Source organism: Elgaria multicarinata, chromosome 6, assembly GCF_023053635.1.
Source record: "Elgaria multicarinata webbii isolate HBS135686 ecotype San Diego chromosome 6, rElgMul1.1.pri, whole genome shotgun sequence".
Classification (NCBI taxonomy): domain Eukaryota; kingdom Metazoa; phylum Chordata; class Lepidosauria; order Squamata; family Anguidae; genus Elgaria; species Elgaria multicarinata.
In genome coordinates, this window is record NC_086176.1 from 82065590 (window position 1) to 82353947 (window position 288358).

Sequence of the window (288358 nt, forward strand, 5' to 3'; positions counted from 1 at the left end):
CTTCAGCTACATGAAGTGTTATCCTAAGTTGGCAGGTGTGTGTGTGTGCATGCGCACACATGTCTAGCGTAAACTTTCATGGACTACAGTCTCTTCATTAATCTGATGAAGTAGAATGTAGTCCTTGGAAGTTTGTGCCATAATAAATGTGTTAATGTTCAAGGTGCTGCAAGACTCTGCTGTTCTCTATATATTTATATATTACCTTGATGTATCAATCTCTAGTTTTATCTTGATATATTGAAAAGGGTTAAGTGTTGGTCCATCTTCCAGTAGTATGAATATGATTTACTTAACAGATATGTTCAATTGAAATAGAACTTTCTTATCTAGCAGGCAGGGTGGACAAAAATCAATGAATTTATTTATTTATTTTAAATCGGATTTTTTTAAATTGGATTTGTTTGATTTAAATCGGATTTTTTTTAAAATAAAATGCTTTTTGAGGAAAAAATTATTTAAGATACATTACAGTCCAAAGGTTATTCATCATGAAATAAGGATTAGTTTTTAATTATGTAGCATGAGGCTGTATATTCATACAACGTTTAATGTTTTTGGTAAATGAATTCTATTAATCTATTCACAATGTCATGCTCTTCCAGAGGTTTCTGTAAGATTATTGGGTAATTTTTCTATCTAGAAGATATTATCACAGATGCTTGTTTTTATAGTTCTCAAAACTGTGAATTTGTGTCTGTAGAGATCACAATCCCATTGTTCCTTTGCAACTCTATGTACCCAGAATCAACCACTTATCTCTTAAGTGCTAAGTTTCAAAAAATTAAATGAATAGAGTGCACTTTTGGTGGTGGTGGGAAGTCATATGATTAAATTGAGTCTTTCTGAGTAGTGATTTAAATTGTGATTTAAATCAAATTAAGTCAAATCACCCTGCTAGCAGGTATCCAGCATTTCTTTCCACCCTATCATTTAAGGAGTAGCTTCCCTTTACTATGAGCTGTGTTCTAAGGGTATGGTTGTAAGCAGGCTCTACGCCTCATTACTATCCTCTAAGGACTCTAAAATCTTTGAGGAGTCTGGAAGATAATTGGAGTCCTTAAGTGCCAAACCGTTTCATTCCTTAGTGATATAATCACACCTCTCCAGCCACATGTTTTTGTGCCATTTTGTTCTGGAATGGCTACTTTTATCAAGCACACCTTCCAAAACTGCTTTCACAAGACTCCAGTCCTTTAATCTGCATTAATTAATAGAATAACCCTCCTGGCTTCTTGTTGACAATTGCTAAAACAGATTTATAAGCCAACAGTGTTTTCTGATCCAATTCAATATCTCAACAATGAGGGCATTATTTTCAAGAGTTGCTTGGAGGCTGTGAAGGTTTGCCTTAAGTGGTTTTGAGTTACTTTCCTACTCTCTTGAAGCAAAAACCTCTGTTCCTAAGGTTGCAATCCTAAACTCCATTGAACATAGCTGGACTTCCAAGTAAACATGCATAGGCTTATGCTATAAGGCTCGTGTTGAAGGATGTAATTAAAATGATTTTGCTAAGCTCCATTGAACATAGCAGGACTTATTTCCAAGTAAACATACATAAGCTTAGACTGTAAGGCTCTTGTGTTAAAGGATGTAATTAAAATGGTTTTCAGCATAAAATTGCTTTATGTTAAAGGTCATTGATTTTATTTATTGAATAGAGAGCTGGGATCCTCTGGTTGAAGGACTCCTGTAGGTACTTTATGAGGCACTGCGTGTTGTCAATAATGGACTAGAAGGCTAAGGAAGTTTGACTTCTTGGCCAAAGGCAGATCCTTTTCAGAACGCATGGTTTTCTCAGAAAGTTTAGGAATTAGATCTACATACATAGACTTGCCACAGAATTGAATAATAGCCTGTGTAAGTGCAGGTATAAACTGGTAGAATGGAATAATAGCATGTGTAAGTGCAGGTATAAGCTGGTAGAATGGATTGAAACCAGAAGTGGTGTGATCTGACTAAGGATCTTTCTTTTCTTCTAATTGTGTATGTTACCCTCCTTGTAAGGCTCAGTTAACAAAATATTGTAAAAGGAAATTCTCTCACTGTTGTGTGCTGATTTCCGACAAACTGCTTAACTATAAGGAGGTAAGTTGTACAGAATGTAATGCTGCAGTTAGTTTGTATATTTTGATATATGTAGCGAATGTTTTCCAAATTGCAGAAACATAATTGCCAGATCATATAACTGGTAGAAAATCTGCTGCCCTTCCAAGTGTGTCTCTCCCTCACCCCACATCAGTGCTTCCAAAGTCCCTGAATAGGTTTATTTACTCAGAAGTCAATCCCATTGACTTCTGTGGAACTTATTGCAAAAACAACTTCTTCTGACATCTTAAAGCAGGGATGTTGAGAATCAGGCCTGTGAGCCAACTTTAGCTTTCCTGGGGTACCAATCCAGCTCCCCTCCATCACTTGGTGATTTCCTTGCTCTTATAAGTTTTTTCCCCATTGTAAAAGGTTGAAATGCCTCCCCTAATGCTTTGTTACTGGCAGTGTAAGAACTTTTGTATGCTGGTATTTTTGGTCTGTCCTTTTTGCCTTTGGCTCATCCACCCCCAATTTGAATACAGTCTCCAAAATCTTCTCTGAAATTGAATTTAGCTCTCATGTTGGAAGAGCTTCAACTCTCCTGGTTTAAAGACTAGAAAATTCTATGAAGAATGCATTTGTAATTTTGCTGTCTCCATTAGAATGAATGTAAGGGCTGCCTGGCAGGAGGAGGAGAAGTTCTCATGTAGGAGCTTCTTCTGTATCTTTAAAAAGTAGAATTGGGATGCACGAAATCTTTCCTGAGTAGATTGAAAAATAAATTAATTATGTACGCCTTGAGGAGGGGGAAATATACAATATATTTCTTATCTACCTCTCCTTTTGGATTGAGGTGGGGAACAACATTAAGTACGAAACTACAATATAAATCAAATGCATTATATAGATCTTGGAACCTTAAGTAAGCCCCATTGAATATAGTGGAACTTTATACATTAAATCTAATCTATTGATTTAAAGAAAATGATGATCCAAATAAAAATACTTGATCTTATATCCTAAATGTAGAATGTGAATAGTTTAGTGTCTTCTGGCCACATCTACTTCGCTAAAGAGTTTACAATGTTGTGCCCTGGACTTCAGCTAGAAAACAACAACAAAGAGTCGAATGGCATGTTAAAGATAAACAGATTTATTCCGGTCTAAGTTTTCATGGACACTGTACACTTCATGAGATGCATGAAGTCTTAGACTCAAATTGGCAAATCTATCTGTGCATGCTGTGCAGGGTGGGGGTAGGAATGTAAGCTGTTGTCAGAGGGAATTGAAATGGAAGTACAGACAGTGATGGTTACCTTAACAGTTGTTATTCACAAAATGTTTATTTATTTAAAACATTTGTATCCCACCCTATATCACTAGGATCTCAGGGTGGCGTACGGATAAAATCATACATTATAAAACAAATGTTGTTGCATGATAACACAGACATCATTGCAATAGTGAGATAATTAACATTTATAGAGTGTTTTAAACAAACTCTTTTGTCCCTATTCAACACACAGGAAATAGAGTTGACTCTCTTGATTAATTGTACTTCAGGAATTTAATTTTGGTGTCTGTGTCTATTTATTATTTTTCCTAGAGACTGACCTGTTTGTCTTATGCAGAATACAGTAGGGTGTTGCTGGAAAATGATGGCATATATCTAGAATGTTACCATCTCATAGAACTCTTGATATTTAGATTCAATGAATATACTAAACTTAACTAATTAGCATGTCTGATTTTCCACCCTTTATAGATATAAAATCTTACAACTGAACAGTCCAGAGCTTCCGCTATGTCGGCCAGACCTTTTGAAAGTCCTCCGCCTTATCGACCAGACGAATTGTAAATATCTATTTTTTTATTCTCATTGCCAGTTCATATTATTGCAGATAAGTAGAGTACACTTTTAAAGATACGAATTCTGGCAACTCCCAACATTACTTGTATAAACTGTAGGTTCCACTTGTATTAGGCTGGATACATTATCAGCAAAGCAATGCCCATTTTAAAAGTTATATCTAGCGATTGTGAATATAATGTAGATACACTTTAAATCTGAAAATACAACATATTTGCTCTGTATAAGGTCATAGATTGGTTTATGAGATTCAAGGGCATAAGAGAGCAGTCCTTCTTGCCCCTGGTCAAATATTTACACCATGATCATAATAATGGTAAGCTATGCAGCTGGGTGGCTTGTTAAACATATTAAGTACAGAATCCACCCACCCCGTCCATCCTTATCAAATTGCCTTATAACCTCTCTACATTTAAAATATGGCTTACAATTTGGTAGAACACTGCTGGAGTGAAAATGTATGTTTGGTGTGTGCAGTTAGCCACGGTACATAGGACCCTGGAATTGTGACATTGAAGTGGGAATAAATTGTGATTTTTACATCACTTAGACTTATTTCCAGATAACATGCTTAGGATAAAGCTATGATTTCTTAATGCAATGACAGCATTGTTAATCTTCAAAATTTCTCTGTATTATCATAGGACTGGTGAATATTAACAGCCCAGTTATTACATTATAATATCTGCTCTTCTCTTGGTAAAATGTTTGGTTGTTTCTTGCAAGGAGCTATTTTACTGAGAAAAAAAATATTTAATAATGTGCAATTTCGAAGTTCATGAGCTGAGAGTTTGAGATATATTCAGAGTGCATGGAATGTCACAGTGGAAGTAGCTGGTAAAAAGTACCTCTTAATCAAAGGTAGTTAGAATGGAAGGTTGACATTACTGGGAATAAATGCTCTGTGCTGATTATGCTAGTTTTCCTAGTCCCTATGTAGCTACTGAGTTTACTGGTTCAGTTTACTTAAAAAAAGTTCCTACAATTAATGCACCTATTGCCTATAAATGACGTACCTGGTTGCAGTTCATTGCTCCTTGAGAGTTTTGAGACAAAGGGCTGCATTTTTCAAGCCAGTGCAATGCATTAATCTAGCGAAGCAACTATTGTCTGGCTGGCTAGGAAATTACCTTTGTTCCTATGGGCCTGCCTGGCCATACGGATTATCCAACATGTGGGCGGCTCTCTTAATGTTATAAAAATAAACACAAGGCAAACTGTGTATTGAGTAGTGATCTTATAGTGACTTGATTTCTGTCTCTTCTGGAAAACATCCAACCTCTTTTCCATTCATCAGCCATACATACATTGATTTTTACTTGTTACAGAGTTGACTGTGGGAGTGTTGTGATATATGAGAGAGTGTGTATCACATGCACATACACATTTAAATCAGATTCATTTAAATCTGTCTTTCTCAAGTAAGATGTTCTTCCCTCCATCCTGTGACAAAATTTATTTTGCCCTTACCCCTCAATCCTAATTATGATCTTATGACAGCCAAAGTACGACTGCTTCTCATATGCTGTACTCTAATGGAAAATCAGCAGTCAACAGATAACACATACACAAGCAATCATGACAGGTCCTTTTCTCTCTGGTCTGTGTGCTCCTGCCCCCGCCTCTTCCTCTCCAGCACCAATCACTACTGAGCATGCAAGGTTCTCCCTTCCAATCATTAGCGAGTACTTGATGTGCCAACTGCTGCCACCCTCCAGTCCAAGGTGATTGGGAGAGGGATTTGTAGAATTTGAGTGTCATGTACTTCCTAGAGTTGAGAGGTGTCAAAGAGCTAGGAGGGAATTTGTTTCTAAGAGTAGGGAAGGGGAAAAGTGACTGAGACAAGATTATTTAAACCAAGCCATGGTGACTTGCAGTGTGTGGCAGCCATCACATAAATGAATATTATATCCCGATCAGGAGGTTGCCATGTCATCTGAACCCGGTCAGTAGGGGTTGTTGGAGGGGAAAATAACCCTCAAATAATCCTATAGCATACCATGGATTATTTGAGAGTTGTTTCCCCCTCCAACTACCCCTGTCACCCAGGTTCAGATAACGTGACAAACCATTGCAACCCCATTGGTCGCTGAATTTGCAAAATGGCTGCCAACAATATATGGTGATATTAAAATATACTTAAATAAGCCACTGGGGGCTGAGGTGAACATGTGAAAAGGAGCTACCGAAATGGGTGGACGGAAGAGTGCAGCAGCAGCAATGGGGGTCCCACTTTCCATTTCTAGGCTCAGGGGAAAGGTTTGGGGGGAATTATCTGAATCATGCTGTGCCACATGGAAAATCTTTTCCATCTTCTCCTCCTCCAGCACTTCTCAGTTGTAGGAAGTGTAAAGGTTGAGCAAGTCTTTCCGTGACTTGTTACCACTGGATTTAGCATGGACCAAAGCCAAGACAAAAAGGGCTCACAGATTGTGAAGTAGAAGACTTTATTAAGACTAAGGGTAGGGTAAATACTTGGGAAGAATAATGAAAAGTAACTTGAAAAACATGCGTAGCATAAAAACCCAGTAACGCATAAAACAATAACATCTTAACTATGACTACCTACTTGCAGGTAGGGCCTTGCCCCTTTTGCCATGGTTCTCTCCTCATCCTTTGGCAAAGACAAGACCAGGAGTTTTGGGGCGGGTCCTCAACTATATACTTTTCCCCCTGTGTCATTTTGCCCTCCCTCCTCCTTGGTGCCAAAGCCTTGGTTTCTCACCTCCTTTGTCTTCGGAGTTGAATGGCTGACCTTCCTTCCCCCCTCCAGGTGGTAATGATAATGAAACCAAACTGAACTACCCTTTGCAGTCTATCTGTTCTCCTTTACAGGAAGTACTTGGCATGCAAGGAGCTCCTTCCAGTATTCACCACTTATGTGCATGCACACACAACTTCACTGCTCTAGCTGGGCGGCAGCAGATTTGACTGAATACGACTTAGTGCTGAAAGATTTTGGGATGAGAGAGGAAGAGGAGATGAACACACCCACATGTCCTCCATAGAGCCCTACTCAATTTGAAATAGGGGTGCTAGAAAGATTAATACTGACTTTTAGAGGCTCTTGCCTCCCCGTGTGACATCATATAAAGACCATGCCCCTCTGGTGCAGGGTCCTGACAACCATACATTTTAGGTTGGCTGCCAAGGTCAGTGAAGTTCTGTGGAACCACATATAGAATACTTGAATGCCAAATATTAACTGTTTTGAGGATGACAGATTATGTATGTATAGTATATAAAATATGCTGATCACGTTTTGGGAGGAATCTAGGAGAATGAACTTGACAATTCAGATTCTTATTTTCTCTAATAGGGTAATGGTTCCTAACAAGCATTGTGTTTTTTGTCTTTATAGCAAACCTTCACACTATGCACCAAGCAGTAATACATATGGTGGCGAATTTCATTCTCAGCCCATGTTTTCTCAACCTGCATATTCTTACTATCCAGAAGATGAAGTGCAACACTTCTACAGATGGACCTCCCCTCCGGGAATAATCAAGATCATGTCAATTCTCATAATAGTGATGTGTATTGGAGTCTTTGCTTGTGTTGCCTCCACATTGGCTTGGGACCTATATGGAGGTTCCCTGGGAACTGGCTATCTTGGAGGCTATGGAGGCTACGGAGGCTACGGAGGCTATGGAGGAGCAGGCATTGGAAGCAACTATGGCGGTTTTAGTGGCGGCAGTGGTTTGGGAGGTTATGGTGGCTATAATGGTGCATATAATTTTGGAGGGAGTTATATTGATCAACAATCGGGAAAAGGTTTCATACTTGCAATGGCAGCTTTTTGCTTTATTGCTGGATTGGTGATTTTTGTAATTGGCGTTACCAGGACTAGCATGGCCAGGACGAGGAAGTATTACCTTCTTGTGATAATAGGAAGTGCTATCTTCCTCTTCTTGACGTTCATTGCTACCATAGTGTATATTCTGGCAGTCAACCCAACTGCACAAGCTTCCGGCTCGATGTTCTACAATCAGATTTATATGATGTGCAGCCAATTTTATGGAGCTGCAGGCAGTACATTCGTTGGAAATCAATACTTGTATCACTATTGTGTGGTGGACCCTCAGGAGGTATGTAAATGCAATAATAAATATATAATTAAAAATGCAAAATACCAGTTGTATTTGAACTCTGAATCAAAGGCACTTCTAATTAGTTAAAACCTGATTCTGTAACAAGTTATTTCAGTGGCTTATGCTAGTCATTGGATGTGTGGTAGCTTTTGCATCTTTGTAATCTTCTCTTTTTACTTTGAGCATAAGAACATAAGGAGGGCTGCGCTAGATCAGACAAAAGCACATCTAGTCCAGCATTCTGTTTTCACAGTGGCCAACCAGTTGCCCAAGAGAAACCCACAAGCCCGCTCAAGTTTCCCAGCAACTGGTGTACATAGGCATAATGCTTCTGATTTTGGAGGTAGCATATAGTCATCAGGACTAGTAGCTACTAATAGCTTTCTCCTCCAGAAACTTTCCAATCCTCTTTTAAAACTATCCAAACTGATGGGAAATGAGGAATGTGAAGACGCCTTGAATCACATTTTCCTGTGTTATATTCCCAGTGAAATTGTTCCCAAAGAACTAGAGAAGGGATGGGGAACCTGTAGCCCTCTAGATGTTGTTGGACTACAATTTGTTTTAGCCCCAGCCAACATGACCAATTGTCAGGAATGATGAGTTGTAGCCCAACAGCATTTGAAGGGCCATAGGTTCTCTACTCTTGCTCTAGAGATAAATGAATCTAATTGATGAGGCAAAAGCCTGGACTTAAAGTGAACAAATGTTATCTTGTAGGTCCAAGATTCCAACATGGTTGCTTGACTTCATCTATTTACCTGAGTCAGATTGCACCTGTAAATCTTCAGTTCAAATCTATCTCCCCTGGTTAAACCTCAAATTGAACAATTGAAATGCTAACTGGTGTCAACAAACCTACCAATCCTTTTAGCTGTTCTTTTTATGGGCTTGCCTATGTTAGTCCTTAATTGAATAACCTGTGATATCTGTCTTTGACAATTATGTGGATGCAGAATAACTCCAGACATATTGAACGATTTAGAGCAAGTATCAATTCTCCATCGGTAAAAATTTGAACATGAATGGTTAACCACCTAGGATTGTTGCAAAGATCAATGAGAGATGATTTATAAAAACCTCAGAGAAAGCAATAGGGATGTTAAATAGCTACATGATTGCAGGGATGCAACTGTGTTCTTGCCCAAGAGAGCTGTTGGTTCATAATGAAAAAATATGATTACGTTTGACTTTTTTTTCAAATAGCTTGTTCCTAAATATGTTTACTCTCAAGTAAATTCCACTCAATGCAGTGAGATTTGCATCTGGGTAAAATGCTTAGGATTGCAGTCTCAGTTGTTTTTCAGTTACCTTAAAATATGACCCTTGACCTTCACAGGAGCATTGCAGAAGTGAATGTAAAATAAATCTCCCCATTTTGTTGTTGCTCTTCTGTCTTTTGTATAATATGCAAAGGCAATCAGAAAAGAGGTGGGCCCTGAGAGATGGGCCATGCAAGCAAGAAATATGTTCTGAAGACAAATTGTGATCTTCCCTTCAAATATTTTAAGAATGTTTCTTGCATTGATGTTGGTACTTGAGAACATGGCATATTTTTAATAAAGCTTGCATGTACAAATTATGGCAAATTATGACATATGCAAATGGGGATGCCTACTTCTGAGTCCATGAAATACCCCAAGGGCACCTTTTTTAAAAGAGCACTTGTTTGAGTTTCATGGCTAATTAAACTCAGGATTAAACAAACATGGCCCTTCTAATTATAAGGAAGACACTTCTATGTCACCTTTTAACATTATTCCTCTTAACATTACTAATGCTTGCACCTCTGGAAATGGAGCACATCTATTTGAGTAATGATTGTGATGCTGTTTGCACTTGAGAGCACTTGGTATGTGAAGATTAAATCTTACACTAATCCTGTGAGGCAGGTCTTTATTTTTTACTTTATCTGGAAGCAAAGGAACTAGGGCTAAAAGACTACATTGCCCAAGATCACTGTGGCTGAACTAAGGTTTGACTGCTAATCTCCCAAATCCACGAAGAAACACTCAGTGGCTTCACTCTGCTACTTATATGTAATTTGAAAGGGATAGGTCTTTTATTTAAACTGATATTTTTTTCTGGTGAATTTTCAAATGCAATAAAACATCAGTATATTGATTTGTTCCTTCTCTAGGCTATTGCCATTGTATTAGGCTTCCTGATTGTCGCAGCTTTTGCCATAATAATATTCTTTGCAGTAAAGACCCGAAGTAAAATTAATTACTATGGTAAACCGAATATCCTCTGGGAAAAGATAAAAAGTTATGATGATGCTCCCAATGTAGAAGAATGGGTAAGTTAGACCTTTTAATATTTGTTAATGGAACTGTTTGTAATAACAAAACAAATTTTTTATATTTATTACATTTTTATACCACCCAATAGCCGAAGCTCTCTGGGCGGTTCACAAAAATGATGTGCATCAGTGCTATAGCTGCAAGTTATTTGGTTTTAAAATATATTAATTATAATTAATTTTAATGTGTTGCTTTGTTAGGAAGCCTTCAGTTTTATCTCTAGTCACTTCCCTAACCAGCACATAGCTTTACAGTGAATACAGTTTGAAGCCAGGTTTGGGAGGTGGGGGATAGTCCAAGGGACAGAGTTAGATGGCTGCACCCTCCACACTGCTGTGGGGTGAGCCACCTCGAGAATACAGTGGACAGACCCCTTCTACCCAACTCAGATGGGATGGTTACAATGTGTTCAACTCTGACAGCTGCATAATTTTGCTTGAAGGTGTTGCTGAATCAAACTTAAGTTATTCCAGTCCATGTGAAGCTGGGTTTGTTCATTGCACCACAAAATGTAGTGTTTGTAGCTGTTTAAAATGACTGCGCTGGAATATTATTATGATTTGTAATGATGTGTGACTGTTTTCTAAGCTGTGAGTGGGTGCTCTCCAGATGTTTTGGACTACAAATCCCTTAATCCTCAACCAGCAGGACAACTATGGATTATGAAACTGTAGCAGTTGTAGTCCAAGATATCTAAAGGGCACCAGGTTGCTTACCTCTTTTCTAAGCAATGTTTGTTGAGTTATTTGGTTTAAAGTTAATTCATAATATGAGGCCAGGCCAGGGCAGGCACATTTTTTCTTGTCTGGATGCTCGTGGTGAATGGGTTTTCTTAGTTCTGTGTGGCAACATGTGAACTTGCAGTTTGGTCTCACAATGAAAAAGCTAGATGAGTTATTCACTGAACATGGTACACTTTGAGCATTGAAAAATGCCCCAGGCCATGTTCACTATAGTCAAGCAAATTGGCCCTTGGATTATGCTGCTGTTTGCAAAGTCTAAGGCCTTAGCTAGACCTAAGGTTTATCCCAGGATTGTCCTGGGGTCATCCCTGTTCATGTAAATGACACACAGGATATCCTGGGAGCAGGCAGGGACAATCCCGGGATAAACCTTAGGTCTAGCTAAGGCCTAAGTGTCCCTTTGAAAATGAATTCTTAGTTTTTCTATTCCAATCTTTTATTTTGTTGTGAAGTAATAGCACAGCATCTGAAATAAGATGTAAAGATATATGTAAAGCCAAGCACCTACAAACATATACCAAAAGTTTAAGCACTCCATCTTCTTAAACTTTAGGGTGGATTCCTGCATTGAGCAGGGGGTTGGACTCGATGGCCTTGTAGGCCCCCTCCAACTCTGCTATTCTATGATTCTATGGCAGTGCTTAATTAGACGATTTGGAAACTGGACTTAATGCTGCTAATTTGGCTTATTGCTGTCTTTGTGTACAGTATTCACTGCACACTTTGATATTTTTATTATTGCTTGTGACACTGGCTTGTTTTGACCTTTATCCAGAGGGTTAGGCTAAAGAGACTGCCTACTTTGTACAGTGCTTTCAATGATATGAGGTAAATGTTTCAGTGAGACAGTTTCGGGGCGTGTTCTTCACTAGCTAATGAACTTGTTTACTCATGTTTCACTCTGGTTGGGAAGGAGAGAGTAAAACTCAGTCAAATAACAAATCCCAGTGAACAAATCCCACAGAATACCTGTGGCCTTTTGTGTTTATCATGCGTTTGTCAGCAATCCAAAGGAGAAAATTGTAGCTGACTTCTAATACTTGAGCTGGCTTTATGTGAATAAATGCATTTAACCCTTTGGAGAAAATCTCTGCTGTTTAATGTCAGAGGATTTTTTTTACTTCTGTGCAATTGTGCTTTTTAAATATTAGCATACTTTCAGATATATACAGTGAACATACTGCAGTCTATGCAGAATTATCCACATATTGCCTCAAGTACTAATAGAGCCAATTATAGTGCATGTGACAAGTTCACCAGCTTGTTACAGCTGATTACTGGCTGACCAGAATAATTTGAGAATAAAGTAGAAGGCAATGGGATTGCATTTATGTTGCCTTCTAGCTTTCCCTCAAATTGTTCGAGGTCAGCCATAACCATAGAGTAGAGGTTCCCAACCTTTTGGGGGCCATTTGTAGTTTTGATATTGTTGTGGGTACTCTCCTAAAATGCCTGCTATGAGGGGGATTACCCATACAAAAAATGGCTGCCACGCTGGTTGTGATGAGTTATAAAACACCTATTTCCCAGAAGGCCAAGTAATGAGGCTAAAGGAAATGTTAACTTGCCCAAAAATTTAAGTACAAGGCAGAGGTGGAGTTTGAGTTCCAAAACACAAAACCACATTTTCGAGCCCACAGTTTCCTGCTTCAACTGAATCTGAGGTGGAATTTGTACTCCAAATGCCAAATCATATATTTGCCCAAACAAAGCACAATAAAATATGAATTTCACAGAAGGCAAAGTGATACTAAGAGAAACATACGCACAAGCAAAACACCCAGCCACATCTCATACCCCCTCCACCCCATGGTAAAACACCCCTCCCAAAATACCCAGACACAACAAACCAGGCAAAACACATTCCATGCTCTCCCCACACCGTCTGCCCCCCCCTAAGACTCTACCACCCCCAAGTTACATCAGGGACCCCAGCCATAGAGAGTAAACACATTTTCTGTTATTGTCCAATATATTAAAGGGCTTTTCCAATGCTCAGTGTAAAACTATAAAACCAAATTCAGTTGACTTATAGATTTTAGAGTACTCTGAAAAGCATTACTAATCACCACAGTTGAAATAGTGAGCCACCCAGAGAGCTTTGGCTATTGAGCAGTAAAAAATAAAAAATGTGGTGGAGGGAAAAAACAGCAGGAGAATACTATTCAATCTTACTCTCTCCACATACTACAATAGTGCCTTGCTTAATATAATATATTCACTTAAGAGTCAGTCCTAGGGTCAAGCTCTTCATTATATCTCTGTAATACGTGCCATTTATGAGTGAGCCTATAATCATTGTTTTGATTTAGAATATATCTGCACAGACCTGGTTTGGCAGTAGATCTAATCCAGTTGGACAGGAAAGTCCCCACAAAAATGGAGGTACCAAGCTGATGGGGGTCATTCCCAGCATCCTTACTTGTAGATTGTACCTAGTGAAGGGACTCCACCATTACTGGGTTAGTTCTGTAGTGCCAAACCATAGTTTGGTGTTAACATAACCAAGCCTGAGGTCTGCATGCTCCCTTTTCCTGTCCCTCTTCCCTTCACATGTCCAATTAATTCCACTTCCTGGTTTGTGACCAACCATTGTTTTCTGTTGCATATTTTACCGCAACTTATCATTTGCTCTGACCTAGAAAGCATAACTAATTAAGCAGAGCATGTGAAGGGAAGAGAGAGCACATAAGCACAGGGTTCATTCCTGTATTGCTTAACTAGGGTGATAGGAATTGACCCTTGTTCTAACTGGTATCATGATCGACAGGAAGACTTCCAGAGTTGCTTATTCAGTGCATCAGTGTTCCATCACAGTTGCCATACATGCCCTTTGAGTCATTTTACACATTACATAGAGACAAACTTGGGTTTACAACTTGGGTTTTCAAATCTCTGCTATAGGGGCCACCTCTGGTTTGAATAATAATGCTAATTCTTTACGCACTTGGTCAACAAACCAGCTGAGTTAAAGATCAATAGTATACAATTTGTGATATTCTAGTTCACTAGCTTCAATGGTTAGTGGAGTCATTCCATTTTTTTAAGGAATGTTAAGAAATGCTGCAGTTTGTTTGTGGTGTGTGTGGGATAAGGTTGAAGGCAATACAATGGTTGGGAACATAAGCTAAAACCGTGCTTTCCTAATAACTGAGACATCAGCAAATGTTGTAGCCAAGTAGCTCATAATCAAAGCTGAAAACATTGTTTAAAGTTGCACCACCAGGTGAGTATTTGGAGAACTATACAAGTATACCCTGGTTCTTAGTTGCTTTTCTAATATGTGATGTTGTGTTGTTGTTTTTACAAAGTACAGTTTAATTCAAAATTGGTCATCCTGAGCACTGTGTCTAGAGCAGACTGGCAGGATTATAAAACGCCATTATGAATTAAAAATAGCATGAACTGTAGCGCTGTTTACTTTTCACCAAAAAATGAAAAGCGAAATTATTAAAGAATCAATGTGAATCTTTCCCCACACCTGCGTAGCTGTTTCTGTTGTGCTTTGGGGAACTTAACTAACAAGGCATGCTGTGGCTATGAAAAGCTGTAAACTATTGGCAACTCCTTATGAAGTTTTAAGCCCATGCAGAACTTTGTCTTTAACCCTTTTGACATAATAGTGTCACATAGAATAAACTATGAAAGAATGTCAAATATTAAAAAAGAAAGAGAGAACATGTCCCCTTTCCCTGGGGGAGGGGGACTGCTGCAAATACCCACAAAGCTTGAAAAACCAGTTAGGTAGCTCTTTGGGCCATTTCCTCCCTGGCTAAAGGAAATCCTAATGTGAAGACTTATAGGTATAAAGTTGAATCTTAAGAACATAACACTAAAAATTAGCTGTAATCTGAGAACAAAGCATTCATTTGTATAGATAGGTACACCAAATTACTGGATAGTTCTAAAATCCATATTAGTATAATACATTTATTAGGCCAACCAAAGGATCACAAAAATTGTGCACGCTTCTGAGATCCCCAGATGTCTTCATCAGGCAAAGTGTTACAAAAAGTTTGGCGGTGGGGTTGGTTGGGGGATGGGGAGAAAAAAAGAGGAAAATAATGGCTTGATGGTGAAGTTACAGTGTCTGCAATTTTAAAATGCCAAGATGAAATCACAGCAGAAGGATCTGCAGACATTCAGATTCAGCTCTGCAGGTCATGTGATAGTTATAGGCTGCTCCTAGGAGCAAGGAAGGGAAGAATGTTGGTTACCCCATCTTGGAAATATAAAATCTATCTGTAACTCAGATGTGTTTAATTCTTGGATCATGTACTCATTGCCCAAACATTGACACATGGCAGTTTACAAAACCTGCCATGCTGTTATTCTAACCATGGTGCTTTGTAAATGGGTATTCATCTTGGTGTGTTATTGTGTCGTTTTAACACGAAAACTGCTGCTGGCAGGGAAGGTTTTGCCCCATTATGTAATGGCACAGTCAAAACTACAACTATGGAAAGACTCATGTTCATTTGAAGCCATTACAGATGGGTCAGTTGAAATGTCCTTATAAGTTATATATCTATGTGGATGTATGCTTTTATGCAGAGAGAATTATACTTTTTAAATTAAATTATTTTTAACCCGTTCCTCAGCTTAAAAAGGCTCCTGGAGTGTCTTACAATCAGCAAAAAAGACAGTCCCTGCCCACAGGTTTATAATCTTAAAAAGTCATGACACAAAAGGAAAAGTAGATGAAGAGGGAAGATAAATTATTCTAGGTAGAAAAGGAAAGCCTATGTGGCCTGCTGCAGCTCTAAACATTTGTATTTAACATTATTGTTGCCTTGCCCCCAAAGGACATTGAGTTCTTAAGGAGAGGTTGTACCAGAATGGCTGCAATGTTGCATGCTATTCTGTGATGTCATGCCTTAGAGCTAGAATTTCCAACGCTTGTTTTCACAAATTCTGACACCCTGGGCTGAACATTCTTGAACGTATGTATGCATGAGTTGCTTCCACACCTGCCTGAAAATGATCCTGGAAAGGTATGGAATATGATGTCCTGCCTGCCTCAATTAGCAGCTGTCTCACAGGCATTCTTCTAATTCAGAGGTAGCCTGATGTAGCAGGTGGCTAGGTCCAGCACACAGCATGCTGGGACAAAAGCCAGGTTCGATGTCAAGGACAGCAGGAAGCACAGTGATGATGCTTTCTGGAGCTCTGGGCTGTGCACTTGAACTTCCTGGCATAACTGTAGTAGCAGAACCGGCCTGCTCCTCGCTCCATTTAGTGCCACCATCATTGTCATAGGCAAGCCAGAGTAAGTAAAGAGAAGACAAAAACAGTCTGTCTTGCCCCCCACCCCCTATTCCAAACTCTGGAGCTAGGTCTGCAGGCTGTTGTTCAAGTGAGAGCACACAGCTGCTGGATTCTGCTCTGGTCAGGATGTCTGGAGTGAGCAGTGAGTGTGTATTGTATTGAGCTTTCTCTGTGGAATTTTTTCCCCAGGGTGGGCCTCCTGACTCCCTTAGTGATGACTTTCTGCTGACAGGTGAAAATGTAGCTATTCTTGAGAGCTTTTCGATTGGCTAATTTGGTCTGCATTTTAAGCTTCTTTAAGCGCTTAATTAGCCAGTTATGCTGTGGTGGCTGAGTAATTGCTGGACAGCTGGGTTTTGTTTTTTTATTTTAGTGTGATAATAGTTTAGACCAGTTTTAATTGAGTTTAACGTTGTTGTCTGCTACTTCACATGCTGTTTTGTATAAGGGAATGTGACCTGCTTGTCTATAAGACTTCCTTTAAATACCAACAGTGATAATCTTTTTCTGACACCCTATTGTGACATTTAAGAATCTGAAAATGAACCAATTAGAAGTTGAATATATTGTTGGGTGCTGAAATGGTGGTATCTTGTTCAGTGCTATGCATTTATCTTTAATTTGACATGTGTATATTCTTCCAGGTCAAGAATGTAGAACCAGCAGCACCTACACCAGTAGCCGACTATCCAGATCGAGTTGCCAGTTCTGCGGGTTACTCTGTTTCTGATGTTCCTGGACGTCAGATATACAATGACAACAGCTACAGAGCTACTCCGTAAGTACACTGTCCCTATTTTTCTGATTGAGAGGATACAATGCAACAGAAGGCCAACACAGCACCACGGTTAAACAATTGGGAGCATGTTGTGGCATCATCATCTGCTTCCTCCCTGATTCCACCTTTATGAAGCATGACTCTTCCTCACCTCATCAAGCTTTATCATCACTAAGATTGTTACTGATGTAGCTATTAGCAGTAATTAGTTCAAGCAAGTTTCCTGCCTACCCAGGATCTTAATCAAAGCGTAGTCTTGGATCTTGAATTAACCTGGGGCAGATCTACACAGCGGCGTGAAGGCACTTGCGTGCGCCTGCAGGGCGCCCCGAAACTCCTTGTGTAGATCCTGCCTGCAGAAGAGATGGAGGAGGAGGCAGCGGCAGCGGCCCCGCATCGCCCCTCGCGGGGATAGGGCGAAATGTTTCCGGGCTCGGTGCGTCCTTGCCGCCGCCGCCGCCCACCTCCCCGCCGGCCTCCTGCTGCCAGCGAAAGAGCCACCCAGGTCTTCTTCCGCTGAGCTCTCCGCCCCGGGTGGCTCTTTCGCCGGCAGCAGGAGGCCGGCGGGGAGGTGGGCGGCGGCAAGGACGCACCGAGCCCGGAAACGTTTTGCCCCGTCCCCGCGAGGGGCGATGCGGGGCCGCTGCCGCTGCTTCCTCCTCCGTCTCTTCTGCAGGCAGGATCTACACAAGGAGTTTCGGGGCGCCCTGCAGGTGCACGCAAGCGCCTTCACGCTGCCTTCTCGCCGCTGTGTAGATCCTCTCCTGGTTAGGCCTAACTGTAGCTATCTGTTAGATGGCAGCTGTTAATTGAAGGTTGGTGGAGGGTGGGATGATGTGTAGAGTCATACTCCAGAAAGGGAAGCAATCAGCATTATTACACCTGCATCTGATCAGCCCAGAGAATTGGTAGAAAAGTGTATTTTTAAAAGCACTGTTGACCCTAATGACTTCATAGATAGTTACTCATACAATACGTTAGTGCAGGATTCATTAGTTACAGTACTATTTATCTATTGCAATTTGAGGTGTGCATAGGCCTGGTGGGTTGTGTTGTTTTTTACAGTATTTTACCCCCCTCAAAAAAGAATCTTGGCTAGTCATGATGGCTATATACTGCAGTACAGTTTCTGACGTATGCAGACATAATGATAAAAGTAATAAAAATGTATAAAAACACAATTTGCACACGTACATGAGCAAAAAGCACGTCTGTTTGAAAAGTGTGGTTTCCATGTTACACTGTTTCCTTTTCATGTAGTGTGTGTGTTCCAGAATTTAATCATCAGTATTTGTATAAGGATAGCCAGTATTTGGATAAGAATAACCAATCAGCATTTTGATAACCTAGGAAATAACCGCACACTTACCGTGCAAACCTGTGTGGGGCCATTTTTAAATATGTTGGCGTCTTAGGCAAGATGCTGTTTTGGCACCCGAGTGGATATGCCACTCCCCCACGCTTTGTTTTCTCTCCCATACCCTGTCCATACCCCTCTCTTCTCCCCCTCCCCAACATCACCATCCCCTTGCTCTGATCCATGCTCCTCTTCTGCAGCCACCATCCTCTTCCACCTCTTTACTCTCCCTGCTGCCTGCTTCCCCCTCCATGCTGAGCTGCAAGGGTTCCTTCCTTAAAGTGAGGCATTCTGGGTGAGTTGGCTATGAAGATCGCCTGTGCTGCTGAAATTAAAGGAGGAACCCCTCAAAGCACAGCATTTGGGCTTGTGTGGCTTCTGTCGTTCTCTGTAGTACTCCCCCCAGTTATGTAATATACTCAATGTGTTCTGAGTCGTGCCTACTTTGTAATCTTCTCCTCATCAGGCTACTCTTAATTTTCTCAGATCTTCTGATCCTCTCTATATTTCTGCTGTGATGTTGTGCTTTTAAATAGCTTTATCATTAATATTTTTAGTTCTTTTTATGAAATCGGTTCTGGCCTCTGCTGCTTTAATCAGTTGCTGCTTTTAATTGATTTATTGTGTTTCTGTTATGTGGATTTTGGATTTTATTTCTGTTTTTATTGTATGTTGCCCCGAGAGCTATTAACTATAGGGTGACTAAAAAACCTTAGAAATGGTTTTTTTTTAAAGAGCTTTTAAATGAGAGCTAGAATTAATGTATGTTTGGGGAAATGTTAAGCATGGTAATTAATGCCTTAGGTATGCATTTGAGATACCTTTCCTTGCAATATTCTCTGAGTCCATTGTTTAGAAAGCCAGCTTGCCTTTTATTTTCCATTATTGGTTTTCCAGTGTCACACTTGTTCAACAGGCACTCCTTAAATATGGTATTTGATCATTAGCCCCTCGTTCCATATATTCATTGTATGGGTTCAAAGGGGAGTTCAGCAGAGCTGTTAATCTGGAAATATGTGGATCTTCTGTGGCTTGTTTCTGCATCTTCTTGACTTGTTTTTAGTCCAGAAGAGATACTTATAGCAAAACTTGTTATTCATGTTTATAAATAAAAATAACAGATGCACTCGTTACATATATTATGTAAAATAGTGCTCTAATGAATGGTTGTCAGTTGACAGCCACATATTTGAGAGGTGGGGCAGTATGCATCACCTCTTGATTGTAGAATTTCAATTCTCAAGAAGAAGAATCAGGGCATGTTTTACAAGTGAAGCTTTATTAAGGCGATGAATTGCAATACTGAATTAAATTTATTTATTTATTGCATTTCTATACCGCCCAATAGCCAAAGCTCTCTGGGCGGTTTACAATGTTGATTAGAATATACATTCAGCTGAAAAATGGCATACCACATTAGCAGCATTAAGAAGGTGTACATTCTGGTTCAAGACATGCTTGCTTTCACCTTATAAAACTGCCCTCTGTCACCTAGGAGTGGGTCTTATTTTTTTAAAAAAAAAATTGAACAAGGCTCCAAGTCTCTGCTCATTACCTACAGTATAGCAATTGTTTCATCATTCCAGCCTTCCTCTAGCTTGGGGCTGTGGGGGATGGGGATGCAGGAACCATCCCTGTATTTGTCTTCAGAGGGTTTAGTGTAATGATGGAGGAAGATCCATGCCTCACTCACCAGCTCTAGGTAAGAGACGAGGGTTGAGGCTGGCTGTTTGGATGGTGGGTAGCCAAGGTACTTGGGCCACCTCAGCTGGCCAATACAAAATGAGCCCCACCTCCATTCCACCAGTTCAAAAAATTTGGATGGCTTTAAAAGGGGGGTAGTTACATTCCTGGAGGAGAAGGCTGTGGCCCCATTCAGAAGACACCTTAAACCACGTCTTTAACCATGGTGAATAAGGCTTTTTGCTTTGGCTATGGGATGGTATGTAAATGTAATAATAACAACAACAACATGGTTTAAGGTGTCTTCTGAACATGGCCTACCAATGGCTACTAGTCCTGATGGCTATGTGCTGCCTCCAGTATCAGAGGCAGTAAGCCTATGTATACCAGTTGTTGGGGAACATGAGTAGTATGGTGCTGTTGCATTTGTGTCCTGCTTGTGGGTCCCTGGTCGACAGCTGGTTGTCCACTGTGCACACAGAATGCTGGACTAGATGGACTCTTGGTTTGATCCAGCATGGTTCTTATGTTCTTATGTAAGGGAGCAAAGAATTATCCTTGACTGCCTGCAGAAGCACAGAGCAAGGGTGCCTGCAAACCTGAGCACACTTACCTGTGAATAAACCTCATTGAACGCGATGGGACTGACTTTCAAATAAGCATAGGATAGCACTAAAAGGATGCTGGAGACCAAAGTCAGTCAACATTTGTGGATCCCTGGATTTGTTCTTCCTCAGTGCATGAGGACTAAGCTTGCAAGTTAATGCTTTGTTTGTGCATGTTTGCGAAGCAATGGAAGGATGGTGCAAGGGTCAACTAAACCTGTAATCATTATTCCAAATGAGTGAATTGCATGCGTTACAAAACTTTCAAGGAGCTATAGCTTTCTTTGAGATACATTCAGGATGAACCCGGCCATTTTTTTTTGAGACATCCTGAGAGTTCAGCCACCGGGTTTACAATCTTGATAATTCAAGGGATAAAGCAGAGAAAGGACTAGGAAATGGGGATGGGAGGAATATGTAATTATTTTACTTACCTGTACTTAGATTTGATTACGGATGTGGAAGCTCTGGCCAAAGGCTACAATTTCCATTTTAAGATTGGCTTGAACATCAGCCACTTCCCCCCCCTCTCCCCTCTACTTTGTTCAATGTCTTGCCTGATGAAGAGTTCTGGAGAACCTGAAAGCTTGCACAGTATTTTGTGACCTTTGATTTGGCCTAATAAAGCCATTACGATTATACAGATTTTGGGGGAGAAAAAATACAGCTACTCTCACTTTTTGCAGTAGCATTTAGTTAGCTTATTCAAGTTGTTTCTAAAACTTATGTGGCAAATTAGGCAGATCCTCCATATTTATACCACCTTGCCCCTGCTGTAAAATTAGAGAATTGTGAATTAAAATATAAAATTCCAAAGCAAGTCAGCTTGGCCCCTTGGTACAAGACTAATTAAAATTGTCTTATCTCTGAGGCTTCCAAGATAGGATATTGAAATGCTTATCAATTAGTAATTGATGATTGACTCATTGGTAATCTTTAATTGATAAGAAAGGAATCCAGACAAGAGTTAGACACCAAGAAGTCAGTGTCCATCACTCACATAAAAATCATAAAAAGAATTAAGAATGAAATCAGGAATGTGATAGGATAAGATAACAAGAATCTTCTAAGCTCATAATACCAGAGATATGTTTTGAGAACACATATTCACAAGACAGAAAGGAGTCAAAGAAATCTTGTGTCACAGGCACTCCTGTAACATGTCAAAGGATTCTGAAGCTTCAATCTGTTTTTTACACTGCTTAGAAGCCTTGGTTTAAGGTGATGTTGAATGTATCGTGTGTTAGTATCTATTAACGTATAAGCTTTGTATTTAGCACTGATATTTTTATAGTAAAGAAACAAAAGACAAATCTTGTCTGAGAAAGTGATTCCTGGAAATAAAACAAACAAACAAACAAACTCTTTATGACCTATATCTAGGGTGAAGAATTTCTAAGATGGAATCTGGTTATGTGAGGGATCTGAATATATTCAGTAAACTGGTAGTCTGGGATTGCCTATGTACCGATAATATATTTTGAGAGAACTTCTGAACCAGTCCATATGCCACACTTGGTGTGTCAGATTGTTGATGCTTTGGTATAAAATTGGAAACTAATTGTTCTCATTTTGTAACAGGATACCTGAAGCTGCTGTTCCCTTAACAAAGGATCTAAAGCAATCTCAATATGCCAACACCAGCAGTTACAATGGCTCAACTAAGGAGCCGGCACAAAAAAGAAGAGCAGGAAGACCAAAGAGAACCAATAAGGACAACTATGATGGAGATTATACCACTGGAGGAGAGTCTTGTGATGAACTGGAAGAGGACTGGGACAGGTATGGACAATTCCACAAACACCAGTAGGCAGCCTGGTTTACAACATTAGAGCAGAGAACCCTTCTTATAGCTCCAGTTAATGTAGACTGCCAGGAGGTATGTGTGTTATGGAGAGAGGAAAGAGTACTAAAGGGCACTGGAGTCCAACCCTATACCAGCATTTTCTTCAGGTTGTCACTGACATAAATATGTTACGGTTGAAAATCAGCTTCAGGAGTAGAAGCCTCACAGTTGTTAGTGAATAGCTAGCATTTTGACAAGAAAATTGGGTGCAATACCTTTCCTGCTAATGAGAGATGTGGTTATGTGCATGTGAGTGTAATAAATGCCGCCCTGAGATCCTAGTGATATAGGGTGGGATACAAATGTTTTAAATAAATAAAGTAAGCATAACTACTTGTCTTTTAAATTGTCAGCACATGTACATTTCATGTGTAATGGTAGGGGAATGTAGGGAGGTGTAAGAAAATGTCATATATTGGGGTGCAGTCTCTAGAAACTATTTGCAAAAACAACTGGCTCATCTTGAGAAATTGCTTGTATGCATATGCAGAAGGTCTAGGAATGTTTCAAATCCTAGTCATAAGAGTGTAGCAAAGATTGCACAACTGTGTTTCCTGAACTTCAGTGATGTGATCCAGTTGGTTAAAAATCCATGGATCAGTGTTTAAGTAAAATTGGCTGATGACTAAGGTAAAGATGCTGCACATTAATCACACATCTAATATAAAGCTATGGTGTTGTCTTCTGTAATGTAGGTAAGTAATAAATCTCACAATTCCTTATCTGTCATTTATCAAACCTAAGAAAGAGGTTTGGATAAAATGCACTTCAGCCACCCTTTACATAAGCTGAAGTTCAATTAAGCATGTTATGCGTAGCTATGGCAACTTGATTCAGTCAGCTAAGCTTTGAATGAAGTCAAATGAAACTTCCATTGCTTACTAAGTAAACAGTGGCAATTTCTATGCTTTACTCAGTTAAATTGTGAAAAATGCAACCTCTGAAATACATAACTTGTCTTTGGTTTTGGGGGCTTTTTTATTACCAAGTATATAAGGAAAGAAGATTGAGCTAGAAATGGAAATCTTGCTAAAGGAAAACCTGAAGCAGTCGACATTGTAGGGAAGTTTGTGATCATAGCTTTAGATAACTATTTCTCGGTATCAAAACTGCTATGGCATGCATACCCGTAAGTTTGATATGCTGTCTATCCAGTTCATTTCCATTCACAGAACTAAAACAATACCCACACTGGGATTTCAAAACATATAACTGCAAAAAACTAGAATCTGTGTTACTGAATGACTTGTGCAGCCCGTATGATCAAATGAAATTATGTAGACTATCAACAGTCATTTTAAAAATAATGTGTGTTAAGGGTGTGTTCTGAAAGTAAAGTGTTGCTAAATTTTGCAGAAATTGTCAGCACCAAGTACCTGCTTGGAATTAAGAATCTCCTATAAATTTTAGCATTTAGTGAATATATCCAGCAGTGTGTACAGTTTAATAGTTAGTGCATCTAAAGCATTGCTATTTAAAGTCTACATTTTAATGCTTGGATTAGAGATCAAAACTGAAAGATGGATTTAGCTCCCAACTGAGTTAGATATCTTTTCTCTGTAAATAAATGCTAAATGAGTTGTTTTAAAGTTTAAATTTCCTGCAGTTATGAGTGAGCCAGTCCATTTATCCAAAAATTACGTTTTAATCATCCTTTACCCAGAGAATATCCAGCTGTAACATCAGACCAGCAAAGGCAAACATACAAGCGAGACTTTGATGCAGGGCTACAAGAATATAAGCGGCTGCAAGCAGAGCTTGATGAGATCAGCAAAGAACTCTCTCGTCTTGATAAAGACTTGGATGACTATATTGAGGACAGTGAAGAATATAAGGTAATTCAATTGATTTAAATATTCGGAACAGACAATATGCAAGGGTCACTTTAATATAGGGTGGATAACTTGTGGATCTCCAAATGTTGGATTGCAACTGCCATCTTTCACTATTGGCTGATAGTGAAGGGAAATGGGAGTTTCGGTCCAGTTATCATCTGGAGAACCACAAGTTGCCTAAGCCTGCTTTAATACAATCAAGGAAAAGGGCCTCTTACTAACAATTGTCTGGATGTTGTGGTCATGTTAAAGCTTGCTCTTAAAAGCTATGTAGTTATGGGTATTGCAAAGGCTCTTCCAGGAAATAGGTCATTTAAGTTCTGTAGACTAGAAATTGTGGCAAATGTTTTTCAGCTCTGAAAATATGAGACCTGTGAAACACCACCTTCAGATTCATTTGTCATTGGCAGGATTGCTTTGGAGTTTCCTTTCACACCTACTGGTAGAATTCCAACTAACTTTTCAAGCAATCATCACATACAACCAGCTGTAAAGAACATGATTTTCATATGAAAGATCCCAGGTTCCATCCCTAGCATTCCCAGGTGGCAGGGCAAGGGAAGCCCTCTGCTTTGGAGAGCCACTAAAATAGTGGGCAAGACGGGCCAAAAGTGTGGTTTCATAAAGGCAATTGAATATTTTTGTGGGGCTCTGGTCATTTGGTATTTTGGAACATTGAGCATTGAAATATTGAGCTTTGGCTCTGTACAAGCACAAAGGTAATTGCAGCAGGAGGGAAGAATATTATGATCGCTCTGTTTCCCAATCCAAAAAACTTTTAAAATAAGGTTATTGAGGAGGAAGGTTGTAATGCTTTATTTGTTGCATTTAAAAACCAACAACCAGGAAAAAGCATCTTAAGAGATCTTAATTTATGCCAATCTGCCCAATCATGGGTTTCCCTTAAGCAAGGTGATTGTAAGCTATTCTTCTCAGTACCTAGCAATCAGTCCTTCATATACTGCTTTGGACTTGGATATTTGTAGCTTTAGAGGAAGTAACATCCTAAAAGGAACTTTCTAACCTAATTCAGCCAACAAGAATCCAGTTGTTTTCGAAGTTAGCAATGTGGGGAAATATTTGATAACGTTACTGACCTGAAGAAATTCCTTTGAAGAAATTCCATGTGCCTACCCAGAAGTGTGTTCTTGTTTCAGACTAATCTCTGACTGAGTCACGGACGATCCATTTGAATTTTATCTGCTTAAATATAAACACTGTTAGAGTAGTAGAAAACTCTTCTCGCTCTTGTCCTACTCCTTGTTCTTCAGTCCCTCTTCTAGCTTCTTTGGGATCAATGATAGTGATAGATGCTCTGGCCCCTTTCAGCAGTCAAGAAATCTAGCTTCTCACAGACCTTGTTTAGACGCCATGCTAAACCACGGTGGTTAATCATTTTTGAGTTTAGCTGGTCATGTGAACCATGATTTATGTGTTGTGTGAACCATTCCTAACCATGGTGGCTATATAACCATGGTTTAAACATGTTCACCAACCATTTGCTGCAAGAGGGCCCACAGTTGGTCACTCCGGCTCTGTTTCCTTAGTGCTGTTGTTCCTGTTTTCTTCTCAGCTGTATTCTTGCTAATTCCTGTTTGTTGTTTAGCCCTGCATAGCTGTAAATGAGCAGCTTCAACATATGAAGGTTATTTATGCTGAGTGAGGCGATAGATCCATGTAGCTTAGTGTTGTCTGCTCTGAATGGCAGTGGCTCAAGGGGGGTCATTGGAAAACAGGAGCCTGCCTTATCATGAGCCAGAGCATTGGTCCAGCTATTGCCTATATCGACAGCTTTCCAGGTTTTCAAACAGGATTTTTTTTCTAGGAGACTTGGGAGTTGCTGGGCACTGAACCTGAGACCTTCTGCATGTGAAGTCTGTGCTCTGCCCTGACTCTACCCCACCCCCAAATACTGTGGTCTCTACTCAATATTTGTGAGGAATCAGGACAGATAGGGTTTCCTTCAGATTTATAACTGCACTAATCCATTAAAAGATGAATAGAATATTTAGCTTGTTTTTATTCTATTTAGGTTTTGGCTAATGCATGTTGTCTAATTTGAGCCATTTTTTCTTATAGGCGGCTGCTGACGAATACAACAGATTGAAGGAAATAAAATCAGTAAGTAAATTAATTGTTATTTAAACAAAGATTTCTCCTCTTGTTTAGTGGTGTGCAGTTTAGCCCAACCCTGAAAGAAGCATGGCTTGGTTCTTCTCAGTTTAAACAGAACAGAAAACATCTCCCAACCCCATAAAAATGCAAGAATGTGAGCCAGTGTGGTGTAGTGGCTAAAGTGTTGGACTGGGAGTCGGAAGATCTGGGTTCTAGTCCCCACTCGGCCATGGAAACCCACTGGGTGACTTTGGGCCAGTCACAGACTCTCAGCCCAACCCACCTCACAGGATGGTTGTTGTGAGGATAAAACGGAGAGGAGGAGGATTCTGTATGCCCCCTTGGGTTCCTTGGAGGAAAAAAGGCGGGATATAAAAGCAATAATAAATAAATAAATAAATAAATAAATAAACAATGAAGCTGAGCAACTGGGTTGGGTACACTGGTGACAATATATACAATACTGATAATGGTAATGGCAATAGTAATTGATTTTTATTATTATTTTTCAGTCTAGTTAATATATGTATAAAAACAATGGAAACAATTACATGATATATATCGGACCAATAAAAACACAATATTGTAATATTTAAAAACTATATTTACCTACAAACACTTTACTAATACCAAATGCGTTTTTACCTATGGTTTTCTTCAGTGGTAAAATGAGCATTCACAATTATACAAACATATATCAACAATACATACAACACAAATAACAGTAGGGACTACTGCAGTGTTAAAACCTGTAAATACAAACACAGTGTTATATTTAAAAATATTATTCATTAAAAATTCCTACTTAAAAATCAAAATAAAATATATCCAAAGATAGGAGTTTAAAAAAAGTGAAAAAATAACTCAACAATTTAAGACTCTTGCCAATCCATCTTCTAATATATGTAGCCTTACAGAACTATACATTTTATAAAATAGATAACTGTAAAGGGGGGCAAGGGCTCCACCAAGAAGGATTGTTTTTTGGTTTGGCAAGGAACTGTAGTATTCCTAAAGGTGAATATATACAATTATACAAAACCAATAATATACCAATAATAAAAAGTAAAATAAGATAAAATATAGATCTATAAAACCACATACTCACATACAAATACCAAATAGTAATAAAATAGCTCAGGATGTTGCCCAAATAATACCTTTCCAGCTATCAGTGTGGCTTATAACTGCTTAAGGCTCCCATTAAATTCTTAAACAGTTGGAATACAGATGTAAAGAATGGAGCCTTTATTGATATTGTAGTAGTAGTAGTAATAATAATAATAATATTTCTTACCCTCCTCTCCAATTGGATTGAGGCAAGGAACAACAACAAGCATAAAATACACAAAATACTGATTAAAAACATAGCATACACTGTTAAAAACATACTAAAAGCATATTAAAAGTATCCTAAAATTCTACTGGATAGGTCTGCTGGAGGAGATCAGTCTTGATGGCTTGTGCCATAGCAAGCCAACTTTTGCTAACTTTTCAAACTTTTCTTAAGTTTGTCTCTTGAAAATAGAAGCACATCTACCGTATTTCTTCGATTGTAAGACGCTATCGATTGTAAGACGCACACTAATTTCAGTACCCCCAACAGAGAAAAAAAACCTAAGACACACTCGCAATTCTAAGACGCACACCATGTTTAGAGATGTTTATATGGGGAAAAAAGTGTGTCTTAGAATCGAAGAAATAGGGTACTACTCTTAACATTAAAATATTTTCTTTTCCTTGCATATTAATACTATGTTGCATTTTGTTTTTAGTCAGCAGACTATAAGACCCGAAAAGCACACTGCAAGATACTAAAGAGTAAACTCTCTCATATCAAAAGGATGGTCAGTGATTACGACAGTCGGAAATCATAACAAGAAGGAAGAAAATCAGTCTACTTGCTTATATATTTTCATAATCCTGGACAATAGGTAATGAGAGTGAGCTTTTGTTCATTTCTACTTCACCATTACAACACTTGTGCCATGTTTACTCTGAAATATGAATTTTGGCACTGAATATATGAGGCCTCCTGTAGTTTCCCTGAGTCAAGGAATTTCACCGTTCTTTATATCAGGTTTTCCTATTGTAATATAAAATGGTGAACATCTTGAGCTTTGCCTAACTTAACATGGAGACCCATGATTTATTTTCCTCAGTATGTTGCAAACTCATTTTAAAAAGCAGTTGATAAATGATACTTCTGTCACTCACAAATCCACTCAATCCATTCCTAAATGTTGCTTGTAACATGATGTACTTCCAAATCCTATTCATAGTGTGGGCTGGATGCTTTATCTGAAAGGTTCATCTTCCTTCCCTTATTTTCAAAATATAGCAACCAATTTTCTCCAAGTAGGCTACTAATGTCAAACCAATAGGAATTACATTTTTAATTGCATAAAGTGTCAAATGCAGCCAATGTTAATAATCCAGTATGATATATCACCAATGACAATGTGAAACTGACTGTAAATATATATATATATATGCTTTTTTAAAATCTCTATTTGTATTTGAGATCATTTTTATTGTACAAAGGTAGCTTTGAGTAACCATGTTTTAAACATGTTTATTGACTATGAATTTCTTGTGAGTTGTGCTTTAGGATATGAGGCTGAATGCACACTTACCTGGGAGTAAATCCCATTGAAGTCGGTGGGGGTTACTTCTGAGTAGGTATGCACAGGATTGAGTAGAAATCAATCAATCACAGTTAGCTTGATTCGTTGACAAAATATCTAGACCACTCCATAGTAAAACAGATTTGCTATAGCCAAAAAAATGGAAAACAAAGTAGAGACAAATGTTTTTACAAAAATGTTGATGCTCCTTTAAATGTTGTGACTAACAAAGCACAAATTCTATCAGAAAAAAGTAAACCGTGTAATCCAAACCTTGTCTGTGCTTAGTGAGATCCTCTGCTCTGTTAGCACACTTCTTAACACAAGCTCCAGTGCTAATTTAATAGCCATCAGTGCTATTCACCAGGCTGGATGTTGACTTGAGCATAATGCAAATTCTGAAGTGAGTTTTCTAGGAGATGAATAATCTCCAAGGAAACTGGATGCAGAAAATAAGATGCTATGGTAGCTTCTTAAGTTGCTGGCTGCATTTGGATGTCACGCTAAACCATAGTTTAGCATGGTGAGGATAAGGATGAGCTGCAGTAAAGTTTGGGCTTGTGTGTTCAACATCCTTCTCCAATGTCTTCGAGGAGGAGTTTTTTGCTTAACCAAAGCTGCTTGTGTTGTCCAAGCCAACGAACTGTGGTTAGTGAAAACTATGGTTTGTTTGAAACAAGCCAACCTCAAACCTTGTGATGCTCTCAAATCAGCATACGTTTCATGATTTTAATTGAAAATCGCTACCATCTTCATTTTGTTCAGAAAAAGCCACAGTTGTAGACAATCTCTTCTTGACAATAGCTTGTGTTCCTGTGGTGCAGGCCAAAGAAGGAATCGGATCTGTCCCTGCTTTTGGGATGAGGCAGGTGGAAATGTCTGGCAGAAGACACCTGTATACATGCAAGGCTCTGGATTCTGAACAATGGGCAATAGCCAACATTATGTGAGTGGACTTCCACTCTCACAGCGGGGCTCCCCTTTCCCCTACTCTCCACTGTGCCCCTGCAGCCTGCTCCAGCGCATCCACCAACCCACTGGGAAGATTTGTGAGGATGCAGGGGAGAGAGGAATTCATTCCACTAGAGGAAGCCATTCTGTTGGTGGATTGACACTGTTGGATGCAATATAATGGGTTAGACCCAGACTTGGGGCAGCATCCGATGGGGTTCTGTGCCTCTGCCATTTCTGTTTTGCAAGCAAGACCGACTGCTTGTGCAATGGAGATTTAGTGCTTCTGGGAGCATCTGGAAATGAGTGGAAATGCTTATTTCTAGAATGCAGCAGTTCAGCAGAGCTCACATAAGTGCGTTCCGCCAATCTGTCCCAATCAAGAAATGAGCATTTCTGCTCATTTCAGGGCATCTTATAGGAATCATTAAGTTTCCATTGCCCAAGAGGTAGATCTTGCTTGTGCAACGGAATTGGCAGGAAGGGCCTCTTGTGCCATGGCCCTTTTGGATACTAACCTTAAATATATTTAGAGCATTCCCATTGAAATTGATGGGGCTTAAGTTAATCGTGACTAACAAGTCCCATTGATTTCAATGGGTCTGCTCTATGTATGACTGCATCTGGATCCAACCCAATGTTTGTTAGGGTTTCTATAGGCTGTAAAAGTCAACTTTCCTAAGACTGAATTTGGCCAGAACAGAAAATGTGCTTTAACATGTCTAACTGGAATGCAATAATGGTGTAAAGGCTGTTTTTTATTTGTCATTTTTATGATACAGCGTCAATAAAATTATTTAAACTTTTGCTTATGCTGAAACATGAATGATTAGTATTAAATGAACGTGCTTGGATTTATTTCCATTTATAGTATGCTCTTTCGTTAAGGTGATGAAGAAATCACAAAATGTTCTGTGTATAAACTTCCGGAAGGATAGCTTTGTCTGTTGTAGCAAAATCAACAAAGAGCTTTGTAACACCTTAAAGACTGCCAGATTAGAGTAAGCTTTTGTGGACTAGAGTCCATTTCACCAGGTGCTTCTGTTACTATTCATCAACTGAGAAAGATTTTTTTTTTTGAGTCTTTATACCTTTTGAAATTAGGCAAAGAAAAGGCCTTTTCAATGGTGGCATCCCATACCGGAGATACTTGCCAATAGTAAAATCAGCGTAGTTCCTTTTCAGCACCAGGTAAAGTTTTTTTATTTGCCTGCGTTTTCCAGGATGTCAGCTAGCTAGTTTTAGTCTGTTTCACATTTATTGAGTTCTGCTGACTTTGAATTATGTTTAATTACTCTGTGCTTCCATGTGGTTGTTCATACCCTTTTTAATTTAATTCTGTGAGCTGCCCGGAGAACTTGTTAGCTGAAGCACAGCACATACATCCAGTGCAAAAAAGCAAATATTTTACAGAACAAAGGAACTGGGAATTCAGAAGAAATTAAACTAGTATCATTGTATCCATCAATTTAAACTAGTAACAGTAGGAGTGGGTATCGAGGCTTAGTTATCATTTCTAGAATGTCAGAAAGGACTTATAGGTCAGTTAACATACATTTTAAAGCAAGCTTTAAAATGAAACTTTACGAATTAACATGGGATAGTTTTATGAATGGTAATTAACTATGATTGCTAAATTTAAGTTCCATATGAGACAATGCAGTTCTGTCAGTTATTGAGGAGCCAAAAAAATGAGAGGGAGAAGCTTGTGGGCTTCCCTGAAGCATTGAGTGGCAAAGAATCACTCTGGTTCCCTGAAGCATTTGGCACAATTGATCTTGCCCAGAAGGGTGGTTCTTAGATTAGCAACCTCTGGCCTCCATTGTTGCTGGTTCCAATCCACACAGCATGCTGCCAACTGCCCAGAAAACAGGAACAAAAATCAGGGGCATCTGTTTCCTGGAGCAGCTAAGACCAGGCTCTTTCACAAGAGAGTATAAAGGAATGGAGATGATGAGATTGCGCATAGTTAAACTATGGAATTCATTACCACAAAATGTATTGATGGCCACCAATTTGGATGTCTTTAAAAGCGGGTTGGATAAATTCCTGGAGGAGAAGGCTATCAGTGGCTACTAATTCTAATAGCTATATGCTACCTCCAGTAGCAGAGGCAGTAAGCCTATATACACCAATTACTGGGGAACATGGGCAGAAGGGTGCTGTTGCTGTGCCGTGTCCTGCTTTGTTGGGTCCCTGGTCGACAGTGTAAACAGAGCACAGAGTGCTGGACTAGATGGAGCATCAAGCATGGCATGTTCACGCCATGTTTGTCATGATTCCACCCCACCTCCTGCTGAGATGTGAGACAAAGAGTTCTGCCATGTAATTTACAAAGCTTTATTCAGCAAATAAACATCTCTTCACACTTGAAGTAAGTGAGAATGCTAGGAGCTTCTCTCTAAGCTTAATTAGTATAACTAAGCCAGGCAGTTGCCTTTTCAATTAAAAGGGAGAGTTTCCTCCACAGTCTAAGAGCCACTTTAGCTGGCAAGCCTGGTAGATTGCCTCTCACCTGCTTGCAACTCTGCCTGCTTGACTGTGTGGTGACTCTGGGATCTGTCATAAGAACATAAGAAGTGCCATGCTGGATCAGACCACTGTTCACACAGTGGCCAACCAGCTGTCGACCAGGGACCAACAAAGCAGGACATGGTGCAACAGCACCCTCCCACCCATTTTCCCTAGCAACTGGTGCACACAGGCTTACTGTCTCAGATACTGGAGGTATCTGAAGTCCCCTCCCCCTCGGACAGTAACTGAGTTCCCAGGCGCCAAGGGAGGATGGGCTCTGAGTCATTGGCATTCTCTCTGATAAAGACCTGTGAAGATTTCTCTTTGACTCCTGAAGAGTCTTGGAGGCTCTCCTCTCCTGAGTCCTGTCTTGCTTCTTTTTTTGCTTCTTCAGATTCTGAGTCTGATTGACCTCCTGAAATCCCTTCCCCCACACTAGGGAGAACATGCCTGATCTTGACAACGTTGTACTTTGCCAGTTATAGCAGGGATTCCAAGTCAAGTAGCTATAGTGGCCACATCTACTTGAACAAAAGGGTTTATTTGACTTGTTTCCATACTGCCTTTTTATTAAAATTAACAAGACTGTTAACAATATCAATAATATAAAAAACTAAAATTATTCTAAGCAATAAAAAATTATTCTAATTTTAAAAATACCCACATACCATTTGAACCTTTCAAACAAATATTTGAAATGATAGCATAGGATAATAAAAATACTAAACATGGGGAGGCAGTGGAAGAATTGTATTAGGAAGATGATGTTGCAGGAAGGGGGAAAACAAGATGAAGTTGAATTAACAAAGCATAAATTCTCAATCACAATTGGTTATCAGATGATCCAAAACACATTACGTAGTTTGTATAGGCAGAGTTTCTTTTATGTATTTGAAGTGTCAACAATCAAGACTTCTTAATTGTTGCTATATCTCAATTGTCTTCACTATAGTGCTCCATTTAATTCAAATATTAACATCACTTTTTTTCTGTCCAGGCACTGGCAAATCGTAGGCTTTGCTGATAATCTATGGTGGAGATAATTCAGGCATTCCTGTTGTGATTTTACACAAGGTGGGGAAGCATGCTACACCCCTCCCTCTCTGTCATTGCACTTCTCACTATTCTCTGTACATGGGAGGGGGTCTTTCTGAATGGAAGAGCCTTCTCTATCCATGGGGGCTTTCCACACAATCTGAAATGCAGGATAATCAGTGTTCTGGGTCATATGGAAAGTTCTCACATATAGAGGAGACTTATCTTCTTTACCAAATCGCCTTCCATATGTAGAGGGTAATGGAGGGAACAGGGCTAGCATGCTCCCCCTCTTTGTGTGTTTAATAAACTGCATAATGTGTTTAATAAACATGCATTGGAGATGCCAGAATAGGGCTTATGATTATGCATATATTTTAGCTGGCTCAAATTATATGTCTTATAGCTTTCCTATCCTAATGAAATTAACAGTAGGAAATCAATTCTGATGCAAACTGACCTAAAGCCTTTCATGTTAGGCTTTCAAGAAATTATCTACCAGTGGAAGAATATTTTGCCAACAGTGTTAAGCTTGAAAGGTTCTGAAATTCTTGTTCTTTATCTGATTTTTTTGTTTATAAGTTACTTAAGAAAAGTTTTAGTGTTGCCATTATGAACTAAGGATATGTAAACACTGGTCTGCTTTATCCTGTGGGAGAAGTATTTCAATAACAGAAAAGAAGTAATGCAAACAAGTAATACAAACAACCCTCACCAACTTTCAAATGAAATTAAGAGAAGGAAGCTATGGGTGTGGACTCATGAATTGCATTCAAAAGACTTATGTGTTGATTCATCGGATCTTATTGCCTCATAATACATGAATAATGTGAAATGTTTCTATTATTTGTCAGGAGGTATCTGTGGACTCTGGAGAACTGGCCAATATTTAAACTATGCAAATAAACCATAGGGTGTTTTATTTTTAAAGCTATGTTTAATTGCACATACTTGTAGCATAGGAATATATCATGTTTGCAAAAATATAATATGCAGATGTTGGGAAAATGTAAATTATCAGCTGTTAATGATGGTAGTAAAATATTTTTAAGCTTTAGTCATAATTAATTCATCTGGTACAATGTTGTTGAAATGAAATATGTGAGATTGTGAATTTAAATAGTCTCAATTTTATATGGTTAATTTAGGATTGCATAGTCATCAAATAAAAGTAAACCATTGTAGAACAGCAGATTATAGTCTATAGTTCTTAAGGTAAAAGTGGGTTGTTGTTTTTTTCATTTAAAAGACAATTAACATTGGAATGATTAGATTGGCAGCTGCAGTTCTTGGAGGATTGATTTCCCCAAACCTTTGAACATCTACTGATTTCTCTGGAATAAATAGATTGTGTGTGCTTCCAGTCGGAAGGCTCCTAGCGTTACCAAAGAAAAGGCACTGTGTAGCTATTTTGTCTTCACTAACAGATTTATTTTTGGAAAGAAAAAAGATGAAAGGCGCAGCAAGAAAACGCAAGCAGATTACACCTGGAAGATGTCGTAAACTAGACCTCGTCTAAAATTCCATGAATGAAGCAGTGTGATTTTTGTACTGATATTTATGAATTACATTCAAATAAAATGCTAAGTGATATACAAAACAATATTGTATAAAGCCGTAATAAAATACTGTATGTTATTACTGAACACTGAAGACAAGATTATACTGAAGATAATAAGATGATGTGGGAAAGTTTCTTGGAACAAGAACAGTTGCACAATAAAAGTTTCATGTGGAAGCACCCTGAGACTGGCATGTTTCCAAACTTACATTTTGCACTGAAACATGACAAGTCTTTGATATTGTAACGCTTAATTAGGAAAGGTTGATAACTTTTGTGAAATGTTGATGCAACCTGTAATTTAGCATATGTGTATATGGCATGACTTAAATACATGATCTAACATTTTTTTTATTGGTTACGTTCCACCCTTTTGTGTTTTACTTCCTCCTTTTTGTATGGTGCCACTCCTTAATATTCTTTCTCTTCCCTTCTACCTTTCCTTAAGACATTACACTAATCCCAGGAAAGATCTTAGGACACAACTAGCCGCTGCCTAATTTAGGAAATAGCAAAACATCTCCTTCTCTTAACTTTGTGTCACAAGGTTAAATCCTACTTAGACTAGACTCGTTCAGATGAATGGGATTTATGTTAGTCATGATGACATAAATCCTATTAATTTCAATGGGTCTACTCTAAGTAGGACTTATATGGGATTTTACCCACAGTCTCCTAGCAACTTTCTTGTGCTAAATGGCATATTGCAGAGACGTTGCTTTGATGAAGCCATACATTTAGAGTCGCATTGTATGGTCAAGTTCAGCTACTAAATAGCTCTCTACATACTTCCATATGAGTACAGGTATTAGTTTGGCTTCCTTGAGCAGAATAAATGCAGCTTTCAGTACAAGAGAATGAAAGCCTGTGTGCTACTATATTTGGGCTTATTTGAGCCTTGCAACTAAACCCACAAAACATATTGGCTGCTTGTCTCTATCTGTGGTGGTAATTTGTGACAAGTTGAAAGGCTTCTAGCAATCTTTAGGGCAAGTGGGGAAGAAGTTAGGGCTGCCACTGAAGAACTTCAAGACAAGGAACTACTTGTGATACATTAACTTGGTCTTCCCCAACACCCTGCCTTCTAGTTACTTTGGACTATAACTCCCAACACTCATCATCGGCCATGCTAGTGGGGTTCTTGGGAATTGAAGTCCGAAACACCTGGAAGGCATCACGTTGGAGAAGACTACTGTAAGCAAAATGCATATTACATGTGGCAGAATATTAACACTACTTTTTCCAGAATATACCATTCATGTATTAGTTGTTTTTTGCCATGAGAGTGCATCTTACATATAAAATTTATAAATAATGAACAGACAGCAACCTTCGGGTAGGTTGGAAAGTGGGCAGGAATAGAAAGTGGAATTCTATAGCATATTCCTATCTAGGCAGGGCATCCAGTCTCATGGCTTGAGGCTTTATTTCTCTCCTTTGCCAGAGAGTTCGGTGTGGGGACAAAATAATATATCCATCCATTCTAAGCATGATGATACAGCATGTCCTGGAAGCCAATACTTTAGAATGCAGTGAATGTGTGTGGCTTCTGAAAAGGCTTGGTGGAGCTACATGTGGTGATAGTCACAGGTTTAGGACCGAAGTGAATGAGACACTGGTGGTCTTGTCCTTTATCTAAAGGTGTGGGAGGGAGGGAGGGAGGATGGATTGGAATAGAGAAATGATGGTGGGAAAGGGCTGTGTTCAAAGCTTTTTGTCCAAAAGCCAATGTCAAAATACTTCTAAGGTTCAAAAGATTTGGTGATCTAGACATCTTCCCAGAGTCCTGGCTTTTCCAAAACTTCCAGTCTTTTGAGCAACTGCGGGGGCATTTAAAAGTGATAAATCCCCCAGGCTCCTTTCTAGGGTCAATAATGACATCACAAGGCACATGGATGAAAGAAGCACTAATAGTCAGAAAGGCTGTAAATAAAGGTAGCGGGGACTATTAATAATAAAGGCAAAACTGGTACCACTTAAGAACATAAGAAACCTGCTGGATCAGACCAAGGGTCCATCTAGTCCAGCACTCTGTTCACACAGTGGCCAACCAGCCATTGGCCAGGGATCAACAAAGCAGGACATGGTGCAACAGCACCCTCCCACCCATGTTCCCCAGCAACTGGTGCACACAGGCTTACTGCCTTGAATACTGGAGATAGCACACAGCCATCAGGGCTATAATTTAACTATGCATTGTGTGAAGAAGTACTTCCTTTTCTTTGTCCTGAATCTCCCACCAATCAGCTTCATGGGATGACCCCGGGTTCTAGTATTTTGAGAGAGGGAGAAAAAGGTCTCCCTATCCACATTCTCCATACCATGCATAATTTTGTACCCCTCTATCATGTCTCCCCTTAGCCTCCCTTTTTCCAAGCTAAACAATCCTAGTTGTAACCTTCCCTCATAGGGGAGATGCTCCAGCCCCTTAATCATTTTAGTTGCCATTTTCTACACTTTTTCCAGATCTATGATATCCATTTTTAGGTGTGACCAGAACTGTACACAGTATTCTAAGTGTGGTCACACCATAGATTTGTATAAAGGCAGTATGATACTGGCCGTTTTATTCTTAATTCCTTTTCTTATAATGCCTAACATAGAAATTGCCTTCTTTACAGTGGCTGCACCCTGGGTGGACATTTTCATTGAGTTGTCCACCACAATCCCAAGATCTCTTTCTTGTTTGGTCACTGCCAGCTCAGATCCCATTCGGTTATACTTGAAGTTGTGTTTTTTTGCCCCAACGTGCATCACCTTACACTTGCTTACATTGAACCGCATCTGCCATTTGGATGCCCACTCTCCCTTTGGAGCTCTTCACAATCCCTTTGTGTTTTAACAACCATAAATAATTGGGTGTCCTTGGCAAACTTGGCCACTCCACTGCTCACTCCTAATTCCAGATCATTTATGAACAAGTTGAAAAGAATTGGTCCCAATACCGATCCCTGTGGGACCCCACTATTTACTTCCCTCCATCAGGAGAATTGACCATTTATTCCTACTCTCTGCTTACTGTTCTCTAATCAGTTACTGATCCATAAGAGGACCTCTCCTCTTATTCCATGACTGCTAAGTTTATTCAGGAGTCTTTGGTGAGGGACTTTATCAAAAGCCTTTTGGAAGTCCAAGTAAACAATGTCCACCAGATCACCCCTGTCTACATGTTTGTTAGTAATGGTCACCTTCAAATATCAACTCTCTGATTTACATGAGGCCAAACCCCAATTTGGACCACTTAATATGGTCTGTGCCATAATTTTTACTATTATTATTATTATTATTATTATTATTATTATTATTATTATTATTATTTTATTTGTATCCCACCTTTTGCCCAATGCTGGGCCTCAAGACGGCCTTACAAAGTTTAAAACATACCGGCGGGGGGGAACAAAACCATAACGTTTAATAAGACATTATACTTAATTATATAATTCATAGTTGGCATTTAGGTTGCAGTTTCAGAAATGAATTGGTACTTTTGTCTGTTGGGCTCAACGTGGGGAAGAGCCTGTCACCAAAAGAGAAGCCATCTTATACTATCCCTATCTTAGACTATCCCTTCCTAGCTAGGACCAAGGGGGAGCTAGTGCCTTTCACATTTGTAATAAATAGGATATTTTAAGCTGCCCATGCCTCTCTAGGCATTTTGGTGTTCCAGGTCAGTATGGTTTTCACTGGGTAAGGTTTATTCCATATACAGCAGGGGTTCCCTTTCTTGGCTCCCAAGATGCTGTTGGACTCTCGTAACCCTCAGCCAACATGGGTAATGGTCAAAGATGTAACTATTGTCTTTCCCTCACTAATGAATGTCTTGTGACAAGAACAAAGCTGGAAGAAGTGGCTGGAAACAAAGGTTTACAAATGAAGGATGGCGTCATTTGGACCATAAAATTCCATGAAGGAAGCAGGACAATTGCACAATAAAAGCCGCCTCTGGAAGCACCCAAAACACAATAAAGAAGGAAAGATAGAATAGCTGCACAATGCCTTTTGATTAGTAGTGCTAGAAGTTGTCATCTGAGACAGTGGCTTACAACAGCCTTGCAGTGTAATCCAGTTTTATTATTGTGCATATTACAATATTAAGATTGAGGCTGGTTTGGATTTCGGGACGGTGTAAAAGCCGGAACGGAACGGAACAGGCCGGAACAGCCCCATGATATTAAAAAATCATACCAAAAACAGTGGCATGTGTTAGCAACACTTGAGAACAATATTTTAGGACTAAAACCATACCAATATTATATCACTATTAACCCCAAAACTCCCAAAACGACGTCCGGAACAGAATGGGATGGCCGGAACGGCCACTAGGGAACGAGCGATATCAACCAAACTCACCAGTCATGCATAACTAAATGGCAGGGATGCAATAAGCCCCAAAAGTTGCCCCGAAACCACGTTCAGATACCCGTTACGGGCAAAAACACATATTGCGCAAAATGGGCCGTAACAGCAGCTTCCCAACGAGGAAAGTAAACCAAACTCACCAGATGCACATAACTAGGTGGGACAAATATAGAAAGCTCCAAACGTTGCCCCGAAACCACGTTCAGATACCCATTCCGGGCAAAAACGTGTACTGCGCAAAAGCGGCCGTAACGGCAGCTTCCCAATGATATAAGTCAACCAAACTCACCAGAGGCACTTGACAAGGTGGGACAAATATAGAACGCTCCAAAAGTTGCCCCGAAACCACGTTCAGATACCCGTTCCGGGCAAAAACGTGTATTGCGCAAAAACGGCCGTAACGGCAGCTTCCCAATGAGGTAAGTCAACCAAACTCACCAGATGCACTTGACAAGGTGGGGCAAATATAGAAAGCTCCAAAAGTTGCCCCAAAACCACGTTCAGATACCCGTTCCAGGCAAAAACGCGTATTGCGCAAAACGGCCGTAACGGCAGCTTCCCAATGAAATAAGTCAACCAAACTCACCAGATGCACTTGACTAGGTGGGGCAAATATAGAAAGCTCCAAAAGTTGCCCCAAAACCACGTTCAGATACCCGTTCCGGGCAAAAACGCGTATTGCGCAAAAACGGCCGTAACCGCAGCTTCCCAATGAGGAAAGTCAACCAAACTCACCAGATGCACATAACTAGGTGGGACAAATATAGAAAGCTCCAAAAGTTGCCCCGAAACCACGTTCAGATACCCGTTCCGGGCAAAAACGCGTATTGCGCAAAAACGGCCGTAACGGCAGCTTCCCAATGAGGTAAGTCAACCAAACTCACCAGATGCACATGACAAGGTGGGACAAATATAGAACGCTCCAAAAGTTGCCCCGAAACCACGTTCAGATACCCGTTCCGGGCAAAAACGCGTATTGCGCAAAAACGGCCGTAACGGCAGCTTCCCAATGAGATAAGTCAACCAAACTCACCAGATGCACTTGACTAGGTGGGGCAAATATAGAAAGCTCCAAAAGGTGCCCCAAAACCACGTTCAGATACCCGTTCCGGGCAAAAACGCGTATTGCGCAAAAACGGCCGTAACGGCAGCTTCCCAATGAGGAAAGTCAACCAAACTCACCAGATGCACATAACTAGGTGGGACAAATATAGAAAGCTCCAAAAGGTGCCCCAAAACCACGTTCAGATACCCGTTCCGGGCAAAAACGCGTATTGCGCAAAAACGGCCGTAACGGCAGCTTCCCAATGAGGTAAGTCAACCAAACTCACCAGATGCACATGACAAGGTGGGACAAATATAGAAAGCTCCAAAAGTTGCCCCAAAACCACGTTCAGATACCCGTTCCGGGCAAAAACGCGTATTGCGCAAAACGGGCCGTAACGGCGGCTTTCCAATGAGGTAAGTCAACCAAACTCACCAGATTCACATAACTAGGTGGGGCAAATATAGAAAGCTCCAAAAGTTGCCCCCAAACCACGTTCAGATACCCGTTCCAGGCAAAAACCCATATTGCTCAAAACGGGCCGTAACGGCGGCTTTCCAATGAGGTAAGTCAACCAAACTCACCAGATGCGCATTACTAGGTGGGACAGATATAATAACCTCTGAAATTTCCATGAAAGTCAGGTTCTGTTACCCATTCCGGGCCATAGTTCATATTCCCAAAATTAGCTGGAAAAGAAAATTATGGGTGAGGAAAATGAGGCACTATCTATTGTCGGGAAATTGCCTCGAAAGGCAACTTCTATGTGTGTGAATGCAATCAAATAAACTACTTTCATTGTACTAACTGGAACATTTAATAAACTTTCTCAGAATCCGGAGTGAAGTTCTGCAAAGATGGTTTCCTACAGAAGCCCATAGTTGTCATGTGGTTTGATAGTGTGCTTAAAATATCAGTCTATGATGGCATTGTTGGAGTTGGCCTGTCTCATTCCATCATGAAGCTTACAATGACCTGTGGCTATTCACATCTTTCAACCTAACTTATCCCACAGGGTTATTACAAAATTGGGAAAGGCCATTGTAGTTCACCATGCGTTTCTGGGTGGCGGGTGGGATATAAATGTTCTGTCAAAAAAGCCCAGGTCTTTTGAGGATTGCCATGGGAGTACTGGAGGCTGCATTCCAGGAAGTCCAAAAACGTGGCCCCCAACCCCTTCCAGGGCTGATGGAGGCCTTCCCCCTCAGCCCTTTCCCCCAGGAAATTGGGTGCCAGTCCCGGTTGCCCTGGAGATCTCCATTTTTCCAGAGGTCCCCCGGGTTTTCCGAGTCATCTGGTCACCCTTATCACACCAGGAGACAAAGCGTTAATGCCCACATTCCACAATCTTGACAGGTACCCCTCCCCTCCCCAAACATGGAATTTATTTTTAAAAGCCAATCACACAATTTTTAATTGTATGTTAGGTGTTTTGAATAGGTTAGCCCCATGTGAATAAGAGGGAGCTAGGTTGACTATTTGTTTGATTCAGTATAACCCATTGTCATTGGCTGTGATGTTCTGAAGCTTTATTAACATATACGCTTCTTTAGTCATATTCTTTATGACAACATGAATACAAGAAAAATAACCACAAACAGTAAGAACAAAAACAATGTACATAATATCTATCTATATATACTCTTTCTCTCTCTCTCTCTCTCTCTCTCTCTCTCTGTTTGTGTGTGTGTGTATGTGTGTGTAAATGTAAATGCTAACATATAGCACCTGTTAACATAAATTTTTGCCTACAGTGTAGATTATTCATTTCTCACAACACTTTGGACATTTGAATATACCACGAGAAGCTTGATTTATCTCAAGGCAAGAGAGATGGTACCAGTCCTGACATGCTCCCTCGCACAGAACCATGGTGTCCCTCTTGGGTTTCTTGCACTGATCACCCATTAAGCACAAAGACCAAGATGAAGTGTAATACTGTTGTATTGCTGAAGACAAGAACTGGATTGTAGAGAATGCTCCTTTCGGTGATTTTCTAGAAACAGGACTATTGAATTGCTGTCCCACCTATTAATGTGCGTATGGTGAGTTTGGTTGACTTACCTCATTGGGAAGCTGCCGTTACGGCCGTTTTTGCGCAATACGCGTTTTTGCCCGGAACGGGTATCTGAACGTGGTTTTGAGGCAACTTTTGGAGCTTTCTATATTTGTCCCACCTTGTCATGTGCATCTGGTGAGTTTGGTTGACTTACCTCATTGGGAAGCTGCCGTTACGGCCGTTTTTGCGCAATACGCGTTTTTGCCCGGAACGGGTATCTGAACGTGGTTTCGGGGCAACTTTTGGAGCTTTCTATATTTGCCCCACCTAGTTATGTGAATCTGGTGAGTTTGGTTCACTTACTTCAGTGGGAAGCTGCCGTTACGGCCCATTTTGCGCAATACACGTTTTTGCCCGGAACGGGTATCTGAACGTGGTTTCGGGGCAACTTTTGGAGCTTTCTATATTTGCCCCACCTTGTCAAGTGCGTCTGGTGAGTTTGGTTGACTTACCTCATTGGGAAGCTGCCGTTACGGCCGTTTTTGTGCAATACGCGTTTTTGCCCGGAACGGGTATCTGAAAGTGGTTTTGAGGCAACTTTTGGAGTTTTCTTTATTTGTCCCACCTTGTCATGTGCATCTGGTGAGTTTGGCTCACTTATCTCATTGAGAAGCTGCGGTTACGGCCGTTTTTGCGCAATACGCGTTTTTGCCCGGAATGGGTATCTGAACGTGGTTTCGGGGCAACTTTTGGAGCTTTCTATATTTGTCCCACCTTGTCATGTGCATCTGGTGAGTTTGGTTCACTTACCTCATTGGGAAGCTGCCGTTATGGCCCGTTTTGCGCAATACGCGTTTTTGCCCGGAACGGGTATCTGAACGTGGTTTCGGGGCAACTTTTGGAGCTTTCTATATTTGTCCCACCTTGTCATGTGCATCTGGTGAGTTTGGTTGACTTACCTCATTGGGAAGCTGCCGTTACGGCCGTTTTTGCGCAATACGCGTTTTTGCCCGGAACGGGTATCTGAATGTGGTTTCGGGGCAACTTTTGGAGCTTTCTATATTTGTCCCACCTTGTCATGTGCATCTGGTGAGTTTGGTTGACTTACCTCATTGGGAAGCTGCCGTTACGGCCGTTTTTGCGCAATACGCGTTTTTGCCCGGAACGGGTATCTGAATGTGGTTTTGGGGCAACTTTTGGAGCTTTCTATATTTGTCCCACCTTGTCATGTGCATCTGGTGAGTTTGGTTGACTTTCCTCATTGGGAAGCTGCCGTTACGGCCCATTTTGCGCAATACGCGTTTTTGCCCGGAACGGGTATCTGAACGTGGTTTCGGGGCAACTTTTGGAGCTTTCTATATTTGCCCCACCTTGTCAAGTGCATCTGGTGAGTTTGGTTCACTTACTTCAGTGGGAAGCTGCCGTTACGGCCCATTTTGCGCAATACACTTTTTTGCCCGGAACGGGTATCTGAACGTGGTTTGGGGGCAACTTTTGGAGCTTTCTATATTTGGCCCACCTAGTTATGTGCATCTGGTGAGTTTGGTTGACTTTCCTCATTGGGAAGCTGCCGTTACGGCCCGTTTTGCGCAATATGCGTTTTTGCCCGGAACGGGTATCTGAACGTGGTTTCGGGGCAACTTTTGTGTCTTATTGCGTCCCTGCCATGGAGGTATGCATGACTGGTGAGTTTGGTTGATATCGCTTGTTCAGTAGTGGCCGTTCCGGCCATCCCATTCTGTTCCGGACGTCGTTTTGGGAGTTTTGGGGTTAATAGTGATATAATATTGGTATGGTTTTAGTCCTAAAATATTGTTCTCAAGTGTTGCTAACACATGCCACTGTTTTTGGTATGGTTTTTTAATATAATGGGGCTGTTCCGGCCTGTTCCGTTCCGTTCCGGCTTTTACACCGTCCCTTGGATTTCCACCCAAAAATCCCCCCCCCCCACACACATAACCTCTTTCAGCTCCTCCAGCCTTCTCTCAGCTCATTTAATGTGTAGGGGTTGACTTGCAGTATAGCTGCATCACACCTTTTAAAGGCTGCAATGGTATATACATTTTACTCGGGAGTACTTTTGAATAGACATGTATAGGATTGTGCTGTACATCTCTTTAAAAAAAAAAAGGTTCAGGCATTCCAATACATGCTGCTACCTTTTGTTTGGTGGAGGGGTACGATGATGCCAATAGAAATCAAAGTGGGGAGTGGACAAGTATTAGTTATACTGTAATCCGTGTCCACCCCAGACCTTCATTTCTATGGGAAGCTCTTACTCTGACCCCAAGAGAAGAAGAAAAAGAGTCATTTTGAAATTGTAAACACGCCCCGTGTATTAGTCTACCGTGCAAATTTCCCTATCTACAACTTCCCATCTGAGGAAGCAGCAAATAGAACAGAGACAGAAAAAGAAAAGTAGCATAACGCACCATCTGTCCTTAATGTAAAGGATATAGGAGTTTCACCGCATAGATTCCAAAGAACAGAGCGCCGCTGCCGCTCTGCCCTCATAAACTATCTGACCCAATGCATACAATTCCTGTCAGAAGTTTAGGTTAGGTATCACCCGTACACAGAAGACAAATCCTTTTTTTAAAAAACAAACAACAACAAAACGACTATGGACCCGCTCTACTTTCCCACTATGTGACCTTTCTCTATCGTGGACCACTTTCAGAGCGGAACTCTTCTTCTTAATATTTGCGCTGCGACCGGAATGTTTAAAGTGTGGTACTGAATCAGAGAGGCGGTTTTCCTAGCGAGGTTCTGAAGCTTGTGCAGATCTCGGTCTTGCGGAGACGGGCGCCAGACTCCTTTCTCCTCAAAAAGAGAAGGGAAGGGAGGCGACTGGGGGGATACTACTAGGCTATTCCGTGGCAAATAAGCGCTGTGGGCATCAAGAAAGGGAACCTTCCAACGCCTGACGTGGTAATTATACTTGACTTTCTTTGGCTCTCTCGGTTTTAGAGGTCCCAAAGTTGTGATAATCTGATCGTGATCTCAGTTTTTGTTGTTGGGTCTTTTTTTTAAAGGTCTTTGTATTCCCCCCGCCATACACACACACAGCACAATTGTATTTTCTTGTCACTTGTAATCAGAAAGCCACACTACGAAGAACCCCGTTATGCGTTTATTTTCACGTTGTGATTGTAAATGTTTTATTACTCTTCGTAAGTCAATACAGCAACCTGTAGATCTATTCAAACTGAGGCACAGATTTAGTGAAGTGTGCTGATTCAGCTGAATTGAGATGTTATAACCCACTTCAAATCACATCTTTCTCTTTTTCCTAATTTTATTATTTCAGATGGGGCTTTGTTGTTTCTGAGGGTCTTAAAGGCTCAAGGGATTTCATAAGGGCTGTCTGTGGCAGCTGCACTCAGTTGGTTTGTATGGCAGGGGTGGGCAGTTAGATAGGCAAGGATTTCTGACTCGCAACATCAAAATGACTTCCCTTCCCTAAATTACACTCCTGAAATGAAGAAATTTTGGGGTAATCAGAAGTGGATTTTTGTGTGGAAGAGCTGTGAGATCTATTCAGTTCTGGTCTCAAAAACATTCTTTGGCTCATAATTCTATACTTCTAATGTCCTTTCCAGAAGGCTGCAGTTGGTGGATCTCTAGTAAAAACAAAAAAACAAACTAGGTGTTATACTCCTGCTTGTATAGCACATATATACCACAGAGAAAATAACTGCCTTTTTGCATCTAGTGGGATGCAATCTTTCATAGATTCAATCCATGCATCATAATACAGTGTGTGTTTTGGTTAGTTATCTATTGTGCCAAGACTGTAATGTCTTGAAATGTTTTGCTTAATTAGAATGTAATAATTGAGTTTATCAGTATCTTAACTAGGACGACTTGAGCACAGAGAAATGGATGATGAACCTGAAAGAACCAAACGGTGGGAAGGGGGTTATGAAAGAACATGGTAAGTTTCTTTTTACAAATCTTCTTTTTTCATTCTTTAAGAATTGCAGCCTTTTGTTGTATGTATATTATAATATCTCCTCCTATTATTTTTTTGATTCTAGGGAAGTTCTTAAGGAAGATGAGTCTGGATCATTGAAAGCCACTATAGAGAATATTCTCTATAAAGCCAAGAGAAAACGGTAAGCTCTAAGATGTGCAATGTAGACTGAGTAGTCCACTGAACAATTGAATTCAATACAAAAGGCACTTCAGAATAAACTACGTTTTGGTATAATGTTACAAGAAATGGTTGAAAGGTTTTCAAATGCATCCTTTCTATGAAGTTATAGCCAATTAGATGAATACAATATGGCACAGACGTCCATCTTTATCACATCTTTTTAAAACTCTGAATAAAATATGCTCTCAGCTGAAAAACGTTTCCAGAGTGGCTTATAAAGTTCAACAGTACTCTCAGGCTTACAATGTAAAAACATGACACGTATACTCATATTCTCCTGTTGTTGAACGCTGTTCTTAAATTGTTTTATCATTTTAAAATGATTTTAGGCCTTAGGGCGCAATTCTATGGATTGTGCCCATGTGAGGCAGCAGCCTTCAAACTCTGAGGCTTCTGGGTATTCAGTGCCCTTCCGAGCTGCTGCCAGAAAGGTGAGAAGAGTGACGTAGGTGATTTTTACCTCTGTGTTTCTTGTTTTGCTTTTTTTCTAGATGGGCCTTTGAGCCCATTTAGAGAGGCCACGCTGGCAGGGGGTGGAGAGGCCATAGGATTCTTTGTATTCTGGCCTCTTCCCTCTCCTCTGTGCCCACTGGCATGCTCCATTCTGGCCTCTCCAAGTCTGCTTTTGCAACCCTAGAAAGCAGTTGGTGCAGTTCCAGGTCTACAGGATTGCTCTCTTAATGGTAAATTTCCTTAAGGACCCTATTTGGGCCAAAAGGTTACAAACAAACAAATAGGTAAAGAGTTTTGGAGGAAGAAGGAAAAAAGTAAACTTAAGTCTTATTTCTTAGTTACAAAGTTCTTATAACAACCAGGTGGAATGGAAAAATAATGTCAGCAACATATAGGTTATGGATATTCTCCAAAATGTATGTGTCTTAGGTGGCAATCCTATACATGCTTTCTTGGGAGTAATTCCTATTGGGCTTGCTTCCTATTGAACTTCTTTATTTATTTTTTATTTATTACATTTATATACCGCCCCATACCTGAAGCTCTCTGGGTGGTTTACAAAAAAACTTGGGATTTGCTTCTAAGTAAATATACATAAATATGTACCTAACAGTGCAATCTTACGTATTTTGTTACCTTGGAAAAGTGTTGAGGTGCAATTTGTATTTGTATTTCTACCACAAAAATGCAATGTATTTTAACACTTTAACCTTTAAGCTAAAATGGTTTAGGAACACAAACTATTTAAAGTTTTCTTTTCTATAGATCAGACCACTTGATTTTTATCTGAAATCAAATTTTAATTTAAACATTTCTAATGAATCTTTATTGTAAATTACTTCTATTGATTAAAAAAAGTAAATAACCAGTGTAAATTATCCATTCTTTGAATATTTATGTTGTTTTTTGTTTAAAAAATTATTCTGCTTTTCATGTTGTTTAAAATTCCAGGGTGTTATACAGTTCTTCAAATCACAACATAAAATACAACATCAAAGTGGCAGATAAAACACTTAATTCTCAAAAGCATGCACAAGTTAAAATATGTGCAAATAATTCTATACTGACGGTATAGGAAGAAATGTTATAGGAATGTGACACTACTGGTAATGTAAATTATGTTGTACTCAAGTAAGAAACTCTAGTGTAATGCCAGTAGCACTTGCTGTTGCCCTGGGTTTTCTGGGAAACACATTGCACTGGTTACTGCAATTGTCATTGCATTAGAGGTTGTTTACTCTAGCACAACGTAATTGATGTTAGTGATAGTGTTGAATTAAATACTGCCGATAGGGTAATGACTAATGTGTATATTATTTTACAGGAACTTTGAACATCATGGACAAGTTCGACTTGGAATGGTAGGTTTTCTTTTTCTAGTTGGCTCTACAGCATATTTTGCTGTGGCCGAAAGTACTTTAATTGAAGAGGTGTATTAGGGTGCAATCCTATGCATGTTTAGACAGAAAAAAGTCCTACAACTCCCAGCATTCCCCAGCCAGACATTGACTTTTTTCTGTCTAAACATGCACCTTGAAATTAAATGGGGCTAGTTCATTAAGGGCATGAGCCCTGCTCAGACTACACGCTAAACCATATTGCTTAACCACAAAATGGTTAATGGAATGCATTATGCGTTCCGTTAACCATTTTGTGGTTAAGCAGCATAATTAGCGTGTTGTCTGAATGGGGCCATGGTCAGCTACTTCTTACCTGGGTTTCAGTTTGCTCTTGGCAATTTGACTATGTGGGTGGGTCATCTAAAACACTTGGATTGTGGTGACATCCAACCATATCTATTTAGGCCAGTTGAAATGTTTTTTTGTAAGCTTCTGACAAACATGTCAGGCAGGAGCCCTCAGAAACTATTTTTGTCCTAAGCAAAGTACAAATTACATGACAAAAAATTCAGCCAGTTAAGTTCACGGAGGTCATCTGAATTTACCCTAAAACGGAAGATGGTTATTGTCTTTTAATAGTGGATGGAAAGCATTAGGGGATTATTGAATACTGTCTCTGAGTTCCTGCTAGATTTGTTGCACAAGTGGGATCCACTGCTTGTGCAACAGAGAGCTAGTGGTTCTAAAAACAACCCCAGAAACAAGCGGAAATGCTTGTTTCCGGATCGGGACAAATCACCAGTGGATACTTCTGTAAGTTCTGTTGACCTGCCCCATTCTGAAAATGAGTGGCTTTCCTCATTTCGTATTTGAGAACCGTTACACTAGTGGTGGATCCTGCTGACATGTAAGCAGGCTTGTATACGACCCGAAGTTTTGAAAATGGAAAAATCCCTGCTTTTGGTAAATGGAATGGAGTTACAACCTTTCAGAGTTGATGAATCAATATTCATTTTGGGATAGTGTCATAAAATGCTGGATGCCCCAGTCAAGGAACAAGATGAAAGGGGCAATTCTCCTTGGATATAATTTTATGCTGTGTGCGGATTTATATTTGAGACCTGCATGTTGGGTTATTGTGCCAGAACTTTTCTCTCTCTGGAACTCTGTTTGTGCTCAGAAACAAACACACATCACGCAAGTCTTACACAGCCGAGCTGGTTTATTTCCTTCAGGCTTCTGTGCAGTTCAATTCAGATCAGTTCAGATCAGCACACTGAGGCATACACAGAGAGCAGTGATCATAGAGCAGTGATCAGAGAGCAGTGATCAGTAAGCAGTGATCAGTTCCATTTTACACAAGTGAGAAACTATATACAGATCTACACAATTCTTATCTACATTACATACAGCTGTGATGAGGCTAACTTAGAATCTTGGCAAGGTTCCCAGAACAGCCTCTATCTCAAGGTAATTGCCCACAGATAGACTTTCTCTATTTAACCCTGAGATAGCCATACACACACAATTTTAATGACTAAGCAAGTATTTCTTTTCATATACTTAACAGTCCTCCTCTTGCGCATGTTGTTTAAATTGTGTTACAATCTGAGACCCAGCTTTAAAAGCATCTCTTTGTGTTTTACCATTGATACTGGTTTTGTGAATAAATCAGCCAACATCATTTCAGATGGACAATATTCAAGCTTAATCCAGCCCTTCTGAATTATATCTTTCACATGAGAATAACGAACATCCACATGTTTAGTTCTTGGTTTACACTTTTCAGATGTAGCCATACTAATACATGCCTGATTATCCTCAAATATGGTTACTGGTGTCTCAATTTCCAACCTTAGATCAGCAAATAATTGTTTATACCACTCAATCTCATTACAAGCCAGAGATAAGCTGATATATTCTGCTTCTGCACTAGAGGTTGCTACACAATTTTGTTTTCTTGTAACGTTCCACCTGTCCTTTCTCATTTTGTTTTACTTTGAATACCCATTTACAAGTAATGGCTTTACGACCTTCAGGTAAAGGTACTAGCTCCCACGTTTCATTTTTTTCCATTGCTCTGATTTCCTCTGACATTGCTTCATGCCAGCCCTGAGCTTCTGTAGGTTCCATTTCCTGAATTTCCTCAAATGAAGTAGGTTCATAGGCTATTAGTAAAGCTCTATGAGAAACCTGTTTGCTTTGGTATTCATCTGAGTAACGAATTGGAGCTTTGCGTTCCCTTTCTGATCGTCTTGGCATAGTTACAGGCATAGTTTCCTCCTTTACAGTTTCTTCCCCCTCCCTCTCTTGCTGAGATTGTTCAGGAATTTCTTCTGTTTCTACAGCTTTCTGTTCTACAGGCAAACTTACATACTGTTTTGTTTCCTGCATTTGTTCATGAAAAACTACATCTCTGCTCACAATTACACTTTTGTGATATGGAGACCACAAACGATAGCCTTTTGTTTGTGTATCATATCCCAACAGTTTACATTCCAAACCTCTTTGAGCTAGTTTTCCTGGTCTGTTTTCTTTCTGAATATAAGCAAAACATTTACTTCCAAAAACCCTTATATGTGACACTCTAGGTTTTCTTTTGTAAAACATTTCATATGGGGTTTTTTCATGTACAGAGTGGTAAAGCCTGTTTAACAAATAATTTGAGGTGGACAAAGCTTCTGCCCAGAACAGATTAGACAATCCTGACTCTTTCAATAGAGCTCTTAACATGTTCTGCAAGGTTCTGTTTTTCCTTTCTGCAACTCCATTTTGAAATGGTGAATATGGAGCAGTAAGGTCATGTTGTATACCCTCATCACTGAGGAATTTTTTAAATTGGTTGCTAAGAAATTCACCTCCCCGGTCCGTTCTTAGATTAGCTATAGGTTCTTTAAATCTATTTTTACTCCACTTAACAAAGGCTTTAAACTTTCCAAAAGTTTCACTCTTCTGTTTTAACACATACACAAATCCAAATCTACTGTAATCATCAACAATAGACAAGAAAAATCTGTTTCCTCCTTGACTTGTCTCAAAAGGACCTGCAAGATCTGCATGTATTAATTCAAAAATTCTTTTTGTTGTTCTCTCACTATGTTTTGGAATGTTTGACTTATGACACTTGGTTTCACTGCATACATTACATTCTACATAGTTAGAACATGGTTTGATTTTCACCCCTTCACACAATTCTGGAATCTTAGAAATTGTTTTATAGTTAGCATGACCAAACCTTTTATGAGTTAAATGGATACACTCTTGGTGTGGTTTGCAATTGGCTATTGTTTTTGTTGTGACTTTGCTGGCTACAACTTCATTTTCTGTACAAGTATTAATCACATACAAAGATTCTTTCATTATTCCCTGCACACACACCTTGTTTCCCTGTTTTATAGTACAATTTTCTTCAGTAAAACAAACCTCATACCCCATTTCTGTTAACTGAAACACACTTAGAAGGTTTGTTTCTAATTCTGGTACATATAAAACACTTTGTAGTTCAACTCCCAGACAATCAAAATATACATTACCCACACCACAAATCTGGATTTTTGTTCCATTTGCAAGGGTAACACACTTTTGCTCTGAAGTAGAAGTTTCCAAGGTAACAAATGAAAGTTTGTCTTTTGCCATACTTATTGAAGCCCCAGAGTCCAAAAACCAAGGATTCATTGTCTCTTTGATTCTTGCTAGAAGACACTTCTTTGTTGATTCAGCTTCATTCATGTTGTTTTCTTCTCTCCACTTTGCTGTCAACAGCTTTTTCTTCTTGTTGTTGCAATCCCGCCTTAAGTGTCCTGTGGAACCACAGTTAAAGCATTTCCTTGCCTTTAATGCAGCCACCACATCAGAAGATTTATGGCTTTGTTGAAATTCAGCCACAGGATGTTTAAAACTCTGTTGTTTTGAAGCTTGTCTTCTTTCATAGGTTTCCAGTAGTTTTCCAGCTACATACTCGAGGGTTAAATTTTTCTCCTCTTGACTTTCCATCATGGTGACAACCGCGTCGTACGATGAATCAAGACTTGACAAAATCACATAGACTTGGTGTATAGTTGTAAACTCCATCCCTCGTGCCCTGAGTTGATTGAAGATTTCTCTCATGCTTTTCAAATGGTTTGACATAGACTCCCCTGGTTTCAGCTTCATTCCATACAGCTTCCGGGTTAGAATTACTTTACTGCCCGCTGTTTCTCTTTGATATACAGCTTGTAGCACATTCCAGCACTCTTTTGATGTATTCAAAAACTGAATGAAGGAAATTTGAGAGTCTTCCACAGCTAATGCAATAACTGCCATTGCTTTTGCATCGTCCTTAAACCATTTAGCATTCTGTGGATCTGCTCTATCTGGTGGATCCTCTGTGACTACATACCACAGTTCAGCCTGAATCAGATACATTTGCATTTTGTAAGACCATAATGCATAGTTAGAGTCATTCAGCTTTTCTAACAATTGATGCAAACCAGACATATTAGCTCCTGCCATTTCCTCTGCTTTAGGAATTGGTATCTCACCGTCCTCCTGCTCAGAGTCCTCCTCAGAGTCAGCCGACTGAGATTTTTCCTCACTTTGCAGCACTGGCTTTAGCTTGACGTCTTCCTTCATCAACAGTTTTCTGTTTTAGCAGACTCCTGGTTCTGATACTGCACCGTTCCCATCAAGTTCTGGTTCTTCTGCCTGGATTAGGCTGGCGTAGGCTGGTCTAGGCTAGACTGGGCTGCCTGGACTGGGCCCATAACCTTTGTTGGGTTATTGTGCCAGAACTTTTCTCTCTCTGGAACTCTGTTTGTGCTCAGAAACAAACACACATCACGCAAGTCTTACACAGCCGAGCTGGTTTATTTCCTTCAGGCTTCTGTGCAGTTCAATTCAGATCAGTTCAGATCAGCACACTGAGGCATACACAGAGAGCAGTGATCATAGAGCAGTGATCAGAGAGCAGTGATCAGTAAGCAGTGATCAGTTCCATTTTACACAAGTGAGAAACTATATACAGATCTACACAATTCTTATCTACATTACATACAGCTGTGATGAGGCTAACTTAGAATCTTGGCAAGGTTCCCAGAACAGCCTCTATCTCAAGGTAATTGCCCACAGATAGACTTTCTCTATTTAACCCTGAGATAGCCATACACACACAATTTTAATGACTAAGCAAGTATTTCTTTTCATATACTTAACACTGCAGACTGATCTTCTGTATGTTTGCTTAAAAATAAGTTCCATTGATTCCAATTGCGATCACTTCTGAGCAACTGTGTATAGGTTTTCAGTTTGTAGTTTCAGATACATATCTATAACTGTGAAAGGAGGGGTAAAAAAAAGCCAATAACATTTCATTTTTCCTGAAAACCTGTATATATCCACATAAGAACTTATGACTTTTAAGGTTAAGTTTTAGGGTCTATATTTTACATTAGTTTGTTATTTAATGCTGTTTTACAGGTATAATGTAAATATTAAATTTGGTTTTAATATTGTCCTTTTAAAAATTCTGATATAGATGCGCCACCTGTATGTAGTGATTGATGGATCAAGAACAATGGAAGACCAAGACTTAAAACCCAACAGGCTAACTTGTACCTTAAAGGTAATTATTTTTGGAAACTTTATTTGTGCTTCTCCAAGATAGCTCTACATTTCAGTAGTGGATAAAATGTCAAAAGTGGACTAGAGAGATACAGGTTCAGATCCTTGCTCAGCCATGAAGCTCACCTGGTGACCATGGGCCAGTCACCATTTCTTAGCAGAGTTGTTCTGAGGATAACATGGGTAGGGACAGACACAGTGTACATCATGTTGAGCACCTTGGAGGAAAGGAGTAATACAAATCACACACACACCATCATCTCCCTCTGTGAAATAATCTTAATTACTGCTTTTACATGAACTTTTGGCACTGCCCAGAGAAGCCCAGTTATTGGGTGGTCTAAAAATTCAATAAATAAAAATAAATACACAGTTGTATTATTGCAACTTTCTATTATCTGATTCATCAATATGTATTTGTCTATTTTGCTTTAGTGAACCAACATGCAGCTTAATTGCAAGCATGTTTACTCAGAGTTCCCATTGAGTTCATTGGGATATAATTGCCAGGAATTGTGCTTATGCTTGCATTTTTACAGAGCTATCCTAAGCATATGTATTCAGAAGCAAGTCCTAGTCTGGAGAACCAGTGTGGTCTAGTGGTTAGAGTGTTGGACTGGGACTCTGGAGGTTGTGGTTCTAGTCTCCACTTGGCCATGAACTGGGTGACTTTGGGCCAGTCACTGACTCTCAGTCTAACCTACTTCATAGGGTTGTTAGGATTAAATAGAGAGGAGGAGGAGCAGCAGCAGCATGTAAGCCACTTTGGGTTCCTTGCAAGAGGTAAAAAGGTGAGATAGAAGTGCAATAATAATAAATAAAGTTGGTTCGTTCATTTTTTAAAATTACATTTATATACCACACAATAATCAAAGCTCACAACATGATAAAAATGGTTTTATGGTTCACAGTATGATAAAAATAATATAAAACCTTTAATATACAATATTTAAAACTGTTTGAAATGGTTAAAAACAATTAACAATAAAAAGCCCCATCATATGTTTTCAAATGCCTGGAAGCAGAGGAAATTCCTCACTGGAGCATCCCACAGTTGGGAGCCTACCACCTTGAAGGCCCTCTCCCGGTCCACCCAGCCTCTCTCAGAGGAGAGGAGGAGGAGGAGGATCATAGTGTATGGGAAGGTTCATAGTGAGAGAGGCTCTCCATCATGTATTGTGGTCCTGAGCTGTGTAATTTTATTTATTTATTTATTGCATTTTTATTCTGCCCAATAGCCGAAGCTTTCTGGGCAGTTTATAAAAATTAAAACCACAAAAAAAATTCAAAATATAAAACAACCAGTATAAAAGCATAATACAAAATACAATATAAAAAGACAACCAGAATAAAATCAAGCAGCAATGCAGAAATTAATACAGGTTTAAAATACAAGTTTAAAACAGCAAAGTTAAAATGAAGTTACTAGACTGTTAAAAAGCTGAGAAAATAAAAAGTGTAAGGCCTCTGTAAGTCCATTCAATAAGTTTTTTTTTTTTATTTATTTATTTGTTTATTACATTTCTATACCGCCCAATAGCCGGAGCTCTCTGGGCGGTTCACAAAAATTAAAACCATTCAAAGTATAAAACAACAGTATAAAACCATAATATAAAATACAATATAAAAGCTCAACCAGATATTTACTAAGTGTGTATAGTATTTGAGCCATATTTGCTTTTAATGAATTACATGAACTGCAGAACTAGGAAACTGACTTTTACAAATACGCAAGTTGATCACACAGGCTAGAGAGGAATCAATGCCTGACTCCTGTAGCATATTGTTAATTCTCATAAACATATTGAGAATTAGATCTTCCTTAATTTTGCTCCTGAAATAACAGTGCTAACATGACTTTGTTGCTTTTGCTAATACTTCTTAGACAAGAATGGTTAAGCTTTTTAAAATCTCTTTTAATATTTTTTTCTAAATGTGTGTGTGTTGATAAAACGGTGGTATGTAAAGTATCACTCTGGTACTGATTTTTCTAACTAATTTCTCTTTCTGTAGTTACTGGAATATTTCGTTGAAGAATATTTTGACCAAAATCCTATTAGTCAGGTATGTGCACTGTGCTGGAAACAAAAAAGCCCCAGGAACTGTTCCAGCTGAAGATAATGAATTCTTGCCAGTTTAAATGGATAGTTTTCTTAGGAAATAGTGAAGGCAAGGATTGGGAGCTTTAAAAAAAATACAATCTTAAGTATGAATTTTGGTGGGTTGAAAAAGATTCCAAAGACAAAATCCAAGCAAAGCCAATGCATACTTTGTGCCAAAAGAATATTTAACAAATCAATTTATTGGACCAGGTTAATCTCATTTCTGCATCAGTAAAAGACTAAAGCCCTATTTGAGCATTGCCAGCCATGCAGTTACAATCACATGGAGCAGGAGATGAAGGCAGTTCCTGGAGGCCCCTCCCCCAGCATTGCATCCCTGATCCACCCTGCCCCCACTGTCCATACATTAGAGCAGTGGTTCCCAAACTTTTTCAGGTAACCGCCCCCTTGGTTCCACAAACTCCTGCCCAGTGCCCCCTACCCTACACTATAAAAATCATTATTCAGAATAGCTGTTTTCAACGACCCACTAAGGAAGATAATAACAATAAAATTCAAAACAGTAACAATTAATTGAATATTTATTCAAAATCCAAAGCACCTGCCGCAGGCTTGCCAAAGGAGGGAGGGAAAAGAGAGCGAACGCCTGTTTTGCAGCTGGCATGGCAGGGTACACCAAGCAGGGTATGTCTCTTCATTAGCGTTTTGGTGCTTTTGAAACATTTCAAATCACCGTTAAAAGGACTCGTCTTAAATGGTGTTAATACATGTGTGGATTCTTCCCCTATACGGCTTGGGACCAAACCAGCTTCTCCCGTAAAAATGTTCCTGGGTTTTAAGACCTTCTGGTGAGGCGCTTCTCGGAAAAGACCACCTCGAGCGCCCCGCTGCCGCCCCCTTGCCTCTTAACGCCTCCCTATGCAATCCCACTGCCCCCAAGGGGGCGGTACTGCCCACTTTGGGAACCACTGCATTAGAGGGAAGTCTGAAGGGGAAGGTGGCCTCTGTGTAGAACCAGCTAGCTTCTTTAGTCCTTCCCTCTATGCATGAACAGGGGCCAGTAGACATGGCCTCATTTTCTGTTCCATGTGATTGTAATTGTGTGATTAGAAAAAAACGCCTAAATAGGGCCAGTGCTACAGCTCATGTAAGTGTGCATATATGTGCTGACCTTGCAGAATTTATTTTGCTTTTATTAGCTACAGGACAGGGCAGGAAGCTGCACCCTGCACTGTACCCCTGACTACTGGAAATCTGATTTCATCCCTTCTCTTTTCCCCTGAAATTAGATCTTTTGTTTTTGTTGTGAATATTTTGTTATGCTGTGTTTTTGTTGTGACTTATAAACATTTGCTGTAACAATAAACATGGACTGACTGACTCATCCCTTCTTGGCTTCTGACTTCACCAGGAATTATCTGCCTTCAAGCTTGTCTTTGCAGCCATAAAGGCTAGAAACCTCTTATTTTAAAAATGAGGAAGCAGAGACTCTCAGAACTTGGAAATTTGCAATATCAAACTCCATGCTTTCTGAATCATTACTATTTAATAGATAATGCAATAGATAGATAACTCCATTATATTTAGAGATCTAACTACATTAAATTTCATAAATGTTTTCTTATACATTTCATATGCAGTTTTTGCTCAGTCTTGTCCCCAGCTGTAGCTGTTGTGGGTCAAGAAGTAACAGTGGCCTCTCTATTGGTCTGCAAATATTATGAGATGTTATTGTCCTACAAATCATTTTAATAGCAGTCATCTTTCTTGCAGATTGGCATTATTATAACTAAAGGTAAAAGAGCTGAAAAACTGACTGAACTTTCAGGTATGAAAATGACGTTTCTTCATTCTTTTTCTTTTCTATATTACTTTTCTTTTCTATTTTCCTGTCTCATCTGCCCATTCTTTCTGATATAAATGGACAGATGATGTTGCCCCAATGTGCATGTGATAATTTAATTAAAAATATACTTGCACTTTATGGATCGTTGTTGGATGCCAGTAGCAGTTATAGAGGTTGTAGCTTTACACTGCATACAAATGAAATATTACTTGAGATCTCCTCTGGAAACTTACTCACTGGAGTGTTTAAACAAGCTCCAGACCAGAATTGAGCTGGGGGAGGGGGGAATGGAGTATTATCCAATGTTAGTGCTACTTAGAGTAGACCCATTGAAATGTAGTTTGTCATGACTAAAGTCCCATTTATTTCAATGGGTCTACTCTAAACAGGACTGTAAAGATTCCAGCAGATACATGTAACATGGCTGGCACATGTAACATCACAAATCCATTGCTCCCCATAGCAGCTTTTCAACTTTTAAAAAAACATTTGTGCTGTTATGTAAGTAAAGCAGTGAATAAACTTTCAATTATATAAATGTACAAGTAGTGCTTTTAAGAAATAAAGTCTGCCATCCTGCCCGAAACATACGGAAACGGGCAAGAATAATGACTGAACCAGCATTTAGTTCACTGCTAATTGTATCTCTGGGTTGCATTGTAAACGTGGTGGGAAAGCCAGGCTAATTCCGTAGGAGAAAAAGTGGTAGAAACTCTTGGTTTTTATGCAACTTCTGCATGTAATCTTACCTTGCCAAGGAAATGCTGATGGGTGGTTTTTTTGGGGTGTTTTCTTTAGCTTTTTAATCTTAGGTCTATAGAAAAATGAGTTTCAGAAGTGTGGTAAAAACAGAAGAGTTGACTTTCTTTGTTGTTCTTCAGATAATGGGTGAATTTTTACTCGTAGGGAATCCAAGGAAGCACACCTCAGCTCTGAAAAAAGCTGTAGATATGACCTGCCTAGGAGAGCCTTCTCTCTATAATGCCTTAAACTTGGCCACACAGACATTAAAGTAAGTAGATGGGGGCGACTTGAAAGTGCCTTCTTGTTTCATTTCTTTTGTTTCATTTTTTAACGATAGAAATATGAGTTTGTTCTGATTACAGTCACCCTTAGGAAAGACAAAAAAAAAAGATGGTGGAGTAATTTAATAATGAAGTGTTACTTTTAGGCATCAATATTTCATTTCATACGGTCATCCTTATACACTCAAGTTCCTCCCCTAACTTCCAACGTTAGCAGCAAACCATAGTTTGCTGTTACATCTAAACTAGGCAAACCATGACTTGTTTGCAAACCAGAATGGAAAACAAAGTGTATTCCTGACGGATTGTTCCTCTTGATCATTCTGCAATTTACAAGTACTGCAAAAAATATTCTGGTTGCTAACATGTGCTATGTAACATTGAAAAATATTTAAAGTCCATGTGATTTTTTTTTTTTTTTTTTTGCTTTTAGACACTTCGGCCGAACCACCAAACTAAGTTGTGAATGCAAAAATGGTTGCGCACACTCGCACACACTTCATGTGTATATTTGTGCAACTTCACCTCTGTGCATCCAATGCTTGGGTTTGCTTCTTTCACATAAGAAGGAACTTAGCTAATCTCATTGCAGTTAAACTGTAAAACAAACTTCTCACATATTAATTTAAAATCAGTGACCTTCTGCTTTAAATTTGACTAATTAGTATAAATGAATATTTTACTCTGTACAGGCACATGCCAGGACATACAAGCCGAGAGGTTTTAGTAATATTCAGTAGCCTGACAACATGTGACCCTTCCAATATATATGATCTAATTAAGGTATGGAAAGACATTTTAATTACTTAAAAATGCTAAATGAATGCTGAATTTGCTAGACAATTGAAATGACCAAGGGAGACCTGCATGGGGATAAATACTGGTCAAAAAAATCCTGAAAGCCTTGTGCCTTTTATAGTTTTCTCTTCTCATTCGATGTGTTTTTCTCTTTTATTTTCATGCGAAGAGTTTAAAGGCAGTTAAGATCAGAGTTTCTGTTATTGGCCTTTCTGCTGAAGTTCGAGTTTGCACTGTACTTGCCCGGGAAACTGGTGGTATGTGTGCATAAATATATATGTGTGTGTGTGTGTGGTGTGGGCATATAGTATGAATCATAGTATGAATCTAAACACACACTGATTCTTACATATTTAAAATTTGAGACAAGAGATGATCACGTATGGGAATGATTTTCGCTATTATATTTCTCTTGTCATTTAAAAAGAAACTGATTTGTAGCCATATGATAATGTATCTTTACTATTTTAGTGCCTTCTGTGCAATAATAGATTTAAGATATAAAATTGATTGAAAGTTAAGTGAAAACCATGAACTTAACATTAATTTTGTTTACAGTTGCTATACAGCTAAATTTAAATTGTATCTAATGTATTGCGATAACAGAAAATGGTATTTGGTGACAGATGGTAACAGATCTATAAAATGAAAGATGAGAGAAATTGTATAAGTAGTCACTTTTTAAAATATAGGTCTCATATCTCACAGTCAATGCTATTCAGCCTTATCCAAATGACTTTTCACTTTAAAACAATTTTGGGTACAGTTGTTTTGGGAACTCAGAGGTTTACGGCCATCCAATGCAGAATGGGAGAAGAGGCAGAGGCGATATTCGCCTCTGCACTCCTTCTACTCTGAATTTTGCCTAGATGGGCTTTTTTATCCGTCTCTCTGGAGCGCTCTGAAGATACATCATAAGCTGGCCTCTTGCCCGTTCCCACCCACCGGCATTCCCCCTTTAACCCCTGTCCAAGGTCACTTTTGCAAGCTCAGAGAGGCAGCTGGCACAGTCCTCTCTGTGCCAGCTGGGAGAAGGAGGGGGCCGGGAGCTTGGATTCCTCACATCCAGGAATCTGCAATGTCCTATGTCTCCCCCCACTTTGTCTACAGGCCATAGGATTGCTCCCTCCATCCCTTTTGGCTTGTGATGGAGTTAGTGTAAACCTTTCTCTTTACATTTCAGCTGTTAGACATTAGACATATTCTCAGCCAGACTTGCAAGTAGGCCCACAAGGCACTAGCCAACAACAGTGTGTTTTACTAAGCCACAATGTGTCTTACTAAGCCAACAAGTACCTGTGATAATCGTAAGAACAAACAAACAAAAAACCTTTCACTTTTATAGAACTTCCTTGCATGTTTGGTTGTGGACAGTTATTAGCACAGGCAACCAGTTGAGTGACTATTCACAAGCCTGTCTTCAGTTGATTAAACTTTCCTTTTTTATTTTCATGTGTGGCAGGAACCTATCATGTCATTTTAGATGAAAGCCATTATAGGGAACTCTTGATGCACCATATCAGTCCACCACCAGCCAGTTCAAGTTCTGAAAGCTCCCTTATTCGAATGGGTAAGAAGTCTGTTTTCTTTAATGATCCATGTACCGCTCTTCCTTCCCTGGCCTGGTTCAGATGTAATGGAGGGGAAAGATTACAAGCCCAGGGTTCACTGAGGTTCGCCCTTGTAACACTTATGTAAACTCTCCATAGAATGTATTTACTACAAATCAGTACTGTTTTGTAATACTGGGTTTTGTTAGACTTTTGAGTGGATTCTAGTAGTATATGTGGCTGGAAGTAATTGGCATAATTTGTTGTCTTCTTTGGGTGGTAACATTACACCCTGGACTTAAATAAACACTTATGTAAACTCTCCATAGAATGTATTTACTACAAATCAGTACAGTTTTGTAATACTGGGTTTTGTTAGACCTTTGAATTCAGCGTGCAATATCTACATAAGCCACAGAGTAGCGTACTGCAGGTATTGTTGAGTACATATGCTTAGAAGGAGCCACTGTTCTGAAAGAAAATACTATATTAAAATAGACATTTGCTGACATTAAGGCTTATGAATTATATGGGTTCCTAACCAACAGGGTATAACATCACAAATTATATCAGACGGCAAACTTGAGGCACTATTAAAATCAATTTATTTATTTATTTATTTATTTATTACATTTTTATACCGCCCAATAGCCGAAGCTCTCTGGGCGGTTCACAAAAATTAAAATCATCATAAAACAACCAACAAGTTAAAAATACAAATACAAAATACAATATAAAAAGCACAACCAGGATAAAACCATGCAGCAAAATTGATATAAGGTTAAAATACAGAGTTAAAACAGTATAATTTAAATTTAAGTTAAAATTAAGTGTTAAAATACTGAGTGAATAAAAAGGTCTTCAGCTGGCGACGAAAGGAGTACAGTGTAGGCGCCAGGCGGACCTCTCTGGGGAGCTCATTCCACAACCGGGGTGCCACAGCGGAGAAAGCCCTCCTCCTAGTAGCCACCTGCCTCACTTCCTTTGGCAGGGGCTCACGGAGAAGGGCCCCTGTAGATGATCTTAAGGTCCGGGTAGGTACATATGGGAGGAGGCGTTCCTTCAAATAACCTGGCCCCAAACCGTTTAGGGCTTTAAATGTCAATACCAGCACTTTGAATCGGGCCCGGACCTGGACTGGCAGCCAATGAAGTAAAAGGACTGGCGTAATGTGATCTCGCCAGCCAGTCCCTGTTAGTAAACGGGCTGCCCTGTTTTGTACCAGCTGAAGCTTCCGGACCGTTTTCAAAGGCAGCCCCACGTATAACGCATTGCAGTAATCCAAACGAGAGGTTATCAGAGCATGGATAACTGTAGCTAGGCTATCACTGTCCAGATAAGGGCGCAGTTGGTATATCAGCCTAAGCTGATAAAAGGTGCTCTTTGCCACTGAGTTCACCTGTGCCTCAAGTGACAGTTCTGGATCGAAGAGCACCCCCAAACTACGGACCCGATCCTTTAGGGAGAGTGCAACCCCGTCCAGGACAGGGCAAACATCACCTCGCCGGACAAATGAACCACCCGCTAACAGTACCTCCGTCTTGTCTGGATTGAGTCTCAGTTTGTTAGCCCTCATCCAGTCCATTACCGTGCCCAGGCACTGGTTCAGAACAGTCACTGCCTCACCTGGGTTTGATGAAAAGGAAAGGTAGAGCTGGGTGTCATCCGCATATTGATGACACCTCAGTCCACATCTCCGGATAACCTCCCCCAGCGGCTTCATGTATATGTTAAACAGCATAGGGGATAAAATAGAGCCCTGCGGAACCCCATGGCTTAGGAGCCACGGCACAGAGCAATAATCCCCCAGCACCACCTTCTGGAATCGGCCATCCAAGTAGGAGCGGAACCACTGCAACGCAGTACCTCCAACTCCCAGTTCAGACAACCTATCCAGAAGGATACCATGGTCGATGGTATCGAAGGCCGCTGAGAGGTCCAGGAGAACCAACAGGGTCGCACTCCCCCTGTCTCTCTCCCGACAGAGGTCATCCCACAGGGCGACCAAGGCAGTTTCCGTTCCAAAACCAGGCCTGAAACCCGATTGAAATGGATCTAGATAATCCGTTTCATTCAAGAGTGCCTGGAGTTGTCCTGCAACCACCCGCTCAAGCACCTTGCCCAGGAAAGGGATATTAGCCACCGGCCTGTAGTTGTTAACATCTTCCGGGTCCAGATTAGGCTTCTTCAGGAGTGGTCTAATTACCGCCTCTTTTAAAGAGGCCGGCACCACTCCCTCTCTCAAGGAGGCATTTACAACCTCCTGGACCCAGCCGGCGATCCCCTCCTTATTTGATGTAATGAGCCACGAGGGGCAAGGGTCAAGCACACAGGTGGTCGACCGGACTTGGCCAAGCACCTTGTCCACATCCTCGGGCCTCAATAACTGAAACTCATCCAATAAAACTGAGCAGGACGGCGCTCTGAACGCCTCTACTAGTGGTGCTGCATTAAGTGTGGTGTCCAATTCATGACGAATCTGAGCGACTTTATCTTCAAAGTGCCGTGCAAACTCGTCACAGCGTGCTACCGAGGGTTCAACTATCTCACGCCCTGGCCCAGAGTGTAACAGGCCACGAACCACTCGGAAAAGCTCCGCCGGACGACACCGAGAAGACGCAATGCTGGTGGAAAAGAACTGCCTCTTTGCCACCCTCACCGCCACAGAGTAGGCTCGATAGTGAGCTCTAGCCCGTGTTCGATCAGACCCAGCACGAGTTTTCCTCCACCTGCGTTCTAGCCGTCTCCCCTCTTGCTTCATCGCCCTCAGCTCAGATGTATACCAAGGAGCTGACCGGGCTCTGCTCAGAAGGAGAGGACGCTTGGGCGCGATCGTGTCAACCGCCCGAGTCATCTCTGCATTCCACAGAGCGACCTGGGCTTCGACAGGAGCACCGGCCATATCAGCAGGAAAATCCCCCAGAGCCCTCTGGAATCCATCGGAGTCCATTAGCCTCCGGGGGCGGACCATTTTAATAGGCCCCCCACCCTTGCAGAGGGGAAAGGCCGCCGAGAGTCTAAACCTCAGTAGGAAGTGATCCGACCATGACAAGGGGGTAGATGTTAGTTCCCCCACTTCCAGATCACCATCCTCCTGTCCAGTCGAGAAAACCAGATCAAGTGTGTGTCCCTTTGCATGTGTTGGGCCGATGACATGTTGAGACAGCCCCATGGTTGTCATGGCAGCCATGAAGTCCTGAGCCGCTCCGGATACAGCAGCCTCGGCATGGAAGTTGAGATCCCCCAGAACCACCATCCTGGGGGTCCTCAACACCAGGTCCGAGACAACCTCCGTCAGCTCAGGCAGGGAGACTGTTGGGCAGCGGGGTGGACGGTACACCAGCAGAATCCCTAATCTGTCTCGAGTACCCAACACACAGTACAAACACTCCAGACTTTCTAAGCAATCAAGCTTTCTAAGTGATTCAAAACTGTGTTTTGTTTTGTTTTGCTCTCTCTTCCTTAGGCTTTCCTCAGCACACAATTGCATCTTTGGCTGATCAGGATGCAAAACCATCTTTTAGCATGGCGTAAGTAAGGTGTGGCTGGGTTAGACTTTGACCCTGTTGAAATGACACGCTAAGCCACAGTGGTTAAGAATTTTGAGCTATACATTAGTGTGTTGTGTGAACCATTCTTAACCATGGTGGCTACATAACCATGGTTTAAACATGCTCACTAACCATTTGCTGCAAAAGGGTTGTGACCTAACCATGGCTTAGAGCAGTAGTCTTCAGCTGTCAAGAACCAAGACCACCTTGGACTCCCAACCTGCAACATGGGACCTACTTTTACAATTTTCTCCATGCCCATCAAGGTGGCAACAGCTTTGCCACAACCCATCTGGACTGATCTCATGCCCCACTTTTGAGTTGCACATCACAAGTTAAAGACCACTGGCTTAGAGTGTTGTCTGAAAAGGCCTATTATGTTATATGGAGCACTGTCTAAAAAGCTATGTTAGTGCGTTGGATAGACAGTGATTTCTTTGAAATCTTTTCAATAGTGCTAAGAACATGAGCGGCAAACTCCTATGAACAGCAGCTGCTTATCTCTTCATCTGTCAGAAGTAATGCAGTAAAAATGTCATAGACAGGTTTTGCTGTGCTGTTGTCCTTTCCCATATGTCTGCATTGTTTTTGTAGTTTGGGTCTTGAATTCTGTTTAACCAAAACCAGGCTTTGATCACTACAAATTATGAAAGTTAGAATTCCAGTTCAAGTATTTTACTAAGAGCGAATGCTCTTGAGTCGCGATGCCTATAAGGGCCTTTGCAGATTGATTTTATTGCACAATTAATACATAGATCTTAGTTTTGCCATTGAAGTTATTCTAGATATCTTTCCATTGCAGGACAACCACATTTCTGCAGAAAACTGCACTAATGTTGCTCGGAAAATGTAATTCTCTTTTTCAGTGTTTGAGAAAACCTTATGATTTCCTTAATTGTGGTAGCTTTTTAAATAACTTAACTATAAAGTTTCGTATGTATGGCTTGTGCCATATCTCACCACTACAAGTAACCCTATGCAAATATTCAAAATGTTTCTGTGCAACCACATAAAGGAAAACAAAATATTTGGTTCTTTATAGGCATCTGGAAAACAGCAATGAGCCAGGCCTTACGCTGGGAGGATATTTCTGCCCCCAGTGTAGAGCCAAATACTGTGAGCTCCCTGTGGAATGCAAAGTTTGTGGTGAGTAACTGTGTTTATGTATGTCAACTATAAAGGAAAGTCCTTAAAACAACAATTAACTGTAAAAGCAGAAACGGACACCGCAGGCCTTCGTTCTTGCAAAAGTTCAAGTTGCAACATAATGGTTATTGCTGAAGCACTGCTACTCATGTAGAACCCTCTTGCAACATTTGTACTACACTTGGATGAGACTTCTTCAACCTTCATAAATGATTTAGAATTGTATTGTTTTGACTGTACCATGTGCACTAGAAAACGTGCCAGTCCCAGGTTGTTCCAGAGTTCCCAGAATATAGACCTGACTGTTCCTCAGGCAGCCTACTGTTTCTCATCAGCTAACTCCTCCTCAGATCATTAAAAAAAATCCCACTCAAGTGAAGCTAATGTGCTGGAGTCTAAACTATTATTAGGGTGCTGGCCCATTGTAAAACAGAGGGCAACTTGAGGCCTTCTAGATGTTTTGGCCTACAGTCCCATGATTGGCTTTGCTGGCTAGGGCTGATGGGAGTTGTAGTCCAAAATATCTGGAGGGTAAAAGGTGCCCACCCCTAGTTTACAGGGTGAGTGCAGAATAGCTTCAGGACTGCGGTATCTAGAAAAATACTAATAAATGTTAGCATGCAAGATTTCTTCTATATTCAAAGCTTCGTGAAATTTAATGAGTATCACAGATATAAATAAAATTTGAGTTCTAGCCCTGTGCCTTAAATATAGTGCAGCACGAGATTCAGCTGATCGAAACAAAATTATCTTAGGTAGCTGATAAACACTCTTTATGTTAATGCCTTTCTGTCATAATAAATGAAAGTATTTTAATGAGAGTAATTGTGATTTGTTCTTCAGGAATCTTTTTATTAATAACCTTTGAACTATTTTAGGCCTTACTCTAGTTTCTGCACCTCATCTGGCTCGATCTTACCATCATCTGTTTCCTTTGGATGCCTTTCAGGAAGTCCCACTGGAACAGTTTGTAGGAGAGCGGTATGTAAAAAGATGTCTAGTTGGAGCAATTTAAGTACCAGTGCAGTTGTTTCTCTGTCTAATAGTTTGTATGTTAATGTTTCCAGCATGTAACTACTTAATTGCTTGATCTAAATGCTATTAGCTCTTAAGGGTTGCTACCCTTTCCTTTAAGGAAGCCACCACTTTCTGGTGATCCTAATACTGTTCCTAGAAAAGATGCCACACTTTTATTTATTTCTTTTTTTTTTGCATGGAACAAAAACAAATTCTTATTTTTTGTCATGGGTTTTTTGTTTTGTTTGAAATATGTGTTTATAGATTTTTTTAAAAAAATGTATCCACTTTAGGTTTTTTTTTATCTTGTATGCCTTCTTGAGATGGTCCCACCCTTAAAGGGTACTTATAAATAATTTTATATAGACAGATAAATCCTGATATAGTAAAAACTTTTTTTCAACCAGCTTATGAATTTTGTTTTGTCAACTCATTAGCTAATACTTTTTGAAAAGAAGATTTTTAACACCTTTAATGATTGTTATCATCATCATGGACTGTTATGCAGTGGGCACTCTAAGTAGAAGGACAGAATTATCCAAGAGATTTTCAGATCAAAGCCTACCTCTCTTCATCATTATATGATTTCTACGAGCCCAGATATCATGTCGCATTATTTAATATCGTTTAAAAATGCAACCTTCTTGTATCAACACAAATGAGAATCCATAAGGAACCTTCTGCTAGATATGGCTTACCTTTTGAACTATTGGATTATTGAGCATTCCTCTATGCATCATGAATCCTTATTAAAAGTGATGATTGTCGTAGTTGAAACGTGTGCCTGGCCTCTGAATAACTGGTTCTGATGATCTTATATCCTGTGCTTAAAGTAATTGGTGCTTTATGGAAATGATGGTATCAGTGGTTGTTTTTACTTTTACATAATACCACCTCATGTATATAGCACAACTTACAAGAGGACAGAACTTGAAATCTATAATTTAACAAACGGGAGGCAACAGAGGAAGGGGAGGCAGTCATAAACAGGAACGGAATAGGTAGAGTTAAGAGTTAATTACAGTAGGACATGGTTAGTGTTACATAGTTAGAGTTAATTATAGTAGGACATGGGACCTAGAGGGTTTACATGGGTCATACATTTACTAGTTTCACTAATATAACTTTGTAAATATTCTCTTTAAATAGCTATTGTCAAGGATGCCAAGGAGAAATCAGAGATCAACATGTAAGTCTTGATTATTCAAGCTAATCCATGTTTGCTTTCTCTTCGTGCAAGTAATCTTTAGGAATATCTCTTTGAAGACTATAAAAATGTGGCTATGAGCTGGTTCATACATCAGAGGTTTGGGTAATATATTAACATTCAAATTTAATATGTGAAGTGATACATTGGTTAAAACATAAACTATTTAATCAGACAAAATACATTGATTAATCAACCAAAATAAATACTTTATATAACTTTATATTATAAAGATACTATGTCTTTGCTCAGTTGCATGTTTCAAGACTGATGAGTTCCTTCCATAACAAATAGCTGAAATTTGGTATATACACAGGCCAGCTCAACTTGCATGCTAAAAGGGTCTGGTGTGTTAAAATCTAATTGCCACATGCAATGTATTATCTGCTGTGATGCCATTTTTAAATTTCAAATCTTTTTCCCCAGGTCTATATTTGCAAAGTCTGCCAGAGCGTTTTTTGTGTAGAATGTGATCTTTTTGCCCATGATACTCTACACTGCTGTCCGGGTTGCATTCACAAGCATCCTGCACCTCCCTGTGTGTGATGCCACCCATTGATCAACACTTCTTATTACATTCCTGTGGATAGAAAATCCAGGTCAACGGTTCAGTGAAGGTCTTTGGCATAGTAGGTTAAAGATGAGAGAAGGCACCTAGCTGTATGCTTATGTAAATATTATTTTCATACCTATTCTGTAATATAGATGTGTATACATGGTTCCTTGTATTTGTAATTTGTTTTTGAAAATGTTTAATTTGCTTTGGAATTAGTCTGAATGATGTGTCAATTTGTATCTCTGAAAGTGTTAAACTGGTGTTAAATTAAAATTATGGGTCTTGTTCTAATTTTTTAAAAAGATTACTTCTTAAAAAGGTAAAGGCTGCAATCTTAAGCACACTTACATAGAAGTCAGTGAGACTTAACATCAGACAGGAAGCAGCCTCTTCTTTGATACTCCCTATGAACTTTGGCCCTCATGATGGAACTGCTCCTCAGTGCCATTCAATGTAGGCAAAGGTTAAGATTAATGCCGACTAGCAAAAAATATCTCACTTCCAATAGACAGGTTTACTGTGCTGCAGGTTTTACTGTAAGAATGTTTTCAGGTTGAAGATGGAAATTTTAAGTTAAGAAAAGATCAACTGCTTTTCAGCTTCACTAGGCAAGAGATGGAAATTCAACAGGCAAGAAATGGAGCAAAGCATATGCTCTGCTCATTTTATTTATTTATTTATTGCATTTCTATATTGCCCAATAGCCAAAGTTCTCTGGGTGGTTCACAAAACTTAAAGTACAATTAAACTTAAAACATAATAAAAAACACAATATAAAAGTACAACCAGACTAAAACTGAGCAGCAGTGCAGATATTTAAAATAACAAAGTTAAAAGACTAAGAACTCATGCCACAGCTTGGGTGCCACAGCAGAAAAGGCTCTCCTGGTAGCTACCTGCTGGACTTCCTTTGGCAGGAGCTCACAAAGAAAGATTGTATTTGAGTTGAAGAGCTCTATTTCTGCATTTCAATCAGTCATATTTTTAGGAGACAAATCAAACATTTGTATATATAGAGAGAGAGAGCGCGAGAGAGAGAGCTGTATTTTACTTGAAACAATATCAAATTGCTTATAGTTCTACATTCTGCCCCCCCGCTCTCCTAAAATATGTATTGTTCTCTAGCATGTGGAAAGGGAAGAGCATATACTTCCTTACCCCCTTTCAACTGTTCAGCTATATCAACTGTTTTGGGGATCACTTCAAAGCTGTCTAGCCATGTAGCATGGAGGAACTTTTGTCTGAAAAATAGGCGTCCAAAGCCACCTTGGCACATGTAGCTGGTTATGCCATTCATTGAATCCTAGCCAAGATTATAAAGCATTTCTCACACTAAAAACTACTATAAATACAACAAATTCTGCCTCTTTGACAGATTCCCCGGTTCTGTGTTGAATTGCATGTTTTGAAGAAGTTCTTCTGGATGCATTATTTGGATTTCCTAAGACTAAAGACTGGTTGAGGGGAAGGAAGGGAGGTAGAAGTGGACAGGTATAAAGGAGCAAGAAACAGAAGCCATGGTGGCAGGACAGTAAGCTGCCTCGGCCCATAAGTCACATTTCCTGATACCTGAAGCTCCGGGCTCTCTGGTTCTGAGCATGCCCCAAATACTGACTGCACAATTTCTTACAGCCAAAATGACTTTATCAAAATCAAAATTTAGATTCTCAGGAGGAAGCTTAAATAGACATATGGACTGCAAAATTGTACAACCACTAAGTCAGGGGCTAGGAAACAATTTTGGTCTGGAGGCTAAATTGCTCCCCTGGACCAATCTGGTGGCCCAGATGACATTGAGGGGCCAGGACCTCATCCTTGAACCCCACTGTCCTCTCTTGATGTTATCTCCCACTCCTTTAAGCAGCTGCCGAGTCGGGCACCTCCTTCATGCAATGTACCACTTGGGGTGGCGCACAAAGGGACCATCTAGTCTGATGAAGAGCTCTAGAGAAATCAAAAGCTTGCACACTCTTCTGTGGCATTTTGGTTGTTCCTAATGAAGATGTTTCCCAACTCTGGGTTTTGGATTTTTTTCTCATGGACCAGCACGGTGATCTTTGTTTTTATAAAGCTCTGCAGGTTGTTTCACAGTACCAGCATGGTTCCAAACTTCTGTTTCTCAGAGAACGTATTTCACCTGGATGCTTTGAGACCTTTCCTCAAAATGGTGTGAACGGCATTTGTTGACAATATAGATAGAAGACTGGTATGATTGACATAAAAATGCCCTAAAGTGGAAATGGGGAACCTCCATCCTGGCCTGTGGAAGTTCTCCATCTGGCCTACAAGCTGCTTCTACAGACCTTGTTCCTTCTCTGTCTGGCTCTGTGTAAGAACCTCATAAGAACATAGCCATGCTGGATCACACCAACGGTCCATCTAGTCTAGCACTCTGTTCACACAGTGGCTAACCAGCTGTCGACCAGGAACGAGTGCAACATTCTTATCTCTGATCAAGCTTTCAAGCTTTAAATATTTTTTAGAGTCGGGCTGTACTTTGCATGCTTTAAAGTTGTTACACTGGGGTTTTCTCCTGAGTAGACATGCGTAGAGTTGCTTGTACCCTTGTGACCATGCTTAGAATACTGCATAGTTTTGGTCAACACACCTAAAATTGATATTGTAGAGCTGGAAAAAGTGCAGAAAAGGGCAACCAAAATGTTCAAGGGATTGGAGCATCTCCCCTATGAGGAAAGGTTTAGCTTGGAAAAAAGGAGATTGAGGGGAGACATGATAGAGGTGTACAAAATTATGCGTGATGCAAAGAAAGTGGATAGGGAGACATCTTTTTCCCTCTCCCATACTAGAACCTGGGGTCATGCCATGAAGCAGATTGGTGGGAGATTTAGGACACATAAAAGAAAGTACTTCACACAGCACATAGTTAAACTATGGAATTCACTGCCACAAGATGTAGTGATGGCTATAAAAGGGGCTTGGTGGATTCCTGGAGGAGAAGCCTATCAATGGCTACTAGTTATGATGGCTATGTGCTACCTCCATATCAGCAGTAACCCTATGTACACCAGTTGCTGGGGAACTTGGGTGGGAGGGTGCTGTTGCACCGTGTCCTGCCTGGTTGAAAGCTGGTTGACCACTGTGTGAATAGAGTGCTTGACTAGATGGACTCTTGAGGCATGTCTACATCAACCATTTATCCCAGGATCATCCCTGTGCATACAAATGACACATAGGGGATCCTGGGAGCAGGCAGGGACGATCCCTCCATTTTCATGGGATAATCCTTAGGTGTAGAAAGAGCTATAGTCTGATCCAGCATGTCTCTTCTCATGTTCTTATGAGTTTCCTCTGGCCTGCCCACTTTGCTTTGGCCACAGCCACTCTCTCCTTGGCACTGCCAGCTGTGCCCTTAGCTCTGCCCACTGCTAGAATATGCCCCCCCAAACCCTCCCCAAATTGGAATTTGATCCTCCAGCTGAAAGAGGTTCACCAACTATACCATAAAGGTTGCCTATGCCTATTTCTTGGGCAAGCAGGTGCTGGAACAGCCCCACCAAAGAGGCTAAGGATGAACTAGAATACACCATTTGAAGGAGGTAGGTTTGAAAGAATAGGTGGCCAGGAAAAAAAAGGGCAAAGTGAAGGATAGAAAAAGAGCAAACAAATTCAGGTCTGTTTCCTTCCCAACTTTTCTGATTTTTATTTTAGAATAATTTTGGTGGCTACTGATGCTGGAAAACAATTCAATACATTCTTTTGTCTTTTTACAAATTAAATCATTTCAATTAACTTTTAATTTAAATGTTACTGAAGTGTTCCTCATAATGGTAATTTCCGTGAAAAAGCAATAATGTAATTTCCCAACAATGCTTGGTGGATAGCCAATGTTAGCAGTTGGAATATATAGAACAAAAGCCACTGCCCTGCCCCTGAGTTTTCATTGCACTCCTACTTCCTCTTCTTCACAACGGAAGAGGTTTCAGCTGTGTTTCTTTTCTGAGAAGGTTGGACGATCATTGTTTCTTTCTAAGGCAAGTCCTTTTTATGACAAGCTGTAACTGGGTCAAGAAGCTGGAAAGAGGTAAGCCCCGGTTCCCAATGGAACTGTATTTGTTGCATTTCCAACATTATAATACAGGAGTCCCCAACGTGGTGCCTGTTGGCACCTCCATCGGCAACCATGAAGCACTTCACTGCCTGCTCCCTCCAAAAATGAATTTTCATTTTAAAAAAAACACCTTAGACAATACAGTGCCAAGTTCTCGCTCCTGTTCCTGCACCTGTTGCAGATCAGCTGTTGGCAGTCAGACAGAGATGGAAGGATTTGCTTTCTGGTCCTGCCCAATCTTCCACCCCCCTTTGCTTTCTCCTTATTTCTAGCTTCTAACCTCACTATTTCTCTCTTGAGTCATCAGCTGTAGAATTAAATAGTATTTCGAAGCTGTGTCTTCTGGGATTGATTTCTCCCTTAAAGCTAGATGCCTACAATACAAATGTCATGTGCCAACCAATCAGTTCACTTATTGTTAAATTCTTAATTACAATGTTCAATGGAGGGTACAATAAGACTCAGGAAAGGGAATTTACATTCCCATTCTTTGTAATTTATCATAGTCTTTCTGTGGGTCTTTCTCTGGGTGGGTTCGCACGACAGGCTAACCCACGATGGGTGTTAAAATATGCAATGTGGATTGTTGCTGTGCCTGACATGACAGGGTGCAACACCCATAGTGCATAGCTTATTTCCCCCATTTCCCCTTGGTCCTCCAACTGACTCTGACTGGCATCCCAGGGGACTTGGCAGTAAAACCCGTCTTTTCTGCTGCTGAGTTCTCTGTACCCGCTCCAATTGCGATCATGGTCGGACTATCAAACTAGCTGCGGTGAGAGCAATCTTAGGGTTAAGTAGAGCATGTGCACTTTTGAATCTAGCAGAGGGGAGGTCAACATGGAGAGCGGTGGGCTAGGTTGGGGACCCCTGTATTCCACCGATCAAAGCCTGGGTACCCACTTGGTAAGTGGGTAATTCTAAGTGTTCCCTCTGATAAGGGGGGGGGGAGTTTGGAATTATCCACTTACCAATGGCAAACACACAATGGCAATAAACTGAAGGGGAGGGAAATAAATAATAATAATAATAATAATAATAATAATAATAATAATAATAATAATAATTGTGCAAAAAGGAGCTGGATTTTTTTATTTTTTTTTTAAAAAAAGACTCCACCTGCTGTTGGAGCTACAATGGAGGTGGGTGGGGACAAAGTGCCCTGACATTCAGGCACATTTGGCAGAGCTCTTATTAGCAAGGGGAAAGGGGGCACTGGAAGCAGCTTGGCCAAAATTGTGTCCATGCTTGGGAAGAGTGACAGGGATTTCTGCCACTCTTGTCAAGCAGCTCGCTGCCCAATGCCCTTTACCCATGATGGGTTGGCATGTCTGGGTTTGGTAAAACAACCCCCTCCTCCCTCCCCATCCCCTTTCCTTTTGTGTCATGTTTTTTTAGATTCTAAGCCTGTGGGCAGGGACTGTCAAGAAATATTTTTGTAAGACACCTTGCGAGTCTTTTTGGCTGAAGGGCGGGATAAAAATGCTAAACACACACACACACACAAACAGGCCATGGGTTATCAGGCTGGCTTCCTTGGGAAAACAACTTACCTTGATAAAACAGTGTGGGTTCGCACAACATGCTAATTTACCATGGGTTGCTCAAGCAAACATTCGCACATTGTGCGAACACAGGTCGTCAGTTTCTCGTCCATGTGCTATAGCTGCAATATTGACATGCTTCCTGATTTGCCTACAACCCTTTGGAGACTTGAAGCCTCAACATTGTCAGTTGATCCCCTCAGTGTTGGATTATAGATTAATCACACACCGTGAGGAGGGGGGGAACCCTGTCCTGTGTTATGTTTATGTTACAGAAGCTTAATGGAGCTTCCATTGGTGACAATGGGAGCATTTCTTCCAGGTGCAGGACTTGGAGCACTCAATTTGTTATTTATAAACCTCCTGATACATACTAATTCTCTTAATATTTCTATAAGATTTTCTTCATTGCAGTCATGTTTACCCTGTCAGCTTTCCTCATTTCCTATTGTTGCAGCATTTTACACTTTTGTTTCACTTTTTACAAGAAGTGGGTAGGAGGTAGTTAGAGAAGTGAGTTAGATAATTTAAACCTGATTTGTGACAGACTGGGTGGGGGTGGGGGGGTCGGGGAGAGGAAGTCACAACTCATAAGAACATAATGATTGCTGTTCTAAATAAGACCAATGCCCTGCCTTGCCTAGCATTCTGTTCCCACAGTGGCCAACCAGAGGCCTATGGTAAACCCACAGCAGCACATGAGGCCAACAGCTCCCTCCTGCTCATGTTACCTAGCAACTGGTATTCGGAGGCATACTGCTTCAGATACTGGAGATAATATATAGCCATCATGACTAGTAGCCATTATCCTCCATGGAAATCACTTGTGAATCTCCTTTGGAATAAATTATTTGAGATCACAAATTGAAGGCTGTCACACAATGAAATTATCCAAATTGAAGTCTGTCACACAATGAAATGGCCCCAAATATTTTGCAGCCTGAGGCAAAGAAACAAATGGTGCACACCCAAGTTTAAGTTGCATTGTACCCAAAGCCCAACAAATTCTTTTGGCCTCTGAGGCAGAAAACCCCATAAATTCCTCTCCTCTTTCCTGGCAGTAAAAAAAGAATAATAATTAAATAATTAGCTATCTGCTGCCTTTCATGGCACTCAAAATCAGCTGGCTGAGGTGGCTGTCTCATTCTGCCTAATGCTAAGGTCAGCTCTGGAATGGTAAATGTAAGGTCCAAGCGGCAGGTGTTAACTTGCTTTATAACTTTTGGGAAATTGCCATATGTTCCACTGGTTAAGTGGGCATAATCGCAAAGGACAACCACCTGTGTGGCCATAGGAATTAAATGTAATGAATTAGTGTACCTGATCCCTGAAAAGAACCCCACCTGAGCACACCTTATCATGGGCAAAATCAAATAATGTTAATCTAGATTTGCTTGTAGGGAGCATTGTGATAGCATACTAAACAAATCACTAGCTGAGATTTGATTAATCAAAATAAATGTGGTTGACTCACGCGTAAGATTTTTTTGGACTAATCAAGGGCAATCTGTTAGAAAGGCAAGCCTCTCTGTTTGGGTCCTGTATGGTCTTGTGTGATATTAGGCTAATAGCTAGAGCCTGGATCTAGGCTGCAGAGTTAGGCATACTGGTTCAGTGTACACAGTTCTTATAAGATGGTGAGCATTGACAGCATCAATCACATGTTATGGAAGATAGAGGGAAGGTATGGATTCAGACAAGTGATTGGTGTTGTCAAAATTAACCATGCCAAGAAGTTATTAGGAGTTGTGTTCATGGACCTTTTCCCCTCTGTTATAAAGGCTGTTTAGTGATTATAACGTACAGTGCATGCAGATTTATGGACTGGAGCCAGTATCTTTTACTGGACTAATTTTCTGGGAATAAAAATGGAAAGGGAAGTGTTCTGGTAGTGGCATTAACCTTCCTTTGAATAAGATGGATAAATCAGACCACATTTTCAAATGACCTATAAAAAAGACTAAACGGCAAGAGGACTGTGCAGTGTTAGGTCTTAGTATTTGAAATGGTAGATACACAGGATGTAATAGATTACATTCGTGTAATAGATGTTGCTACTTAATGCTAGGATGAATAAGGTAGAAGTATGCATTCATATACTAATGAAACAGAGCTAGAAATTGCAGACAAACAAGGGGGGAAGAGTAGGTATGATGGAGCTCTGTGTATAGGATTGCAGCCGATGTCCCACTTATTTTTTAACCCACTTCTCAACAGAACTCAAGGGGGTGGGTTTGCATGGCACTTTAAGCCATGCTGGTTTATAAGCTACTCACAATAGCTTATCTCCCACACAATCACACAAAAAAGCTATTGTGCATAGCTTATTTTCTCCCTCCTCGCCCCTCCTCCCTCTACAGTCCTCTCATGCAGCTGGATGGTATCCCAGCTTCCTTTGTTTTGGAAACAAAATCCCAGCATCCCCTGCGCCACTGCTACATCACCGGCATCTCTCTGATTGGCCTATGTCGTGCTAGGGGTGTATTCTTCTGTTTCCTATCTCTGCCGGATCCCCGCCATTATTGGCGTATGCCAATTGTTAGCCATTTTTCTCTCCCCCCTCCAACTAGTGGTGTCCCGATTCTCAAGGCATTCCCCCCAGTTGATTAGCGTGTCGTCCGAACTCATCCAACGTCTCCTCATGGGGAGCCTCCAAATGCTGTACTGGATAACTGTGTGACTTTCTTTTTTCACAGAAAAGTGATCAGAAAAGTAAAAAGGCGTGTGTGGGCTGTAACTTCATGGAACTTTTCAGGACAGTTGCCAAAACTCACACATAGATGTCCTTTGTGGGATGCACCCGATGCATGGCCAAAACCCTGTGCAGCAGCTGCCACCCAATCGAGAAGGTGTTTCACTAGGGAATTTGTAGAGCACTTTTGGCTAAATAAGCCACCGTGATTGGGGAAAAACACTCACAGACTGAACGATAAACCATCATGACCTATTCAGAGAAATAAACCATTGTGGCTTATTGTGACTGGCTTCACACAGCACTCTATCTGATGATGGTTTATTTTCCCAGAACAACCCATGATGGGCTAGCATGTTATGTGTGGGATGTCCCCCACAACATGATGGTTTATTTCCTCCACCTAAGCCACTCTGAGAACCCATTGTCTGCAGTAAGGGTTATTTTACCTATAGTGGATTAGTGTGTTGTCTGTTGCACCAGTATGGGTTACAGAGATTACCTACAGAACTGCTCAGCAAGAGTGGCCAAAAATGCTGTGGCCGCTCTATTCCTCTCAAGTGATCTATATTCCTGCTGCAAAGGAAGCTGGTATACCTGTTTGACTGGGTGGGAGGACTACAAGAGGAGGAGGGGCAAGGGGTGTGTGTATGTGTGTGTGTGTTTGTGTGTGAAAAACACTACTCTGTGTAGATTGTTTGCCTGATCGTCTGATAGGAGCACAGTAAGTTGTTTGCAAACAACATAACCCAGTGTTGTTTGCCACCCATCATGGGTTAGTGTAATGTGTGAACCCAGCCAATATACAGAGTCCCCAGGCAGCTTCCCATTCAGGCACTAACCACTCTTAGCTTGATCAAAGTTGCTAAGATCATCATTGTTGTGATCCTTAGAGTAAAGCTGGGAACGTAAATGTAATAAATAGTAATGCTACATATGGGTAGAGTATACATTCAAAGCACAGATCAGTTGTGATTTATTTGCAACCACTTTACTTTGTTTTCTATTTTGAACAGAATGGCTACCCAAGAGACGTCTGGAGAAGACCCTAGCAGCAGCATTTTTGAGCTGGATCCCTCTTACATAAAAGCTTCCAAATTGAATTTTGATTTTCACATGCTGGCAGAAGAAATGGAAGAGGAATACCAGAAAATCCGTGAACAACTGCAAAGGGGGTTTAATTCTACAATGAGAAGTGAAGCCAAAAGGTTAAAAACCTTCTTGTCCCTGCCACCTGATAATTTTAATTCAACCTGGGCTCCCTCAGAGATGGCTGCAGCTGGCTTCTATCACACTGGTGTTAAGACTGCAATTCAGTGCTTTTGCTGTGGGCTAGTTTTGCTCACAAGAAAAATCAGAAAAACCCCTTATGTAGAACATAAGAAATTTTGGGCTCAGTGTGAATTTATTTTAGGGAAAGAGGTTGGTAACATCCCCAAGTTTGAGGTTCGAGTTCAGAATCTGGAGAAGAGCTCTTCAAAAATCATGAAGAGGTATGAGGAGGTGGAGGCAAGACTTGAATCCTTCACTGGTTGGCCATTCTATGCCAAAGAAACACCACCTGCTCTGCTGGCTAATGCTGGATTTTTCTTCACAGGTAAACTCAAAGGAAATTTATCCTGACCAAAAACTATCTTTCTGATTCCTAAAATAATTGCCTCTAATATTTATTTGAGATTCATCAACTTAACTTAACAACTCCATTGTATTTTGTAAAGTGTCCCAATTGCCAGATTGTAGGAAGATGCCATATACATATGATTATAATAATATCAATAACCCTATTATTATGTGCCCTCACCCTCATATATATTATTATTATTTATTTATATAGCAAATATAGTTAGCTTAAGTGTTCCCTGTTCTTATTACACTGCTTTGCCTTCCGGTAGGCTAGTTCAAAAGCACCAAGGCATAAAATTATACACTCAAACGTGTGTAATTTTATTATTATTATTATTATTAATAATAATAATAATTTATTTATATAGCACCATCAGTGTACATGGTGCTGTACAGAGTAAAACAGTAAATAGCAAGACCCTGCCGCATAGGCTTACATTCTAATAAAATCATAGTAAAGCAATAAGGAGGGGAAGAGAATGCAAACAGGCACAGGGTAGGGTAAACAGGGACAGGGTAGGGTAAACAGGCACTGGGTAGGGTAAAACCAACAGTATAAAGTCAGAACAAAATCAAGTTTTAAAAGCTTTAGGAAAAAGAAAAGTTTTTAGCTTTATGTAAAATTATTACATAATTTTATTATGTGCAGGTATAAAAGACACCGTTCAATGCTTTGTCTGCAGTGGAAATTTGGGAAATTGGGAAGAAGGTGATGATCCTTGGAAAGAACATGCAAAATGGTTTCCTAAGTGAGTAATTTAAAGGGCAGTCCTATGGTCTTTTTATGTTATGGGCTGCTACACCAGGGCCATGCAGAGGCACCAGCAGAAGAACAATAGAAGCAAAGCAATGCCAACAAACATGCCTGTAGCATCCCTGGTGACCACAAGGTTGCTTGCCACCGATGCCTCCCCTTTATCCCTGACAGAATGTGCCAACCCCATCACAGTCAGCTAACCCCATGACAACATTCTGCTCTGGGGCGGTATAGAAATGTAATAAATAAATAAAATAAATAAACTCTTTCAGACAGAGGGCTGAATTCAATTTCAGAGAAACTCTCGGGGCTGCATTCCACCAGAAGGTGAGACCAAAGGCAGAGAGGGTGGGACCAAAAGTGGTGTGGCCAAGAAAACCACCACCACCAACAACAGTATGTTGTAACTTAAAGGTCTTGATGCCTTTAACTACGTTTTAGGAAAAGCATTCCAACTTTTTAGAATGGGGGGAAAAAACTGCACAGTAGCTGAGAAACCACCAAACAATCAGTAGTCAGGAGAAAGGGGGTATCCTTACACAACACATAGATAAGTAGAAAGACACTACAGTGGGCCTATTCAGACAACACACTAAGCCATGGTTAGGCTGCTAACCCTTTTGCAGCAAATGGTTGGTGACTGAGATCCAGTTAATCGTTATTAATACTAGAAATCTTACCGAGTATTAAAAATGTATAAAGTAGTTACCCATAATATTTTGTTTATTATTTTATAGATGTGAGTTTCTTCAAAAGGAGAAGTCGAAAGAAGAAATGAAAGAGTATATTCGAAATTATTGTGGATTTGTTGGTGTTATGGTATACTTATTTTGCCCTTATTCTTTTGAAATGATAGAACAATAGCTAGATTTAAGAAAAAAAGATCTGGTGGCTCTGCAAATGCTGCCAAATTAAATTTGAGGTGTAAAATTAAATACATTAATGTTTATTTGACTAGAGGCAACTACTCAGGTATGCTATTGCCATATTTGAAATCTGATGTAGTACAGGAGATTCAAACCAGGCTACAAGAACATTGAAAATTAACTGATAAAAACTTTAAACACTGCCAACTGTGTAAATAAAAGTAGCTTATTGAAATAGAAGTTGTCCATGTGGGGGAAAAATGTTAGTGAAGATGAGGCTCAGATCCAGGACTGAGGTGGGCCCTTGTCATAGTGCTTCTGCTGAACACCCTCTTATGCTGGTGGGATCTCCTACAGTAGTACTCTCCCCAGTGCCATTCCTTATTAGGGGCTGTCTATTCACTTTATTTGCCCCACAGTGGCTGTGCAGTGGTGCTGCATCAATTATATGACACAGCTGCCTACTCACAGCCATCATGGGGCTTTCCCCTGAAGCAGCAAGTTCAAAAAGACAGGGACTCGGCCTGACTTTTTGTTTTGAAACAAGGTCATCACGAACCTTCCACCATGTGATCTCACTTCGGTGTCAAGCTGGGAGCATTCTCGGGTGGATGGTGACTGCTGATAGGTCACTGGAAGAGCAGGAAGGCTGGGCAGAGGGCGGGCCTGATGAGCTGAATGGCTGCTGCAAAGCCCGCATTCCCTCCTGCTGTGGGAATTGCCCGCCTGCAGGAGTGATACCATGGGGTTTCAAGAGGAAGGAGTGGGAAAGCAGTGCTGTGAAGACACCCACTTAGTCTTATTAGTTACTGGGTGACCATTTTAATTTTACTCAGTGCATCCCAGATTTTTAAAATTTTACCCATAATGATGTGATCATCATACTGGGCCACTTTGGGAAATTAAAGTAGCAGCTCTGAGTGAAAGTCTGTGGGAAATTAAAATGGCAAGTCGCTTGGTGCTGAGTTCTGGGAAAAGTGTTTTTAAAATGGCCCCCAAGGCAGCTGCTATTGGTGGATCCTACTCAGATGATGCATCTCAAGCAGCTGTGTCTCTGGGCAAACCTGTGGCAGGTTAAGGAAGAGTTATCTGAATCAAGCCTATTTCAGGCTGTCCTCATGGCATCTGTGGTTTAATTAAACACAGTCAACAGAATTGGTTTATGGGACTGCAGCCCATGCAGTAACTGAAGCATCAAACTAATAGAAGAAATGGAGGGATACATAGAAGTGTATACTAATTTTAGACTTTTGTTCTCTTTAGGGAAAGCATTTTGCACGATCCTTTGGGAAGATATTGCCCTCCAATACAGGTACTTAATGGAAATAGACCTATAATTGAAATAGTGGTGGCGGTGGTGCAGATGATGTTGATAATGATTTCCCCACTCCTAGAAGTTATTGACCCTCCAAAGCAGCATTTGATGTAGGATGACCACTTACACAACATCAAAAAAGAGGAAATGCGCAATCCCCCCAAAAGAGTACAAATTGGGCTTATGTTAATTTATATAGATGCAAATTTGAAAATGATTTAGAAATAAATGTAGAAATTTAACGAATTTAGAAATAATTACTATAGCTTAAATAGAAATATGTCTCATACTGGGATATATTGTGACCTGGTGAGCTGTGTGTTTGCTCAGTTGGCAAACTGTTGCTAACTGTTGATGGTTAACTTCAAGGTCTTTCATATGGTTCTGGACTTGGAACAGATAGCCCTTCAAACAGAAGTCTCTTTCCTGTAAAGTAATCCTAATTCAATGTGGCACAAGGGGCTGCAGCTTGCAGAGAAAATCAGCTACCTTCCCATGCACAGAGGAGCACTATGCATATGTTCACAGGTTTCTATGGATCCTTGCCCATATAATTATTAGTTTTCTGGTTGTTATTGTGGTGGCAGTGATAATGATGTCTGAAATCCTATACATATCCTGTTGAGTTCAATGGTGTTTACTCCCTGGTCAGTGAGGGTTTGACTGCACTCAAAAGCTGTGGTTAAATTTTCCAATGGGGGTAGTTGTTATGGCAGGGACCATCATTCAGAATATTTGGAGTACAGCAGAGGTGCGCCATAGCTTCTTGCTACATGTGAACCCAATGAAGGTGGGTTGTTGGGGTGGTTGGCAAGCTACCCACAATCCTAAAACATCCTCTGGGGTTTGGGTGGCTTGTCAACCATCTCAACAAACAACCCTTGGTAGGTTCACATGTAATGTGATGCTGCCATGGTGGGGGCACTGCAACCCACCAAGGCTAATAATGGTTAATGATAATGCGTAGTTGATTTTTCACAAAGATCTGAAAAGTTTAAGACCTCTCTCATTCCAGGATAACTAGCTTGTCTCAACCTAAATAAAAATATTTTCTCTTATCATAAAAAGACATGTGTGGGAGTGATTAGCTGTGTTCGCATTTAATGCTAAACCAATATTAATGTTAAACATGGTTTGTTGCTTTAACCATGAATTTTCTTGCAGACAAGCAAACAAATAGCTGCTTGTTTTTGCTGTTTCTGGCTTGTTTCTCTCCTGCTCATTTTGCCAGCCTTCAGAGCAGTTTCATTTTTAGGTAGACCATGCTGGGCACCTCTGTTTCAGGATAGACAGCAGCACAAGTAAGCTTTCTCTGCCATGGGATGGTGGCGGCTAATCCTGACACAGAGGGTGGATGTGGGCTTTCCAGAGGCCATTCAGCTCTCCAGGCCCATCCCCTGCCTTCTGCTCAGGTGGATGACAACCAGTCAGGGGTTGCCATCTGCCCGGGAATGCCTCTACTGCAATGCCGGAGTGAGGTTAGACGGCCGATGCGCCATACTTGCCTCACTCCAGCGAAAAGGTCAGGGTGAATCCCTGACTTTTTTAATTCATAGCATCACGGGAAAGCCCCGCGATGGCTGTGTGGTGGGTGCTGCACCGTATAACTGACGCAGCACCACTGCGGGGCTTTCAAAGTGTATAGGCAGCCCCCATAGCTTATGTGCAAACCAGGCCGTTTGACCGGTTCCTTCACTGGGCCATTTAAAACAACAACAGAACATCCTTTTCTTTTATTATGAAGCTGGGGAGGCCATCATGTGCCATCTTTTCATCTAAACATTGTGGCTAATAGACAATGCCCCAGGTCTTTCTAACTTGTATGATGTCTTTGGTAGCAAAAGGGGATTCAGAACCTATCTTAAATATCTATGAAGATGAAGGCGTCCGGATGGATTCATTTAAAACTTGGCCACAAGCAGCACATGCTGATCCCACTATTCTGGCTAAACTTGGATTCTTCTACACAGGTCAGTTCACTTGTTATGGAATTCTGTTGGATCCTAATAGGTCATAGCCATGCTTGCGTCAAACTCTTGTGGGACCAAGGGTCCAAGACACTTTAATGGGGGGAACAGCTCTGTGGGCCAATATCCTATTGTGTAGCTGCATCCATATCCCTATGGACTACAATAAATGAGAAAGTGCTTGTGGATGGGGATGCTCCAAGTATGCATCTGTAATCCCATACCAGGAACACATTGCTGGATTCCAATTAACGTTTGCATTCAAAAGGTTCTTTTTTTTGTTTAGCTATAAATATTTAGATGCATATCCTTTTAGAAGTTATCTAAATATTAATAATTACTGAGCAATCCTATACTCTCAGGCTGTGACAAGAGTTATGCAGTGGTACATTTTGAAGTGTAGGCGCTCGTCATGACAGTCTTCATAGACACACCCCTAAGGAGATTCTAAAAATGCTGGTGTTAGATCAATGTTCTTTTCACCCAAGGACGAGATCCAAACAGCCCTTAAGCACGACTCCACCATTCCAGCGACAGAGGGTTCAAAAGCGCTTTATTGATTAGTAATCAAGGCCTGGTCTCTTCAAAGGGAGCAATCAGACAAAAGACATAGGGAATATGGTACAGTATTTGAGCTTTCAAGGGGCAGGGCCCAGTAGCAGCATTAACCAATCAGAACATAACACTGAGGCATAGCTAATTATGCTAAACAGTCCTGTGAACAATACCTTTGGCCTGACAGTAAGTAACAAAAGTTAACCTTGACACAACAGCATTTGGAATAAAGCTGGAGCCAGGATTCTTGTTTATATTAGATAAGAAGGATACAAGGATGCACACAAGGAGACATTCTCATACAGGGCATCATGACATTTTGCTTGGTGTGCAATGGAGACTTTACAGTTTCCTGTTAAAAATGGAGGTGGTTATGCTAACACTGGTAGCTGTGTTGAGCCATCCCTTTATGAGTGTTATATGTATTAAACTACTATATGTATTAAAGTATGGAATTTGCTACCACAGGATGTAGTGATGGCCATAAATTTGAATGGCTTTAAAAGAGGGTTGGAGAAAGCTATCAATCAATGGCTACTAGTCCTGATGGTTATATGCTACCTCCAGTATCCGAGGCAGTAACCCTATATACACCAATTGCTGGGGAACATGGGTGGCAGGGTGCTATTGCACCTGCATTCTGCTCCTGGGTTCCTGGTCAATAGTTGGTTGACTCTGTGTGAACAGACTACTGGATTAGATAGACCCTTGGTCTGATCCAGCATGGCTCTTCTTATGTTCTTATATATGTAAAGCAAATGGTATCAATTTTCCAATCAAGACCAAACTGCTCCAAAATACTTTGTATTCCATCACAGGGATAGCTCATAACAATATACTATTGCTAGGAAAATCCATTTCCCCCCAGCTGGAAGATCTGTTGCTAAGCTCAGAGGGAACAAGGAAGTCTGAGGAGGGTGGCAGCACCCAGAGAGGTCTGCTCTCCTCACAGTCCAGAGTTAACAGAGAGAGGAGGGGCCACAGCCCATCAAACCCCTCAAGTCCCATCTCAAGGCTGGCTAAAGCCAGCTCCTACTAAGAGCGTCATCACACAGGGGGAAATCACATTTGCTTACCATCACTTCTCCATCCGTGCATTTGTCCCTCATTACTTCCTCTTTTGAAAGAGGACATAAACAATTTGCATGTGGCCCATTCAGTGGGACATTTTGATCCTGCTGCTTTTCCTGCACACAGCAACTTCCATCTTTAAAAATAAGTTGGACTTACTGGGTTTTTTTTTGTTTTGCGAAGAAGGCTAGAAGGGGCAGGAGGTGTGTGGGAGACAGACAACATTGTGAGAGGGCAGCGTAAAAATCTATGAGTGCCCAGTAACGAACATGCAATAAAATGCTAATCTGATGGTGCTCTAAGACTTGGCATGCTAGTTTAAGGATAAATAAATATAAATATGTTATCAGGAATAACTACACCATTGTGTTATTGCCTTCTTGCAGGGAAGAAGGACATTGTACGGTGCTTTTCCTGTGGTGGAAGCATAACAGATTGGGAAGAAGGTGATGATCCTTGGACAGAGCATGCTAAATTTTTTCCTCAGTAAGTGACTGTTTGAGGCAGTGTCTTACTTAACTGCCTTCCCCAACCTCATGCTTGCCAGATGTGTTGGAGTAGAGCTCTCATAATCCAGATGTGCTGGATGAGATATTCCATCATCCCCAGGTAGCAGCATCATTGGCCACATTGGCCAGGGGTGATAGTCTTTGTAGTCCAACACATCTGGAGGATGCCAAGTTATGAAAGGCTGCATTACCTGAATTTCCAAAGTCCTGAAAATGTCTTTGATAGCCATATATTTCCCCTTTAAAACTAGCCATGACTTATTTATATATCTCAGTGGGAAGCAACTTCATACAACTATGGACAATAAGTCATAGCTTCTTCTTATAGCTCTTCTTTCCTCAGTAGAGGAAACCTGTTTCAATAAAGCTTCTTCATAACACTTAACATAGGTGGGGAAGTGTAGGAGGAGAAATGCTCCCTGAGATATGATGATTCCAAGCCATGAAAGACCTTAAAGCAAAATTAACACTCTGAAACAAGAAACTGGTGCAATTGCCAGAGTACCTACAGTTATATGCTTCCCCAAATTCAACCCACTGCTATGAAGAGACTTGTCAATGGCTGTGGCATTCTACACCATCTATTATGTCTGAACTGTCTTCAAGGGCAGCCCTAACAAAGCACATCATAGTAAACAATCCTCAACATTCCAAAAAAATAGATGATGGATGCAAGATTTTAAAAGAATATATGTTCATATTCACTATTTTCGTTATTATAAATCATGTTCTTAGTACAACTTACATTAAGTATTGACTGGTATGTGTGTGTAAATATAACTATTTATAGAGAGAATGATAGATACATAGATGGATGGAATTATATTGGTTTAGGGCACAATGCTATCCAGATAGTTGGCAGCCTCTGAACTTGGAGGCTGACAAGTTTCCAACATAGGGTGCGAGGAGGGTGGAGGCTCTGTGCTCCAGCTGCCCTGCATTTCTACTAGATGGGCAATTTCATTGCCAGGAGGTGGGGAGCATAGGATTTGAAACTGTATATTGTATACCTTTATATGATAGTATTAATTCAATTTACTTTTAAATATCTTGTAAGCAAACTGTATAGCTCCAAGAACGTCAAACAGGCTTCTCAGAGCTCAGAGCCATTCTCTAGGTCTGATGTGAAAGAAAGAGAAGCGACCATAGAGGGCAAATTCACTAATGCCACTTCGATGTTTCAGGCAAAGTGTCAGGGTTTCATGGCTTAGTGTCACTGTCATACCATGCCGATGGAATATGAACACTACTAGAATATGAACACATCTAAGGTGCTGTTGCACTCTTTTCATGATCCCAATAATATATCTACCCTTTTAAAATGAATTATAGTTGTAAGCAATCAGATCCAGACTGGAAGACCTCACTGGAGAAGATCCAAAGGCAGGCAGAGGCTGAGTCATGGCATGAAAAGGTAAAAGATTACACAGCTGGAATGTCATATGATACTTTGTTTATAATGTAAAATAACCTCCATTGATGAGTGAGGGACTACCTTGTACACCCCAGTGGAAAACATTTTCCAAATTCTTCATCCCAGATCTTATGAAATAAGTGATCCAAATTCAGAGGGGAGTATCCTTTTGTGCCCATGTGGCAGTGGGAATGACTATTTTTGCAAAAGGGAATTTGCAATTCTACAAGCAACACAATGAACAGAAATGCTCATTTCTGGCACAGGGCTTGTCAGTCGAGCTCACAGAAGAGACACCACTGACCTGTCTGTCCTGTTTCTCCTTGTTTCTGGCATTTTTAAGAACTGCAAAATCCATGTTGCACAAGTGGTCACTCCCGCTGGCACCAGAGAAACAGTGAAAACCTAGAAGAATTTGGATTGTTTGGGTAGAATCCAATGTCACCTGAACAGACTTGCACATTGTCTATGGGACTGTCTCCTCACTTCTGACCTGTAGCCAACCCATCTTGAAAATATGCTCCAGAGAGTCCCCCAACACAACAGAGCAGATTCTAAGGATGTATGTGGTGGGGCTCCTTAGGGAATCTCCCTCCTTTGGCTTCTGCTGAGGGATGTGATTCCTTCAGAAAACCTTAGCTGAACTTCACCCTAAACAAAGGGAGTAAGCCTCAATGATGCTGGATGACACTTTTCTGAGTGAACATGAATAGGATTGTATTCTTAGAAACTTACATAGAATGAAATGAAAGATGTTGCATCTCCTATTTAGCCATTCTAATTAAAGTATCACTTGTTTTTCTAGCAAACAGATTGCAAACACCATTTGGGAGAGATAGAAGGTCTCAGTTCCACAATGCCTAGTAAGTACTTTGCCACACATACTTGGCTGGAAAAGAAACATAAGCCTATCAAATATACTTTTAGAGCCAATGCATGTGTAAACCCCAGCTTTTAATCCATCAATGAGCCTGTTGCATGAAATGTTTGCCACATAATTTGCATGCTACCACAAATCCACTTAACAGTGCGATCCTATGCATATTTACTTAAGAGTAAGTTCCACTGACTTCAATGAGCAGCTGAAGAAGAGGACTGTAATTCACGGAAGATTATGCCATAATTTTTTTTGCTACGCCACTTTGTTTGTTTGTTTAAGATGTCACAAGACACTTTATTGTTTTTATTTTCAGGTAAATGGGCTTAAATTTGCAGCCTAAATGTGGGTTCTGGAGAGGTATGCAAAACAGCCCAGTTACACATGTAAACTGCTTCACAGATTTGGCTCACATGAGAAGAAGCCATAAAGTGTTGTAAACCATTTCAATTGTTGTAATCCACACAGAGAGCTTTGCATTACAAGCCTGAATCAGATAATGCGCTCAACCAAGCAAACCATTCCTGGTTTGTTTAGATGCTTGTAGTAGTGGGAGGAGCCAAGCAGGCGTGACATGCAGAGTCCTAGCTTGCCATCCTGTGAAAACGTGGCCAGTGTGTTATCACAAAACATTACATAATAGGTAGGGATGTTGCAGAAATCGGCAAAAGAACCAATGAATCTGCCCTGTGGATTTCACAGTGGACTAGTTTTTTCCAAGTTGCCAGGATTCCATGGGCTCGCAGACCAATTATCTTACTTTCGGGAATTTTATGCAAGTTTAGTCATAGAAACTTTATGTAAAAAAAAACCAACTGGCTGAAAATGCACATTTCCCCATAGGCTAAACCATGAAAATGTGTATATGGGAGGGGGGATTTGCACATTTGGGGGGAATGATCTCCCTGACGAGGCTCGCCTGGCACCAACGCTGCTATCTTTCCGGCGCCAGGTTAAGACTTTCCTCTTTGCCCAGGCATATGGCGGCACATCTTAATTACCCACATGTTTAGTTTTTAATGGTTTTTAATGCTTTATGTGTGTATGTTCTGTGTTTTAGAATTTTAAATTTTGTATACTCGTTTTTATCTTAATTTTAGAATTTCTGTAAACCACCCAGAGATCCCTGGCTATGGGAGAGGTATATAAGTGCAATAAATAAATAAATAAATAAATAAATAATAAAATAAAATAATTAGTGCATTTGCAAAGTGCAAATTTGCACAAATTTGGGAAATTGGGAAAAAAATATCTGTCAATGAGCAGATGATGGAATGAAATGCAGACAGAATGGATTTTACAAAATCCTTACACCCCTAATTATCGGTGCTTCTGGGTGAAGCTTTTACTCTTCAATTGCCCTATCTCTTAAACATGGAATTTTACAGGGGACAGGGACCGGGTTGGTGGTGGTGAGTTCCAGACAGCATTGTCTTCAACTTGATTTCCCATGGATTCTTCTGTCTTTTTATAACCAGAAAAGAAAGCCAATAAAGAGGAAAGATGGAATAGCTGCACAATGTGAGCCAGTGTATTGTAGTGGCAAGAGAGTTGGACTGGAAGATCCAAGTTCTAGTCCCCACTTGGCCATGGAAATCCATTGGGTGACTTTGGGCCAGTCACAGACTCTCAGCCCAACCTACCTGACAGGGTTGTTGAGAGGATAAAATAGAGAGGAGGCGGATTATGTACGCTATCTTGGGTTCCTTAAAGGAGGAAAAAAGGTGGGATATAAATGTAATAAATAATATATTTTTTGGATTGGTACCACTAGGAGCCCTCAGTCTGGAAGCACCTTATGTCAGCTGAGCAGTTGTTTCACATAACTCACCCTGTTTATCTATTGTTCTTTCACAGTTGTGGCCTTTGATGAACATGAATGGCTTCAGGAAAAGCTCATAAAGGCATACAATGATATTACCTTCAGGAAAATGTTTTCATTTGGGGACTCCAGCCATTTTGCTATTGACTTGAAATTGCTCTTTGGGGACCTCACCATTGTCTGCAAGAACATCAACGATCAGCCATTGCAGCCAGTCATACTGCCTGAGGTCCTTGAGAGCTTTCATTCCATTACAGTTATTGAAGGGGAAGCAGGCAGCGGAAAGACTGCATTACTTCGGAAGATAGCTATTCTCTGGGCATCTGGATGCTGCCCCATACTCAGCAGATTCAAGTTTGTTTTTTATCTGTCCTTGGAACGAGACCGTAGCCTGGCTGAACGTGACCGTAGCCTGGCTGAACTTATTTGCCATTGGGTGGTGGAGCTGAAAGGGTCATTAACAGAAGACTCCCTGAAAACCATTTGCCAACGTTTAACAAATGAGGTCTTGTTCCTCTTGGATGATTATGATGAAATGAATGCAGTACCCCATGTCATCGAAGAACTGATTCAAAAGAACTATTTGAACAAACACTGTTTGGTTATTGCGGTTCGTACTAACAGAGTTGGAGGAATTCGCCAGTATGCAAACACGATTCTCAGCATCACAGAGTTTCCTCTGACTAGCACCCTCTATCTATTAAAAAAGCTATTTTCACACAACACTGCCCGTTTTGAAGACTTTTTCATTCATTTGTCCTCAGAGGAAACAATGCATGCCATGTTAAAGACTCCTTTATTTGCTGTGGCCCTTGCCGTGTATTGGATTCAGTATCCTAATGGCAATATGTTTGCAGGTACATTTGTTTTAAAAGCCTATATGCTGTACAGTTCATTGAAATATCCACAGGAGAGCGATCATCTCAAAGCCACGGTTTCCGCTTGTGGTGAACTAGCCTTACAAGGTCTCTTCAAATCCTGCTTTGAATTCACCGAGGAAGATCTGTCTGAAGTTGGAGTTAATGGAGATGATGCTCTCAGGTTTGGTCTCCTGAGCAAGTTCACTGCTCAAAGGCTTCGGCCTCTCTACAAATTCTTCCACCTTTCGTTCCAAGAATTCTTTGCAGGTCTAAGGATGAGTGAGCTCCTAGGTTCGGATGTGCATGGAGATGTGGAGAAAGGGCTGCAGTATCTGCAGCAAATCAACACGTTCGTGAAAATCAGCAGCCGCTATCAATATATCTTGAGATATGCCTGTAGTGATCCTTTCAAAGCGGTGCCCAAAATAATTTCCCACTTACTCAGTTTACTAAGTTGCAAGAAGTCATTTGAAAGCTGGTCAGAAAATGATGTTTATCTACAACAAACGCCCAAACTTCAGCTAATGCAACAAAAGCTTGCAATTGCTTCCTTTAGTTTGCAGCCAGAGCTGTATCATGCAAAATTCACTGAAATTGTGCTGAAACTCGCAATTGAGCTGGCCTATCAAAGCAACATGGTTCCTGTATGTGCTCCTCTGCTTTTACAGTTCCTCAGCGGAAAAACATTCCCTTTATATCTGTTTCCTTCAGGAAGTGGGTTCATAAATCACTTCTTTCTGGATTATCCAGAAAGTTTGTACTTACCAAGCAGATTTGAGAAATCTATTATTGGCAAAGAGGAAAATCAGGATATTTCTCTATTAGAAAGTTGTTATTCCAAATTGGGGGTTCCAGTTGTTGACCAAGAATATGCCCCTGGTTTTCAACTCCTCAGTTACTTTAGGCAGCAGCTAAATGAAAATATAGATTTGCACAATAGTGTTAGGACACTTTTCCCCAGACATCTTCCAGACTCCCTAATAGCTCCATTTGTCCATATGAAAGGCCATAAGAAGATCCCATCTTTGAAATTTGAAGTAAGCTATGTGAATTTTTTCCAAGCTCAGGACCTTCAGAATTTAGTGGCGCTCTTCTCCGTTTTTGATCGCATTGAACTCAGGCTGTATCACTGCAATAGTCTGATTGAAAGTATTAAACCAGCTATTGAACAGAACTTGGACTCTTTTAGAATCTGCAGTATACACACCACTGACTTGTGTGTAGTAGAAGAAAACCTACTTCTTTCCATGTCTTCACTTGAGTCTCTTGAAATTCATGGCAAGATGTCGATACCAGGTACAGTACAATACCCTTGAGTGGAATTGACTTCTCTCTGTATTGTCTTTAGTGCATGAGGGGTAGCTGTTTTAGTTAATTATTTATGCATTTCTTTCACTATAAAAACAGTAGTTTCCTTCTGTTTTGTCTTTTGTACAATAAACAAAATAAATGAATTATTTCAGGATAAATTAAATCATTATTGAAGGATAAAAATATGATAGCAATCCCATGATTTAGATATAAAAAATAGCCATTCATTTAAAACTTTGGCTCTAGAAATAATATTATTATTAATAATAATACTCCTTTTAATTGGAGCAATGTATCTGTTTCCATTTGTACGCATGCAGCCCAGTCCTGTGAATGATTACTCTGAAGTCAATGCCATTTGAATCAATGGGATTTATGCCTGAATAGGTCTGCACAGGATCAGTCTTAAATATGAGAGAGTTCTTCCAGAGGTTTCTGAAAACTAGAATTACAAATATACTTTTGCCCTATCTACAGTTGTAGTGAGTTTGTTATTGAGCAGAAATACAGACTTTACAGAGTTCCAATTCACCCCCTTTACTGCAGGGAAAATGATCAATTACCTCACCTGTTTGAGCTGCTGTTAATTTAAATGCAGCTTTATGCAGGTTTAATTTAATTTAATTAATTATTGCATTTATATCCCGCCTTTTTTCCTCCAAGGAACCTAAGGTGGCGTACATAATCTTACTCCTTTCCATTTTTATCCTCACAACAATAACCCTGTGAGGTGGGTTGGGCTGAGAGTCTGTGACTGGCCCAAAGTCACCCAGACGGTTTCCATTGCTGAGTGGGGACTAGAACCTGGATCTCCTGACTCCCAGTCCAACACTTTAGCCACTACACCACACTCATGCAGCAAGATCCTGTTGGATACGCCCTTGATACTCATAGGCTTCCAAACTTGTAGGCTTACGAATATCCACCAGAACGGAAGGTATGTTTTCGCCCACCTAGCTGAGGTGTCAGGGAGAATGAGGGAAAGAGGCTGGGTAGTCCTGGGGATATGGCGTAAGCCGTTCCCTCCCTACCCATCAGTACTCCCCCTTTCCCTTCCATCCGAGGTCACCTTTGCAACCTCAAAGAGGCAGCTAGCATGCTGTTTGTGAGAGGCAGGTAGCTCAGACTCATGGGTCTGAGGTTAGAGCGCAGTCTTCGGCCTCACATCCAAGAATCCAAAGTATTTTATAGGCCCTCAGATGGTCAAGGGGCCATAGGATTGCTCTCTAAAGAACTTAAATGGTTTAATATTATGACCATTCATAGTCGATTTATGTTTACTTTGCCTCTTGCCAAAAAACATTACTTTTGTTTTAATATAGTTGACAGTAAGGTGTTCTGTCTGGTAGAAAGTTTCAAATTTTTCAACAATTGTCTCAATCTAATCTGCGTTACAGATGAAAGGAACGTGTCATCTTCATATTATAATAAAAGAACCATAAACTGTTGTACAGTGGAAGAAAAAAAATCTTTAAAAAACCCTTTATGATGTCATTAATGTAAAAATGGAAGAGGAAGGGTACTAAAAAGCATAGACTCCTCGAACAGATGAAATTATATTTGATATATGCCCCCCAATTCTCACCTTAATCCTCATTTTTGTATCAGTGTACAAATTCTTAAACAAAATGAGAAGTATATGAGTCTGTAATAATGTAAGCAGTTGCGATTTCTATCCACTAAATCGAAAGCTGAAGTTACATCTACAAAAGCTACATAGACACAATACTTTGACCCTGCTGTGTATTTTGTAATTAGATGGCACAGAGTAAAGTAATGTTTAATGGTGTGTGTGTGCGTTTTCCTTTTTGAAAACCTACCGGGTTTTCAGCAATGACCTGGTAACTAAATGCCCATTCTTCCCATTTACTTAATAAATTTTGGGAGTTCCATCTAATAAGACTAATCAGTCTATAATTTCTGGGAGTTTTATTTCCTTTTTTTTATATATATATAGGAACAACTATAGTAGAACCCCCACCCTTTGGGAAACATACCCATTTTATTGATATATGTAAGTAATTTTGCAAAGATGGGGCCCACCAAGATGGATTCAGCTCTGAGGGTCTGAGGGTCTTTGACTTGTAACACATCATGTGTTTTCCCGCCCTTTCTATCTTTGGCAATGGGCAGAGAATTCTATTAGATATCCTATTTTACTCCAATTGCCCTGGGAAGAAGTCTAGGCTAAAATCTTAAACATATTTCTAGGGTGTATAAGCTGCATTGCACATAGTGGGACTTCGTTAGCAGTAAGCATGCATATGATTGAATTATAAATCTAATTAATTTAAATCTGATGTATGGCCATGTTCATCTATGTTCCAAGTCTGTTCTGGATCATTCTGTAGCATTTTATGGATTAAACACTGTTGTTGTTTTTTAAATGCAAGGGTTTATAAAAAGACCCCAATAACTTAATATAGAAATATGATGAGCAATTTAAAATGTAGAATCATTAGCTGGAAAACATAAGGAAACTTAACCTACACATTAGATTGCAGAGACCAATTCTGACTAATTAACTGTTTGCCTTGTGTATTTCAGAAACATTCCTTGCAAATTTGGACAAATATGCATTCTTGAAGGAGCTGATAGTGGATCTACCTGACAGTCAAAATATATTTGACATAATCCCAGAAGGCTTCAAAAATCTTCATAACATGGAGAAGTTGCTAATCTACCATGTTCAGTTTAAAGGCAGTTCTCCCAGGCTAGGTAAAATATAGGAGATAATTCCAATAAATGTAATGTCTACTCAGAAGTAAGCCCCACTGAATTCAATAAAGTTATTTCCAAGTAAGTGTGTACTGTGCAGGATTGCAGCCCATGTATGTAAGGTTGCAGTCCTCTGCCTTCTTTCCTGCAAGTAAGTCCCATTGAATGAAACTGGTTTCAATGGGATTTAAGTATGCTTAAATTATATCACACACTGTGAACACACAATCCAGCTAAAGTTAGCCGTCACAATTAGTTTGCTGTGATTTATGAAGCTCAGCTGCATATCTGGTTAAATGAGTGGGGTAACAAATGGGGTAGTGAGAATAATTTTTGGAGAGGCGACCATCATCCCTCACTGCCCCTTGCACACACCCCTTTCTCTGTGGAGGATTGCTTCCATTTGCTCAAAGTGAAGCTTTGCAGAAGAATACTGTTGAGAGCTTAGCCTCCCTTATCAAATTTCATGTCTTGAACTCACTGCTCCTCCAGTATGCATAACATTTCTTCTTGCCACTGTCCCTCTGACATCTCCAATTTCTAATATCAGGCTTGGAAGACAATCTGCAAAATGTTCAAAATATAGTTTCCCCCCCAAACATAATTGATTGACACAATTTGTTAGGGGTGTAGAATATTGCTTACATAAAATAGATTATTCACATTCTTTGAGTAAATCTACGCATGGTATCAGTAAAATCCTATGTGGTTGTAAATTACTTCGCATTGTAAAATATTTTTCCTTTTGCAGTTCAATTTATACGGAACTTTCGAAACCTCTCAGTTTTTCATCTGAAACATTCAGACTTTTCTGACTGGGGGGTCCTCATGGCTGCACTGTCTTCCTGCAAGATGCTAACAGAAATACAGCTCACTGGATTGCCTTTTGGGGAGGAAGACCTGTTTTCCTTTAGTAAGAAGCATTTAATGAGCAACTTAAAAAATATTGATAATAGATTATATTTTTGTTCAGTAAAAAGGTAATACTTCATTGTTTGCTGAACCAACATTTTAAAACATACAACAGCAAGAAGAAGCTTCTTTCTTGAGTTTATTCTTCCTCTCTGCTTATGGACATTGTACTCCAGATGCAGACTAATGTTGGATGACAGGAAAGCTGGACATGCAGAGCTTATCTTGCTGTAGGAACTTAGACTTGATGATTTCTGGGCACATTTTCTGCTCTACAAGTGCATAATAATAATTGAAAGGGAGAAAAACACATATGCTCAGGCATCATACTTTTGATTGTCTTTATCACAATGAAGACATCAGATTGATTAAATTACAAGTTGTTTTAACACTGACCATTCATACTGATCCTGCATTAGGCATGTATGAGTTTAGAGGGCTTTCAAGAATACAAATGAAAGAAATCAATAACTTTCCATATAAATATAATAACAATACAGAAGTTGGCTAGGATAACGCCGACATGAAGAAATGACCCAGCTGGATTCTCTGATGGCATTTGTACAATTATCTAGTCTTTTTATTTTATTTTAATCTATTTGAGCACTGCTTGATATCCTAAGATCTCTAAGCAGTTTGTATAAAATACATCAAATAAAATATAACAATACCAAATAATAAATACATTAAAAATCTTATACATGCAGTAAAGCAGAGCAGTATGACTTCAGATCAGTGACCAAAAGCATTAAGTATTGTAAAAAGTGGTATGTCTCTCATAGAATGCTATTTATATTTATTTCTGTTGCAGCTGCTGCTTTGCCAAATTTTACTGGGCTAAAGGTACTGGATATCTCAAGATTAAAATTTATGATTAAGGAAGGCTGTACAGCAATGGGTATGGTTTATCTAATGCATCTTTATAAACAACTTCTGAAGTTTGATACGAACTGGCTTGGGTTGGGGCATATGTGACATATTAATGGGGTTTTAAAGACATCTCAATTGGTATTGCTCTGGAACTTTCAGAAAATGAGTGTTGGTATATAACTGTCATTACTTAAAACATACTATATGGAGGGGGAAATAACTGATTGAACAGCCACTAAGGATGCAATTCTATGCATGTTTAGACAGAAAGCCCAACAGCTCCCAGCATTCCCCAGTTAGCATGGCTGGCTGGGGAATGCTGGGAGTTGTAGGACTTCTGTTTAAACATACATAGGATTGCACTCTAGTGCATGCTGGCAGCTGGGGTACTATTTTTGGTTTTGCCTAGTTACTTTGGGCATGTTTCCATGTCACAACAGCCCACTGTGGGTTAACTTATCCACAGGGGACTTGCGTTGTGCCTGTGACTGCCATTTTTGCATGGTGTCTGTGGGAGCCTGGGTTGCCGTGGGTTGTGTCATGCAAACCAAGGTAGCAGGGGTTGTTTGAGGGTTAGACAACCCTAAAATAACTTTAAATGAGCCATGGTCTAACCCTCAAACAATCCTTGCCACCTCAGTTTGCATGACACCACCACCCACGGCAACCCAGGCAGTGGTCACGACTCAAGTCCTCACAGGTAAATTCACCTGCAGTGGACTGTTGAGTCGTGCGAACTAGGTCACTGCTGGTTTTGGTTGTAACAAAGATGCCACGTAATATTACGTTTTATTTAAAGCTTGCATTTGCCTTCTGCCTCAGGTGTGTTCAGTCCAAACTTACTCTGCTACGCTAAGATGGGTCAGGGATATATATTTAAGAAACTTGGGCTTCTTCAGTCTTATGCCCAGTTTTCTTGAGTAAGCCCTATTGAACATAGGGGGTTACGTTTGACTAGAAATAAATAGAATTGTATTATAAAAAGTTGTTTCTAAATCCTTCTACTTGACTATGCAGCAGAAGCTTTGAGTTCTCTTGTGAATTTGGAGGAGCTTGTTCTACATATTGGAGAAGGAATAAGTCATACATCTAAACTGATTGTTCAGCAATGCTTCCATTTTCCAAATCTCCGAAGGTTGGCATTTAGTGAATGTTTAAATGATGAAGGCCTATTGGAAATAGGTGAGTCTTTTCAATCCTCCTCCTCCTCCTCCGCCACCTGAAATAACCTTCCCTCAGCCCATTGGTACTAGTTACTGCTGCTCCAGGTGTCCGCCCTGCACACTCAGGTCCTCTGGGGTGAACTTACTTCAGTTAGCCAAGACTAGGCTGACATCAGTTTCCCAGAGGACCTTTTCTTCTGTTGCCCCAGGATTATGGAATGGCCTGCCGGAGGAGATTCGTAATATTAACTCCCTCTGTGATTTTAAGGCAGCTTTGAAGACTAGCCTTCTCCGGCAGGCCTACCCAGATTAATGTAAAATCAAGAATTTTAAAGACGTGTTGATTCCTGCACTAATGTTGCTCCCCGCCTCGATCCAAAGGGAGAGGCGGGTAAGAAATAAATAAAATTATTATTATTATTATTATTATTATTATTATTATTATTATTATTATTATTATTACTATTATTAGAGATCTATCCATAATTCAACAACCATCTCTAAGATTTGATCTGGCCCTGAAATCTTCCCCTAATCAATAACAATGTGGTGTAAATTTAGAGAAAGTTGGTTGTATAATGATTAAAGGAGGCCATCCCCCCAAATTTTAGGAAATCTTTGAAGAACAACTTAAGGGTTAGGGGTCCTTGAATAATTCTAACTTTCCGATGACTTCATTGCTATAATGAATGTTGTATACTTTCAGAGAAATTCTGCTTTAACATTTTATGTGTTTAAAATTAGTACATATTGTTTGGTTCAGTTATTTACCTATGGTCTTTCCAGTTCTTATTCTTTTCATGTTTCTTTTTTCCATGATCATAAGTCCATCCTCTAATCTCTGGGTGGGTTTGCATGTCACGCTAAATCACCCTGAGAATAACCCACCGTGGGTTTAGTTGTTCACTCACTAATCCAAGAGATGATTGGATTTGCTGTGGGTCGTCCCAGCTCCAGCATGTGTCCCAAATACCTTTGTGGCAGAACTGAGTTTCCTCAGTCCCTATGTAAGCAGCCTTTCTTCAATTGGTCTGCTGGGGTTGCTGGCTCCCAAGGACACCTCCCTCCCCCATTGCATCATATTGCCGAATGGAAGTTTTGGAGCTCTTATGAAGATAGTGAGGTGTTCACAATTTTTTTTCTTAAGTCTTTTTCTGGGGTGTTTTTCTGCCCATCTGATATTTAACCAAGTATACCCATATCCTCCTCTTGTCAATGTCCTTGTTAATTTCATCCATTTCTGAGCTTCCCCTGCTAGGCAATGAAAAAACAAACAAACTTGCTTCACTTACAGTGAAGTAAGAACATCCGCCCCTAAAGCTCCTTCTCTGCTGCAGCTGCTTTCAACTCCCCACAAACCTGCATCAGATTGCAAAAAAGGATTTAATTTTCTGTGCCCTTATGAATACAGGAATGTGTTTTCAAGGTTTTATGTTTTGGGATCTTTTGCAAGACCACCTGTTCCAAATTCAGCCGTGCATACCTGTATTGCCCTCTTGTCAATGTCCTCCACTTCGGGACTTCCCATGCTAGTGAACCCCCCACCCTTTTTAGAGGCTGAAGAACACCCATCCCTGAAACTCCTTGTGTTTTACAGCTTCCAGCAGCTTTCGTCTCCCCTACCCCACCCCACTTCGTCCTTGTTGCTTCCCTCTACTGGTGTTAGTTGTTAGCTGTCACATTTACATATGGGTTACAGTGGATGGGATCATTAAACTTATTCAAATGTCATGGCAAAACAGCAAAACTATGTGGAAAATTGCACAAATCTCATGGTAGAGCACTGGAATGAGAAAATTATGCAAATCAGGAAACCGGAGGGAGAAATTGCGCAAATTTCAAAGAGAGCGGAATACAGAGGGGAAATGTGGGGAAATTTCCTAGCAATGGACATTAACACTTGCAAACTCCTTTCCACACTAATTATGTACAGAGGTATAATATCCCCCAAATAGATTGTTCCATCAAGCAGGTCATGGGAACATCCCTAAAGGGAGGCACAGAGGAATTAGGGATTGCATATAGTCCCACTTATCCCCAAACAGGGGATAGGTGCTGACAATACTATCTATTTGGTGCTGTGTGCACCATTCACCATGCAGCATAGAGAATCACAGGCTCAGAGTGATAGGTACATTGATTCAGTGCTAGAAATTACATTTTCAATACTCGTTTACATGTACAGTTCCTGCTGCAACAGTGGATGCATATGCAAAGTCCACCTACAGACTTCCATTCCACCTTTGCTGAAACAGGATGATAGTGGTCAAAAAGCATGGTGTAAATCCTATTCTACTACTGTTTCACAGGAACAAAATAGGAGTAGATATTCCTCTTTAAAGTGGAGTCTGCACTCCTCTTTGATCCTTACTTTAATTCCCGTCAGGGTCATTCCAGATAAAACAGAGGCACACAATGATTGACAGCAACTCCAAGCTCAACACGAATTGTTAAGATGCAGTGGGAGTCATGCAAAGAATTATAGTCAGTTTATATGCCACTGCAAACTCAGCCTCATTCCCCTACGTGCAAACAGCTCAATGCAAGCTGATTGTCACTATGCAAGTCAGTTGAAAGCACCTATGAGGCAGTACTGGTTCAAATGCGCAGGGGTTAGTATTACGACTGTTGAACCAAAGTGACTGTTCATGTGAATATTCTTTTAGACCGGTTATCAAAAATTTAAAGTTACGTAACATTTTTTGTGAAATACACTGATATTTGAAGAAACATAGGAGCACCTGTTTTTTAAAATCACAATGGTTCATGGTATTTTTGCTACTTGGCTAAATTTCTAACAATATATTTGTTGCTAATGTGGATAAATGTAATCCAGAATAATTTTCTTGAACTATTCACCTATATCTATATTGTATTTTTTTCTATAGCAAAAGTAGCAGCTGATGGAGGTTTCCAAAAGCTTGAATTCTTGCACCTCAGTGTAAACCACAACATTACAGAAGAAGCTTGGAGAAACTTCTTCCAAAAGTTGTCCAATGTGCCAAAGTTACACGACGTGAACTTCAGTCGCATTTTCACACATAAAATCAAATGCCAGGCAGCAACGGTTAAGTCTTTTGTCCAGTGCGTCTCCAGACTGCCCAGCCTCAAGACAATTAACATGCTAGGTTGGTTGTTTGATAAGGAGGACCTCAAAATGTTTGATGCCATGAAAGAACATCATCCCCAGTCAAATGAGTTATCCTTGACTTGGAAATGGATGTTGCCAGTTTCACCAATTATAAATGAATAGAGAAGAAATGGGTTTAATTGTGTAAACATTACAAAGTGTGGTATAGAGATTAGAGTATTGGACTGGGAGTCAGAAGATCCAGGTTCCAATCCTAACACAGCCATGGAAGCTCACTGGGTGACTTTGGACTACTCACAGGCTCTCAGCCCAACCTACCTCACAGGATTGTTGTGAGGATAAAATAGAGAGGATAATATATGTCAGGAGGAAAAAAGTTGGAATATAAATGTAATAAATAAATAATACAACTAAGGATGACATTTAGTGTGGAACTGTCATTTTATTGACGCACTTTTTATAATAATAAAAACTTTTTATAGAGCATCTATACATCATCATCATCATGGAATCATTGCCCTTGTGTGTTTCCCTCTGCATCTTCCATCTTTTTTTCAGAAAATGTGACTTTTTGAGGAAGAACAGGAGAGTAATACAATCATCACAGGTGTGGACAATTTTTACTGCTGCACTTCCACCTTTCTAAGAGGTGTAGTTTCCACAAATGCAGTGACGTATTGGGAAGCTATCACCGCTCAGCACCCCTTAATATAGTCTTCTGTTGGGTGTCATTTGATAACCATGTTTAGATTTTAAAATTTTAACGTTAGAATGCCTTTCTGGACATATTTTTAAAATTAAAATATTTGCATGCCTAAATGAGAGAGAATTTATAGGAGAGCACTAAATAAATATTTTTTTCAAAGGATCTGCCTGTCTTTCTACTTCACTACCATTTTAGAACTATTTCCCATCTACCCACAAATAATATAATAATAATAATAATAATAACAATAATAATAATATATTTATTTATTTGTTACCCGCCTCTCCCTCCGGATCGAGGTGGGGTACAACACAAATGCAAACGCCATAAAATACATATAATTAACACATTCAAAACTAATACATCATTAAAAGCAGCACATTATTAAAAGGCATCTTAAAATTCAACTGGGTAGGCCTGCCAGAAGAGATCAGTCTTTATAGCTTTCTTAAAATCCAGAAGACTGTTAAATGAAGTGCTTATGATCCAAAACAAATATTAAAATCTGTTTTCTTTAGCATTTCATGGGTACTGACTCTTAACGAAACATCTTAGTGCACATTAAAAAAAATTTTTTTTAAGATTGTGATTTTCTTTTTAAATAGCTACTTGAGTCAATTGGAGATTCGTAATAGACAAATTTTATAATAGCATTGAAAAATGAAAATAAGAAAAAATGGCAGTTAATAAAAATGTTGAGTATATAACTATTGGGGCAATTAATCCTATTTCAGTCTCAGCTGTCTATGTGTAAGAAATAATTTAGTAGCAGCAGGGAAATTATTAGGATAAGATGTTAAATGAGTGAAACAATGAAATGTCACCTGATTTACATGAGCACTGCAAGGAGTGCATGTCTGCTGTTTGATGAGGATTTTCCAGTGTTATGGCTCACTTGGAAACCCCCCACAGATACAGGAGGTTCCCCATTTCCACCAGTACAGAGCAACAAATGCAACAGAGGAGAAGGGGGCAGGGCTGGGGCGCTCTTTCTCCTTACATGTTAATGTTAACCCTTTGTGAAAAGCCTGAACAGGGATATTAAAATATGAAAATGGAAGACATATAATAATTCGGGTAATTCATTCTGGGATTAATCGTATAGTCGAGATCATGGCGGAAGCTCTGCTCTCGTCGGAACTTTAGACACACTGCCATAATGACAAGATATGCCAGCAAAACTCCCCTGATATACTAGGGGAATCTTACACTGACGGAACAACCAAAATAAGGCAGAGACGAGGGCAGCATGGGACAGGAGCACAAGATATATATGAATGCTATGATCATTACAAACAAATCTTTATTATTGCAAATGCTCTCACATCTTGCCTTCACCAGGAGTGCATAAACATTACAAACAGTATTTTGAGCTTGTCCAAAAAACTAAGTCACAAAGCGTCAGGTAGCATGGCTTTTGGTGGGCAATGTGCCAACCCGAATACGTAGTTTTGCATCAATTCCTCAAGCATTTTTTATTTCTCCACTATACCCAACCAGCCTGTACAAGCTCTCTTTCCAGTGCAAACCAGCTCAGATGCTAAATCAATACTTGCCCCTTATCTGTTTTCCCTGCATAAGATGTTGTGATTGTTATTTTAATATTGTATTGGTTTTATATGCTCTTTTAACCAGTTTTATGTTTTATATTGTAATGTTGTTCCCTGTCACAGAACAGTTTAGCAAACAGTTTGATAGAAGTACTGAGGACTTCCTGTCTCATTAGTTTCATTTTAAAGGGGGAAACCCCTGCAATTTTTAGCTGTCTTATCTCTTGCAGGCAAGATACTCAGGAGCAGGAGTATTTTTCAAACTCTTATATTCTTGATGACTTGAGGACCAAAAAACCTACAGTAGCATTTTAGTCTAAGTGTACAGGGTGCATATATTGTACTTGCATATACTTGCTATAAGATATACATCTTTGTGCTTCCTATAAAATGCAGTATGTAAACATTAGACCCATTAAACCCTAGAAAGACGCTATGCAGGGGGCTAAAGGGAGGTTGAGGCACCTTCTGTCCACCCTCTTCCATAAGTTTTTCTCTGAATTCAACCCACAGTATTTTATTCTGCATCGTGATATATTCTGTTTTCAAAGTTAGTACTAAGAAAATGGCAGAGAAAATTGGGGACGGACGGACACCAAACCCCAAATTACTCTACCAAAACGTTTTTGAGGTGGCTATGTGTTCAACAACTGAAATACTTCATTACATACAAAACAAAGATCAGTTGTCTTAGAGAGATGTCAGATAAGTTTTATAATTTTTTTGGTATTTTGTATGCTTTCTAAAAAATAATAGAAAATCAAGTTGAAAAAAAATGCTTTTATTGAGCAGTATTTCAAAATACTTGAGTATCATAACTGGTAAGTATCTTCTCTTTCAATTTAACACAGGAATTTGTCTAGCTCAAATATATGAACTGTTGGGTAACTAACCACATGCATTTGTACAGTTTCTGTTCAGGTCACCACTGCCATTCGCTGTTATTTATTCATCAGCATATTGTCACTGCAGAACCAGAAGTGAAGATATTCCACATCTTGGAGATTGCTTCAGAATTCATGAATGAATAGTTCATGTAGACTAGAATAGGCACCTAATTACTAACAAGATATGAACCCCAGATTATCCATTCAATAATCTTCTTAGCAATGAAAATATCATTGCCGGCCAATATTATCAGTGGTGCGTCTCCCCCGGGTAATCCATTCAGTAATCCTGGTACCTCTGAAAGCTTCTTTGCTGACCAATGTAGAAGTGGGATGTCCTTTTCTGTGGGAGTCATTTTTAAAATATAGCTTTAAAGAGAACATATAGGAGAGTGAATTCATTTTAGAAGAATAACTTATGACAATGCTATTCCACCTATCTATGCAGCAGCAATGTGAAAACTTGACATTAGGTTTTGTATGCAAAGTGTGTCTACTAGCAAAAGCCACTTTCTAGATTTGACCCTTTGCAGCAAGACTGGGCTCAATTAGTTATGTGATCCTATTATTTTCCATAGGCTACCAAGAAAACACAACAAGGAAATACTTTCTCCCCATAAGCAAAACTAAGTCAATAGCTTGTGGATTATCTTATACTATCAAGATGAAATAAGTACAGCTTTCTTTCCCCCTATTGCAAGTTAAAGCAAAAATGAAATGCAGTACTTACAGTAGCTACTTTGAGTGGGCATGTTTCCCCAAGGCAGCTTCCATTCGGCTCTGTTTTAAACCCTGTGCATTAGAGGATATAGAATGGTTTGCAACTGAAGACCAATTTGTTCTGCAGCACTATAAATTATTAGGGACTGAAAAAATATATTCAAACCTGCTTATCTAAACTTCCTTAGGTTAATAGCAGTGATGAAATCACCGGCTCTTAATAAATGGAACTTCAATTAGAGCACCCTATAATCAAAGAAGTTGGAAGAGAATAGGGTGCAGAATTGTGTGTGCACACAAATCTGCCAGCTATAGAGTTCCATGCTTCTTTAAAGAGGGCTAGACAGAGGTTCAGTTCAACACCATCTGAGACAGTCAGGTGTTGGCTAGCTAAGATGCTGTTGTTTCTTCCCCTGTACCCACAGATTGGGCCCATTCAGAAGGCACCTTAAACCATGTCTTTAACAACAGTGAATAAGGCTTTTTGCTCTATTCACCATGGTTAAAGCCATGGTTTAAGGTGTCTTCTGAACGGGGCCATTGTGACATAGTGTTTGACCACAAATGATAATCTAAACTTTAAATCAAATCAATTTGCTTAAGATAAAACACAATCAGAAGATGAGGATGAGTAGAAGCATTTCAACAATGTTTCACACTTTCAACAGGAAGCCCTTATTTTTATTCTGAAAACTAATACAAAATTAATTGCTTATTTATTTAAAACAGTTGCTGCCTTTCGAGGCACGAGCTGTTCCAACATGGCTTACAACATATAGAGTTCAACTTTTACAGGGGCTTCTCCTTTCCTTCTAGAAGACAGCCAACATGCCCTGCACACACCAGAGGAATCTCCAAACATGTGCAGAGTAATACGGAAACTAATTATCAGGACTAAGTCCAGATCTTCCCACTGGATTTGGGTGATCTATTTTAACTGATTGCATTTTGGAGTTTGCAGCAAGGCCACACATTTTAAAAAATAGAGCTAAAAACAGATTCTTCATAGGCACAGCACTCCTCCAAGTAAGGACAGGGCCTTCCCAGTGTTTTGCACTATTCACTGGAGGCTGAAGGTGATAAGGCGACCAATTAAGAGCCTCATCCCTGCCAGAAAGGGAGCTTGGCTTAAGGAGGCCTCAGATAATGCCATCCATGCCTCCTTAGGCCCAGTGTTCTCCACTAGCTCATCTGCTTGAGGTAAACAGTAGGAAGTGGGGATCAAGCTGCCAGTGTCCTAGCCTTACTAGGAAGGATACTAGGTCAAAGCAACACTGGACACTGCTACATGCATGGTGTGGAAAGTGTGGATAGGGAGACATTTTTCTCCCTCTCTTACAATACCAGAACCTAGGTCATCCCATGAAGCAGGGGTGAGATTCCAGTCAGAAAAAAGGAAATAATTCTTCATACAATGTATAGTCAAACCATGCAGTTCACCTCCACAAGATACAGTCATAGCCACCAATTTGGATGGCTTTAAAAGGCGGATAGTCAAATTCTTGGAGAAGGCTCTCAATGGTAATTAGTCCTGATGCCTCTATGCTACCTTCAGTATCAGAGGCAGTAAGTCTATGTACACCAGTTGCTGGGGAACATGGGCATGAGGGTGCTGCTGCACTCATGTCCTGCTTGGGGATTTCCAATTGACAGCTGGTCGGACACTGTGTGAACATAATGCTGGACTAGATGGATGCTTGGTCTGATCCAGAATGGCTTTTATGTATATACAGAGTGGTTGGATATAATTGGAACTAGACTTCCTATGATGCCCAACCACCCCTGTGCAGCAGTATCTAAACCCCTGTTAGACCAAGCATCTTCCCTGACCCCCTCTACCTGCAGTAAGTAATGTGAAGGGGACAACTGAAAGCAGCATTGGGAGGGACCTATCATGAAATCATTAGGATGTCTCTTTGATTAAGAATAAGTCCTCTAATCTGGAGATAATTGTCTACCAGATAAGTAAAAATGATTAAATGTAATCATTTTCAAAATGACTCATTCCAAATCTGATATGGCACGTGTGTGGATGGGTGAGGCTCGCCTATCAATAGTGTAGATTCCTACACATGTATGGCTTTGGAGTCCTTCCAGTATCTGAAGTACAGCAATAAAGAAAGTGATAAGGAGGAGACTAAGCAGTAGTAGATGTGAATGATAATCAAGGTAGACCTGGCAAGGGACAGCAGACTTGTGAGAATTCTTTTTCTATTGTTCTCACTGTCAAATATTTTTAAAAATATTCAGTAAGTCCCTTTACTATGTGATTTACCATAGAACATTTGGAATGCAATTCTATACCCACTTATATGGGAGTAAGTCCCATTAAACTTCATTGTTAAAAAGCTTCTGAAAAATGAAGTCCATGTATCTGGCACCACAACTGATGGGTTAGGCAGGCTGTATTTCATTAAAGGCGGGGGGAAGGTACATCTCTTACCAGATAGTAGCCCGTGTGATACCCACTCATATACCAGGCTATCAACATACTTCCCAATGCTTCTTCATCATCAGGAGAATCTGGGCTAAAAAGTGGAGGAGGTGGTATCAACTAGGAAAAGAAAGAAAATACTTTTGAGCTAGACTGCCTGGCTTTTCTAATTAGAAAGTTTAGTAACAAGAAAAAAATCTCTCAAGAAGTCACACATTTTTAAAAGAATAGAAATAAGCTCATATACTAGTTACATTTTAACTAGAACACTTCAAAGAACACTTCGTCAAAGAAACAAGTTTCAGGACTAAGATTGTGTAGTATTGGGGTAGTAATTTGTTGCACAGTTTGGGACTTATTGTTGCTGTTCACTACAAACATTCAGAATAACTCTTAATGTAAAAATTGTTGAATTGGGGGAATTAAAATTGCAGGGAAATTCCATGTTAAGCCCCCAGCTGTAGTCTTAAATGGTACAATCCAGAGACTGCGTTACCAATTTACCTGTTTGGGACGACTAAGGTATGCTTTTTAATGCCACTCTTTTTACCTAGGACTTACCGGTGGTCCTGATGGAAATGATGGAGGCCAGCCTGATAAGAAAGGTGGAGGTCCACTGAATTTCATTCCAGTCTATATTGGTGTTGTTTAAAATGCAATAAGAAGGCCTTCATTATACTGACAGTTGCAAAACGTAACATGTAAGATGCATCAATAGACATAACCCCCCCCCCCACTAGAGGAGTCTGGTGCAGTCTCCTCTGCTTATAATTTCATAATAATTGTAGCCTTCTTCAATCATGTTTGAAAAGGGGTATCATGAAGCCCGAATAAAGAATTCAAGTTCAAAAGCTAACACATCCTTCGTTATTTTTTTCCATATACATTGATTGTCAAGCACAACACACATTAAGGTTATTCTAAACTGAAACACACACTATTGCAACCTCAAGTTTAAGCAGTAGTCTGGTAGCAATAAGAAGCAAGGAGCACTGTGTCCCTCCTCCACACCCAGCATAGAAACCAAGTGGGCCTGGAAATGAAAGCCTTCTTCTCTGCACCCAGCGTAGAAATGCAGATGACTTCAAAAGAGAAGGAGCTCTCTGTCCCTCCCTTGCAAGCCACCAGTAGGCTAATCAACGTTTTTGCAAGCTAGTAACTTGTGTGGACTTTATTTACAAGGTTGCACAACTTCGCAGGTCTTCTTCTGTATTTCTTTAAATTCCACAGAAGCATAGAAAGCTGCCTTATTATGAGGCAGACCATTGATCCATCTAGCTTAATATTTCCTCCACTAATTGGCAGCAGCTCTTTAGGGTTTCTTTCTTTGTCCTTCTTGGAGAGGCAAGAGACTGAAATTGGTATCTTTTGCATGCAAAAAGCTCTTCCACTAGTCTCAAAACTACGGCCCTCGGTCCATTGATAGAATGGCACCTACAATGCAGCTTCTAAAAAAAGGGCTTGCATCTATGCTTACCCGTCCTGAGCCTGGCATTGGTGGTAGCGGTGGAGGAGGAAAGGGGGAATTCCATTGTGCTGATTTTGCACGATTGTGTTTGTTTCCAGGTGACTGTAAGGATAGGTCACTTTCATCTGTTGAATACTGAGTCTCATTATCATTCTACAAAATGAATTACAATTAGGAAATTGCAAGAGATATTTTCAAGTCATATTTACAAATACAGCTAATGAAACCTCATAAATATACATTACACTTTCACTCTGTTCTGATTTGATAGAATGTCCTGCATTGAGCAGGGGGTTGGACTTGATGGCCTTATAGGCCCCTTCCAACTATACTATTCTATGATTGTGAACCTGCAAGACATTCTTTTAAATGTACCCTTCATAACTCCCCTTTCCAGAGCAATTCATCCCATTTCCTATTTTTATCAAAGAACAGCATTTATCCCATCTCGTACACACCTGCCCTTCTAACCATTCCGGCTTATTTTGTTGCTTATCTGTCCTCCTCTTCTAGCCTTCATTTTTTTTTAAAAAAAAATGCAGAATGATACTTTGCGGCATTTATACACTTGGTCTGTCTCTAAGCCAAGCTTCAAGTATGCACACTTTGTTCCAACGCACACTGCCACTAACAGCACAAAAGCCAAACCCCCAGCTACAAGGAGTGAAACATCAATAATTGCGCTCAAAGATGTCATCAGACCAACTGACTAACACATATGTTAGGACTCAAGACCAGTCTTATGGAGTTGAATTAGAACTTTGTTCAACTGGAGCACATGCAAAAGGCACAAGATCAAATTGAGTTCATGCAGAAATAGATACAATTCCATATTTCACATGTTACTTTTTCTTCTCATCCTGTCTACTTTTCTTAGCTCTGCAAGACTTATAGCAATGAGAACTTTTTTTTCTTTTTCAGTTAGGCATACATTTTCTATTTGCCCTTACCTCAGCAGCACTTCTCTCTTCGTTTGTTCCCTCAGCATCAATTGGTGGTAGAAGATCTGATAGATTTTGCTCTTCCCTATTTCCATATCCAGTATAGATAACTACGCAAGTCCCTTTCTTCCAGTTGATTGAGGTAATAGTTGCTTGGTACACATTGCCATCTTCAGACCAAACTGCACTGCATGCATCATTAACTCTCCACTGCATTGAAAAGAAAAAAAAATAAGTGACATTGGTGGTGTTCTAAAACAAGTTTCTTCCTTACTCTACTACACAAACATTATTTCCCTCTTGCCTAAATACACACAATATTTGTGATATATTTGTATTCTGCACACATTTTGAACAGTTAACATATTATGGGATGCAGTAATGGGCTGGATGAGCCATGTTTTTTCGGGGAGTTGATGCTCAATCTGTTCTGGATGTGGTCACACTCCCCCATGAAGCAGCAGATCTGCAGCTTGGGGATGCCCAGCACCTTTTACCAGCTTTGTCTGGTTTGCCAGCTGTGGCTATTCCCAAATGGGATACTCTGGCCATGGTAATCCATGCCCTGATAACCTCTGGGTTGGGTTGCTGAAATGCATGGAGATTCCTTTGCAAGATTGCACATGAGTTTCAATCAGTGCAGAATTTGGTTGGCAGAATTTTTGCTACTGTCACGTATTCTGTGATAGCTACAATTTTAAAAGAACTGCACTAGTTGCCTATTCATCTTCAGGCCTAAAAAAAGGCACTAATACTTTCCTTTAAAGCCCTAAATGTCTTGGGACCGAAATATCTGAAGTGGTGTCTCTGCCCATATCAGTCTGCCCATGTCTTCACATCTTTTGCTGAGGCCCTGCTTCAAGTGCCTTCCTGATTACAAGTTTGTTATGACTAGAAAGGAAAGGGCTTCTTCAGTGGCACACCAAGGCTTTAGATTGCCCTCCGTTGGGAGGTGGGCCTAGTGCTTACTTTACAAGTCCTCAGTTGTCAGGTTAAGACATTGATACAACTAGGCATTTAAAAATGTATATAATGCTTCAGTGGTATTGCTGACTCCTATGATACTGATGTTGTTATTGTCCATCGCCCTGAAATCAGACCCAACGACGAGCATTATAACGATATTTAAAATAAATGCAGTAGGCTCTCCTTCAACATTTGTTAGCTACAATATGCAAGTTTTAAAACCTCAATACCAAATATCATGCTGTTTGAAATAATTCTTCAAATGCACCACCTGAAAACACTGGCTCAAGTATGGGTAAATCTCCAGCAGTTTTTGTAAATACATAATTGAGATAACCGAAGTATTACTCTGTTTCAAGAACTGGAACAACAGAAGTGAAACCATGACAAAACATAAGTCTTTGTCTATTTCCCTGTAAAAAGTAATGCAGAATGAGAATTAAATGACTGAATATTTGGGATCCTGTTCCTTCATTTTGTACCTGGGAGCAACTCTTTTTTTGGAAAGAAAATAGGATCTTAATTACATGATTAAAAAATCTAAATCATATATCCTATTACAGTTTTCCCAGAATGACCTGTTTCTGTTGTGCAGCATTACTTTTCTTTCTACTTTTGTTCTTTTTATTGTTTTTTCTTTTTGTCCCAGCATTTTGCTCGGTTTTATCCAAAGGCTCTGAACAGTCTCCATTCTTTAAAGCATTCTGTTAAAGTAAAGATATTAATGAATTATTTTTCAGGTTTCTATTCCTTGAATCTCATGTTATTTTTATCATTCTTTTTTATTTTTTAATTACTATTATTAATAAATATCTATGTTTACTTTTAGATAATCAAAATAATGATGCATTGCATTCAATTTTACAAAACAAAAACTAACATTCAAGTGGATAATATAATACCTTCCCCTGCCCCCAAACAAAACTGCAAGAAAAACAGTTATTAATCCATTGTTTAAGGATCTAATATAAATCAGATACATTTTGGTTAAATAATGTATTTCAAAAAGATTAGAAAGATAACAATTTTTTATACTCTTATACATTTATGAAACCTTTCTCTTCCTTCATGATTCCTTGTCAGATGTGTTAGCATTACCCTATGCAAGGCATTCCCATCCTATTCAGCCACTCAGTAATATTTGATTCTTCCAATATTTCCCACTTACTAACAACCTCAAGTCTGGTAGTGATTAAAATAATAATTACTATTTCATTATACTTTATTGGAACTAAGGGAGCAATCCTATGACTGCTAGACAGAGTTTGAGGGGGTCATAGGGTATTTGGAATTACCAGCTCCAAGCATCAGAACCTTCCTCCTCCCAGACAGCATAGAAAGAACCACACTGGTTTCCTCTCAGAGGATGAGAACACAACCTCAGAGAGGGAGCAAAAGCAGGTGTTTTGGTGGGCGGGTAGGGGAGGAGACTGGAGAGGACAGGATACAAGCCCAACTAGCAAAAATACAGGATGGGAGGATGCTGAGACAAAGACTGCCTTTGCTGCTGCTGCTGCCCTGCAAATGATGCTCATAAGCCTCCAAGTCTGAGGGCTTACAAGCATCGAGAGCACAACTCATAGGATTGTGCCCTGAATCTTTTATACACCCCCCCCCGAAAAAAACACTGAAATTTATTTATTGCATTTGTATACCACTGCATAGCCAAAGCTCTCTGGGCAGTTCACATAAGATAATTAATGACACTGTTATTGAAATTGTCTCATTATTTTCATCAGTCTTTTCCAAAAACTTCTTTTCTTAATATAATCCTACCAGATATGCATGCGACTGACATCACCAACGATTACCAGATAAATTTCAACTGCAATTCCCTAACAACATAGATGTTAAATGCCAATTGTACAGAGTTTTAAAGTGGTTTTCACAGAGTAGTAGAAACTTAAAATGCATTTTTAATATATATTTCCACATTTGAGAGATTGGGATGGATCCAGAACTAAGCATGGGTAACAGGGCCGGTGGAAACTGACATTCACAGCCCCCTGAAAATGCTCACTTGAAGGGTGAGGAAACAAGGTGAATGGGATGGGGAAGAAGGGGGATCACTGAGAGCCAGGCAGAAGCACTTTCCCAAAGTGATAGCTTGAAAAGTTCTCTTGGAAGTTTTTTAAAAAAGCAGTTGTGGTGTCTTGTTCAGGGCTGCAGAAACTAGAGACAGTTTCTGAAAACACCACATGTACCTTAAAATAAAGTCTCTCTAATATACTAACAGCTGCTTTAATTATGTACACATGGTGACCACATTAAAAATATATTGTGTGAGGAGACAAAAGCACATTTTTGATGAATTATGTACATATATCAGATAGCTGGTAGGTGTTCAAGTGTCCCTACCAAACATACACATCTACAAGAGACATTTGTTCATTGCAGCCCTTAGAAGCCTCTATATGCTTTTAAAAGACATGTGATTCTTTTAACAATTATCATTACCTAAATGACTAACAGACTTGCATCTTAACTATTCTGGGGTGACAAAGCAGCATTACTTTGTGGCACTCCCTACCCTCATGAGTGCATATAGGGGAAAACCACAAGCAGCTCTCATTTCAGTAATCCAGACCAGAATGTGATCTCCACTACAAGAGGACTACTACTTTTGGGGCCCAGTTAGCCTTAGATATTTTGTTAAAAAGCTGGGTTGTCAGGAATTTGTGAACCGCCCAGAGAGCTCCGGCTATTGGGCGGTATAGAAATGTAATAAATAAATAAATAAATAAAATCTAAGGTTGTAGCTACATACACGGGTGTTTAAGTCCATTTAATGTATTGGAACTTAGATATACATAGAATTGTTCTGTGAATTCATTAGTTACCAACAACTCAAGGGCTGATACTATTGTTAGCATTAAAGTTTAACATAAGATCAAGGGCTGATAATATTCTACTATATACATTACTCAAAAGATAACATAATGGAAATGTAGACTCCATACTAGCTCACTTATGATGTCAAGTTAAGAAGGATATGGTTTAGGGAAGATATTTCATTTGAAAGATCTCAAACAGTAAACTACACAAACAATAGGTAACTTCATGGCTTATCCCTGGAACCTGTTTCACCTGACAGAATTCAACTAAAGAGTATATAGAAAGGAGAATGCTATTGAGCATATGCAGAGTGTCCTTGCTAGTATTGACAGCTTTTTTCTGGCAGGTTCCTGTATCTCTAACAGGCTGATGACACATTCAACAGTTGAAGTTTCCTTGTCACTACATTTTTGTACTCAGAGTAAAACTGTACTTGTGGATTTTCTGCTTGGTGTCCAGCTAATGGAGCTTTGCTTGGTATCCACATACAGGGGCACTGACTAAAGGAAAAGACAATCTTCTTCCCTCCCTTTCTTCCAAAACTGCCTACTTCTGGGATTACATTCAGCAATTAGGAAGAGTGACTTCTATACAAGTTTGGGTTGGATTCACGTTTTTGTACAGCAGGTGGAAAACTCTAGAGTGAGCTTTACCTTGAAGGATGCAACTGCTTTATCATATGCTTTTATGAGTGCCGTATCATCCCATATATCAGAATCATCGCTCTGTGGAGAAGGAAGAGAATAGAACTCAAGTTTCCTTTTGCCTTTTCTTCTTAAACAAAATTTAATCTCTTACATCGAACAATTTAATACAGTGTATATAGCCTTGGGGTCTTCAATGCATCAATATTATCCTGTGCTAGAGTATATTATTGGCTAGATCCAGAGGGCTGAGATGTGCCCAACGGTAGTTTAAAAAAAATGTTGAATAGCATATTGTCCTGCACTATTATTAAGCCACTTTCCCAAATTTCTGCCAGTTTCAAGAACAGCTTGCCATGTGCCAAACGGGGGCTATTCATGAAATCTAAATCCAAACATCCTCTTGTGCGTGCACAACTCCTCGTGTCTTTCTTCTCATCTCAGAGAGTTTTAAGGTACCCCTTGCTCCCTTTTCGTAAATAAAATGAAAGTCCCCAATATAAATCTCTTTCTTCCCCTCCCCCACCTTCCAACTGCCTCTTTTCCCTTCACAATTTGCTTTCTGATCTGCTTGGCTAAGCGTCCGAGCTAAGACGCAGCGGCTAAAGCAGCGAAGACCAGTCCCGTGTAACGGTCTCCACAAAAGGGGAGAAAAAGGGAAGCCCTTCGAAGACCCACACGTTTAACCCAATACCTGCCCAGTCCCGCGTCTGAACAGCACCCCTTCGTCCTCGCTGCGAGAAGCCATGAGGGCTCCCGGTCTATGTGTGAAAAATTGAGGGAGGCGCGAAGGCCGTCGCCGTGTCGATGAGCCGCTTCCGCTACCTCAAACACCAAAGACTGGCCGGCTTCTTGGTGCCGCCTCAGAGGGAGATTAACACCGTCCCCTACTGGCAGGGAGGCCTTCGCTTCTGGCTGACGTCGCTTCAGCCTCTTTTGCTTTCCCCCGTTCTGTGAGGGAGAAGCGGCCGCTGCTTCAGAAATCCGTAAGAAGAGACTCGCTAGATTACAGCCCAAAGGCCCAATTCCCGTTTCCGAACAGGCGAGTCGGTCCTGGAACTTGGTCAAGCCACGGATGGAAGCAATAGCTGCCCTCCCTCATTGCATGACTCTATTTTTATTTATTTGAAATATTTTTATCCCGCTCCTCGGTCCGAAAGGCTGCTGGGACGGCTTACTTGCAATCAAGTAAGGGTTACAATTTTAAGAAGACGCGACATACAATGAAAGAGACACAAGGAGAGAAGAGGGAATTTTTAGAAGTTTTTCAGTGGGTTGATGGAATCCCTAGCATCTGATATTCGAGTTGGTACGTTGCCTCGTGTGAACGGCTCTAATTTAAAAACGTCTAAGTGGCCACCTCAGAACTTGTGGCAATGCTTAAAACCGCACAAGGTCACTTACAAAGAAGAAGAATAAAACAATCTATGCCAGAAATCGTTATCAGCCCCTGCCTGGCCGGGAAACTAAGGTATGCCCAGTCAGAAGGGCTAGACGGCTTCCCCCTATTTTGCACTCAAGTTTTTAAGGTGTGTATGGGATTGCATCCTTAACATACTAAAATCCCTAAGCAGTTCACATTAAAAATACAAGATAAGAACAAGATAAAATAATGAAAAACATTACTTTACTGTTTGTATTCTTCTAGCCTGTTGTTACTGTTCTCACCCATAGTCTTTGCTCCTGCAACATACTTGTTTTCCAGTATTCTCCTATCATGAAATCCATACCTGCGTATATAACATTTCTTTGGAAAGTGATACGTCTCAATTAAATAGGGAGAAAAAGTTTTTTATAGCAATTTTGAATTTGGACAGACTGGTATTTTAACTAGTTGCCAACAGTAGCTAAAATCTTTGGAGTGTAGTTGCTCTTTGGTAATCTGAGGCTTTAGCTAGACCTAAGGTTTATCCTGGGATTGTCCTGGGGTCATCCCTGTTCATGTAAATGAAACACAGGATATCCTGGGAGCAGGCAGGGATGACTCCAGGACGATCCCGGGATAAACCTTAGGTCTAGCTAAGGATTAGGAGTTGTGTTACCTACTTTTACAAGTACCTCTACTTGCTGAAAAACAGGTTTTGAAAAGTAATCATACATATAGCTCTTCCATGCACTGAAGTTTAAGATTGTAGTGCTGTCCCTGGATGGAGAGCAGTATTTAGAAATATTACTTCCTAGAATTTATCTGGTATAATTCCATATGAACTTCTAGTTCAATCATATACCTGTTTAATTCAGGTCAGAAGTAACTTCTATTGGGTACAATGGGACTTCCTTCATTGTAAAACAACAAAAGAAATCAGCCTTAGGATATCTGACTCATCTTTTGCTTGTGTGCATCTGTTCAAAACACTTTGGGTTTATGTTTCTTCTGATGTATCAGACCAGCACTCTTGCCATTTTACTTCCATTCTCATACATTTCCTACTCATTTCTCTTCACAGAATTAAACATTTGGTTTTTAATTTCCTTCCCCAAAGTAACTGAGTTTGCACCCAGATATTTCCAATAAATCAAGTACAAGGTGCAAAGAAAAAGTGGGGCAGGGGAGAGAATATTTAGTAGCAGTTAGGTTCATATTTTCTCTTAAGTGAATTCTTGAAAAATCATGTTAGAGAGTATTCTCATACAGTATTAGACATTTAAAAATGTTAACCTAGGGGTTCCCATTTGGAGTAAATGCCACTTATTATAGTGTATTCTATATGTGTAACCCAATTTTATGCACATTTTCTGAATATGAGATGTCTACATAAATATGTGCAACATTATGTTCTAATTTTGATTCTTATTGTGAAGTATGCATGTATTAACAAAACCTACCAAAAGCAAAAAAGTAGTGTAGTATCTTCATGATGAATACGTTTATTGCAGCATAACCTTCCATGTACCAGAACTCATTTCATCAGATGCATAAATCACCTATTATTATTATTATTATTATTATTATTTATTTATATAGCACCATCAATGTACATGGTGCTGTACAGAGTAAAACAGTAAACAGCAAGACTCTGCCGCATGAACAAGCTAAGATTTATTCATATATTCTTAGCAATTAAACAAAAAATTGGTATTTCATTTGTGCTTCTGTTATGCTGAACTAAAATCTGTAGGGAATGATAGTCAGTGCAGTTCTCTCCCCCACGCTTTGTTTTGAGGACATGTAGCTGATGAAAGCGAGGGGCAGGAAACAGTCAATTTATGAAGGTGCTAGAGAGCCATACAGCAGGGTCTCTTACTGCTTAAGAGATAGCCCCACCCTTCACTAGCATTCCCATTGATGTGATTTCATTATAATACAGGATACTGTAGGAAAACATTCGTACTGAATTATCTGTTTTGAAGACAGGTATTGTGGAGTCAAAGAAATATAGAAGAGAGCAACCAAAATAACACATGGATAGACAAACAGGTTTAGGCTCGTGATACAAAAGCAAGCGGGAACAGTGTAGTGGGCAAAGTGCATTAATAATAATAAAAAATTTCTTACTCGCCTCTCCCTTTGGATTGAGGCAGGGAACAACATTAGTGCAGGAATCAACACATTTTTAAAAAAATTCTTGATTTTACATTAATCTGGGTAGGCCTGCTGGAAAAGGCTAGTCTTCAAAGCTGCCTTAAAATCACAGAGGGAGTTAATATTATGAATCTCCTCCGGCAGGCCATTCCATAATCCAGGGGCGACAGAAGAAAAGGTACTCTGGGAAACTGATGTCAGCCTAATCTTGGCTGACTGAAGTAAGTCCTCCCCAAAGGACCCAAGTGTGCGGGGTGGACTGTATGGGAGAAGGCGATCCTGCAGGTAACCTGGACCCAAACCATTTAGGGCTTTAAAGGTAATGACTAACACTTTGTACTTTGCCCAGAAACGAATTGGCAGCCAGTGGAGTGATTTTAATGTTGGGGTAATATGCTCACCCCTAGATGTACTGGTGACCAACCTGGCTGCCATATTTTGAACTAGATGAAGTTTCCGAACTAGGTGCAATGGTAGCCCTATGTAGAGCGTATTGCAGAAGTCGAGCCTTGAGGTTACCAGCACATGCACAACTGTCTTTAGGTCTTCTGACTCTAAGAAGGGGCACTGCTGACTTATCAGCCGAGGCTGATAGTAGGCACTCCTGGCTGTCACATTTATCTGGGCTGTCATTTGGAGCGACTGATCCAGGAGCACCACCAAACTGCGATCACAGTCTTTCAGGGGGAGTGTAGTCCCATCCAGAACCGGTTGACATACCTCCAAACCTAGGTCAGAGCCCTTGACAGCAAGCACCTCTGTTTTGTCTGGATTCAGCTTCAGTTTGTTTTTCCTCATCCAGCCCATTACCGCCTCCAAGCATTAATTCAGAGGAGACACACTATCCATAGCTGATGCTGTTATCGAAGGCATAGAGAAATATATTTGGGTGTTATCAGCATACTGATAGCACCCTGCCCCATGCCTCCGGATGATCTCTCCCAGCGGTTTCATGTAGATGTTAAACAGCATTGGAGATAGGATGGCACCTTGTGGTACGCCATACAACAGCTCCTTTTTTGAGGAGCAACTATCCCCAAGCATCACCATCTGGAACCTACCTGAGAGGTAGGACCGGAACCACTGCAGCACAGTGCCCCCGATTCCCAAACCCCTCAGGCGTTTCAGAAGGATACCATGGTCGATGGTATCGAAAGCTGCTGAAAGGTCCAAAAGTACCAGCAGGGACACACTCCCTGTCAATACTCATGCGGAGATCATCCACTAAGGCGACCATAGCTGTCTCAACTCCATATCCCACCCTAAAGCCGGTTTGAAATGGGTCTAGAAAATCTGTATCTTCCAAAACTGCTTGGAGTTGGAAGGCAACTGCCCTCTCAATCACCTTGCCCAAAAATGGAAGATTTGATACCGCTCTATAATTATTAAGGTTCAGGGAGGGCTTTTTTAGAAGTGGCTGTACCACTGCTTCTTTTAAACATGATGGAAAACTCCCCTCCCTGAGAGATGCATTAATAATATTTTGTAGTTGTAGTCTAACTGCATCTCCGCCCTGGGCGACCAGCCAAGGACAGGGATTGAGAGGACAAGTTGTCCTCCTTACTCGTCCAAGCAGCTTGTCCACATCCTCAGTAAATACACTTTTCAGCAATGAAATTGACTGATCATAGATTCAGAACTGATAGAAGTATTCCTTCATGCAGTGCAATGGAGGCTGATGCACACCTTAGATAGCTCCTTTGGAATTCCGACTGAAATTCGGAACGGATTTATTGCGCCACTGACATCGGAGGCACCAGACTCCATTGATGCAGTACACAGTTAAGTTGTAAAATTGGCTGCCACAAAGTGTTGCAATAGCTGTTTGCATGGACAGCTGTAAATGGAGATTATGGATTTATACTGGTAACCAAATGGCATCCCGCTCTCAGCAGAATGGGGAGGAGCAATTTGCCCTCCTGCCTGCAGCTCCCTACCACTTCCCATGCAGTTCAGTAGGGTTCCCCAACCCTCTAAAGTGGATTTGTGGAGGGAGAGGGAATTGCCAAAAATCACCCCTTTGTTCCACTGATGGATCTACAGAGACACCAATTAGATATTACCGAAAGAGTATTTATGTAACACTTTTCTACAAAAAGTTCTCAAAGCAATTTACATAGTAAAATATGGGCTATAAAGATTTTAAACTAAAGTTGTTTACAATCTCAGCCAGCATGGACTTTCACAGGTAGATTTTCCACTGTCAAATATAAGGAATAGTCTCCCTCATCTTACACGCAATTACTTCTTCAGATTCTGTCTTGGAAGAAACCCTACCTTGAAAGTACCAATCTCTTCCCATCCACAAAATTCAGAAGATATCAGATAATGTTCAGGTCAGGACAAGGCCACTCCTCTCAAACAGCTGATAATGGCACTTAGAATCCTCATGGGGTGGGGACAGGGGCTGATGGAGGTGCCCTCCTCCCTTGCTGATAATGGATTAGACAAATTCATGGAACCATTTGGGTGAAAGCTGATAAGATAAATGCAACTTCCATGTTCAGAGACAGTGGAGTTCTGGGTCCCAATGTTGGGGACAAATGAAGAATTATATCCTTTGAGCCCTATTAGTGGGCTGCATGGATGTATGTGGTCATTATTGGAGACAAGTTATGGAGTACATGAATCTGTTTTTAATCTTTACTATCACTACTCCAACATTAGATTTATGGAAGTACCTTTGCCTGAGGATTTCCACATCCCCATGCACCAAATATATGGTTAACAGTGGGCCAAGCACATGTGCAACTGGATGCAAGTTTAAGAAGTTCAAGAAATTTCTGTAAACCACCCTGAGAGCCCTGGCTATGGGGGCAGTATATAAGTGGAATGCCACCATTTTCTACTCAGTTTTGCAGGCAAAGAAAGACAACTCAATGCACCATGCAAGCCCCAAGAATCACTTTAACAGCTGACTACTGTGCTTTACTAATACTGAGTATCGCTTAACTGAGATTTAGCTGTAGCACACTGGGCATCCAAATCCATCTCTAGTTTATGCTAACAATTTTCCCACCAGAATTAAAACTTCAACAGTTTTAAGAACCTAAATCCACATATCCACTCTATTTTAAAAAGCTAATACATTCCTTTCTCAGAATATCCACCCATGGTCAATAGCTATTCTGGAGAAGTTTTCCACTTTTACCTTAAAAGCTCTTGCATAAAGGATCTCAAGCTTGAGAGGGTTTTTTTCCATTTAAAACAAATGAGTACAACTGATTGTATTTTATCCATTGTGTGTGCTATAACCTACTGTTTTTAAGTTCATGAAACCCAGTTATGGTCACCCTGACTGCCCTCCTCACAATCTGCAAATATGACACGTAATACTCCATTGTTTGGGGGGGGGGGGAAACGTAGCAGGGTAAAGAATAATCACTTGACTTAATCTCAGATCAACTGGCTTTTGTTCTTCCTCACTTAAGTGTAACTATGAAAGCTAAAGAAGTAGTTCTACTAGGACCAGTGTGGAAAATTCAAGCTTAACAAAGATAGCCATAACATTAAGCAAGTAATTCCTTGGTTGCCATTTTTATAATTAACCAAGCTTTAGTGAAAAGAAAATGTAGTTTATATTTTCATGCAAGTTACAGATTTTAATTGTAGTTTTACATAGTAAATATATTAGAGAATCTTGCTTTGCAGTTGTTGAAGAATGGTGTTAAGTACTCAGGCTGCAGTTGAAACACATGAAAGAAGGCTGACTGAAGGACTAAGAATGGTGCCAAACTGTCAGCAACAACTGAAAACCTGGAGTACCCAAACTACACAGTACTTCATGCAACATTTTATTGTAAAAATAATTTACGAATAACTTTACAGCTGACCTTTACAAAGTGGAAAGCAAATACAGAGAACTGGGCTTTTAAGTGTCATCACTTTGGGATGTTGTTCAGATTTGCCATATAGGTTTCCCAGTCTACTTGCATACTTAATAACTGGTACAGTCACACAAGGCATTTACTGAGCCAACATTTTAACAATGAAAACTGCAGTCAAGCTACTGCTACCATTACTAATAGACATGCAAAGGGAATTAAGAACTTAGAATCCAATTTTATTGGAAAAGATTCTAGTAATTCATTTAAGCCAAGTCAGCTGCAACTGCACTATACTAACCAAACGTTCTAAAATAAATGCATACTGGACAAGTGAGCAAGTAGAAGATAAACATTAACCATTTAATGGCTGGCTACTTTTACAAATATCTTTTTCTTTTAGGCCCTATATTTTGAGATGCATTGCAGCAGTATTAGGTCCTTTGTGTAGCCACAGATTATTTTGCTCCACCCTGAACAGATTTCTTCTCATCAGCTGCTTTCTGCTTCTGCTGCATAATTTCAGAGTCTCTGTAAAAGAAAAGACCACGAGTAAGTGAGCTTAATAGTCTATTTCTAAAGTTTTTAGTCCAAGCTCTCAGCTTTTTGAAGCTACGGTTGCTACAAAACTATAGCAAAACAGTATGAATTTAAAGACCGCCAAACACTAACTCAAGCAAAGTCCTATTCAGGCATTCAAAAGGTTACTTACTAATCATGTAGGGGGGGAATAGGGCCACAGCACACAGCCCTGCCCCCCAGACATCTTGTGCATTATGTAGGGTCCCCCATTGGATTTGCAGAAACTTCTGTAGAGGAGAGGCCTATGCGTATACAGCTGTATGTGTATAGGCATCCATTCAATGTAGAACCTCCACAATTGGGGTTCCAAATGTTGTTGAGGCCTATGCACTTCTAGCTGTATGTGTGTAGGCTGTCCTTCTACAAACATTCACACCATATTTGTGAACTCTACATGGGACCTACAAAATGTGCACAATATTGGATGACGGGGCTACAATCCCCACTCATGTGATTAAGTAAAATTGTGAATGTCCAAGCCAAGCTACATGTCCCATATATGATACAGTTTTTCCAACTAAGGCAGAAGCACCACACCTCAAAACGTATCCTTAAATTTTGGATATTCTAAGGCAGAACTACACACTACTTAAAACATGCATCATAAATTGCTGTGCAGATATACCTCTGTTTCCTTTGAGAAGCTGACAAAGCATCCTCTTTTCTTTTTCCTTTATTCAGTTCTTGACTTTTCTTCATGTTTTTCTGGCGGGCAAGTTCACGCTGGTTCCCACCTAGAAGTGAGACAGTTTCAAGAGCTACATTTTGAGCTATTTACTGACAAGTGATTCTTTCCCAGTAGGGTACAGCCCAAAATTTCACCATCCTCTAGTTGCACAATAGCAAATCCAGGTGCCAGCACTCGAAATCTCCTCATACTAAAGTGTGTCAGGAGGCAAGACCATTCCTGGGGGGAAAAAGAGACTCTTGTCTATTCCCTGGCATACAATTTCCTTACCTAGGCATAACTGACAAGGACTAGGGGATACACCAACCTGTGCCCTTTAGGAGTGCACAACCAAATACATCTACTTCGTTCATCAAATGAAGCCCCAAGGCAAAATATCTCATCATCTAGCATAAACAGCTAACTACATTCTTTACAGGACCTTTTATCCTTACTGCCTTCCTTCCAAATTCCCTGCAGGTCCTCCTATAACTTTCACCTTGCCGCAATCCACAACTTTATCTACTGAACAACCAATCTGATTGCCACAGTAACATTTTTAATTTTCATCCTTAATTATATTATTACTTTTCATTGTGTACACCCCACATATTGAAATCTGCTGTAGTTCAAACCTGATAGTATCAATAGACCACTTTTGCTCATTTGTTTGAGTGTATTCAGCATATTTTATCTTTATTTTTTAATTGTGGAGGTAGAACGCACTCAGTGACATTGAAGTCACCTGAACCTCAAGTGACAATGTTAACACCAGGAGAACCCCCAGGCTTCAGGGGAGTGCAATCCCATCCAGAACAGGATGAACTCACTCCATCTAGTCAGAAGAATTACCAGCTAACAGCATCTCAGTCTTGTCTGGATTGAGCCTCAGTTTATTAGCCCTCATCCAGTCCATTATCACAGCCAGGCACCAATCTACCACATTCATAGAAGGAGCTGTGGCTGTATATTTGGGGTGAAGCCCTCCCAACGATACTATCTTGCAGTTCTCATGTGTAGATCATTTGAGAGCATTATTTGGCTGATCTACACATGAGAACTGCAAGATAGTGTTGTTGACTGTGTGAACAGAGTGCTGGACTAGATGGACCCTTGGTCTGATCCAGCATGGCTCTTGCATTCTAACACTGGGGGGGGGGGGGGAGAGAAGAGAAGACAAAATTGGCCGTTGTTTATCTTCCTGTATTTTCACACTACGGTTGCAATCCTTATACCCATTTATCTGGGAGTAAGCCCCACTGAAATTAATGGAACTTATTTCTGAGGAAACAACTGTAGGATTGTGCTATTAACCTCAAATTATCATGAGTGTTGGTCATGGAAAAAAGATCCTATATGGGAAGATGTTATCCTTCTGGGGTGACTAAAGGTTGTATATCAGCAAGAACATATCTTTTTGTATGCCTGATTATGAACATTATATAATAGTATTCTCAAACAGCATATGTAGGATTGATGTAAATATCACCCACAGTAGGAATATATAAAAATTTTCGTTTATCTTTCACTTCAAATGTGAGTTTTTGTGGTTGAGTGCTAAGCACCCCAATTGTGTTCTGTTATTACAACCACAGCCTTCAGTTTATTGTACTTAACTATGAACTACACAGAGTTCACAACCAAACAACAAGGATTCTCTTTTCTTTTTTTAAAAAAATGCCAATTTAAATATTTTTTTTAAAAAATCCCTTATTTTTTTTTAAAAAAGCATAGATTTTATCCACCCAGAAATGGGGTGGGTGGGTTTGATACCCATATGTACATGACATCTTGATTTTTGTGAAGGTAGGACAGGTTACTAAGCACCACAATCATATGATGCATCACCATTAAAAACACAATTCCTTGAAAAAAGCTGGATATCAGCATATATCGTTTAATTCAGCGAGGATTGTGCACACTATTCTCAAGCCAGAATATGTGAACGAATTTATGCATGAAAAACATCTGTTAAGTATCTGAGAATCTGCTCCTAGCCAGAAAAATATTATCCAGATGACTGTACAGCTGCATAGGTATCTAGTTCAAACTGCTGTGTTAGTAGGTCTGCAATCCTACGTATATCTTACTCATGCTACTCATGCTCCTCTTATTTAAAATTCTTTCTAAGTGGGACTGCATGTGTCGAGTTGGCATTGTTATAACCCCACCTGGAAATATACACTTGTTAAGGAACCAAACCAGAATGCTCCTTTTAAAGTAATCAAACTGAGCAGTGGCTTTTGTTTCAGTTCAAGTTACTAGCAAACTGAAGCCATCATCACAAAACAGTTCACTGTTTTAAAACAACAGGCACACTGAAGTTTGGAATACAATGAGCATAACGCAGGCACGAAGCTGTTTTTCACAGCTCATGCAAGGAATGCTTTAGACCTATGTATTCAGCACCCAACCATAGCTTCTCCCACAGCCTTCACAACTCTGTCAGACAGCGTTTGAGTAAAAACAAACAAACCGTTGAGAAGGGTCTCCCAGTCCTCCGATTCAGAACATAGCAAAGGGACCCTCGTAGGACGAGTCCCTCTTACAAAGAGCAAGTTGCTTCCTTAGCCACCGCAACGGATCAACACCACGGAGGGGAAGAGAACCAGGACGGATTTTTCAGGCCAGCTTCCCCCCCCCCCCCCGGCTTCCTCTGAAGGAGGATATTTTGGATTGTATCTAATGAGTCGTATCCAATGTCCCATTCGTTTCAATGGGGCTACTGTAAGTCAGACTAACGCTGGATGTAACCCCTTGCTACAAGTGAAGGCGATTCAGCTTAAAAGCGAGAAGGAAACCAGAGCGCCACTGCCCCGCACGCCGGACTGGCCTCGAGCCTGCCTCTCTTCAGCGTCCACTTTCGTTTCCCCCCCGGACCATAGAGAGGGCGAGCGCAACAGGAAGCGAGAGGCGCCTCCCTCTGGCCTACAAACACTGAAAGGCCCGAGTCGCTCCGGGCCAACTCCATCACCTCTAAAGGGGGCTCAACAGACGACAACAGACCGTTAGCCCGGCCAGCGGCCGGGTAACAGTGGGGCTCGTGTCGAATACTTACGGGCCATGGCAAAACAATAACCCCAGCGACGACAACCGTTACGCACGCGAGCTACAACTTCCCACAACAAGCCGCTCCAGCTGCCAGAACCTTCTGCGCGCCCCACCCGCCGTCGTTCTCATTATGTAAGAGACCGCCTCTGTGACGTCACGCCGCATGTCGTCATCGTTCGGTCCCTAACCAAGCTTTCCGTGACGCCCCGGGTCTTACTACGCGTGTGCAATCCAGAGTTCTGGTCTTTTGTGTGCTTGTCGCTGCTTCTGCAACCACAAGCGTTGAAGGTGAAATCCTCTTCGTAATGAACGCGGGACTGACTCAGTCGGATTTACTTCCGAGTTAGCACGACTAGGATCCAGCTATTATATCGGTACCCGTTTGGTATCCGTGTATTGGTATGATTTGTGCATCGCTTAAAAAGGCGAAGTACAAATAAAATAAATATTTGATGCATGACTATGCAGGAGCCTCACTCAATTCAATCGGACTAGCTTTCCTGTAAGGCTTTGACCCTCTTCCCTTACCTAGATGTAAGCTCAACTGAAATCACTGGGGCTTCCAAGAAAACCTGTAGATACGATTAAGTTCGTCAATCATTTTTACTATCATGGCCTTAAATCAAAATTTGACTCCTTCAGACAAGAAAACACACATAAACTAATAAGAGACTCAATTTTTTAAAGTTGCATTTTGTTAAGGTTCTGAACTGCATAAGTTGAAAATGCAATGTACATGTTTACAAAAGTATCCCCAACATTAGGGTGACCATATGAAAAGGAGGACAGGGCTCCTGTATCTTTAACAGTTGTATTGAAAAGGAAATTTCAGCAGGTGTCATTTGTATATATGAAGAACCTGGTGAAATTTCCTCTTCATCACAACAGTTAAAGCTGCAGGTGCCCTGCCCTCTTTTAAGTCTGGTCACCCTAGTATAGCTCCTGCAGCTTTAACTGTTGTGATAAAGAGGGAATTTCATATACAAATGATATCTGCTGAAATTTCCTTTTCTATGCAACTGTTAGATACAAGAGCCCTGTCCTCCTTTTCATATGGTCACCCTACCCAACATTATTAATTTATGATGCTTTGTTTTAGTGACTGACTACATAGTTAATTATTTGGGATTGGGTTTGTTACAAGTTTTTAATAAAAACATCACCCCAGCCAGGTAAGTACAAGTTCCAAAGCATACTTGTGGAGTAAATTTACATTAGTGGTGTAACTTGTGTTTGTGTATGCATGTGGATCTTGCAGGTACCATATTGGAGAAAAGTATACTCAGTTGTATTGTAAATGGCCAACCATTTATTTACTTGTAGTATTTTTTATCTCACTCCTCATCTGAAATATCAATTTTCAACTATTGTATTGATGAAAATATTAACTGATGAATGGTGTTGGATGAATACATGAGCACCTCTTAGCAGCTTTGGTTGGTTTGCCAGCTATGACTGTTTCTGGATAGGAATGGTTTGGCCATGGTGATCCATCCACTGGTAATCTCAGGATTGGATTGTAGGGCTTCCCTTGATACTGTTTTGGAAACTGAAGCTAGTGCAGAATTAGGTGGCTAGGTTGTTGAGTGGGGCAGCTAATTTGTGAGCAAGTTACATCTTTGCTCAAAGAACTGCACTGGTTGTCAATATCTTACTGGGCTAAGTTCAAGATGTTATTGCCATATAAGGCCCTATGCAACTTGAGAACTTTTCTGTCTGTTGACTTTTCTTTGCCGCCTTGAGGCCCAGTAATATAAACCACTGAGAGAGCTTTGGCTATTGGGTGATACAGAAATGTAATAAATGAAATGACTAGATTACATGAGGGAGAGGCTTCTCCAGTATCAATGTACCTGTTCATTGAGATCTATAGAACAGTGCCTCCTGATTGTTCCACTGCCTGCAAATATATAATTATGTACTATGTATTATAATATATGTACTATATTGTATTTAATGTTGTTCCCCACCTCGATCCAGAGGGAGAGGCGGGTAAGAAATAAATAAATAAATAAATAATTATTATCTGATGGCAGTCAGGGAAAGGGCCTTTTCAGCTATGGTGCCGTGCCTTTGGAATTCTCTTTTCCCTGCAATGTGATTGGTGCCAACCCTGAACGTGTTTCAGCACATGTTGAAAGCATATTTGTTTAAACAAGAATTTGCTGATTAATTTTAACTTTGTTAGGTTTTTATTTTATTGTGGATTTTAACCTCAATTTTAATTGTTGTTTTAACTAATTATGTACACTGCCCTGGAATTTGTAAATGAAGATAATCTCGACATCATCATAAAAATGGCTGGAGAACTGCAGTCAAAGATGCAGTAACATTATTTCCTTGAAAATCTCTATAATTATGGTCTGTTTCACAATTTTATATAAAAAGCTGCATCATAATGAAGATGTTGAAACTTGTTTTAAATTTTCCAATTTCTGTAGTATATAACCTGGAATTACATTCTCAGTTTTGCTGCCCATAACACAGGAAATCCATACCGACGCATCCTAAAATTTCAGCTCCCGTAAAGAAATAAAAAGGACATCAGCAAAACGGTGATTTTAAGATTTCATATGATTACAGTAGATTATGGAATTCACAAAGAAAGTGACACATGTCTGAAATCGTTACAAATGGGCTGGGACATCAAACCACCCGCTTTCCCTCTCAGTAGAATAGGTAGAGCAGCTAGGTGGTTTTAGATCCTGAAGTTGTGAAGCACACAGCCAACATTTCTCTTCTCCCTGCCCCATGCTATTCTATGCTTTACAACTGCTTCTAAATTCCTGAAATAACACAACAAACATAACCAAAACCGTTTGCCAATCCTGATTTAAAAAACACGCACCGAATACTCTGAACATGTGCCGATTCGCATTAAAAAAACAGCAAAGTAAAACTAACAAAACCCTGCTAGCCATATTTCACTGTAATTAAAACAAGAAGGACTGCTGGCTGGCTGGCTGGCAGGATGCAGCATCAGCCTTGCTGGTCCAGATGCTGACACTGGGCCGGTTTGCCCCTGCCTCTATTACTGTCGCTCTCTGGGTGGTCATTTGCTCCCCGCACCCCAGCTGAGGGGCCCTGAGGTCCAGCAGCCATAACTGCACCACGGGATACAATCCTAGGCCAATCCGACAAAACGCAGGCAGTGTCCTGATGATGCAGACCAGGTTCTTAGGCTAGGTTTGTCGCAGTGTGATGACGCGTGTCATGCGCCGCCCCAGAGCGGCTGACAGCGAACTCTATTTCTCCCCCCCCCCCCCCCCGCCGCTCCGCAAGACAGAGGAAGGGCGGGGTGTTGGGCTTGGACTGAGCGGGGCCGGTGACATGAGGCGGCCTCGCCGGCCGGAGGAAAAAGGCGACGGTGGGCTTTAGCCAGAGCTGGCGGTTCCCCCTCAGCGCGCCATGTTCCGCCGCGCCAGGTTTAGCGTGAAGCCGAACGTGAGGCCGAGCGCGACGGGAAGGGGCAACAGCGGCAGCTCCGTCGTCCCGGCGGCGGCCCCTCCCGATCCAGGTGCTCAGCATGGCTTGGCGCCCACCGCCTGCTCTTCTGCGGCGGCTGTGGGCAGCCCAACCATCCAGCCGGGAGCTCCTGCTGGAGACCTTCAGCGGAGCGGCGGTGGTACTAGCAACAATAGCAGGTGAGCTTCGCCATTGGCTGTAGCTGCCCCCTTTTAAATTCTTCTTTTTCTTCTTCCCATAAAATCGTCTGAGCTTCTAAGGTTGCCTAAGAACGAGAGTAGCCGGGGAACACAATCCCGAGGGTCTTACTAGAAATCGCAAGGACTGGTTCACACGTGCAGCGTCCAACACTTGATGACTTGCGTGTGGAAAAGAGGCGTCACAGGCGGAGGTTTCATGTCGCCTGGAACTCAGTACTTTTTGCTGGGGCCTGTTTGCATATCCAGCTGTGAATCCTGAAGTGTTGAGTCACCTAGTGATATATTTGCATGTGTGAACCAGCTCTGTATGTTTTTAGTTTTTGACGCTGACTAATCTTCCATCGTTCTCCCATTTAACCAGCATGGCTGAGGCTTGATTGGAATTAAAGTGGATGGTCTGACGTTCTCCAGCTTGGTTGTGGTGAAGAAATAATTTGTGATATTTGGCATTAGTTGAACTGTAGAAGCGGTGTTCTGTCCTACCAGTTTTGTGTGTTTGGGGCAAGGGTTTGCAGTAACAGATACATCCTTTTGTTGACTGATGGGAAGGAGAAAGAATGATTCCAGATTTGACTTAATTGGTCTGCCAACTTCTATGATGGTGATGGAGAGATGTTCAAATCCGTTTATAATCTAGCATCTGAAGGGTGTGTAATCTCAATTATATAACAAACAGCACATGCATCATTCATTTGTGATGTGCTGTTTAGACCTATGCTGAACTTGTAAGCATTTACCATCAATTACATGTGTAGATACGCATGTTCATTGGAAACTGTTAGATGGAACACATTGTGCAGCATTGACAGAATATTTGTAGAAAGATCAGATATCTCTTGGATATGGATCACTAACTTGCTGTTTGGAATTCTTTGAACACCTGAGAATGCATACGCATTAAATTACTTCTCTTACAGCACTTGAAAATATCCAACCTTGTGAACTTGTAGTCTAGTTTTCTATTGACAGGGTAAAAAAGAGGCTCAAATGTTTTTAAAATAGCTAAGAAATCCATAGAAGTAACAGCACTGAGGTATGACCAAAATTTTGAAAAGCACAGGATATTAATTTTACACTTGGTATGTGTGTTGCAGGTTGGATCAGCTCCCAAGACAATAACATTATATGTATAAATTGCAATTATCTTTAGAATAATTTTATTTGGGCTGTATAAAATGCTTGGTCAAGGTGTTTTGGTCTTAAAATCCTGTATATTGTTACTCTTAAGGCTGAAATCCTGGGAGTAACTCCCATGGAACTTGGTGGACCTTAGATCTCAGTAGATGGGTATTGGATTGCAGTGCAATCTGTGGCATGTTTATACGGAAGTGAGGCCCATCAAACTCAGTTGAGATTTACTTCTAAACTAATTTGCATAATATATGGTTGTAAGAATCTCCAATAAGCCTATTCACAGCAAATGTTATTCAGTAACCTTTTGATTTACTGGGGTCATGAACCTGAATTCTTTCTGAGCGCTGCATCATCTAGTCATAGTAATGTTGTTTTTTCCTGCTAATTACGTTACATGTTTTCATATGAGAGCTAAATGTGAGTTTGTCTACTACTGATATTTATTGGGAGAGCTTGCTCTAAAAGATGGGTTAGAAATATATTAAAGACGCAATCCTATGTATGTTGGGGGGGAAAAAGGCCTACAATTCCCAGTATGCTCCAGCTAAGTTAGGGCATGCTTGAAGTTGTAGGCTTTTTGTTTCTGTCTAAGCATGCATAGGATTGCATCCTGAATCAATAAAAAAAGTTTTCTAACAGTGACTTGTGCTTAGGACTTTGGAGTTGAGTTATTGATCTGTAGTCAATCAGATGTAAAGCACCAAAGAAAGAAAGAAAAGTAAATAAATTGTTGAATTGATTTGATATCTAAATAGAATGAGTGTTTTCAAAAAAGAAAATTCAAACAGGTTATAATTGACTTTGTGGCTTACCTTCATTATTTGTTTTTAAAGTAGCCAAACTGTCTTCTAAAGGAAGTTCATGATAGGTTTTTTCTCTCTGTGTTTTCTAGCGATGAAAAGACCAGTGACGAGAGGGGCGATGGAGATTGTAGTAAACACACAGAGACAGTTCTGCAGAGAAGAAAACGAATATCCACTATGCCCAATCTTGCTAAACCAAGAGTTGTACCTTCATCTACACAACGTGCTGTCAGTTCAATGTCAAAAGGTTCTCAGAAACAAATACCTCACTCCCCTCCGTTTGGTAACTCTCCGCTTCAGAAGGAGTCACCTACATCTGAGAAGATTCATGTGGATATTTCTCCAAAGTCTCCCATACTGCCTGAAAAGAAAACACCTGTTCCCCAGGTTCCACAGTTTTCTCCATTTAAAAAATCTGCCAGTAAAGACCCAAATTCATGTGTAACAGGTCAAAGAAATGATGAAGCCCTTCAAAAGAGCACATCCTCTCCCCTCAAAGAGAGACCTACGCAGGAAAAAATGATTCAAGAGGAAATAACTCAGTCAAAATCTTCTCCTGCAAAAGAGAAAAGGATATGCTCAGATCGTGAGAAAATAATCAAAACTCAGAAGCTAAGGAAGCTGCTTAAGGAAGAATTGAAGAAAGAGAAGGTATAGTAACATATTTGTGATGTTATAAGGAAGAGGGGAAGGGAAAAGATAGTGCATATGGCCTGATTTCAGTTTAGGAAGCTGTGTTATACCCACTCAGGCCAATGGTCTTTCTACCTGGAGAGACCAGAGATTGAACCTGGGACCTTCTGCATGCAAAGCATGTGCCCTACCACTCAGCTATGGCACTTCCATGAGAGGTGTAGAACTTCTTGATATTGTAATATGATTGCGCTATGCAAAATGTACACAATGTACTTTGCTAAAGGTTCTTGGTTTGTAAGGTTAAAAGTTGGTGTGATCCTTGGGAGTACTGTATACTGTATCCATTTATAGCAAGGGTGACAACTTGTAGACCTCCAGATATTGTTGGACTGCAACTCCCATCATCGCTGATGAGCATCTGGAGGTCCACAAGTTAATGTTTCTTAGACATCGGGCTTTGTTATAATGACTTGCATCAGTAGGATGGCTTTTAGCATGATTATCATAGAGTTGGAAGGGCACCTTGGAGAGGCCGTAGATGTAAACTGTGCTCTGAATGCATGGAGATGTATTGGAAGTGGTCCACTGTCCCAGTATTGATGTGCTATGTGTTCACTTCCTGGTTTTCAGCTATGAAATAATTTTATTTTGTGTGATAATTCATACATGTAAGGCTTGCATAATATTAACATAGATTTAATGTCTTGATTGCATTGTAATTGCAAATAAGGTAGCTATGAATGAGGACAAGAAGTAGAAGTGATCTGTTTAATAACTAAGTAACTGTCAGTAATATGAAGGAAAAGTACAGAAATTAGCCATGTGAAAATAATACCTAGCCCAATTATACTACAGCTGTGCATAAGAGGGACTCAACATTTTGCCCTGTGGTGCAGTAAGAGGGACTTGCATATATGTAGATTTTCCTTTAAGTTTTGGGGCTTGTGCATGTTACGATCCACATTTAATGCAAACTGGCTAAAGCCTACAGGTGAATTCCAACTTTACATGAGCAGACTTCTCTTCTTCCCCCCAACACCCTTCCAGGACAGTTTTTGGTTTGTGCAAGCGGCTACTGAGGGGAGGGAGGTTCTATTCCACAGATTTAATTCTATGCTTAAAACTGGAACTGTGGCCAAATATCAGGTGCATTGGCTTAAAGCTGTTTTTCTGTGTCAATGATAAGACGATGATAAAATGATCAGACTTGTCAGTCATTATAAATATGACACAAAATCACAAATTACTCGTAATTATTATTTTATGGGATACCTGCTGGACCCAGTCACTAGGTTCTAGGAGACTCGCGCTGGAACCCACCTGATCTTTTCCTTCTCTACTTTTTGCGCTCTGAGTTCTGAAGTAGATTCAGTTTCCCAGTTATGAATATTTGTGATTATCAAGGAAACAGAATGTAATTTATTTTCTATCTGATGGAAAAGCATTGTTCTGTCCAGTACTGAGCCCTTTTGAAAAAACAACAACATCCCTAAAACATTCTGAACACTTGCAGCCTGATCTTGACTCAGAAGTAAGTACTGCTGAATTCATTGGGACTTATCCCCAAGTAAGTGTATGTTAGATTTGAGCCTTAGTCATAAGTGTTTCTGCCTGTCTACAGAGAGAAGCAAACAGAAATCTATTGTTTTCATAATTATCTGCCCTGATCGAATTTATATCAGGTTAGACTATAGGAAACTGATTTATATCAGGTCAGACTATTGCCCATCTAGCCCAGAATTTTTACTCTGACTAGCTGTGGCTCTCAGGCAGAAGTCTTTCACAGCATCTGCTACCTGATCCTTTTTTCTTTTTAACTGGAGATGCTGTGGATTGAACCCGCGATCTCCTGTGTGCAAAACATATGCATTACCACTGAGCTATGCTCTCTCATCACTGTACAATTCTGTAGTGCAAGAGATGTGAGGGCTTCATGTTAATGAGTTATCAGTTATGCCCCTGGGGTGCAGGTGGAATAAAGACACTATTTAGTTGTAAAAAGCATGCTTTAATTATTGTAACAATATTTATTTATTATACTTCACCCTTCTGCATTAGCACTCAAAGTGGTGTACATTAGAAAAACACATTAACATAATTACATTAATACTATAATGTTAAAATAGAGCAGACATAATCATTTCAGTGGAACAGAGTAATAAAGCTGCAGCCAATTAAGATGAGTTAAAAGCTCCCACAAGGCAACAGAGAAAGAGCAACTCAACTCACTGGCCAAAAGTCTGTCTAAATAAGCAAGTCTTTGCCTCTATATTTGTTCAGAGAATATATGGATTTTAAAATGGAAAACTTGATTTAACTCTCATTTAAAGCTGATTAAAGTTGAAGCCTTAACAAAGTTACAGATAAATAAAATGTTTGTGTTTAGGAACAAAGGAAATACAAATGCCCAGTAATTGAAAAACCAATGCCAGAAGATCGTTCAAAAATGATTATGAGGGACTTTATATACTATTTGCCTGAAAACAATCCTATGAAGTAAGTATGCATATTCTTTTTTATAATAAAATGGAATTGTTTTTATTAATTAGTTATGTCTGCATTCTACCCTTCCTTTAAAGATCTCAGGGTGGTGTACATGATTCTCCTCCATCCTTATTTTTGCAAAATTCCTGTGAGGTTGGGCTGAGATAGGGTGATTGACATAGGTCACCCAGTAAGCTTTGTGTCTTAGTAGGATTCATCCTCTTCTCCCTTGTGTAAGACCAACGTTCTAACCAATACTGAATGATTAAGTATATACGGAAGGTAACACCTGAAAGTGTATAGATAATTGCTCAGACTCTTTCTGTATGTATCCTCATTCCCTTACTTTCCTAGTGCTCATGCACAAATTTATTATCATGATCCCAGCATATGAATGGACTTGGGAAAGTTTGTGATCCCTTTACTTTTTCCCCTTCATCTCCTACAGGGTGAACTCCCTAGTTCCTTTCTGGGAGGCTTTCAACACAGTTCGGCATGTGTTATTCCCATTGCTTTAGCCAGAGCAGAGTCTCTCCTGAAAGTTACATTAATGTTTTTCAGGATCTTTTTGTTGTTGTGGGAGGAACATGTTCCATGCAAATATTAATGCATAATTCTGTTACTGGTTTAATGTTGGTGTTCTAAAGTTGGTGTTCTAACTTCTAAAGGTTTTCCCTGCCATGTGGAGCTGTGGGGGCTGTCCCATGTCTCCAGAAGTTTGGGTTCCCTCTGGGGACTCCAGGGGGGTTAGTGGCAGCTTGGTAGCTAGTGGGAAGAAGAATTCCTGCTGTTATCTCAGATCAGTGATTTCCCATTATAGCCAGTTGCTCTCCCAATTGCTAAGTGCTTCCCCAGCTTTGGTGCCAAATAGAGGATGTAAATGTAAATAAGGACATCATTGTGACTTGTCTCCAAAAATGAACTTGGATAACATTTCATTTTCCAGGCTTGTGGAAAGTTTGGGATTCCTAGTTAAGTTATCCTAAATTGTGTTGCCTGCTGTCCATAGGAAACTATTTTTTTGTTGGCCATCTTGGGCTTATATCGTGGAATCAGAAGTAATTAGATTTGTAATTGATTCACAGTTGTCTTGGCCAATAAATCACATAGATTTAAACTGGTTCAGTTCCTCTGAAGTTTGTGTGAGTAAACCAATTTAAAATCTAATATTTCTGGTTAAAGTTCCTTGTGAATAAGACAGTAAATCAAGCAGGTAAACTGCAGATGGAACATGCACTATCGTGGCAGATGGTTTGCTGTCACAGACAAAATCTTGATAATGTATTTGATTAAATAATTATTCAGAACTGTGCTTTTTAATTAATAGGACTTCACTGGTGGAAGAAAAGAAAGCAGAGAAGACATCTACAATAACCCAAGCAAAAGAGTAATCTTTCTGTCTCTTCTTTGAAACAGAATTAGTGATACATGTAGTTAACACAGAGGGATGTAAGAAGGAGATATGTTTATTTCATATTGCTGAAATGGAATGATTGCTATAAGGGGGTTACAATCACAATAATCCCATTCCTTTTTACTGAACAAATCATACTTTGAGTAATGCACTGTTGAAGTTAATTGGCCATATGTTAAAACTCTGCCACGGCCTGTTTGAACATAATGCTAGTCAGCAGTTAACCATAGTTAGGGGACCAGAAGCAAGCAGCATGACTGGGTGCTCTGTCCTACAAGCGCTTTCCCTCTTGCATTCACATTCCCCACCCATCCACTTAACCATTATTTTTTCACTGTCATTAATCATGATTAACCCTAACCCTAGGGCCGCACTCCTAACTCGACATTTCATTCCTAGTCTCATATGCTGGGTTAGAAATGCACCAGGGTTAGCACAGAAGTAATGCAATACCATGGTTAGTGGCAGAAAGAGGAATTTGAATGCAGGGGGAGAGAAGCTAAGGTGAGAGACAGTGCTAAGTCTCCTGCCTAGTATTTTAATGATAATTGGCAGCTAGCTAGCATGACATCTATGTTGACCCTCTATACCTTATTCCCGTTTGTGACATGATATGATATAGCACTTCTGAATATTCATTAGGCATATATGCTTTCATATGATGGAAGCTAAATGTGTCATATAATGTGGCTGTTTGTGCCATTTGCAATTATTCCGCCGATTTCTGGTGCAGACTCATAACAGCACCATTTAAACTACCCCACGCATGCACACGCTCGGCAGAAGGTTATATTCCTGCCCCCTTAAAGGAAAACAAAAAGTTCAATAAAGTGAGTCACACCTGAACACTCTTTTTAAAGCTGCTGTTAAAAATAACTGACATGATTGGGATATAGGGAAGAAGAATTTGCATTTGAAAAGGAAAGAAGAAGTAAGCCCCCCTGTGGCTTGAACTGTTATCTCCCCAAATTTCAGGCCAGAGGAAAGACTTGTTGCTGAACTTGATGATGAAAATGAAGAAGATGAAGAAGAAGATGGAGGAGAAGTAGAGGATGATGGGCCCCTTCTAGTTCCTCGTGTGAAAGTTGCGGAAGATGGTTCAATTATTCTAGATGAAGAAAGGTGAGGTTTTTTTCAATTGATGTCTGCTTAAGAAAGAGGAGGTACATTTATGGAACTGCTCAGTGCTGGCCTGAGATGTTTTGCTGCTTGAGGTAAAGCCTTCCCCCTCTGGGGTCCAAACATTAAAAGTCTGCTGTACTGTTCAGACACCAATTTCTGCCTTAATGTATTTCCTCATTCCCCTTCCTTCCCAATCTGAAAGCTTATTTGCACTTACTTATGAGTAAGCCCCATTGAACTCTGTGGGACTTATTTCTGAGTAGTCCTGCTTACATAGCATGCTGCATATCCTCTCCCAATCTGTCACTCGTTCGCACTTGCTTTTTCGTACTCCACATGAATGAACTGGGGTCTATGCAAGCCCTTCCCTAAATTGTGTGTACTGCGTGCACATTTGAATTTGTGGTTTAAATAATAGGTGTTTTCATGCAAGAGAAATGTAGAAGTGTGTGCGCACGCACACACACATGTGCATAGAGTCTTCTTTTGTGTCAAAAAGACCTGATACTGTATAGAAAGAATGTTGGCGTGATATAAATAAACAAGAATGGGGAAGGTGTGAGAAGAAGTGCATGTGTGGAGGGAGGGTCTGGAGATGGATGGATTTGAATGGAGAGAGGCAGAAGAATAGATTTTAGATGAGGTTGACCCTCGCTGAGGGAGGGAGGCATTTTTATAGAGGAGGGAGATAAGCAGAAATGTGAAGCGGAAAGATGAGGACATGTGGGGCTGGATGGATTCAAGGAAGGCCTGGACAAATAGGTCAAGGCTCAAAGTAATATGGGGGGCATGGAGAAAAAAATAAGTATTTGTTTTATTTATTTATTATTAAACATTTGTATCCCGCCGTATGTCACTGGGATCCATCCACATGTAGATGAATATGAGCTCAGATACATCAACAGATTGATGAAGCAAGCTCAGAAATCACAAAAGCTACACAACAGAAGCATGACATGCAAGAATTTCACAGCAGCGAAGACATTAATAAAATATTACAAATGCATATGATGGTTCTAGCTGTCTAGATGTACAATTTACAGTTTTAAATTGTAGAGGAGGAGGAAGAAGATGAGGTGGTGCAGGGCAGAGGGAATAAGTGGTGGTAGCAAGTGAACTTGTCATTTTTTAACTTAAAAAAATAAAGAAATCCGATTCTGAGAACTGCCTAAAATCTGCCTTGGGTTGACTAATAGGTGGCTCAGCCCTGAGTGAGTGGCTTCTTATTCTTCAAATGGGTGTTAATGGTTACTGGATTAATGCATTGCATTATCTTTCCATGTTGACATGGAAGGCAATACTGGAGTTCATTAAAGAATGCTGGTAATAGTGCAGACATTTCCATTGCTATAATCTCAATATGAGAACCAATTTGTCTTCGTCTATTAAGGTAATTGGTGTGTTTGATATATCTCTGCTTCTTACAGTATTTCTTTTGTATTCTGGTATCTCCTGATTTCACATTTAGTTTAACTGTAGAAGTTTTAAGGACAAAAGGGCAATGTGTGGTGGAAGAAAATGATCCCATCTTTGAGCGTGGCTCTACAACAACTTACTCAAGTTTCAGGAAAAGCTATTATACCAAGCCATGGTCGGAAAAAGGTAGGCATAGTTCAGTGCTGCGAGTGTAGAAGTTCAGTGATGATCTTCTTTGAGTTTGGCTTTTGAAGAGCCAAACTTTTAGGACAGATTATGCGGGGTATTGGCTTGTTTGCTTTAAAGCATAATCATCTGAACAAAACCTGTGAGACAGAGGGAAGAGGGTTGGTTGCATCTATTTCATAAATCTATACATTGATTTCATTACATAAGAACATAAGAAGAACCATGCTGGATCAAATCAATGGTCCATCTAGTCCAACACTCTGTTCACACAGTGGGCAACCAGCTGTCAACTGGGACAAACAAAGCAGGACAACAGCACTCTGCCACCCATGTTCCCCAGTAACTAGTGCACATAGGCTTACTGCCTCAGATTTTGGAGGTAGCACATAACCATCAGGGCTAGTAGCCATTGAAAGCCTTCTCCTCCAGGAATTTATCCAACCCCCTTTTAAAGCCTTCCTAATTGGTGGCCATCACTTTATCTTGTGGTAGTGAGTTCCATAATTTAACTATGCACTGTGTACTTGCTTTTATTTGTCCTTAATTTCCCACCAATCGGGTTCATGGGATGACCCCAGGTTCTAGTATTTTGATAGAGGGAGAAAAATGTCTCCCTATCCACATTCTCTATACCATGCATATTTTTTTACAATCATGTCTCCCCTTAGCCTCCTTTTTTCCAAGCTAAACAATCCCAGCTGTTGTAGGCTTCCTTTATAAAATGATAGAGAAAGATGTACCCTGATGTACTCTATATGCATCAGTATACATGCAACTTAATTAGATAGAGATTGCGCAGATAGGTTTGAGTGGCATTTGCTGCAACAACAAGAAAGTTTAAAAAAACTCTATCAAAATACTTTTGACTACAGATCTGGCAAGAGCAATCAGACAAATTTAGATTTTCAAGAAGTAGAATGTATAGCTAAGAAATGAAGACGAATGTTATTGTTATGTATGTATATGATTTATTATGTGTTGTTAAATAATAAAAATTTAAAAAAGGAAACAGATAAATTCAGATTTATCCTCATGAAGTCAACTTTCTCTCTCTCTAGATCATCTCTATAGCATTTAAAATGGCTGAATGCTTTTTGACAAAATTCATCAGCACTCTGTGAATAACACTGCATTCTTCATAGAGCAAAATTAGGATTAGTATCTCACTTCTCCGGCCTCTGTTTGTGACTCCAGAGAATTATAGTTCACTTCCACAAACTAAATCTGAGTGAGCGGCTTAAAAAGCCTGTTTACCTAATTCAGATATAAAATACCTTCCAATCAGCCCTCAGTCAGCATGTGTTTTCCAGCCAGGCTTTACTCTGAAACCTTGAAGAAGGGAAGTGTGATTTACTGAATTTTAAAGCTGTTCAGCTGTTAACTAAAATGTGCTATACAATGCAGTAAACAACATAAGTGCTTATCTGCCCTACAAGGATAGGACCGTAGCTAAGTGCCGTGGACCCATATGTCAACAGGGGCCCACTGACAAGAGCACCCTGGAGTTGCTCCTCCTCTTCACCATGCCAACCTGTTTGTTCCCCTGCCTCTAGCTCTGGCCCAGTCAACAGAGGTGGTGAGAAGAAGGAGCAGTGATGTCACTGCCTACTTTTTCTCTGCCGGCCAAACAAGGAAGTGGTCTCAATAATGAGGAAAAGGAGGAGCAGGTGAACATGGTGGTGAGAAGGCCCATTCAGGGTGACTTGCCCAAGGGCCTCCCAGAACCTGGAGCTGAGACTGAGTAAAGCACACACGCAGCTTGCAAAAGACCCCAGCATTGGCAGATAGGGGCTGGGAATTTCTCCTGTCAATCAGTGTAGACAAGACTGAGCTGTAGACCAGTGGTCTGACTCAGTATAAAGCAGCTTCCTAGTTTGAAATGTAGCCCAATTTATGTAGCCTACAAAGCCTGCTGTTTTGATATTTAGCTTAATATATGCATCCATTGATCATGAGGTTAAAATTGATATACTAAGGACTGTGATCACTTTAAAAATAGTTGAACTATTTTTTTCTCCTTACAGAAACAGACATGTTCTTCTTGGCTATAAGTATGGTAGGAACGGATTTTTCGATGATTAGTCAGCTTTTTCCTCACAGAGCAAGAACGGAAATTAAGGTAAACCTTTTTAAAGCGCAAAATCAACAGAGAAGTTGTCACTTGGCTTGTGGATTTAATATTTTATGCTATTCTAATAGCTATTCAGTATCTGTTGAATAACATCATTTGAATTAAGGTTGCTTTTTGTGCTGGCAAATGATTAAAGCATGTACTCTGTAGACTTTGTGCTGCAAAACGTCAGGGCTTGGGCAAAATCTTATCCTTTCTTTATGGCTTCTTACAAAACTCAATTTCCAAGCTAATTTCATTTCAGTTTGCTGTCAGTCTGGCACTAGTCATGCATGCCATATTAACTTGGGCTGTCATTTTTAATTCTGTAATCTCATACATGTATCCTTTAACGTAAGCCCCACTAAGTTCGAGTGGGGCATTCAGTGGGTATAGATTTAATCATAAATGAAAGACTTCCCAAGGCAGGAGTCCAGAGCATTAACTTATTTTTTTTCTCCAGGCAGCCTTGCTTGTTCTATGCTAGATTAATGAAATAATCCTTTCTGTGCTACCCAGGAATATGGCAACCAAGGCATGTGCTTTACCCTTTCTGCTCCTTTCCCCAACACCCCTACTGTAGAAAGGGGCTGAGTTAGAAGTGAGAGGAATGTATGTGCTTGTGTTTGTATAAAGAACCAAATATACATGTTTCTGTATATAGGCATAGAGACCTGCATGACATCTTTATTTTTCGCATTCACTTATTTAAAATTGACAAAGTGTCCCACACCCAGAAGGCAAAAGCTAACTGTTCCTTCCCCTCCCCTGCTGAAAAAGGCTGACTTGGTCTAAACAAGTATTTTCCCCCCTGAATAAAAATCGATGAAACTGTATCAACTTCGAATTAGAAAGGTGCATTGTAACTTAAGATTTTGTACAAAGCTTTAAAAGAAAGGTCTGCCTTATTTTGTAACTTCAGCTGAAGTACAGTGGTTCAGATCCAGACCCAGTCAGCGGGTTTGCTCAAAGTATTACTGAGTCAGGATCCAAACCAATATCAGTGGCTCAGTGGAAACAATTAATTAACATGTCACAACTTTTCTATTCACAGAATAAATTTAAACGAGAAGAAAAGGCCAATGGATGGAGAATAGATAAAGCATTTAGTAAGTGTTGCTATATGTTAAACATTTCTTCATTTGGGAAAATAGTTAATTTTTTTTTTACTAAAACCCATAAACATTAAATAATGGTGCCTCTTCAGAATCTATAAAGGTTATGAGTGAATTTTTTGTTTCACTTTTCTGAAGTGAAGGGTAGCAGTATTTCAGTATTTATTACAGTACCAGTATTTCCCAAATAGACAGGTATGCACATAACCACTATTAGTCTTTGTTTAACTGTGACATTCAGTAAACTTGATGGGATTGATTGTTTGTTGTTGATCTTAAGCAGCTTAAACCTCTTCTAAATCATGCAGTACTTCACACATTTTAAATTACAAATTCATTGTTTCATGGATTTTCATAGGCAAGGTCTTTCTGCATAAAAAGAGCCTACAATAAATTTGCTAGCTTTTAAGGTGTTATTGGAGTATTTGTACTTTTACTTTAAATAATCATGTTTTCTCTTTGTTGGGCAGAAGAAAAAAGGCCTTTTGACTTTGATTTCTTTGCAAAACTCCTTGAGAAGATCCTGGAAAATGAGAGGAAGAAAAAGGAAAAAGATGCTAAATGTCAGCATCAAAAAGAGAAAAATCCCAATGAGAAAAAAGCCCCCAAATCTCAAAAAAAGCGAAAAGGTATTTCTAAAATTATTTAAATCATATTGCAAAGAAATAGGTTTCCTTTGTTATGAAACCTCCTGTCTTATGAGATCTCTGATTTTTGTGTTTTTTCTGGGTAGAATGTTAGATCTGCAAGTATCCTACATTGCCACTGTGCTCCTGCTGTTTCTTTTGTGCATTGAGGAGAGATGGCTTGCGCAACAGGAATTTTGGGGTTCTAAAAGTAACCCCAGAAACAAACAGAACACTAGTTTCTGGATCAGGACACCTAAGCGGAGCTTTCTGTGAAGAAATAGATGCAACCAACTCTTTGTAGAACCACAAAATTCCTGTTGCACAAGCAGTTGCTGCCATTGATGTATGGACACATAGGATACTACCAATACTTTGGAATGCCCTTCCAGAGATTTGCTTGACAACTCTCCTCGAGGGCAGCAAAAATGTTTGGATGGTGCATGGTTAAACTGCTGATTTGTGTTTAGTTCTGGTTTTGCATGTAAGACAGTTTTAGGTCTTGTGTTAACACAGTTTTTATTCCCCCCCCCCCCACTTTCCTTTACTCATATTGAGGCAGTAGCAAGTCCTGTCATTTTTTTCTTTTATAATATTGCCAGCATCCAATCGTTTTTATCTGTCTTTTCCGCCAAGAGTCTTGTTCATGCTTTGGTCATTTCTTGTCTGGACTATTGCAGTCTTCCCCTGACTGGCTTTCCTTCTTCTCATGTTAGTTCGCTGATTTCTATTCATCATTCTGCTGCTAAGATCATCTTCTTGGCTCGTCGCTTTGATCATATTACTCCACTCCTGAAATCCCTTCATTGGCTTCCAATTCACTACAGAATCCAATATAAGCTTCTGTTGACTTTCAAAGCTCGTCACGGTCTAGCTCCTTCCTGTCTTTCTTCTCCTATCTCTCATTATTGCCCCATTCATGCTTTTCACTCGGCTTCGTCTGTTTTCTCTTGCTGCCCCCTATGCCTGGAATTCTCTTCCAGAGCGTTTGTGGACCATGAGTTCAATTATGGTCTTTAAAGTTCAGCTGAAAACATTTCTTTCTTCCAAAGCTTTTAGAATTTTAGTTTGATCTTACTGTTTTATAACCTTGTTAGTTTTATTGTCCCCTGTGCCAGTTTGGCTCATTCCCTCCCCTCCTTTTTTGTTTTGTTTTTATCATAATGTAAGCCTGTTTTATTGTTTTACTATGTACAGCACCATGTGCATTGATGCCGCTGTATAAATAAATAAATGAAAATAATAATGTAACTGTTTTGAGGATGTTTGATTGAAAAGTGATAAATGTAGTTACATTAAAAATATATATATAATGTGGGTGGGGGAAGCAATGCAATTTTACTCAAAGCCAAAACAATAAGCGGTATTATGCAAGGTAGGATGAATGGTAGACCAGAAGATGCTGAGAGTTTATGTCATTCTTGATTTTTTTAAAGAAGCTTGTTGGTATTGTTTTAGCTTACTTATTTAGCTTACTTGAGAATTGTCTGGATGTAGGTATATTTACATTGTATTCTTTGACAGCTAAAGTTGTCAATGGACAAATCAACCACGGTCAGGATGATCTCCAGAATGCCAGAATGTCTGATGCAGAAATGGAAGTGGATGCTGAGACAGCTGAAAAGGAGAACGAAGAGTCTCCCAGTATCTTGGAACAGGCAGAGGGGCAGGCAGTTACTGAATCAATAGTGACAAAAAAGAAAAGGAAAAGGAAAAAAAAAGATTCTGAATATGAGGCGGAAAATCTTCCTGAAGAAAGAATTATTCCTGCAGAAATGGCTGAGAGAGAAACCTCAAGAAAGAAAAGTAAGAATTTAAATGGTTGCTTCTTTGTCATGTTTTTGGAGTAATGTGGGATGATTTTACTTATCTCTTTCCAGGGACCAGGGGTGTTGCTATGCATTTAAAAGGTTCGGGGCCTGTGTATGCAAAGATGGAAATATAAGGGTTTATTTAAATTTCACAGGAGACAAAGCCAACCAATTAGATTCTCATCCAGTTATTTTGAATCCTGTACCAGATCTCAAACTAATGGGGACAAGTTTTTTCTCAGCATAATTGCCATGCAGGGAAATTTGGAGGCGATGGGGAGGTAATAGTTTTGAGAGATTTATAATGCTATATTTATAATTCCCTATTGATAGGGAAAAGTACATCATCTAGTGTAGAGTTTAATGGCACTGGTGAAGTTGGTGATGAACTGGAGGATCCTGATGGAGCAACACCTGATGAAACTATTCTTTTGGTTGAGGAAGATCCACAGTGCTGCATACAGTTTAACGAAGAAGCTGAGGGAGACAGTAGTTCAACTTTATCCAGGTAATAAATTATATACAGACTTTATATGACGGGTTGTCCACACAGTCCTGCAAAGCACATCCCATCTTTGTGTTTTTCTTTGCAAGAGTCTCCTGAAAGTCCCCTCTGTTGCTGTTCCAATTTCATTTGCCATTCAGGCTTACAAGGTGATTATATGTTTCCCATGGTTGTTGTGAGGATAAACAGCCTCCCATGGTGGTTGTGAGGGTAAGCAAGATGAGGTTGTAGACTAACAATGTTATGTGAATGCCATTATAGTACAGTGGAGACAATGCTGGGTTTGAGCACTTCTCTTTTACAAAGCTCTTTGGGCAAGCCTCTGTCTCAGCCTTCCCCAACCTGGTGCCCTCCAGATGTATTGGACTGCAACTCGCATCATCCACAGATGCGAGTTGCCATCCAGTATATCTGGATGCTTCCAGACAGAGGGGCTCCTCATGCTAACAATAAAAAGGCATTGTGCAGCTATTACGTTGTTTCTTTCTTAATGGACCTTTTCTGGTAAGAAAAAAGATGGAAGAAGTGGTGGGAAAGCACCGGGGCCTACAAATAGTAATGATGTTGACTGGATCCCTGTAAAATTCCGTGAGTGAGGCAGTGTGATTGTGCAATGAAAGGCTTGTTCTGGAAGCAGCCCAGGTTGGAAAAGGCTGCTGTGTCTCAACTTGCACAGTTGTATGAAGAAAAAATGAGAGATAATAATTCTTCATGAGCATATGAGGTAGGATAGGAAAATAATGTTTTCTTCATGTTCTAATCCTTTCAGTACTCAAGACAATGTTTTCATAGAAGCTGAGTCTGGCGAACTAAATGTTCCAGAAGCCAGTTCTGTGCACCATGTTGGGCAGCCTTCAAAGTCTCAAATGTCTCTAAACACCGATAAGAACAGTTTTGATGGGACCGATGCAGCCAAGGTAAAAATATTTATAAACATTCCTAGCCTACTGATTTTCTGTCTTTCAAAAATATGCTACATAAAACCCCAAACAAACAGGTATTACATATCACTTGTCAGAGTTGCACCCTCTTCCAGCAAGGTCAACAGAGCACGGACATCTGCATGTGGGTATCTTTCTGTATATGGCTCATGCTGCAAAGGATAGTGCTGCATGCTAAGGAAGGCAGAGCAAGCCCAGCAGCTGCAGGCACACTGCCAAAGTGTTCATGTTATCAGCTCTGATAGCCTCACAAATTGGCTTGTGGTTTGTGACATTCGTGGCAGCCATTCAAAATTCCAAGTGAGCCAAAAAGATTGGGGATCCATGGATTAAGTACTCACTGCTCTGCCACATGGGGAGAAGAATCACATGGAGTACCTACTCTGTTCAGTGGGGCAGATGCACAACAAACTGCAAGGAGCTTTGAAGTGGCACCATGTTTTTTTAAAGTTTTGTCAGCATAACTATCTAGTGCTTAGTATGCACAAGATACTGCACCTTAAAAGTTTGCATGGCACCCCGGCTGTGGAACGAGCTCCCCAGAGAGGTTCGCCTGGCGCCTACACTGTACTCCTTTTTATTTTCCCACTATTTTAACACCTAATTTAACTTAAATGTAAACTTTGCTGTTTTAATTCCGTATTTTAACCTATATCAATTTCTGCTGTGTGGTTTTATCCTGGTTGTGCTTTTTATATTATATTTTTAGACTGTTGGTTGTTTCATTATGCTTTTTATGCTTTTACTTTTTGTGAACCCCCAGAGAACTTCGGCTATTGGGCGGCGTAAAAATGAAATAAATAAAGATTCTCTTTTGTCTGTCTCTAAAGATGACAGACAAAAGAGAGGCCTAATTCTTTGAACCTGAGGGGAGCTTCTCACATATCTGAGAATAGTGCTCTTTTCTGTTTCCTTTTTGTTTGTTTGTTGAGGAAGTCTTGAGTCCCGGTACTGGGAAAAAGGCGGGATATTAATATTAACAATAATAATAATTAATTTAGTGTTAAAAGGTTGTTCCATAGCATATAATCTCATCACGAGAGAAACCAAGACCATAACCTCATACTGATTGTTTTGGTGTCCTTGCAGAGCAAAATAGCTGAATTGGATAAACTGGATGAAAATCAGAATACACCACCAACAACTCATGATGAGGAAATAATGTGAGTAGAATAGTTTTGCCTATCAGTAGCCAAATGAGTTCAACCCACCAAACCCCGTGAAACTAGTCATGTGAGCTGAAGGTGCTGGTGGGGCTTTCAGCATGAGACTGAAATGCCCTGTGCTGCATGGCAAGCTGTGGAGACCTTCCAAAGCAATTGCTTAGGGTTTCTGTTATTCAGAGATAAATACAAAACTCCACTGGGCTAGTGCCAATCCTTTTCGTGATCCTAAGTAGCTCTTTGTGGTCTGCCTATGTTTTCAAAGCCTCCTCTTGTGTGCAAAATTGGTGAGTATATTTGCGCACACTTATCATTTGTATTCTGTTGCACATGCGAAAGGATGCTGAGCTAAATGCTTTTGCATCTTTTGAGTTGTTGTTTTGCTGCATCTTTTGGGTTGTTGTTTTGTTGCATACTGTTCTTTGACATTTGCCACCTTAAAAATAAAGGTCCCATTTCTGTAGCCTAACAAGGAGATTTTTCTTTTCTTTTGAGGGAGTTGGTTTTATTGCAGGTGCAGGTGTGGGTGACAGCTTGAGCTTGTACATTAGTGCTTACATCAGTTCTTGTGCTAGGTAGGGTTACATGCACAGTTTGGTACCAGAGGTGCTTTTGCACGAGTGGCAGGCCTGCCTTTTTCACCGATTCCCTTCTCCTGCTGCAAGTCTCCAGGCCGCATCGCATGCCGTTCTGGAGATGCCAAGAACACTCGGGAGCAGATTTTTGAGAGTACAGGAGGCTACGGTAGGAAGGGGGGAAGCATAGAGGAGAGAAGACCAATTTCCAAAGCAAAACTGCCGAAATAAGAAAAAAAATTCTTTTGGCCTGTAGTTTTTTTTATGTTAACTGGCACAATTGATGGACTAGATTTTTGTGTGTGTGCTGAGATGGAAAATATAAATATTTTCAATTTCATTTCAGGGAAACTGATAGATCAGCTACTGAAAAGCCTACAATAGAAGGACGGTTGCAGAGACTTACATCAGATGTAGTAATTGCATCGGAAAAGATTGAACTTTCAGTTAGTGACACTTCAGAGATCAAGATCTCCCCTTCTGAGCCTATGGATGGTGCAGAAAAGGTATGGGACATTGGAAATTGATCCAATGTGACAATTGTGTTGCCTCAACTGTTTAATTTTATTCCCTTCTACACAAGGCACCTACCTTAATTTCACTGACCAGGTCTTTCCAAGAGTTCAGGAGATGGCTTGTATTATTACACAAATCCTTCTTATAAAAATTCTTCATGTTTCTTTCAATTAGACTAATGTGGAAGATAAAACTGCTGACATAACTGGACCTATCATAGAGGAAACATCCAGAATAAACAATGGCATGGAGATTGAATCCCTGTAAGTATATATAAATTAGATTTTAAAAATATAAAACTTGCATTGTCTGGCATTTCACCACTTAATGGCTGCGTTCGGACAACACAATAATCAACAGTGGGGTAATCAACTTGACAGGTGTTTATCTAAGGGGTACTCTCCACACAACATGATAGTAATCAAGCGTGATGTGATTAGGATCAGCGTTGAGTTGACTGTTAGTCCATGCTGAGTTGTTGCACTCATCCCCCACCTTCTCTGCCCCACTCAGCCCTCCTGCTAGTATCCCATCAACCATTGCTGCCAAAAATCTACCCTGTCGGCTGGACTACAGTGGCAGCTGTCGTTTTGTCCGCTCTTGCCTTGCAACTCTGTTGGTGACGAAATAACCAACAGTGGCTGAGAAAATAGCCGACGGTGCCCTCCACACAACATGATAACCAACGGTGTTTGAAATAACCCACTCTGCACAGTGTTGGTTATTTCAGCCAAATAATCAATTGTTGGTTAAAAAACTATCTCCACACAGCATGATAACTCACGGTGGGTTAAATAACCAACCATCGATTATTTAAAACACCAGTGGTTATCATGTTGTCTGAACCCAGTCAAAAAAACGGTGAAGAAAGCTGCTCTTAATGGTGCCCATATGAGATGATCCCCTATTCTAATATTGCAAGTACAGCTAAGAGTTCTGAAAACACGTTGAAGTTATTTGTATTTGCTTGGCTAAAAAGGAATGGAAGAAGGGGGTGATATTACAATTTTGGAGGAAAGCTTTGCTTCATACTAAACCAAATTTATGCTTTTGGGACAGTGGTAAGATAGTATGAATTTCAACTTTGACTGAAATCCAGACGTAAGGAACCATTCTAAGGAATGAAGATAGAAGCCTTGTAAAATATCAGACTTTATAATTGCTATTTAGAAGTCATGCGTTTGGAAACATACAGACATTTTAGAAAGTTCCCTTCCTCTTTTTCAATCAATTGACTTTCTAATCTATCCCCGTACCCATATTTTCTGATTTTCAGTCAACTCCTGCTACACATCTTTGTATAGGTTACTTGAGAGACCTCTTTTGCTTACTTACTTAGTGTTGGGATTTTAAAAGGTATGAATGTGTTAATTTGTTTTGTGTAGAGGAACTCAAACACCTCTTGCAGAGAAGATGGAAGTGAGAGGCCGTCGGCAGAGACCTAAACCTAATATAGTGAAAGCATCTAGCAGAAAAGAAGCACCTGTCCATGGCAAGCTTGACAAGCCAGAGCCTGATGGGACTGTAGAAAAGGTATTCAGTAAGATGAATTTAGCTATTTCACCTTGGGATTAGGAAACCCTCTATTATTGCTCTTGCATGAAATAATTTCGCAGACCAGGTAAAGGTTTCTATTTGTTGTTCTCTATGGTAGCTTTCAGCCTGTTCTGAATCTATATAGAGCGTGATAATTTGCATGTAATGGCAATCTCTCACCTTCATTTTTATAATCTCTGTTTAGAAGTATGCATGTGCTTTATTAAGTGCCTAAAATGGCCCCCCAAGATTCCTCTCATGGCATTGAATAAATGAATCAAAAAGTCAATGCATTTTATACTTCGTTGCTTGGCACTGTTCTGCCTCCATGATGTAAATGTTCAAAGAGTTCTGAAATTATTGACATGGAGGGGCACAGATTCTATATAATAATAATTATTATTATAGAAGAAGATAAGAAGAAAAATAATACAGCCTTTCCTTTATTAGTGATCACTAGCAACGGGGGTGTGGGGGAGGAGAATCATAGGAACAGAAGGGGAGAAGACAGGTGCACAGAAGGGAATGTGTTGCCCAACTTATTTTCAGTGTGCTAACTCTTTTGATTTCATTATTTTAAAGAGAAAGCAAAAATGTCTTCTGTATTATACTAAAATGTGGTGTGGCAATGTTTTGGCTTTCTTTTGGAAAGAACTAAATTGGAGAGGAAGTTACAATACTGATAATGCCTTGGGCAATCAATTACCTTCTGTGCAGTGTTTGAGGTTTCCTCCCTTCTTGTTCCTGCCTTTGTTGCTTTCCCTTTTGTTGGCAAGGCATTGCAGCCGCAGATGATGGCAGGGAGATGTGCCATGCACTGCAGTGCCCCTGCAGCCAATTTGTTGCTTGGCTTCCGAGTTTTCACCGGTCACTGGCTCAGTTCAGACAACACGTTAGTCAACGCAGTGTGAAAACTCCAGTCAACGTTTGAGTTTTTAGGAGGTACTCCTCACACAACATGTTCTAACTCCACCGTTGTGTGACTGTGGGCTACTGTGGAGTTGAGTAAAATCCATTGCAGTGTTTGATTGACAGTTCCTCCGCCCTCTCTCCTCCCCCGGTCCTCCCAATAGTATCCCATCAGCCGTTGCGGCAAAAAACAATCTTGGCGGCACTCCCTCCTTCTGCTGCTCTTGCCACGGAACTCTTTAGCAAGTGCGAAAAGTCAACTCAGTGCAACGGAAAACTCCACAGAACACAACACGCAACACAACTGTTATGCAGGAACTCTCCTCTGCACAGCATGGATATTCAACGTGGAGTGTTTCCCCAAAATAACCACCCTCCACCGTTGTGTGGAGTTTTCCTGCCAGACAACACATTTCTCAACGGTGGTGTAAAAACTCCACTGCAGAGGTCTAAAACCACCATTGTGAAAGGTGTTGTCTGAACTGAGCCTCTGTCTACCTGTTTTCAAGATGGTACTACGTTGCTGTGAGGGCAATCAAAGCAAACATGCTTAGGATGTCAGTTAAATTATAAATTGCAGGCTTCTGTAGCGAAGCGAAGCAAATGTAGAATACGTACAGCTTTTGAAACCGCCTTATACACACTTATATGAGGGTAAGACATGTATAGGATCGTGCTGTTTGTCTACATCTCTTTGCCCTTAACCTTTCAGTCCTGTGTTCAGTGTCTTCAAATTTCACTTGTTGAGAATGATTTATTTTTGAAAGGCTCAGCAGTTCACTTTGCTTTTATGCTTAATTATCAGGATGATGCAGCCAGTGTCACTACAGAAGAGTCTGCTGAAAAAGATTGCCAGATTTTAACTACTGAACCTTTGTAAGTATGGGGAAGTAGGCTTCTGTCTTATATACTACTGATAATATGAATAGAAAAGGCAATCTTATAGAAAAATAGTGCCAGCAGATTAAATTGGTTTAGTGTGCGAAGATGACAAGAATAAATCAAATTAGGATTCAAATAACCAATTATGTTTAAACATCATGAAATAAAGGCTTTTCACAGTGCTAATGTCCTTCTAATACCTTAGGAGGAGTGGATCCCCCCCCCTTTCTTTAATTGAATGATTGCTCTTTCAGGATTTGTAAGAAATCTACCTCACAAGAAAGTAGCAAGCAGACTGTTCTGAAACCTGCACCGTTAACAAGGGGACGAATGCAGAGGCCAAAGCCAAATTTAGAAAGAATAGCTAGAAGGCAAAAAGGACCAGCAAGAAACACTGAGGCAGAAGAAGAAAAAGCAGCCATTGAAGCAGAGAAGCCTCTGATAGAACCTGAATGTAACAGCAGAGAACTGTTAAGAATCGATACCATTGTAAGTACACTATAAATAAAACATTATCTGTTAAATTCACACATTGGGTGAATTTGATTCCAGACAATGGCGCATTATACAATATTTCCAAATAGGATCCAAAATAATTCAAAATATACCTTTATTGCACCAACTGTATTAGTAGGATAGGACTGTATATTTTTGTTTTTATTGCACTGAATTCATGCACAGAGGGATCCTGAAACCTTCCTGCCTTATTGTATTCAAACAGTCTGGTACATCAGTCATTTGGAGACCTACATACCACTGCTCTTAGAGCTGCATTTACTTTGGCAACAATTATTTCCAAATTTCCCTTGTTCTTGTATCAGTCTGTATTAATCTGTTATCTTAACGTGTATGAAAGAGTTAAAACAACTTCATGCCCTCATCTGGGTATACTAGCTGAATTTGTTCAGATCACATCCCTTATAAACTCTTACACCTTGGAGGTTTCAGAGGAGTTTAATCTGTTTCCTAGGAGGCACCTACTTACGAAGCTGATATGCCACATTCTGAGGCATTAGAAAACAAAGCTGTTGCTAGTGCTGTGAAAGAAAGTTCAAAATACACAAGCAAGTCACCTGTAAAGAAACCATTAGGATGCAAGAGTCATAACCCCCCAACTACATCTCTATCAAGTAACAGTGTGGAGGATGCGGCTGATTTTGCTACCAGGTAGGTGTACTATATTTGGTAGGTAGAGAATAAGCAGCACAAAGCTCTTTTCTTAATGGAAAATGCATCATTATAACATGTTTGTGGCACAGTCACAAACATAGGAGTGGAGGACCTGTGGCATTGTACTTCAAATCCCAACAGCCCTGTGGTCAGGATGATGGGTGTTGGAGGTCCAACAATAACTGTAGAGCCACAGTTCCCTATCCTTGCTATAGTGCATGCATTCTTTACACATTTTGGCTTGTATTTACAATGACTTGGTTAGTACCCATGGCTTATTTAATCCATGGTTAACCCATGGTTTGTTGTCCTATCCAATGTTTCTGGCAGACGATTGAACAAACGGTTGTTTGATTTCTCTATCCCTGGGTTGTTTGTTTCCCTCCCCCTTCACCCACTCCCTCTCTGTATCCTAAAAGCCTTTGCACCTTTATAGCCTGGTGAAACAACCCATGAATAGTCCACAATTCTGGGTTCATATGTAATGACAACCCATGGTTTAAACAACCCAGAGTTCACAACCCAATAACAAACCATGGGTTCTCTTTCTGGGTTGTTCATAGGTAATAAACCATGGTTTGTTAGTGCAGCTGGGTTCACACTTCATGGCAATCCAGAATTCAACAACCCATGGGTTAAATCATGAGTTAGTGTTATGTGCAAACTAGGTCTGTGTCTAATTATCAGCTTGTAAAATGGGATTTCTCTTGTAGTATTTGGGTTTGGCTTCTTTTGCAGGTGGGTTATAGACTATCGAGTCTCGTGTGGCGCAGAGTGGTAAGCGGCAGTTACTGCAGCCGAAACTCTCCCCACGGCCTGAGTTCGATCCCAGCGGAAGCTGGTTCTCAGGCAGCTGGCTCAGGTCGACTCAGCCTTCCATCCTTCCGAGGTCAGTAAAATGAGTACCCAGCTAGCTGGGGGAAAGGCAACTGTGACTGGGGAAGGCAATGGCAAGCCACCCCACTACAAAGTCTGCCAAGAAAACATCAGCGAAAGCAGGCGTCCTTCTAGGAGTCAGCAATGACTCAAGTGCTTGCACAACAGGTTCCTTTCCTTTCCTATAGACTATAGTCTTCCCCAGTTCTGCTACTTGCTACTCTCTTTTACTGAAGATTGAACCTGAGGCTCTCTCCATGTAAAAGCAGTGCTCTACTACTATTATTTGCTTCCACCCTAATGATCTTGCCATCACATGTAAAAACATTATTAAGTAGTATGAATCTTACTCCCCTACCTCGTTGATTTGATTTTGTGCATTACAGCACAATGGAAGGAGTAGTTAAGAGTTTTAGAGTTTATGAAAGTGTTAGGAGAAAGCAAATTTATCATCGCATCTGTCATCCGTTTGATTATTAGAATTGTCCTTAGTAAGTTAAATATGTACATACACTATTGATGACCTTCATTGTATGGCTGCTTCTATTCCTCTTTATTACTGCTTTGCCTTTTCTTGTTATGATTCACAAATGCAACTCCTTCTCACTCCCGTTTTACTACTGGCTTTTAGTATCTGGGAAGAGAGCGCATGTTCACGTGTTGTTGTATTGGGCAGTATGGCATTTAAGTTAATTTCTACAGTCTTCTTTAGATTTTTAGAAATGAAAACAAAACTTTGCATTCCTTTTTGGGTATTATAGTAGTCATAGATGGCCTGTTGTTTTTTCTTCGTCAACCAGAGATTTCCGTCTTCAGCAAGAACAAAAGGAAATTTCTGCTGAAATGGAACATTCTCTAAAAAGTTACTCTCTGAGTCCAAAGGAGAACATAGGAAAAGTATCAGAAAGAGAGGAACCAGTGCGAGCAGAAGGAGAAATGATCGGGAACAAGAATGAGACTGAAACTGCAGAAAAGAGTTTAGTAAATATCACTAGTGAATGCAGCAAGTCATCTAACCTAGATGTAAGACTTATTTTTTAAAGCTGGTGCTTTGTTGATGTTGATTACTTCAGTTTGCAATTCTTCAGTTTATAGTAGCCATTTGCTAGTGAAAGTGAACCCACTTATTCATAGATTACACCTTTAAATTCACTTGAAATAAACATTAAAAGACACTTAACATTGAGTTTTAGAACATTTATCTGTTACAGGTCATTCTACATTGGCAGTCAATTGACATGTTTCCATAGTAGATAATTTGCTGGCCTTCTGTGCTCCATGCAATTTAAAGTCATGAGCCCAGTGGGGCTATTTTTCCCCATCGGGTGAGTTAGGGTGGCAACGGGGGTACAGCAGCTTCTGACACTGTATGGCCAATTGTTCTTGAAACTCCAGCACAAAGTGTTGTTGTTGTTGTTGTTGTTGTTGTTGTTGTTGTTGTTATTATTATTATTATATTTATTTGTATCCCGCCTTTTGCCCAATGCTGGGCCTCAAGGCGGCCTTACAAAGTTTAAAACATACATGGGGGGTGGGAAACGAAACCATAAATGTTTAAAATACACAACAGAATTATAAGACATTAACATAGATGGAGGGCCAGATTATTCTCCAAAGGCCTGCTGGAACAAAAAAGTTTTAGCCTGCTTCCGAAAGCCCATCAAGGAGGGAGCCAGCCTAGCTTCCCCAGGAAGAGAGTTCCAGAGCACTGGAGCAGCCACCGAGAAGATGGTGGGACGGAAAGAAGGGCTTCTCCAGAAGATCTTAAAGCACGGGCAGGCTCATAAGGGAGAATACGTTCTTTCAAATAACATGGACCCGAGCCAGGTTAAAGTGTTCTCTATGTAGGACACTTTATACACTTTATATGTATGCTTTAACAAGGGTGTTGTTAAGCCCTCAAATATGTCTCAAGAAACTACCTAGACTATAGCTGCAAAGGCATACAGCATTTTTTTTTTAAAAAAAACACCACTTGAATATTTAGGGACAACTTGCAGCAAACTGCATCATGTGTTCAGATTTCTAAAATTACTGGGAGTTAGTAAAATAAATCAGTTAACTTAACGTCACTTTATTTGGTGCTAGATGTTACGTTATTTCAGTGACTGGGAGAGCAATCCTATGCATATCTACTGGGAAGTAAATCCCATGGAGTTCAGTGGGATTTGCTCCTAGGTAAGTGTGTATAGGATTCCAGCCTATGAACTGAAAAATAGTATTTTGTGTGGTATGAGAACAAGATGTTGGTAGCTTTTGTTGAGAATTGAGATTTGATGTCTTCTTGGTTTGCCTCCATTAGTTTTCCCTTTTTTTGCACTTTATCATTTAACTGCATGCATTTCGCATCAGGTATTGAACATTTTGATATATTTTAGGAAGCTGCAAAATGTGGAATCTTGGCATCTTCACTTTTGCTAGAGGAACCCCCTGCAGATGTTCAAGAGGCAGTTGCCACAAACAAAACCCTCCTGTCTCCCCAAAATCTTTCCGGCTTCAAGACTGGTGAACCAAATGAGGTTTTACTGTCTCCAGATATCCAGAAAAAAGTTTCAGTTGGGTAAGGACCTATTTGCTTTTAAAACTTTTATCAGACAGCCCCCTGCTTCCTTACAGACCCCAAAAACTGAAAAGTAGTTGAAAAAATGATTCGCTTAAGGTCAGTTAATGGTTGTTAACTGACTTTTTCTTTTACTAAAAATGAGATACAATTATTTATTTATTTATTTATTTATTATATTTCTATACCGCCCAATAGCCGAAGCTCTCTGGGCGGTTCACAAAAATTAAAACCATAGTAAGACAACCAACAGGTTAAAAGCACAAATACAAAATACAATATAAAAAGCACAACCAGAATAAAAACCACGCAGCAAAATTGATATAAAATTAAAATACAGAGTTAAAACAGTAAAATTTAAAATTAAGTTAAAATTAAGTGTTAAAATACTGAGAAAATAAAAAGGTCTTCAACTGGCGATGAAAGGAGTACAGTGTAGGTGCCAGGCGGACCTCTCTGGGGAGCTCATTCCACAGCCGGGGTGCCACAGCGGAGAAAGCCCTCCCCCTAGTAGCCACCTGCCTCACTTCCTTCGGCAGGGTCTCATAGAGAAGGACCCCTGTGGGTGATCTTAAGGTCCGGGCAGGTACATATGGGAGGAGGCGTTCCTTCAAATAACCTGGCCCCAAACCATTTAGGGCTTTAAATGTCAATACCATCACTTTGAATCGGGCCCGGACCTGGACTGGCAGCCAAATTAAGCCAGGCTCCCCATCTTTTTATGATGAAGTTTTTGCCAAGCAGCTTTGGCTCCTCCCCTCTAATTGGTAAACTCCAGCCATCTCGTCTGCTTCCAGGCTACATGAGGGATATATAGCCTGGAAGCTTCATGCATTGGGATGGGTGGTTTTCTGGTTTTCACTGTGTTCCCATTTTCTTGAGGGGAAAAACCCTCTCCCAAAGTGTATCACGTGCCATTCCTGAAGGCTCCCTGACTTTCAAGAGCAGTTCTTCAGGGGGCAAAAGTGCCTGCATGGAGCCCAACATGTGATTCTTTGTTTCCAAGCCATAGTTAACCAATATATACTTAGGAAAACAATGAATGTGCAATTGTGGAATATAAAAGCAAGATAATACCACTTAACTGAGGGTGAAATCTTATGCATGTTTAGACAGAAAAATATATATCCTACAACTCCCTGTAGAGCTGGCTGGGGAATGCTGGGAGTTGTAGGACTTTTTTATGTCTAAACATGCATAGGACGCTCCCTAAATCTAGTAATGAACAGAAAAGAAATAAAATCTATTTTTGGTTAGATATTTGAGTAGTAGTTACCAATAATTTTATAAATAGTTAACTTCTGGTTGTTGTTTTAAGTCCTTCTTTCCCTTTGTTTATGAATAATTGACTAATAAACCTATGGATAAAAGTTGTTATATGTGGGTATTGGGGATGATGTATCTGAAATATAGACATTATTTAATTACCATATAAGCTAGTTTTGGTCTCTTCCCAGCAAACAGAGCTCACAAGAAGAAAGCAAACAGAGTGCTATTCGACCAACACCATTGCTCAGAGGCAGGTTCCAGAGACCCAAACCTAATATTGGAAGGGCCATTGGAAGGAAAGAAATGCAGCCTGTGGGAACAAATGAAGCAGCTACAGCGGTTGTTGGAAATGAGAAATCAGAACTAAAAAAATCTGAACCTTCCAGAACTCCCCCTACGGTGGTAAGTTTAAGAAAATGGTCTGGATTTTTTTTTTTTAGTAGTTAAGCAACAAAGACATGTTGAATTCAAGAGAGATTTTTGTTCCTGTATTTCTGAAACAGTTCCTCAGTTTGATGCTGATATTGCTTAATGCTTCTAGACTCCGCTAAAGTGTGATAGTAAAGCCTTACCTGTTGAGGCCTTGGAGAAGAAACTGGTGGACACTGAGAAAGTGAATCAGGAAGATTCTCAAATGCCCGGTACCTCTCAGAATATTTCAGAACAATTTTCCAGGTACGTATTCAAACTTAGTCTTATTTGCCAAACTAGGCTCCCCCACCCCGTCCCCTTTCCTAGTGTTTGGCACTTGCAAAATTTGGATTTGTAGGGTTTCCCCCCCTCCCTTTCATTTTCTGACCTTCACAAAGAATTTAAAGGAGCAATAAAGGAACAGAAAGTTACCCAAGCCACTTTGAGGAATTAAAAGTTAATGTGTGTGTGGGGATTGGGGCTGCCCATGTTAGCCTCATCAGGGTCCCTGTTTGCTGAGAGGATTGCAAGTGTGCTCAGCTGAACATGGTTAAAGTCCCACTTCAAACCTTCATGCCAGATGCACAAAGATCAAAAGCGGAGCCAGCAGCAAACTGCTGAGGTGAGTCTTACCTGGACCTGGAATTTTTGGCTCACTCAGTCACTGTCTGCCTACAGACCATGGTTTAGAATTAACAGAATGTGCCACAGTGAGCCTTGGGTTTGCGTAGAGACATCACTCCTGCCTGTTGGTCTTCCAAGCCTCAGCGGGAGTAGCCTTTTTGGGGTCCTTTAAGCCAGTGATGCTCAGCTTTTTGATAATACAGGAAGAGGAAAAACAAACAGTGTTTCCTGTTTGCTCTGGGAGAAGGGGCAGGCAGTCCTTAACAATAAGAAGCCTTCTTGGTTATAGGAGGACTCTCAGTTACTGCACTTAGTGGCCGCTAGAGGACACAGCAGGACAAGAAGGCTTATTTTGTTCTCCCCCAGTTAATGTTATTTATTTATTTATTTATTACATTTCTATACCGCCCAATAGCCAGAGCTCTCTGGGCGGTTCACAAAAATTAAAAACATTCAAAGTATAAAACAACAGTATAAAACCATAATATAAAATACAATATAAATGCTCAACCAGATAAAAACAGCAGCAATGCAAAATTACAAATTTAGAACACCAAGTTAAAATTTATTTATAGACTGTTAAAATGCTGGGAGAATAAAAAGGGTCTAAAAGCATATAACGTAGGTGCCAAGCGAACCTCCTTAGGGAGCTCATTCCACAGCCGGGGTGCCACAGCAGAGAAGGCCCTCCTCCTGGTAGCCACCTGCCTCACTTCCTTTGTGTTCACTTAATGTTCAAGTGCCTTCAATGAGAATTTTTGAATAATGAATGTGGATGTCTTCTTTTTTTTTGAACGGGAGTGGCATGAGCCTTAAGGGTTAGCATCACAATATGCAAGTAGCTGTTTGAAATACCTGTTGAATCGCTTGAGTAATGTTTTATCCATTGTGCGACAGAGGAAAACCCATTTCCCAAGAAGATAAGTCATATACTATCAAGCCAGCTCAGTTGGTGAGAGGGCGATTCCAGAGAGCCAGGCCCAATCTTGGAAGGACGAATGGCAAGAAGGAAGAACCTGTGACAGAAAATGTTAGTGCTCCAGTTGAGGGAGAAGTAGGAAAAACAGAAATAACGGTGGTCAAGAAAGATGATCTGAACGCACCGAAGGTTAGCTACTTACCCAGCTTCTTCCTGCTTCTGACCACTGCTTTAACTGGAAACTATCTGTTTTATATCATATCAGGTTTCTATTTTTCCAGGCCACCTTTTGAGCATGGGGTAGGGGTGGGGTGGGGGATCAGGGGGTCTGTGTTGGGAGTTCCCAGTGCATGTTCTTGAATGAGGGCACTTCTTCCTTACATGTGGATGGTGATAGGTAGCTGACAGCCACTTGATTCCACTATTAATCTCTGCCTTTCCCACCAAATGCATGTTATTGTTTCCAGAAACAAAAAGATTGCATTTGAACAGCATGTTAAACTATGGTTTAGCAAGAATGTGAATGAGTCTAGTGCCCCCTGGGATTGCACATTTCCCCTTACCACTCCCACTCCTCTGGTGTGCCCACAAGGAGCAGTCTGGAAGCTTTCACATCTGCTTTGATTAAGTACAGCTTGCCATGACATCTGAACTTGGAACTGTGGCTTAATCTTAACTATGCTTAGTTTCAAAGAAGCCAGCTTTGTAAACCACAGTTTGAAGTAGGCTTGCTTGAAACTAGCCATAAATAAAATTAATAACAATTCCAGATTTGGATGATACAGCAAATTGTGCTTAGTCAAAAGCAGAAGTGAAAGCTTCCAAACTCCTTATGGCTATCCTAGAGGAGGAGAGGGGAGTGCGGGAGTTTGTGTGGAAGTACTAAACCATAATTTAGTGTGATGTCCAGTTGCAACCAATAGCTCTCTCACACATCCAATTAAAAAGAAATTAAGTAATTTCCCACCTTCCAATTTTTCTTGCTAAGTTTCAGAGTTTTCCCTGCATATACTGTATGTTACATATTAAAAAGTTATTTTTTCATTAAACAATGGACTGTCTTATAGCACTTTAAGGACTAGCAGGTTTATATTATATTTATTTATTTATTACACTTATATACCGCTCCCATAGCCAGGGCTCTCTGGGCGGTTTACTGTGGGATAAAACTTACATGAGCCAGAAAGACCAAACTTCCATTTCATACCACAGTCATAATTTAACAAATTTACACAGGAGTCGAACAGAAAATCAAAAACTGAAGAAAAAATCCTGAGAGTTATGTTAAGCATCTTAAGACTCTTCAAGGAAATTCTGTTTCTGACTAACTTCTGTATCATGATATGGATGAAGTCTTTACGGTTCTGTTGTGTTAAATAAACCAACATACTCATGTGTTCTAAACATCAAGGATGAAGTCAGTGTCCAAGCACCCCTGAGTAATTTGGAGAAAAAAGAAAGGTCAGAATCCAGTAACGCCCCATCACCAAAAAGGTGTATTGATCAGAAGAAACATTCTTCCTCTGAGAAGTCACAGGGATGTGAACTTCTGAAAGACCAGGAAGAAATGTGTGTGCTTAAAGAGGATGATGAAGGAAAGCACCGGGATATTCCTGGAAGGTAAAATAAGTTGCAATAAATAAATGGAATGTGACTTTGAGAGCCTAGTTTCACCATTATTGTCTGCGTACCACAGATGACTAGTACTTTCACTGATCTTGCAAGAGAAAGATAGGTTCGTTTTCCTTGTGCTACTTCTTTGTGTGTCTCACATTTATTGAGTTTCGGTTGGTGAGCCTTAAATAGTTGAACTTGTTTCTGGTTTTTAAAAATATTCATGCGATTTAGGCAACCAAAAGTACAGTTGCAAAAAAAAAAAAGTTTTCAGGGCTCCTTAAAAACTGGAATGATCTCAGTGTATGTCATTACTTTTGCTTTTTGGGTAGTGATATTTCTGCCTCTCAAGAAATAAGACAATCAAAAAGCATAAAGCCTATCCAGCACATGAGGGGTCACCCTCAGAAGCCAAAGCCAAACCTAGCCCGAGCAGCAAAAAAGAAAGAAGCCTCTTTAGAAGCAGAAACCAGCACAGAAGGAAAGACTGAAAGAGCTACAGAAAATGATGCAACCCTACATGGCAACAACTCTGGAAAAATATCCACAGTAATGGTAAGTACTGATTGGTCATCCTAAATCAGGGGTGGGCAAGTTGTGGCCCTACAGATGTTTTGGCCTCCATCTCTCATCATTCCTCACCATGGCTAGGGCTGATTAATGGGAGATGTAGGCCATAACATCTGGAAAACCACCAGTTGCTTACCCTGTCCTGAATGAACTTCTGATGTTTTTTTTATTGCTGGATTTGCAGAAACAAGCTGGACGTCAGTCGACTTTTGTACGCTTTCTCTACTCAGCCGTCTTTAGTAGCATGTGAACAAATTTTATAGAAGTGATTCATCTGAAATAATGCATAAGACCATAGCTTGGCTGTTGTGAAGTTATAATATGAACATGGAAAACACTTCTGCTCATACACAGGGTGTCCCCCTGATTCTCCACCCCACACCCGATGCATCCTTCCAGGCCACATTGAACACTGAAGTTTGCACTGTTGCTGGCTTTCACTTTGGTTTTACTTCGTTTTAAATTTAAATTATATTTTGCTATGTTACTGTATTTTATGGTTTTAAGTTTTGTTTTGTGAACCACCCAGTGGCTATTGTGCAGTATAAAAAATGTAATAAAACAAACAGACTATTTTAAAAAGTCCCCCAAGTCTGAGGAGCGACTTTTCAGGGGGCGCATAAAGCTGCAATGAGACTGAGGCAGGAAATCCTTGTTCTTTCAGCAGAATCTGTCATTGGATTCAGTACTCTTGAGATTGGCCCTTCTTAATTAACAAAAAAATGTGTTAAACAGAAGGCTTCCTTTGGTATAAGGTAAAGATATATGCTGCTTCAATGAGATTTAAGCGTGTGCTGTATTGGCCTGAGTTTTAAAAAACTCGCTTGTCTGTTTTTATCTAAAACTGAGTGAATGGGGGAGAAGATTTCAAGTTGTTTATAAAGTACACTGAAAAGTTAACACATACTTAACTTGGTACATGTTTTCATTGTTTCCAGCACAATCGTAGAAATTTGGTGGAAGCTGCATCATTTTCTGAATCTTTGAGGCAAAAAAATTGCACAGGTAGCATTGGGACAGGATCTCTGACAAGAAGTAAGGACTCTGGGAAATGTGACTCATCAGAGCAGTCCTCAGGGAGTGAAAGGCAAATCCCAAAAGAAATCTCTAAGCCCCCCTCTGCCCACGAGAGAGCATCTGAAACATTGAAAGGGTAAAAACACACTTTGAACGTGATCCTTTTTTTAATGGAAAGGTGGGATATACATGCTTTTATAAATAAATAAACTAGGATACTTTACATAGGACACTTAAATGCAGGCCCCTAAAAGAAGAGATGTATGCAACTTTTTGAAAGTTGCCCGTCATCTGGTGTCCTTTTCCTCATATAGGAAATATAATTATACACCCTGAAGGCTTGTTCCTTGCTTTTCCACCCTTTCCAAACAATTCTGCTTCATCAAAATATCTTCTTTTATACTTAGAAAACAACCAGGAAGGACACTGAAACAGAGGAAAACCATCTGTGACTCAAGGACAGTCCCCACTACTGAAAACGAGAACGTCCATGGTGAAAAGGGAAAGCACCACCAGAAGGTTAAACCAAATGTTAGCAGAGGCAGAAGCTTAAGACCAGCCCTTCGTAAGAAACCCAGAAAAGAATATGGCAGTTCGAAAGTTAACCTGGTGACGCTTAGGGCTTCTTCTCAGGAAGAAGAAGATGATGATGATGGTGATGATGACGACTTTGAGCCAGACTATGAAGTTGAATGCTTTTCACCAGAGGAAGTAAATAAAGCTCCAGTGTTTGTCCCCAAAGGGCTTCGGTCTCCCAATCCAGTTCCTGTGCAGATTGAAGAAACTATGGAAGAGGTATGCTAGAAATCCCTATAAAGAGATGACTGCAAATATAATGAGGCATATGCCATTTCATTCCATGTGTCTGATTGGCCATATGTACAAGTGCTACCTAGCACATCCTTCAGGCCTAAAGCAATACATAGTAGGCTCAAGACAGTTTAACTAAGCATTGAAGAGCAGGGATAGATTAATGGAAAAGAGAGTTGAAAAGTCATTCTGTCATGAGAACGACCGTCTACATTAGGAGTGGGCATTATGATTGAGATATACTGGTAGATCTCTGGGTAATTTGAGGTAGATCAACAAGAAAGAACAATAAGGCTCCCTTCCCACCCAAAGTCAGGCTGCTAAAATGAAGATGACCAGGGTGGATTTTTATGTGAGAGGACTGTGAACTCAGGTCTGGTATTGAAAACAAAAGGAGACCTGTTCCTTAATTCTAAGTGCAAGATCACCCCTCCACACTAATTTGCACCTGATCCAGTTGGCGGATTTTTGGGTTTCAAGTAAAAACAAAGTAGATGCTGCAAGCTTGAAAGTCTGTCCACCCCTGGAATGAATTGGTGGCTCATTCCACAATCTGAAGTTGTTTTCCATGATCTGCATTGCTGGCAGGCTGGTAACTTGTTCACAAGGTCCTTTTCCAACAATTTGATGTGACCTGATTCTCCAGCCCTCTTTCCCACTAGGAATTGCTCATCTGAATATTTTTATTTCCTTCATTGTGTATACTTCAGGTTAGAACTGCAGTTTTTTGCATACTTACTAGAAGGAAGTCTTATTTGAGCTTTTGCATGAACTTCTTTAGATTTCTGTCTTGGGAACTGTGAAACTTTAGGCACTTCTCAATTATTTTTGAAAATATAGTGTGGCTTCAGTTCAGATATCTTTAAGTGTGCAGAAAGCAATCACGATATATACAGGGAATCTGTTAGGTTTTGGGGGGTCTTTTTTGCTTTTTTGGGACTAAGCTGAGTCGTCATGCTTCCCCTCACCTCCGACAGGTCGAGATATATGAGAATGTTGCAGATGAGCCGTTTTTGTCCCACGAACTGAGTGTAATTGATCAGCCTGTGATACAGGGAGATAAAGATTTGTACACTTTACAAGATGTAAGTATTTTTATTTCCCTGTTTATGGTATATATTTATTTTATTAAAACTATACCTTATTGATTTTAATTAATCTATTTATTTAAAACGTTTTTGACCACCTTTCCGGAAAGAAAACCATTTTCTTTAGTGTTAAATGTAAGAGTGCCTAGGACAGTCAGAATGAGCTGTTAAACAGAAGTGTTCGGAATGAGAACTCTGTAACACTTTACGACTGTAGCAAATTGTCCACCACCATGTTTCTCTCATCTTTTTCATTCCCGCCTTGCAACCGTCGCTTACTTGCCACAGTTGTTCAAGTGAGTTCTTAATTTACTTCAGTCAGCAAAAGCTAGGCTGACAACCATTTCCCAAAGGACCTTCTGTTCTGCTGCTCCCAGGCTGTGGAATGGCCTGCCAGGAGAGATTTGCCAACTTAACGGTCTTTCTGAATTTAAAAAAGCTATAAAGACTGATCTCTTCCAGCAGGCCTTATCCAGTCGAATTTTAAGCTGTCTGGCTGTTATTTTAATAATGTATTAGTTTTACATGTTTTAAATCAGTTTTATGTATTTAATAGTATTTTTGTATTTTATGTTGTTCCCTGCCTCGATCCAGAGGGAGAGGTGGGTAATAAATAAATAAATTATTATATTATTATTATACTGCTAGTGAAATGCCAGTTCATTTTTCCAACATCATGTAAATAATGGATTTAAAAAGGCAGTGGAGAGGGAATGGAACCCACCACTGTTTTGTTGTGGATGTGGAGTAAAGATTGTGTTGGATATATTCACAACCCCATGTTCCAGGTATATCGTAGTTCTGTTCCGACATGATTTGGAACTTACACATCAACTGGCTTCACACAACACAATAACCCACACTTAAAGTTGAGAATGGTTGAGTGTGGGCTGTCGTTGAACCATGGATTGTTGAACTGTTTATTGTTGTGTTGTGTGAACCCAGCCTTGCTATGAAATCATGGTTTGTTAAATCACAAACAACCCACAGTTAACCCAACAGCAAACCATGAGTTGTCTTTGTGGGTTGTCCGTGGTTAACAAACCATGGGTTATTAGTATGGTTTGGTTCACAGAATACAACAGCCATTGTGGGAGAAAAGGATTGCACTAGCTTCGTCCCGGTTTGCTTGATATCAGTGCATGAGATTTTGCACTGAAATAGAGAATACTATAATTCCTCGTTTTAATATAGGAATGGCTCTTGTTTTCTTCAATGCACTTCCCCTTCTCAATATTTAAGTTGGAATCTTATCCCCTGTTTATGGAGGCTTCTATTGTCACTAGCAGTGCTAAGTGAAAAATCTAATCTGCAGAATTTAATTTAATTGAAAATAAAATTTAGAAATGTAGTAGTTGACCTGTGTTCCCTTTTTCCTCCTAAGGTTATTACAGAAGAAGAACAAAATAAGCAAACAGGTAAATGGTCCAGGTTGTAAACATTAAACAACTGAATGCATCATTCAGGTCTTCCAAATTAACTTGTGAATGTTAGTAGTACTGATCCTTTTAAAAACTGTTTTTGTTTGATTTTAAAGAGGAGATACCTCCCCCCCCAAGTCTCTCATTCATTTAAGTAACTACTAACCACTAAGAGAGCAATCCAGTGTTATCTGGGAGAGTGTCCCAGAGGCCATAGGATTGCTCAGAAAAAACATTCCAAGGCTGGAAACAGCGCTCCAACCTCAGAAGGGGAGTTGGAGATCCTCCCCCTTGCAGTTGGAGCAGAAAGAACAATGGCAGCTGCCATCCAAAATCGGAAAAGTGACCTTGCAGGAGAAAAGGGAGAAATCTGATGGGTGGGGAGGAGAGGCCAGGATATGATTTATCTTGAGCCTCATTCCTTCCCTCTCCAAAGCGCTCTCACTAGATGGTCTTAAAAGCCCATCTACCAAAAACTCAACAGATCAAAGGATGGGGAGGTAAAGATCGCCTCCACCACTCCTCCTGCCCTGCCGGTTTCATCTTCTTGGAAGATTCTGAGCAGTGAGGGCACAATCAATTTTACCCTAAATCTAAAATCCTAAACAATAGGGGTGGACAACCTGTGATCCTTGGCCTAAATTCATGCATTTCAAAAGCCCTCTGCCTGTGATCAGTTCACACTTCTAGCGAGAGAAATCTGCCCCTTTCCTGACAGCCAGCTATGTAGGAAAGAGGAGGAAGAGAGAGAAAAGTTGGGTGGCAGAAAGAGAGAAAGAAGAGAGTGGCAGCAGCAGAATGAGAGAAAGGGGGTATTCACTCACTTTTGGTTCTGGCCCAGCTCATTGCTGGCTATGGCCCCACTCACCATCAACATGCAACCCTGAGAGATTACCCATGAGGGAATGTGGCCCTTGGTAGAAAACAGGAGTAAGCGCCTTTGAAAATAATGGGACTTCTGTGTAGACATGTATAGGATTGCACTGTAAAATACATTGAAACCACTTTGAAATTGATAGATGAGTGATGCTGAATTGTGCAGATACTTAAACACTGCTTCTGACGTCTAAGATGCTCCAAAAACATTTTCTCTGTCTTTAAATGTAGCAAAAAGCAATTGAGGGGGAGGTTAGGGAAATGTGAATTGTTTGTCCCTTTGTTTATAACCATACATATGAACACTCTTTTTTCAGGGATTAATGATGGAAGTACTGAAGCAGCCATGACTTTACTTGCAATGAGAGATCCAGCATTCCAGTTAAATATCAGCAGCCAAGGTATAATCAGTATCATCATACAGGGATTTACAACTCTGTGTGTCTGTGTCAAAACAAGTGCTAATGCTATGGAAATATAACATATTATTCTTCCTCATGTCCTGTCCCCTTCTTTCTTGCACTGTGAGCACAGCTAGGCAGACTTTGGGGAAAGCCTTGGCCAAACAAAGCTCCTCTAGCCGGCACCTCAGTTGGGGAGCTGGGTTCGCTCAAACTTTTGCCTGCTAGGAAAAGCCGGCATGCTCCCCAAATGAGGCATCGTCTGGAAGAGCTCCAGATGATGCTTCAGCCAGAGACCCAATGATGTCAGGGGCAGGGACTTGCCTCTGATGACACACCCTGATGTCAGGTGACCCACAGCAGAATCTGGGGGCAATATAGCCCGTGGACTCAATATAAAATGTACAGATTTATAAAAGCTATAGAACTTATTCCAGTTGCAAAACTTGGTGTTTCTAGTTTCATGAGTATTTTTATTGCAGAATGCTATAGTAAATTTAGTTATTTTTATTTAACATTTCAAATTTTAATTTTTTGGAATATTGAGTCAGTCGACGTTACAGAATTTGAATGTTCCCAGGTAAATATACATAAATTAATGGTATATTTTCCCAATTTTTTCTTTTTGTGAAAAAAAGAATTGCCCAGCAAAGATGAACTGAATGTTCCCAATAGCTTTCCAGATGAGCATAATGAAGAGCAAAGTATAGTCGATTGTAATGTGGCATGTTCTGCCCTTTCAAAACATGAATTAGTTTCTTCAGACAATACGAACAAAGCTGCTACAGAAGATCATGGTACTGAACCATCAGGTTTGGAAGAGTGCTTCCAGGAAGCAACTGACATATCACGGCCTGCCTCTTCAAAAAATGAAGTGGTTTCCTCACACAGTGCAAATGAAGTTGCTCCAGAGTATCACAATTCACCCGTTTTGGAAGAATGTTCACAGGAAACAACTCGAGTTGGCAGGTTTGTGTTACTATACTAGATATTGTTTAGTTAAGAATCCCACTTATTCTTTAGGATATAAGTATTATTACCTTGATATCTTGAGATTTCATAGTTGTGTTATTAACCTCTGCATGCTCTTCTCCACCCCAACTTCATTTTTCTAGTCACCCCATCTAAATATATGTGAGAGTGCTGTCAAGGAGCCATGTCCTGTATCCTGAGTACTTTTCTTTATGTAATGTTAAAAATGTGTAGGGTTAGCTTACACAGTGGCCAGGAACTAAGCACCTCATCATGCATCTGTTTCAGCTATACTTGATAGTGACAAACCTACCATATACCATATATTAGATTGTAAGCCTATGCGGCAGGGCCTTGCTATTTACTGTTTTACTCTGTACAGCACCATGTACATTGATGGTGCTATATAAATAAATAAATAATAATAATAATATACTTCTTTTAAATAGATGTCTGAGATGGACTATCAAAGGAATTCCGATTTTCCATCGAAGATTTGTACTACTTTTTCTGCCTGATAAAAGTTAAAATCAAGAGTTGAGAGCATTAAGTGGCGTGTTCTGTTTGCTTGCAGGGATTTATCTTCTTCCAAAGGAAGTAAAACATCCAGAATAGCAAGATGCAGTTTTCCTAAACCCAAACCCAATCTTAACAGAGTCCTGGGGCTAAACCGGAACACTCCACAAAAATTTCTTGCTCTGAGTTCAGGTGTGGAGCAAACAAATGCAATCCAGAATGGTAAGTCTTCTCAGTCCTTATAATAAGATAACTTCAGATGCATGGGGTTGAGGGTTGTTGGGTGTTTGTCTAATTTTATTTTTTATGGCTATTGACATAGTGGGCATCAAGTTTTTGAAGTCTTTCCCCACCCGACCCCCAAAATGTGTGGGCCATGGGTATTAAGTCCTTTATTTATTTATTTGTTTATTACATTTTTATACCGCCCAATAGCCGAAGCTCTCTGGGCGGTTCACATTAGTTTTTGCATCATTGCAATATGCAACATTTGTTCTTCCACTGAGTGATAGTAAATAGTTGACTGTCCTTCCGAGACAACCACATGCAGTTTTGCTGCTAATTATGTGTTCTTTGTAGCTAATAAACTCCACATAATTTTATCCTCCGTATAACAAGATCAGTCAGGGATTATGTGAACGATGATATCCTGTCAATGTTGAAACTCATCTGAAATGGTACAGATGCTTTACAACCTATACTGAGTGGAGTTCTATTGTCTAAAATAACAGAGGAGAAAGTGTCAGAAAGTGCTGTGGAAGAGCAGAAAGTTGAACTGGATTTCAAACTGGATAAGCTGGCTAAGAGCAGCTCTGCAGAGAAGCAAGATTTACAGCCTGGAAGTGCTGGCCCTGCCATACAGACAAACGACACAGAAAGGTATGAACACTATTTCTGTTTTATATGCTAATACATTTAGTATCTCTCCTGGGCGCTGTGAGCCAATGTGCTTGGAATATGTAGAATGTTCTATAAAATGGGGACATATTCTGGATGAAGTTCACCAGAATTGTTGGAAACTTACGATTATATATTGTTGGTTGGTTTTTAAATAGTATCTATGTTCTTATTCTTTATGTATTAATCCTCTTCATTCCCTCCAAGTATTTTTTGATGCATGTGAGTAATTAAACATCTGTCTTAAAGATACTTGGAGATGACACTTTTAAAAAGCAGGCATATTCCTTACTAGCTGAACTTATTTACGTTTCATCATTTATTAGTGCATTTACATAGCCACCCTATAACATACTTTCTGGAGTGGTTAAAGGTATCTATTCATTTTGATAAAGAATGATCGTAAACCTGGCGCCATGTCTTTCAAGCTATGCAGTATAAAAACATTTCATAATATTTAACTAGTAAACATTTTATAAAGTTAAACTGTGTTAATTTTTCCAAAGAGAAAACCTGGTAAGAGAGACATGGGAGTTAAATGCTCCAAAACTTTCTCCAGAAGCAGAAACCTACCCTCTTGAATTGGAAAATGACCCCAACGGAAATATTAATGTCCAAGCTTCTGATCCTATTGAATGCCTACAGCTGTCTACAGTTGAAGTTGCACAAGTAAGAAGTCTTGTTTGTTGCTTTATATAACTGAAATAGCTACTTTATGGGAGGGAGATAAGAAAAGGGGAAAGATACTACATGAAATAAAAAAGTGAAGGCTGTTACAGTAAATCTACCATATTCAGTAGTAAATTCAGGGTATTCCTAATACTGTTAGAGTGCAGTCCTATGGGATTGCTGGCCAATAGGAAGAAACCTCCAATCTCAGAGGCTTCTGAGTATCCTGTGCCCTGTCAGGCTACTCCCAGCAGGGCAGGAGGAGCAATGGGAGGTGACTTTTTTGCTTCTCCGTTGTCATTTGCATTTTTCTCCCTCTAGATGGATCTCTAAGCCTATCTAGAGGAGTCACACTGTTGAGGGCAGGACTGGAGAGGCATATCCTGGCCTCTCCTTTCCCCACCCCTGGAATGCCCCCCTTTTGGATCTCTACGAGGTCATCTGAGGTTGGATTTGTGACCTCGGAAGTGGGCATCACAATTTTTTCTGTGGTGGCTGCGAGGTGAGGATTGTTTCTCAGAGTCCTCCTCCTAAAGTCATAGGAGTGCCTCTAGATTTGGGAGGAAGAATCTGAAAGATCCTACGCTCTGCTAGGGACTGCTGGATTGCTCCCTTAGTGTGCGTGTGTAGTTGCACAAATTGGACATTCTTATTTGTAGCATATTGTCTGTTACTCTGTATAGCACTATGTACACTGATGGTGCTATATAAATAAAATAATAATAATACTAATAATAATAATAATAATAATATGTTCCTCTCTCTTTCTTTGCTCTACCTCTTCCTTTTCTAAAAAAGGTTTCCGTGTGCCCATTTGTTGTTAAGCAGTTCATCTAGTTTACCCAAAATACTGCTTTGAATTCTAAGGCCTAATTAGATTTTTGACAATTTTTTTTAGTCTTGTCTACAATGAAAAGACATGTCAGACTGTTAAACTGACAAATGTTTGGACTAACTTTTTTGCTAGTTATTAGTGAGAGGAACACCCTAGGGAAGATGTCATTTGAAAAGGAGCTCTAGGTTCTGAGCTTTTGGATGAACAATGCAATAATTAGAATAGCATAGGGTGCAATCATGTGTATCTTTAGACTGAAACAAGTCCTACAAGAAAAATGGCCTACATAGGAATTAAGGAATTTATTTAGGAATTTATTTATTTTGCTCATGAATGCAATATTTTCTGACTCATTTTTGGCAAAGATTGTGCTATAGGCCAGAGTTATTTGTTTCTAAGTAGTTACAAGGTAAATTTATAGGTAAGATTTTATTCTTGGCTAATGTCACATAAGTGCTTTCATTCAGAGATTCTTTCTATTGGGTTATAACTTTTGCCAAGTCTCTTTATTCCTTTTTGTTTTATTCTTTAGCAGTATCTTTTTGGAGGCAGGGACTATATTTTTACTTTGATTTATTAAGGGGTTTGTGCCTTGCCCAGACAACATGAATACAAAAGTAATTCTTTAAAAGCAACTATTGAGACATTTTCATAGTTTTATAATGTCATTTATATTTTCTCACTACTAGAGTCATTTGGCATGTTTGATATTTTCATTGTGTTATTTTTATTACTAGACGGAAGCAAGCAAGTATTCCAGTATTTCAGCAACCACAGAGATGACTGCAGGTATATTTTATGTTGTTTTATGATCAAGTGGTGCTTTTGGAAACTAGCTTTAGATAAATAAAATGTTCATCTGCAATCTAGACTAAAAGGAGAGAAACAAATGCAAATATGGACATTTTTAAAGTCATTAAATTCTTCTTCATGGTCTCTGTGCATCACACATATGGGCTCTGCACCTGCACGGAGCCCATATGTGTGACTGCACAGATGACCACTCGAAGAACTACAGTTACAGGTAAGCAACTTGCATTTCTCTCAGATTGAAGCATGTAATGGGCTCAGTCAATATTTTAATCGTATTTTAAAAAACCTTGTGGTGAAGGTTTGAACTAGTTTAGGTCCAGTTCTGACTAACTTTACTGGCTATATGTGTAAAGTGAGCACATGTGTGAACCTGGAAGTCTGGGTTGTTGAGGGTCAAAGTTTTAACCAAACAACAAACTACGGGTTCAAACTTTGGACTATTTGTCGCTCAACAGTTAGGTTGTTCCAGGTTCACATGTTGCATCAGACAACCCAGGAAAAAGGAATCCAAAGTTGTTTATGAAAGCTGATGCTAAGTGAAAGTAGCGAGTGGGCAGAAGGCCACTTGATTGTTTGCAACCCTGACAACCCAAACTGGGCCTACATGTCTATGGCCCCGTTCAGACAACACGCGGCTAAACCAAGCTGCTTAACCACAAAATGGTTAATGGAAAGCATTCCGTTAACCATTTTGTGGTTAAGCAGCATGGTTTAGCGTGTTGTCTGAATAGGGCCATTGTGTTGCAGGGCCATTAGGATATACAATTGAAGTGGCCAGCAGCGTTCCTACTCCTACCCAACACATCTAGCAGTTAAGTTAATCAGACATGGCCCTTCAACATCGTTCATAAGGCTCATTTATGCAAACATAGAAGGTATTAAAAGAAAAGCTACTTTGGGAAAATAGGAGCTAAACACATTAAATTCAACAAATGTTTTGTTTTAATACACGTCATAAACTGTCTTAAATGTAAAAGCAGCATATAAATATTTTAATAATAAAAAATCACAGCCAGCACATTATGAAACTCACAGGCATAGTTTTAGTCAAGAAAGATATGGTTAAAGAAGACATTTGGGTTCCATTTTGTTTGGCTATATCTATGATTGTATATCTATGATATACAGTATATCTATGATATATTGTATATAATGTTGTTAGTTGTTGAAAACTTTATGAAGCATATAAAGCAATGCACACTTTTGTACAGAGCCTTCTCCATCATGGACCCATATTATGGAATACTGTCCCAGAGTGACTTAGCTGGAATCTTCATTATCTGCTTTTGAGTGGACATTAAAAGCTATTTAAATATGTGGCCCTTTTTCAAGTAATTTTTTTAATATTGGATTTATGATCTTTTGTTTCTGATCTTGTTGTTTCAGTTGCTTTATTTTTGATTATATTTTATTTGGTTTTATCCTAACATTGCAAGCTGAATGAGCATTTTGCCTAGAAAAGCAGGATAAAAATGTTAAAATAAATCTTATTTTTAAGAAAATAACAAAAATTATCTGGCTCAACAAGGAGCAATATTAATTTCTTCTTACAGTGCTTGCATCCCACTTTAACTGTAAAGATAAAAAGACACGGTAGGCTTTGGAACAGAATACAGTACACAAAATTTAAGTTTTTATATTGTTAATGTTTTGCTCTCCCCGCCCCCTCCACTTGTATATTGTGATAGTGAGTAGTGGCAGCAGCAAAGAACATCCAGATGTAGAGGAGCCAACATTCATTTTAACATTGGTGGAAATCTCAGCTGATCCAGCAGATTGCAGTATTGCACCTCCTTCGTTACTACAAACGTCTGAGGAATTACTTCCAGCACCAGTATTTTTGACCCCAGATAATATAGATTCAGTGGAGCTGACAAGAGCACATAGGTAAGTAGAAATATACTTCAATATCACATTCATTCATTCATTCTTCAATATGAACTGATGTTTATTCTTGGGATTTCCTACAACTGGAGATAACTAGACCATGTTCCCTTCTATGAGTTCAAGACCTGCTCCTCATCTTGCCCTATTGGCCTAACTTTTTAATTGTATCTGGGAAGAGATTAAGAAGGGAGGTTAGTGGCTCCCTGCTGGGGCTCTGCCATTGTGGGTAGAAATTAACTAAGCATGTTAACTGCATTATAAGCCTTACCTCGGTAAAGAGGAAAATGGTTCTCAAGAAAAGGAAAGACTTTCAGTGTAAAAATAGTACTTCTTCACGCAGCACATAGTTGAATTATGGAATTCACTACCACAAGATGTGGTGATGGCCACCAATTTGGATGGCTTTAAAAGGGGATTGGATAAATTCCTGGAGGCGAAGGCTATCAATGGCTACTAGCCTCCAGTATTTGAGGCAGTAAGCCTGTGTGCACCAGGTGCTGGTGAACATGGGTGGGAGGGTGCTGTTGCACCATGTCCTGCTTTGTTGGTCCCTGGTCAGCCACTGTGTGAACAGAGTGCTGGACTAGTTGGACCCTTGGTCTGATCCAACATGGCACTTCTAATGTTCTTTTGTACTGCTTGTAATGAAATTCTGTTTATCTTAGTGAAGCTTCTTCTAAAGTGTAGAGTTAGTGAGCATTGTAGCCCTAAATCTGCTTATTTCCCTCCCTGTTAATGAGTTTTTTGAAGTAAATTAAAATCTCAGTGATTTCACCATTTTAACATGGCAACATTGTATAGCATTGGATCTGTAACAGCTGCTGCTCCAGACAACACTAGAGAGAGAAGAGGATTGCAAGTAGCTTCATCAAAACACTTGGGAGATCTGGGTTCAACCTCTTGGAAGAATCTGAAAAGATGTACTGCGGCTTTTAAAGGAAGTGGTGATCCTCCTGAAAAGAAAAAAACTCTTTCAACCGGGGAAAACCTGGAAAGCTTTGAGAAGGTCAGAGATTATTTCAGGGAAACACAAAATAGTGATACTAAGTATCTTCTGGGTCTGCTGTCTTTCAGTTGAGTAAGAGAACTTGGGATGGCTCCTGAAACAAGTCTGGGAAAGCTCTTCTGATATGTCAGAGCATTATACAATGTTTAAATAAACAGCAGCAAATTGTGCAATTAACTCTTTATGGAAACATATAACCAACCCAGGGACTAAATACAAGAAATCTAATGGAAAATTTTACAAGCTGGAACCAATTAAGAGAAGCAACTGTATTGAGTTTTTGAGACACATATCCAAAAAGCAAATTATTTTCTGATTTTCATATTTCCTTCAATGCAGGAGACCTCACTTAAACGAAAGTGTATACCAAGGAAAGCTGCTGGTAAGTGAAATTTGTTAACAAATATACAAATATTCACATAGAAATTCTCACTTGACACATGCGAGTTTTTAAAAATAGCTTTTAATATAAGCCAGGATCCAAAGAGCTTCTGGGCTTATTCAAGGAACGTTTGCTAATTCTGTCCCCCTTCCCCTGTTTCAAAAACTGTTTGTCATGCAGCATAGGTTGAGGGGTGGGGAGATCCTGTTTGAGAAATACGTCTCAAACCTGTGAGCTCATGGAGCTAGTTGGGTCCTGGTCAAGAACTGATGTTAATGAGTATCTTTGAGAAGATGTGCCTGTGGGGAAAAAGACGTATGACATACGTACATAGAGCAAAATGGAATTCAGCTGCAGCAAGTCCAACAGACTCACTATTTTTTGCATATTTGTCTGTGTTTCTTTCTTCCTTTTTAAGAAACTCCCCCAGAAAAACTGAACATTTCAAAGAAGAAAATCTCATCTACCTATAGACCAGTAACTGAAACTACAGAGCTACAAGCAGAAGAAAGAGAGCAATCTTCTCTGAATCTAGGGGCTAAGCTGCTTGATGAAGCAGCTAGTACAAGTGAGCAAGTGTCAAGAACACTTCATGCAGGAAAAGCAGAAACAAGTGAAAAGCAAAGAAACTTTGTTGATACTTGTAAATCTGTACAATCTGAGCAAGTTGGAAGCGCAGTAGTCCTTCCAAAACCACCACCAGCCAGGTACCTATCTAGCAGCTGTTTTTATTATACTTAGCCCCTTTCCCCCCACAGTCTTCTATTTAACACTGCAGTGTGGCAGGGGTGGGGAAACAGCCCACTTTATGGCTGCTAGCCCTAAATTAAACTATTGTTGTTCCGGGGAATAATCTTGTAGCAGCTTTGAATCTCTCTCACTCACCAGCCACATTTGCTTGTTAACTCTTGTCACCTTGTTTGCATGTAATGCACATTTGTGGGTTAACTAACCCATGAATTTGCCAGGCACAAGTGGGAGTGAGCAGGTGTGCTGCTTCTAGTGCGCTCCTTGCTTCCACTGTCAATAACAACCTATAGTCGTTCCCATTTGTAGGTTGTTAGTGTAGCATGTGAACCTGGAATTCTGGGCTGTTTAGATGATAAAAGCTAACCTACAATTTGTTTTTGGGTTAACACATTATATCTGACCTATCTTGGTTTGCTGTTGAAGTGTTTTACAGGAGTGTAAGTAGTATGCAGGCTCAAAGCAAGTACTAGAATAAGCTTACTCTGCTCACTTGAACACAATATCAGATCATTATACCACTGAAAGAGCTGTAAATTGCCTCAGTTCTGTTCAGGAGCATTCATAGCAAAATAGTTAATCCAGACTTGTGGGAAGTAAAGATGTTTATAATTTTCTTTAAAATAGTCGGTTTTAGGAGGTCCTAATGTTCCTGTGCAGGCTATTTTTTATTATTGCACTGACAGTAGAATTTGTGTTGAAACTTACATTAATTTTAATTGTTTTGAATAGGTCATATCAACGATCTCTAGGATTTTTACCTTTAATCTGCAAAAATAACACTGATGAAGTGGTAGCAACTAAAGGGAATAAACAATCACACCAGCAAACTCACAAAATGGTGTCTGAAAACACTGTTGGATGTCCAACTTTGTTCTCAAGAAACAACAGTGAAGAGTCTCAAGAGGGCAATTCCTTCCCATCAACCATCTCATCACCTTCCAAATGTGAGAATGAAGGCTCTTCTACTATTAAGGTATGGCTGATTATCTTTTCACGGCTCATCATCTATTAAATATAAGTGTGCCGAACTCTGAAGTGCTGAGATGTCCAATTCTGCACTTATTAGTGTGTTCTTCATCTCTTTTGTATTCCATCTGGAAAGGTGTTATAGATAATACTTTCCGCTTTATAGATAGAGATTCTGGCCAAAATACTAAAAGCTGTTTTACCTCACGATTAACAGCATCTAGAACTGCAAGATCTCCTCAAGTCAGACTCAACTATGCTAAATCTCTGACCAAGTTTTGTTTTAACCCATTTATCAAAATTGGATAGTGATTTGTTTTACAAAACTTTCTTTGATCTTTGGTTTCCTTATTCTACCAGACGTACTAAACTATTTATATACAGTGAATTCTACTGGTGGCATCCAGAGTTGAAGTGAACACTTCAGTATCTAAGGGAAAATCCAGAAACGAAACCTCACTGTCCTCAACATTTCCCTGTAGCTGTGTCAAAAATTTACCCTGTTTGCTTTTATTAATTCAAATGTTTCAGTGTGTAGTCTACAAAATTTTGCCACCACGTGTAATCCAGGTGCTTGAACCCACCTGTTTATACTGTGTGGCTCTACTTCTTGAAATAGCAATGCTTGAGTTGCTTCAGATTAGTAAAACTATAGATGGTACAGGCCAAACCTCTTTCGTTAATACATAAGTCTCAGTGAAGTTCCACTTATGGAAAGAGTGAGCCCAGAGTCTACTAAGGAGAGAGGCAATATTTGCCAATTTCCTCTTGTGGTCCCAAAGATCTGCACTGGTGGATTAAGAGACTCTCCAGGACAGTGTGGGAGGTGGTGAAAGGGGTTGCAGTGAGGAAGGGAAATCGATAACAATTGCTTCTTCTTTCTACTGGATGGAAGCCTCCAGCATTTACAAAAGACTTCCTCTGTGAGTGGAAGGACACATTTCAATCCAAACCAGTGATATATATTTAAAAATCAAGATGGCTACTGCAGTATGAAAATCATATTATGAAACAGATGAGGAAAATCACGTATGGTGCTGTGTGAGTGTTTTGAAAGCTAGCAACGAAACAACTGGGTTGGGCTTACTGGTGATAATAAATATGCATAGAACAAAATCTAATGGTGAGTTTTTTTATCTAGGTACCTTAAAAATGTACATCAAAACAATAAAATAAAATATACTATTACTGTGTTGTAAAGGCCAATCCATACCAAATACACCAAACATGTTTCGAGCTCTCATTAAGATCCTGAAACACTCAAAGCACAGATGTAGAGGATGGAGCATGATAAACTCCTAATTAGTTCCTTAAAGTGCCCTCATCCAAAACTAACTGATAACAATGAGTTATTTAAAAACAATGAATTATTTAAAAACATAACCAGTACAACAACAAATCAGACACACAATGACTAAACATTTTTAAAACCCCACAAAACCCTGTTGTTAGTAATTCATCTTAATACCTACTTCCGGGCAAAGTATAAAGTCTTGGCTATTACCTTTAAAGCCCTACATGGTTTGGGATCCAGGTTACCTGCGGGATCGCCTACTCCCATACCATCTGCCCTGCACACTCAGGTCCTCTGGGAAGAATTTACTTCAGTCAGCCAAAACTAGGCTGACAACCATTACCCAGAGGACCTTCTCTTCTGCTGCTCCCAGACAGTGGAATGGCCTGCCGGGAGAGATTTGCCAACTTAACAGTCTTTCTGAATTTAAAAAAGCTATAAAGACTTATCTCTTCTGGCAGGCCTACCCAGTCAAATTTTAAGATGTTTGGCTGTTATTTTAATAATGTATTCATTTTATATGTTTTTAATCAGTTTTATGTATTTTTGTATTCGGTGCTGTTCCCCGGGTAATAAATAAATAAATATATGATGATGATGATGACCATCCAATTCATTTCTTCTTTGAAGCCAACTGGAGATTTGGTTTTTAAAGTAAAAATCCAGAAACCTGGATTTGAAACCTGGCAAATTCTCATTTATTAGGCATATATTTAACAGTAATAGATTTCAAATCTGTAAATATGTTCATTTTTCTTTTAGGTTTTTTCTGAGTTATCTGAGCACGAAGGATCTTCTAAGGAACAGGAAAAAGAGGAAGAGCCAACCAGGATCTCAGAATATTTCTTTAGTGATATTTTTATGGAGGTGGATGATTCTGAGTAACCTAGAAACTTACCAGATGCCTGACATTCAACATACTGTAGTTAGCAATGTAACCCATCACACATTCTCAATTAGCCCTTACATTTAGTGCAATATAAGCAGTCTTGCTGGAAGATAGAATTATTTTTCTCTTATTCTGAATAATCTGTCTTCTGAAGAAAAAACTCACAATATGTTAAATTTTTAATTATATATTTTCAGAACAGCAACCAGTCTGTGTTTTATATTGGTACAAGTAGCTTCTAGATGCATGGCTATGCTTTAGAAATACAATGAGAACATCTGTATTACCATGCACCACCTAAATATAATAGTTACGTTTGTGGAGCTGGTTGTAAATTATGTTTACTTCTTTTTGTGAAGTAAATCTTTATAGGGGAGGGATCACTTATCTCTGTAAGTAAGAAATTTCTGAACTTTTCAGTGTAATAATAGTAATTATTATTACATTAAAAGTATTTTGGTGGCTTTTAAAAATGTATTTTTATAACAAATGCATGTGAATTGCTTCAAAAAGGTAATGATTAATTCATTTTAAATGTACAGAGATAAATGTGAAAAAATATTTATTTAACTTGAATGTATAGAAAGATAACTATCCCAAGTGGATAGAGCAAACATATGGTCCCTAGAAAAGTGTCCCAGGGACCACAGGGTTGTTTGGAGTCCCCCTTCCAAGGCCATAGACACTGCTAGCACCTCTGGAGGGGGACCCCAAGTTTTGTGTCTCTATCTACCTGTCTTATAGTCTCAGCAGGATGTGAATTTGCTAAAGGGCACATCTTCCATTCATCATTGTTAGAAACTTGTCTAAATTAACTACATGCTTCAGTCTGAAAAAGCTGCCCTTTAAGAACTGTTTTCTCTGCAATCTTTGTGAGTTAGTGATTGGATCCCAAATTCTGGTTGTTTCTTTTACTGCGATTAGCAATTGAAGATATTTTTCCCCATAAATATTTATTAATATATGCAATTTTTATGAAGTAACTCTCCTCACCTGCAATGATTCAGTAATACTACAATTTTTGTATAATTAAAGAGCTACTTCTGTTTCCTGGATAATCTGTTTTGTGCATATATCATCCCAAAACAGAATTACTGATATTACTAAATTTTCTATGAAAAGCATTAGACTCTTCACTTCTTATAAAGAGAATGGGTTGGATCCAGATGACTTAGCCATACTTAGAGTAGAACCATTGAAACAAATGGAACTTGTTAAAGGATTTTAATGGATCTGTTCAAAGTCTGGATCCAACCCAATTTATCAGTTATTAGTAACAAATCAATATCTTAATTATCAGACTTGACAAACCTTGATAGGTTTGTAGTATTTGAAGGAAGCCCCAAATAAAACAAAACTAGCCAATTTAATGTGAATAATTTACCAAGGTCAATGGACTCAGAGAAACATTAACATTTTTCAGTGATAAAAATTAAAGTGGAATCAGTTCTAGCATGGGAAAAGTGTGTTCTTCATGCTGATGCATGGAAGAGGTATAATGTAATCTCAAATAATGTACTCTCAAAAGGCTACAGAAATAATGAAAATCTTAATTGTGTAACCTGCTGGAATGATTTTAGATTGCAATGCAAAACAAAATTATTTTTCAGAAATCATATAAAAGATAAACTCATCTATAAGGTGCCTTAACTTTCCTTGCTAAATGGAAAGGACAAGAGATCCTGTTAGTTTTCATTGTAAACCATGTTCTCCTAGTTAACCCTTTTAAACGTTTTTAAAACAAGCAGGTTTCTCTCTGGCCATGAATACTGTATATATTAATGACAGTAGGAAACTGAACATCCTTGGTTAAGGAACAGAGAATTTCATTTCCATTAAAATGTGATAAATGTTTGACACACATTTTTCAATGGTGTGTAATGTTCATTTGTAAGCTTTCTGTTTCAAAGAAAGCGGTCCTGTTATATATGTAAATTATGTGAATAAATAATTTTGTAAGGTTTTCTTGTAAAGTTTTATTTATCAGTTGATGATTCAGGGTGCAGTGAATGATACTAGAGCCTAGAAGCTAAGCAAGTGTGGATCTGACAGTCCATTCAGACTTGTCAGTAAAACTTCTGAAATGATTAAACGTACAATTTGGTCTTGTTTTAGTTGTTTTAGTGCCCATTTACAACTAATCTAGCCTTGGCAAATCTCAGTAGTTGCAAGCTGTATCACGAATCCAAGACCTGTGAAGATACTGGACAAATGTTCTGCACATACTTTCTGTACCTGCCAGTTCCTATCCACTTTCACCATTACAATTTTAAATTGTTTTACACAAGTTGATGATGATTCCTAATGTTGAACCTACTTCATCTACCAACTTTACCTCTTTTGAGTGGCCCAACATTGCTTGGGGAGCTGGAATTGGTAGCCTTGTACAAACCCCAAATAATGGACGCTTTAGGGATGTGCATGGCTTCATAGGCATGTGGTATACAGATTATAAATTAAATACATATGGACATTAAGAAAAAAACCTTTGATCTGCGGTACCCAATAAAATTAAGTAGTGGCTTGGTCATTATCCTGTCACTTTTTTCCCTCTGCATGGTCAACAGAGAAAGGACCTTAAAGTTTTATAGGCAGCTGCTGTTTACATTTCATATTTGTCTCTTTGAAATGTCCATATGGCTGGTTACATTACTGCTATGCCTCCCATGGGTCAGGATCTATTTTTTGACAGAACCCTGAAACCTTTCAATGGGTGCATAATGAATAGTATTCAATAAGTGAAATTTGCCTCACATAATTTCCATGCTAACAGCAATTTCAATTCTCTGAGTGCTGGTGCTTATGTAGCCAAAATAGCATCAGCACACTTGGGGTAACCCAAAATATTTTTATTTCTTTAGGAACATTTCCCCCTCCCCCCCCCAACAATGAGAATGATCAGTAGCCACAGATTTTCTGACTATTTGGGGGCAAAACCAGAGTGGAGGGGGAAAATAGAATGGAATGCCTTGTAAGAGTGAACATGGTGTAAGTAGTTACAGTGTTGGACTGGGAATGGGGAAACCTGAGTTCGAGTCCCTGCTCAGACATGGAGTATGCTGGGCCAGTCACTGACTCTTGGCCTAACCTACCTCACAGACTTGTCATGAGTATAAAACAGAAAGGAAGAAGATCATGTACACCACCTTAGGCTCTCAGCAGTAAAAGGTGGGTTACAAATGTAAAAAAAATAAAGATCCTAGGGCAGGGAGGGGGATGAGAAGGCAATGTAATGCCTGGAATCCTGATCAGGGAGCACTACCTCTGCAAAATTTTGCTGCAGTTCCAACTGGGTCTGTTCTATTGGCTATTTCTTCACAGTTCAGACCATTAACTTCTGGAATTGAAGAGCACAAGATGTGATGGCCAAATCCATCAACAGCTATATTAAATTTTTGCATCCCACCCCCTACTTTCTGCTACAGCAGCTCTTAAACCTATGTAGCTCTATGAAAGCTCGATGTCCAGGGGGAGTCTACCACAGATTACCCGATGCTGGGGCCAAACAAAGGCAAATCTTCACCATCCCTCTCTGCCTGCGAGTGCTCGCGGTTGACCCTTACTAGAAACCGAATTATGGAGTATATCACGGACACTGGTCTAATCCAAAGTAGTGCCCTCCAGATGTGTGGGAGGTCGACTCTCAGCTCCAGCCAGTATGGCCAAAGGTTTGGAATAGTGGGACTTGTAGTCCAAAAACATCTGGAGGGCCCCGGGGTGCGGAAACGCTGGCTTGTTCAAGAGCGCAATCCTCTGCCCCTTGCGTCTCTGTTAAAAAGGCAGAGGAGCGCGGCCCAGGAGAAAAGGTGGCAGGCCTACGGTACAGAGAGGGAAGAGACGCCTTCTCCGGTGGAAAGGAATTCGGAAGGGAGGAGAGTTGGTTTCCGTTCCCTTCACCGGTCCTTTTACTAGGTCTGAGATGGAAGGAGGAAGCGGGCGGCGCCTCAAGGGGGAAGGCCTCACCGTGTCGCTTAGGCCTCGCTCCCTTTTTCCATTGGCTGTGGCGGGGGGAGTGGCCGTGCGGTGGGTCCCCGGCCCGGGAAGTTGTTCCTCTAGCGCCCCGGCCACCCCTCCGCAGAGATGTGGCCTGGCCTCAAATGCCGCCTCTGCTCGCTCTTTCGCTGCCCGCGAGCGGCTGCAGCTGCTCTCAACCGTGCTTACCATGGGGACAAGGTGGCCACTGTGGGCTCACAGCCTGACGCCGCCTCCTCGCTTTATCAGGTAGGCCGAAGAAGAAGGGGCGAGCTGCTTGGTGGTTATTTTATTGTATTTTATTTGCAGAAGAGGGTGGGAGCTCCCCCACACACTCCGCCCGCTCTTGTTTCTCGCGGTGCTTCCTTGGAGTAGCCCACTTGGCCCCTATGCGGGCTGTCCCGGGACATCCCTCGGCATTCAGCGCCCGAGGTGGCGCTTTTTGCCACCTGCCCGAGCTTTTTCACTGCAACGCCTTGCCTTTGCCTTGTTTTGTAGGCGCTTTCTGATCATGCGGGTAAAGGGGAGGCTCGCGTGCCTTTTGGGCAGCTGCTTGGCAGGCAGAAGTCCAGGCAGGTAAAGCTTTCCTCAACGCGGAGAAGCGCGACCAGTAGTTGGGAAAAGCTTTCCTTGTTGAATGTCTGCACTGGGCAGTGTTGCCGGATCATCAGTTCGGAATTCCTGTTCCAGAGCCTCAAATTTTGTGTGTGTTTCCCTCCAGGATTCCTCGAAAACTCCCAATTCCTGCTTTCTCTCACGGGAGGTATTTAAGCAGAGGCTGAATAGCTACAGCCAGGGATGCTGCAGCTACAAACCTGCATTGAGTGCGCGCGCGGGGGCCGGGGGTTGGACTAAAACTATATGACCTCCAAAGTTCCTTCTAGTTGTTTAACTCTAGGTCCTAGAATCTGGGAGCACCAAAAGCCACTTCAAAGAAAGTGGCTCGGCCCTTTAACCTTTCCTGGTTCAGGCAGCAGTGACTGCAGGAGTATCTCCTGGTCGCACGCCTAGCTTAAAGGGGTTCAGGATCTTCCCATTTTTTGTCCTCTTGCAAGCAAGTCCTTTTCCCCTGCAGCATTGCCATAAGGAAGCAACTGGCAATTCACCTCAATCATACAAGCAAAAACCAGAAGGGAGGCACCTAAACTGAATGAAATGCAAAAAGAGAGCGTATTTGCAAGGGTGCCAAAGGGGAACTTCTTTATCTGAACCCAACGTGTTTCAAAGACAAAAACTTCTTCATTAGAGGCAATTTTATAAAATACAAAGGCCTTGATGGTATATGAAGGATATCCACCACTTTTGTAAACTGGTTTAGTATGTTTTCAGTATTTACATTTTATATGATGCCTGTCAAAGAAGCTTAAGAAGTTTATCTTAGGTACCTTTGAGAATACATTCTCTTTTTGCATTTTGTTTAATCCACCTAAATCAGCCTTTCCCAACCTGCTGTTCTCCAAATACTTTGGGGTACAACTTCCAGCATTCCCAGGAAGTATGACCGTTGGCCAGTCTGGGTGTGGGTAATGAGAGTTGTTATCCATCACATCTGGGGGGGTATCTGGTTGAGGAAGGCTGACATAAATAAAGGAGAGAGAAGGAAGTCTTGTGTTGCCATAGGTGGATGTGTGATCGCAACACTTTGGTGATCCACCCTGTTGAAGGCAACAATGGATGAGAGTAGAGAAAAACAGCTCCTTTCAGCCAAAGCACGTGCTTTCATTTAGCACCCAGCATTCAGAATTGTGGGTTGTTGTGGTTAAACCGTGGTTTGTTAGCACATCTTGTTTCACGCAACACAACAAATCACAATTCACCAACAACCATAGTCAAACTGTACTTTAGGTTGTTGTGTTGTGTGAACCAAGTCTTAAATCCTTGACTGAGTCTTGTCAGCCACACTAGGAACTGGTAACTGCCGCCCAAGTTAGTGCTGTAGAACCCTGAATTCTTATATGTGTGTATATGAAAGTGCAAAAGGTCTTGTGTCTAACATGGAGATCTTTGATTCTTGATGTGTATTAACATTCTTACATAGGTGTTTTTTTTCAGCATTGAGACCCTGCAATAATGCTTAAAAGGAAGTAGTATTCCATCCCACATGCAGAGTTCCTCCTATTTTATTCTGGTACATAAGTTAAAACAGCTCACTCAAGGGATATGCAGCCAGTGCTGAGGAAGAACCCTTTAGTACAGCTTTACAGGCAACTGTTCTCAGTTCCCTCAGTCACAGAGCTGAGAAAAGCCATGTTCTCCTTTAGGTTTTAAGGGCTGCTTTGTTGGAAAGAAATTTTGATGTTCTTACCAAAGGATTTATGGAAATATTTCCCCTAGCCATAGTCAATTGGCGTTAGCCCTAAATATGTTTGTCTATTTTGACTTCAATCCTGAATATGTCTGCTCAGAATTATTGTTTTAAGTGGCTCATACTTCTGACTACATATGCTTAGCATCAAAATAATAAGCTTGCTTCAGATGCATACTCTACACAGTAGGGATTGTCAGCTAGTGGCCAAAGGCTGTGCCCAGTCCACTTTGGAACACCAGCTGGCCCTTAGTTGCCAACACAGAGACAAGACCAGGCATGGAAGGCGGCTTGGTGGCTGTTGCAGTGGGACTTGCTGAAAAGCCATTAGGAGGAATAGGAAGAGGCTTTCTTTCTCTCCTCAAATTGTCCTCTCCTTATAAAATTAGTTGCTGGCTAAGGCTTTATACTGTGCTGTTTCTCACTGGGAGTGTAAATTAGTTTTGGGTTTTATTTTTTAAAAATTGTTCATGAATAAGTTTCAAGTAAGAGGTCTAGATAGGTCAGATGTATCCAGCTATGCTTAATAAACAAATCTACATGAGTATGTCTGGTCTGACATTCAAGGAGTAAGATGGCTCCTATTAGCTGTTGCACAAGTGCAGCTATTATTGATGAAGGCCATGAGGTGTACACCATGTTTTACCAACATGAACATTGTGAGATCCCATCCATGAGGAGCTTATACTCTGAGCGAATGTAATGTAACAAGATACTGTGCAAACTCAAAAGTGCAGCATAAATGATTAGTGTTGCCCTTCTTGACTTCTATTGTTTGTCATTCTCTGCAGATTTAACAAGACAGGATGAAAGATAGTTTCCAAGGCAGGATAGATAGAAATGCAATTTGGCGAGACAGAAAGTATATGTTTAATTTCTGAAATCTGATGACGTAGCTGGGACCACAGGGACAAATCTAGAACTGGCAGCATAATTCCAGTAGTTGTTTTTTCTGAGTGTTAATAATGACACTTCTAGTACTGGTTGAGCTTTTTTATCTGGTTGAGCTTTTATATTGTATTTTATATTATGGTTTTATACTGTTGTTTTATACTTTGAATGTTTTTAATTTTTGTGAACCGCCCAGAGAGCTCCGGCTATTGGGCGGTATAGAAATGTAATAAATAAGTAAATAAATTAAAAAATAATAATACTCACTCTGTGTTGTTAAACTAAAAAAAAAAGTTAACAATGGATTCAATTATCTTTTTCCATGGCCATGTAAAGTCAATATCACACGTGTTTTAAGATTCCAGTGTTCTGTACGATTCACAGTGAGCCTGTTCAAATAACACGCTAAGCCATGGCTGCTAGCCCTTTTGCAGTAAGTGCTTCATGAGTGTGTTTAAACCATGATTATGTAGCCACCATCATTAGGAATGGTTCACACAACACAATAAGTCATGGTTCACATGAAGACATAATATTTTGCTCAAAACGTTTAACCACCATGGCTTAGCGTGTCATTGGAAAACTGTCAATATGTATAGATTTAGTTTGTATATATATTGCCAAAACATGGCTTGACCATTACATGATTGACTCTTGGGTTTATGCATTCAGATTCCCTCCTTGACTCTGTGCAAACCATAGCTTGCCATTACATCTGAATGGACAAACTTGGGCTCTTGGGAGGAAAAGTGGGATACAAATGTAATAAATAAAGCCTTGTAGATTGTTAATCCCATCAAAGGAGTTTTTCTTGGACAGTTCAAATGCAGAATGGAAAATGAACTCTTTCCCAATCAACACATCTGTGCTATGGTTAAAGTTTTTATTGTTCTTACCCTTAGTACTTAGTAACATTTTAGTTTTCAAAACATGTTCAGGAGGTCTGATATTGGGAATGGTGTATTGACATTTACCAAGTACCAAGGATAAGAACAATAAAAATAGTTTTTAACCTTACTATAGATGTGTTGATTGGGAAAGAGTTTGTTTTCCTTTATGCATTTCAGTGGTTGGAGGAAAACTCTTTTGTTGGGATTAGTAATCTATAAGATTCTGTTAGCAAATGCGTATATCTTTGCCAAATTACTAATTTGTTAAAAATAAAAACTGGATTATCCAATGCAACCTTTCAAACCATGGGTTCCAATTCTGATTTGGAAAGCAGACTGATTTGGATATAACAGTATACTGTGCTTTGCCAATTTGGATGTAGCTGGATGGAATTGGAGCATGCAGGGGAATTTGTGCACTCCAGGTTTGCTCATGTAACACTACACACAAAGGGATTTGGACTTGATTTTTCTATAACAGAAGCCCTTGATTCTAGATAGCAACTACTTTTGAAATTGGAGTGTAAAACCCATTTGTAAAATAACATAGCAGACTGATGCTTGAAGAAGAAAAAAGTCAAAAATTGCTCTGGGCACATCCAAGCCCGTGGGTGATGATAAAGTAGTTCTTTGAATTCTGATCTTAGAGCATAACATTGAGAGTAACTTTGCAGAGGCAGGGGAGGAAAAGTTGCTCTTTTTAGGGTAAAGTCATGTTTTTCCTCAGATATCTAGATTTGTAGCCTTAAATAGTTTAAAATAACCTTGGGGAAATAATCTTCCTGCCTACGGATTCTTATGCATTTGACTTATGAGGGAAAGACAGCGTTGTGAAGAACATAAGAAGAGCTATGCTGGATCAGACCAAAAGCCTATCTAGTCCAGCATTCTGTTCTCACAGTGGTCAACCAGATGCCTATGGGAAGCCTACAGCAGGATGTGAATGTGATAGTATCCTCCTGCTTATATTCCCCTTGGCCTCCATTAATTTGTTTAAAACCATCTCCTTTTAAAGTTATCCAAGTTGGTGACCATCATTACATTTTGTGCTGCAGAATTCCATACAGTTAATGACTGGATTTATTTATTTATTTATTACATTTTTATACCGCCCAATAGCCGAAGCTCTCTGGGTGGTTCACAAAAATTAAAACCATGAAAAGCATAATAAAACAACCAACAGTCTAAAAACACAAATACAAATGTAGTGGTTTGCTGTTGAAATTTGGTGGGAAATCCTTGCCCCCCCCCTTTGCCTAGCAAGGGCTAATGACATTGCTCTAGCATTTGTTGTTGTTTATTCGTTCAGTCATTTCCGGCTCTTCGTGATTTCATGGACCAGCCCACGCCAGAGCTTTCTGTCGGCCGTTGCCACCCCTAGCTCCCCCAAGGTCAAGTCTGTCACCTCCAGAATATCATCCATTCATCTTGCCCTTGGTTGGCCCCTCTTCCTTTTGCCTTCCACTTTCCCTAGTATCAGCCTCTTCTCCAGGGTATCCTGTCTTCTCATTATGTGGCCAAAGTACTTCAGTTTTGCCTTTAATACCATTCCCTCAAGTGAGCAGTATGGCTTTATTTCCTGGAGTATGGACTGGTTTGATCTTCTTGCAGTCCAAGGCACTCTCAGAATTTTCCTCCAACACCACAGTTCCAAAGCATCTATCTTCCTTCGCTCAGCTTTCCTTATGGTCCAGCTCTCGCAGCCATAGGTTACTACAGGGAATACCATTGCTTTAACTATGCGGACCTTTGTTGTCAGTGTGGTGTCTCTGCTCTTAACTATTTTATTAAGATTTGTCATTGCTCTCCTCCCAAGAAGTAAACGTCTTCTGATTTCCTGGTTGCAGTCAGCGTCTGCAGTAATCTTTGCACCCAGAAATGCAAAGTCTGTCACTGCCTCCACGTTTTCTCCCTCTATTTGCCAGTTATCAATCAAGCTGGTTGCCATAATCTTGGTTTTTTTGAGGTTTAACTGCATCCCAGCTTTTGCACTTTCTTCTTTCACCTTTGTCATAAGGCTCCTCAGCTCCTCCTCGCTTTCAGCCATCAAAGTGGTGTCTTCTGCATATCTGAGATTGTTAATGTTTCTTCCTGCGATTTTAACTCCAGCCTTGGATTCGTCAAGCCCAGCACATCACATGATGTGTTCGGCATACAAGTTGACTAGGTAAAGTGAGAGTATACAACCCTGCCATACTCCTTTCCCAATCTTAAACCAATCCATTGTTCCGTGGTCCGTTCTTACCGTTGCTACTTGTTCGTTATACAGATTCCTCAGGAGGCAGACAAGATGACTTGGTATCCCCATGCCACCAAGAACTTGCCACAGTTTGTTGTGATCCACACAGTCAAAGGCTTTAGAATAGTCAATAAAACAGAAATAGATGTTTTTCTGGAACTCCCTGGCTTTCTCCATTATCCAGCGGATATTGGCAATTTGGTCTCTAGTTCCTCTACATCTACTGGAGTGTAAATGGATGCAATCCCTTTATTCAGCTTCCCTGCAATTAATTTTTTTATTTATCTTAATGTTATTGGCAATATGTTTCTCCTTTTCATTCTCTTCATTTGGGCAAGACTTCAGTTTGTTGAAGAAAATCTTCTTTTCTCCAATAGCTTCTTTGGATCTGCTTATGAACCATGCTGGAGATCTCTTGGACTTTGTTCTGCCTTTTCTGATGTGCAGTATAATTTCTAGCTGTGCTGCCATTACTGTGGGCCTGAGTAACCCCCAATCACTCTCTGGGCGGTTTTGTGAACCGCCCAGAGAGCTTCGGCTATTGGGCGGTATAAAAATCTAATTAAAAAAAAAATCACTCTGGAGAGATTTGACTCTCTTGGCCTTCCCTTTCAACTTCCTTTTTACCAGTTCCTTTATGGTATATATATCCCCCTTTGAAGAGAAATAAGATTTTGTTGGAGTTCCTTGCCAAGTTTCCGTGTACATACAAATTAAATTTGATAGCACTGCGGTCACTGTTCTTAATTGGTTCAATAACACTCACGTCTCCACAAGGTCCTGGTCACCATTTAGGCTTAATCCAGGTTCCCATCCTAGCTGGTCAGTTCCATAATCAACTGTTGTTGGGTGCAGTTGCTTAGGGTATCAAGAAATTTTACCTCTTTGTTGTGACTGCAGCATGCATTTATCCAGTCTGTGTGAGGGTAATTAAAGTCACCCATGACTACAACAAAAGGAATCCCATGTTTTCCTTGTAATGTGTATTTCCTCTCTTACACGAGCATTTCAAGGATATTCATTTGTTTTGCCTTTCAAAAGCTGAAGAAGGGAGGGTCTTTTAGATAGGTGGGCTTTCATTTGCCCATCCCATGAGAGTCTTAACTTTTATTTATTTATTGCATTTCTATACCGCCCAATAGCCAAAGTTCTCTGGGTGGTTTACAAAAAACTAGTAGAACTGATAAAAAAATCTTATTCAGCCAATTTTTCTGATGTATCTTTCCGTACGAATATTTTAACATTGCTCTAGTAATCAATTGTAAAATATAACTGAAGCATAAAGGCTTGACACATTAATAACGGAGACAGATACTGACCCAGGGTCAATCCTGTACATGTATGGCTTCATCTCTCTCTCTCCCAGCTGCTCCCCTCTTCATGCACTGATGCTTTGGCTGATGGGCAGTATAAAAATGTAATGTACACTAGTGATTTGGGATATTACGTTAAGCCCACGAAGACTCATTATTGTTAGTACTGAGGGTCATGTTAACCTGAATTGGTTTTATGTACAATATAAAATAGCCAAAACTCATCCAAGCAGATTTCATTGACTAGTAAAAGGTTATGCTAAACCAGTCTTCCCAAGCCTTCTGCTCTCCAGATGTTTTGGACTACAACTCCCAGCATTCCTTACTGTTAGCCATCATGGCTAGGGTTAATGGGAGTTGAAGTCCAAAACATCATGAGAGCTTCAAGTTGAGGAAAGGTGACCTAGACATTGATGAGGAATCTGTTTTAGATATGGAGCGGTACACAAAATACATACATACATGCATAGAAGGTAATGTACACATGCACTTTCTTCTCAGAGCAGTGAATTGAATTGCATCATGAACCAATTTGTAACTCCATTTTATTTAAAAAGCTGCTTGTCAAGCATCATGCTGGTCTGCTATTAGTGGGAGAATGTGGGGGAGAAAGGTGGGAAGCTTGCTGTATAGTCCTAGATTTATTTATTTTATTTTATTTTTAAATATATTGCCTGTCAGCAAGGCTTCTAGGCAGTTTATAAAGTAAATTAGAAAGCCTGGGAGATAAGCACGTCTTTGTCTATCACCAAAAATATAACGGTTTTGGTATCCAGTGAGCCTCCCTGGGGGAGGTCACTGCCCACCTTATCTTGGATGGTCATCTTCAGAGCTCACCAGGAGGAGACTGATATTTCTTGCATGTGTAAGTGCGAAATTTTGAAACTCCATGATAAAAGACACTAAAGGGAAATTAGTAGAAAGAAAATGGAACAGTTCAAATATATTTAATAATCCAGTAACTAGTTTTGAGCAACTCATTTGGGAAAAGTGGCTTATCAATGGAATTGTTAAAAATTGCATAAAGGAAATGGGAAAACGTTATGTCGGTATTATGAAGTTTAAACATTGCCTTGCTTATCCTTATTCTTTCACCAGGAAAACTATGAACGAATGAAAGCACTAGTGACAGAACTTCAACAGCAATCAGAAAAGATCAGATTAGGTATGTATGCCCTGTTTTTCTCTTATTAGAGCATCTTATTATGTAGGATCTTGGTTGTGTTTGGCTTTCAATATTGTGGTTAAGTGACTGTGTTTAAGAACACAGTAGAGGCAGTAATAGTTAACATTTGTTTAGCATCAGTGTAGAAGTGACCCTGCTCCTGCTTAGAAGCCCTACAAACTCCTAGTCAGACGTGGACAGAAATTGAGGACGGATCAGGGACTTAAAGTGAGGAGTGCGGATGAGCTTGGGAAGAGTCTAATGGTAATGCTGGTATAAGGTAAGATTTTAGGAAGGGTTTTGCTAACAAAGTGTGTCTTAAGAGTGTCAGAAAACAAGAGTGATGTGGTTTGTGAGATGCTTTTATGGAAGCCCAAAGACAGGAGTGGGAGAAGACAAAGAGCCAGAACAGTAGGCTAACTTGTGTAGTACAGAGGAGCAGCTTAAAACCATAGAGGATAATGAAAGACATGTGGGTTTAGATGTTGTCTATGTATTGTGCTTGTTCCTGAAAGTCATCCATACATTGGTGGGGCTCCTTGAAGCTGCACTAATGTCTGGAATAGGTTCTTGTGTGCTTTGGCTGGATCAGCCTTGTATTTAATAACTTGCCTGGTTGCCATAGACAACCAGGAACTTTTCATCCCATTTAGTTTCTGTGCAGGCCACAGAGGAAGAAAAGCTCATTTTTCCATGGTAATGTAGCAGGATGGTAGAGGAGAAACAATTGCTACATCCCTCCTCCTTCTCCAGGGCATTTTATAGAAAGCATTTTTAAGTTGTCTGCCAAGAGGCTAGAAGCCTGTGTTTCCATGCAGGCTGCAGACGATGAGGCTTCCCCCTTGCAGGCTAGTAAACTTTTCTGCAGGCTAGTAAATTTTGTGGCCTCAATTACAAGGCTGGAGTAGATCAAGTGACAAGTACCCTTACCATTACCAAACCTCAGATGTTACTGCAGCTGTGGGGAGCACCAACCATGTGAAAGTGGTTTTCAGCAGCAATAGTGCTGCTGTAATAATGATTGAGTCTCAGAAGTGGAGTTTTTCAGTTTGAAGTTGATGTGAAGCAGGACATGACAGGTTGTGAAAGAATAAGGGAGAGCAATTACATAGTCATTGCAAAGGAGAAAAGAAACACATTCAGCCAAAGCAGTTTGAATCAACTGAAGGCCTTTAAGAAGGCTTTTAACAGTAGTTTACTCAAGACAAGGGATAAGCACATGTACTGATCTCAAGACAAGGAGTAAGCACATGTCAGTCCCCACACCCTCTCACTCTTCCAACGTTCTTTGTCATTGAGTTAACGTTGGGCTGTCTTGGTTTTTACCCCCACTTAGGTTTTCTTCTTCTTAATACGCAGACCTTGGTGTTTGTTGTGTTTTGACTGTGGCAAAATCTTAACTGCAGTGAAACATTCAAGCCTATAGGTGGTTATCCAATGTAGTTCAAGCTACAACAAAGGTGGTCTAAATCCCGCTAGAAGTCAGAACACAGTCAGACAAAGAGGACAAGGCAGCAGCAAGAGTGGTCAAGGTAACAAGCCAGAAGTCAAACACAGTAAATCAGTTGAGTACATTACGCAGTCCAGAAGCAGGGATATTAGGCAGTCCAAAAAGTCAGGAAACAAGAGTATCAGTTGCAGAGCACAATTCAGACTGTAATTCCAATGCTGGCTGGATTTCCAGTGAAGGCTTATAAGCCTAAAGACTGCTGGACCCCACCCAGAGCTCAGCTGTAGTAATTGAAGCTCCCTTTCCAGAGCCTGACTCCTGAGGAGTCACTTTCTCTTGAGGAGACCTTTTCTGGAGGCGAGCACTTCTTTGCACAGGAGTTCTACTAGCCTGCTGCTTGAGGTGACAGCACCTGCAACCTCCTTCCAAGAGGGCTCAGGCTCCTGTGGGTCTGGTTGCAGTCCCAGGGCTGGGGTGGGTTACTGCTAAAGGTTGGAGCTGCTTGTTCAACTGCTTGCACAAGTAGAGTAATCAAAGACTAGAGTAATCAAAGATCTTGCATGACAGGTGGCGGAGAGAAGTCACGGAACCTTCACACATCAAGAGGAAAATTGTTACCTAGAGAAAGAATTGACAGACTTATAGATCCTGGGTGGGTATTTGCTGCTTTGTTATTAATATTTTAACATATGAGGGCTTGTATCCAATGGTGTCATTCTGCTGATGGAAGCAATTAGGACAGTGGAACTGGGAGGGGGTGATTTCTCTTCCACCCACCAGCCTGTCACACAGTCTCAAAATCTGCTCTGGAGACTGGGAAACTCTCAGGAGCAGATTTTCAGATGGCGTAGAGGGTTGCAGGAGGGAAGAGAGAGAGGGAGGAAGTCTTGTTGCACCTGTAGATTTCCCCATGTGCAACGTTGGATTTAACCCAATCATGTAATCATGGTTGTTAGTTACCTTGAGCAAAAATTCTAAAATAAATAATTAAAAATACAATTGCTTTATTAACTAGGCTATTTAGCTATGAGTTTAAAAATGTAATATTGATCAGCACCAAAATGCTTTATGGGCTAACTTTTCAGAGACTTTTTCTCTCTTCTCAGGTCTCCATTTTTGGAGTTCTCCCAGTTTGCAGGTTACCAGCTATATGGCAATGAAGAGGTACCAGCAGGTGGCATCATTACAGGCATTGGGCGGGTGTCAGGGTGAGAACTGCTACTGGTACAATGTCTGTGGTGTCCGTTGGTTTCAGTTCTGACTTTCTGATACTTACAAAATATTAGAAAACAATCTCAAGAAACCAGAATTAATAGGTTTATTATTATTACGGTATCTTAGTTTTCCCTTCTTTCTACTGCAATCTGTGATTCACTGTGATTCGCTGTCAAAAATCTGTTGCTCTGTCAACTGATTATCAACCTGGCACTGAACGTCAGGACCAGAGAGTTCAAAGAAGGATTATGAAAGCTCCTTTTTTTGTCTCCTTTCTTGTTTGATAATGAAGTAATGGTTTAATGTGTATACATTTTATAGTATCCAGGAATTCTGCTGCTATTAAAACAAGTGTAGCGTAATAGAATAATGCTTCTTAGAAAGTTGAAATAATGATGAAAATTGAAATGAAAGCCTTGTAGCCTTTAGACCCCTGGCCTGAGCTTTCCCATTCCTCCTCTAGGAGTTAGATTAGTGTAACCATTGCTTTCGTTTCTTGTCCTAAATATTTATTTATTTATTTATTTATTACATTTTTATACCGCCCAATAGCCGAAGCTCTTTAATCTGCCTCTTTCATTGCTGCAATACAATCTAGACCTTTCTTTCACATGACAGATGTAGAATGCAGCTTCTCAGTTTCTATTTAACAGTCATAGATGTTTGTGGAACAAGCTGTATTATAGCATATGGGGTGCTGGAAATCTTTACCAGATATGATTTGAGCCTCAAACCAAGACACACTTATTTGAATGAAAGTTCCGTTGATTTCATTGTTGTGTTTTGATTAACCTTAGTAATTCTCTTGCTCAACAGTGAAGTATTTAGTTATTGTAAATTGTTTGTATTTCAGAGTGGAGTGTTTGATTATTGCCAATGATGCAACTGTCAAAGGTGGAACATATTATCCAATCACTGTAAAGAAACATTTACGTGCTCAAGAAATTGCAATGCAAAATCATCTCCCTTGTCTGTACTTAGGTATGTTCTATTGCAAATGCGACTATTCATTGATGAGCTAAGATATGAGGCAGGCTTCATTTCTGAGAGGCAATATCTTGATGGTCATGGGTTCCCCACACCTTGTTTAGAAACTCAAGCAGTATTTTGAGTTGTAGTCCATTATATATGTCTTTCCTTTGTAGGATAACTTTTAATTTATGGCTGTGTTCAGGTTGCAGCTGAAACAATTTGAACTGGATTTAAATGCCTATTAAATTCACCATGCAGATGAAACACTTGGTTTGTGGACAGCCCCTTGTTTTATTAAATTGAATGGCACAGACTCTTATAAAATGAATAAAAAAAGTTTCATTAAACAGAATAGAAATATTGCACTCAGAGGAATAATGAAAGTAAAATAAATGACGGCCTTACAAACTTCTTGAAGTTGTTCTCACCAGCAGTGGTGACATCTATTCCCTGGATTTCTAGATCTTAGAAGCACCACCTCCCAATCTTCTATTAATAATCCCAATTTGGTCATGGTGCATGTTGCTGTTCCTATATTGTTCCAGCATTGACTGAGCAGAACTCCCCTTCCATCTGTAACAGCTGTTTACCCCATTTGTCATATAATATTGGTTTCCATCTAAGGGCATGTCTAGACCAGCCCTATATCCTGGGGTAGCCCCTGGATCATCCCTGTGCATCCAAATGACATACAGGGGATCCCGGGGATGACCAGGGACTTTCCCCAGGATATCGGGAACTGTGGAAAACCCGACTTTTCCGCGGTTCTGGGACCATCTCGCGGAGCGCGGGCTGTTTGGCTGCTGCTCCCGGATCGTCCCGTCCTCCCTGCGAGTAGCGGGGCACTTGAAATGGGCACGGAGCTGCACGGAGCTATCTATCTATCTGTCTGCAAATATATGTGATTATATATGATTAACAGTTATTACAATATGCAAATATATGCTAATTTAATCTGCCCACACCATCCTAAAATGGTAAAAGGTAAAGGTGCAGAAGATAGGTAGAAGATGTGTTACAATGCAAAACAGTACAGTGAAGAATAATCAACACATGCATCAAATTGTATATCAGGCTGTGTGACATTGATTGTTTCATTGCTTGCTAGAAAAATGCCTATTAAATGTTGGCAGCAGATGAAAGGTGTGGGCCTTAAGCATCCTATGACCAGAGTGAAACTGTCTGGCTTCCCCATTTTCAAGTCCTGGGTTCCACTCTACTCTTTCTTTTATTTGAAGGATAGTGATGGATGAAGGGCTATAGATTGGAAATAAAGAAAAACACTTCATCAAAGCACTGTCATGTGAAGGCCCCAGTGTGCGTTGCAGCAGTGACAGTAGTTGTAATTTATTTAAAGCATTTCATCCTGCTCTGCAGCCAACCTCCCCACCTACCCCCAGAGCGGCTTACAAAAACTAATAATTCGACAGTCCCTGCCCTCAGGTGTACAACTTAAAAGGCACAAGATTCAAGGAAAGGCATGAGGAGGGAAGAGGAAAAAGGAAGATGGTTGTGATTCAGCTGCCCAGATTTGGGTGGGGGAAGAAAGCAAGATCTTTCTCTCCTCCCCGGCCAAACCTGACAATGTTGCTGCTTCACTTGAACTCTCTCAGTGCCCTACCTGAAGGGACAAATGCTTTCAAGTAATGTTTAGATAATATGCCTTTTATAAATGTTCAATCTTTATTTTAACTTAGTTGATTCTGGAGGTGCGAACTTGCCTCGCCAGGCAGAGGTGTTTCCTGATCGTGATCATTTTGGTAGGATTTTCTATAACCAAGCAGTCATGTCCTCACAGAGAATTCCACAGGTAATTTTATTTGGAAATAAAAGCAGGAATAAAATAAAATTAGACTGTGAATGTATGTAGTGTGTATTGTTGGACCACACACGTAGCATTTGGAACTGAGTACTTGGGGCTAGCTTCGGCTGATCTGCCAGCTGCGGCCTTTCCTGGACAGGTACAACCTAGCCACAGTAGTGCATGCACTAGTAACTTCCTGATTAGACTACTGCAATGCACTCTATGTGGGGCTGCCCTTGAAGACAACTTGGAAGTTGCAGCTAGTGCAAAATGCAGCAGCTAGACTGCTGGTGGGTACATCTTGCAGAGACCACATAATACCGGTCTTAAAGGAATTGCACTGGCTGCCTATATGCTTTTGGTCGGAATCTAAGGTGTTGGTAATGACGTTTAAAGCCCTAAATGGCTTGGGACCTCAATACTTGAGGGAGCGCCTCTCCTTATATATACCTGCCCGAAACTTGAGATCTGTTGGAGGAGCCCTTCTCTGCATCCCATCAGCACAACACATTCGCTATGATGGGACAAGGGAGAGGGCTTTCTCTGTTGTGGCACCCTGACTGTGGAATGCCCTCCCCTTGGAGGCCCAACTGGCGTAAATGCTGATTTTATTCCAGTGCCAAGTGAAAACATGGCTTTTTAACAAAGCTTTTAATGGTTGAATTCACTAAGTTGGCACATTGTTTTAACTGTTTTAATAGTTTTACTGCTTTTAAATTATATATTGTTTTAACTTGGTTTATGATTTAATTTGTTTTTAGCTGTGTATATTTACTGTTTTATACTGTATGCTTTTATCTGTACGCTGCCTTGAGATCTTATTGATATAGAGCAGGATATAAATGTTTTAAATAAATAATAAATATTAATTGTGTGTGTGTGTGTGTGTGCGTGCGCGCATGCATGCAAATAGTCATCTTTGTAGTGACAATGTCATAACTCGGTTGGCCTCGGCTTTTCAAAGCGAATAGCTAGTCAAGAACTCCCAATTTTTTGAACTTTTGCCTTAACTGATAAGGACTCTTTTTGTCTACTTGTCTCACTGTTTGTAGGTAAGTTTTTTTGTGCTTCCTTGACTAGGAAGTGATTAATTTAAAGGGTACATTTAGACTGCATATTCCAAATTGGTTTGTGGGTCCTATTGCCTTTCCCTATGCCCTTTCCCCAAATCATCAAAATAAAATTTAGCAGCTTGAATTAACTGGAAAGGATTATTTAGAGGAAGCCAAGTTAAGCCATCTGGAAACCTGGTTTAAATTAGTAGCATAAATACACTTAAAGCTTTTAGTTGGTTCCTCAGTAGCAGGAATGTAAAAAACAAGAGAATACAGTAATGAGGAAACGGTAAGACCCTGTCAAGCAGTTTCCCTTCCATAATACATGTCTCTAATAAGTTCACAGATATGTTATTGATTTTAAAAATTGATCTGATTTGTATGGCATGGTTGTACTTGATACTAGTTTAGAAATGCATCTACAGTTAAGGCGGCTATACTTAAATGATGCACTTAAGTAACACCACCTCATGCATGCTTGTTTGGAAGTAAGTTTCACTGTATTCAGAGGGAAATACTCCCAGATAAGTGTGCAAAAGATTGCAGCCTTGATCCATTATTAACTGAGGTATTGGTGGAGCTGAGATTGAAGGACTTCCTTGGTTTTTGTCTCCGAATATTACTGTAATAGAGAATGAATTTAACTACCAAAACATGGCTTCAACAATGAGAGGTTTCATTTATAAAGTGATAAGTTATCTAACTTCAAAAATGTGCTGATTCTGAGGGTTTTATAATATGTATTTGAATATAACTGACTCAGTTAACCAGTTGATCAATTAACTGGATGGTTAATGAACTACAAAAAATCAACTTCTTCTTGTTAGAAGAAACTATTTTGCCCATTGCTGAACTTATGTTAGGAAGAAGAGGCATGGCAGCAGGAAGTCATTTATTGCCACTTGACCTACGTGCCTTGTCCCACTTCATCACTACGTTGCTGGAATAACTTGGAGTGTGAACTGATGTACCAGGAAACAGATGCTGGCATGGCTTTTTTTTTAATCTGTAGAGTGAGCATAGCATTCTTCTAGCTTTTGCACTGCAATCAAAAGGTGTACTTGCCTCTGATTTGAACATTGATTTAGTTGTTGGTTTTGACTCTACCCCCATTCCTCAGGTTTGCTGAATGTCTGCCTTTAAAAAAAAATGTTCAAAGCACCACTTGTAGTTTTATGCTAGTAAAAGTTCATTTGGAACCTTTTATATGTTTTGTTTTGAAGTCATTTTTTAAAGTTGCAAAACTGTTCTGGGGGAAGTGATGATGCTGGATTCATGACAGCACAGGCATGAGCCAGTCAGTACTGTGTACAGGTGGCTTCTGCTGCAAAAATAGCAAAACTGGTTTCCCTAAGTTTTTGGCCACAAGATGGGTAAGAGTTCTTTGAAAGTGCAGTGACTCCTGTTTTCAGTACATCTGTATACATCCTTTTCTGAATATACATTAGACAGTACTTGGGGTTCTCTGATTTGTCCTCCATGACCTCTTTGGATTGGCTGTTGGGCTTAATCCTTTCAAAACTAGAACCTAATAAAGGAGCATTTCCCCCCAGTACAAAATGGATTTGTATAAGTTTGTAAGCAAATAGATGTTTCTTATTGTTGACATTCAAAAATGTGATATTTGGAGGGTGTTCCCCTCCCCCAAATAAAGAATTATGTGCTGTAAATGCCTTAATAGTGTGAATATTTGCCTGATGCACTTTGTACCACACCTGTAGTGGGCATAATGGACATAATGCAGGCCTGTTCAGTTAATGATGACACCTAATTTACGCGCTATTTTACAAAGCACATTTGCTTTTAATAAACACCCATTGAGACAGCAGGGGTAGAAGGTTACATCTTTTTATTTCTCTTCATTACTTTCTCAAGTACTTTCCCTATTTTTATGACAGTGCTAGTACAGTGAAAATGTCATGCTTTGCACTTCCGATTTAGCTTCAGTAACGCAATATTGCTCTCTTATAGTGCGGGTTTTATACAAAGGAAGGAAACTTGAAAGAGTATCTGTGAACAGATAATAATACTGTTTTATAAATATCCTAGCTTTCATAATAGGTTTAGATAAAAGTCTTTAATTGAAATAATATCTCAGATGTAGCAATTTATTCACCATTGAAGGCAATGTGTGTTTCTATGCCTATATGATGTTAATCGTTTTTTGTTATATCTACTCGATCTAGAATTATTTCTAGGCTGCCTTTAAGAGTGGGGCCTTCTCAAGGCAGTGTACAGAATAAAAACCACACAAAATAGATACAATAAAAGCCATAAAAGCAGCAGCTTCTTCTTTTTCTTCTCAAAGTGGTTTGCAAAAGAATAAAAGCAAAAGACCCCCCCCCCCCCTGCCCCCATACACACACAATAGCATCATGATGCTGGTACAAAGATAGCTCATGGATGGGGTGGGGGGAGGCCAAAACAACCATTTTCAATAAATGCCTAAACACCCCATTGTTGAGGCCTGACATATTTCAGTGGGGAGATTATTTTACAGGGCAAGCGCCATTACAGAGAAAATCCATCTCTGTGTTTCGCCAAACAGAAATCCTTAGTCTGTGGCACAGACAATGGTGGGTCTTCCCTGCAGATTGTGGTGGCCCTGGAAGGTTGGTATAGAGGGAGACATTCCTTGAGGTATCCCGATCTTGAGTTGTATAGAGCCTTGTATACAAACACCTTAAATCTAGGTATTCAGACATATTGAGCCAGTGCGTTGGACTGGGAGTCAGGAGATCCTTGTTCTAGTCCCCGCTCAGCCATGGAACCCCACTGGGTGACTTTGGGCCAGTCACAGACTCTCAGCCCAATCTACCTCACAGGGTTGTTGTTGCGAGGATAAAATGGAGTGGAAGAGGATTATGTATGCCGCCTTGAGTTCCTTGGAGGAAAAAAGGCGGGATATAAATATAATAAATAAATAAATAATAGTCGGCACTCTCTCACATAGCTGTTGGTGGCTGCGAACTGCTAAGTTCTTCAGCAGCCTTCCCCAAACTGGTACCCTCCAGATGTCTTGGACTTCCAATTCCCATCACACCCAGCCAGAATGGCCAACAGTCAGGAATGTTGCAATTTGTAGTCCAAAACCTCTGGAGGGCCTCGGGTTGGGGAAGGCTCCTCTACAGCTTTCCTGTTGATAAGCACTCTTCTCCCAGGAGTGCAGAAAGAAACTGATGGCACAGATTACATTCCTCTGGGAGGAGGGGTCTGTTAGCTCCTTAGCCTATTGGCCTCTGAGAGCTAGCAGACGTAGAGCCAGCCACATGTTGCTTTTAGGCTCAGGTTGGGAGCCTGTTCCCACAGGAACTTCCTTCAAGGATTTCTTTTAGCCCTCCTAATTGAGAAGACAAACCAATAAGGAGAAGAACCAATAGAAAGGGACATATTAATAACACTTCTCCTTCAATCCAGGAGATTCTGCCTGTCACTTTAAAAGATTATTGAGAGCTGCTCCATGATAAGTGCACTGCTGCGCAATCTTGCTGTCTTCTAAGCTAAAATTTAAAGCGTCGGGCTCCTAATTTACCCCTAGTGCCCCACAGTGACATCCATTTATACAATTTGTAGAGCTAAAATAAAAGAACGATCCCTGTCCTGAGCAGTTGAAAATCTCATTTCAGGGTCTTGCTATTTACTGTTTTACTCTGTACAGCACCATGTACATTGATGGTGCTATATAAATAATAATAATAATAATAATATAAATAAATAATAATAATAATAATTATATGAGGAAAAGAAGAACTAATTGTTGCATCTTAGGTTGCATCGCTAAAAGCAAATAATAGTTGAGTATAAGTGAGGAGACTTGTTCCCATTAAACTCCATCCTGCTAATCCCTATATCTGTTTGGCTTTTTAGATTGCTGTGGTTATGGGTTCGTGCACAGCAGGAGGCGCCTATGTTCCTGCAATGGCTGATGAAAGTATAATAGTGGGCAGACAGGGAACTATTTTCTTGGGAGGACCTCCATTGGTGAGTAGATGGTTTTCACAGATTATAGAAGCCTTCCTTGTTTTGTAATAACGAAAAGTTATAAAACTGTATCATAGATGTCTATGTAGGAATTCGTTTGCTCCAAAAAGACAATCTACTTGATTTTTTAAAATCCAAAACATTATGTACCCCACAATTTGATGGATATTTGACTGGCAGGACATAGTTGACAGAAAGCACCTGTACTTCTCCTTTTCTGTTAGTTACTGCTGGCAGAATTCTCTGCCTCCTGAGTTTTTGTGGGGGGGGGGAACCCCCTCAATGTATTCCCAAAAGTGTGCATGTGGACTTGTGCTCCCTCTCCATTCCTGCTCTTGGTGCAATTAGTTCTTGCGCCACCCAAGAGTTCATAGAGAATCTGCTCTGCTCTCAGACTGGGCTGTTACTGTAGTGCATAGGCTCCTGAAACCATGCATCAATCAATCCTATTAATTTTTGTGAACCACCCAGATAACTTTGGCTATAGGGTGGTATAGAAATATAATAGATGAAATTTTTCGTGATGCATATTTTCAGTAAGACAATGATCAGAGGTAAAATACAACCAGCACACATAGGCCTGGTTCAGACAATCATTTACATCATGATTTAACTGATGCGAATAAGCTGTGGTGAGTGTTGGGCTCTCATGCTCCCCCTTCCCTCCTCTTTCACACACAAGAGGAAGAAAATGAAAGCTTCCACTTCAAGAACCGAACCCAGTTCCATGTTATGTATGTACTCGGGGTTACTGTGGTTTTTTCTAACTAAAGCTAATTTAAACAAACCAGGATCAAGCAGTTACTGAAGAACCCATTCCCCCCTGCTTGTTTGTATTTCATTATAAATCAGTGCCTGTTACTCAGCAGCAGATGCCTCTGAAATTTGTTAACCTGTTAGTGAAGTAATGCTAGTTATTTGTGAGTTCTTGTGACAATGTTTCCCCATTTTCATCTTCATGAGAGGTCATATTCTCATTGGCTCAAGCCACAGATGGATTTCCCCCTGTGAGGCTGCTTCTGTCTCTTAACAGAAAACCTAGAAAATTCAAAAATATTTCTTATTTTTCTAAACCAAGGAAGTTTTTGTGCTAACATTTGTTAATCTATAAGATGCTACCGGATTCTTTCCTGCTCTTCTAGAGAGGTTCCAACATGGGGTAACTTCCTGCTGCTTCTTTCTGTCTTTGAAAATGGAGTAAATAAAAGTACTACCAGGGAACCAATTAAGTTTGAGGGTTCCTGTCTAGGATTAACACCTTTCCATTCCTGCATCAAATGAAGTCGGTTTAGTCCACGAAAGCTCATGCCTTAATAGTAATAATTATCCGTTGGCCTTTAAGGTGCTACAGACTCTTTTTGTTGCCATACTATGGACGGACATGAATGCCCCATTTGAACCTACCCAGATAGTGAAGGCAAATGGCAAAAACATGTGTATTCTATAATCATCATTTTTAGAAGCGTTGCCATATAAATTATTATATTACCTACTCATGTCACTCTTTTAGTGATCTGCTACTAGAGTTTTGGCTTCCCATAAATATTAAGATTGTTTTTTATAAGAGGGGTAGAATAATTCTAATGACATGGATAGATAAATGGCAACTTCTTAACATTTTATGACGTTGAGTCTGTAGCACTCCAGATTTTTTAAAATTTGTTTACTCATATTAAAGGGAAACATACGATGGCCCTGTTCAGAAGGTGCCTTAAACCATGATGGTTAAGGCTTTTTGTTAACAAAAAAGTCTTAACCACTATGGTTTAAGGTGTCTTCTGAACAGGGCCCGTATAACTTTAGAATTTAAAAAATATGTATTTGTTGAAGTACGCTTGAATGAAATTGCTTTTTTTCTACGTACCAAGATGACTTGTTGGCAGCAGATTTTAAAACATGCAAATTGCATTGCTTAGCTTGCAGGAATAATGACTTTAGTGTGGGAAGTGTTTTCCTGGGTCAGGGTTAGTTTTCTGGTACAAAGTAATCAGCAAAAGCAGACATAGAAAATCAATAGCAACCTTTGGATGACAAAACCCTGCAATTTAGTACTAATTAATCTGTTACTTAATTTCCTGTTGGAATTTTAGGCACTAATTATGTCACTTTAGAAAAATGGAAATGAGTCAGAGCATATTGATCAGTTGTAAGTGAAAGATCTTTTTCAAAATCTAGGATTTTTTAAAAAGTAGATAGCTTTGACACTGCTAACTCTTAACAGTAATGGGGAAGAAGGGCAGGAAGCCCCTGCTTTTATCATGGATGATGAGGCTTGATGGTGGATGAGGCTATCAATGGTTATTAGTCATGATGGTTATATACTACCTCCAGTGTTAGAGGCAGTACACATCTGTGTGCCGGTTGTCGGGGAACATGAGTGGGAGGTTGCTGTTGAACTCAAGTCCTGCTTTCAGCCTCCCGTGGGCATCTGGTTGGCCACTGTGTAAACAGAATGCTGGACTAGATAGGCCTTTGGTCTGATCTGGCATGATGGTTCTTTTCAATTTATACTAATACTATGCTTTGGGGACATTATACCATATCTGTCTGCAAGAATTACAATTATTTTATATGTGCATATTTATATCAGAATGAACAATAAATATAAAAAGTGATTATACAACCACAAAAAACAATAAAATATAATAGCAATCATAAAACTGCATTAAAAGGCAGTAAAATGTAATAAGACAAAACTCCTGGGCAAACAGAAAACTCTAACCGCCTAGAGAGCTCCGGCTATTGGGCGGTATAGAAATGTAATAAATAAATAAATAACCTGGCACTGAAACGTTTGCAAGGTTAGTGCAAGTCACACCTCCGTGGGAATTCCTCATCCTTACCTTCAAAAAACTTCCATAGCCTGGATGAATGGAATGGAGTGTCCTGAACAGGAGAACTCCACACTACAACATTTTGTTTCAGATCCCATGTGTTTTCTCTATAACAGGGCTCTGATACAGGTATTATATCCCCAAATTTATTAGCCATAGTTAAGGGTATGGGAGCACTCTGCTGGCTTTCATGGTCCCTTCCCTCCTTACTTCCTCTTTCTGGCTTAAACTCCTCCCTCTCTTTTGTTTCCAGCATTAAGCTTGATGTAGCATTATGTCTGCATGGAAGTTAACACAAACCAAGCATAAACCAGAGTTTGCTACTAGTTTCAAACCTTGTTTTGAAGTGAACCAGTTGAGAAATAGGTTATCTATATTGGGCCATTACTGTAGATTTGGAGATCATCAGTTTGAAAATAAGTAACAAGCAGCATCCAAAAACTCTATAATTTGGAAGGTTATGATAACTTTTAAAAAATAAAAAAAAGTGTGAAAGGTGATTAATTCCCATTGTCCCTGCTCTGCAAGTTGATGTGCTGTGGCTTTGCTTTTGTGCTTTAGGTTAAAGCAGCAACTGGAGAGGAGGTATCAGCAGAGGATCTTGGAGGTGCTGATCTTCACTGCAGGTAAAATAAAATACTCCCTTCCCCCCAATACATCCTAATGGTACTAACTATAACTTTGGTGTTATAACTTTGGTGTTTGAAACAATAGTGGAATCCTCTGCTACTGCTGTCAGTGGATATCGTTGACCTGGTAAGGACAGTCCATCAGTTAAACAACTTCTGGACTGTTATGCATGAGCAGGAGAGAGCAGACACACTGCCTGCAGCATGCCTGCCACCTCCACTTTTACTCAGCAACCCATGATCAGCCCCTTAATAACCCAGTAGTTTGGATTCATACGACACATTCAGCAACCTGTGAAGAAGCTGGTTGTGGGTTGCTGAGTAAAAGTGGGAGTGGTGGGTGTGCTGCAGGCAGCGCCTCCACTCTTTGCCTCTCATCCTCGACAGCCCGTGGGTTGTTTAATTCATGGGATCTTGTTACATGTGAACTGGCCCATTGTTTCACCAGGTCATTTGTGGGTTTGCTAGGGCTTCAGGTGTTTCAGGTTCTATGAGCAGATAAGTTCCCCCCCCCCCCCAATAATTCTTTACCACTGGACAATAAATAAAGATGTTTTCCTTGTTTACATACCATAGTTTTGTGTTTCAAATTTTGCAGAAAATCTGGCGTAACTGATCACTATGCTCTGGATGATAATCATGCACTCCATTTAGCTAGAAAAGTGGTGAGGAGTTTGAATTACCAGAAGAAAGTTGATGTGAGTATGTATACTTCTTTCATTTTTCTTTGCAAGTGATTACATTCTCCCATATGAGCCTGCCCGGGTGTTAAGTTCTTGAGCGAGACTCTTCACCTGGTACAGCTCCAATAGGGGGCACAAATGGTGGGGTCTTCTGACAAGAGGGTCTTCTCAGTGGCTGCTCCCAGGCTCAAGAATTCATGGCAAAGAGGCGAGGTTGGCTCCCTCTATGTTGTCCTTCCTCCAGCAGACAAAGATGTTTTTATTCAGGCAGGTCTTTGGCATGTATGCTGGTCTGTCAATGCTGGTCTTATTGTTGAAACCCATTTTGTGAGGGCTTCTGCCTTGAAAGACGGCCAAGAAATGTTATTTATATATAAATAAATAAATAAATAAATAAATAAATGAGTGTTTTTAATTGGCTGGATCTATTTCTTTTATTGTTGTATTTTTAATTGGTTTTAATGGTTCTGTTTTTATGTTTTTAATTCAGATTTTGATTTTAATCTTGATTATTGTCAGCTGACTTGAGTGCCATTTTTGCAGGAAAGGTGGGATATAACTAAAATAAATAATAATTTTGTCTGCTACTGCTATAATATTAGGACATGGCAACAGGAAGAAAAATGCATTTAAAATTGCATCACTCTCTATGTCCTGGTGTGAACATAAAACAGCTGGTCTCGTAATCAGAGTTAAAAGTTTAGGTGGGGATTGCATATGCCTGTGCTCTCAGCTCTCTTATGCCCCTCTCCCATTTGATTTCTACCCTTCCTCCCTTGTCATCACTATCCATGGTGTAGTATTATATCGGTACTGATGCTAATCAGGGTTAGCTCTTAACTGGAGTTTGAAGATGATTTACTAATCCTGATTAATGTCAACCATGGTGAATGTCAATACAGATGCATCATGGTGTCAAGGTTAATGCTGACAAGGAATTCACATGGTGGAGGGGGGAAGGGGGCTCTTAAGACAGTGTAGAATTATGTCTGCAGTAGCTCTGTCTAGAAAGATATAAATAACTTAGCGAGGGTTGTGTGGAAAAGAACATTGTTCTACAAATCTAGGGTAAGTTTAAATGTTATGTTGTGCTGAATGAGACTCAGTTACAAATATTGGAGCCTGAGTCGGTTAAAGAGGGGCTCTGGAAACTGTGTTCCGATTCATTTTTAATGTTTTATGTGTGTGTGTGTTTTGAAATTTAAATTATTGCAGGTGACAGTAGAACCTTCAGAAGAACCTTTATTTCCTCCTGATGAACTCTATGGAATAGTTGGAGAGCAGCTTAAAAGAAACTTTGATGTCAGAGAGGTAAAATTCCAAATTGCTGTTAAGAGAGCATGCGTATTGTACACATAGGTGCTCATGCATACAGATGTATAGAATGTATTTTCAGACCTGCCTAAAGTCACCAATCTGGCTCTCTAGCTTCCAGGAGCTCAAATGCATTATGGAAGATACTGATCTTTGTTTCAGATTGTGTATTTTGCTCAGTTAGAGGCTGTTAAAATGTCTGAGCCAGCACCCCTTCTCTTTCTTCCCATTTTGATTTTGGTATTAGCACCTTAAAAATAAAAGTTAGCAATCAAGAGAGTAGAGGTGCTCGAATATGTGTCCATCCTAAACTGGCCTTCACTGTTTCTGCTCTTTTTCAGAAGGCCAAGTTCACAAGTACTTAAAAAGCAGCCCTTGCTTGACTGCGTCTACAGATTCTTGTCAAATCTGTTGATATAATTGATCAAGTCTTCCAGTGGTGGGCATTGTGACTAGATAAACACTTCAGCTTCAATCTTTCACAAATTAAACTAAACAAAAGCTGCTCCTCATTGGCACAGAACAAACTTGACATATTGGCCCAAACTATTTTATGCAAGCATTTTTTATATTTAGTCATTGATTGTAATACTTGGAGTTGACATTATTGGTATACCTAGGGGCCCTAGCAACTTTGGATTATTAATATAGTCTCTGCCTCCAGGGACAAATGTTCACAGTAGTAATAGCAGGTTACCAACCCAAATTAGAGCCTGAGGTTTGCACCCCATCAGAACAAACCAGATTGTTTAGCTTTGCTCAGTGACAAATAATCGAATAGAAACAATGTGAAGAAAGAAGTGTATAATAACTGACAGAGAAAGTGTCAGATTGATAGATAAAAGTGTCTGGCTTTTTGCTGTATTTGTCTGTTTTGGGAAAAAGCCTCAGACTGGCCACAAGCATCCCATAGTAGATTCTAATATTTAAGGATATTTTATTGTTTGTTTTGAAAGTCACTAAAATGTCAGTGAGTTGTGAAAAAATACAATGTTGGTCTTACACCTTTAAAACTTTATTAAGAAAGGCCAGATTTTAATGCTGTTTTGAAAGGATGTGAAGGTTGTATTCAGGTTTGGATTATTTTTCATGGCAAATATGTCTGCATGTGAGCTAGACTGCTCTATTGCTGCCTCTAACATTTTCATTGTCCTGTTTCTTTTGGAAATTATAGCAACACCTATGCAAATCTTCTACCATTATTATTATTACAAATAAACATGTCATACAAATTTGTTATGTGTAGTTACTATAAATCCTCATACTAGGAATTATTCATTGTGAATTTATTATCCATTCCTTAAGCACAACATTTCACAACAAAGATAAAACTACAGAAGGCTGAATAACATCCTAAAACTTGTTCCAGTAAAATAAAACCCGTTTTCTCAAAAATCCCTCAACATCACCTCCATATTTCTTTTCTCAAATAATAATTAATCTCAGACATGATCACAACATACAATATTTTTAAATACCATCCTGAAAGCATTACTTTTACCCCCACTTCTTGGCTATACATATCTTCGATGCTTTCAATAAAACCAGATTCTGGTACTGTATTATTTAAATAACATAGTATAACTACTTTGGGATCCTCTGGTAGTGAGTAGCCCATAATTTCTTGTTTTATACTGCTGTTTTTATATTTTTGATGGTTTTAAATTTTGTATATTTTTTAATGTTCACTGTTTTTAACTTTTGTGAACTGCCCAGAGAGCTTTGGCTATGGGGCGGTATATAAATGTAATGAATAAATAAATAATTCTGATGACCTTTGTCCAAATTTGAATGATAATGGGACGTGTCAAAAATATATGAAACAGATAAGCAGGCAATAGAGAACATCAACAATTTGCATCATGTCCTGTGTTATAAGTTAAAGATATCTTATGTAGGGTGCAAGATACCACTGGTACTGAACTTTATAAAAAAATCCTTTAAGTTATCTAAAACCATTCTAGATTGAATATATTTCTCCTCTTTCTCCTTAGAGTAGCAATTTTAATCTTATAGACATAACAGCATTCAGTAGATTTTACTAATAAGGCCTTGAGGTACATGCTTCATTCATACTGATGTTCCCTACTAACCATTGTAGGATGTATTTTCTTTTCCTAAATTCAAAGCGAGAAGGGGATGAGAAGGGGATGATAGGAAACAGAATGTCGTAATTTGTCAATAAGTTAGAGCAAGGTGAGGTATTCTGTCTTGTTTCCCATAATAATGGGGCTTTCCTTTGCAAACCCAGTCAGCTAGTTCACATTACTTGAGCTGGTAGATTGAAATCTACAGTCCTAATATCAATCTAATATATAAACGAAGATGCTCTTAAAAACATCTTAAAGGATAGTCAAGAGTGAACTAATAATAATGGGTGTCTTGTTCTTTTCCCCCATTTAAGGTTATTGCTAGAATTGTTGATGGAAGCAAATTTGATGAATTTAAAGCCTTATATGGGGATACGTTAATAACAGGTATTATTTTAAGTGATTTTGTAACTTTCCTGCAGCTTTATATTTTGATTCTGTTTGCCTTCTGAAAATCGTTTTATGACACCTTGTAGAAAATACAATAGGTTTTATAAGAAATATTGTAGTTGCCATCTGAAAACTGCTCATTCGTACACTACACTTCATTCAGGGAGGGTACTGGAACCTTTTAAGCTTGAAATATTTCATTGTGAAATAAATGTGCAATATTCTCTTGGTCTTGTCATTTTCTTCAGGGTTTGCTCGAATATTTGGTTACCCAGTAGGAATCATTGGAAACAATGGTGTTCTTTTTTCAGAATCAGCAAAAAAGGCAAGTATAGTATGAGCTATGGGAGCTCTGCCTTCCAAATTTCCATTGTTGCTGAGAATCAAAACAGTGTAGACTAGAATTCACAGGGATATTTTATCTTTTTTGTAATTACTTATGACTAAAAGTGACATAACTTTTAAAAACATCAGTCCAGAAAGATAACTTCATTTTTAAAATCAAATATAGCATTTAAGGACATTTAGAGAGCAATTCTATGGCCCCTAGAGAGAGTCGGGGGTGTGGGGGAGGCATGGGATAATTTTGGATTACTGGGTCTGAGGTCGGAGACAGAGCTCAGGTCCAGGAATCTACGCTCCCCACCCCTCCCTTCACAGCTGGTGTGGAGAGAACTAGACCAGCTGCCTCTCCGAGGTCGCATAAACAACCTTGGAGAGGAGGTAAAGGAGTCGTTTCTGTGGGCAGGGAGGGGAGAAGAATAGAGAGTATTCTTACGGCTTACGGAGTATCCCCAGGCCTCTTCAGCCTCCTTCCCTCCCCCTCTGCAGCGCCCCAGCTAGACAGGCAAAAAAGCTTGTTGATTTTTGCCTCTGCATTTCTCTTGTCCTGCAGTGGATGTCCTTAAGCTTCTGGGTTCAGAGACTGCGCCCTTAGTTACTCTAGTTAGTTGTTAGATGTATATGTACCCACCAGGAAGAAGTATTTCCAAGACATTCTGTCACAGTTATATTGTCTAATAGTGCTTCTAGTCATTTTAGTCACATGGGATCAGTGTTGCATAAACTCATCTTAGATGGATGTCCTGTCTTCCGGTCCTTCTGGGTAGCTTGATGGGGTGGGGTCTCCTTGCCTGAACAGGGTGGGATATTCTCCTAAAGAATTGCTACTAATCTCTCAAGGAATTGCCACTTCTGAAGCTCTGTTGGCTTGCTGTGGTCAGGTGTTTGGATTGCTCTATACGTTAGATAGAATTTAATGGCCCTTCCATAGAAGTGATAATAATTTTTACTTAAATGCTATTGCTGGTGAGAACACTCCTTTGAAACGTGCTTATGTCCTGTAGCAGTCTAGCAGTTCAATTCATTAGCTTCAAAGCTCTTTCCTGATCCCAGTCATAGCATTCTATAACTGAGAAGATTGTTCTTAAAAGAAATCTACAGCATATGGATATTGAGACTTCAGATGGTTATTGCTTTCCAATTTAGGTTTGACCCTCCCATTGATATTCAAAACTAATACATATTTTAGAGATATTAGAGACTTTTTAGAGATCTGGTGTAGCATAATGGCTGAGGGATGGAGCTCTGCCTGTTAGCCTCTGCAATATGTGAGATAATACTACTAATTTGATTTGGAGGGTTGCAGCTAGATAATGACTTGCTCTGAACATTTGAAATCACTATGCAGATATTAAGTATGTGTTGTTGCTGCTGTTAAAAGTTGTTGAAACTTTTCTCAATAATTTCTCAGCCTTAACTGTTTTTTTATCGCTCCTCAGAGCAATGGCCTTAAGGTACTATTTCTAGCACTCAGTACAATTGCAAACTGTTACCTCAGTTACTACCACTTGCCATTTATCACATCTTCATGTGTTAAAACTTGCTTCAAATCTATTTTAGCAATGATTGGGGCATGAGTAACTGCTTTGCAGATCAGCTTTTAAAGTAAATAAATAATATTAATTCGGAAAAGTATTTTTAAAAATGCTTTAGTTGCTTTGTAGAAAAGTCATTTAGAGTATTACTACAATTAGGAAAAATAAGAAACTTGGTTATATTCAAAGAGGCAGTTTGTTATTTAACCCCACAATTTGCCAAGTGGGAGTGAGCAACAGCGTTCCTTTCCACATGCTCCTCACTTCCACTTTTAATCATCAACCTACGATTGGCCAGGTCACAATTAGTTGAGTATGGCATGTGAACCCAGAGAGTTATCTAGGGGCTAAACAACCCAGCGGTTAACACAAAAATGAATCATGGGTCAAAAAATTTGGTCATTTTCAGTAGAGGGAATTAGAAAAGTGCAATTTGTACTTTGAATGTTTTTAATTTTTGTGAACCGCCCAGAGAGCTCTGGCTATTGGGCGGTATAGAAATGTAATAAATAAATAAATAATAAATTTAACATCTGAATGCTTATTTGTTTGTTTTTTAGAAATGTGTTATGCGTATTGACTGGGCTTGGACAATACAATAGTCAACAGTTGCTTAAATAGTCAACAATTGCTTAAATGTCAACTGTTGACATTTGTGTCATCTTTTCCATGCCATGGTTGGTTATTTCCTCAAAATAACCAATGCAAATAATCAACGGTGTGCAGAGTTGACTATCTGCACAACTGTTGATTATTGTGTCGTCTGTCGGGCTCTCTTGATGATTTCACACGTCTACGGAGTCGCGAGGCAAGAGCAGCAGAAATGCAACATGCCAATAGTCATCCATGGAGTGGACTATTAACATAGGGTTGACTATTGTGTCATCTGAATGCAGCCATTGTCAAAGACAATTACTCTGTGACAGATCATGTTTAGTTATAGTAGCTTGATAAACATTGCCTTGGAAGCACCCCACTGATTTTAAGAGTGGACAGGATTGTGGGTGACATGTTTAACCATTACTTATCAATGAATGAATGAAATCTTTATTGCTAAAAGTGATAAGTCATCACAATCTAACGTAGTTAGAAAAATAAAATACAAGTAAAAAGATGGGCTGTACGTAAATGGAATAAAAATAGATAATTTAAAATAAAATAAAAAAGATAAACAAAAATCAACTGTCAGTCTCTTACTGCTTTTACAGGGCACTCATTTTATTCAGCTTTGTTGTCAGAGAAATATTCCAATTGTGTTTTTGCAAAATATCACAGGTCAGTAAACCATTATTATTATTATTATTATTATTATTATTATTATTATTATTGTTGCCAAATCTCAGGGAAAATAAAGTATGTGGAACTGCAGATTCATTGTGTAGCCCACTGGCAAATAAATGTGTAGTAGTAATTCATTCTTATCCATTATTTATAATAACTTTGTTTGTGGGAGTGCTGTACAGCTGACATTAAGCACACTAATATTTGCTGTTGTTCGTTGATAAAGTGTCTTAAAACCTAGATGTTATACAATGGTTGAATTTAAAAGAAAACCTGCTGCAGGCCTATAATCTACAAAAACAGTTATCTTAAAGTAATTGTAGGGTAATATACTTTATTAAGACAATTTAAAGTGTCACAGAATGATGAGCAAGTTGCTTTCTGTCAATTAAGTTGGGAGCATTAACACTATTACCCTACTGCAGTCTTTTTCAGATGTTTTGGACTTAAATTCCCATCAGCCCCAACCAGCATGACCAATGGTCAGGAATGCTTGGAATTGTAGTCCAAAACATCTGAATGGTTGGGAAAGGCTTCCCTATTGTTATTTTTGCATCTTTTTCTAATGGACCAACAAAGGTACTTGGAATTTTTGTTGACAATGGTCTTGCTATTCTTACAATTCATTAGGATTCATGGTTGGTAAAGACTATGAAGCTGGTGGAATAGCAAAAGATGGAGCCAAGATGGTTACTGCTGTAGCATGTGCCAATGTGCCTAAAATAACAGTTATTATTGGAGGTTCCTATGGTGCTGGAAATTATGGGATGTGTGGAAGAGCATATAGGTAAGTATGTATCTCAGAATTGTTAGTAAAAATTATTTACTATGAGTTTATAACACTTCCAAAGTTAGATGTCACTCAGGCAGAGATGATGCTGTTTATTTTTATTTATTAGTCAACTGACAGAGACCACAAAGCCGTTTCATCTGTCCTATTGAATTAGGTCCTTCGATAATTCCAGTTCATGTTGCACATGCCACTTTGTATATGTAACATTGTAGTAAAATGCCTCTTCTTTCTGGCTAGAGAGTCTGACGAGAGCATTGACAAATATTATTACCTTGGTTAAGGGTAACAATGGCTCCGAAAAGCTTTCTGCTGCTTTCCTATCCTGTAAATTGCAATGATAGCAAGAATGTCTTTCCTAGGCACATGGGTGGACTTGAAAACTCTCCTTCTCTCCCCACATATAGTGTAATAGTACGTTTTGAAGTGCAGATGCTAATCATGACTGTCCCCATAACCATCACCTTAAGGAGAGTCCAAAAATTCAATTTATGTTAAGCATATCAAAAATTATTTCTAGCAGTTTTTATCTCCATCAGGAGCAGGTCTTTTGTAGACCATTTTATTTATTTATTTATTTATTTACAGTATTTATATACCCCTCCATATCTAAAATAGATTCTGGAGCAGTGAAGCCAATGAGTCTGGATTGCCCATTCAAAACCAAGCCATCCAATTACAACAGGGAACAATATATTGTTCTTGGGAAAATTCATTTCAGCCTAGCTATTGTGAGGTTTGCAGCTAAGTTCAGAGGGGACAGGAAAGATTGAAGGGGGTGGCCGATGACATCAGCATCCCTGCTAATCAAAAAGTGCCAGTGCTTGCTTCCCTGTGAGCCCTAGTTCCCCACCATCCGACTTCCCATAATTTGTCCACCACTGCATCTTTCCCTACCGCCCCAAGCTAAATAAAATGATGTAAAAATAGCAGAGAACATGTGTCCTATGTTAGTTTGATGATTATTTTTCAGTCCAAGATTTCTCTTTATGTGGCCAAATGCTCGGATCTCAGTGATGGGTGGAGAACAAGCTGCGATGGTTTTGGCTACAATAGCCAAGGACCAAAAAGCAAGGGAAGGGAAACAGGTTAGTAAGATTATACAGCAAATGCTCACAATTCTACACTTTGTATCACCACTCTGCTATAATTTCTTGGTTTGACAAAGTCTAGTTGGTGCTCAATACCTGGCTGTACGCATTCATTTTAATCACGGCTGAAGCAGTATTGAAATCTAAGTATTACTTCAAGGTAGTTCAGAGGTAGTTCAATAGGAAATTAGGCAAATGTCTTTTTGTATAAGAACGGCCATGCTGGATCAGGCTGAGGGTCCATCTAGTCCAGTACTCTGTTCACACATCCATCTAGTCCAGTACTCTGTTCACACAGTGGTCAACCAGCTGCCAACCAGGGACCAACAAAGCAGGACATGGTGCAACAGCACCCTCCCACCCATGTTCCCCAGCAACTGGTGCACACAAGCTGACTGCCTCGAATACTGGAGATACCATTTTCAAATTGATTTTGATTAACATAGTTCCCACTCAACATAAAGACCTCCATCAGATGGGGGAAATCACGGTTCCCTACCGTCACTTCTCTGCCTCCGCTTCTGTTGCACAATAGAAGAAAGAGAAGAAAGAGGAAGTAAATAACGTCCACATGGCCCATTCAGTGGGCTGTTTTTATCGCGCTGCTTCTCCTGCACACAGCAGGAGATAGCGGCAAGTTCCATTTCTAAAAATAAACCGGTCTTACTGGGGTCTTTTTTGTCATGGGAAGAAGGCTAGAAGGGGTGGGAGATGCATGGGGTGTGGACAACGTTGTAAAAAGTAGCCGTGAAAATCCATGAGTGCCCAGTAATGAGCGTGCAATAAAATGCTCGTCTGCTGACGCTCAAAATCAATATGCTTCAAACAAACAAAATTAAAGATGAGCAGCAGCACCAAATACCATCTTACAAAGTTTCAACACAGGTGCTTTTGAACAAGCCAAAATTCTTATAGTCTCCCTGGCTCACAACTCCAGAGGGACCAGAGCTCAATGCCAGAACAGCAGCCTTCCATGCAGAAGAGAGCCAGTATGGTGTAGTGGCTAGAGTGTCGGACTGGGAGTCAGGAGTCGGGAGATCTGGGTTCTAGTCCCCACTCAGCCATGGAAACCCACTGGGTGACTTTGGGCCAGTCACAGACTCTCAGCCCAACCTACCTCACAGGGTTGTAGTTGTGAGGATAAAGTGGAGAGGAGGATTATTATGTATACCGCCTTGGGTTCCTTGCAGGAAAAAAGGCAGGATATTATAATAATAATAATAATAATAATAATAATAATAATAATAATAATAATAATAATATCCCAGGTTCAATTCCTAACATCTTCAGCTCAAAACAGTGAGTAGAAAGGCCCTTGTCTGAAACCCTGGAGAGGCACAGCTCTTTAGACAAATACTGGGCTAGATGGAGAGAGGCATTGTCAGGCCTCCCACGTTCCACTGACTCAGAAACCTGGATGGAGGTGCTAATTTGACAAAAGATGCAAGCACGCACTCGTATCCGAGGGGAAGGACGACAAGAAAAGAGACAGAAATTTTGTTTTAATGTCGTTCATTTATTCTTAAAGTTAATTGTGGTTTTATATTGGTTCTCAAACTCTGCTAATCGATGATGATGGTAGTTTTGCAAAGCACCTATTAAGTGTTGTTCTTGGTTGGAGCTCTAATTGTTTGGAGTGCCTCCGACACTTAGACCAATGTTAGGATTGTTCATTTACAATATCTTCAATCTGTGAGCTTCTTCAAAGTAATTGCTAGATTTCAGTGCAGTTTTAGCAGTGGTTAAAATAAATTAGTAAAGCTGGGTACAGAGCACTAACAATAGTTTTAGCCATGGTGTGGGGGCATACCACCATAAATATTATGTATATAAATAAATATATGTGTTTTATTTGCAACTCCGTTGTGTTACTATCATCAGGAGTATGTAGAACCCGGAATTGGGGATTGTTGTTGTTTTGCCTTTATTGTTGCTGCCGTTTTTTCCCCTCTGAACCATTCCCATAGGAAGCTACCTTCTACGGAATCAGACTATTGGCCCATCTGTGTTGTTCCCTCTACTGAAACTCTAGAGAGCTGTTTCCAGCCTGACTGGAGTCTCTTTTCAGTCCTACATGGAGATGCCAAGGATTGAATCTGGGACCTTTCGCATGCAAAGCATTTACTGTCCCACTGTGCCACAGCCCTTTCGCTATGGCAGGCCACATCCACACAGAAGCATCATAAGAAGGAGAAAATGTATTAGTGCTAGAATTCGTAGAGCAATACTATCTGAAGGCTTCTAGCCACAATGAAGCTAGAACTGCCTTACAGTATGGAAACTGGCAAATAAGAAAGGTACAGGCTGTAGTATAAAAGCTGTAGAAGGCCATAAAAAGGTCTTCAGGAAGAGCTTGTGTGAAGTATTGTGCAAATGAAGTAACGCCTCTGGACTTGGGGTTAATTTCTTTCTCATGGAATGTTCTTCCCACTAGTTCAGAACAGCCCTTCTGTAAGTGGAAGAGGTTTGCTGCCAGATCTAAGCTAGAGCTCAGGTTACTTACGTATATAGGCAGGGGCATGGCTGAACTCTTCATGGGGTTCATGGCATCTCTCCTGAAATCCCTCGATTTTAATTCTAAGTGTTCAGTTGCTTCTTGGTGGATTCAAACCACTGTACACATGCTGTGAAGCCTTTTGTTTTAAATTGCCTTGTATATTTCAGGACTAAGTCCTAGCACAAGTGCAGCCCTGGGTAAGCCAGCAAGTTCAAAGTTACGTTATAGTAAAATATGTAGTATGGTAGTTAAAAGGTCTGTTTCTTTAAAGATGATGTATAGCTAAAGATGGATGAGCTTGATTAAAGGAGAAGGGGTGGAGTTTCAAGACAAAGAACAACAGCTCTGGCTGGAATGTACTCTCAACAGGGTATGTGGGGATTTCAGATGTCTGTTGCTTTCTGGCTGGAATACAAAAACATCCCATCCATGCTGACCTGAGATCTAGAAGTGTGTACATAACAAAAATTGCAAATATCTTTAACAAAATTACATTCAGTTTGATAAATGAAAGATCCCAGATTGCATCCCTTTGGTGTATTTAAGAATTATTCATACAAGATTTAGCCTTTATTATATAGCTTCAAAAACATTTTAAATCTAACATAAAAGGTGATTATTTTAATGTCACCAGTTATTATTTCAGTGGGCACACTAAGTAAATGTTATGGTAAAATCGAATACACACAACAGTGTATAATTATTTGTTATTACTTAGAGGTAGAGACTTGCAGTTTTGCAAAGTAAAATTGCCACTTTCTCCAGATTCATTAACTTTATATTTTGTAGTTCTCTGAACAGGAGGAGAAAGCACTGAAAGAACCAATAATCCAGAGGTTTGAAGAGGAAGGAAATCCTTATTATTCCAGTGCCAGGTAAGATATAGATGATGGTGGTGATTTATATTATCATGTGCTGTGGGATTTTATTTTGCTTTTAAAGGTTTTTGTTTTTATTTGTGTGTGTATGTGGCATTAGTGATGAAGCCTAAGCTGTCTGAATGCCATAAGGCCTGGGCAGGCAGTACATACCTTGTCCATTAGTGGGAGTGGACCTTGGCTGGGGTTTGGCTGGGTCATTCCATTATGACTAGCCACTTATGAAGCATTTTTATATGTATTCAGTTGTGTACATGCAGAAAATTGCTTTGTGATGTAAGTAATCAACACTCCTAATTTTACTGAGGTTGAAAGATCACTTTGTGTATCTGAGGGGGAATATGAACTCTTATCTCCAGGGACCAAGCTCAGTAGTCTGTCTACTGGGGCTGTACTGATTTCCATGATCCCACTATTCTATGGTGCACTTGCTACTTTATAAGACATGAGGGCAGCAAACATCTATCTTAAAATGAGTAATCCACAGTGTATTTTTATGATGTAATGTATTAGTTTTTTATTGAATAACAGGAGCAAACCCACATTTTATTTGTGGCAATCATTTTGAGAAACATATCTGAATAGCCTTGTAGATTGAGAATAATGCTAGAGCTTTCTGTTCCAAAAAACAAAATAACTATTTCCCATGTCAGATAGAGTTTACTTACATTTGAATTTCCAGTTTATATACGTGACCAGAGTGACTTAGGTGTTTATTAGTATGAGCTTAAATACATGACGTACATACTTTGTTATTCACCATTCCTGTCCTTATATCAACACCAAACAGTTACAGTGACCTAGAGCAATCCATCTCTTTCTTGAGGTGGAATCTTAGATCTAACGCTAAATTATAGTTTAGCATGATGAGAATAACCCTCAGGCTCACTCTCTCTCCCCTGTCCTCTCGCATAGCTGCAAGAAAGTGATTGGAAGCTTTTGGACAAACTGCAGTTAATTAACTATGGTTAGTTGAACGAAGTCACCTTCAAACCTTAGTTGATGAAGCAGGGTTATTTCAACTAACCATAGTTAAGATGAACTATTAGTCTTGTATTCTTCCCAGGAAATTGAAAATAGATTATCTTGAATAGAGATGTGTCTTACAACAGGTATGAACTGGGGTGCCCATTGTAGTTGTGAAAAACTAAGTGCAGTTACATCACTTGAGCATCTGGTTTTTCTCCCAGTCACAAGACATCATATGTCTCCATGAAGCAGAAGGACAAATATCTTCATCTTTTTATTATTGGATTATACTGGAGTCAAGATATTTTTTTCACTGAACTAATTATGTTAAATAAATTATCATCAAACTGTATGTGTTTACACCAAATCCTTAATTTGGGGGTAACAATTAATGTTTTCTCTGTGAGTAACCTTTTGGATATAATCACTGCAAGCCCTTCATGATTTTTTAATGTATGCTAAAAGACTGAAGAATAATTGGATTTTTAAGCATGCAGTATGCACATAATTGTGATACAAGAAACCACATTTGTCTTTCAATATTTGGAACAGTAGGTTAGTTAGTGCTAGCACATAGGTTGTTTTAATTTAGGCACTCCCTGCTCTCTTTTGTATCTGGTTGAGAGGGCAGGGCTCCTGCAGCTTTAACAGTTGTGATGAAGAGGGAATTTCACGAGGTGCTGCATGCAAACAAAGAACACCTGCTGAAATTCCCTTTTCTATACAGGAGCCCTGCCCTTCTTTTCATATGGTCACCCTAATAGTGACTGTGTTCGCATATCACAAAATAACCCCTGATTGGGTTGATGCATATCCAAAATGGTGATGACACACAACCAAGCAAATTGTGGGTTAACTGTGACATGCAAACCAGGTCATTAGTTTTTGTAGGTGGATCCCCCTTTTGGGTCTGAAAATGCATGTATAAGGTGTTTTATCCATGGTTTCTGTGCCTGGATAGCTGTATTTAATGCCCACCATTGTGTGAATTCTGCCCATAACACACAACAGGTGGTTTGTACTTTGGATTGGCAACACTGATTGGGGATTGCAGGGGAACAGGCTCCAGGCCCTCCCTCCATTTTCCAACAGGTGATTGGCACTACTAAAGCGGACAGTATGATCCATCTGTTCAGTGGGTGCGTGCGTGGCTCTGCATAGATTATTGTGCATACTGTGTGCAGCATGGGGGTGTTTGCATTGGGAATTGTCCCTTTGAACTATAAAATGGGACTAGGAAACAGAAGAAATATTGTTGTTGTTTTTAAAATGGAAGCAACATTTCTTTATTAATTTTGCATATAAATTATATCTCATTCTATGTACAGGGTGTCAGTAGTCTGCTCCATAGTTTTGTTCCCTCATCAAAAGTGTCTAACTAGAGCCTTTCACATACAGAGGTCTTAATTATCAACAGTCATTAGCCAGACATCTTCTAAATGAGCTAGATTAATTTGCTTGCAGGTGTCTAAAAGGAGTTTAATCAGTTTACCTTGTAACGAATGTCATGAGCAGCTTTCTTCCCGAGCCGTGTGCTTCTTTTCCTTGCAGAGGCTCTATAAATTTTTTACAAGCAGAGATATGATTCATGTTCCCACCATGGGGTTTGATAGGTCGTTCAATAATTAATGCTTTATCCCACTACAGAAGGCAGTTTTCACTAAACAAAGACACAAAGACACAGTGATGTAGAGAAAATAATCTTTATCTTACGCTGAAAATCTTTCAAGTTGTCAAAAGATGTATCACTATTTACCAAAACAGAATTGTATTTTAAAGGTGTAAAGGATGGAAAGGCAGTTGTTATTATAGTGCTGTTATAAGACTGTACTTTCAAAGGTAATTGTGTTGGGTCAGTTGTGTTTTGAAAATATACAGTCATGTTCAATGTTTTAATTTAATTTTGATACGTTGGCTAAAATATTAAAACTGTAAAAATACCTGGTAGAAGAATTCTTCTTTAGCTCAGATTTTAATTAAAGAAGAATTCAGGACTTGTAATAGTCACCTTGTACTTGAAGTGAGTATAGCAACGTCATTTAAGACTCATACTTCTGAGCCTGGAAGTACAAGCATGGCAGTATTGCTGTCATCCAGTTAGTAAGCACACTGTACCATCCTGGTGAGTGCTAACAAGTTTATTTCCTACTATTGGCCAGTGTACAGCTGTGCACAATTTATTAATGAATAAAAATTTATTTTAATTTTGTCTTTCCCATCAGTGAGACCTCCAAGTGCCAAAAAAATAATAAAAAGGAACAGTATACTATAGCAACACATTAAAATAAAAAGTACAGAGTACAACAGATCTTTTTATTAATCCTTAAAACTCTCAGCTTAGACCAAGGGAAACAGGGATTTGGTTATCATGCATGACAAAAGTATGATGGAACAATATATATTTTTACAAGACTTCTAAAACCATCACTACCCAAGCTTCCTGGGACAATGGTCCCATAGTCTTGGTGCCATGTCGGAGGAGACCCTATGCCAAATACCCATCAATTGTGCCTCTGCTTGTGATGGGACATGAAGCAGAGCCTCCATTGAAGACCTCAGCTGGTGGGTATGATCATGGGAAGAAATGATCTTTTATGTATCTGTTACCAAACTGTTTAGGCCTTAAAAGTCATAACCAGCACTCTGAAGGTAGCTCAAAAATGGACCAGGTGTCAATGAAGATGATACAGTAATAGAGCCACATGGACTGAAAGACTGACTTTAGTCAAAACTCTAGCTGCCATAATTTGCACCAGCTGAAGTTTCTGAACACTTTTTGAAGGCTGCCACATGTAGAGCATGTGAGAGCAACCAGATTTGTAAATGCATTCCTGGCCACAGTCGCCACTTGGCCATCCAGAAACAAAGCTGAGTCCATGAACACTCCTAAGCTGTGAAGCTGATTTTTCAAGAGTTGTGAAACCCCACCCAAAGCAGTTGTCACTTGTCCCCTTTGGTTTTGCAATATTTATTTATTTATTTATTTATTCCATTTTTATACCGCCCAATAGCCGAAGCTCTCTGGGAGGTTCACAAAAATTAAAACCATAATAAAACAACTAACATGTTAAAAGCACAATATAAGCATCATCACATGGTAAATAAAGTCCTAACCTTGTGTTTCTTCGGCTACATCTTTTAGATACAGTAAACTTCCCAGAAGCCACATAGGTTCAGTCTTCTGCTGTAACACGTGAAGCAATTGTTCTTTGTGGCATGTTTCAGCATATGTCACTACAAAGACAGAATCTGAAAGATAATTGCAGAAAAGCTAGCATGCAGTAGTACATGGCAACACGTTATTTGGAAATAGCTTTATTATACTTCTAGATGTCCTAAACTTTGTACAACTTTTTCGGGCGCAATCCTATGCATGTTCAGACAGAGAAGTCCTACAACTCCTAGCATCCATGCTGGGAATTATAGGACTTTTTTCTATCTAAACATGCATAGGATTGCACTCTTAGTGTGCTTGAAAATGGTAAATCTGTCAAAGAACAGTCACTGTGTATGTAATGTTTGAATAGTAGGTTGAAGCAAATCTATATAACTTGCAAGCCTCGATGAAGTTGGACTTGGATAACTATGTATTGATGTACAGAATGAAGTTTCAGTTGGCCTGTTCTTTAGAAATATTAACACTCTGAAATGTGGGCTGCACGTTTCCTACATAATTAGATTTAAAATATAATCTTTAAACTGTTAACAACTGAAGGCTTGAATCTTTAGCCAGAGGAAAATGCCCTGTTCTAACCATTCAGTTCTCAATGCTTATTCATAGATAAATATTCTAAAGCACTTAACCCCCCCCCCCCCCACAGATGGCCTCTTTTCTCTGCTTTCTACTCTCTCAAATAATAATCAAATGAACTACTTAAGGGGTTGTGTTGCAATTGGTTAGTACTCGCTGGATTCCACGCACTAGTCACACGTCTAAAGTTAAGTAAATGGATGTGCTCAGGATTGGGCAGATGTGTTTTGTAATTTTTTTAGTATTGAATGTATTGCTTTAAGAGAATTTGTTATGACAGGGATTAATTTTCATCTATTTGGAAATATGCTTGAACAATGAAGATTAATGCAATGTTTAATCTTCAGGGCATTACAAAGAAATATCTCAACACTTTATATGTCTCTGAATTTAAAACTCATTAGATGACGTTATTTAAATTTCCTTTTTAGAATATGGATATTGTATAGAAGTAAATACCTATGGGCATACACTTACCACTGCTGAACTCAAGGTGACTTGAAAGTGTGTAATGTTGGATTGTACCCTACATGTTTGGAATATTTACTGAAATTGGAACATAGTTTTTTGTTTTTACAGTGAGACACTGTTAATAATGGAGCATGTCTCAGAATAACATTAGCTTGTTGAAATGGCAAGAAAAGACGATACACTGGTGTAAATATTTGGAGCAGGGTATTACAGTAAATAATCCCAAATGAAATTGACACGTTATTTAGACACTTGTGCTATAGTCCATCACATACTTAAGCATGGTTAACTCTGAATTGGATTGTGACCTTTATGAAGATGACGGGCATTTTTCCCCATTGAGGTGCAAATGTGGAAAATTTCCATTCTCATCTATTACACTTCTTATTTTTATTCTCTTTCCTTGTTTAATACTGTATGATTGACACTGAATCTGTGAATAGAATTCTAACTAAATGGATTCCATTGAGATCCTGGGTAACTTTAAACATTCTTTGGGGCCAACAACAACAGATTTACCCATAAAATCAGTCTGCTCCCTTCCTGGAATGGTACCAGATCCACTGGTGGTCCCTCCAAATATTGTTGGGTACCTTAAATGTTACCTGGAGCAGTTCACAGGAAAACGGCTCCCATGTGACTATGGTACCAGTCTAATGATCCATTTTCTCACTTAAACCTTTGTTTTTGTTTTGTCTGCTCCAGGCTGTGGGATGATGGAATTATCGACCCATCAGACACAAGACTGGTTTTGGGTCTCAGCCTGAGCGCTGCACTCAATGCCCCCACCAAGAAGACAGAGTTCGGAGTATTCAGAATGTGATTTGAAAGCCGTGGCCAGGATATCTCTGGATTATTAATATGATTTTAATTAAGATTTGAAATAAAGATTTGTGCAATACTATAGCTGGGTTTTATTTTTATGTATGTTTAAATGGAGTTGCTTTAATACCTTTACATAGGTAATTGTAGATTTCAGTATTATTGTCCAAAATGTATTAAATCATTGAAATCAGATCCATAAATACCCCAGTGTGTCACACCTTTCAGCTTTGTTCCATCTAAACCATATAAATGATTCAGAAGCCAAATACTCACACATCTTCATTAATTTAATTTAATTAGCCAGCCAGGCTGTATGCATCTTCATATAGTTCATTTAATTAAAAAGAGGTATATTCACAGTGAGAAGATAAGACAATGAAACCATATATTTTACTTTGCTTGACAATCATCATGTCTCTTTCACAGATGTAACTCTCAAGTACTTCTGCTTCTCCATTTCACCTCCCTGAATCTATAGCAATTAATAGTAGAGCAGACTGACTCCAGCAAAGATTGATTGCATTTGCAGGGGAATTAGAGACAATATTCCAAAGTCAATCAGAGCTGCTTGATGCTTGGCATTTCTGAATATCATGGCACTTAACTTAGGACCCAAGGGCCTGTTCCTGCAGTTTAGCTGTGTGGGCACACTGCATAGCAAGTCAGTTTGTGTTGTAAGGCTCAGCAATTAATCTAAATATGAAGTTGGGGCATAATTTTAATGAAACTAGGTGGAAGGAAGATCTACTACATTTGTTATCTATGTATTTTGTGGGGCATAATGACTATTCAAAATGCCTAATAATATGTCATTGGCTGTCGCTAAAATCCTGAGAGTTGAGTCATTCCAATTTTACAAATGTGAAGTAGAAGTTGAGAAAAAATAATTCAGCCAGTGAGTTCTCCTTGGCGTGCTGAATATTGAAAACTAAGGTGCCCGTTAATCAGTGCATGAGAGTTTCCTGTTTACCCTTTTGCACAGTGACTAAATTTAGTTGGAGAAATAAATGCAAATAGAGGTGGACTACTAATGTATTGAAAGTCCTAACACATTAATTTCACCGTAATGTTTCAAATTCCTAAGGCTTTAAGTTATTTTGTGTAAAACATTCCTGCTCATGAAGGAAAAAGTACAGCTTCAAATTTCATTTAAATATATTTATTAACTCTTAACATCATGGGGATTTATATGCACAATCCCCTTTGCCCACATACCTTGGTTTTGCAAATATGGAAATTATACACCTCAAAATGGCTGTAAGTTCTATGCAAATGATGCCTAGGGCTCTCAAGGACTAAAATAAAGTGCCACAACAATTGTTAAATGATAAAATTTCCTCTTTCCTCTTACAAGCACATGGCTCTGGGCTAACAAGACAATGCCTCCAATGAATATTTGCCAGATGATTTGTCCTTTAGTTTCAAGGGGTGGGCAGACTAGTTCATTCTGACACCAGGACTTTGCTGCAAAATTACATTCTTAGCCTGCAAGGGTTCACACAGAGAGTGGTAATTAAATCCCTATTTGGGCAGGGAATAATTCATCAATAATCTTGAGATGTAGGTAATGAAAAAGGATGCATTTTTACAGATTTCATACCTCTGAGAATGTTACCTCCTGGTTGCTTGTTACAGTATGAAGGGAATTATTTATTTTCACGGAGGTACCTTCATTATAATAAATGTAGCCTTGAGTCGAAATACATTCTGGAATAAATTTTAGTGACACCATTCTACAGTTCTTGGTTTTAGTAGCATATTGTTCCTAAATCATGATAGCATATGGAATTAATCAATGCAATTTGACTTGCAATTATGTGTGCTGGCATAGTTTATCAATAGGAAGATGGAACAAAACCTTCCATCTTTGAAAGCTAATGGAGTCCATTGTTTGTTCATCCTCTGAGAACATTTAGGTTCTATGGTTACATTTTCATGTAGACATTTTGTATTTTCTACACCAGCCCTCCCCAACCTGATGTCCTCTAGATGTTTTGGACTACAGTTCCATGCTGACTGGAGACCAGGGGCATGTCTACATGATTCGTCTCTAGGTCGTCCCTGTGTATCCAAATGACACACGGGATCCCGGGGTCAACTGGGGATGACCACAGACTTTCCCCAGGATAATTGAAACCAGGGATTTCCTGGTTTTTCCAAAGTCCCAGGACAACCCCGAGGACCGTGACTGGTGTGGCATGGCCTCCTGGGTTCTCAAACGGGCATGGAGCTGCGTGTGGGGTGGCAGCAATTTTCCCATCCCTGGGATGGAGGTGGGATTGGGTGTGAAGTTTGGGGGGGTACTTACTCTTTTGCTGTGCACGCGTGGCTCCCCCCCCCATGGCACCCAAGACATCCCTGTTCCCTTACATGACATTGCACAGCTGTATAGACGTTGGGGGAGGATCGTGGAAGCAGGTAAGTCCGCAATCCCCTCCCTCTCGCTACACTCTTAGGTGTAGACATGCCCCAGGTTGACGAAGCCTGTTTTACACTTACCGCTCTGTTACAATCCAGGATAGCTCACTGATATATTTATTTTAAAACATTTATGTGCTGCATTTGCAAATGCTTAAAGGGGGCTTGCAAGCTAAAATATTATTCCCATATTAAAATAACACCACAATACAAGATAAGTGCACCATAATTTCTTAAGGAAATGCATTCATAATTTCTCCACTAGACTTGGCAAACATAAGTCAAAGTAATAGATCACTCTGGAGCATGGGAGTTACAGCAAGGACTCTGCTTCTAGCCATAGATGCTCTGGTCTCAGAGATGGCATGCCAGGCAGGGCTTGAGCTGCCAATTGTGACCACCCATGAGGGCCTATTATAGGAAGAACCAGCCCCTCAGCATATGTGGGTCCTATGCTGTGTACAGAACTCCTCCCTCATGCTCACCAAATATGTGAAGAGGTTGACCTCATTCAGGTTGACCTCATTCAGCATGTTTAAAATGTTCCTTACACATGTCCAGCTTTTCCTCACAACTGGAAGTTGTGGGCCGATCATGATCCCAATTGTAAGGAAGATGTCAATTGCATTACATTTCTATACTGCCCAATAGCCAAACCTAGCTGAGTGGTTCACAAAAATTACAAGCTAATAAAAATGTAATATAAACCCTTTAACACCCACTATTTAAAAAATGATAATAGCTTAGAACATATACAATAGAAGACCAGGGACTGAGAAAATAACTGACATTAAATGCCAGTATATGCCATCAAATGCTTGGGAGTAGAGGAAAGTCCTAACCTGGTGCTAAAAAACAACAATGTTGGGCTCGGGAATTCATTTGGGAGAGTATTCCACAATTGGGCTGCTACTGAGAAGGCCTTTCCTTCTGCACAGCCAACAAGTGTGGCTTTTGTGAATATAGTTTATGTGCAATATGAATTTTTCACAGGGATCTGAACTCAGATTATCTGCCTCCCACTGTAGTGAACTGGATGGAAAATGTAGTTAACTTTGTTGATAATAGTTACTAGTATTTATGTGTGCTATTGTAGTAATCCTTATAACAGCCCTGTACATTCTCTCTGCATTATCCTGTTTGTCAGGGTCTTCTTGATAGAACTGTCCTTTTTCTAAGTTTGAGTCATATATCTCAATGAGATGTATGTAATGGATAGAGTGATTCTATGGTGTGGGGATGGGGTGAGAGTTTCTGTGGCAGAAGAACTGCCACATCCAAAGTCCTGCCAACATGTTGTGGTCAGAGTGAGAGGTGTGGGCAACTTTTCCCTCTTTCCTGGGGAGGAAGATTTTTTCTTTGCCCCTCTCATTGTAGTCAATGGGAAATAATTAACTACGCCAACTCCAACACTGCAATAATTTAGGGTCTGTTTTGGGGGACATATCAGGGGGATTTAGGATCCTGTGGATCTTTGGCTGCCTCTACGACCCTTTTAGCCACCACTGCTTATGGGGCATCTCTTTGCTGGCATATTGAGAGGCCTTTGGCAGCATAAATAATGTTTTACCTGCGTTCCTCCTTCTACTCCAGCAGAGCAGCACTTTACACAGAACTTTTTAGGTCAGTTTGTACATTTGGAATCTTGAGAATGTGTTGTGGGTGCTCTCGCAAACTGGGTGCCATTGGGCAGACTTACCCATTCATAAAATGGCTGCTATGATGGACATGGCCACTCACAAATATTCATTTCCCAGAAGGCAAAGTGGTGAGGCTAAAAGAAAAGTAACTTGCCCAAGAGCCTAATATAAGGCAGAGATGGATTTTGATCTCTAAACCACTCCTTTGAACCCAAGTAAAGATGGCACTGTGGGTCAACCTCTCATTTTTTTAAAAAAACGTTCTTAAGCTTAAGAAAAAACCTTAAGAATGAAACAAAAATCAAGAGTGTCAGGGAGCCTCGTGGGCACCAAGGGAGGTATCTGTGGGCACATTGGTGGGAGATCCCAGCCTTAATATCACTTCCAATGGCCCCTCAGCTGACAGTTGGCTGGTTTTAGGATTGTTCCCCTAGGGCACAACCCTATACATATTTAATTAGAAAAAAAGCCCAACAACTCCCAGCATTCCACAGTGAGTAGGGCTGGCTCAGGAATGCTGGGAGTTGTAAGGTTTTTTTTCCTGTTTAAACATGCGTAGGTTTATGCCCTAGGGGAACCATCAATCATTATTTTTAAATAGTGTAACCTTTGCACACTTAATGAGATAAATGAGGTATAAGCTATAACAGTAAAATTGATGTTATTTTGAAGTCCATAGTCAAGGTTCTATTAATACAGTTTCTAAATGGCATCTTCACAATTAGGCCTTAAAACAGCATAACTGTACCATCTCAGCTCTATCCTCTTATTCACTGTACACTGAACAATCAAAATAATTGCTGGTGTCCCCTTTAACATCTTTAGACAGAGATTCCAAACTTATCCACATCTATGGAAAAGTAAGATGCGTTTCTTTAAAGAACACAAATCCTTCTTTGGTAGAAGAATAGAATTAAAACGTTAATCCACAACTGTCAATGGAGTGAACAAAATATTGTCACTCAGACACTGTACAGGAAAAGTCTGGCTTTTTTGTTACAACACTGTTACCTTTCCCTGGACTGAAAATGTGGTGTCAGATAAATCGTAGCACTTGTCAGTGAAATCTTCATTAAATTCCTGTCTCATACATGGCTGAATCACTGCTCTCATTGAAATTAATTTAATCTTCCACCATGTCCTGAAGCATGCACTAGTGGAGGAGGCACCATTCTTTTTGTGTCAGTGGGTACATCTAGAATTTTGATAAAGCATCATGGGTGTGCTCACAAAATGGCTGCCATTGAGGCTTTTTTTTTTTTTTTATTAAATTTTTATTCATTTTCAACACTATATAAACATAGATAAACATTACCAAAATATAACTGAAACAAAACACAATAAGAAAAAAAAACATCAAATATCTGCTACATACATATTGAATAATTGTTGAGTACAAATATCAAAAACTATTACATATACCTTATCATACTACAACATCTTCGTTCTTAACATAAAAGTGCACCCCCCACCTCGGGATCATTCTTGAGTCCAAAATCTAATCGTTTCTTCTGCTGGTGGTTTCCCACTTCCCTTAGTAAACACAAACACTAGGAACTGTTTCCAAATTCCTTCGAACTCATTTATTTTAGTTACGCCTTTTCTCCACTTAATATTACATGTCAGTTTATCATTAATGGCTATGTCCCATACTTCTTTGTACCATTCCTCAATAGAATATTCCCCTTGGACCTTCCAGTTCCTAGCTACCATCAGTCGTGCTGCAACCAACAAATTCGATATCAGCTCTATAGTTCCTTTTCCACACTTTATATCTTCAAATAGTGACAGCAATGCTATTTTTGGTGTTTGTTCTATTTTCATTCCCACTATTTCTTCAATTTCTGAGAACACCATCTTCCATAATCTTTGTACATATTTGCATTGCCACCACATATGTAAATACGTTCCTTTTTCCCCACAACCTCTCCAACAATTTGCTGAATGTTGATCACTTATCTTATTCAATCTAACCGGGGTTAGGTACCACCTCCATAGGATTTTAAAATAATTCTCCTTTATTCTTACTGATAAACTTCTCAACACTCTTTGTTTCCATAGTCCCTCCCAGCTCTGTCGCCCTATTTGTATCTTCAAATCTGATTCCCAAACCATTTTCTCTGTATTCTCTCTAAACTCCTTCTCTAACAATATTTTATATATTTCACTCATTAATCCTTTTGAAACTATACTCCCTCCTTTCCCTTCCTCCTTACTTACTACTAATTCTTCAAACCTCGTCATCTTTCTGCACATTCTATTATCTTTAATCCACTTTTTATTCCATTGCTCTAATTGACCATATTCTAGCCAAGATAGCTTCTTCTCCTTTAACAAATTTTCCATATCCTCTCTTGTTTTAATATCTCTTACCCAATCCTTTAATCTTATTTTATTTTTCTCTTTTAATATTTTACATAATCTACCCTTTAGATCCTCTGGGAAATTCTTTAACATTATTATCGGTGCTAAGGGAGAGTTGTTCGGAAGCAGCTTCCCTTTAAATTTACTCCAAATTTCCCATTGAGTCCTCAGGAGTGGATTATCTATACTTCCAACCCACTTTCTTCCTCCGTCTTTAAAAAAAACATTCTCCAAATTCATCTCTACCTTATTTATGGTTTTTTCTTCCATCCAATATAAATCTCCTACTCCCATAATTGCTTCTACAACATGTCTTAATCTATTTGCTACGCAGTATAATTTTATGTTTGGGAGACCCATTCCCCCCTTTTTTTGGCTTAGGTACCAATTATTTTTATTCACTCTTGCTCTCTTTTCTCCATTACAATATTTATTAATAATATTTTGCCAACTTTTTATCTCGGTTTCTGATATTTTTATAGGTAACATTCTAAATACAAAATTAATTTTAGCTAATATCTTCATTTTTATTAAGGCTATTCTTCCGAACCAAGATAAATTTAATCTTTTATATTTCTCCAATTTCTCTAATACCTCTTTCTTTAACCTCGTTAAATTTTCCTTTTCAAGATTCTCTAAATTTTTTGTAATTTTAATTCCCAAATATTTAATCTCATTCTTAACTTTCAATTCCATTCCCTTAAATTCCCAATCCTTTTCTTCCTTCTTGGTATAGTTAAACAACATCATCTCTGATTTAGACCAATTTATTTTTAACCCTGTAATTTCCTCAAATTCCCTCAACTGATATTTAATTCTTTCTAATTTTCTTAATGGATTCTTAATGGTCAATAAAGTGTCATCCGCAAACATGTTTAACTTTATTTCCCTTACCTCTCCAATTCCTTCTAACTCTTCATCCTCCCTTAGTGCCTTCGCCAAAACTTCCATAACCATTACAAACAGGACCGGCGAGAGCGGACATCCTTGTCTTGTTCCTCTGGCTAGTCGTATCTTTTCAGTAAGTCCGTCATTTACCACCACTACCGCCGTATTTTGGGAATATAGCTGTTCTATTACATTTTTAAATTTATTTCCAAATCCCAATTTATCTATAATACTCTTTAGTGCCTGCCAGCTCACACAATCAAAAGCTTTAAAAATATCTAATGCCATAATACCTGCCTTAATATTTGCTTTTTTTATTACATTTATTACATTTAAAACTCTACCCACTAAATTATGCATATGCCTTCCTACCACAAACCCACATTGATCTGCTCCTATATATTCTGCCAAAAATTTATTTAGCCGTTTGGCCATAATAGATGTAAAAATTTTAGCATCCTGATTTATTAAAGAAATAGGTCTATAAGAATCGGGATTAGTCAAATCTTTATCTGGTTTTGGGATCAGAATTATCACTGAATGTTCCCATGATTCAGGTATCTTCTCTCCTGATAATATCCTATTATAAAGTTCCATTAATTTTGGAACTAAACAGTCTTTGAAGACCTTATAATATTCTGGACCCAAACCATCTGCTCCCGGTGATTTACCAACTTTTAACTTATCAATAACCTCTTCAACTTCTCTTTGAGTTATTACTGACTCCATTAACTCCTTATATTCTAATTTTATTCCCTTCTTTATAAACCTTCCAATATACTCCTCCACCTTTTCTTGTTGAATTTCTTTACTCTTATACAATTCTTGATAGAATTCCTGAAAATTTTTTATTTTAGCTTTCATTGCATGACAATAATTCCCTCGGCTATCTTTCAACGTTTCTATCCCATCTCAGCTCTATCCTCTTATTCACTGTACACTGAACAATCAAAATAATTGCTGGTGTCCCCTTTAACATCTTTAGACAGAGATTCCAAACTTATCCACATCTATGGAAAAGTAAGATGCGTTTCTTTAAAGAACACAAATCCTTCTTTGGTAGAAGAATAGAATTAAAACGTTAATCCACAACTGTCAATGGAGTGAACAAAATATTGTCACTCAGACACTGTACAGGAAAAGTCTGGCTTTTTTGTTACAACACTGTTACCTTTCCCTGGACTGAAAATGTGGTGTCAGATAAATCGTAGCACTTGTCAGTGAAATCTTCATTAAATTCCTGTCTCATACATGGCTGAATCACTGCTCTCATTGAAATTAATTTAATCTTCCACCATGTCCTGAAGCATGCACTAGTGGAGGAGGCACCATTCTTTTTGTGTCAGTGGGTACATCTAGAATTTTGATAAAGCATCATGGGTGTGCTCACAAAATGGCTGCCATTGAGGCTTGACCATTCATAAAATGGTGGCCATGGGAGGGCCTGTCTTGTCACAAAGCATTCATTTCCCACAAGGCAAACGTGTGAATCTAAAAGAAAAAAACAACTTGCCCAAGAACCTAATTCAAGGCTCTGAGCTCTAAAGCACAAAACCACTCTTTTGAACCCAAATAAAGATGGTACTGGAGAGTGGCACCATTTTGAGCAGGGACAGAAAGGCTAGTGAGTGCCAAAAGTCTAGTGGATTCAGGGTTCACTCTTATTCTCCTCCTCCCTGATTTCTCTTGATTGAAATAAACTGTGGGTGGAGATAACAGCTGCACTTTAAATCTGACCGCTTTTCAACATTTTTTTTTCAAGCTAACAAACCCCTGTCTCTGCTCTCTGTATAGAAAATCTCTGCAACTCCTCCTTTGTTCAGATTTTAAGCTTGCTCAGTGTAACACAATTTACACTGTTGGCCAATGGCAAATATCTGGGAAAATGTAGTGTTTAAATTCAGTGAAATTGAACTGACTTGGAATGCATTTACACTACAAAGCCATTTTATTAGCTAAAGACATCTTCTGTTGGACACATAATTTTATATCAGGTTTGGTGCCAAGACTGGTTATTGTTTTCATCGGTGACAACAGAAATGTTCGACTGAGGGCCTGCGACTGCTGTGACCATTTTTTCCTCTGTCTTGATGACAGTTGCAGAATGTAGACTCTACATTTTAGCATGGAAACATAGGAGAGTAGTAATAAATTTTCCTTTCAATATTTATTATGTATGTATTAAGTAATTTGTTGGTCTGAGAATGCCTTCAGAGGAAAACAAAATCATCCCCACCAATCTTCCTTCTTCAGTTCCTCTTTTCTCTTCACCCCTCTGGGCTATGGGTGGAGATTCAGGCCTTTGTAATACGGTTTCCTTTCCTCCCCTCCTAGTTAGCTCCTGGATTCTGCCAGTGTTGTTTTAAGTTCTGCATCCTGTGTATACTGTAACTGGAATGATATGGATATTTCCTCTGATGCAGGGGGGAGAAGACCATAGCTTTCTCTGTGGTGACAGCCTGACTATGAAATTCCCTCCCAGGAGAGATTTAGCTGCCCACACTGTCATTCAGGCACTAGTTAAAGACGTATTTATTAGTACAAGCTTTGGGAGGTATAGGCAAGCATTTTATCTGTTTTACTGCATTGTAGTGATGGTCTTATTGTGTTTTATTGTCTATTTGTACTTTAGAGTCATGGTTTTAGTGGTTCTCATGTGTCATATTGTTTTTATATAGGATCTTAGCTGCCCTAGGCTCCTTGCAAGGAATGAAGAATATAAATATAAATAAATATATAGGGAAATAAAATTTGGGTGAACCACATCATTGGGGATTTCAGATATTTGTATTATGACAAAGCCAATGACGAAAGTGGCAATCACACATCAAAGGTAAAATTCATATTACAAGAAGCCATTTTGCTTCTTTTAAAAATCTATTTTAAGGTGTTTTTTTCTGTTTTTATTTTATTTTATCTTGTATGCTGCTCCTAAATTTTGAATGGGGAGCAGTATATAAATATTGTAAATAAATAAATAAATGGTGAAGGTGGTAATTTGTAGCTTTTGGACACATGGTGAAGCCAAGATTTAGTCAGCTTCCTGAGATTTCTGAGCAGCAACTGCAGATATTAGGTGTGAAGGGCTTGGTATAACGCAACTGCTTCTGCTTCCTGTGTATAGTCAACTGCTTTCTTATACGATATGGCAGGGATGCAGAGAATGTATGCCTTCAGATGTTTCTGGACTACAACTCCCATTATCCTTCACTATTGGCTTTATTGGCTGGGGCTGATGAATGCTGCAGTTCAGCAACATCTGGTGGGTCACATGTTCCCCATCCTCGCTGTATGGTAACTTTTTGGGTGACAACCAGGTGCCTTCCAACCACGCACACAGGCGTAAAGGTAGCTGAGACTCACGTGCAGGAGGCATAACGTCCGCATTGTTGCTGTCTACAGAGAGGGGCGAGTCAACACACTTCACCCCCAAGCGCTCCCTTTCCTTTTGGCCTTGTGCCTTCCTGTTGCTCTTGTCTGCCTTGAAGGAGACTGAGCTAATTGCCCAACTCCTCCGTCAGTCGCCACCCCCAGCCCGGCACCCGCGCCGCGATTGACGTATCGCAGTGCCAGAAGCTTTGTCAACAGGTGACCCCAGCCGGCGCTATAAATACAGGCGGCTCGGCGAGGCTGAGCTACATTTCAGCACCATGGAGAGCTCTCGGCTGCTCGCTTTGCTCGGAGCCGCTCTAGTGCTGCTGGTGGGAGTGAACGGGCAGGAAGAGACGGAGTTCCAGCCGCGAGCCTTGGACCTCTATTCCGCCATAGAGGACACGTCCCACGAGAAGGAGCTGGTAGGTCCCGCCAGGGAAGGGTGGGGAGGGGCAGGTGGGGAGACGAGGCGGTGGCTGTTACGGCGCCTAGCTAGACGCTCGTTTTCTAAGCTTTGCATTATAGGAAGGAGTCTTGGGAAAACTTCGAATGCCTATAGTCAGTGGAGGCTGGTGGCTCCGACGTCAGTGGGGCAGTGAATCCGCTCCGAGTTTCAGTCAGAACTCTGAAGGAGATATCCACGGTTCGCACCTTGGAGAGCTCCTTTAGCGCTCTGACCGGTTCTGGACTGCTTATAGCACAGCTCCTCTAGGCAACCTGGCGCCCTCCAGATATGTTGGACTACAAATCCCATCAGCCTCATTTCCACCACAAATGGGGATCATGGGACCAACACATTTGGGGGAGTCAGGTTGCCCATCCCTGTTAAATAGAGAGATGTTCTGAACACGAAGGATGGTTGGAACAGAAGCTCGAGAAGGAGGAAAGGGGGGCATCGCCTCCGTAGTCCCTGGGAGGCAGCCCCGGGTTGTCGCCGAGTCTCCGGATCTTCCCAATTTCTATCCGTCCCCACCCCCTCCCCGAGCATGGTTTGCTCGATCTTTTGACCGGGAAGGTTTGTGTGTCTGCAGATCGAGGCGCTGCAGGAAGTCCTGGAGAAACTGAAAAGCAAACGGCTCCCGCATTATGAGAAGAAGTACGGCCAAGTCCCCATGGTGAGTGGCTTCGGATCTCATCCCGCAACAGGAAAAGGGGCAGTTTTTAAGCAGATGTTTCCAAGAGCAAAAGTAGGCTGGTGGGGAGAAAGTCAAGAGCCGGATTTGTAATTCTGAAAACTGAACATTTCCCCCAGAGTGAATGGCTCTGACTCTGCTCTGATGACAATCTGGAGGAAATCCACAGATGTTCATTTACTCTGAAGTAATTGCCCTTGGGAGTTGCGTGTCCTGCCCCCTTCAATCGCTTTGTAGCTTTCCTTGCAATAAATGCTGGTGTAACTTCCTGTCTCTCTGTCCCTTCATTCTCTTAATCCATCCCTATAGGTAACTTAAGGCTGCAATTGTATAAAACAGGAGTGAACTCCATTGAATTCAGTGAGGCTTACTTCTCAGAAGACATGCATAGTATTTCATTGCATGTTTACTGGAAAGTCAGTCCTAGTGAGTTCAGCGGAGCTTACTCTCTCCCAAGCAAGTGTACATAGGACTGCAGGTTCTTTGCCCACTTTGTTATATCCTATGAGATCTATCCTGGAACACATGGAAAACAAAATTCCTTCTCTGCAAAGATTTATGAGAATCTGACCATTGTTTTCAACAGACAACTAGATTCCCTTTTTTGTGCTATTAAATTAGTAGAAGATGAATTTCTTGGTAATTCTTCATTTCACCTCTAACACATCACCCACCCTACATATTGAGTGGAAGGGGGAAGTGTGTGTGTGTGTGTGTGTGTGTGTGTGTGTGTAAAGAATCTCATACAGTCTCCTAAATGTTATTCATATTTAAACTTCCAAATGTTGATATTTGAGCTTTGACTGATTTTCATATTGGTAGTTTTTTACATGTAACATTTGGCAGCACAACCTGTATCTTGGTCAAACAATAGTGGATCAAATTCAAATATTGCATCTTGTCCACTCTACAACCACAAATTTCTTCAGGAAGTATGCTTGTGAGCTTCCAGCTGAGGACTAGAGATACATTTAGGACTTTAATGTGATTTTTCTAGAATGCCCAATACTGTAAGAGGACATCAAATGAACTATTCTCCTCTTCCATTCATTTGATCTTTAATATTATGGAATAGTGGAATATTAATTTGAATCCTAAAAATAAACAAAATTGTACATTAAAATACAAATTTTGAATTTTGAATTTTTTAAATCAAAATTTCATTGTTCCATTTTTTTTGTTTACCTTGTTCTTCTAATCTTGCACTGTGTCCTTCTTTGTCTAACTGTTGGTTACTGTCAATGATAGTGCGATGCTGGAGAACAGTGTGCAGTGAGAAAAGGAGCCAGAATTGGAAAGCTCTGTGACTGTCCCAGAGGAACATCTTGTAACAATTTTCTCTTGAAGTGTTTGTAAAGAAATGTCCCATCCCCAGCCACTGCAGAACCAAGGAAGACCCACCGGCCGTGCCTGAAGAATCATACCTGGAATACAGTGGTGGGCGGATGGGTGGGTGGGAGCGGAATATGGTCTCCACCACAAAAACAAAAATGGGGGAAAGAAAACAGTTATGAAGTTTAACTGTGTCTTTTAGGATGTCTGATATTTTCTGTACCACCATTTCTTCTCCATCTTGCCATTTAAAATTCTTCTCTCTTCCTTCCCCTGTTCTTTCCATGCGTGTGTATTTCTGTGCAAAGATACTGAACTAATATTTTGAAAATTGTATTTTTGTATGTGGCGAGTCCTCATGAAAATTAAATCTAGAGAGCATTCATGAATTCATCTACATTCTTTGCGGTAAATGAACCAGGAGAAAAGGAGGACAGGTGGAAAGGGTACAGCATATTAAATAACAGATAGGAGAGAGCTTTTAATACTTCCCCACTTCCATTAAAGAAGAAATGTTCATTACACACCAGGGAAAATATATCAATAGTAACTCAGCCATGGCAGCATTCCAAAACATCCTGTTGGCGAGTTTCTTTGTTTCAGTTTGGTAGAACCTTCACCCAGTGCCTCCATCTTCTTCTTTGGGGAGTCAGCTTCCTGAACAAATGGGGGAAAGAAGCTACATGTATACTGCATGCGAGGATTCCTGGAAGTTAAGCTGCAACTAGAAACTAGGAATGCTTTTTTCTTGACATAATGTGCAATGGATCGGCATCTGGTGATGTCATTTGAAAGGGTAATATGATGTAATATATAGACAGTTACCAGATTGCAAGCATGTGTCAAGATGGTGACTCAGTAGTAAAAAGTTTCATCTGGCTTGATCATCTACAGCCAATCATCAACCCAGGTCATCCTTTTTCATGTCTGCTTCTTGGTTACTAAATGCATGAGGTGTAAAAGCAGACCTACATTGACATGTTGGGTTGATTTGGAGTAGGTTTTAAAAATTTGGGAAACTGGGAAAGTGTGTGTGTGTGTGTTTTAACAGAGTTGCCAAACTAGGCTTTCAGGGAGCCACAAAGTTTTATTGGAAAAGAAGAGAAGGTAATGTTCCTCTGTATAAACTCCAGTTGTTGGATCTTCTTTTAAATTGGTGAAGAAGTACACATGTTCAATGATTGCAAGGGCCTTCTTCAAATCGGTAACAGTGCCTATGATTTCACCAACAGTTTTTGCCAATAAAACACACTTCTAATGGGTGTGTCTTTGGGCATTGTCCACATGGGGTTGTTTTGGGGACCCAATGCCCAAATTTGGTTCAGCTAAACATTGCAAACAACATGGCCTTATGAAGATCTGTGTTAAGCTTTGGCAAGCAATGGAGAAGAATCTGGCCAGGCATCAGAAACTTCAAGTAGCTCACATGAGTTGTAACACCCTCAAATTTTAGGCACCACCTGCCATACATCTCAAATAGCACCAAGACATCAAACATGCAGCATGCAAAACTCTTTATATGGAGGTGCCTTTCAACTAGAGACCCTCACAACAACAGCAATGCCTACGTCAGTATATATAAATATACAGTTGACCACTAGTGGAATGTTTTCATGCATCTGAGAGAATTCAGAACATACAGAGATACATACATCATTATGAATATTTTATAAGATCATTGAGAACATTTTATGTGGAGTTGGTGGTAGGCATAGCTACAGCTGTGAGAATAGAGCTGTGAGAATGAATATGTAATCGATGCATCCTAATGATTTAAAAGCACATAAAACAGATAACTTCTGTAACTATGTACATCTCATACATTTAGATGTTTTTCAATCATGCTCCATTGTCTTTTAAGCCTTTATTTGATTGTTAATAAAACCACTGTTACAAGGCCCATTTTTAGTGTTATCATTTCCCCCCTTGTTTGAATATCTCCAGAGATTTGAGAATGATTATATTCAGGCATTTTGGATGATATTGGTGCTTTTACTCAGATAGAGATTGTCTACAAATTACCTGATGCTCTATCACAGGGCTGGTGAACCTATGGATCTCCAGACACAGAGGAACTCCTATTGGCCAGGCTAGCTGGAACTGATGGGAATTGGATCTCAACAATATCTGGGGCTCGTCTACATGGGAGTGGTGGCAGGTGATCTACATGACGCAGCCGCCACTCTGAAGGCATCCAGGGACAAAACCTCAAAGCTCCACGCTAAAAAAGTCGGGTACTTACCCCAACTTTTTTAGCATGGAGCCAGGCTCCGTGCCTCAGCGGAGCCTTCTTAAGGAAAAAAAAAAATTAAAGGGGGAAGGGGGCTTACAGGGAGCCCCGGGCTTCACAGTGATACATTTTAAAGAATGGGGTGTGTGAGAGAGGAATGGGGCCGCATGGAGTCAGCCACCACTGCCTGCATCCAGAGTGATCTCCAAAGGCGAACCAGCTGCCTTGTTCCTCCCTCCCTTGTTCCCCCCAGTTAGCTGTAAATGCGATCCTTCGCATTTACAGCTAAAAAAAAAACCACTTTCCCCATTAAAATACCCCCACTTACCAGAGAAGGGGGGTTGCGGATGCTCCCAGGCACCTCTGGAAATGCTCAACTGCGCTCCTTCCTGTATAGATGCTGGGAAGGAGCGTCAATGCGGCTGTACCCCGGTTGCGCTGCAAGGCTCAGCATTACAGAAGCCGTATAGATGAGGGCCTGGACAGGCACGGTTTCCCCATCCCTACTCTGTCAGGACTCTCCTACTATTTATTTATTTATTTATTGCATTTTTATACTGCTAAAGCTCCCTGGGCAGTTCATAAGGACCTACTACCAAATACAGTTACCAGAACATTTTAGAAAGCAAGGGCTGCCACTGATACATAGGTACATAGATACATAAGTGTCTAAGTGGTCACTTGGGATAGATGGTAAAAAAAAGTGGTACCAATGAATCTGAGTGCCTTTAGAATTGCACATGATCCAAGAGTTGTACTCTTGCATCTCGTGTGATATAGCAAGGATTCCACGGCCACCTCTCTGGGGACATTGTGAAACAGTGGCATGTGTGTCGCACTCATTCTGACCCTGAGGATTGCAAACAATCCAGTTATACTCTATTGGCAGTTCAAAAGATTAAGTTTCCTTGGCATCAAAATCCTGTCCCTGTGACTCTTAAGTGGCAATTGGATTCCTGTCATTCCACATACAAGGTCACGTACTCTGCTTTAATTAATTCATAATAATTAATCCTTTCCAGTACTCATATTATTCATGCAAAAGAAGTAGAATTCCAGCTTCAACTATAAGTGTACATTGACAAAAGCCCACCCTTTAAATACTAAAAAAAACATAAGGAGCAAAACTACCAAGACTGAAAATCAGCATTAAGTAACCTAACCTTGAGAATAAATAGTTTAAATGCCACTTTCCATATAACAGTGTGTGCAGGACAAGCAGGACCCACTCTTATGAGCTAACAGAAAGGCCATTAGTCTTTGTCATCAGCTTCTCAAAGTCCTTTCTCTAACCTGTTAATTTTAGTGTAGGTAGAATAATTTTGTTTACCATGATTTACAGGCAACCCTTGAACTTAATTTATAATAAACATAGCATGCAATTAATTAAGGAAAATATATGGACAATCTGAAATGTGTGAGATTGTACAAAAAAGGATTGTACAGAAGTAAGATTGAAAGCATAGCTTCTAGTCAAATATTTAGCCTCCTTTTTATATAAAAATGAAGTCATACTATAAATTGTCTTATACAGATTTGGGGTCAGAAGGTCCCCTTGCCTCTACAGACACAGGGCAGTTGAACTGAGTTCTATCAGAAATGGAGAACCTTTCCTGCCTAGGATTGTCATGACCTCCAGCCCTCAGACCTTCCAGTATGCTGCAGAGGATTCTGATGAGTATGAGGCATAGGCTACTTCCTTGGGAGTAGGTGTCAGTGACTCTCCCAGTGAGAGGACACAGCCCTGGTTCTGATGATGAGTCCCCAGCAGACCCTTCATTTCCCCAGCATCACAGAAGCCTCAAGCTTCAAAATTCAGGGGAGGGTCCTTTAACAATCTAGTCAGCAATCATAGGAAGAGTGGAGCTGACTTCAGTATTGGTCTTTTCAGCCTACCTAACGCTTCAGTTGGCTTTAACTCCCTGCAGACACAACATCCTCCTATTGTTCTAAGAGGTGAGAGTTCCAGTCAGCAGGACCCATGTGGTCCTCTCCAAAGTCCTTGATCTGACTGTCATCAGATGCTATTAGCTTCCCTTGTGAGCTCCAAGGAAGCATAAGGCTGATCTTCTCTTTGCCAGTGTTCTTGTTAGTAGGGAAGAAAATGTCCTCCCAGTAGCATTGTTCCCTTTGTGAAGTGATTGGGGTACAAGAAGGACCTTCCCTTTGCCCCCTGCAATCATAGGGCAACTCACAGAATTATAATTCCCAGAATATTGGAGTTGAGTGTCATAAAGATTAAGCAGCTTTCAAACTAACTGAAGCATGTTAAAAAAAGTTGGCCCTAAATGAAGGCTATTGCTTAAAGAATCAGAACAATATTGATCAAGTGACAGTAACCCATAATAACGAGATTGCAATTCTGTTCTGAAGAAGCTTGGCCCACTTTATTGGTGGCTGAACAGTCACTCAAAACAGTTGGATGTACACTGTATTAAATCAATCTGGTGTTTCCATTAAGAATCTGCAAAGTGTTACTTAAAAAGAGGTGATATTCTGGTTAGCTAAGGTAATGAGCTAGTTAAATGTTAACAGTTGTTTCACCCAAAAATGAATAAGTTAAACTATAAAGCTGGGATTTCTTGAACCGAAATAACACAAATGAAAACAAAGCCAATGTAGACAATATAAATGTGAAATAGTTATATGCCCTATGTAAAAGATGCCTTCCTCCCACTCTACCAGTTCTTTGACAGTGGTGTGTGTGTGTGTGTATGTCGAGCTGCTTCCTCTGCAGTTTGTGCTGTATCTTTTTCAGTATGAAGGCTGTGCTGTCACCCAACACAATGACACAGACCATGGTGAGACATCGTTGGATGATTTAAGCCTTTCATAGTTAATTCAATCTAGCATTTGCAGGTGCCTTGCGTCACTGATCTCTAAGGGGTAATAACATTCCGCAGAATAATCAGCAAGTGTAACAATAGCATCTTGGTGTGTGTGGTGGTGGTGGTGGTGAATTGATTAGTATTCTTTGGAATAACAATTCTATGAAGACACAATTTGCGTAGGTTCAGCTAGCATTGTCAAGTGTTTCAATGAGCACTCAACTCTCAGGGCAGATACAGATATGCATGTATCACGCCAAAGTCAATGCTACTTTGCATGTGTGCTACTCCACAGCATGTAGAGTAAGTGCAACAGTTTACTTGCACTTATTTTACCTTAGCAATTGTTGTGAAGTTATTAAGCAAATATAGTTGGATCCACAGTGCATGACAGAATAAGCAATTTATTTAGAAGTTATAAATTATGAAAACAAGACAATGACAATAAAATCAGTCCATCACATGTTAACGCTCCTGGTGTGATGCCTAAAAGCAAGTTTTGCTTGTGGGCCCTTTTTATTCCCTTGCATCTCAATTCTATTTTGCTCTTGCTTTTGTTTGTGTCTGTCCTAGTCGCTGTGCACCTTGTTTCAATATCAAATATTGGTAGGTCTGTGTGCCTCTGAGTAGAAGTTTAGTATTTGGATGACTCTCTGTTTGCTCTTGGTTGTGTGTGTGTGTGTTGTGTGTGTGTGACTCTGGTCACTTTCACATGTGTATGTTATTACACTATTCTGCCTTGTTTACCTTTTCACCTGTGCCAGCTCGTGCTTCCTCATATCGCCATTGTACCTCTTTTCTGTCTAAACTTGCATTGTATTGCATACTAATATAATCTGCGGCCCACAAGGTAAAAATGTTGCCCATCCCTGGTTTATCAGTTCACCCCTATCCACCTGCTTATTGACATTCTCAAGGAACTCTCAAAGGTTAGTGAGAAAAGACTCACCTTTGCAGAAGCCATGCAGATTTTTCTTCATCAAGACTTGCTCTTCTATATACTTGACCATTGTATCTTTAATAATGATCTTCACCAGTTTATCCAGCACCAACATTAAATTAACCAGCCAGAAATGTTAAAACCTGTGTTAAAATTGTTGTGAGTTGTTAGCACTCAAGGATTCTGCACAAGAAAGAGAGGACCTCCTCCACTGTCATGAGGAATGAAGCCCAACATTCTGGGAAGCAAGGGAACCCCATTTCTCAAAGGCTTAACATTTACATCCTAGACGCCAACAAAATATGGGAACCATAGCTTGGGTGATGCCTTACTGGTGTTCCATTTATATAACAGCTGTGCCACACATAGCCTAGTGGGGATTTGAACCTGTCACACTCTCTCTTTCTCTTTCAGTCTCTTTCTTTTTCTCCCTCTCCCCCCCACCCTCACTCAAATCCTCAAGTTTTGTCTGGATCTATACAGCTAGTCCATACAGGTGATCAAAATATCCTGGGCTTATTCAACCTGAGTAGCTTGATCATCTTTATAATTCTATCAATGGTAAGGGTGATTTTACTACAGATCAGGTGCAGATGCGTGGTAAAATCCATAGTAGAATTTGTGGTAAGATGGTATTATATCAGACACCTGAATAATGTAGCCAAATCTCTTTCGTGAAATACTTTGAATAGCATTTTTAAGATTGTATTGTTTCCATGTTCCATTACCCCCTAGTTTCGTGATCCATAAGAGAATCAAATGATGTACACATTGAGTTACCAGGTAGTCTCCTATTCAGGACTTCTTAGCATCAGAAATGGAGTACCTCAAACACCTTCATACTATTATTAGGGCTCTAGTACTTGGGTTGTGCAGTGCAATCCTATGCATGTTTATTCAAAAGGAAATCCTATTGTGTTCAATGAGACAAAGGGGTCCATCACACCTACTTTTCTCCCCCAGGAGCAACCCGCAGTTTCCACCTCCATTTCATTAGCGCCTCAAGTGCTGGTCCCTTTCACATGCCTTCCCAGTATTGCCATTGCATTCGTGAAATCTCTTTTCACTTGTTTGCTCTTCCACTATTGCACCCGCACCACCTCATCCCCTTCTCCTTCCCCCTCCAGTTTATTGGTTCTTGTGCTTGATGGACATTGTGATGGGCGAGGGTGCCTTACTCCCCTTTGGTTTTGTCTAGAATTTTAGCAATTTAGCGTTTCATCAGCTGGGTGCTGTTTCTGCCTTTAGAGGTGAGATGTTCCCTTCTGCGCGGGGTCTTTGCGCACCCACCCTCCCCTTCCCAGCTGTGTGGTTGAGTGATTGAGCCATTCTACAGACTGGAGGAGAATGGACTCACCCTCATCTTTCATCAGCAATGCTCCCTTCGCAAGAAGGAACATTCTGTGACATAGCACAAGCACGGCAATACACAGGGATGGAAGGGTGGTTTTATCTTGTGCGGAGAAAAAAATACCTCACTTTCCCTGCCCCAGAAAAACACAGAAAATGGAGGGGAAGAGGCGAGATGACTGCAGGACAGGGACGATGTTGTGTGGGGGTCGCAGGACAAAAAGGTAAACAAGGCACGATGAAAGTGTGATAAAACACTGGTGTAATGGAGTCCTAACTCCCAGGTTATGTGTGAGTAAGGTCACAATATGTAAATCAGTTAACTTTACAAAATAAATAAGTATTTTGCTTTCCCGTGTAAAACGGCAATCGAAGCCCAACGGAACTGGGAGGTAAAAATATCTACATCTTTTTATTGTGTTCTCAGTTTCACACTTGGTTGGCAACATTAGACTGCCACTTTTTTGCCAGATAGACACACTTCTTCCTATTTTAGGATATTATTCACTCCTCTACTAGTGAGAGTAAAAATACTTTCCATCTTTCTCTTCAGCAGATTTGAGACATGGTAGTTAATGCCAGTGGCTGAGATGTTTAAAAAGGCTTTGAGAGAGGAGGGGAAGAGAGGCCCCCTCATATTTCACACTACTTATGATTATTTCTCACTTAGCAGCCCCTGTGTTGGGAATGTGGCGTGTGTGGCCCTCCAGATGTTGTTCGACTGCAACTCCCATCATCCCCACCATTGGCTCTGCTGCCTAGGGCTGATGGGAGCTGCAGTCCACCAACATCTGGAGGAACACACATGCCCCCCGCCCCACCCCACCCCTGACTAATATCTTTGATCAGAATGACTCACTAACAGTGCAGCCCTATGCATGTCTGCCCAAAAACAAATCCTATTGAGTTCAATATTCTTTCTTTGAATATTTCCTCCCTTGAAGTCTCTTTGGCTATCACACTCTTGCTGTAAACTGAAATAGCATCTCTGCCCCGTGGTAATGAAATTCATTATCTTGCATGAGGCTGACTCCTAGTTCTTATTCCCAGGTCCCAGTACCTTGTTGGACACAAAGCTGTACAAGGAAATGGAGTTTATGTGACTGCACTCCCAAGTAAGCTGTGGCCTATCTTTTGTCATACATCTCCATAATGGGGAGATGGTTCCCTTTGATATGCACCTGCAATCCCTGATCAAAAGCATTGTTTAGGATGATAACCAAACATATAACCTGTGCAGTGGGGCAGGGAAATACTCTGGGGAACCCAGCTTAATTGCAGGAAATCGGCCAGTGAGAATACCATGTGTTCCCCTCGGCTCCATCTAAATCACGGATGGGGACCTCTGGCCTGTGGGCTGGAAAGCAGCTGTTTTCCCACCTGGTTCACCAGCTTCTTTCCCAGGCCCAGAACCTTCTTGTTAGGCAAAAGGCCTAATCTCCAATCAACAGAAGATTAGAGAGAAGTGCTGTCCCCTGCTCCACACTGAGAGAGGGAAAAGGGCTTCGCCCCATCTGCTGCACTTTGGAGATAAGACATTTTCCCTGTCCCAGTGCAGAGAGAGTATCTTTTAGAACCTCTCTGCTGTCCCAGGATCTGTCCTGATGAGTGCTAGAGAGGAGAAAGGGCTTATTCCCGACCTGCTGCAGCCTTGCCCAGCACCGAGGGAGGGGCTTTAGCATTGGCGCAGGGAGCAGGTTTCATCTCCAATCCACAGCAATGAGCCTCGCTCAGCACTGAGTAGGGAAAATGGCACGGCCCTCAGCTGATCTTAATTGATCAGTGGAGGAGGCAGGTTTGGGATGGGTGTCTCTGTCTCTGTGTGTGAATGGTATGTGTGAATGGTGTGTATGTGAGAGGGCTTGAGAGAGTGAATGGTGTGTTTGTGTGTGTGTGTGTGTAAATGATGTGTCTGCTTGAATTAGGGCTATGCATGGATCCCCCTACTCCCCCCCCCCCGGCTGATTCAGAGCTTCTGGATCAGCCCTGATCTGCCTCGGCCTGGATCCAACTCACTCTGGATCTTGAACTAAAGTGGGATTTGAATATCCAAATAATTTGGACGTCTGACAGGCTGACCCGGGTGACCGCCCACTGCTCCCCTGTATCCTCCTGCTCACCTGTAGTGTTGCATACATGGCTGCTTTATGGAGAATTTTACGGAAATACACATGTCACTATTTTAAAAATGGCTATCCTGAAAGAAGCACAGATGGCTGCCGGTGCTCATGATGGGTCCAGGTAAGGAGCAAGGGGCTCATGCGGCTCAGCAGCTGCATCTGGGGGAGTGAGCAAGGCAAAGGCGAGCGGTGGGGCAGCTGGATTGGGCCAAAGCACTCCAAAGCACATTTGCCTGATCCTACCCACTTTGGGCCACTTTGGCCTGGATCCAACCCTCTCTGAATCCAGACCGATTTCGTCCAACTCTACCTACTTTGGCTCAGAATTCAAAGCCAGATCTGGAGTGGTGCACAGCCCTAGTGTGAGTAACCCCCCCCCCCATCTCTCTCTCTCTGTGTGAAAGTCTGTCTGCATGTGTGCATAAGGGAGACACATGCCAGCAATGGCTCCACCCATTTTGGGCAGTGGTTCCACCAAATGCTTGCATATGACCCCCAACATCCTGGCCCAGGGCCAATTCAGCCCTCAGGCCAAAGATGGTTTCCCACCTCTGATCTAGCTGGCCATGAAGAATAATGGCATTTTACACCATATACTCCAGGCATGCTTCCAGATGAATGGCTCCCAGCTCAATCAAAAGGTGTTGTGCAACTATTCCATCTTTCCCTCCTTAACAGATTTTTAATATTAAAAAAAAAAAGATGGAAGAAGCCGTGAGAAAACATTGGAGGGTTATAAATGCAAGTCAGTGATGGCTGGACACTCCCTCTCTTCATTAAATACAGAAACATCAATAAAACAGTGGCTGGAATTTAATCATTACTCAGGAAATGCCTGCCTGAAAAAGACTTCAGCCAATGCTGAAAACACAGTTACATAGATGCATGCCTGATCTCAAGATGGAAGGGTGTTCCATTGACTGAAACTAGATTGAATCTGCCATATCTCCAGGAGTGCCCAACTACTAATAAAAGAAAGTATGTAGGACTGAAGCACTGTTTTACGCCAGGCTAGTTCCTTCAAGGGCCAAGCTAGGAGGTAAGCGAAATGTGTGGATGACATTTACACATGTATTTTAAAAATTTAAATGGTAATGGGGAAGAGTGGTGGTGGGTGGTTGCGGTGGTGATGGCATGAGGAACGAACTACTCGTTATTTCTAGCTTCCTTCCCTTGTTTTTAATTGTTTTGAAACTGGATCTCCTGCCTCATTGCCTCAGAGCTCTGCTGTGCTCCAGGACCGATACCAAAAAGACGTTATTTGCCTCCCTCCCTATCCAAGCGTGTGAGCATGGCTCCCTCTCCTGGTCAGAAGAGATGTTAGCAACATTCATTTCAGTGGGGGTTGCACAATGTTCTTTTGCAAACCCCTCTCAAACGAGTGGACGTTCTGCAGCAGCTGTGCACAGTGGATTATTTTATTTATTTAGGGTGCAATCCTATGCATGTTTAGACATGCAGCCTTAGTTATTTGAAAATATTTCCATACTGCCTGTCGTGGACAACATATCCAGATGGTTTGCAATGATAAAACTATAACACAATTATAAGTTCAACAATCCGCCATACAACAAAGCCAGCAGCCATGAATTAAACAGCATGAAGACAGGTTTATTGTCCCCCCCTTTCATGTATGCTGTATTGTATGCACAGTCTTCTCCTCATATTGCAGAATTAGTCCTTTCAGCAGCTCCTGCTTTCCAAATAGAGGCATTTCAGCGTGAATTCACAAACAAATTATTATGAGACTCAATACCCTTTCTAATAAAGTTTATCTTTTCCCTTAGGCAATAATAATAATAACAACAACAATACAAACGCTGCAAATAGGGAGGGATTTACATAACAATGTGTCCTTTTGATTTATGCAGTTATTGACCTCAGAGAAGCAGCAATCCATCCTGAGGACAGCTGAACGGCAGTTATTATTGCCCATATTGATTAAGGAAAGAATATTTCACATCACTCAGCGCTGGATTCCTGGTAATTATGGGGCAGTAAGACTTCAGAGCGAAGAGTGAATCAAAGGTAGATGTAGCAGTGGTTCTTGGGTCTTGCTGTTGGATTACAGCCCCTATCATCTCCAGCTGGTGGGGGAAAGGAAAATGTTTGGGGATGATGGGAATAGTAGTCTAACAACATACGAAGACCCAACATATGAAAACTTGGGAACCATTGAGCAGAGGAACAAATGGCCCAAACAGCAGCCCCTGATGTCCTGGTCCAGGCCAAATTTGGCCCTTGGGTTAAAAATGGTGTGTGTGTGTGTTTGTGTGTGTGTATGGGGACACACAGGCACATACACACACATCAGTCCGGGGTGGGAAGAAGACACACACAGATGCATACATAACCTGATTATTGCTTTATTGATGGTAAAGTAGCAATCCCAGCTGCTTCGGGGTCACTGGAGAACCTGGCTCCTTTAGGGTCACTCCAGTGTTACACGATTGCCATTACACCACCACTCTGGCTCCACTATACCACTGTTACTACACCACTAACTCTATACCACTGCCACTACATCACCACCCTGGCTTCCTTATCTCTAATCTCTGGAGAGATTGAGGATTAGGGAAGGGATTCCCTCACAAGCGCTATGAAGGACACCCCTTCTGTAACTCTGATCTCTCAGCAGAGTTTGGGGATAAGGAAAGAATAGCCAGTGCCACTGTGGTGGAAGTTGGAGGGGGGGCTGGCATGCTCCTGGAAAAGAGTTGGTGGGCCACATGCTGCCTAAAGGGTGCACGTTATGTACCCTGGCCCTAAGAGTTAGGGGCTGGGGATACACTGAGCTGTATCTAATAGTGTCCTCCCACCAGCAGAATGGACACTGCTGACCAGCAGTGTAGTAGTAAATGTTGTGAACGTTATGATGGCCCAAGTGGGGGCCTGGAACACAATTCCATAGTTAGCGGGCTAAATCCAACGCAACAGGAGTTTCCCCTTTTCCCACCCTGGAGTGCCCCCCAACTTCCAGAAACGGTGTGTGTGTGTGTGTGTGTGTGTGTGTGTGTGTGTGTGTGTGTGTGTGTACATAGGAGGTTGTAGGGGGAAGTGGTATAGTGGAGCCTGGATAGTGGTATAGTGGAGCAAGGGTGGTATAGTGGTACAGTGATGTAGTGGAGCCAGAGCTCACAGGGACATAACTCCAGCACTTTTTCATTAGCAGCAGTGGAGGCTGGTGGTTCTAATGTCATGGGGCGGTGAACCCACTCGGAGCAATTTTCAAGCCAATTTAAGCCTGTTGTGTAGAAAGAAAGAAACTTGTTCTTCCCCCTGTAACTATAGTCTGTGCCGTTGTGGTCAGAGCTGCTTGACATTCAATGCCCAGTGCAAAATGGAGGACATGGAGCACTAATCCCTCGTGCAAGCAGTTTCTAAGACATCTGCTGGCAGGTACAAATGGCACTTTCCTGCCAATGTATGAATGTCAGCTTGCTGGGGGCTTCTCTCAGTATTGTGACAAGATTTCTGGGAAGCTGCAGCAGGATTCCTGCTCTACCACCCTTTGTTCCTGGCATTAGTCACATTGCAGCAGTTGCTGCCAACCCACCAACGAGGGCTTTTGAGTGCAGTCATTGTTCCATTGGCTTTCCTGGCACATCGTTTGTGGGCGACTTTTGTTTTCGTCTGTGATGGCTTAAAGCTCGCCTGCCTTTGCATTGTAGCAGGGAGTGACCTCAAATGAAACGTTTCCTTTCATGTTGGTGTGAAAATGCCAGCAAACTAGGCAACAGCAGGTGGCGATGTTGATTCTGATGTCTCTGGGTGAACACAGTAAAATACATCTGTTTCGTTTGCTACATTTTTATGCAGCCCCTTTCTTCCAAGGAGTTGCAAGTGGCATCTTAGCCCCATAACAACCTTGGGCCACTTGGATGGGTAGGCGAATAAGTGAGTGACAGCAACCACATTGCAAGGCGTGTGGCTCACCCACCTGCCCAAGAAGGTCTACACTTCCCCCTTGGCTTGCCATTCTTACCGCCAGCAGAGGGGCCTGGTTAGGGGTCAATTGCCTGAAGGCGCAAGCCAACCCCTGACCCTGACAGCTGCCTGAAGGGGGTGCCAATGCCTGACACTGGCCTTGCAGGTTGGGTGATCAAATATAAAGAAGGGGGTTCATATGCCTTTCATAGGTGAATAGTAGTAGGGATTTCAGCAGATGTAGCCTTGTCGAAGCTGTACCTGTTGAAATCTCACCTTCTGTTAAGTAGGGTGACCATATGAAAAGGACAGGGCTCCTGTATCTTTAACAGTTGTATAGAAAAGGGAATTTCAGCAGGTGTCACTTGTATGCATGCAGCACCTGGTGGAATTCCCTCTTCATCACCACAGTTAAAGCTGCAGGAGCCCTGTCCTCCTTTTCATATGGTTACCCCACTGTTAAGTCTCTGCTGGTCATCTTTTGCACTTGTTCATCCTAGAAGCAGATCTGACCTGTTACCTCTGTTTAGTGCAACAGGAGATGTGAATGGGTTGTTGGATCCAGGATCTGCCTTCCATGAATGGAAGGGCTCTGCTCATGGAAGGTGTCTCCTGATGTAGTTCAGCGGTGGTAGAGCACAGGTTCAATTCCCGGCTTTTGTGCATTTTTTTTTCTGGTTCCCACAATTGCACAAACGGTAATTTGTACAAATTGGATATTTTTGGGAGGCATACAGGATCTTAAAATTTGTGAAAATAGGCCCATTTTAGAAAAAAATTATTGATGATTTGCACACGTGTTCACGATCACAAGTCTTCCTTTCTGCTACATACATAGCCTCTCAGAGGCATAGTCCTCTCTTGTAAATATTGTTGTCAGTTTCATTCTCTCCACACACTACTTCATTTAACCCAGTGGAGCCATATTCTGTATTCATCAAATACCTTTTCAATTCCACACCCCCTTCACTCAAGAAGCGCCAAAATGGAGGATAAAATTGAAAAAAGATTAAAAAATAATAATTTCGTGCAAACTGCTGCCATGAAAAAGAAAAATGGAATCCGTGTATTGGCTCAACTCATTACAGATCAAGTCAGTGCCAGCAAGGGGAAATAGAATGAAATCCTCTAGGGCTGAACCAGAAAAGTTCATTGAGATTTCACCCCGAAATGGAATTCTTCATACATCTCTATTCAAGATATTGCCCGGCTGCTGCTTGGTCCTTTGCTAACATCTTTAGATGTGACTGAGCATTACAAACGTCCAAGGGTTTGTTACCTGCAACTGGCATTATTGGTTTCATTGCTTCATATCTGGAATGGCAAATGTGTGGCCCTCCAGGTCTTGTTGGATGACAACTCCCATCATCCTTCAACATTGGCTGTCCTGGGCAGATGGGAGTTGTGTTCCAACACCCCTGCTCTATATTTTCTCTGGGTACCCAACTGCAAAAGGGGCAGTTGGACACCCAGATATGTTATGGCTAAGCAAGAGGATGTTCACTGTGGGCTTCGTTTGGTTAGGCCTTGCACCTCCTGTTTGTGAACACAGCCTGTTCAAATCGGAGTTCACATAGTTCTGTTTCTCATTAAACCAAATGTTTGCTTCATCCTCATCATGATAAGATCATACTAATTTTGATCCAACGAGGGCTTTACTAATTAATTAAACAGGCCTCCCCTGATTTCCAGAAATGCAAGCTGATTTCATTTTTGCACACATTCAAACAAAGCAAACAGGATAAGTGTGACATGAACTGAAGGAAGGCTGGTCTTTTCAGAAATAGACAAACATGTGCCTTTAAATGAAGATGATTCACACTTCGTAGCCACCTTCCTGAGCTCCTGATTATTGATAAAGGGATCCCCTAAGCACGGCCGACAAGTATCTGTGGTGTGGTGGAGCTGGAAGATGTAGTGTATTACTTGTTATGCTGCTCCTTATATAAAGATATTAGGGATTGTTTTCTGGGAAATCTTCTGAGAGCAAAATCGGGTTGGCTTACTGCTGATATTATCTGTGATCTGTTAGCAGATTATAGCAAAGCTATTATGATCAAGGTTGCAAGTTTTGCTGCAGCAGCTCAAAAAATCTGCCAAAATTTTCTAAAATAGTCAGGTGCAGATTGCAGAGGGGCCCACCTGCTATTATTTCCTGTTGTCATAGCTACTGGTGTCTGTATCATTTTTTTTCACCAGTGTAAATCTCAACCTGTTCTCTTAGCTTGGTTCTTTTATATGAATTCTCCCCTTCTGAGTTTAGGCTGTCATGTAGACACCTTGTTTTATTGTTGTGTTTGTAACAGCCTTTGTGCCATAGACAAGTAAAATGAATTCAGATTATGATAAAACATTATTTGGTAGCCATAAGAATATGTGGATGCCCAGACTATTTATTAATGTATTTCTAGGATTGGTATCTCAGCCTTCAACCTACTGCCTTTGGCTGCTATCCATGTTGAGCTTGCCTTGAGGCCATCATCTTGGACCACATATGTTTCCCTGTCCCCAAACGCTCTTAATAGGCTTCCTAGAAACCTATTTAATGCAGTCAGGAAACCCAAGGAGTTTCAACACTTCTATTTTTCCCCTATGGCCTAACCTCAGAAAGTGGGTTTTTCCAACAGGTTGGTGGCAACAACTGGTTTCAAGAGGAAAGGGAGTCATTAGGATTGAGTGTTTTTAGCAAAGAAGGTCACAATTTGAAGTTGTGGCCCATGTTAACTTAGGAGTCTCATTCTTCTGCTTTCCCCCCTGTAGTTTGAGCAGAGCAGTAGAAGGCCACAGCGTTGTAACATGTGGACATGCATATGCAGGCAAGAGATCTGAAGGGTGTGTAGCAGCTGGTTGCCTTCAGGGCAGCTCTATATGCTAAAATGCCCCTGCCTACGGTGTTCTTCCATGGTGCCAATACTCATCGAACATACATATGTGCAGAATGCAAGCTGGCAGTGGGATTAATAGAAAGGTTCAGCGAAATCAAGAAAGAGGGCATGAAACAAGCTCTGTAGGATCATTGAAGCTGGCTAGCAGGAAGGCACCTTTGGGGATTTTCTGAATCTCTGAACTTTCTGAATCTGTAAGTGATAGAACAATTCAGCTGAAATGACTGATTTAGTTGAAAAGGAAATTCTGAGGCCCAAATTCTGGGATTTTCTTCATGAAGGACAAATGCTGGCATTTTTAGAGATTCTTGGAAAGCTTGGGTGTTGATGGGAATAAAACCCGCTCAGGCTGCAAACCTAAAATACTGGATTGGAAACAAGCCCTGTTGCAGGGATGTTGAACCTCAAGGCCATGGGTCAAATCCAGCCCTCCAGGGTTTCCCAAAGGACCACACTCTCTTTCCTGTGCTCCCACCCAACTGTCCTCCTCCAACTACTCATTGTTTGGTGATTTCTCAGTTTCCCCCCAGTTCTAAAGGGTTGAAATGCCTCTCCTAAAGGCTTTGTTACTGGCAACAAGAGCTTTCAGATAAAGTATGCTGTTTTTTGGGTTTTTTTGTATTTTGATCCCACTCCTTTTGCTTACGGCCCTGCCCACCACTGGAATGTGGCCCCCGAGAAATTGAATTTGGCCCTTGGCCCGAAAGAAGTTCAGCACCCCGGTTGGTATCAGTGGGAACTGAGAGTGAAAAATAAAAGGTTTTCTGCTTACTTGTGGGCAAAATTGGACTGGAACCTAACACAATAGGAAGAGTGCAGAGCGTTACTCCACTATTGGGAGTGGTTTCTGCATTTATGCAAGGATGCTTGTAGAATCAGGGCATATGTCTGGGCTTCTATGGGATTTTTTTTTTTTTTTTGGTGATAGGCCCATTTGGTTATAGATATTGCTACACGCTCCCAGTCCTGGCATCAGCACCTGGCACATTGGGGCAAATGCTGGAGCCCACAGGCCCTGGAGGGACCATCATCACGAACACCAGCATTCCTTCATTTTTTAATTTTTTTTATCAAATTTGAAAGGCCCAGTACTGAAAGGCAAATTTTGGGCCAGCAGCTGCTGCAGGCACCATCTTTTTCTCCTAAACTGGATTGGATCTAATGAGAGCTTCCCTGCCATTGTACATGTGTTTGTGCGTCTGAGATCTGATTGGGTAAACATCCTTCCCCCCACCACACGCACACAGTGGTCCTGATCTGGCTCTGGTCTTCCACATCATTTATTTATTTATTTTAAAATCATCTATACATGGATAAATTATTTGAAAAACATCATGTCGAGTTTGGGCCTAAGTAAAGCATAGTCTCTGCTGCACTGATCTAGATTTAGATTGAGAATCTGTAATGTATTTAGGTCTGCAGCATAATGAAACCACATCCTCAATACTAAAAGCTTTTTAACTTGCCCAACCTATGTGAAAGAATTGATCCATTTTTATTGATGGACCTAGCCATGTTAAAACATTTGCCGTTGCTTTTTATAGTTGTGTTGATCTATACTGTCAAAATGCAGTGTCTATTAACATTTTAAAATTGCTCTTTCAAGTATGCTTGGAGAGAGATTTTATAGGCACAAAGATTAAATATGATATATGGGTTTCAAAGTTTCTACACTGCTGTTTTTGTGTAGGTAATGAAACCAACATGATGGCAATTTTCATACTGATGAATTTAGCTTACATTAAGTTTTTTGGAATGTATAGAACAGCAAGCCTTTAAATCAGGAGTGGACAACTTGTAGCCCTCCAGAAGTTTTGGCCTACAACTCCCATCAGCCCTATCCAGCAAAGCCCATGGCAGGGGATGTTGGGAGCTGGAGGTCAAAATATGTGGAGGATCACAAGTCACCCACCGCTGCTCTAAATACAGGATGCTGGACTAGAGAGGCCTTTGGCCTGATCCAGCAGAGTTCTTATGAGGATTCAGATTATATGATATGCCACTTTCAAATGATGGCTACATGTTATGCCCATATCCTGCCACTGAAGGGCAGTAGTAACCTACTGAAACATTCCAAGTGATGAAGAAGTCCTCAGTTACAACAAATCTAAAAAAATGGATTTGTAAAATTAATCAATTACTTAATTGTACAAATATCATTCAGAAGATTGCAAGGTACTTAGTTTTTGTGTTTTCATTTTGTAAAGCTTTCAGGTTACTGCTTGCTTAACAATGATCTGTGTTTAAATTGAAGTGTGCAAATTCAGGTAGTTCTATGGCAGGAATAAAACATAGAAATCCTGTGTTGAGATCACAATGGACAGGGCTCATAAATTCCACATGAGACCTTTGGAGTAAATAGTGTGAAGCTTCCCGCAAACATTTCTATAGATTCTTCCTATATCCCGAAATATTGCCACTAAAATAAGTAGCAGACATGGAACCAATACCCAAGGGACAAAGTACTATTCACAGATGCAACTGAACTCTATGCTTGTTCTACAGAATTTGGATGGAATTCTAAATCCTTTTTTCAGGGCCGGCCCTGTCATGATGGAGACTGAGGGGACTACATTAGGCGGGACATTACTACATTAGGTAGAGCGGGAGGAGCAGCAAATTGCAATGCTCCCCCTGCCCCCACTAGGACAGCCCACTGTTGTCACTGCTGCCCCACCATCTCCAGCAGGTGCTCCGGAGAGACCCACGATCTGTTCTCCTGCAATGAGAGAGTGGCTGGTGGGGATGTCTGCTGGCACTGCATGCCCCCTTCCCCTTAGCTGTGCTGTAGACGCTGGGCTTCAGTTGGTCAAACTCTTGCAAGACCCAGCCAGCTGAACTCCTGTGAGAAGAAGAGACAATGGTGGTGGTGGTGGACAAGGGAGCGGCAGTGGGGAGAAGAGACATGAGGTGGTGGTGTGTGTTCTTGCTTCAGCTGTTGGGCTTGGGGCTGCCTTTTGTACTTGCATGGCCACACACTTATATTTATGGAATACCCTCTCCAAATCAATTTAAGAGGCACTGGGGTATCAGGTTAAGACCTTTTAACTTTCCAACTCTTTTAATGGAGTGACTTATAGAGGTTCCTAACATGGCGCCCATGAGTCCTCCAATGGCACCTATGAAGCTTGCCCCTCATTGCTCTCTTCAAAAAAATAGTTTTAAGAAAAACCATGAAAAATGTTAGCGTAGTCTTCTTTCTGTCCCTTCCTAGCCTCTAGCCTTGCTTGTTTCCATTAATTTGCACATAGCGATGCTGAGGGGAAAATATTTTTTAGACTTTTGCCAAATGAATGGGGTGGGGAGAAGAATCTATTCTGTAATAACATCTAGGGCCCGATGTACCTGTCAGTGGGTTGGATCCAGCATCTGCCTTCCATGAATGGAAAGGTTCAGCTCACAGAAGTTCTCCCTGTCCCACTCCACAGTTCAGCCCATTCAACAGAACATTTGGATGTGGTACCGTAAATAGCATCTTTTTACTGGGATATTCTGCATGGAATAGATAACACCTTTTCGAATCTGCTTTATTCCCACAAGTTTAGAAAGAAAGAGTGGTAATTATGTCATGTCATAATTACAAGGATAATTACAAGGATACAGTTGTTATGCTCTCTCTCTCTCTCTCTCTCTCTCTCTCTCTCTCACACACACACACACACACACACACACTCACACACACACTCATGATATCTTTATTTTATCCTTGAAGTAAGCCAGTGTGGTGCAGTGGTTAGAGTGCTGGACTGGGAGTTGGGAGATCTGGGTTCTAATCCCCACTCAACCATGGAAGCTCACTGGGTGACTTTCAGTCAGTCACAGACTCAGCCCAACCTACCTCGCAGGGCTGTTGTTGTGAGGATAAAATGGAGAGGAAGATTACATATGCCACCTTGGAAAAAAGGAGGAACAAAGGTGTAATATAAATGCAATAAATAAATAAATAATAAATAAAATAATGTCATGATGTTATTGATTCTATTCAAATATCAGGACAACACCGATATGGGTGCACTTCCATATGAACACCGATATGGGTGCACCGATATGAGCTAGCTTCTTGTTGCACTGAACGCCATTGTCGCTAGTGCTTTGGATATTGCCCATGATGATGGCATTCCTTCAGGTTTAATGCCTGCGGTAGTTGGAAATCATACAGAATGCACAGGCTTATATAGAAATAATACACAGGATTCAATAAAAATCTTATGCTTACTTTGGCAAAATGCATGAGGCTTGGTACTACCCAGAACAATGCTAGAGAAGGGATAGGGACTTGGAGGAGAGAAGGCAAAGGCAAAATGACGAGGTTCAACAATTGCTCCTTCTCAAACAAGGCTCATGAATACATGCACACAGGCTTCTTAAGAAAACTACCGTCAGGAGTAAGGAGAAAAATGTATTCATGCTTGTGTCATTTAATACTATACGACTGTAATTTAGGGCTTAAGCAAGCACAGATCCCATTAGGGCCATTAATGGTTCTTGGTTGCCTTAGTAATAGGTGTGCCTTCTCTAAGCACATTTACCACCTGCGCCCCCGCCAGTCTCTCTCCCCTCCTCCCCCAGCCAGCCCTACGCGAGAGAAATGATTAGGCAAACTGAGTCCCATGCCGTGCAGACTTCTTCCTTATGAGGTAGTACTTAAAAAGCCATCCTTGTTTTGACAATAAAGACACAGTCTCTATTCCCTTGCTGGAAATTTAAATTCATGAGGAAAGGGAGAGAATCAATGCTAGTTGTTTTAGAAGCTGTCCTTACATAGCCCATTGTTTTAATTTTTACATGTTTTTAAAAGTCATTGCAAAAAGAAGGATTACACATCTGTTGATTGTACTATTCAGAGGAACATTTGGTGATACCTGTATTTATTTTTGAATTCATTCATAAAGCTCAACTGAATGGGGGGTGGGTGGGGTGCAGAAACTCCTATACATTAAGCAAATAGAAGATTCTGAGCTGTTCTTTCTGCTCTCAGAAGGGATATAATTGAAGGATATAACTTGTTCAAAATGAACAGAAGAAATAGAAAGGGAGGCGGAGTTGCACTTTATGTTAAAAATACCTATCCCTGCACAGAAATACAGGCGGATCAGACTGGGAGCCCCATTAAGAGCATCTGGATTAAAATAAATGGGGCAAGGAATAAAAAGAACATGATAATCGGAGTCTACTACCGACCACCCAATCAAGGAGAAGACGAGGACAAAACTTTTGAGAAACAATTGCCAGTGTTTCAAGGAAGTCTGATGTAGTAGTGATGGGGGACTTCAATTACCCTGATATCTGTTGGGAGACAAATACTGCCAAAAGCGGACCTTCCAAGAAATTCCTGACATGTGTGGGTGATAACTTTCTCCTACAGAAAGTGGAGGACGGAACGAGAGGATCGGCAATCCTTGACTTGATATTGACCAATAGGGATGACTTAGTGGATAAAGTGGCAGTTACGGGAACTCTGGGGGAAAGTGATAAAAGTTGAGTGTAGCCATACACGTACTCTGGATTTTAGGAAAGCTGATTTTAATAAACTCAGAACTATGATAAGTAAGGTCCCATGGCAAATGAGCCTAATGAGAAAAGGAGTGCAGGATGGGTGGGAGTATTTAAAAATGGTAATTTTAAAGGCACAATTACAAACAATTCCAACAAGGAGAAAAGATAGAAGACAACAGAGGAAACCAATGTGGCTCCACAAAAATCTTAGAGACGATCTGAAAACAAAAAAAGACATATAGGAAGTGGAAGGAAGGCCAGGCTGCAAAAGAAGAGTACAGACAGGTGGCACAGAAGTGCTGAAATGGCGTCAGGAAGGCTAAAGCTGAGAATGAGCTGAGATTAGCAAGGGATGCTAAAAGCAATACATACATACACATGGAAATAATCATTTAAAAAGGCTAGCAGTTGCAAAAAAACCCTGAAATGTAGCTTTTAGGAAAAATGCCATCTGGATTCTCAGGAATAAATAAATGAGCAAATTGTGTGGACGAAAAGGACAGTGTGGCTAAATAAAAGCAGCCAAGAAGTTCAGAAGATCCTGGTACAGACTGCTACTCAAGAAAGGGGACAATACATTTTCAGGCACTTGACTTGACTGTAATTGTTCAAGAGAGAGCAACCACATGCACTTCTATTACCATAAACTTTAATGAGCTGTAAGTAAATTTGGGTCACCAATAAACTACCTGATAGCTTTGTGAGTACAAATGGCTGCCAACACACAACATTTCCCCCCATTCTTTATCTCCTTTCATTGGCATGGCGCTCTAAAATTGATGGTGTGTGTACGAACTCTAATTAGCAGTTTCTAAGCATCCCTGCAAAGTCACAAAAAGCTGTGGAATGCAGGCAGGGAGGCATTCAGGCGGACAGCCAAAAGCAGGCCTCAACCTGTGCTGAAGGTTTGTTTTCTGCCAAATTCCAAATGGGACTAATTTCATTTTGATTTGCAACAAAGATTTAACACAGCCATAGTAGAAAAACCATATAAATTTCCAATTATAATGTTTGTACCAATAAGAGATCATAAAGAAATTGCAAGACTCTGGAGTAATCACACCAGGCATCTAGAATTTAAAACAAACAACTTTTCTTTTTTGCTCTAGTCCTATAGCCCTAGCCAAAGTCCTGTATTGATCAAAGAAGCTAAAATGCTGAAGTAGCACTGTCCACAGCAGAAACAGGGGTTGGATCCAGGGTCTGCCTTCCACAAGAAGAAGGGCTCTGCTTGCAGCAGGTCCCTCTCCTTGATTTTGGGGGATCCTGGACAGTGCTAGCTCCAAGATTTTGCCTCAATGGACCTCCTCTCTCAGTGAGTCAACTTTTTCACCACCATCATCACCAGCTGCTCTTTTCCCTCCTCCTCCTCCTCTTTCTCATCATTGCTACCACTTACTTGCTGGACAGGCAGAGAACCAGTGAGCAAGTAGGCAGCAGCATTTGCTGCTCCTCCTTTTCACTGCTACTGTTGCCTGGGCCACGGAGGGTGCTGTTGCACCATCTCCTGCTTTGTTGGTCCCTGGCCAACAGCTGGTTGGCCACTGTGTGAACAGAGTGCTGGACTAGATGGAACCCCAGTCTAATCCAGCATGGCTCTTCTTATGTTCTTAAGTGAACAAGCAAGTTGCAATTGTGAAGAGGAGGAGCAATTCCAGGGGGCTCTTGTCCATGGGCCCTGAGCAGGGGCCAAACATGCCTACCCTTGATGTAGGCTGACCACATGAAAAGGAGGACAGGGCTCCCTTATCTTTAACAGTTGCATAGAAAAGGGGATTTCAGCAGGTGTCATTTGTATGCCTGCAGCACCTGGTGAAATTCCCTCTTCATCACAACAGGTAAAACTGCAGGAGCCCTGCCCTCTTTTGTAACTGGTCACTCTAGTATAGCTCCTGAAGCTTTAGCTGTTGCGATGAAGAGGGAATTTCGCCACGTGTTGCATGCATACAAATAACACCTGCTGAAATTCCCTTTTCTATACAACTGTTAAAGATACAGGAGCCCTCTCCTCCTTTTCATGTGGTCACCCTATATCAAGGGTGGGCATGTGTTGAAACGTGGACAAAATGTTTATGGATTTTAATGCAATTAAAATAAAACATTCTCAAAGATTGGGATGAACTGAACTAAAGATTAGAAAAATTTCCAACATTCAGGATAAACCAAATATAAGACTGGAAAAAGAGAAGCAGAGAAAAAAAAACTGACAAATTCTTCCATTCCTACCTGGCTTTAGCCCCTATAGCTCCTGACACATATTCTGCAATCTGCACGGGGCATCAAATTCCACATGTCATCACCAAGTGACAATCGACACCCACTATCCTTCACAGGCACTGCCTAAATTATATTCATGTATAGATGTCAATCTCAATGGAAGAATAGGTGAGGCCAGCGACGTAAGTTTATGAGTTATTTGCATCAGAGGTGATAAATGAAGCCGTGCGCTTCAATGTTGAAGTACAGAGGGAGAGTGGCTATGAATAAGCATGAGACACCACCAAGGCAATCTGACCTAATTAAAATTTGTCTCTGGGTCTCCAAATATAAAAGATGAATTGGTTAACCATGTGGCTACCTCATCCTGACTTCTTTTGATTAGTGTGGAAATATATTTGCATAACCTAAAGTGGATTTTCAAATATTGTAGCAGAAAGGGTAACTTTGCCAACAAAGCAAAATCCACACACCCTAAAGCACCCTCCCCACAACCCTACGAAATTTAAATTCTGTGGCCAGAAAACAAATAAGAAATAATTCATTCTGGATAACAGCGTTGTCCAATTATGAGTAGGAATGGCTTCTCTGATTTGGAAAAAAGTGTGGAAGTCGCTGGGTGGATAATGCTCTTGTCATGTAACCTCCAAATTTGAGATGACTAAGGTCCCATGATTGCCCACAAGATTTCAGAGCCTATTGCCCACAGCTGCCTTCTCAGTCAGGGCAGTTTTGCCCACCCTGTAACTTCTCCCATTGGGGAAGGCATAGTGAGGGCAAAGCAACCCCCACTAGGGTGATGGGTGGAGTGTTCTTCCAGTTACCTGTCAGTCAGAATGGCTGTGTTGTGTGGGAGCTTTCCCCAGCCAGAGAAAGCCTATGCGCAGTGAAAAGGTTTGGACAGAGAACCAGTTGACGATAGGGTCATGGCATTCTATTTAGGACAAACAGGTAGGGCTGGCCCTACCATTAGGCAGAGTGAGGCGGTTGCCTTAGGTGGCAGATGATGGGAGGTGGCAGCCAGCTGTTTGAGGAGAACACTTTGTACTCTGCAGCCTGCTCCACAAGCCCTAAGTTAGCCTGCTTACTTCAGCTGAGGTGGAAGACACTGCCCCATAGCTAGTATTGAAGGAAGGTTCAACTGCCAGTCCAGTGTACGTGGAATAGGAGGGGGTGCCATCTTGTTCTTCACCTTTGGTGGTAAAATGTCTTGGGCCAGTCTCTATGTGACAGAATAAATGAACAGAAATCTGTCATCAGAAAAGGAATTATCTATCTATCTAAAACAGCGGGGAAACACTGCAATCTCCCAGGACAACTGTCATTGATATCATGATGACCATTCTTAAATAAATGATCCTCAAAGACACAGTCCAATGTGAAACAACTCAACATCAATTCAATGAGGTGTTCAGCTCTATCTCCTGTGGCTTGAATAGGGACAACTTGTTTTTTTAAAAAAATCACACTACATGTGTTGATCAGTTCACCAAGGCAAAGATGCTTGTGTTATCCAACAACTGCTTTGCGAATTGTACCTGTTAATAAGATAATTATCACTGCCTGCATTTTCTGCACTTCATTTCCTGCTGAACTCCCACCATATGTATATATATACCTGTAAGCTACCGGACAACACTTCATGCATCTGATGAAGTGGGCTGCAGTCCATGAAAGCATATGCAATAATGGGTTTGTTGGGTTGCTTGTTGTTTTCTTGTGTATCTTTGTGTATCTTTTCATTCAAAAGAGAGGGGAAAAAAGTTAAGCACTATCAGATCATCAGTGTGCATTTTGCAGGACAATAACAAGGAGATGGATTATTTCCCCAAGGAGTGTATAATCTAATCTAAAATTTGACACAGGGGAGGCAACAGAAACAGAGGAAGATGAAAGCAAGGGGGAAGAATATACCGTATGTTCCTCTCACTTTTACAGTGCAATGCTATAGATGCCTGCTCAGTTCAATGGGGCTTACTCCAAGGTAAGCAGGCACTAGATTGCAGCCTTAGTTTTAGTATGGAATGCAGACTTCTGTTTTGGTATCTTTCAGTGCTGCTGCAATAAATGAATGTCTAGTGCTTAAATACAGATTTGTTTTCACGGTGACACAAATGCTGTTCGATAAGACTGCAGTCTTTATTAGGCCTTGTCTGGTAAGGTGGTTTTGTTGAGTCATCGTGGGCTCTGCATTGAGATTCAGAGCCATTACAGCTGAGTCACTCCTCTGCACTCACTAAAGCACGGTGCAAAATGGATGCTAATGGAGGCCCTGTGCAAGTAGGAAGGGAAGGCAGAAGCTGAAGTTGGATCTAGTTTGTGGATCTTACTTACTCTGCAGAGATAGAAAAGCAAAATGTAAAGTATTTTTTTCTCGTGCTTCTGCGCCGCTTAGAAAAAGGAGACTCAACAGAAGAAACTATCCTTGGTTGAATTTATAACTGCATTTAGTTCCCTTAATGTAACGACTTCCCCTAGGCAAAACGACTGTGAGGTAAGGCCAGCCAACTGATTCTGGGCTGCATGAAGTGTGGCAGACTGATAAACCTGACCCAGGGGTACAGTCCACTGGAAAAGAATGGCTGCCCAAGAGCATTAGCGCCCCTACGTTTGCCGAGCCCCTGTTCAGTTCAGTGGGGCTTTGTGAAGAACAACTTCCTGGTGGATTGTGCCCCATATTAATTAGTAGAAAGGAAGGGGGTGGCATGTTCAATTTTCTGCCTCAGGCAGGCGCCTTGGCTAGTCCTGGTTCTTTCAGGTGTGCATATCACTAAAAACAGTGTCCATCCCTCAGCCGACTGATAATACTGGTGGAATGGATTCCCCCTTCTCCCCTGCAGACCCCCCACACCCACAAAACTATTCTGAGGGTTTGGGGGATGCACTGGAGCTGATCTGGGGTACAAGGGGTTGGTGAGGAAGTTAATTATATTTGCAAATTTCCTGGTATTATGAAGGACTGGAGAAACGAAGCTGCTGGTCTGAATGTAATACAATGTGTGCATTTGATGGGCTAAGCAATCCAATACTCTAATTATGCCCAGAAGTGGGGGTGGCCACTGTTTCTTATACTCACCCAGTCCGGGTGGGGGACATGGGAAATCTCTAAATGGCAGGAAAATGGCCAACCCTCCCATGGGGTTTTTGGAAACTCTTCCAGCCCTTCCCTGCAATCAAGGTCAGAATCTGTGACAATGGTGTTCAGAAGGCACCTTAAACCATGCCTTTAGCTGTGGTTAAAGCCCAGGTTTAAGATGTCTTCTGAACAGGCGCAATGGCTACATGCAGTGTGGACATGGAAGGAGCCAGTGCGCACCAGCTGAGCAGCCCACTGCTCAAGCACAAACATGCTCCTAGGACTGTTGGTTCAAATACCCCCCCACCCCGCACTCCTACTCCGGACAAAACATTTTACTTCCTCTATCCCTGCAATGGAAAAAAAAAGACGTAAAAGCAGGCCATGGGCTCTAGTGTGGGCCACAAAGGAGTAATGCACGTGCACACATGCACACACACATATACATGCTATTGGGATTGATGGTTCAAATTCACGCATTTTATTTTATTTTATTTTCCTTTCTTGTTATTTATTTATTTATAGTATTTTTACTCTGCTTTTCAGTTGAAAAGTCTCCTACTATTTTTTAAAACATACACACAAGACATCCCCTGTCCACATACTTATGACTAAAAAACAACAATACAAGAGGAAAAAAGGGTGAGGAAGGCAGAGGAAAAACAGAGGATACTGTTGTTTTTATACTGTTTTTATGTTTTTTTAATTTTTGTATACTTTTAATATTTACTTTTTTTAATTGTTGTAAACCGCCCAGAGAGCTTTGGCTGTGGGGCGGTATATAAATGTAATTAAATAAATAAATAAACTCAAGCATTCATTCTTAAAGTTTCAGTTCTTATAACAATTAGCTGGGATGGAAAAAGTTCAGGCAAGGGAGAGGGGAGAGCCAACCTATAGCCGGTCTCCCAGCAGGGCCAATGGCATAGCTCTCCCCTCCCTCTGCTGCAGTCTCATTTATTGTAAAAGGGAAAGTCACTACAGTTCCTGAGACACAAAAATAAATGCACACATACTCCCAGAGCCACGGGTTCAACTATTCCAAGGGAAAAAAACATGGCACACATTTGCATTTAGAAGGGCCAGGACAATAGAGGGAGGCAGGGGAATGTGTAGGATGCACAAAATTCTAGAACCCTGCAAGCTTTGCTAAGGCAGTTACACCCCTTCCTTGGGTTAGGAACCACATCGGAGGAAGCAGCCCCCAATATGTCCCCAACGTGGATTCGCAGAAGGGTGGAACCCTGATTGAAAGGTTTTAGGATCTGGAACAATTGGCTCCTTCTCTGTGCTTCCTACATTCTGCTTGTGACTTCTCCGCATTTTAGAGTGTCCCACCAGCATATCTGTCATGGCTGTTGAGTATCTTCTTCACACAGCACATAGTTAAATTATGGAACTCACTACCACAGGATGTATTGATGGCCACCAATTTGGATGGCTTTAAAAGGGGGTCAAATAAATTCCTGGAGGTGAAGGCTGTCGGTGGCTACTAGCCCTGATGGTTGTGTGCTGTCTCTAGTATCAGAGGCAGTAAGCCTGTGTGCACCAATTGCTGGGGAACATGGGTGGGAGGGTGCTGCTGCACCATGACCTGCTTGTTGGTCCCTGGCCAATGGCTGGTTGCCCACTGTGTGAACAGAGTGCTGAACTCGATGGCCCCTTGGTCTGATCCAGCATGGCACTTCTTACATTATGTCCCTATGTTCTTATCTCACCTTCGGCCCACACAGCAAAGTTTCCACCGAATCATAAAGTCCCTCAGCTGGCAGATCTCAAGTACAAGGACTATGCCCTCATTCTCAATCCCAGACTAAAAAAGTAAAAAAAGAGACATTTGTAATCCTATGCTAAATCATTAGAGTATAAATATTAGCTATATGCAATTGTTCAATTTTCCATGAATTCTTCTCAAAAAGCGGCAACCGTAGTCTGGATCAGACGTAAAGCTGCTTAGCCGAGAGTGGAATTATATACCCTGGTTTATAAGATGCCTGCATATCAAGCTATTATCAGAGTTTGAGTTCTTGGGTTGGAAATAGTGATGCATTTAATCCGTCAGCATTTATATGCAGGGAGAATGAAAGAGAATGAGATACTGAAATATCAGTAGATGGAGACTGTCGATGATGTAATTTGTATTACGGTAATACTTTAGGGATGGTAGATTTTTTTGTTTTGCTTTAAATGGCGATCGATTTGAATAAATCCTTTGAAGTGTTTGTTTTCCACAGTTTGTTTCCAAGATTAGTGCCCTGGCAAACTGCTGAGTCACAGCCGTCTTGGGCTGCTGTCTCTCCTCTCCACCCTGTCTCTTTCCCTCCTACGTGAATTGCTTGCCTGACAGCAGAGGCTGTTTGGGTGGAGGTAGTTTACTGCAGTGTTTAGCACAGAGCAGCAGAATGGGACAGTAGTAGTGGCGGCTGGCAGCCATTGTGCTGGCTTAACCTTAATTGAGTTCTCTTTGAATTCCGAAGTCACATTTACATTTGTTCCAGAACCAACCGAAGGCTTTCTCGGCTGTTTTGTGCTTTTTAGCCTCAGAATCAGGATGTGGCAGACAAGGAAAGCAACACTCTAAGTTAAAACCTTGCTAGGTACAAAAGGTTGTGATGAAGGGGGACAGGGATATGCTGAAGGTGGAAGCGTGTGGAATAAGAAAAGTGATGTAGAAGATGGGGCAGGAGGAGCAGTTGATGGAGGCAATAATTGGATGGGATTCTATAAATACATAGAATTACATGTTACCAGAGAGGCACTGTCTGCTTTAATGGAATGTGCAACGTGCCTCACATTCTTGAAACATGGGGACAGGAGCAAGGAAGCCCACAGTGCAATGATGTCATCTCATCTGTTATTTAAGGTCGGAGAGTAGGAAAAGCATTTTACCATTATAAAGGGGTAATTGGGGGGTGGTCACTCCAATGTTCATAAAATCGAAAATGTTTTACCAATCTTCCTGAACTTTACATGTTCCAGAAAGTAATGTTGGTTTTACATACCCTGAAAATTTCAAGAAGATTGGTGAAAGGTTGAGGGAAGGAGGGTAGTTTAAAGTACAAAAGAAAAAAACGTTCTCTGAATCAAAATGGTTCTGATAACTTCCATTGGCCATTTTTTTATCCATGGAATTTGGAGTATTGAATCCCCTACTCATTAATCCAGTGGTGGTGTCTTCTTTCTCCTTCCTTCTAGTTTGTGGAATAGCTTTTCTTTTTTTAAGAATTCCCTTCGGTTGATTTTTAATTAATACTTATTTATCCTATTAGAGTGAATACAGAAGCCTTCGTCAACCATAGCATGACACATGCTCAGTAGCGTCGCTCTCCCCCTCTCTCCTGCCTCAGATAGATTAGAATGTTGAAAATAAAATGGCTGCCTAGCACAGACATTTCCTTACTGAAATCATCAGTGTCTTCTCAGAAGTAAGTTCCATTGAGTGTAATGGTCTTACTCCCAGGTAAGTGTTAGGGGTGTGATCCGCTCCGATTAGGAGCGTAGAAGCAGTAGCGGATTGGCCTGCTCCGCCTTACCCAGAGGCGGAGTAGGAGCGGACCGCGGACCCCCTAGAAGCAAGGCGAAGAGAAGCGGCCATTTTTCGGAGCTCCTAGTTCAGGCGGAGCGCTCCGGTCGCCATCTTGAAAACATTTCACCATAGGATTGCATTGCGGCAAATAATCGCGCATAACTACGTTCTTTTTGAAGCTATCGTTCTAGAAATTCTTGTGCACAGAGAGTCGTGGATGGGGGTCATTTTGAGACCACTCTCACCTCTCTGCGTTGTCTGGGTCGCGTGCTATATTTTTCTGAAAATCGGGTCAACCGCGCGGCTCAAACGGCGTTTTCGGCTTTTCGCCCATAGGATTGCATTGAGGGAAAGACTTGGGCATAACTGGGTTGGTTTTTAAGCTATCGTTCTGAAAATTCTTGTGCACAGAGAGTCGTGGATGGGGGTCATTTTGAGACCACTCTCACCTCTCTGCGTTGTCTGGGTCGCGTGCTATATTTTTGTGAAAATCGGGTCAACCGCGCGGCTCAAACGGCGTTTTCGGCTTTTCGCCCATAGGATTGCATTGAGGGAAAGACTCGGGCATAACTGGGTTGGTTTTTAAGCTATCGTTCTGAAAATTCTTGTGCACAGAGAGTCATGGATGCGGGTCATTTTGAGACTACTCTCAACTTTCTGCGTTGTCCGGGTCGCGCGCTAGAAGTTTTTTAAAAATCGGCGGGAAAAATACCTTTTTCAAAGGGCTGAGGGGCAGAGTCAGCTCCCGGTCATGATCACATGATCCCAAAGTTAGAGGAGGGGATAGGCAAAACGGGTAACTTGGGATTCTGGGAAACTTCTCTTTCTTCATCTGAACGGGCTTTTCCCAGTGTTTTTTAAAACAGTAGCCCTACCAAATGCACAAACACAACCTGAAATCATATACTAAGCCACGAATCAGAGATAGAAACACAGCACTGCTCCCCACCCTAACCTTGGTGAACAACTGAATAGATGTGGTGCAAGGGGATGAGCTCCCCTAGGGCATCTCATCGTGGACGTGCCCCCACTCTCTCCTGCACTGGAAGGCCATTAGAGCCTTCCAAAGAGAGTAAAACGGTGGAGCAATGCCTATTATGAGTTGAAGTGAGCGTTTACTTCTCAGTGGTGGAGCAATGCCTGTTATGAGTTGAAGTGAGCGTTTTACTTCTTCTCAGAGCTGTCGGTGGCTGTCTTGAACTGGCAGCTACTTCCCCCTCCCCCGGGCACGTCCCCCTATTGCTGGTAAAAGACAGATATAGCCTTTTTAAAAAAAATCTTCTTGCTGTTTATTGAGCAACACTGCTGCTTTTAATTCCACCCCTCCTTTGTTTATTTATTGATTTATTCCATTTTATATGCATTACTGGCTTATCCTTGGCTCACTTCCTTATGCCCCCAGAAATGCCAGCTGCATGCCTGCCTGCCTTCCCTCCCTCCTCCCCTGCCCACCTCGCAGGGAAGTTGTGTGTGGGGTGCCCAATTTTCAAAAATTCGCCAAAAATCAGGGGATGATGGGATTGCTTTGAAACTTGGCGTGCGTGTGTATATCCCCATGAGGCGTCATGGTGCCAAACATGAGGTTTCTAACTTGAACAGAAAAAAAGTTGTATAATTTTTTAGCTTTCAATGCAAGCCTATGGGGGGGGAAACGGAGCTCCGGATCCGGATCCGGAGCTCCGGGCGGAGCGGAGCGGAAGTGGGCGGAGCGGGGGCGGGGTGGAGCGGCCCGATCTGGAAAATGGCGGATTTGCAAGTGAAGCGGAGCGGGGGGTCCGTGCACACCCCTAGTAAGTGTGTAGGCGATTGTAGCCTTTTTAAAACTGCCTGGAACCTTGGAAGGGGGAGAGTGAGAGATGTTACTGAGAATTTCCTCTCCTTTTCAGCACAATAATCCTACAGTTAACAACTTGCTTACTTAGGGTGATCATATGAAAAGGAGGACAGGACTGCTGTATCTTTAACAGTTGAATAGCACTTAAGTAGGGATTTAGCCATCCCAACTTTGAAACAGACTTGTTCATGCCTTGATTTTTAGGAATTTTTTAAAGTTCAAGGGATGAACTGGTCTGATGGCTATAATGGGCTGTTTATAACAACTTTAAAAGTCCCATTGTCTTCAGTAGGCCTTACTCCCAAATAAATGTGCTGAGCTTATATCTACTCAGAAGTGCCATTGACTTCAATGGCATTTACTCCAAAGTAAGTGTGCTGAGCATCTTATGTCTACTCAAAAGTAAGTCCCATTGTCTTCAATGGGGCTTACTCTCAAGTAAGTGTACTGGGGATCTAATGTCTACTCAGAGTAAGTTCTGGCTTTCCTGGGGGCTGCAAAGAAACAGTATAGCAGATGTCCCCTCCCATCCTTTGCACACATGCCAGGGAAGAACGGAGACACTTAGAGTGTCTCTATGTCTTTTGAAATTGGTAGGACTTGCTTCTGAGTGCTTACTCAGAAGCAAGTCCTACCAATTTCAAAAGACATAGAGACATTATTATCCCAACACTAAAACCTTATCATTGCATTCTAAACCCTTAACAAGGGATGCTACATCATCGGTCACTGGTACCAATTTCAACTGTTTATACCCTCATCTAGCAGCTAGCATCCTAGGGCAGGGGTGGCTGGAAGGTAGATGTCCAGATGTTCTGGACTAACCTCATAACCAATGGTTAGGAATGCTGGGAGTCCATAATATCTGGAAATCTACTTTCTGTTCATCCCCTGTTCTAGGGGATGTTATGTACCTACTCCCTTTAGTGAAAAACTGGATTGACCACAGCTTGTCTCTGCCCATATGGACACATTGGCCCATTTGGATGTCAAGATAGCCCATGATGGGTTAATAAGCTATGCACAGTAGCTTGCTTTTGAAAAGGTCCATGATCTTCTGCCACACAAATGGGTTAATAAGCTACACTGAGTAGCGTGGTAGCTACTGTGTGCAATTTGACTCACCCACCCTGCCCTGCTGCAGTCCTCTTGCTGGAGTAACGGTGCTGTTTCAGCTCTTAAAGCACTGGCAATTTGCAGCTGGGAGGCAGCAAATCCAATATCAAAACTCTGTGGGACTACTCAGCAAGGAGTGAAAATCTCGAGTGTATTAACAATGGGGTGATAGCTCTAAAGCCTTGGGGCTTTGCAGGATTGGGACAAAATTTCACACATAGCCTCTCCTAATCAGGAGGCACCAGATCCAACAACAAATCCCTGTGCAATTGCACCCGGGGCAGGGAATTGACACAAATGCAAATTGCTGCAAATTCACAATTGCACGAACTCATATTTGTGCGAATTCGTAGCTGTGTGTTTCTGCACTTTCGTCCATGGGGGCAATGCAATTTTTGGCTATTTTCTTTATTTTTACTTATTTTCCAAAGCTTTATTTGTTCCATCCACTATTTGTTGCACCCAGGATTTCCCCTCCCCTGGGTGAAATTGTGCAGGATTTTGAAAGTGCATAGGGTGCCTCCAGACTGGAGGAGGCTGCCTATGAAGTGTGTTTCCGATCCTGCAAACTTTCAAGTGTTTATAGAGCAGCAGCAGTTATATGATCTTGTCTTGCTGCACAACTCTATAGGCCAGCAAAGTAACCCATGGTGCCCACCAGACAACACAGTAACCCATGGTGGGTTAAATAACCCCTACTGCAGGCCATGGTTTACCAGAGTGCATTATTTCAGGCAAATAATCCATTGTGAGTCAAAAAAATCCCAACAGATGACAAGATAATCCATGATGGGTTAAATAATCCACAATAGGTTATTTAACCTATCATGGGTTATTGTGTCATCCGAACCCAAATATTCCCTGTGAATGGTGCTTGTAAAGTATTACATTGGCATAAGGATCTCCTTTAGGATGTTGTTTAGGACAGAGCAATGCAATGTTGGATAGAGATCCCACTGTTCGCTGTCTGGTCAACAGAGCTATGCACAAATTACAATGATGTTTGTAATGCACACTAACTGTTCCACAAATAATTTCTGACCGGGTTTTGTTAATCTTGGTTATTTTCTTTGTTAATCTGCATATGAAATATTAACTCTAAGAGTGCAACCCTATGCATGTTTAGTCAGAAAAATGTGTTGGTTGGGGAGTATTGGGAGTTGTAGGACTTTTTTCTGTCTAAACATGCATAGCCTTCTGCTATAAAAAGTTACTTTAGGGAAGTTTTTTTTTTGAAGAGGTGATCTGAGCTCCCATTTTTTAAAGGTATTCTGGAACCACTGCAGGTCTTTAGGAATAGGATTAAGAAGACTCCTCATTAGGAATAAGATTAACTAGAGGTGACTTGACCCATCATCATGTCAGTTCCAAAATAGTTGGAAATGAGATTACTTTTTCTGACTTGAACTTCCATAATTTAGGTAAGTGTATTCCCCCCCCCCGCTTCATTTTAATTAACAGCCAGGATTATGAGAAGTTAATACAAATTGCTAGGTGAGATGTAAGACTAGTGGGTCGGAGGAAGAGATGAATTTAATACAAAATAACCTAGCCAGGAGCAAGAGATACCCTTCTTCTGTGCAGATTTCTCTTAATCCTAAAAAACCAACAGAGATAAGGGAAGTGAATTTTAATTGGGAACCTGGCTATGTTTAAACAATTTGTAGATCAGCATTATTTAAATATAGAAGGTGGAGTTACAGGATTCTGAACGTCTACCTGTATGTCTCAGCATGCAATGGTCTTCCAATCTCCCACTTATTTCAGTGAAGTTTATGTGGTAGATGTTATCAGTAGAATGTTGCCAATCGGAGTTGTAATTGATTCCCATCGGCTAATGATATTTTCAGTGTGACTATTCTTTTCTGCCTTAATCACTGGAGGCTAGTGGCTCTGATGTTCAGTGGAAGTTGGGCCACTGATATCGGAGCCAGCAGCCCCCTCTGGCCTTAATCTTATCTGGCTGGGACAACTTTTATTATAAACAGCCACATTTTTATTTCACTTTCCCTCCAAGGAATTCAAGGGTACAAGATCTCCCTGTTTTATGCTGTAGATAGGTAACCATTATGCTGAAAGGTAGTGAGTAGCCCAAGGTCATCCAGTAAGCTTCCTGGCTGAGTAGGGATCTGAACCTGGTTCTTCCCAGGACATGAACCACTGCACTGTACTGGGAGAGGCAGGAAAAGGAGGTGGGGCCAGGGGAAGGGGTGTGACAATCTGGGAAACCCGAGAGGGCAGGATTGGGACCACAAGAGGGCCAAATTTGGCCCACAAATCTGAGGTTCTGCACCCTTACTTTAGAATGACTTCATGTCCGTTTCTGATTAACAATGCCATCCTATGTTTGTTTACTCGGAAATAAATCCCACTGTGTTTCTCCTCTCTAGCAAGCACATTAATTATTGCAGTCCGAAAGCTTCAGCCTCAAAGCACTCTTGTCCTTACATAATATATTTTTCGGAGCAATCCCTTAGGTTTCAACTGGACTGCTTTAAATCATGTGGGCTATGTTTACAAGTCCAGTAATCTGTGATGCACCTGAGGGATCAGGTGTGCATTGGCTGCATGACAAAAAAACAAATGAATGCCATGAACAAGAGCATTATGATTATCTAAATGTCATCTTGGCAGCATGTTTTGATCAAGGCACAACACTCCTTTGAAGAGATCCTGGAAGTACATGGCTGCCGCAGTCTTGCTAACTCTAGTTTTGTGAATTCTTTTTCGGAAATCAACAAGTGAGCTGCTAAATTTGTTTCCGGAGAAGCTGTTGGAGGATAACCCCTTGGGTGGCAGTCATTAGAATGTTTACTTTGGAGAATGCAAGAATGACTGTGACTGAAATTGGTATGGCAGGGGGTGTCACTCTGGGCCCTGGAGAAGCAATCTTGCATGATCAAAAAGACTGCTTGAGTTAGTAAAGTTTTGATAGGAAAATGCTCTGAATCCACAGAAATGCCAAGTGGACCATGCTTACTGTCAAAATCCAGTGCTGTGTTGAGAGAAAATTTAGAAACATGCAGCACATTTCTGAGGACAGCCTGATCTTATGCGTAGGATGGCCAGGTGTCCTACTTTTCAGAGCGCAGTCCTCTATTTGAAGGCATCTTCTGTTTCAAGGGCTGCATTGTCCAAGGCCATTATAGAGATAAAGAACCATAAGAAGGAAGAATTTACCTATCAACAGTTACAACCAGGCTGTAGACGGGGGTGCTGTCTTGATGGCACTGGGCTGTCCCTGCTTTTAGTATTTTTGCTGCTGCAGGGTGGCATCTGGTAATCCCACCGCAGGAGGCAGCACGGGCTTTCCAACGGCCATTCGGCTTGCTGGATCCACCCACTTCCCTTCACCTGGCTTCCAGTGACCAATGGGAGATTGCTTTCCACCCGGGAACACCCCCGGTGCAGCGTCGGAGTGAGGACAGATGGCGGAAGAGCCATGCTGATCTTGCTCTGGCAGGAAAAGTGGGGGTAAGTTCCCGACTTCTCCACTATGCATCTTCATCTCTTTGCTCTGAGGTGGCAGCGAATCAGCAGCTGTGTCATATAAAGGATGCAGCGCCAATTTGCAGCCACTGTGGGGCAAAGATGATGTTTAGACAGCCCCTTGGCAGCACGCAGGTCACTTGGTTACAGCCTTCTCCAGCATGGTTAGATGTACTATGTTCCTATTTCATTTACAGTAATTATTTATAAATTTGCATCAATGCATATAAATTAGCAGATGTAAATCTCATACAAATCTGTGCCTTCTTTTCATGGTTTGGTTTTCCTCTTAACCACAGAATTTTCACCAATCTTCCCTTTGTATGTGTGTTAGGGAGGAAAAAAATTGGATGCACCTGGTAAGACATAACCTTCAGTAATAAATGAGCTAAAGATTGCTTTGGAACATGTGCAAAAAACCCTCCTGTCTAAAACAGCAATTCAAGAGAGGAAATTGAAAAATAAATGCCCCTTTTCTGCCCTAATGGTAAATACTTGAGGCCAAGAACACTGAAAAGTAAGAAGTGTATTATATTTTAGAAAGCAGCACTTATGTCAAAGATATGGATTTTTGAAAAGCTCTTCCTTAGCTATTAAATGCCTCTGCTTTACAAAGAACAGAATCAATCCGCAGCATTTCTATGCCAGCTCTCACTGTAATGATAACTTTTAGCATTTCCCAAGGGCAAAAAGGTCTTCCTTTAAATTTCTGGTAGATGAGAAGCCTTATCATATAAAAGGATTATTCTACAGAATTATCAGGGAAGATATCTTTTTTTTGGCATTTTTTCCCCATGGTCCCAGGACAATCCCGAGGACCATGGGTGGTGTGGCTGCCCATCCCAGCTTCTTCTCTCCTCTCCATGAGTAGCGGGGGCCATCAGAGGGAAGGAGCCAGGACAGGAGGAATCCAGGGCCATCAGTGGTGGGTGGGGAGTGGGGTTAGGGCTTCTTTTTTAAAAAAACATTTTCACTGGAGCATGGATGCGCTCCCTCCAGCTCCTGTCTTCTTCTTTTTTAAAAAAATGGTGGGCACGACATCCTGCTTCCTCCCTGGACGTCATGTGCCGCATGTGACCCCAGGGGGAGGATCTCGCGATCAGCATATCGCGAGACCCTCCCCTTTCCCTCCCCTAGTGTAGACATGCCCTTACACATGACTTTAATTGTACCACAAAGGGAACCAAAAAGAATCTAACATGTTTAGATCAGGGTTCCTGGACATATCCCCTTATGAATTTTTGGTTTTATATTAAACAAGGGAGTCCTTTCTATAGAGGCTAACACTACATAAATGTTTAATAGTAGAAGTAAGGTGTTTTTTTTGACATGGATCAAGCCCAAAGCCAGCATTTTCCTTGGACAATTGAAAGAAAAACTGATTAGTTTTCTCTATTATGGAGTCCTTACTTTGCTTTTGGTACTGAACAGCTTTTGGTGGATAATAAGACAAGAAGCTTACAACCTTATTTATATTTTATTTTATAACAATGTTAATTGAACCAAATTATTTGGCAGCTTCTTTGAAGAAGAAAAAAAGACCCTTTCCAAATCTGATTACTTGCAGTGACACTGTAGATTTTATTTTATTATATTTTAAAAACCTCTAATTGCTGTGCATAATCGAATTAGAATGAAGGCTAGCTTAAGCCATTGGGGAATTTGTATCAGAGAGCCCCACTACTAATTAACCTGTTCTTTTGTATTAAATTTCATTTCCTGAGCCAAATGCATCCTACGGTGTAATTCTGTCTTAACGTATAGATTCTAGTGCCTTCCTGTTCCTTTAGTGTAATTGTTGATTGGGGTAACCTACCCAGGAAACTCCTGCCTTTTTAACTTCCTTCTTGAAAAAACCCTGCTTCTCTGTGGCATTGCTATCATGTGTCATGTTTCATTCGTGGTAGTGGTGTTTTTGATTGGCTTGTTTCTTTCACTGAAGAAAAAGAATCATAAATATTACTAGCCAAAAGAGAGCACTGAAGTATGGTCTGAAAGCAAATCCAAAGGACTTAAGGCAACAGGCGCAGGGCTGCCCCTATCGTTATTCATTTATGATTTATTTTACCCATTTTATTTTACACATTCATGTGCATGGATACCAGGGTGACATACAAGAATATGATTACAATCACACAAAATACAATACATCATAATCGTACTCAAGAAAATAAAGAAGTAGCAAATACTGCCGAACAGATATACCTCATTCTACCACTCTGAGGCCTGACTGTACTCCCTACTCATTATTCCTCCTGGTGCTCACCTGTACTCCCAAGGTAAAGTGAGGGGGTTGGGGAGCAGTGGCAAAGTGTTGGAGGACAGAGCCGTGTGAGTGGAGAACCTCAACCTTGTGGGTCAAATCTGGTCCTTTGGGTGGGGGGAATCCAATTTGGCCCTCTGGACTTACACAGTTGGCCACACCTCCAGTTAAAACATGCTGGTATATTGTTGATAATCATCCAGAGAGCTTCGGCTTTTGAGTGGTACAGAAATGTAATAAATAAATTATATTTCTATAGCTGCTTTCCTTGGGTCTTAAGTAAATTAATTATGCCACTCCATCTTATTGCTCCATTTTACTGCTCTTTTATTGTTGGAAGTGTTGTAATGCTGTGCTTTTATGTTATATTTTAATATTGTGTTTTAATGTTGTGAACTGCTGAGAGATTTTATTATATTCAGTGGTATGTATAAATGTTACAAATAAATAAATATAAATACATTTTTATCTCTGCCCCTTTTGCCTTTACCTTGTTGGTGTCACTAGGGGATGTTTGAATGAAAAGGAACTGACCCACACAGGCCATAGCTAGACCTAAGGTTTATCCCTGGATCATCCAGGGGTCAAACCTGTTCATCTAGGTGACACACAGGGGATCCAGTGCTCAGGCAGGGGCGAACCCTGGATGATTCCAGTTTAAACCTTAGGTCTAGCTGTGGCCACAGTGAAAGGATTTCTTCTCAATGATTTGGTTTTGACACCTTAGCTGCCTTAAGATGATTAAATTGCCTTCACATCCCTTAAGGAACTGGTCAGTTTCCTTGTCGACAGAAGGTGTGAGATATGCAGAACCAAAAGAGCCCCAGAAGAAACTGTCCTGCCTGACATTAGGGCTGCAGGTTTGTACCTAAGGTTAAGAAAGTTTCCCACTTTCTCTCTCCACTCCACCCCACTCATTTTAATAATCTGGATTTGTCAGTTGCTCCTGTCATGGTATCAGGAGTCCTTTGTGCGTTAGCTCATTTACATAAAGAGCATCCCTAAAAAGCGTGTTGGCTTACCACCGCTTTTTCGCCCACCCATTTATCTCTCATTACTTCGTCTTTCAAAATCTGATTAAATTGCCTTCACACAGCGGGAGATAGCGACAACTTCCATCTTTAAAAATAAGTCAGACTTACTGGGGTGTTTTTTTGTGGCACGAAGAAGGCTAAAAGGGGTGGTAGACAAGCAGGAGGCAGGCTACGTCATGAGAGGGACCCTCGAAAATCCGTGACCTACCTCACAGGGTTGTTATATAAATGTAATAATGATGATGATAGTATTTTTTACTCACCTCTTGCAGCAAAATATCTTGGGCCAATCCTATTATTGGGCAGAGTTTAATTAGCCTGTCATTGGATGCCCCTGTGCCAAAGGCAAGACTTGAACCGAAACTTTCTATAAGAATGCTTTTTTTCCTTGGAAATCCTCACTCAGGCAACAATATATGAAAAAGATTTTGTCCTGCTGCTCTCATGATCACCTGGAAAGCCAAGATCCCCAGGTCACTGTGCCTATTCTCTCTACTGTTCCAGACATCAGCTGTCTGTGCTGTTAATAAGATAGGGGAAGATGTGCAATGGCTTCCAGCTGTGAATGGTATCACTCTGTGGGAAACCTTTTACCTCCTCCTACGTCCTCTCATTCTTAGCTGCAATCTGGCTCTTCACTTTGTGTGTTTTCTCTCAATTATTGGCATTACGTCTCAGCCATTTCAGGCTCCTAACAGTGGCATGTTCCTATGCGGTACTAATGGTAACTTCGATCTCCTTACAGACTCAGTGAGAGGGATAGAGAGCTGTACTTCTGCCTATTGCTTTAAAACAGGAGTGGGCAGACTTCAGGCTTGCAGGATGTAGTAGAACCCCAAGATCCAACAACCAGACCTGGGTTGCAAAAGCACACCCCTATGCATTTAGAATTAAAGAATCTGAGCCTGGGAATTTGGTGTGTGTGTGTGTGTGTGTGTTTTAGTACTAGATCTGAATGGGGCCCACCATCTTTCCACACAAAAATGCACACCTGTTTATCTATCAGGCATTCTACATTTCATTATTTAGGGTGGTGGTGAAAGGATCATTTAGTCACTGCTATTGTTAAACCATGGGGAAGTCATTGCCAATCTACTGCAAACCAGCCAGAGATCTACCAGGAGATCTTGTTCTACCTTATGCTCACCCTTGTTTAAAATTTTTAAAAATTAAAGGATAAAAGGAGATGTGCATTTCTGTGCTGGAGTAGCAGAGTGCACAACCTTCGAAAACTAAAATTAAAGAATAATCTGTTTTTCAAAGATCTGGAATCATTTTCATAAGCATATACACTTAGAAACACAGTGCAGACTATTTTCCTTGGTGGCTTTTCAGTTTATAGTACAACAACAACAACAACAACAACAACAACAACATATTTCTTACCCACCTCTTGCTTTGGATCGAGGTGGGGAACAACATTAGTACAACAATATAATATAAATCAAATACATAAAATTAATTAAAAGAGCATATAAAACCAATACAAGATAACAATCCACACATCTTAAAAAATATACAACTTGTATTCATTCACTTTAGTGGTACCCAATCTAGGTGCAACTCAAAGTACATCTTTTTTATTTTATTTTTTAACATTTAAACACCTTTAACCCTTCTTTGAGAGCTATCACCATGGCTACAAAGGATGGGGCCATTTCAATTGTGGCCCCTCAGTTGTGGCTAAGTATGTACTGATTTTGTAAAATCTATTCTGTTTGCTTTTCATGGATTATGAGGTGCTTTTCATTCCATCTTCTGTTTATTGACAGAATTGGTTCCCCCCCCGCAATTTTCTGAATGTGTTCAAATTTGCAAAAATGTGCAAATCCTCGAAAAATGCACAAATCCCCCCTGAACATTTCCATGCATTAACCTATTACGAAAATGTACATTTTCAGCCAATTTTTTTATTTTACCTATTTTTCTTTGACTAAATTTGCCTAAAATTCTGGAAAGTAAAAGAACCAGTCTGCAACTCCATGGAATCCGTGCGACTTGGGAGAATCCAGTGCAGTGCAGAATCTGCAGGGCAAATTCATAGAAATTTGAACACTTGTGATTCTTTAGCAGATTTCTTTAGCATCCCTAGTTATGGCACACTCTCTGAAGGGATGCTTGTCCAGTGCCTACTTTACTGTCCTTTCGGTGCCATGCAAAGAACCTTTAATTGTACCAAGCTTTAAAAAATGATAAATAGATGTATACATTATTTATATTCTCATCTTAATCTTTGCAGATCACATTGGTATTCGGTTATGTCAGAGAATGCAGCCATTTGCAGTGATGAGAAAAGAAGTTTCCATAACCATGAGAAAGTCCTTCAAATGTTGTTCATGGCTGATCTCCAGTGATCTCCAGTCATGGCTCCTATTATGCACTTGGATCATGAACTTCTGTGCTACATTTTGAGGTAGACACCTTTTGCTTTTGCTGTTAATTAAGAAAAGTTTGAAAATGTAAATGAAACGAGCTCTAATTCCTGTCCAAAGCATGCTTCTGTTTTATATATTCACTGTGACTTAAGGAAGATCTGTGTCAGACTGACTCATTTGCAGATGATGGGGGATGAATTGTCAACACTTAGTTCCCATCATGTCTCTGTGTTCTGGCAAGCTTTAGTACTGCAAATGTGTTTTTTTCTCTCTCTCCAATGTGAACTCACTAAACAAAGTTGAAAAAAAGAAGAGGAAGCTTCTATTATTCATGGCTCAGAATCCTACGTCTGGCATCTAATCTTTGTTTCCAATATATAAACAATAATTAAGCTGGAATTCAAACGTTTTGCATCTATGCCTAAATATGTGTGAAAAGGGTGATCGTCTCTGCTGTTTCCCCCACATATTGGATCATTAAGCTCTCCTGATTCCATCTGCTATGACTTTCTAACAGAACCATGGACAGCAAATCATTATTTGCTACTGCACAAAACATGCCCTCACCAGGTGTTACGGACATACGTGTGCTAATGTTGAAAGCTTGCAAATGTTTATTTTATTTTATTTATTTATTTATTTATTTCATTTCTATACCACCCAAATAGCCAAGGCTCTCTGGGCAGTTCACAACGATTCATCAAAATAATAACAAAAACGACAAGATTATAAACTTTATAAAGCAACATTAAAATAAAACACGATCTAAAAAACCTTTAGGAGATGAAATTTAAAGCAATTAAATAGCTAAAAACACTTTCAGTTCAGTTTCAGGAACAGACCTGTTCAAGACAGCCCACTTTTCTTCACAGTGAAGAATGAAGGCTTCAAGTCTAAGGTGCACATATACCTCTAGAACTTTTTTTTTATACTTCCGACAATTACCATCTCCCTGCTGTAGCCAGGCATTGAAAGGATTATTCACATTTGTCCCCTTTCCTGTCCTGTACCTTCACCTGCTGTAGAAAAGAGGAATCCAGGTATGCCCATAGAAATAGGGGTGGAAGATGAAACAGTGGAAGTATGGACAGGAAGAGGCATGATTACACTGTCACCTGCAGTTTGTAATTTTTAAAACAAGACGCAGCAGCTCCACATTGCAACCTACTGACCCCAGAAATGTTTTCAAGGTGGTGGGGTGGGGGCTCAAGGTGCTCCAAAATTGAATTAAAAAAGGATCCTCACTATACTGAAAAGGCACCGATCATGCATATTACAGCATGGCGGAAGAAGTAGATGCTCACTGTTCAGGGTTGGACCTCTTTGCTCTCAATCTATGGGCATGTATACACCAGCCCTATATCCTGGGATTGTTGCTGTGTATTCAAATGCCATATGGGGGATCCCGGGAGCAGGCAGGGACTATCCTTCCATATTCCTGGGATAACCCTTAGGTGTAGAAAGGACCTATGTCTACCTTTTTTTCACACATTAGTGCTCAGCTCAGCTCCTCCCTCCCAAACAAAGCTTTGCTCCCAAGGCACAATAGCGAATCCTACAAAATTCTTTATCAATTACCCTTGACTACAATAACCTTCTTTTTGCCTGATTGTCTGGTGGTAGTGGTGGGCATGGGGATAGGGACTCATGTTTTTAACCTGTTGGGTGTTTTATTGTGGTTTTAATTTTTGTGAACCGCCCAGAGAGCTTCGGCTATTGGGCGGTATAAAAAAATCAAATAAATAAATAAATAAATAAATAAATCTTGACCAATTTTGGAGTCCCTGGGAGACCTTTACCTTCTTTTTGTGTGATCAAAATATTATTTCTATTAGAAAATTTTAAAAAGGCACATGATTAGGAATACTAATAACCTTGTTCATAGTAGCAATGTGAGATGCTCAACCCTGGAGTGTGATTTTGTCTTTCGGTAAACCTCCCTACATTTTGGACGGTGTTCTTTGCAAGTACAGGAAGACACTACAGCCACTCTGCAAAGTTCATGGTCAAAGAAGCTTTTCCTTCACATGCCAGTGAATTAATAGGAAAATCACAGTGTCAGCTGGATCACTCTCACTTATAGAAAGTGATGAAAAGTTCACATTTTCACAGCCAAGGGCTAATGGCAAGACGTTTCACAACAGATCCTGTATGTGCATTTGGCAGCTTCCCCAATGTGAGAGAAATAATACAAAACGTATGGCTTTGGGCTTGTAGCTATTTGAGCAGTGGGATGGTTGAGCTGTGGGAAGTGTGTAGAATTGTTGAGATATTCCTTTACCAAGAAAATGCCAGTGATCCATTCAAGTGACAAACAGCAGTGATTGGCTGTCTTGATCATGTTCTATCTCAGTTTCCCAATATTAGTCAAACCAAACCTGCAGACTGTCTCCTGGAAGAAACCAAGCTTTTAGCAGGGATCTTAATCACTCTGCGACATCTCCTGGAAATAATGCATAAAATGTCCAAGTTACATCAGGCGAATGAAGCTTTTCCAATACAACTGGACCACAAAGTAAAGTAAGGGATTAATATACTGACAGCCCACGGTTTCTTAAGTTTGCCGGTTTTATAAGCAGTCTGGGTGTAGTAATCGCACTAGAAAAACTCTTCCCCATCAATTCTTATCTGCAAAATAATCCTGGGGCTAAATTGCCAGCTTTTGTTGCTCAATCTTTGCAGAACACTAGCAGAGGAGGAATTCAGAGTTAACAGATGTCAAGAGCACTGAGAATGTACATATATTAACCCATTACATACAGGCACATTAACTCTACTGAAAATAGAGCAGGGAGCATTATGGAGGATGGCTTTCCATACCAGTATGTTGTCCCAGGCCAAAGGGCATGCTCAGACAAGGCTGAAATAGATGTAATATGGCAGTTCTATGCATTTACATTTCACATTTCCCTTATCACAAAGAAAGTGGGTGGTGAGAATCTAATTTTAGCAGTATACCCCGAATATATTTATTTCAAACAACCCTTTTTGTGTTATTCTCTCAGTTTTATCATTACCCCCTGATGAACAGAAAGTTCGTGAAATGTGTCAGGGAATCGATTAAGACACAATGATTGAGCATAAAGATCCCTCCCCCCCCCCCCCCAGCCTCTTGCTGTCAGCTATTTTTGTCCACAGACTGTTCTATTGCTGGTGAATAAGAGGATCAAACAAAAGCTCTTTGGAACCAGCTCCTAGCTTCTTTCACAACTTTATTGCAATGCTATACTTTCTTACAATAGCCCTAGGAGGTCTTTGGCTGAATCAACGTTTATGTCATTGCTATTTACCTGTCATTTTCTCACATAAGTCAGTGTTCCAAATGAGAAAGGGAAATAAATCAATTCGGAAGCAAAAGGGTCATACATCTAATGTTGGAGATTCAAGCAAAAGTGTGCAGTCTATTCTCCAACTTGGTAAGAAGAACGTAGTATTGAACTGTTACATTGATGTCACCTGGGGGCTGTCTATATATGGGGAAAACCCCACGATGGGATGGCTGCGGATCTGCACTGTGTCAGTTAGATGCCACAGACGCAGCTTCGCAGCCACCATGGGTCTTTCCCACAAAGCTGCGGATTGAAAAAGTCTGGGATTTATCCCGACTTTTTTCAATCAGAGCGATGTCACTATGGCTCTTCCACCATCCAATGTCACTCTGGGGCCAATCTTGGGGCGGTCCCTGGCAGAAGGCAACTGGTGATTGGTCACCTTTCACCAGGAAGAGGGCGGGGGCGGCTCCGGTACCTGGAATGCCACCCAGAAACCCCGCCATCCCTTCTTGGTGTCAGGATTACCCAACGTCATCCCAGGAGAAGGAAACCACAGGGTTTCAGAGGGAGGTGGCACCGACCCGGCACTCTGAAGACAGCCCCACTGTCTTTCCACACACATCTAATCCTCTATGCTCTTGTGCAAATTCCATTCATCCTCTCTCTACAAGGCTGAAGCAATCAGCTTGCCAAATGTCTGCTCTCCAGGGATGGAAACAGCTCTGTGACAAGTGTGGTGGTAGATATATTCTGTCTACTGGAATTAGTGTAGGTGTTTAGTGTACCTATCAAAGTCAAAGAAAAGCACATAAAATAAAAAAACTTCTGAGTCCTTTTAGTGTTCCCCACATTGTATAGATTCTACAGAGAACTGATGGCTCATATTTTCCATTGTTCTTAGCTTGTGAACAGCAAATGTGGGGGATAATGTCGATCCCCCTTGCAGATGTGATGCTCTTTGATAACCTCCTGCCATTGGATTAATAATTTTATTTAGTCAGTCTGCTAGATTTTTATCCCATCTCTGAGTTTCTCTTTCTGCATTTCATGGAAGCCCCCCTTCCTTTGTTTTTAGATGACCCAGTTAATGGTAAAGGGTAGAGGAGTGTGGTAAGGGCCATGTATTTAGGAGTAGATCCCATTGAGATCAGTGGAACTTACTTCTGAGTAGACATGCATAGGACTGGGCTGTTAGTGTGTATGAGAGGGACCTGCAACAATGGGCATGTCTACACCTAAGGGTGTAGTGGAAAGGAGGAGGGAGAATCACAGACTTACCGGCTTCCATGATCCTCCCCCAGCATCTGTACAGCTACGTGACATTCTGGAAGGGAAGAGGGACATCCCGTGTACCATTTGTTTTAAGAGGAGCCACCTGCATGCAGTGAAAAAGTAAGTTAACCCCTGCCAAACTCCGCATCCAACCCCCCCCCCATCCTAGGGATGGCAAAATTGCGACCCCACCCCCATGGGCATGGAGCCACCCTGCACAGCTCTGTGCCTGTTTGAGAACCCGGGAGCTTGCACCACACCAGAGTTGTCCTTGGACCGCGGAAAACCCAGGAAATCCCTGGTTTCAGTTATCCCAGGGAAAGTCTGTGGTTATCCCTGGTTTACCCCGTGTTCCCCTGTACATCAAATGGATGCACAGGGACAACCTAGAGATGTCCCCGGGATAATAAATCATGTTGTCATGCCCAATGTTGCAGTGAGAAGTGCTCCTGTTCAGGCTTCCAGCCAGCCAACCATGCCCTTCTACAGAATACACTATTCCATTCCCCTTTTCTCTCAGGCTTTCCATTTCCCTCCCTCCAAATGTCAGCCAGCATTCTGCGGCAACTGAACACGCTAAATTCTCTTCGAGGTGTTTTTGGTTTCCCTTCCCGCAAAGGATTGTTTATATTTCCATAAAGCTTGCATTTCCCCCAAGCTTCGTGATAGCTTCCTGTGTGGGTGATGCCATTTTGGCTACCTAAGGATTGGCACTCAGAGAATTTAGTTTTCTCTCAGTGTATTTGACTTATTCTCCATGGTGTCATGGGAAGAGGAAGTGACTTGGCAAAATTTGCAGGAGGTGGGCAATGCTAAAAGAAGAGGAAGCGAGGAAATACTGAAATGCAGGGGAGAAAAAAAGGTTTGTTATTAGCTTTAGGTTAAGGGTTGTTCTTAACCTTTGGCATTTACAGATCTAAGATGGCACAGTCATGACAGTTGCTTGTAAATCAACAAAAGATCTCTGCTTATTGTTGGATTTATCATCTAATACATTTTTGCTGGCTGCCTTGATATTTTGATACTGCAAATTACTTATAGCTTAAAAATGCTTTCCTATGCATGACTGCTCAGAAGTAAGTCTTACTGAGTTCAATGAGATTTACTCCCAGGTAAGTGGGAAAAGGATTGCAGCCTAAATGTACAATATCTGAGATTTATTTATTTTTTCTTGAAGTGGAGTGAAGTGTTCCTCTAGGCCAAAAATACACCCACTTTCCTGGGCTGTGTGCCTGTTTAGTGAAGAGGGAATTGTTGAATCATAGCTCTTCTATAGTACAGAGGACTGAGACACAAAACACTGGATTAATGGGGGAAAGAAGCCAATTTCAGAAGCATCTAGGGAAGGACAGGAAATAATTACACTGTGATATTCTGAAAATACTAGATCTGTGATCTAATTGCATCCATAGAGTATCCTGAACACTGAAATGAGTGGAAGGGTTGTTGATTTTATGGCTATCAAAGTTATATGGTAGGGTGCAGAACACTTTTGTTATGAAGGGCTGAATTTCTCCCCACTGGGACCTCTGTGGGTTGGATGACATCAGTGGGTATGGCCACGCCAGTAGACATCATCTCCCCACCTATGTTGTCTTTCTCCATGCTGAGAGAGGCACAGAATTCTATGCCTCTTCCAACATAGAGAAAGAGTCCTGCCAATGTTGGGAGGAGCAGCCATTCTTCCCAGTACTGGCAGAGTTCCTGGCTTTGCACGATGTGCAACATTCCCATGGCGGTGGTGCAAAAGGGCTTGGCTGGTATTGGGAGGTGATAACAGATTGGAGATCTGCAAAGGGAACCCTGCTGGCCAGATTGGGCCTATGGGCAGAAGGTTACATAGAAATATACATAATTGTTGGGCCTAGCACAAGTGCTGCTGGGGCCCTGAGCTGGAATCTGATTGCAGGATAGGATCAAAATGGTTAGAACACATTTCAGGTGTGAGAAGCCCAGGGCTTGAAAGTCTAGCTCTGCCTAGTTTCTCTTTGGATGTCAGACCAAGGGAGAAGAGGGGGGCTTGTTTGGGCCAGTTTAGGGTGGGGAATGTTAAAATGGTGGGAGCCTGATTCGATCTGGCTTTCCATCTGATTACAGGCCAAAGACAAGCACCTATAGCTTTTGCCTTAGCTATATAATTTTGAGGAATTGTAACTATTAAGCTTTTGCTGTGATATCTGCTACAATAAATCTCACTGATTTTGGTGTCCCATGCATGTCAGAGTGCCAGAAAGATGGGCCATCTTCTCCCCCAGCAGGGCAACTTTGTGGTTCTGGTTTCAGCCTTGATTGGACATTGTGTCAATCACAAAGCCACATCCCTCCCTCTATATGCCATAGAGGCAAACCTCTGTATGTCTTCTCACCAGTAAATAGGGCAAGCCCTAGGATTCTTTCAGCTTCCTGGTAGAAAAAAGATCTTACTGTGATTAGCAGATGATCAGAGATAAGAATTTCTCCTGCTGAGCACTGAAAAGGCAGAGTTCATATAACATTGGGTTTAAGAGTCTATTTTGTAGGTTCATCATTGGTAGATGCATCAATTTTGTGTCTATTTTGCAACCTACAGATTTAGAGTAACAATGAAAAAAATACATGTTTTCTTTGGGCAATGCAGAAACCTATACTACAGGCTTTCTTTACATTTCTATTAAAAACAAGCTAATAAGACAGGAACAATGAACCAGTGTTTCATTCCCCAAGGTTTTGTATTGTTCTCAAAAGTGTTCTGAATGCAGTCATGGCAAATCACCTCAGCTGCATCCTTTGTCTACATACCGCCATCCACTTTTTTCCTCTTTGCAAAGCAAGTGGAGTTGAATGGCCTTCTAATGGGGGAACTGGGCTCTCTCGTGCTTTGCAGCTGACATTCCTACTGAACATTTGACAGAGCTTTCATAGACAAGTTGACAGTCTGTGCAAAGAACAGGCCACCAAGCAGATGTAACAGAAGCAAATCAAAAGGCAGTCAAAGAATGATGCTTACTGATTCCTTTGGCTGACAGATTCAGTTCCTGACATACAGCAGTGCAAGAAAACTTGTTCTCTCTGAATTCGTGTCTACCATTCCCTCCCTGGTGGCCACCACCATCATGTCATTTCCATCAAGACAGGTTTGGAAATCATGGTGAATTTAAGTAGTCCCCTGCCCTGATGCAAGGAAATGCCAAGAAATTTACTGGATGCAAACTCAGCAGAGAATGCTTGCAAGCTATCATACCAATGAAAGTATATACCACTGAGGACTTTTTACATGTATTAAAATGATATATGTCTTGATCATACACAATCAGACAGACACAGAATTTTATACATCCAAGCAAGTTGAGATATTGGAGAAACATTGTTATTGAAATTAATGACAATAGTGACTATGAGCTCCATCACACCAGTGATTTAGTGCACTCTTGCCATGCCTGGTGTGTGAATTTGCAGCACGGTACTCACATTATTATTATTATTATTATTATTATTATTATTATTATTATTATTATTATTATTATTTATTTATATAGCACCATCAATGTACATGGTGCTGTACAGAGTAAAACAGTAA

At 40.4% G+C, this 288358-nt stretch overlaps 8 protein-coding genes across 13 annotated transcripts; 6 read left to right on the forward strand and 2 right to left on the reverse strand.

The window, feature by feature from the left end:
- Positions 1–3800: 3800 nt before the first annotated feature.
- On the forward strand, positions 3801–28711 carry OCLN (occludin). Its single transcript, XM_063129680.1, has 8 exons — positions 3801–3885; positions 7263–7989; positions 10133–10291; positions 16951–17084; positions 22311–22511; positions 24239–24410; positions 26490–26531; positions 28301–28711. Exons 1-8 carry the CDS (start codon positions 3836–3838, stop codon positions 28400–28402), a joined length of 1587 nt encoding a protein of 528 aa, XP_062985750.1. The 5' UTR covers positions 3801–3835; the 3' UTR covers positions 28403–28711.
- Positions 28712–45416: 16705 nt separating this feature from the next.
- On the forward strand, positions 45417–69197 carry GTF2H2 (general transcription factor IIH subunit 2). Of its 3 annotated transcripts, none has more exons than XM_063129683.1 (16): positions 45417–45547; positions 46466–46553; positions 46657–46734; positions 48553–48589; positions 54081–54167; positions 56180–56230; positions 58003–58057; positions 58982–59087; positions 59793–59883; positions 60068–60155; positions 61361–61468; positions 64915–64978; positions 66042–66145; positions 67024–67126; positions 68312–68351; positions 68796–69197. In XM_063129683.1, the coding sequence occupies exons 2-16, from the start codon at positions 46498–46500 to the stop codon at positions 68913–68915; spliced, it is 1188 nt and encodes a 395-aa protein (XP_062985753.1). In that variant the 5' UTR covers positions 45417–45547; positions 46466–46497; the 3' UTR covers positions 68916–69197. The 3 variants fall into 3 exon arrangements, with proteins under 3 accessions (XP_062985753.1, XP_062985754.1, XP_062985751.1); XM_063129684.1 differs by having other exon boundaries at positions 46478–46553; XM_063129681.1 differs by lacking the exon at positions 45417–45547 and having other exon boundaries at positions 46314–46553.
- An 8881-nt stretch (positions 69198–78078) lies between these two features.
- On the forward strand, positions 78079–106671 carry NAIP (NLR family apoptosis inhibitory protein). 3 transcript variants are annotated; one of them, XM_063129687.1, is made up of 16 exons: positions 78079–78827; positions 79503–79602; positions 80348–80429; positions 81740–81788; positions 83630–83761; positions 85771–85870; positions 87226–87307; positions 88113–88170; positions 90042–92162; positions 94725–94895; positions 95647–95808; positions 96619–96705; positions 97695–97859; positions 100729–100968; positions 104653–104747; positions 106644–106671. In XM_063129687.1, exons 1-15 carry the CDS (start codon positions 78248–78250, stop codon positions 104745–104747), a joined length of 4224 nt encoding a protein of 1407 aa, XP_062985757.1. In that variant the 5' UTR covers positions 78079–78247; the 3' UTR covers positions 106644–106671. The 3 variants fall into 3 exon arrangements, with proteins under 3 accessions (XP_062985757.1, XP_062985756.1, XP_062985755.1); XM_063129686.1 differs by lacking the exon at positions 106644–106671 and having other exon boundaries at positions 104653–104752; XM_063129685.1 differs by lacking the exons at positions 104653–104747; positions 106644–106671 and having other exon boundaries at positions 100729–101285.
- Positions 103953–114878, reverse strand: LOC134400960 (survival of motor neuron protein-like). 2 transcript variants are annotated; one of them, XM_063129689.1, is made up of 9 exons: positions 114777–114878; positions 114092–114163; positions 111182–111307; positions 109647–109847; positions 108706–108849; positions 107790–107861; positions 107238–107348; positions 104805–104866; positions 103953–104417 (listed from the first exon to the last, which is right to left on the reverse strand). In XM_063129689.1, exons 1-8 carry the CDS (start codon positions 114828–114830, stop codon positions 104810–104812), a joined length of 837 nt encoding a protein of 278 aa, XP_062985759.1. In that variant the 5' UTR covers positions 114831–114878; the 3' UTR covers positions 103953–104417; positions 104805–104809. The 2 variants fall into 2 exon arrangements, with proteins under 2 accessions (XP_062985759.1, XP_062985758.1); XM_063129688.1 differs by having other exon boundaries at positions 103953–104443.
- Positions 114879–121159: 6281 nt separating this feature from the next.
- Positions 121160–128831, reverse strand: SERF1B (small EDRK-rich factor 1B). The gene is made up of 4 exons (XM_063128773.1): positions 128765–128831; positions 125737–125853; positions 122637–122745; positions 121160–121960 (listed from the first exon to the last, which is right to left on the reverse strand). Exons 1-4 carry the CDS (start codon positions 128829–128831, stop codon positions 121888–121890), a joined length of 366 nt encoding a protein of 121 aa, XP_062984843.1. The 3' UTR covers positions 121160–121887.
- A 207-nt stretch (positions 128832–129038) lies between these two features.
- Positions 129039–180746, forward strand: BDP1 (B double prime 1, subunit of RNA polymerase III transcription initiation factor IIIB). The gene is made up of 42 exons (XM_063127915.1): positions 129039–129373; positions 131421–131982; positions 134354–134463; positions 135779–135838; positions 136841–136987; positions 138456–138589; positions 140617–140711; positions 141757–141811; positions 142288–142446; positions 143968–144249; positions 144588–144762; positions 145529–145676; positions 146790–146863; positions 147785–147944; positions 148129–148217; positions 149340–149487; positions 151205–151275; positions 151536–151770; positions 152252–152448; positions 154128–154350; positions 155706–155887; positions 157345–157558; positions 157698–157831; positions 159089–159299; positions 160522–160730; positions 161057–161279; positions 162233–162447; positions 162719–163106; positions 164099–164206; positions 165594–165627; positions 166824–166907; positions 167546–167876; positions 168454–168617; positions 169127–169274; positions 169799–169961; positions 171534–171585; positions 173298–173496; positions 174298–174502; positions 174842–174884; positions 175303–175591; positions 176364–176607; positions 178657–180746. The coding sequence occupies exons 1-42, from the start codon at positions 129138–129140 to the stop codon at positions 178777–178779; spliced, it is 7323 nt and encodes a 2440-aa protein (XP_062983985.1). The 5' UTR covers positions 129039–129137; the 3' UTR covers positions 178780–180746.
- Positions 180747–182826: 2080 nt separating this feature from the next.
- Positions 182827–224484, forward strand: MCCC2 (methylcrotonyl-CoA carboxylase subunit 2). The gene is made up of 17 exons (XM_063127917.1): positions 182827–183004; positions 191492–191558; positions 193576–193660; positions 194115–194216; positions 195077–195204; positions 196893–197005; positions 201922–202035; positions 205431–205495; positions 206097–206196; positions 207397–207492; positions 209900–209972; positions 210224–210300; positions 213061–213127; positions 213764–213920; positions 214897–215011; positions 218301–218386; positions 224286–224484. Exons 1-17 carry the CDS (start codon positions 182864–182866, stop codon positions 224401–224403), a joined length of 1704 nt encoding a protein of 567 aa, XP_062983987.1. The 5' UTR covers positions 182827–182863; the 3' UTR covers positions 224404–224484.
- A 10881-nt stretch (positions 224485–235365) lies between these two features.
- CARTPT (CART prepropeptide) lies at positions 235366–237626 on the forward strand. The gene is made up of 3 exons (XM_063128631.1): positions 235366–235509; positions 236119–236202; positions 237469–237626. The coding sequence occupies exons 1-3, from the start codon at positions 235366–235368 to the stop codon at positions 237574–237576; spliced, it is 336 nt and encodes a 111-aa protein (XP_062984701.1). The 3' UTR covers positions 237577–237626.
- The last annotated feature ends 50732 nt before the right edge of the window (positions 237627–288358 follow it).

Bases quoted from the DNA above. Each gene is read 5' to 3' on its own strand.
- MCCC2 (XM_063127917.1), top strand. From the start codon at position 182,864: ATGTGGCCTGGCCTCAAATGCCGCCTCTGCTCGCTCTTTCGCTGCCCG. The intron at 183,005-191,491 runs GTAGGCCGAAGA...TTCTTTCACCAG, and splicing joins CCGCCTCCTCGCTTTATCAG to GAAAACTATGAACGAATGAA. The intron at 194,217-195,076 runs GTGAGAACTGCT...TTTGTATTTCAG, and splicing joins GGCATTGGGCGGGTGTCAGG to AGTGGAGTGTTTGATTATTG.
- SERF1B (XM_063128773.1), bottom strand. From the start codon at position 128,831: ATGGCTGCTGGACCTCAGGGCCCCTCAGCTGGGGTGCGGGGAGCAAAT. The intron at 122,746-125,736 runs GTAAGTATTCGA...TCTCACTTCTAG, and splicing joins TTATTGTTTTGCCATGGCCC to GTGGGAACCAGCGTGAACTT. The intron at 121,961-122,636 runs GTATATCTGCAC...TTTCTTTTACAG, and splicing joins GCTTCTCAAAGGAAACAGAG to AGACTCTGAAATTATGCAGC.
- CARTPT (XM_063128631.1), top strand. From the start codon at position 235,366: ATGGAGAGCTCTCGGCTGCTCGCTTTGCTCGGAGCCGCTCTAGTGCTG. The intron at 235,510-236,118 runs GTAGGTCCCGCC...GTGTGTCTGCAG, and splicing joins CGTCCCACGAGAAGGAGCTG to ATCGAGGCGCTGCAGGAAGT. The intron at 236,203-237,468 runs GTGAGTGGCTTC...TGTCAATGATAG, and splicing joins AGTACGGCCAAGTCCCCATG to TGCGATGCTGGAGAACAGTG.
- LOC134400960 (XM_063129689.1), bottom strand. From the start codon at position 114,830: ATGGCTTCTCGCAGCGAGGACGAAGGGGTGCTGTTCAGACGCGGGACT. The intron at 108,850-109,646 runs GTAAGGGCAAAT...TTCATTTTGTAG, and splicing joins AAGAGAGAAGTGCTGCTGAG to AATGATAATGAGACTCAGTA. The intron at 107,862-108,705 runs GTAAGCATAGAT...ACACCAATATAG, and splicing joins CAATGCCAGGCTCAGGACGG to ACTGGAATGAAATTCAGTGG.
- OCLN (XM_063129680.1), top strand. From the start codon at position 3,836: ATGTCGGCCAGACCTTTTGAAAGTCCTCCGCCTTATCGACCAGACGAA. The intron at 3,886-7,262 runs GTAAATATCTAT...TTGTCTTTATAG, and splicing joins CCTTATCGACCAGACGAATT to CAAACCTTCACACTATGCAC. The intron at 26,532-28,300 runs GTAAGTAAATTA...TTTTGTTTTTAG, and splicing joins GATTGAAGGAAATAAAATCA to TCAGCAGACTATAAGACCCG.
- GTF2H2 (XM_063129683.1), top strand. From the start codon at position 46,498: ATGGATGATGAACCTGAAAGAACCAAACGGTGGGAAGGGGGTTATGAA. The intron at 56,231-58,002 runs GTATGTGCACTG...TCTTTCTTGCAG, and splicing joins ACCAAAATCCTATTAGTCAG to ATTGGCATTATTATAACTAA. The intron at 67,127-68,311 runs GTATGTAAAAAG...CTCTTTAAATAG, and splicing joins GAACAGTTTGTAGGAGAGCG to CTATTGTCAAGGATGCCAAG.
- NAIP (XM_063129685.1), top strand. From the start codon at position 78,248: ATGGCTACCCAAGAGACGTCTGGAGAAGACCCTAGCAGCAGCATTTTT. The intron at 79,603-80,347 runs GTGAGTAATTTA...ATTATTTTATAG, and splicing joins CATGCAAAATGGTTTCCTAA to ATGTGAGTTTCTTCAAAAGG. The intron at 94,896-95,646 runs GTAAAATATAGG...TTCCTTTTGCAG, and splicing joins AGGCAGTTCTCCCAGGCTAG to TTCAATTTATACGGAACTTT.
- BDP1 (XM_063127915.1), top strand. From the start codon at position 129,138: ATGTTCCGCCGCGCCAGGTTTAGCGTGAAGCCGAACGTGAGGCCGAGC. The intron at 135,839-136,840 runs GTAATCTTTCTG...CCCAAATTTCAG, and splicing joins ACAATAACCCAAGCAAAAGA to GCCAGAGGAAAGACTTGTTG. The intron at 147,945-148,128 runs GTATGGGACATT...TCTTTCAATTAG, and splicing joins CTATGGATGGTGCAGAAAAG to ACTAATGTGGAAGATAAAAC.